The following is a 288,358-nucleotide window of genomic DNA, read 5'->3' as shown; positions in this document are numbered from 1 at the left end:
GATATTCTTATCCCTTCCTTCTTTATAGAGGTGGGTAACTAAGAGTGTGGAGCACTGCATATCTGGTAAAACTTGGTTGACATATTGATTAGTTTTATGCGCCCTCTGTCTCTCATTTACATTGTTACAACTATCTAGGAAAAGGAGGGAAAGAGATATATTTGAAAATTAAAGTGATGTAAAAACAAAATATATCAACATAAATTAAACAATTTTTGCATGTGCTCAGGTGCTTGTGAAGTCTCCAAAAGAAATTACAGATTCAAGAAGGCAGAAAAGTACTAAAGGGCTTCAGCATTTTGAGTAGGAATGGTGACTTAAACTTTAAAAATATGTATTTTTTTAAAAGATCAGACAATATTGAATTCAAAACTTGGTGAACATTTTAAAAGTTTTAAATCCAAGAAAGACAGTGTTACTCCCTCATATCATTTTTGATGGTAACAAGACACTGAGGAACTTAAAAGTATCTTCATCATGAAGTGTAGCCCAGAAAGTTGAGCTGCTTTCAAGATATCCCTTTGTCAAATTTCACCTCAGTTACTTTGGTATTGGTGAGGCTAACAGTGTATATATCTCTTGAATTTGTCATCTTTCTCAGGTCTAATCCTGCCTCCCTTCTAAACTTTCTGTTTTGATTGTAGTAGAACAAGTCCTAAATGAGAGTTGGCAGTGTATAGTGAGTGGAGAGAGTTTGGGTATCAGGAAGACTGGGGTTCAAATCCTGCCTTTAACACGAACTACGTGGCAGGGGCACCTAAGTAGCACAGTGGATATAATGCTGACCCTGGAGTCAGGAAAATCTGAGTTCAAATCCAGCATCAGACACTTATTAGCTGTGCAACTCTGGACACAAACATTTTTGCCTCAGTTTCCTAGTCTATGAAATGAACTGGAGAAGGAAATGGTAAGTCATTCCAGTATCTTTAACAAGGAAACCCCCAATGGGATCATGAAGAGTAGGACACTACTAAACAACAACAGCAAAAACTACATGGCCTCTTTCTCCTTTTAGTAACCCAGGCAAATCTAACCTCTCAGGGTTCTGGGCCAGTGGCATTGAACTCAAATAGAAATGGGGGGGGGCAGCTAGGTGGCACTGTGGAAAGAGCACTGGCCCTGGATTCAGGAGTACCTAAGTTCGAATCTGACCTCAGACACTTGACACTTACTAGTTGTGTGACCCTGGGCGAGTCACTTAACCCCCATTGCCCTGCAAAAAAAAAAAAAAAAGAAATGGGAGTCACTCAATCTTACAGAAGGATCACTGTGGGTGAATATTGACTTATACAACCATATGTTAACATTATTTATGTTTTATTGTATTTTTTTAATTTTGGTAAACATTTCCATATTGCATTTTAATCTGGTTTGTTCTACACTCAAAGTGTTGCAGCAGCAGCTGCCTGTGTTTCACACCTCCACTCAGGGCAATTTTCTAAGCTTATGTGTTCCAGGTGTTGCTGATCTATATCAGTGAGGGGAGTTTCTATGTTAGGAGTTTCCCATACCAGTGGAATTACAGGTCTGAACTCTATCCCTCCCCAAAAGAACGCTGACTTTGGAGTCAGTCTAAGTAACAGACTTAGGGCTAGACGAGAACATAAGACTCAACTCCAACCCAATAGATTTGAGAGAAAACTGGGGCCCAGAGACATTAATCGACTTACCCAGGGTCACTCAACTAGTAAGGTTTTTTTGTTGTTTGTTTTGTTTTGGTTTTTTTGTGAAGCAATTGGGATTAAGTGACTTGCCCAGGGTCACACAGCCAGTAAGTGTTAAGTGTCTGAGGCTGGATTTGAACTCAGGTCCTCCTGACTCCAGGGCTGGTGCACCCAACTAGTAAGTGCCTGACATGTGATGTGTAGATAGTTCCTCCTGAGTACAAGTCCTTTGCCTTATTCACTATGTCATACTGCCTTTTATTGGGGTTGAATTTGGATCTGCATGACCATAAATCTCTCTGGACTTCAATTTCCTCATATTAAAAAGTGGGATTTCAAAGGCTTCTCCAGCTTTGAATTCTATGACCTTATGTTGATGATGCCACCATTTTCCCAATCATCCAAGCTCTAAAACTTGGCTTTGTTCATTCGATCCTTCACTTTCTCACACTGTCATCACCTACATTGCTATGTCCTACAAACTCTATCTTGGCAATCTCTCTCTAATATTGCTGTGCTCTCTTTTCAACTCCTACTTCCATCACTTTGGTTAAGACCTTCAGGACTATTCTTCTAGACTATTGTATTATCTTCCTAACTTGTCTTGCTGGCTCTGGTCTTTGCCCTCTCTAGTCCATACTTCATACTGTAGCCATCTTCCTAATACTGCATTCTCATCAACTCTTCCTCCTTTCAGAAAGCTTCTGTGAGAAAATAATGATTAATAATGGATTCTTGGGGGGACCCAGAGATTAGTTTAGTTGCTCTCTCCCCAGAAAGTTCAGCCCAACCTGGGATGAGCCCAGGTGAACAAAAGGAATTCAGATTGATTCTTTTGTTTAGCTAAGTGAGCTAGATACTGGACTTTGACCTTTGTCCTTCATGAGAGTCTTTTGCACACTTACCCCGATGTCATCTGTAGAGTTCATTTTAATTTGAGCCACCCTCAAGTCATGTCAATCAATGGAATTGAATGTTGCTAACCAATTAGCTTTGATCAATGTATAATGGGCCGCCTCTATCAAAAGAGGATAAAAAGCCTTGACCATGCAAAGGGCCGCCATTTTGACTCCATCTTGGTTCATGCTCTTGGCTTGGAATGCAGTCACTTGGTGCTGCTCTTCCTCTTAGGCCTTGAGACCACGTGCTGTATCTCTGGGAGACAAAATGGGTCTGGGGCTTTTCTCCTGCCTGTGCTAACTGCCACATAGTCAATTCTTTACTGGTATATATGATATTAATAAACGCTTACTGCCAAAATGGGTGCAATAGCCATTAATATGTAAGTAATAATAATTTTAGAAAGTACAGTTTAGCAACAAATAATTTTAAAAACACAGTTCTGCTCTTTGCAGCTCGCGCTGACCATGGGAATCTTGCGGCACAACTGGCACAAGTCATAAGACAGGGGCAAGTGCAAGCCCTACCACAAGAAGCGCAAGTATGAGCTGGGCCACCTGCCCGCCAACATCAAGATCGGCTCCAGCCTCATCCACACCGTGTGTGTCTGAGGAGGCAACAAAAAGTACTGGGTGCTGAGGCTGGACGTGGGCAACTTCTCCTGGGGCTCCGAGTGCTGCACCCACAAAACAAGGATTATTGATGTGGTCTACAATGCATCCAACAACGAGCTGGTCCGGTCCAAGACATTGGTGAAGAACTGCATTGTACTCATCGACAGCACCCCATACCTCCAGTGGTATGAGTCCCACTGTGCCCTGCCCCTGGGTTGGAAGAAGGGAGCAAAGCTGACTCCTGAGGAAGAAGAAATTTTAAATAAGAAGTGGTTGAAAAAGATCCAGAAGAAATATGAGGAATAGAAGAAGAATGCCAAGATCAGCTCACTTCTGGAGGAGCAGTTTCAGCAGGGCAAGCTCCTTGCCTGTATTGCCTTGAGGCCAGGCCAGTGTGGCCGAGCAGATGGCTACCTGCTGGAGGGCAAAGAGCTGGAGTTCTACCTGAGAAAGATCAAGGCCCGAAAGGGCAAATAAACCCTGACCTGGACATAGCCCTAAGTCGGACACTCGCTTATGGAATAAACCCCCCAGATTGTAAAAAAAAACCCCAAACAAACAAAAACAAAAACAAAAACAAAAACAAACCATAGTTCTGTGGTTCCCCATTGCCTGCCCAAAATTATCAATCCCTTATCTTGGAATTTGTGGCCTTCTCAAACCTGGCTCCAATATATTTTCCCATCTTTATCTTTTGTTCTCTTCCATGTGTTTTTACCTTCCATCCAAACTAGATTATTCTTGGTCAATGTTCTTGTTCTCTCTCTTTGCTTTCTCTGTCCACTATGCCTTAAATTAATGGCCCCTCCTTCACCTCAATCCTATGTAGTCCCTCCCTTCCTTCAAGACTCAATTCATATGCAAACTGATCTGGTGGGATTCAGCCTTCTTCCTCTTCCTTTTCCTTAAAAGTTATCATTTCCTCTACTATTTTTTTTTGAGGCATTGGGGTTAAGTGACTTGCCCAGGGTCACACAGCTAGTAAGTGTAAAGTGTCTGAGGCTGGATTTGAACTCAGGTCCTCCTGATTGTAGGGCTGGTGGTCTATCCACTGTGCCACCTAGCTGCCCCTCTACTACTTGTTTTTTGTTTTTTGGGTTTTTTTTGCAGGGCTATGGGGGTTAAGTGATTTTCCCAGGGTCACACAGCTAGTAAGGGTCAAGTGTCTGAGGCTGGATTTGAACTCAGGTCCTCCTGAATCCAGAGCCAGTGCTTTATCTACTGTGCCACCTAGCTGCCCCCTTCTACTAGGTTTTTAATAGCATTTTCCCTTGACCTTTTTCTCTACCAATTACACTCTTTCCTTTATTTCATAATTATATTTGATCCTGCCTATTAGATTTCAATCTCCTTTAGAACAGGGTTATGCCATATGTACTTTGATATCTTGTAAATTGTACATGCTTGATAATGTAATGATTGAAATGACGCCGCCTGCTGGAGACTTACTGTAGCAAAGCTCCGCCATGAGGAGAAGGCGTCTGAGGGCAAGACATGTGGCTCTTTGGTGTCAGGAAGTGACATTTGCTTGTGGGAGGAACGGGGGGGCGAGGCTGGCGCTCTCGCTCTCTCTTTTGTCAGGACTCTGGTGGAGAAGGGAGCTAGAAATGCGCTCTCCCTTTAATAGATAAATCTAGGCTTTTCTGTTTCTCTTTACCAAATTCTTATTCTCCTTAATAAATGCTTAAAAGTCCAACTCTTGCTAAAGCTTATAATTTATTGGTGACCACTCATTAGATTTTAGGTAGTATAGGTAGAATTTTAGCCCCTTACAGATGGCTGACCATGAAGAGGAAAGCTGAATCTCCATCTTCTGATCTTCCGGTTGGGTAAGATTTCCCTTACCCTGTCCCCTTAAATTGGAAAGTACTGCTAAGTATCCACCCCGTTTTCGCTTTGAATTTTCAAATGGATCTTTTAAACTCCTTAAGTACCCTGTTCCTGATTTTAGTCTGTTTAACCAGACAGATGGGGGATAAGATCATGTTAATGCTTTGTTTTTGTGGATTTTCTATTTTTATTTTTGTTAGAAGAGCCAGCAAGGTGCTCACACAAGGGAATATAGATATACTCCCCACTCCCAACCATGCCTTTTCATAGAAACCTCTGACTCCTGCATTTTTTTTCAAATTCTAATGCTAAGAGGTTCTTTAATTTTGCATGCCTGGAGGCAATGACCCAGCCTCTAGAAGCCTTTAATCCCCTAGCAGTGTGGGAAGGGGAAACCAGGCCTGAGTTCAAAATCAAGTCTGATTCCCTGGTCCCTCCCCTCCTCTCTGGACCCCACCCCTCCCCCTCCAGGCCCCTTAATCCTCCTGCCAGGGAAGCCCAGAGATCTAATGCCTATGTGAAGCTTTCTCTACCTGCATTGCAGCTTCTACTGAGTAGTCAGGCTCAGCCCTTCCTCAGCCTGGCTGTGATTCTGACTTGACCTGCTGTGGTTCTCCCAAACCAACCTTAGAAAACCCTTTAAATTCCAGATATTCTTATTTTGTTCATAATTTTGTTAACCTGCTTTTGTCTTTAATTAGTAACCTTATAAAGCATTTGTGTTATGAAAGGACTGACAGACAATATAAAGGGGTAAAAAAACAAGAGACACTAAAGCTGAATACAGATGTACAAGACAAGCCTCATCATCATAGTTGAAGACTCCACTTCAAGGGTACATATTTTACAGAAATGTAGAAGTAAACAGCAAGGTTTTAGCTATTGGAATCAAAAGTGTTCTAAATTCACTCAGAGAAATAATGTCAGTTCAGAGGTTACATAGGATTTCTATGCTATTACATCTACATTTTGAAATTAATGGTATGGGTTTGTTTTCATAGAGATTTTCATGCTTTTGAGATTGTTTTATACTTAGCTTTTTGAAAAAAGGGAATATTTGTAAAAGCTTTTTATAGTCATGTGATCAAGTTTATATTTTGTAATACTCTTATTAATATTAAGTTCATATTTATTTAGATTTCCCTAGTTTGAATTTCATTATCTTTTATTCTTCCATGCGTATTTTCTTCTATTCATTCATCTAGCTAATTTTGAAACAATGCAAGATGGTTTTGATTTCATAATACAATGTTAATTCTGGGAGTATTGTGCTCCCATATTCTGAGTTTGGTTTTGTTACTTTTTTCTCTCAACTGACTATTTGATCGAATTCTATAAAGCATTTCCCTGGCAAATTGGTTGCCATGGCAAGTGTAAATTGATTCTAGAAGTATTATTTTTGATAAGCATATTCCTAAAAAAAGAGGGGAACATTTGTAAAAGTTTTCTTTAAAAAAAAAAGTTTTCTTTAAGATTGTGTTGTGTTTTAACTTGTATTTAAATATGTTCTGATTTTTCACAAAAGTAATTGTATACTTAGTAAAAAAAAGAGGTGTTATTTGAAATTATTGCATAATTTTTTATTATATTCTGAGTGAAGGTACATTCACATTTTTGGCAATCATTTATTATCCTCAATTTTTAAATCCATATGAGACTTGGATTATGGAAACTTATCATTTAAGACATTAATTGCCTTCATTCTGAGTTATCAGATGCCAGTTGGCCAAGATGCCATCCAATAGAAAGAGGAATACATGCAAGAGCAGACATTGAACTGTCACGTGAGGGGAGACATGCATGAAGTCAAGGTATGGCTGAGGGAACGGCTTTTGACAAATGTTGAGGTTGGTTTCTCTTGGTTTAATTTTTTTCCCACAATATTGTACAGATGGCTGGAAGTTTGCATCCCACCCATCTCATTCTACACCTGGGTTCTATGCCCCCTCCTATATGCCTGATGCCATGGACGTCTCAATCCCATGCATCTGATTAAGTCTGACTCAGTTTCCTCCAATATGTTTGGTGGCATGGACATATATTCCATCCACATATTTTAAGCCTGGCATACTGCATGGGCAGTATATATTGGTCAAGTGTGGGAATGCTCATATCCCATCATTGCTCTGTTCTTTTATGGTAACCCCCATAATTATCTCAGGTGTCATGATAAATACAGTGTTGGATTTGGCCTTGACGTCTGTTACCAATTATATTAGATTCTTTAATTTCTCATAATGGCATGAGGATAATTAGGCAGATGATGCAAAAACTGATGAAACAAAGATAAAAATTATTTTTAAAAATTAATATCACAGCAATTGTCTTCTCAATTTACCCTCCACAAGGGGGGGGAACTATAGTAATATTAAATTTTAGAGAATGTTTCAATTTTTGTTTTATTATATGTTTCATGTATAACAACTAAGATTCTGAATTCCCTTAGACATGTTTTTGAGAACTCTTATTGTTTTATTTGACTGTTGACAAAGCTATTTTAAAGTTGTGTTAAGCTCAATTTTGTGGGAAATTTTCCTGTCTGATTACCAGCATCCACACATCAACCCCTGAAAAGACTTCCTTTCCACGACTACACCCAGAGGACATCCCAAGAACCATCTGAGAAAAGATTTTCAAAGACTTTAAATGAACAGTTTTGTTTTGTTGATTTTTATTCCTTTCTGTTGTTATGTACACCATTTGTAATATGTATTCTCTGCAGAGGCCCTCCCTCTGCAGGATAGTGTCAAAACGTTGGTTCATGAGGGACCGCCCCTCTGCACAAAACTTTTCTCTCTCCCTTTTCTATATTGTTATTAACATATTATTTATTAGCATAGGGTATTATATTCTGTTATTTTTGACTGTTTCATCAAGGAAACAGCCCGTGTTTCTTGAAGAAACAAAGGGGGGACTGTAACAATTGGAATGACACCACCTGCTAGAGACTTACTGTAGCAAAGCTCCGCCATGAGGAGAAGGCATCTGAGGGCAAGACATGCAGCTCTTCGGCGTCAGGAAGTGACATTTGCTTGTAGGAGGAAGAGGGGGCGAGGCTGGTACTCTCACTCTCTCTTTCATCAGGACTCTGGTGGAGAAGGGAGCTAGAAATGTGCTCTCCCTTTAATAGATAGATAAATCTAGGCCTTTCTGTTTCTCTTTTTACCAAATTTTTATTCTCCTTAATAAATGCTTAAAGGTCTAACTCCTGCTAAATTCTTATTCTCCTTAATAAAAGCTTAAAGGTCTAACTCTTGCTAAAGCTTATAATTTATTGGTGACCACTCATTAGATTTTAGGTAATATAGCTAGAATTTTAGCCCCTTATAATAAATATTTTTTAATTGGTTTCTTACTCCATCACATTCTGGCTAATATTAACTTTACATAACCCTGGAATAGGGGATGCTTATATTTATGAGGAACCTAGGTAGTACAATTGATAGAGTGTTGAACTTAGAGTCAGGTAAGAGTTCAAATCCTACCTCAGAAACTTACAAGGTGTGAGACTTTATGTGTGCAAGTTATTTAATCTTTTTTTAGCCTCAGTTGCCTCATCTATAAAATGGGAATGATAATAGGACCTGCCTCATAGAGTTATGAGTTTCAAATGAGATAACATAGGCAAAGTAGTTTGTAAATCTGAAAATGCTATATAAATACTAGCAGCTATGATGATAGTGGTGGTGGTAGTGATTCTGAAGGACTTGCATTGCTTTAATGCAGTCACCATATTTGCCTTTGTTCCAGCCCCTACTTGTAAATCTGGTCAAATATCTCTATTTGTAAGCCCAGTGTGATAGGCATACATATCAGCTCTCAAGCACATTGATTGCAATGAATATGAAAGAAAATGTATTAAAAGAACAATAATCAATAATACATTGGATATAGTGAGCTAGCAATAGTAACTTACACATACACACAGTGTAATGTCCCCTACATACCATTTCCAATGTGAAGATTGATAAATTTTTTTATACTGAAGACTTCACTTTACATGATCACAGCAAAGAAGTATAAAGTGCCCTGTCTGTTGGTAAGAACTATGAATTAGCTACATTTCTGTCTATTATAGCCCAACAATCACCAACACTGACTATTCCCAGACAGGGTGATTAAAGCCTCATTCCAACCATAATGTCTCTCCTTCTCCCATGAACCATTTCTTATTTGTCTAGGGATGCACAAAAGATCCATATTGTCCTCCAGTTTCCTTTCAGTAGTTACTTCTTGGGCATCATTCCTTGCACATAGCAGATACTTAAATACTTGTCAAATTGAATAGTCAAATTACCCAAGTCCAGTCACAATGCCTCATTGCAGATGTGGCTCTTGGGCCATACCTTTTCCCCCTCTAGGTATGAATCATTGTGAACTGGGGAGAGGATCAGATTATCAGAGATCAGAAATGTCACTCTAACTACCTATGCCAAATATTGGATCGAGAAGAGTTCTAACTAACAGATTAACAGATAAGATGGATTAATACATAACTCCCCTTTTTTTTTCCTCTACAAATAAATACAGAACTGAGGCATTCTGAATAGATTATGCCAGTCCTATCACAGGGAGGAAGGGATATGAGGTAAATGTAGAGCCAGAAATAGAGAGAATTACTGGTAAATTCATGAAGCACAATCCCTCCACTTAAAATGTTTTACAAGCCTCTGTATTTTACTTGTTCTAAGCCATTCAAAACTGGTCTATTCATGTCATCTCTTTATCCTAGCTTGGTACATTTTTTAAAAATTCATTTTTTTTCAATGAACAACCATTTATTTTCTGTGCCTTTTACTTCCTCTTCATCCATTGTAAAAATAAAAATGAACAAAACCCTGTAACAAATATGCATAAATCGAGCAAAATAAATTATGACATTGACCATATTAAAATGTATGTCATTCTTCATGTTTAGTCCAATAGCTCTATTTTAGGGGATGGGTAACATTTTTCATCATGAGAACTTTATAATGATATTTGCTCATGTGACGTTCCTTTTTATTTTTCAAAGACGTTCCTTTTATTATTATATTTATTTTATTATTTCTATTCTCATATTATTGTTGTTATATGAATTGTTGTCCTGTTTTTTTTCACTTCTTTCTGTATAAGTTCATACACATTTCCCCAGGTTTCTATGAAACTATCCCTTTCATCATTTTTTATAGCACAATAGTATTCCATTACATTTATAAACCATAATTTGTTCAGTTTTTACCCAATTGAGATATACTTCTTTAGTGTTTTGGTCCTTGCCACAAAAAGAGCTGCTATGAATATTCTGCTACAGATGGATCGATTTCCCCTTACTGTGGTATAAAGGCCTAGTAGTTGTTTCTCTGGGCCAGAGGGTAGTGTGGTTTAGTAATTTGGGGGCAAAGTTCCAAATTTATTTCAGAAGGTCTATAATGATTCACAGCTTTACCAATAGTGCATTAATTTACCTGTTTTCTCTCAATCCCATAGATCGCTACATTTCTTTTTTTCTCCCCTTTTTTTGGTGAGGCATTTGGGGTTAAGTGACTTGCCCAGGGTCACATAGCTAGTAAGTGTCAAATGTCTGAGACAGGATTTGAACTCAGGTCCTCCTGAATCCAGGGTCAGTGCTTTTTCTACTGTGCCACTTAGCTGCCCTGATTGCTACATTTCTAAAAGACTCCAGAATTTTTTTTTTCCTCCTGAGTAGAGCAGTACTAACCTGAAACACCATAGGACATTCAGAATCAGCCTGCAGTTATGGACTGGGTAAGTTCCCTGCAGTGGTATGATGGTAAATGTTTAACAACCAACTCTCCAGGAAAAAAAAAAGTTCCCATGACACACCTTATTAAGATTTGCTTCATCACTTTCTTAAGTCTAGACAATAAAACAAACAAATAACTAAATCAAGACCTCTTTTGCAGTGTTTGCCAGTTGCCAAGGCATAAATGGTCACACTGAAAATTTTATAATTGACTCTTGTGAGCCCATAAGAGTTGATTCCAGCACACTCCTGGTTCTTGGGACAATCATGTGTGCTACTTCCTGAATTAAAATTAGAAGTAACATTGAGACCCAGAAAGCAATGGGATGAAGTAGGTAAATAGGTCTATGTTTTTGTGCTTTTCCTACAGACTAGTCTGTATAATATCAGTAACCCCATAGTATGATCATCTAAGTGTAGGAGCTCCGTTTCTATTCCTTGTCATCCCAATTTGAGTTTGAGACCAACACCATCGTTGTCAATAAAGGCTGTGCTTCATATGTCCTCCCCTCCCCCCCCAAGACACACACCTCTCCAAATTGTGGCCTATTGTTAAACTCTGATTGGCTTTTTGTCCGTCTCACCCCTTATCTTATCTGGTAAGAGACAGGGTCTCACCTGTGGAATTTACAATTGATCCTCACCATCTTCTATTTTTCGGTCCCCAGAATGCAGGTTTTTGAATTGTGAATCTGTCACTGCTCCTTATTTGTGGCTTCTGGACCTGCTCACTGATTCAAGACTAACTCTTCAATCATCCACAGTAGATGTATTTCTATATGGTAATTTTGTATAATTATTTTTCTGTAAATCCCTCTATATGTTTTTCCTTTCAGAGATCTAATTTTAGGAGCACAGCCCATATTTTTGGGTGGCCTATATTTGGACCAAAATGGTAACATGATGAAATGAAAGTGGAGAATGGGGGGGGGTGGGGCAGAAAATTCAGAGGATATGATGCCACTAAATATATGCTTGGCATTTGGGATTTAAGTTGTTTCAGAAAAAAAAAATGTATATGGTGCTCTTATAAAGTGCAGTGTGCTATTTTGAAAGGAATGGGGTCTTAGTAAGATGAAATTTCACTCCTGTTCTCAGCTCTTAAAGCTTTCATAAATGGCTCAGAATGATGGCTATGTCAAAAACAGATTGAAAAAGATATGGAAGGAAAGAGTAAAAAACGGGGAGGGAATGATGGCTATAGGAAGAAGTAGAAGAATAAATCAAGGATAACTCCCAAACCACACAACATTGTGGGGAAAGAAGAGGAAATAAAGAAAACAGCTTCTGCTTTTGGAGGGTTAGCAGAAGAAAAGCATCAAATCCTATCTTGTGCTCATTTCAGGATGATGAATTTGTGTGGCTTTATATTTATTGGCCACCACAGGATGGATAACTGTGTACCAGGCACCTGGGATTCATATGAAAATGTAGACTCGGTGCCTCCTCTCCAGGAGTTTATGATCTAATAACAGTTAGTGAATCTCTGGGCTGGATGGGCATGTGACAGAACACTTCATCCATGCTTTTGTTACCTAGCAGGACTGTATCTAAATCAAATGTGCTTTTCTTGAATGAGCAATAGTTAATTGATGGTAATGATTCTTTACAGGCCCATTATACTTAGAGTCAGTTCCATGAAGATGAAGACCATAGTCTCTTCACATGACAAACATGAAAACACAATCTTTGCCTGAAAGGCAAGTATTAGTTTTGTCACAATTATACCCACCCCCCACCTCCACCCTGCCCCGTCCTGCCCCACAGTAGCCATTCTCACAGAGAAGTTCCATTTTTGTGTCTCATAATGTCCTGGAGATGACCCAGGTTCTTACAGGTTAGGTCAATGAAAAATAAACTCTGGCAGGTTCTCCCAAATAGGAAAGGCAATTTCATTCAATAGACATTTATTATGTGACTACTATGTGCAAGGCCCTGTGCTTGGTGGATGGAGGGGATGGGAAATATAAGAACAAAAAAAGAACCAATCTGAACCCTGATCAATGCAAGGATAAACCATGATTCCAGAGGACCTATGGTGAAGAATGCTACCACTTCCTGACAGAGAAGTGATTGACAAATAGGCAGAATTAGACATGTTTTTTAGACTTACGTATGGGAAATGTGCTTACTTTGACTATACATTTTTACATGTTCTTTTTCTTTTAAAAAATAATAATAAACATTTTTTATTTACAGTTTTGAGTTCCAAATGTTTCTCCTTCCCTTCCCCTCCCGCTCAGGTGGTAAGCAATCAGATGTAGGTTATACATGTGCAATTATTTAAAACATTACCATATTAATCATTTTGTATAAGAAAAAAACTTGAATAAAAAATGAAAGAAAGTGAAAAATAACATGTTTCAGTCTGTGTTCAATCAATATCAGTTCTTTCTTTGGAGGTGGATAGTATGCTTTATCATTAGTCCTTTGGGATTGTCTTGGATTATTGTATTGTTGAGAATAGTTGATTCATTCACAGTTCTTCATTGAACAATATCGCTGTCACTGCACAGTGTTCTCCTGGTTCTGCTCACTTCACTATGCATCAGTTTATATAAATATTTCCATGACTTTCTGAAATCATCCTGTTTGTCATTTCTTATAGCACAATAATATTCCATTACAATTATATACCACAGCCTTTTTAATCATTCCCCAATTGATGGGCATTCTTCTGATTTCCAATTCTTAGCCACCACAAAAAAAGAGCCACTATAAATACTTTTGTACAAATAGGTCTTTTTCTTTTTGGGGGTATGTCTTTGGAATATAAATCTATTAGTCGTATTGCTGGATCAAAGGCTATGTGCCATTCTATAACCCTTTGGACATAGTTCCAAACTGCTCTCCAGAATGGTTAGATCAGTTCACAACTGCAACAGTGGATTAGCATTCCAGTTTTCCTATATCCCTTCCAACATTACATGGTGTTTTTAGCCCCTTCAGGGATGGAAGGAGGTGGGATAAAGAAAAAAATGAATGCTTGAAAAATATTAAGAATGAACCAATCCCTACCCGTAGGGAGTTTATCTTCTACTGGGGAGTCAGGGTGTGGAAATATAAGACACACAGACAAATTAATTAATACAAAATAATACAAAGCAATTTGAAGAAGGAAACACACTAACAGCTGAGGGCCTGTGAGAGAGGGAGACCCAGAAAGGCTTTGAAGGAGGTAGCATATGGGTAAGCATTGAAAGAAGTGGCACATTCAAAGAGGCAGAGACTAAAAGGGAGAACATTCCAGATGTGGGGGACCATCTGGGCACAGATTTGGGAGATAGAATGGGAGGAGAATTCCAATTTGACTACAGTGGAGAGTGTGTGAAGGGGAATAATATGAAATAAGACTGAAAACAGTGGAGGTGGGGGTAGATTGTAGAATGGTAGGCTGAAAATCTTGCATTTTATTCTAGAGGATTTTGTATTTTCTCTAGATAATAAACTACATGGCAATTATCTGAGCATTGCTTTTATAGAGTCATATCATCAGAAGACTGACTGCCAAGTTATTATTTATTATTATTATTATTATTTTTGTCCAGGATGATCCATGGCATTGGTTAAAACACACACACACACACACACACACACACACACACACACACACACACACATACACAACACACACATTCTCCATCTATGTAATCCCCTTCCAGTTTTGGAATGAAAGTGTCAGGATATTAATTGTAATTTCTCAGTGTATCTGTGTCCAAAGATTAACAAACTTACACACGACAAGACAAACTGGATCATATTCAATTTACTATATTTTCCTATGAATCAAAGCCAAATACAAAGAAGTCAGCTTGAATGAACAAAGGAGTTGTCCAAATAAACTTTGTTATATATCAAAAAGTAATAAGAAACATAATATTGTAGAATAATTTGGTCAATTTTCTATTCACTGTTCAGAAAGAACATAAGTAGGCAGAGTATAATGAAGAGATCTGGCTTTTGAATCAACATGTATTGAAGAGGATGAATAACTAAAGAAATTTCATGAAGAAACTTTCAATATTCTCCTAAGTTAGCATATACAATGAGACTATAACTTAGATGAGAAAGTGGAATTCAGGAAGGATGGCAAGAAATATGTTTAAAAATGTGATTATGGATCAAGAAATTAAAGAGGCATTCCCACACCAATGGAAGAACTGCTGTAGGTACCTTTTCCAATGAGGTTTCTCAACCCATAGTTGGCGTGAACATGAATCTGTCCAGACCAGTGTCTGCCCATAAGCCTTCTCCTCATATTCTTTTTTTTTTTTTTTGTGAGGCTATTGGGGTTAAGTGGCTTGTCCAGTGTCACACAGCTAGTAAGTGTCAAGTGTCTGAGGGCAGATTTGAACTCAGGTCCTCCTGAATCCAGGGCCAGTGCTCTATCCACTGCACCACCTAGCTGCCCCTTCTCCTCATATTCTTGTGGCTTGAGTCCCATCAGTAGAATGTGCATGTTGTGATCCTCTAATGATGTACATGTGGTACCACATGACAGCCCTTCGCCCCCCATAACTGCCTAAGAATCTACTGATAAATTACACACAGTCCAGTGTACAGCAAGACTGGTTTAATGTGTGCACGATAGGATGTAATAGGAAAAATAACAATAACAATAATAATACATAGTTCCATTTTGGGTTCTTTGGAAGCACAATGACAAAAGAAATGTGTTCCTGCTCATTCACTGGTCTTGCCTATTAATGTCAAAATCATGGTACCTAGAGCTCACAAATAAAATCCCAGTGCACTCCAAAAACAACAACAGCAACAACAACAACAAAAGAAATTAAAGAGGCCACAGACCACCTAATAGACTCACAAGTACACATTATGAATATCTTTCAGATGACTGAGGGAAGGCACTGGATGTTGTAAACACAAAAATCATAGAAAATAAAATTTACTTTACCTTAAAAAGCAAGAAATGACTATTGTGGACATCTGCCTTGGGCAGACAGATCATCACATCACCAACTTTTTGGTGAAAGAACAAGCCAAATTAGAAGAAAGAATAAAGATGAGAAGGTGATGTATGTAATTATAACAGTGCAAACATGACCTGTTTCAGTAAGCTGCTAGTTCTGAATATAGGAAATGGACAAAAGTAAATTCTGACTACCAGCATTTTATAGGCAACTTTCCTGATGCAAAATGGTCACCACAATGTCAAGGCCAAAAAGAACTTAGTTAAATCTCATTGTCAAATAAAGAGGCAGGAAAACACTGGCAACACTACTTTAGAGTAATATATGGTCTTTTAAAATGTTTTATTGATTATTTTTTCCCATGTATCACAGTGATTTTTGGATATCCCTTCTCCGATGTAAGCCTTCCCAGATAACAAAGAAAAATCACATAAGCAAACCCAGAGGCACAGTAGTGGTGTCTAATAGTTTATTTCACATTCCACACCCATAATCTTCCACCTATTCAAGTAAAGGAGGAAGATAATTTCTTCATCTCTTTTCCAGAGCCAAGATTTCTCAATATATGTCATAAATACTAGTATTCTTTTCATTTAAATTATTGATACCAAATCATATATTGTTTTTCTGATTCTGCTTCCTTAAATCTACATCCATTTGTAAAATTCTCACCAACTAAAAGCAATTTTGGAAAATATTAAAGAAATTGAAGTATGACTATGCAGAAGAACACCTAAAAACTGCAAAAAAAAATTGAAAATAAAATGAGAGCTTGTCATGAGATCCAGCTAAGTTATATTATCTTCAGATAATTAACACATGAAAATAGAACAAACATGTTAAACCAGATATGGCTGCATATTTATATGGATTTTAAAAATACATCAAATGTCCAACTAACTATTGGCATAATTGTTTAATCAGTTTTTTATATCCAGGACAATAGTGTTCCTACACTACAGACTGAATGATTTCACAAACAGTGCTGGCTTAATGGGACACATTGTGTACAGGACTATTTGAACATAACCAGGACAGAAAGCATTAGATCTCTGCCACAGACTCAGCAAGGGTTTGATTTCCTTCTTCAGCTCATTCCCAGTGAGTTCCTGGATTAGTAGTCTGCATAAGGCATTCCTGACTATGGATTGACTTATTAGTAAAATTTCTATGGTACACTGAGGTTCTAGATTGTTAAATGGCTGTTTGAGAACAAGAGACAAGGGGAAGGTAAAGCATCTACATACATCCAACATGCATATGAGGAAGCCTCCTCTGGTAATTATCCATTGGAACCATCATTTGGACTCAGATGATTTCTTCCACTAAGGTATATGATGTGTTCTGTAGGAAGGGATGTCAATAGTACTGAAAATGACATTGTAGAATGGTTGTACATGAACAAAAACACAACTAGAAGAAATCTATGCTGGAGGTGACACAATTGTATAGTCATTGAAGAGGTCAATCTTTTCTTTTCTTTTTTTTTTTTAGTGAGGCAATTAGGGTTAAGTGACTTGCCCAGGGTCATACAGCTAGTAAGTGTTAAGTGTCTGAGGTCGGATTTGAACTCAGGTACTCCTGATTCCAGGGCCAGTGCTCTATCCACTGCACCACGTAGCTGCCCCTAATCTTTTCTTAAAAAAAAAAAATTCCAAGAGTAATTTAAAAATCCAAAGCAGGTACTTTGTTCCATGTGGTTCAGAAATTAGCCCTCCCTTACCCTTGCCTAATTACTCTTTCCTCTGCCCAGCATGATTACAGACTCTTTTTCCCAAGTATTTTCCTTGGGTTTGAAGATAAACTCTCCATTGATAGAAACTGAGTGAGTCAAATCCCGTTTCAGGATGTAGTCATTGGTGCCTTGGAACTTTCCTGTGATCTGAGCCAAAGTCTCCTTCTCCTGCCCCAACCTGCAACTGCACATAGGACCAGGCTGGAAGAGAATGATTCTAAATCCCATAGAGTAACAGTCCTGGGCAAGCACAAGACAATATGACAATAACCTGGCAAGAGAAAATGTTCTTTCTTCTTCCCATTCTAAGTCTTAATTTTGGGTTTGGATTTTTTTTTTTTTGTTGTTTGTTTGTTTTTGGTGAGGCAATTGGGGTTAAGTGACTTGCCCAAAGTCACACAGCTAGTAAGTGACAAGTGTCTGAGGCTGGATTTGAACTCAGATCCTCCTGACTCCAGGGCCAGTGCTCTATCCATTGCACCACCTAGCTGCCCCTGTTTTTTTTTTTTTTTGTTTGTTTTTTGTGGCCTGTGCTCCTGCCTCCACAAGGGCTAATTTTTGTATCTCCATAGCTGGCATTTTCCTGGAACTGAAATAACTCTATTTTATGAGGTGGGGGTGGGTAAGATGGGGTTGGAGAAGAGGAAGGATTTGAGAAACCCATCTTAGAATCGAGAAAATTAATATCTTGGTCATTATGCAAATGGAATTCAGCCTGGAACCTCAGAAGGTTCTGAAGAATATGGGCTGCTGCTTCTAGCATGGTTTGACCTAGGCAGGGAAGAAGAAAAGAAAGGATGATTGTCCCAGTACAAGGCATGTTAGAGAAGAAAAGTGGAGGGGGAAAAGCTCTATCCCTGCCCCTCAGGGATTAATCTTCAAGATAGGTTGGTGAGGGAGAGACTTTAAGAGAATAGCAAAAAAGGTCATGAATCATGTTTTACCACAAAAAAAGGAATGGAGAAGAAACCAGCAACTACAAGCTGAACACCTACTTTCTCATCTATATAAAATCTTTATGACAATAGTTCATATACATATAGCAACTGGAGGGCTCCACAACCCCCATCTCCCAGAGCAAGCTCCCCTCCAGGGGATAACTAAGTACTGGTTAAGGTTTGTCCTCTTAAAACTATAGCCCATGAATCTCAACTTGTGTGTTTACTTTTAATTGTCTGCTCAATGTCCCAATTAGCTTGATGCAAAGGCATTTACTGAAATGCTGTAAAATGAAAAGTAGTGATAAGAGATCTCCACCATAAATCTGAGGCACATTGTTCCACAAATATTCCTTGCATCATGTGGGAGACTGGACAGATAGAGAAGGCATGGAAAGAGAGAGATACCCAGAGAAATGGGTGAACATGTTTGGAGAGGATAGTCCATGATCTTGATGCTGCAGAGCCACCAATTTTTTCACAGGCCTTCAGCTGGCGTTGGTTTCCAGTCTCTGCCAGATACCATTCTTGGATGTTGCCAAATCCTGCTCTGATGGACACCATTTTCTGTAGTCTCTGCTACCTCCAGCGTCTAGTTCAGCTGAAATCTGTTTAGGGTATTTCTATGATCTTTTAAAAAAAGTAGGCACTCTTACCTGGTTCTGTGATCCAAGTAAGTTGTTGTGCAGAAATCATGTTGACTCTCTTCTTTCTTCAAAGGGTAGGATGCATTAGGAAGTATCTTTCTAGATGATGCAGTGTCTAGAATTCTTAACTCATAAACAGAGTTACTTGCTAGGTCACTTTCTTTCTTTCTTTCCTTTTTTTTTTTTTTTTTGCGGGGCAATGAGGGTTAAGTGACTTGCCCAGGGTCACACAGCTAGTAAGTGTCAAGTGTCTGAGTCCAGATTTGAACTCAGGTCCTCCTGAATCCAGGGCCGGTACTTTATCCACTACGCCACCCAGCTGCCCCTAGGTCACTTTCAAAAATGGTGCTACCCCACAAATTTACTTTCTCTGAAAGCAGAGATTCTGGGATAATGTAGATTAAGGAATTCAAATTCTTTCTTCCTTCAAAAAAAAGAAGGTTGGGGGCAGCTAGGTGGTGCAGTGGATAGGGCATTGGTCCTGGATTCAGGAGGACCTAAGTTCAAATCTGGCCTCAGACACTTGACACTAGCTATGCAACCCTGGGTAAGTCACGTAACCCCAATTGCCTCACCAAAATACCAAAAACATTTTTTAAAAGGTTGGGGGGCACGAGATTGCATAGTGGATAAAGCACTGGTCCTGGATTCAGGAGGACCTGAGTTCAAATCTGGCCTCAGACACTTAATACCAGCTGTGTGGCCTTGGGTAAGTCACTTAACCCTCATTGCTCTGCAAAAAAAAAAAAAAAAAGAGGAAGAAGGTTAGGGTTCAGGGAGAAATGTCCTTAAGTTCCCCTCTTAGGCTATGTTTAAGCACATATCTCCTATACCCTATATACATTTGCTGCAAGTACTAAAACTGCTTCTGGCTTAGGGGTAGAGATAAAAGTTGTTGTTTAGCCCCCATTTGGGGTTTTCTTGACAAAAGGATACTTGATTGGTTTGCCATGTCCTTCTCTGGCTCATATTTACAGATGAGGAAACTGAGGAACACATGGTTGAGTGACTTGCCCAGGGTTACACAGCTAATAAGTGTCTGAGGCCCGGTTTGAACTGGGGAAGATGAATCTTCCTGACTCCAAGTCCAATGCTCTTTCCACTGCACCACCTAGCTACCCCAACAGGTACAGGGGGAAAAGATTAAGAACAACTCTTCAAGAGCTGAGAACCAGTAGAGTGGGGGCCAGAAGGGATGAGACTGATCCTTAATTAGTTAATAGATAGGAGTTCTGTGAGTCCCATCAGTTACTTTCATCCAATGGCTATATAATCTCATCAGGTTATTTGAAGAACTTCTTCATTTTGATTTGAATGATAGTCAACATCTCATTATGTTATCAGGTTCTTTAGGAAATTCCCAATTTAATCAGGGATTCCCATCTATCTCATTTATACATACATCTAGTTTCTCAATAAACACATAAGAAGAAAATAGGTAGGCTTTCTCAGTTGATTTTTTAAAGGAGTACACATCTTTATGGTTATACAACTCACTCAGAGAAGTGATTGTATAAGAATATAAATTCTTGGTGTGTTTTTATAATTTCAATTTAAAAAATATTGGAGTCAGTAGAACAAAAATAAGCCTTGAAGGCTCCCCTCAGACAAAATGTCTCCCATGTATACATAAAAATTTTAACCAACTCTATGACAGTTGTGCCTACAGAGATAAATTTGTTTAACAATTCTTTGAGTATTAACATCAAGGAGGGTATAAAACAGTAATACAGATTTAACATATTTACCATTGTCACAGGAGATATATGGTGTAAAGTCCAAAGAAAAGAAGTATGCTTTGTTGATGGAGAAATCCACTAAGTCTTCCTATTCACAAATGACATTGTACTAATTGCATTGAGCCTTGGAATTCTACAAAGCCTCTTCCCTGAAATTAACAGCAATGTGAAAGAGATCAATCTCATCTTACTGGAAAAACAAAGAGGATGACAAATACATATTGTCTAGATATACTGCTGGGTGAGTAACATATCAAGTAATTCTATCAATAAGTGAATCTTGGACAGCTGCTGTTAATGATCAAAAAGCTGGACCAGAATTGAGCAATAAGCATTTTTCAGTTTAGATCTCATTTGGGAAGGCATATAGCACTTTAGTTTCAGAAATCCTAAAATGTTCACTGTTAGAAAAAGCCTATCTAGCTGTGTGACCTTGGGCAAGTCACTTAACCCTCATTGCCCTGCAAAAAAACCCAAAACAAACAAAAAAAGCCTATCACATGAAAACCCAGATGATGTAGAACAATATAATGGAATGAATGTTAGACCTGGATTCAGGAGGATTCTGCTTCTGCTATTTACACTCTTTGAGTTTCAGTATTGTCATCTAAAAATGGGAGAAAATCATAATTATCTCACAGGGTTCTTGTGAGAATAAAATAGAATAATATATTTAAATATGTTGCAAATGGCGCTATAGTCTCAGATGAATGAAAATTGCATCAAAAACAGGTGGAGACTGACATTGATGGATACTTTTCAATGTGGCTTTGGCTACCCTAATATGTGAGACAGGGTGGCTATTGTTCACTAGAGGAAACCCTAGAATGTGGGACTCTCCCAGGAGACCTTATGCTAGACAGAGAAATTGATGATTTGGTTCAAACTTGAAAAAGGTAGAGGATTCAGGGACTCCTTGAAGAGAAAGAACAGAGAACAAGAACTGAGCATTGAAGAGAGTCAAACTTGGAGAGCAGAATAAGAAAAACCTTATAGGCCTTTGAGAACTGATTGATAACAGTTAGCAGCTTCAACAAATCAAGTGGCAGTTAGGGTATCCAGAGGAAAGATCACATGATGATGACTGCAGTGCCAGGAGAGACCTATAGGTCATTCTCTGGCCTATTCCAAGGAACTACTGGGAATCACTCCAAGGCCTGGCACTTGTTGCACTACACCATTATTCAAAAGGTCTACCAGCAAGAGTAAGAGACTTGTAAAGTTGTCTGAGAGCTGAATCTGAATCCCACATTCACCAGTTATTAGTTGTGTGGAAATAGGAAAGTCATGCAACCTCTGAGCCTCAGTTTCCTTATGTGCAAAATGGAGTTATTAATACCTGCCTTTCCTATCCCTCAATGCTTTTAAGAAGAAAATGCTTTGTAAATCATAAAGTTCTATGTAAACTCGAGATGTTATTATTGCCCCCACACTACCTCTGACTGTCATGAACATTCCAACCTGTCTAGGCATGTGAGGCCATTAATCTTCCAGCTCACAGGAGAAATACAGAGTCTCTCTTTTTTTTTTTTTTTGGCATTCTTTCCCGATACCAGAGCAGTAGCTTTGTAAGTTTATACAGAAATTGTAGGGATTTTCCATAGCCTATTGAGTAATGTCAGGAGTTTTGTTATTATAGGATTTGCATTACTAAGTAAACATGCTTATTTGATTTTAATATATCAGGTTTTGTTATTTGGGAGTAGATTAAGTTGTCAATCATATTCTCCATATTTCATATTGTGTCCTCTGGGCAGGGGCACGTGTGAAGTTACACATGTCTCACCAATAAAACAGCCCTCTGGATTGAAATCTGTTCGGGACATATAGCAAGATGTCAAATTAATTGTACCGAAATAATGAGTTAGCACCAAATGCTAATTAAATATTGATGAAAGTCATACTTTCAATTATCTTCATTATGGCACAATGTTTTATGTAGACATTAAATGCTTGCAGTATGGGCGCGTCCCATAATTAGCTGGGGACTATAAAAAGCCAGAATTATTGCCCTCCATGTTAAAAGTGCTTGGAAGCTTGAGTTTGAAAATGATGTCTTTTTAAAAACGAGGTTGTATTTTTCCTTTCTTCTTAAAAATGTCCAAAATTCTATTCTTTAATTGTAGTTTCAAGCTAATTCATCCCATATTTTGGTGACCTACCATATCCTTGCAAATACTGTAGAAGCCTGAATGAAAAATCAGTAAGATGTTAAAATTCCCTTCAAATTATGGAATTTACATATGTTTTACCTACATTGATTCATATTACTCTCTTTCCATTCTATTCACTTAAATTTACTTTTACTTATCCTCACATGACCAGGCTGACAGACTCATTAGGCCCTGAAACGGTTGAAGAGAGAGAAGTTGTGGTGTCTCCCCTCTTAGTGCTCTCATTTGGGGTAATTTATGGATTAGAGGCAGGAGTACTAGCAAGATGACCTCTTAAGGTCATGCTTTCCAAGCTTTGAACATTTTCATACCTATGTCCCCTTTTCTGTTTGCATTAAAAATTATCCTGGAAGCACATGACAATTCTCTCTTTTGCTATACTCTTACTTTGGAGGAGAAGAGAGAAATAAGTAACCCTAATTTGATAAAGTTAAAATTTCCAGACTGTGGGAAGAGGAAATTAGGTGAAAACTGATGATTGAGCAGTTTGCCCAGGACTGCTTAATTAAGAAGACTTCCCTGCATCAGCCATCTAGGGAATAGAGTGGCAGTGAATAATTATGACACGAAAGATGGTGACATAAGGACAGTTCACAGGTGCACGTGAGCTGGCTGGACCCTGGGAATTTAAATAAGTGAAGAGTATGTTGTGGACAAGAGCCATGTAAATCTCAACAACCATTCTGCTTAGAATCCCTCTTGCCCTTTGTACTGGACCAGTGATACTTGAGTGGAATTGGAGGGGCATTTGAAGAATCCTAAAACTTTAACTTCCCTTACCTAGAGCCACACTCACTAAAATTCTCCTATTGGTGATATTTTCTTTTGGTTTAAGCATTTCTTTCTCTTGTCCTCTTTACATTGCTAAAGATGTCATGTCATCTTTTATTCAATTTGTCTAACACTTCCTGATATACCTCATGTCTTTTTTGTTGTTGTTTGTTTTTTGTTTGGTTGGTTTTTTAGTGAGGCAATTGGGGTTAAGTGACTTGCCCAGGGTCACACAGCTAGTAAGTGTTAAGTGTCTGAGGCTGGATTTGAACCCAGGTACTCCTGACTCCAGGGCTGGTACTCTATCCACTGCGCCACCTAGCTGCCCCAGAAAATGTCAATATTCATGGGATTTCATTCCTCCATTTGTATTTCAGCTTATGGGACCAAGATATGACATCTACACTGGATGTGGTGTGACACTTCTATAGTTCCTACTACTGGGATGCCGAAGCTGGCAAATCTATTGAGTTCTGAGCTATAGTAAGGCTAAAACTGATCAAGTGATACAGACTTAGTCCAGAACCAATATGATGAGCCCGGGAAAGCAGAAAGGTACCAGCATGCCTCCAGAGGGATGAACCATCCCTTGTTGGAAAAACGGAGCAGGTTAAAGATTCTGTGCTGATTAGTAGTGAGGTTAGGTCCTTCAGTGGTGGAAAAACTTTTAGCCCATGCAAAATAGTGAGATCCAGGCTCACAGCAAAATAAAACAAAACAAAACAAAAACTGACATTTAGAAAGCCAATAATTAATGTTTTGAAGTGGCCTAAATAGTATGTGTCTTAGCACCTCTGACTCCTTTCCACAGAGGACCAAGGGACATTTTGAATTTGTTTGTTTGTTTTATTGTATTGCTACGGCCAAATAAATGATCACTTATTAGCAACTACAGGTGTCATGCTTCTTTGAACATAGTTATAATGGAATTTAATCTGAAGACAGAGTTTGTCCCCATGACTATACTTAGAGGTTTTTCAATTTGGTAGGAACCTATTGGAGTGTGTTCTCCCAATAATGAAAGTGTTCTTTTGGCATACTTTTTAAGAATCCATTAAATTTAGTGTTAGTCAGTCAATAAGCATTTATTAAGCATTATGAAGCGTCAGGCACTGTGCCAAGTTGTAAAAACAAATACAAGAATAAAGAAAGATGATCTCTGTCCCCAAGGAGCTTATACTCTAAAGGGGAAGATAACACCTAAAAGGAACCTGCAAAGGGGAGTATACCCAGTACAGAAGCATAGGAAAGCAAGTTGGCTGTGAAGCTTAGCTCAGGGGAAACAAGAGGCACAACATCTTTCTTTAAGGAGGAGAAACTGCTGTCTGCTGAATGGATGAATTAGGTCACAGAGCTGATGCTGGCATCCCAGATTGAATGTAGATTTGGAGGGAGTTTGTGCCATCTTGGGAGTCAATTAGAGTTTATAAAACAAGTGGCCCAAGCACTTAATTTGGATTTAGAGGTTCTGGGTTTGAATTCTAGCTTTGCCATGTACCCAGGCCTGGGTGATCTTGGTTGTTACTTAAAGTCTCTGTCCTTTGGTTTCCACATCTATAGAATGGATGGGTTGGACTAGTTGACTTCCAAGGTCCCTTTCAGTTCTAGGTCTATGATCCTATAATCCCTATAACTTTGGCTGGTTTTAATATAGGCAGCTGCTAATGGACTATGATTTGAGGTAAGGCTATACCTGGCCCACTGCTCTGATTATACTACCTCAAATTCTATTACTGTCAATTCACTCTTTTGAGTTAATAAGCATCTGATTTTAAAATATAAAGCCACTCCCCACCCCCCTCCCTAAAATAAATGCAAATATCTCACAGAACATTAAACTGGTTATCATTTTTTCTGGGAGAAGGGAAAGGAAGAAGGGGGTAATTTTGAAGCAAGAGACACCAGCCAGGGGTAATGGGACTAGATGTAGTGTGGGACAGGGGAAGAAAGGATACAGGAGGGCTTTAAGCAGCCAAGGGCACTAGGAAAGGAGATGCACCGGAAGGCAGGAAAGGAATTAAGAGAAGATAGTGGCAGCTAGGTGGCGCAGTGGATAAAGCATCGGCTCTAGATTCAGGAGGATGTGAGTTCAAATCCAGCCTCAGACACTTGACACTAGCTGTGTGACCTTGGGCAAGTCACTTAACCCTCATTGCCCCGCAAAAAAAAAGACAAAAAAAAAAAAAAAAGAAAGGAAGGAAGAGAAGATATGAGGGGCAGCTAGGTGGTGCAGTGGATAAAGCACTGGCCCTGGATTCAGGAGGACCTGAGTTCAAATCTGGCTTCAGATACTTGACACTTACTAGCTATGTGACCTTGAGCAAGTCACTTAACCCTCATTGCCCCACAAAGAAAAAGAAAGAGAAAGAAAAACGAAAAAAAGAAAGAGAAGATATGAAGTCTACAAATATAAACTGTATAGTTTTGCTGAAGGTCACCTCCTGTGTCCCTCCATGAACGGCCTGTACAGTACTTTTTTGCGTGCCTTCTCAAGGTTTTTGGAGGGAAGGAAAAGGTTTTTTTGTTTGTTTTTGTTTTTGGTGAGGCAATTGGGGTTAAGTGACTTGCCCAGGGTCACGCAGCTAGTGTGTGTTAAGTGTCTGAGGCCAGATTTGAACTCAGGTATTCCTGACTCCAGGGCCGGTGTTCTATCCACTGTGCCACCTAGCTGCCCACCTCCACCTCCCGAAGTTTTTTTAATACGTGATAGAAACTGTTCAGCATCAGTCAGTCATTGTGTTGATTGGTCTGACCTTTTGGGGAGAGGTCATGTAACTTTGGTTACCCCAAAGACTTTGAAACAGGGATTATTCTCCATCTTTGAAGGGAGAAAAAGATTTACGTTGTAGTTGACAGGAGTCTGGTTATACATAAAGATGTGGTCAAAGATTCTGAGAGATTGAGGTGACTTCTTGCTTCCTATTTGCCTGGGATAATTTTTTCTTTATCAGCTACAATTTAAGGCTTATGTATTTTATGAGTCTCTGAAGCATGTATGGTAGAAATACTAATAGACTTGAAGTCAGGAGAGACTCTGGCTCAAATCTGCCTCTGACACAAGTGGTGTTACTTTGAGCAAATTACTCAATGTTTCTCAGTCTCAGTTTCCACATCTGTAAAGTAGGGACAATAATCCTTGTATTAACTACATCATATGGCTGTGGTAAGGATCAAATGAAATAATGCATGGAAAGTGCTAGCAAACCTTAAAGAACTATATAGATGCCAGTTATTATTATTATTATATGAAGAATAACTGTGAAGTCCCATAACATTTTTTGTTGTTAACAAACACTAGGACAAAACCTCTCTGTCCAAATGAGTGTTGCTCCATTCAAAGTAGGCACTCTAGGAAGCTAGACTCTTTTATCCCAACAATGCTGTCGTTGTTTAAAACATTTGAGGAACAACCTTTTCTCCCTCTTCTTTTTTTTTGGGAGGGGGAGGTAGGGCAATGAGAGTCAAGTGATTTGCCCAGGGTCACACAGCTAGTAAGTGTCAAGCATCTGAATCTGGATTTGAACTCAGGTCCTTCTGAATCCAGGGCTGGTGCTTTATCCACTGCACCACCTAGCTGCCCCCAAGAAACAACCTTTTCTAATTGTCTTTAGACCCTGAAGCACATTCCTTTGAATATCCTCAGTGATGGCAAATCTTCATTTTTCTGTGGGTGAATTTGATTTTTTTTTAAAACTTCTATGTATTTGGTTACATAGCTCAGGATTGCCAGCTTTTGGTCTATTTTGTAATAATCATAATAACAACAATAATAAATAATTAGCATCTTCATAGTACCTGCCCTGTGGCAGACACTGTGCTAAGTTCTTTATAAACAACTCATTTGATCATCACAACAAATCAAGGAGACAGATTCTGTTATTACTTCCATTTTATAGCTGAGGAAAGTGAGGAAAACAGGTTAAATGACTTGATCAAGGTCACCTAGTCAGTAAGTATCTAAGGCCATATTTGAACTCAGGTCTTCCTTACTCTGTGCCCAATGCTCTATGCATGGCACTATCTACCTGCCCCATGGAGCATCCCCTATCACACCTTTTTATGAAGAGGCCCAGTTCGAAGCAGAATGCCAAGAGAAGTAGTTGCTTTTCAAGTACCACCTCAGATCAAGAGCCTGGGCTTGCTGACATCCAGTGATCACTTGTCAATTTAGGCTTCTGTGATTATCATGAGGATTATTGCACAAATCAGACCCCTCCCTTTACTTCCGTCCCCATCTCTAAACACATTTCACTGTCCCAAATCTCACTTTCTCCCCTTTTAGTTTTGTTTTTCTCTTTTCTCCAGTATGGAAGCAATGAACATGTATCATCATTCAAGAGACTCACCAGTCAGTTGATTTAGAGCTCTTAAGATAAGGGAAAGGAAAGCTTAATTGAGTACAGAGTGATGAGAGAGGGTGCTGCCTTGCAACTGGAAATGAGATCTGGGAAAGGGGAATTGGATTTATTGCAGCCATGACAGAGGAAATGGGTGTCCAACTGCCAACGTCTGACTAGATTCATAGAGCTGAACAGCAGGCAGGTTGGTAGAGATCATTTAGTCTAATAATCCCATTTTCCAGATGAGGAAAATTGAGGCCCAGAGAAGTTAGGTGACCCCCCTGAGATCATACAGCCTGTTATTAAATCATACAATTTTCAGACCTGGAAGAATTTTAGAAATCATCTGGTCCATCCAAAAAGACTCAGGGTAGCATAGTGGACAGAGAGGGGGCAATCTGATGTACATTGGCTTAAACTCTCAGTGTTCTAGGCAATTCTCTAAGACTATCAGTGGCAAAGAAGATGCCAACTTGCATTGGTAGAGGAGGTTTCTTTAACCAGGAGTTCTCTAAAACAATGTAATCATAGATTCAGCCCTTGGTACATCATTTTGTAGATAAGGAAACCTAGGCCCAGAGAGATGATTAACTTGACTAAGGTCATATAGCCGGCCAGTGGAAAAGTTAGAACTAGAACCCAGGTTTCTTGGGTTCTAGACCTTTCCTTTGCCTATTATACTAACTAAATTTACTACTAAAAGGTAGGGAGCGGGGCAGCTAGATGGCGCAGTGGATAGAGCACTGGCCCTGGATTCAGGAGTACCTGAGTTCAAATCTGGCCTCAGACACTTAACACTTACTAGCTGTGTGACCCTGGGCAAGTCACTTAACTCCAATTGCCCCCCACACACAAAAAAAAGGTAGGAAGCGAACCTGGAGCCTTGTAAAATGGTCTGTGATCATATCTGAGGAGTATAGAACTTGCCTCGGGAGGCTAAGGAGGGCCGGTTAAAGTAGAAAAATAATAGAAGGGAACAAAGCTTGAAAAACTGCCCCTTTATGGTGCTTTACAACGCACCAACACTGCCCTCACAACAACCCTATGGTGTAAGTAGAAAAAGGAAAGTGTAACTTCAACACTTCAAGGACATGTGATTTCATTTTTTTACACTCACTACTCTCTCCAGCGATGTAGATCACAATCCCTCTCCCTTTACTGGATGATCTTCTGGAGTTGCTGTGGCTGAAAAGAATCATCTTCTGGTGGACCCTTCCGCGGTCCTCATCCCCTTTTCAGAGATCAAGCCTCTTTATACGTGGCCAGACTGAGTCTTAGAATCCAGGCACGCAGAATATCTCAGGACCTGAACTCCATCCTTTCCAGTTTGGGAGGATCTGCCAGGAATCCTACTTGGAAGAGAAGCATCAAGCACCCAAGGTCACTATCATGCCATGATGAGGTATTCAAGGAGCACTTTAATGGAGAAAATTAAAACTCAGAATAGCAAAATGACTTTCTCAGGACTCATTAAACATCAGAGTTGGGTCTTAAGCAGGGAAAAGAAAATTGGTTCTGGAATCATAGGGTCTGGGTTCAAATTCCATCATGTGACCCTGGGCAAGTCATTCATCCTGGGCTAGATCTGAGGCTTGAGCCTCAGTTTCTTCATCTGCAATATGAAAGAGTTAGACTCTTAGTCTTCTGTGTTCAGAACCCTTCCATTCTATCTATGATACTATGACTCTAGTTTAATTCTTTTTCCACAGCTACCAGGGCTATCCTAATAAAGCCAGGAGCAACTCCAAAGTAAGTCATATTTATGGAATCTAGAGCCTGAAAAATGAATGAAGATGGAAAGAAAATAGATGATGGTGACAGAAAAACATTCAGAATGATAAATAGGAAGCACAAAGCAAAAGGAAGGGAAAAGATCCCTGAGGGGAGAACTCCAAAAATAATTACATCTTATCCTTTGAATCTGTTTGAAACAATTGTCGGACAGCGAAATACCATGGAAAGTAACTCCAGTGATGATGTTGACAGAATGAAGAATATTATTTATGACACATGTTTGGCAGCCCCGACATTATCCAGCCTTTTCTCTCCTCTGGTTTCTAGAACTATAACTTAGAGGTAAGAAAAGTACAAAATTCAAGTGTTAACTCAAGATCAGCAACAAGCTCCAGGATTCTGGGCTCTATCCCCTGCTCTCAGAAGGTTAGGGCATAAAGCTGTGATGGAGGTCAGGACATCCAGCCCCTTGGACTCTGTAAAGACAAGGCCTCCTGGATATCTGTGTTAACTCTAACAATCAGAGATACCTGGGAAATCTGAATGAGAGTGTGGCACTGCCCTGGAGGTTACTCCAGAGTGTTTGTCGGGTGTAGGCTCCTGAAAATGATCTAAATGGAGAAGAAAAAAAAGCTAAGTTTGGATGAGAGAAGAACCAACCAACCAACAAATATTTATGGAATATCTTTATGGGACTAGCATTTTGTTAAATCAGAGATACAGAAAAAAAATTAGAAATTGTGAGGGACAACATTTTGTATGGTAGAATCAAGAGCCCAAAAGATCTCAAATTGCTAGGGGAGGTAGGTTGGAACTAATGATGACCTTTTTGTTAAAAACTCTGGTGACCCCTGAAAAACCAAGGGGCATTTTAGGAGGATTTTCTCACTTTCTCACTGGCTCACACATACCACCTCTAAGCCTGTGAAAATCGATGTCTGATATTCTCCAGCATTCTACAATTAACTCCTCATATGCAAGTCTAGGGGTCACAATGTTACTGAACAAAGTTTTATTAAAATATGGCAGAAAACAAAACAGAAACTTTTGACTAAATCGATAAATCAACTAGTCAACCCACAAAACATTTGTTGATTTTCTGTTGTGTGCTCAGCACAGTTATAGGCACCTGTGGAAGAGAAAATTTAGATAAGACACAATTCCAGCCGTCACAGAGTTTTTAAGGAAAATAATACAGAAATGTAGATAACTTTAATTCCTAACAAGTGCATCAGAGTTGAAAAACAAAAGGCTATGTGAGATCTGAGGAAACAGGGAAGGGCATTCCAGACATAGCTTATAGTATAAGCAGAATCACATAGGAGGAAGAACAACAAAATGTGTCTGAGGCAGAATTGAATAGTTTGGCTATGAAGAGGAAAAGTAGGGTTTCTGTAAAGTTACAGTAGGTGGGGTGATACTTTTTTTTTTGGTTTGTTTTTAAGATGGGGTCTCTCCAGCTCACTCAAACTAGAAGGAAGAGTGACTACTAAAGGCCTGTAAAGGCCAGATCCCACCACTGATAGGCACAAGAACTTTGATCTGCTCTGTTATTTGGTTTGGTTCCCCTCCCCCCCCCACACACCCAGGCTTCTTCTATTCCTAAGGGCCTGCCATACTGATGCCCTACTTAATATGGGCACCTGATAGACTTAGTCCACTGCATTTCAGAAATCCTGAGCTAGAGATCTGTCAGCTTGAGCCTCTTTTTTTTTTTTTTTTGATGAGGCAATTGGGGTTAAGTGACTTGCCCAGGGTCACACAGCTAGTAAGTGTTAAGTGTCTGAGGCCAGATTTGAACTCAGGTACTCCTGACTCCAGGGCTGGTGCTCTATCCACTGCGCCACCTAGCTGCCCCTAGCTTGAGCCTCCATAGCTAGGATTATAGGCTTGTGCCACCATCCGCAAAGGTACCGCATTTCTGAGGCCTTTGAATGCCAAGCAAAGGAGTTTGAACTTTACTCTGAAGGCAATAGGGAGCCACTGAAGTTGTATATGTGTGTGTGTTTATTTTTGTTGGTTCATGTAGGGTGTTTGTTGCCCATATAGGTTATGTGTGTGCCTGCATGGTTCTGTCTACATGAGGCTTACTGGGGCATGTGAATAAATATATCAATAGAATTGCTTCTCCCCACTCCTCTTCACAGGAGACTTCAATTCCTGCATAGGAGAGAAGTACGATATTGACACTATCCTCCTGACCACTGCTCTTCTTAGAAAGGGCACAGTAGGCTAAAAGTACATCTCTGTCCTCTCCCAATATCGTTAGTCTATGGAAAATATTTTTTTAAGTTCACTCCACTCTCCTGATTGTTGTCCTTTCCTGGGTAAGTAGTGTCCCAAGCTCTATATCCAAAGCCTTGACTTGACTCCCTTCTAGCCAAATGCCTGAATAGAGTGCTGGGCCTGGTGTCAGGTAGACCTGAATTCAAATATAGTCTCAGGTGCTTACTAGCTATGTGACCCTGAGCAAGTCACTTTAATGCTGTTTGCCTCAGTTTCCTCATCTATAAAACAGGGATAATTATAACACCTACCTCCCAGAATTGTTGTAAAGATCAAATGAAATAAAAATTATAAAGGGCTCAGCACAGTGCTTAGAACATGGTAAGCATCATGTAAATGTTAGCTATTTTTATTAATAGAAAGTAAACCCATTTATCTAAGCAAATAGGCAACAGAAATTATACAGGTTAGAATGGACCAGACAAAACATAGAGTAAATGGGTTCTCACATAGGGAGTGAGACGAAAGGGAGGAAGAGAAAGAAACACAATAGAGTCCCAGGCTCCTCTCTATGTCAGCTTTTTCCTACAATTTTTTTCTTTCTCCAGGAAATTCTCCCTGAGAACAATCTAAAACCCAGGGTCTCCTCTCTTAAAGCTGGAAGACAAAAGAAAGATCTATTTACTCTCATTGTTGTTGTTCAGTTGTTTCTGTCATATCTGACTTCAAGACCCCATTTGGGATTTTCTTGGCAAAGAGACTGGAGAGGTTTGCCATTTCCTTCTCCAGCTCATTTTACAGATGAAGAAACTGAGGCAGAGTTAAGTAACTTGCCCAAAGTTGCACAGCTAACAACTGTTTGAGGCTGGATTTGAAATCAGCTGTTTCTGACTCCAGGCCCAGTGTGCTATCTGCTGAACCACCTATCTACTCCCAAGTTCTCACCAACTCCAAGCCTCACGTGAGCATCTAGTATTATTCTTTAACAATAGAGTCTCATACATATGGACTTGAGCCCTTGGTTACTTTTTTTTTTTTTAAGCAGAGAAAGGATGTTACCAACTCTCTATATGTTTGGGGGTGAATAAGTAACCATTCCTTCTAAAATCCCAGTCCCACTTTCAAACATGAACAGATCTTGTCTTTGTTGCTCTCGACTGATCAAAGTAGCATGGGGAGCACGACTTGTTTCTTTCCCTCTTCCTTCCTTTCTTCTTTCCCTAACCCTGAACCGGTCCTGTGTAGTTTCTCAGCCAAGGAGGGGCCAAGTCTCTAGTGGATTGATTTGTGTGTGTTCTGTCTACCCATGCTATAAAATAAGGGTAAATCCCCTGGAGTTTTCTTTGTCTTCCTGATAGCTTGACTCTTCTCTCCTCAACTCTTTCCTCTTCTTCACTTGTCTCTCCTCAGGTTACAGGCCACCTTCCCTCCTTTAGTCACTTTTGTCTTTATACTCATGTCCTCAGCTCACTAGCATTCTCCCAAATCAGAAGGGAGAAAGGAAAAGGAAGCTTATAATAAGGCTACAGTTACAATGTAATGGGAATAAGTGTAAAATCCTGCATTTTGAGGTTAAAAAAGCAATTGTACAGGTGCAGCATGGGGAAACCTGGCTTGACAGCAATTCCTGTGAGAAAGACCTGGGGGTTTCATTTGACTGCTAGCAGAGCCAGCAGTGTGATATTGCTGCTAAAAAAGCTAATGTGATCTTAGGCTATATGAACAGAAAGAGAGGGCGTAGGATGAAAACAAGTTGTAATTCCACTTGAGTAGACACTGTTCAGATCACATTTGGAGGATTCACTTTTATTCCGGGTGTCCTGTAGGCATTTCAAACTCAACATGTCAGAAAGAACTCATTAGCTCCTCCTAGATCCTTCCCTCTTACAAACATCTGGCCAATGAGGCCCCAGTCCTGGGAGTGTGTGTAGGGGATCCATGTGGGTTTTTAAGGTCAGTTGTTTCTGGGAGTTTGTGATGAGGCAGGGGTAAGGGGTCTTGCTCTCCATTTCAGAGCATATACAGGGATTCTGAAACTGTTTCTTCTCTCTTTGCTATGAGTAAATAAAAGGCTTTTTGGTTCCCTACTGAACTAGGACTGAGAATGTATGCAAACAGCCACAGTGGAGAAACTCATTCATTTTTCTCCCTTCTTTCTGTGAGGTGTAAAAACACATCTCTGAGCCCCAGAGGGCCAATGGTAGAAGGCCAAAGGTTCCTTTTTCCCACTACCAGAACAGTTGGCGAGTGTCTGGGATAAGACACCTCCTGTTTGTGTCTTCTTTCCTTCAGGAAAGAATCTTGTGAGAGCTTGAAGGGTCCAGGAAAATCACCATTTGGCCAGCAACTGAACGTGGTGTGGAGGCCATTTCAACAAGCAACCTGCAGGATCCAACCCAGCAGCAAACTGACCCGGCAGAAGAAATGTGTCCGGCAAGTAAGGCCTGCAATTCTGACCATTGGGGAGGCTCCATAAGGAGCTGCCCTTTGAGTTTGACCCCACTGTCTCCAGGGATTGGGGTGGTAGAGAACCAAGTGTGGCCCTGGTTTGGGGAGCTGTTTTGATGTTTTTCTTTCTGCTTTATCTTCTTGGTATACATTCCTTTAATAGTTTTTTTTTTTGGCTGGGCAATGAGGGTTAAGTGACTTGCCCAGGGTCACACAACTAGTAAGTGTCAAGTGTCTGAGGTCAGATTTGAACTCAAGTCCTCCTGAATCCATGGCCAATGCTTTATCCACTGCGCCACCTAACTGCCCCCAACCCCAATATGGTCTTAAGCTGATAGTATTAACACAATTATCCCACCTCTTTGGAGTTACTCCTAGAGTCCAGAGGGTGAAATGTAGCTGACTTTCCAGTGTGAATGGAAGTATATACCCTCTATATACACTTCATCACCATTTGTTGAAGACATTTTTAGTGTCTTCCCAGCTGCTATTGTCTCCTACTATGAGATTACTTTTCCTCTACTCTGTAGATAGCTTGTATTTACTACAGTGATTTACATGGTATCTCCTCTATTAGAATTCATCTTGAGCTGGGGAAAGGCTAGACTTCCTCAGCTCTTTCAACCTATCCCATCTGACACTGACTCAGGTACTTTCACCATCCTAGTCTTTCTGCTCTGGACACTCTGCCTCTTATCGATATCCTTCTTAAACTGCGGTGCCCCAAACTGAATCCAATACTCCAGATCAAATCTGATGAGTGCGGAGGATAGTCAGACAACTACCCCCTTCTCTCCCCACCCCCTTCCTGGAAGCTGAGTCCCTTTTAATGTAACCCAAGATCACATTAGCTGTTATTATCTGCATCAAATTGCTGACTCAGGTTGAGCTTTCAGTCCACTAAAACTCTTAGATCTTTTCCAGAACAACGGCTGTCTCTCCATTTCTCCCCCATCTCCTACTTGTGAAGTTGATTGGGGGGGTGGGCGGGGTTAAGGAGTACCCAGGTATAAGCTTTTACATTAATTCCTATTGAATGTCATCTTATTAGAGTTGGGCCAACACTCTACCATGTCAAGATCATTTTGGAGCCTGATTCTGTCATCTCTTAGCTCTCCCTCCCAGCTTGGTGTCACCTGCAAATTTGATTGGCATGCCATCTATACCTTTATCCAAATCACTGATTAAAATTGTAAGAATAAGCTGCACAGGGCCAAGCATAGATCCCTGAAATATACTATTCAGCACCTCCTCCCACATTGACAATGTACTATGAGAAAACAATCTGAGTCTAGATATCCAACCGTTTCAGTATCTAGATGTTCGACAACCTTTTTTAGACTTTTCTCAGAGATCATAGTGTAGTTCAGTGACCTATACTTTGCAGTATACTTTGCAGTTTCCCTTTTTTACAATCTTTTCACCTCTCTCCTGTTTTCCATGATCAACAATTTCCTTGGCTTTCTTGGCTTGGGGGGAGGCAGAGGAGAAGGGAGATAGGACAGAAGACATGATGGGTGGGGGCCTGAACTCTGGATGGATTTTGAGGTAGGGAAGGAGGTACAGCTCTGGATTTGGCCCTGACCTTGATGGCATATATTAATGTTTGCTTATTGACAGACTGACTTTAGGGGTTATGCTTTGGGGCAGGCTGAGGTCTGAGAAGTGGCCCCACCCACAACAGCCCTTTGCAGAGGGTGAACCTAAAGCAAGCAAAACTGGAGAAGGGAAATGGTCCTTTAGCCCTCCCTTCTTTCTTCCCTCCCTCCCTCCCTCCCTTCCTTCCTTCCTTCCTTCCTTCCTTCCTTCCTTCCTTCCTTCCTTCCTTCCTTCCTTCCTTCCTTCCTTCCTTCCTTCCTTCCTTCCTCCCTTCCTCCCTTCCTCCCTCCCTTCCTCCCTCTCTCCCTCCCTCTCTCCCTCCCTCCTATCCTCTCTCCTTCCCTCCCTTCCTCCCTCCTTCCCTTCCTTCCTTCCTTCCTTCCTTCCTTCCTTCCTTCCTTCCTTCCTTCCTTCCTTCCTTCCTTCCTTCCTTCCTTCCTTCCTTCCTTCCTTCCTTCCTTCCTTCCTTCCTTCCTTCCTTCCTTCCTGGGGACTGCCTATGCCCCCTATCCCAGAGACCTTTTCCTTCTCCAAAACTTTGCCCTTCCAAGCTGCTCAACTTTCCTGGGAGAAGGGGGAGGAGGAGTGAAGGATCTAGTGCTACCAGGATGAACCTGCAGAACCAAAGACGATTAGAACATGAGCTTCTTGAGGATCAGGATGATTTTTTCCTTTTCTTTGTATCTCTAGTATTTAGCACAGTACCTGGCACATAGAAAGCATTTAAATGCTTGTTGACTGCTCAGCTGCTTATCTTGAATCATGAGAACAGGCTCTTCTGGACTGGATACATCAACAGCCACATTTTGACAACTTGGCTGAAAGAGGGCTAGTCTAATGAGGTGGGAGAGCTGGGTTCTGATCCCTTCTTTGAGTTTGTTTTCTTCTCTGGAAAATGGGGGAATTGGACAAGGTCATATTTAAGGTCACCCTCCACGCTCCCCTTTTGTCTGCATTAAGGATATTTGGAATCCATTTGACTCTTAGTATAGTCTCAATTTTAGAAAGAGTTGAATGAACCTTAATTATGACCTTGGGCATAATTTTATAACCACAGTTTTTCTTCTCTATATAATGAAAGAGTTGGACTCATTATTACCCAAGGCTCCTCCTAGCTCTAAAGGATGCTTTGAGGGTGATTTGTGTGTTTTGGGAGCAGAGGAAAGAATGGTTGCCTTCAACTTTGTTTCAGCCTTCTCTCCAAAAACATATCTCTATTTGCTATAAGGTTACTACTATTGAGCTCTCCCCCCTCCCATAATCAGGATTCTTAGATATAGTGTGAAGAAACAACTGACTTTAGAACATAGTTATAAAAAAAATTAGTTAAAATATGAAGCTACCAGATTGCTCTGGCAAATGAGAAGTAGATGGAAGTAGATTGTGAGATTGCCCATTAATGACTTACTGGTGTCCTGGAGTCTCTTATCTCCCCCACCCTGGTTCAGTGTCCATCATGCCTCTACCCTATCTCCAACTAAGGGTTCCTTTTTTATTTGTTGTTGTTTGGGGTAATGGGGGTTAAGTGACTTGCCAGGGTCACACAGCTAGTAAGTGCCAAGTGTCTGAGGCCGGATTTGAACTCAGGTCCTCCTTAATTCAGGGCCAGTGCTTTATCCACTGCACCACCTACTTGCTCCCTAAGGGTTCCTTTTGTGGTAATTGCCCCAGGTCCAGATAGTATTCTCATTATCCTCAGCACCTACCCAAGTGAAACTTGGACTCAGCTTCTGGGATACTGACCTCTCTGATAGATGGGATTTTGTAATATCTGGCCTGAAACAAGATCTGCACATTATTTCACACACATCTCCACACCAGTGTAACAACATCCTCTACTTTCTAGTTCTCCTTTATATTTGTGTTGCTCCATTAGAATGTAAGCTTCTTGGGGCAGCTAGGTGGCACAGTGGATAGAGCACCGGCCCTGGAGTCAGGAGGACCTGAGTTCAAATCCGGCCTCAGACACTTGGCACTTACTAGCTGTGTGACCCTGGGCAAGTCACTTAACCCCAATTGCCTCACCAAAAAAAAAAAAAAAAAAAAAGAATGTAAGCTTCTTGAGGTCAAGGAATGTCATGTTTGTATTTGTATCCCCACTGCTTAGCATAGTGTTTAGTATCAGTTAAGTGCTTAAAAAATGCTTTCCCTCCCTCCCTCCTGCTTTCCCTCCCTCCCTCCCTCTCTCTCTGTCTCTGTCTGTCTGTCTGTCTCTCTTGGTACAAAAATTCCTTGTAATGGCTATAATCTGAATAAAGTGGTGGCACTAGTCATGGATCCTCATTGCCACTGTTTGGCATGCTCCCTTTAGGAGCTCTTCTAAATCTACTCCCAATTCTCATTCTCCATCGTACCTCCCACTCCAACCTCCACACCTGAAGACATTTCTTCTCTGAGAAGATTGAGTATCTATGCAATTACTAAATGTCCTGTAAATTATGCAGAGACTCAGATTTATCTATGAAAACCTTTGTGTCTCCCTTAGTGCTTACTGCAGGTCCCTGTAGGTAAAAGATACTTGCAGGAGGGGTGAAGAAGAGATGTTATAATCCTTGCTTCACCACAGTCATGTTCATATCCTTGTTCTACTAATCCATCTCTATTGAGATAGGATAAAGACTCTTGGGGAACACAAGGATTTTTGTTTTTGTTTTGTTGAAGGGGGTAGGAATTGAAATATCTGTGTGTGTGTGTGTGTGTGTGTGTGTGTGTGTGTGTGAGAGAGAGAGAGAGAGAGAGAGTGTGTGTGTTCAATGTGAAGCATGACAAAGACAAGAGAGAGGTAAATAAACAGCATATGCTGTTATCTGAGAGCTGCTTGTTTACAGACTCGGCTTAAGTAGCAGATAGAAAAGTCATGCTTACTGATTAGCTAGAAACTTCCTTTTTGTGGAAAGGACTGACTCCGTAGGTAAAATGGATGTGACACTAACCAGCTACTGACCTTGTGTTAATCTTCCAAAGAATCTCATTTTGCTGAGGAGACTGGTATATTGTTATGTGATAATGAAAAAGATGATGAGGCAGAAGGTCCTTTGTATTATCAGGTACAGTTTTATTGCCACTTAACGCATGACCTAACAAGAAAGTAAACATGTGTGCCATCCCCAGAGCTTTATCTTTTTGAGGCTGTTCAATATTATGTGTTCATATTTTGGCTGTACATATTTACACATATATACACATATGCATGGATGTATACAAAAGGTACTATATACACATATTATATTCAGTAACAATATAACTATATATAAAACTATAATTCTCTCTATCTGTTTCTGTCTGCCTCCTCTCTCTCTCTCTCCACACATATAGGGCAGTTTGGTAGTACAGTGGATAGAGCACCAGACCTGGAATCAGGAACACCTGATATCAACTTCAGCCTTAGACACTTACTAGCTGTGTGACCTTGGACAAGTCACTTAACCCTGTTTGTCTCAGTTTTCTCATCTGGAAAATGATCAGGAGAAGGAAATAGCAAACCACTCTAGTATCTTTGCCAAGAAAACCCCAAATGGGGTCATAAAGAGTTGGACATAATTGAAACACTGAACAACAACAAACACACACATAAAAAATACACATAGGATCAAACTTTAGATCGCAAAATGCCAAGGAGCCTTCTGCTTAAGTCTTTTGGCCAGTTGCTGAGATTCCCTAAGAGCACTGAGACCATTCCTGAAGCAAACAGATTTTGTGAATGCTTCAGTAACTGATCCAAGAGCCTCATCTTCAACAGGTCAAGTATCCAACCAGAGACAATCTGGAAAATCCAGTTTAGTCTCTTCCAAGTCACTTCCTTAAATGTCATCAGATTCTACAAGAAGCAGCTCCCTAATATCCTTTGTGTGGAGACTCCATTTCAGATGGTTGGGTCATTAGACTTCCATTATACACATAAATACAAATAATACATACATAGATGCATATATATGTATATATACATATGTATGTATATATGTGTGTATATATATAATATTCTTTATGTAGGAAAATACATATTATATTCTATAATCCTAATAAAAACTCTGCTGTTGGTCTTAAATTTGCTCCCTGGCATCATTTTTCAAACTACCCAGAGCCCTCATGAATGAGGAATAACGATTGACTTTTCATAGACTCAATAAAACTCTAGAAAAAAGCAGAATGCTATTGCCACATTAGAGCAAGTCAGGTGGTTAATTCCACGAGAAAATTTTAAGTAATTGTGTAGAAATAATTATTAATAATGGGTTTTGGGGGGACCCAGAGACCCCCCCCCACTCAGGGACTCTGGCTGGTTTCTTGGAGCCAGTCCAGACACAATAGAAATGAAAATCAAACTCTCAGTAGAGATAGAAATTATACCTATCTGAAAGCCTTTTCCCCTCAGAGGGTCTGTCTTTTACTGGACTCTGACCTCAGCATGTACTGCTCATTTTGATATGGAAGTAAGGGGCTAAAATTCTAGCTATGATGTCTAAAATCTAATGAGTGGTTACCTTAAATTAGAAAATGTGTGGCACCAATCTTTGGGCATTAAATATTTATTAAAGTATATTAGAGGTAAGTAAAGAGAAACATGTGGATCAAGTATGAAATTTGCTTGTTCTCCCTCTCCTGCCTGTCTCTTGCTCCCCTGCCAAAGTCTCCAGCCGAAAGGCCTGCTGGCTCCTCTGCTTCTCCCAGAACCTCTTGTGAAACAGGAAAAAGGGCTGTCCACACACACATAGCTCCAAGCTAATTGGCTGGTAACTTTGATTGACAGGACCCATGAGCAAACATCACTTCCTGATGCTGAACTGACCTTGATACCCCAGAAAAGGTCACTTCTGGATGCTAAAATCACATGGTTTCTTTTCACATGCTTTCTCTTCATGACAGAGCTTCCCTCTCCCAGCAGGGGGTGTCATTCCAGTTCTCACATGGACCACCCTTAGGTCTTGTCAACCAATGGATTTGAATGATGCTAGCCAATTAGGTTTGAATAGTGTGTAAGGGCCACCTCTCCTCTGGTCTGCAAGGGGCTTACACTCTCTGGGGCTGGGATGCTAAAGGAGGCAGCCACATGTTCCCCACCCCCCACCCCACCCCAGTTCTAGGTAATGTAGGACCTGGGGACTCTGGAGCCACGTGCTCTCTCTCTATGGTATTGGGGTTTTTCGGCTTGCCTTAAATGTGGTCAACTCTTTACTAACATTTAATATGATTTAATAAATGATTGCTACAAAAAATGGTGCAATAGCCTCTAATTTATAAGTAGCAATATATTAGAAACCCCAGCTAAGTTCCTCAATAACTTAGAACAGAGACAGGCTTCTCCCCAATATATTTCAAATGACATATAAGCAATTTAAAATATTAGATGTATTTGACTAGAAAGTGTCCCATACTATAAATATGTATTTTCACTTATTTATTTATTTATTTTTGTTTTGTTTGTTTTGGGTTTTTTTTTTCAGAGCAATGAGGGGTTAAGTGACTTGCCCAGGGTCACACAGCTAGTGTCAAGTGTCAAGTGTCTGAGGCTGGATTTGAACTCAGGTCCTCCTGAACCCAGGGCCAGTGCTTTATCCACTGTGCCACCTAGCTGCCTCAATACATATTTTTAAATCCTAAAAACTGAAGAAAAGCTTAGTTGGTCTTAAAAAATAGTGTCAGTCCCATGACCAACAAGATGGCAGACTAGACATTTTCTCTGATCCCCTTGACCACTCGAATCTCTCCAAAATAGAAATTATGTGCCAAAGACAAAAAAAGTTCAGCTGTTCTAGGACATCTGGAATCTAAAAGAAGGTTGAAAAAAAAGACGTCATGAACTGACACCTGCTCTGAGCTCACTTAGCACCCCTCCTCCACCTCCAACAGTAACAGCAGCAAGGCTGCACTGTTGTTCAGTTGTTTTAGACTCTTCATGACCCCATCTGGGGTTTTCTTTTTTTTTTTTTTCCTTTCTTTTTTTGTAAATACAAGGCATTTTATAGCAGGTTTTTTCCACATGTGGATGTTTCTTCCGTGGCAACGGGAACCATTTCATAGCCAGAGAAACATCCCGCCTGGAGTACCAGTGCTCGACCGCTACCTCTTGCGAGATCCGGACGGCTCCTAGCTTACTTAATGAGAAGGGAAAAACTTGCTTCAGTTCCCGTAATCTTTTATCAAAGGGAAATGGACTTTAAAATACCCAAAAGAAATGAAATGTCGAGACCATTTGTTCAGTTTAACAGTTGGACAAATAGTGAGCCATACACATTAAGGAACACACTAAATCGTTTGCACCCGGAGCCTAGCAGTACTTATTTGCTCCCTTGCAATGGAAGCAGCTTACCAACAGATAGGGAACACGCTCAGACCAAGACCAATTACTTCGGTGAGTTTTCAATATTACAGCTGTTTAACGAAAATGTAGGTGGCTCTGAAAAGAGCCTTTTGGTTTGTGAATTATAAAAATTCAAACTGCATTTAGTTTAAGCCCTCTCCCCACGGATGCGACAAGCAAGCTGGATATCTTTGGGCATGATAGTGACTCGCTTGGCGTGGATGGCGCACAGGTTGGTGTCCTCAAAGAGCCCCACGAGGTAGGCTTCGCTGGCCTCCTGCAAGGCCATCACGGCCGAACTCTGGAAGCGCAGGTCGGTCTTGAAGTCCTGCGCGATTTCACGCACCAGCCGCTGGAAGGGCAGCTTGCGAATCAGCAGCTGGGTGGACTTCTGGTAGGGGCGGATCTCTTGGAGCGCCACGGTGCCGGGTGGTAGCGGAGAGGCTTCTTCACGGCCAGGTGGCAGGAGCGCTCTTCCGAGCTGCCTTGGTAGCTACCTGTTTGCGGGGCGCCTTACCGCCTGTGGACTTACGAGCAGTTTGCTTGGTACGAGCCATAGCTAAAATACTAGAGTACTTCTCTCGACACAGACTAGTCTGGGGTTTTCTTGGCAAAGATACTGATATGGTTTGCCATTTCCTTCTCCAGTTCATTTTACAGATGAGGAAACTGAGGCAAACAGGATTAAGTGACTTGTGCAGGGTCATACAGCTAGTAAGTATCTGAGGCCAGATTTGAACTCAGAAAGATGAGTCTTTCCCGACTCCGGGCCTGGCACCACCTAGCTGTCCTATGGCTGCATTAGCTGACCCAAAGACCAATACACAGTCTTATCTCAAAACCTGAACCCCAACCCCAGTACTCTTCTTCTTTCCAATGAGGTGGAGACTCAGCTCCATGTGGGGAAAGTTTGCTCTGGTCTTGGCAAGACTGTCAATAATACTCTTAACAACAAGCCAGTCGGTTCCTGGTAGTCAAGCAATGGTCTGTGTTGCAAAAGATCTCCTCAGGAGAGCAGAGTAACCGAGAGAAAGGGATAGGTTACATGTCTGGGCTAGAAATAAAGCCTCTCTTCTCCAAGAGCCTGAGACCCAAACTGCAGAAATCAGTGCAGTAATGCTCTGACCTGCCAGTATTGGACCCAGGCCAGAGACTGAAGGTGAAGTTTTTGACCTTAAAGAATTTAGGTGATTGTAATGGGTAGAGCACTGGACTTGGAGTCTAGATTCTGCCTTTTATACTTATTAGTTGTATGTTCCTGGGCAAGTCAATTTGCTCCTCTTAGCCTCATTTTTTTTCTTCCATCTTCTATAAAATGGGAATAATAAAAACATCTGAAATAACAAATGTGAAGCACTTTGAAAACTGGAAAGCATTATGTAAATGTTAGCTATTATTATTAATCATCAGTTATCATTATAATCTAGCTGGGGGGTTGACAACATATATATTATTAAATACAGTAAATACAAAAGAGATATAAGATATTTGTGGGAGAGGCAAAGATTCTTGGTCTGGAGTCTACAGACTACATTTTTTGGGAATCCACAAACTTGGATGGGAAAAAAACCATATCTTTATTTTGATATCATTAGTTTCATTTGGAATTCTATTTTATTTTAAATTTTATGCGTTAAGTTTTTTTCTGAGTAGGGCTCAATAGGCTTTAACAGACTGCCAATGAGGTTGATGACACAAAAGAGGTTAAGAGCCCCTAGTCTAAAAGATGACATTTGAGCCAAACCAGTCCACAGGGAAAGGGATAGGGCTAAGGACTGGCCCTATGACTACCAGAAAAGCAATCTCTCTTCCAATGTAGGTTCCAACTTTATATCCCCAGTATCTAGCATAGTGTCTAGCACATAGTAGGTACTTAATAAAGACTTGTTGATGGACTAATTAGATATTTTCCTAGAGCTTTAGGAAGTTAAATGATCTGTTCAGGGTCACTCAACTACAATATATGTCAAAAGCATCACTGGAGCACAGGTCTTCCTAGCTCCATGACCATCTCTGTACCCACTATACCAAACTGCCTGTCAAGCCAGGACATATATAATGTTCTACTGTGATGCTGTTATAATCATTAGCTTTTTTTAAACCTAGGGGAAATATAAAAAATCTACTTGGTTTCTTTCTCTTTGATTTTAGAGAATTTATTTTGGATGAAAAGTTCAGAGCACAGTCACAATCACTCCAAGTCCCCAGTTAGGAAAAATTTCTTATACCTAGGCATTGATTAAGTCTCTTACATTAGGACCTTACATCTTTACCTATCTCTAGTTAGGCCTATCCTTTTTTGTGACTGAAGCAAAATTTGCTTTACTGGAAGCATTTGAATAATGAAACAACAGATTGTATTATAGTGTTTGTGCATAGACAAGCATTGGCTGGGGAAATTGGGGAAAGAGTCAAATTTTTCTTGGACCTTCTATTATCCTGGTTTCTCCTCTTTACAATGCCCATTGAACTAAAGACTCCTAGATTTCTCTCTGTCTCATCCTTCTTTTCCTCTAAGTTTGCTCTAACCTCTAAAGTCCATAAAGCTCAGAATCTCTGTCTCTGAATCTGAGATAGTTTCTCCCTTCTATATATAGGGAATGACTCAGACTCTCACACAATGGCTTTGATTGTTTCAAGGAGATGTACAGGCACTGTTTACAGTTTGGACTGATTTTTTTTTAAAGGTCTTCACATAAGAGTTAGAGAGTATTATGGGATGTAAAATGGGTAAACCAGTGCAGCTAAGGTTAGAAGGAAAGCAGAAAGCTTGGAATTTTTTTTTTTTATAGCAAGTGTCTCTGATAAAGGAGTCATTTCTCAAATACATAGAAAACTGAGCCAAATTTATAAGAATACAAGTCATTTCCCAAATGATAAATGGCCAAAGTATATGAACAGGCAGTTTTTAGAAGAAGAAACTAAAGTTATCTATAGTCATATGAAAAAAATGCCCCAAATCACTACTGATTAGAGAAATACAAATTAAAACAACTCTGAGATACCATGTCATACCTATCAGGTTGGCTAATATGACAGAAAAGGAAAATGATAAATGTTGGAGGGAATGTGGGAACATTAGGATACCAATGCATTGTTGGTGAAATTGTGAATTGATCCAGTCATTCTGGAAAGCAGTTTGGAACTATGCCCAAAGGTATATAAATATGTGCATACACTTTGGCCCAGCAATACTTCTATTAGGTCTGTATCCCAAAGAGATTTTTTTTTTTAAAAAGGAAAAAGACCCATATATAAAAAAATATTTATGATAGCTCTTTTGTGTGTATGTGTGTGTGTGGTGGCAAAGAACTGGAAATTGAGGAGATGCCCATCAATTGGGGAATGGCTAAACAAGTTGTGGCATATGATTGTAATGTAATACTATTATTGTGTTATAAGAAATGATGAACAAGATGCTTTCAGAAAAAAACTGGAACAGTTACAAGAACTGATGCAAAGTAAAGTGAGCAGAACCAGAATCAGAATAGCAATATTGTGAGGATGGTCAACTGTGAATGACTTAACTCTTTTCAGCAATACAGTGATCTAAGACAATTCCAAAGGACTCATGATGACAAATGTTATCTATCTTTAGAGAAAGAACTGATGGAGTCTAAATGCAGATGTAAGCATATTATTTGTCATGTGTGTGTGTGTGTGTGTGTGTGTGTGTGTGTGTGTTTTGAGGGGGAGGGTCTATGTTTTCTTTCACACCATGACTAATATGGGGGAAAAACACTATCCTGTACCATATTTTTCATTAAAAAATAAGTACAGGGGCAGCTAGGTGGTGCAGTGGATAGAGCACTGGCCCTGGATTCAGGAGGACCTGAGTTCAACTCCAGCCTCAGACACTTGACACTTACTAACTGTGTGACCCTGGGCAAGTCATTTAACCCCAATTCCCTCACCAAAAAAAAAAAAACCAAAAACCTAAAAATAAAAAAAGAAGTAAAATAAAAGTGATGTCATCCAGAAGAAAAAATAAAGTTTTTATACCTTGTCAAGGCACTAAAGCCAAATGGGAATGGTTTCAACTATATTCTTATACTATGATGTTAAATCTATATGAATACACCAGGGTCTATTTAAATTTCACTGTAGATACAGGTTGTATTAATCAAGAAACATTTTTTGGCTTCATTTTTTTACAAGTAATATGGAGAAAGTATGCATGAACATGCTGACAGTATTAAAATAGCATTTTGGAGTACTGATTGTTGTGCCCTCTGTCATATACAAGATGCTGTTTGCAAATAACACAGGAAAAAGAGATGACAATGAGGGGAAAACAGACTTAAAGATGGGAGTTGAAGTAGAAAGAGCAGAAACTGAAGAGGAAAAAGGAACCAGAAGGAAATGGGTCATAGTGACAAGATAAAGCAGTGGCTCCCAAATTCACAGTCATTCTCCACGGAAACATCCGTGGCCTACAAGTAAGCAACTTATTCCATTGTGGATATGAAATTTCTTTTAGTACCAAAGGTCACCATGGTCTAATAGAAAGTGTTAACTTGTATCACCCTGGACAAGTTACAGAGCCTCTCTGTCTCTCAGTTTCCTCATTTGTTCAAGTAATATTATCCTAGGCCAGTCTAATGATTCAGGTTTGTGGGTTAAAATACGATAAAGAACTCATCTAATATAAAATCTGCAACTAAAAACCACTTTACTAAAAATAATAAAATATTTAACCTAAAAGTATTTTACAAAGTTAAATTTTAGCAAGGTTAAAGAAAAAGTATGTGGTTCCTTCTGCAGAATAAATGTAGTAAAAACCAGTGTGAGATTTAAAATTGGATATAAGAGCATTAAACTCCCCTTTAACCTTTCCTTTATATATCTCCCAGACCAGTAAGAGAAAGAAAACTCTGAGCTTTAGTTAGAAATGGATTACTTAGCTTTTATTGTTTGGGAATTAATTAGCCAACAAACAAGGTGTTGCTGATTAGAGAAATAGGAAAGTAGAAATACAAATAAATAGTCTTAGATCTAAGCTTAGTCTATATTCCGTATAGAACTCACCAAAACCCAAGGCCACTTCTGAGGCTGAGAACCACGTCAAGTATGTGCTATTATGGAGGACCAGGCCGATCACCAAGGACCACGCTGTCAAACCTGAGTCAGTGTGTGTGTGTGTGTGTGTGTGTGTGTGTGTGTGTGCAGAGCAAGTGAGCTAGCGGAGAGAAAAAGGCACCACTTCCATTCTCTCCTTGCCTTTAAGCTCACACCCGGAAGTGGAGTGCTTAGCAGACTCACGGCTGTTCGTCACGGTCTCCTCCCCGAAAGGGTAGTCCATCAAAAACTGGCATCCTTCAGTTATCGCTAACCAACTCTAAAAGCTTTCACTTTTTACCACACCAGGAAAGCATCCACAGGGAGCAGTGAAGCAAGGTAAAGCTTCTTTCCCCAACTCCTATTGGTCTGGTGCTTTTGTTTCTCAGGCTAAAAGCAATATGGCCTCCTCATCTCTCCTTCTCTCCTCCATCCTCCCCACACCCTTAAAGGGCCAGTCTAGTCTACATAAAACAGGTGTTGCTTGCTCTAACCACCATAATAATGATCCTTACCTACCTCAGAAAGTGGGCCAAACTGAGGAAGGTTAATCTTTACCATTTTCCCAATGTACCTTTTAGCCAAAGACATTGCTAAAGGAGACTGGATTCACATAGAAAGGTTCAATCCTGGAAGGCCTGACCCCAAAGAGGCAGGAGGGTTCACATCTCTCTCTCTGTCTCCGACCCCATTCTGGAGTTACTCCAGGGGAATCTCCAAAGTAAAGCTTAGGTATGGTATATGTCTAGGCTCTCCCCTAAATGGGAGTAATGATTTTCTTTCTAAAAAAGGTATGGAATATACAATAAAAGAATTATATATAGGACAACCTATATTTTCTTCATCTTTTAAATTTTATAGGGGGCAAAAGGATGCATGAACAAAGAGAGAAAACAAAAATCATCACAAATTATCCATTATATTCATTATACCCTCCTGAACCCAGAAATCAAAGATAACTCTGGGGCAGCTATATGGCACAGTAGATAGAGTGCTGGGACTGGAGTCACAAAGACTCATCTTCCTGAGTTTAAATCTGGCTTCAGATACTTACCAGCTGTGTGACCCTGGGCAAGTCACTTAACCCTGTTTGCCTCTGTTTCCTCACCTATAAAATGAATTGAAGAAGGAAATGACAAATTATCCTAGTATCTCTATCAAGAAAACCCCAAATGGGGTCATGAAGAGTTGGACACAACTAAGAGACTTAAACACAACAAAGATAACTTTGTGGGACTTCTGAAAAGACCTCTGTTTAAGAAACCCTATGAGACATTTATTTATTTATTTATTTATTTTTTTGGTGAGGTAATTTGGGTTAAGTGACTTGCCCAGGGTCACACAGCTAGTGTTAAGTGTCTGAGGTCAGATTTGAACTCAGGTCCTCCTGAGTCCAGGGCCAGTGCTCTATCCACTGCGCCACCTAGCTGCCCCGAGATATTTATTTTTAATTCTTCTCAGACTTGCATTATTCAAGAAGCTCCCAAAGGCCAGATCTCCTGTCCAGTCAGGGTATAGCTTTGCTCAAGGAATCAAATAGAAAGTCAGAAGAAGGCGGCCAAAGGCTCAAAGTCCAGTCTCAGATCCGCATTGACAAATACATATGCCAGATGCCATGTGATTGTGCTACCTGCCACCATTGCTCTTAGGGGTCACGGAAGGAGAGAGAGATCCCCTTTCCTTGACCAGAAATACAAGGGAGAGAAAATCAGGACACACTAGAGAGATATGTCCAAAACCAGAGTCATTTCCATAGTTCTTACAGAACACAAAGAAAAGAGGTTGTTCCACAAAAATTTGTTCTTTTGGATACTCAGTCACCACCCTTCTTTTCTAGTCACTGGGAGCCAACCAAAACTCCATGCCATTCTAGCAAGTCCAAGGTTTCTCCACAAAGAACCAGAGTATAAGTCTAGTTTTATGGCAGGTGCCCCAATGAAAAAACAAAACAAAACAATGGGGTCTCCTGATCATCCCTGCTACACAAATGTTCACAGAATCACAGTATGTTAGGGCTAAAAGGGATCTTGAAGTCTAGTCCTATCCTTTCCTTTTCTGTTGAAGATATGTGAATTAAAGGAGTTACCTAAGCTCATCCAAGTCATTAGGAGCAGAACCCCTTCCAAAAGATTTGTTCCTTGCCCAGCAGGTAGCATAGAAGAGACTTCCTGCCTTAGGAAGAAATTACTTCTTGGTCAGTTCAATCAATACATCAGTCAGCAAATATTTATGGCAGGCACTGCTCTAATAAGTCCAAAGAATGAAACAATCCCTACCTGCAATGAGCTGACATTCTAGTGGTGAGGCAAGTACATATTAAAAATATATACTGCAGGGGGCAGCTAGGTGATGCAGTGGATAGAGCACTGGCCCTGGAGTCAGGAGTACCTGAGTTCAAATGCGGCCTCAGACACAACACTTACTAGCTGTGTGACCCTGGGCAAGTCACTTAACCCCAATTGCCTCACTAAAAAAAAATATATATATATATACTGCATAAGTAAAAACTTAGTAAAGTCAAATATAATGTGCATAGATGTAGTAAATACAAAATATTTTGAGAGTAGAAAAACTGTCAGTTGTGAAAATCAGGAAAGGCCCTGTTAAGGGCTAAAATTCTAGCTAGTCTGTCTAAAATATCTAATAAGTGGTCGCCAATAAATTATAAGCTTTAGCAAGAGTTAGACTTTTAAGCATTTATTAAGGAGAATAAGAATTTGGTAAAGAGAGAAGAAAAGGCCTAGATTCCTATTAAAGGGAGAGAGCATTCCTAGCTCAGCTCTCCACCAGAGTCCAAAGGAAAGAGAGAGAGAGACAGAGTGCTGGGGTCCCCCTTCCTCCTCCCACTAGCAAACGTCACTTCCTGTTGCCAAAGAAAAGACACATGGTCTTGCCCTCAAAGACCTTCCTTTCATGGCGGAGCTTTTCTACAGTAAGTCTTCAGCAGGTGGCGTCATTCCAATCGTTAAAGCCCCATGCAGAAGATTGTAAGGTGCATTTTAAAGGAAGAAAGGGAATTTTTCAGGCAGAGGAAAGAGAATTACTTTCAGGTATGAAATGCAAAGATGGCCAATGCAAAGGCATAAAGATAGGAAAGGGAATGTTTTGGTTGAGGAAAAACCAATTTGGCTGAATTTTTTTCTTTTCTTTTCTTTTCTTTTTTTTTTTTTAGTGAGGCAATTGGGGTTAAGTGACTTGCCCAGGGTCACACACTAGTAAGTATTAAGTGTCTGAGGCCGGATTTGAACTCAGGTTCTCCTGATTCCAGGGTCGGTGCTCTATTCACTGCACCACCTAGCTGCCCTTGGCTGGATTTCTAAGACAGAGAAATACTGTCTAACCATGCTGCAAAGATAGGGTGGGGCCAGGTTCTAAAAGGAATTTAAAAGCTCAATAGAGGTATTTGTATTTTATCCTGGAGGCTATAGGAAACCAAAGGAGTTGGTTGATTAGAAGAGTCATGGGGTCAGATTTGCGGGGTGTACTGTGGACTGGAATGGTAAGAGACTTGAGGCAGGGAGACTAGTTAGGAGGCAAATATAACAATCTAAGTGAGAGGTTGTTATTGTTTGTCCTTCATTCCGGAAGAGGACCATGACATCTATCATGACTTGCACTGAATTGGATTCAAATGAGGGAGGGCTGTGCAAAGTCACCAACCTCACTCTCTCCTCCAGAACCATCTAGGTCCAGTGGCAAGTTATACATCAGGACGATTGGAGATGGCCCCAAATGTTTAAGGCAATTGGGGTTAAGTGACTTGCCCAGGGTCACACAGCTAGTAAATATCTGAGGTGATATTTGAACTCAGGTCCTTTTGACTCGAGGACCAGTGTTCTACCCACCACACCACCTAGCTGTCCCTAAGTGAGAGGTGATAAGGGCTTGAACAAGGCTGTGTAGAGAGAGACAGGGCAAGATTTGTCAACTGGCTGTGTGGGGTGACAGAGGGTGAGGAATCCAGGTTGATTCTGGGATTATGAATCCGAGGTACTGCAAGTTTAGCTATTTCTGGTATCTTGACTTGTCAGAGGTTATTTTATTTTATTTTGGGTTAAGTGACTTGCCCAGGGTCACAGAGCTAGCAAGTGTCAAGTGTCTGAGTTAAGATTTGAACTCAGTTCCTCCTGAATCCAGGGCCACTGCTTTATCTACTGGGCCACTTAGCTGCCCCCTGAAGATCTGACTTTAAATCCTGCTTACTAGACTAATGGGCCAATCATTGAACTTCTATCATTTCCAATTAACTCATTAATTTACCCTTTTGAAATTTATCTGTTATGTATCTCATTTCTTGAGGCCCCCAGGTATCAAGTCTAACCTATACAATCAAGAGATGCTAAAATATAGCTAGGACCCAATTACTGTGAATAATGAATTCTACTAAGTGATCATAGTTTTGAAATTCTCGCTGCATATTTCCACTAGGCTGGAACCAGTTACCAAATTTTATATAATTATAAGTTTGTGTTTTTATATATTTTATTTTTCCATAATTACATATTAAGACATTTCACTAAAATTTGTTCTTTTTTAAAGTTTTGAGTTCCAAATTCTATCCTTCCCTCCATTCCTCCCTCCCCATAACTCTCCCTGAGACAGTAAACAATCAGATATAGGTTATACATGTAAACCATTTCAATATTAGTCATTTTGTACAAGAAGACTTGAATAAAAGAAAAAGATTGAAAGAAAGTGAAAAATAGCATGCATCAGTCTGTATTCAAACAATATCAGTTCCTTCTCTGGAGGTGGATAGTATGTTTTATCATTAGTCCTTTGGACTAATTTTTCTTGGATCATTGTATTGCTGAGAGTAGCTAAATCATTCACAGTTCTTCATCAGACAATATTGCTGTTTCTGTGTATAACTTTCTCCTGGTTCTGTTGGATTCACTTTGTATCAGTTCATGCACATCTTTCCAGGTTTTTCTGAAATAATTTTGCTCGTCATTTCATATAGCACAATAATATTCCATTACAGCCATATACCATAGCTTGTTTAGCCATTCCTCGATTGTTGGGCATGCCTTGGATTTCCAGTTCTTAGCTACCACAAAAAAGAGCTGCTATATATATTTTTGTACAAATAGGTCCTTTCCCTTCTTTTTTGATGTCTCTGGGATATAAACCTAGCAGTGCTGGATCAAAGGGTATGGACAGTTTTATAGCCCTTTGGGCATAGTTCCAAATTGCTCTCCAGAATGGTTGGATCAGATCACAACTCCACCAACAGTGCATTAGTGCCCCAATTTTCCCATATCCCTTCCAATACCCATCATTTTCCATTTTTATCATATTAGTCAATCTAATAGGCATGAGATGGTAGCTAGGAGTTGTTTTAATTTTCATTTATGTAATCAGTAGTAATTTAGAGCATTTTTTGGTATGACTATAGATAGATTTGATTTCTTTATCAGAAAACTGCTGGTTCATATCACTTGACCATTTATCAGTTGGGGAATGACATATATAATTGCAACTTTGAATAGTGTGAATTGAATACATGAGATCATTTTACAAGACTCAATATTTCTATGAATTGGGGCCTAGCTGTACTTCCTAGAGAAGATGTATGTGTGTTTTAACTGGGGCTTTCTGGAGGCAATGCACACCACTTCTCCCTCCTTCATTTTATAACCTACTAGTGACTCTAATGTTAGGAATCATAGGCTGAGTTATATGAGAAAGTGGAGATAAGGGAAATAGTTGGAGCCTCTCAGATTACATCCTCTACTTTGAAACATCAGGCTGATTTGCCAATTGATAAGTGGTCAAAGGATTTGAATAGGCAGTTTTCAGAAGAAAAAATCAAAGCTATCAATAATCAAATGAAAACATTTTCTAAATCACTGTTTATCAGAGAAATGCACATTAAAGCAACTCTGAGATACTACCTTACACCTATCAGACTGGCCAACGTGACAGAAAAAGAAAATGACAAATGCTGGAGAGGATGTGGAAAAATAGGAACACTAAGTCATTGTCCGTGGAGTTGTAAACTGATCCAACCACTCTGGAGAACAATTTGGAACTATGCCCAAAGGGCTATAAAAATGCATACTTTTTGTTCCAGCAGTACCACTACTAGGTCTTTATCCCAAAGAGATAAAAGAAAATGGAAGAGGATCTATTCATACAAAAATATTTATAGCAGCTTGTGTGTGTGTGTGTGTGTGTGTGTGTGTGTGTGTGTGTGTGTGTGTGTGTGTGGTGGCAAAGAACTGAAAATTGAAAGGATGCCCATCAATTGGGGAATGGTTAAATAAGTTGTAGTACATATTTGTGATAGAATTCTGTTGGGATATAAGAAATGATAAGCAGGATAGTTTCAGAAAAACCTGGGAAGTCTTATATAAACTCATTCAAAGTAAGTAAAACCTGAAGAACATTGTACACAGTAATAGCAATATTGTAACAATGATCAACTGTGAAAGGCTTAGCTACTTTGATCAAGACAATGATCCAAGACAATTCCAAAGGACCCATCATAAAAAATGCTATCCAGCTCCAGAGAGAGAGAACTGATGAATTCTGAGAGTGGATGGAAACATACATTTTTTAAACATGTGTGTATTTTCATTTGCAACATGGCTAATATGGAAATATGTTTTGCATGATTTCACAGTTGCAATCTATATCATATTGCTTGCCTTATCAGGGGGTGGGGAAAGAACAGCAGGGAGGGAGATAATTTGGAAATCAAAATTTTAAAAAATGAATGTTAATTTAAAAATGTAATTGGGAAATATATAACAAAATAAAAATATATTAAAAAAACATGCTGGCCTTCAGTGACAGGATCCATTCATAGCAATGTAAGGATCAAAGCTTAATAATAACAGCTAACATATATATATATATATGTGTGTGTGTATATAGATATATGCATATATGTATGAGTATATATTATATATAGTATATATATATTTCTATCTGTGTATCTATTGCCTATCATCTATCTATCTATCTATCTATCTATCTATCTATCTATCTATCTATCTATCTATCTATCTATCTATCTATCTATCTCTATCACTTACTATGTGCCAAGCACTGTGATAAGTGCTTTACAATTATTATCTAATTTGATCCTCACAACAACCCGGGGACACCACAGGCAGCATTCTTTGGTGAATGTTAGTGGGAGAATATTACCTGGGAATTAGGAAAGAATCTCCCATAGCCCTCATTTTACAGCCCATCAGCGCTATGGCTTTCTACTTCTTCTATACTGCTTTATCTTTTGATGTTTTTAATTGTAGATGTGATTAATTGTTTGACAGACAATCTATATGCAACCACTGGTACATTATGTGTGTTCTGTTCAAAGTGAGGTCATGCTATTTCTTGTTATCCACTGAGGGAGGAAAAAGACCTGAATCTACTTGCTTTTGTCTTAGAACCTGACCACATTCCAAAAAAGAACCTAGATATATTCCCCTTTGAATATTCTTGCTAGAAAGTAGACTATTAATTGAATGTTTAATTGAAACAGCCGCATTGACTTGAGACCATAAGGCATGCACTAGGCAAAGCTCCAGACTAGAAGACTCAAAATAGGCACTGGGATCAGAATGAGGACAGCATCAAATTTGGCTTTCTGACTGCTTCCCTGAGAGGAACTTTCCCTCTAAAATCGAGTGTGTGGCCCAGTGGGCAAAGCATGCTGACTGGCTTTCATAACTCAGTGCTGTCATCAGTGACAGCAGTTGGGCAACTATCTCAAGACCAAAGCTTTGGGTGGACCCTACATAGCTACAGGAACCAGGCGCTTAGCAGATGGATTGTGACTCAGAGAGGTAACTGAGGGGAGAGAAGAGAGGCAGGGGACTTTGCCAGAAGATGTTAAATAGAAGAAGGTTCTCTACAATTGGCTTGTAAATGAGTCCCCATCTTCCCTAAAGCACATCTCTTCCCCATTGTATACTCCTCCTCACCCTTAGATTAGACTCCCCCTTTCTACAACTATTCCTTTTTAAAGACTTTTTCATATTCATTTTCAAACTTGATTCTTCCTATATAGACATTTCAGGGAACGGATTGTCTGATCCCAGTGTGCCCCTAGCTGCCACACTGTCCCAGATTGGTCATGGTTGGCAGTGATCTTGAGACCTGAACCTTGGCCAGATTGTGAAAAGGTAAATTTTGACTTGCACTTCCTGCATTGATACCCAGTTCATCCCCTCCCCCAGCTTCCCTCTTCTACCAACCAGGTGGCCTGTGCCCTCCTGTTTTTGCCTTCCTTCTATGAAAACCAGCTGCCACTGCTTTAATTTACACTCCTCTCAGAGGAATTTACATATTAAAATGCAAATGTGGAGAAATAATGAATCGAAATCCTCAGAAGCAGAGGGTAGAATGAATTGGGTCAGGCAATGTTTGGTTACATTAGACTATAAACTGCTAATAAGACAGGCTCAGACCCTATCCGTGTACAGGGCCTAGCAAAGCAGCTTGCCTGAAGAGAAGACTTAATAAATACTTTGAGGGGGCTGCATTCTTTTTAGATGAGAATCAATCCAGAATTCCTACTTGTTACATCACAGGGTCTTTTCATAATATCTTACCTGGTGTTTCTTTTCCAAAATAACTTCCTGGTCATTTGTCAAAGAAGCCATATTTTCTCTCCCTCCCCCACCTCCCCCCATGCTTGCATTCTATGAAGACCCAATTCCATTCCCATATAGGAAGCTGGCTATCAGGGATCAAATTGAAGTTCCAGTCTCACTTGACTCCTACAACTGACAAAGAATTTAGAGCTTCCTACAGAACCACAGAATGCTAGAACTGGAGGAAAACCTCGGAGAGGATGAGATTTTCTTTGTCAAAGTGGGCGTTTTGGTGGGGCAGCATTACATCTGCTAGGTTGGTCTGTTGGTTACTTTGGCTGTAGTGTTTCTTTTTTTCCTTCTTCTGATGCTCCTGCACCTGCCAAACTTGTGGGAGTGTATTCCTGAACCACTGGAAGGAAGCTTCTGCTCCAGGGTGAATGGCAGAGCCCTCCTGGGACCTCAAGGTTGGTCTAGGACCAACCCAGAAGCAGCCGACGCCCAGATGAGACAGCTTTCCCAAGATCTGGGACAAGGACTGAACATACTGTCCTTGCTTTTTTGATTTGGTTTGGTTTTTTTCCTCTTCCCTTTTCTTATGTGTCATCACCAAGACCTTGATTCAAATGTGTTGGCATTTTCTCCCTTTATATTCTTCCCCTTTTCTGCTTGCAAACAAATGTCTAGCAATGTTACCTGGGACACACTTCCCCAGTAGATCCCCTCGAGGAAATGACCCCCTGGGAAACGTCTCATCCTGACCCAACTGGCCTCTTGCGGTTGCTGGTCAGAAGGGTAGAGGCTCTTTCAGACACGCTTCCTTTGGCCCAAAGGGGGCAATGACAAAGTAAAATTTATACTCCCTGTTTCTAGAGCTAAGGCCCAGCTAGAAAGCTGCACCCTGAGCTTGGCAGGAGAACAATCCTTTGCAATCACCCTCTGGATGATCTCACCTTCTGGGCTAGTCACACAATTCACCAGGTGTTCTCTGGTCAACAACAAACACTGGACATGTGACTCAAACTTGTCGCATGGTTGCTGCTCCCTCACTGTCAGGGCTACAGTTCACTGACTAGCCACTAGTATAAGTATGGAGATCTCCCCACACTACTTTGGGTTCTCCCCATTAGGGGTGGGGTCCTGGCACGTTTCTATAGCTCCACCTTGCTTGCAATACTTTTTCCTCACTTAGAAAAGAAACTTTCTTTGTAATTCCTGACACTTGTCTCTGGCCTATTCCATGAAGCTTTGGCCATACATAGGTTAGAGACTGGTTCTGGAAAAAAGTCCAGTTGACATCACTCTTTCTTATGAGGGCAGGGGGAGGGATGGCACTTTTGTTCCCAGCCTCGGCAACATGGTGGTCATAGGCCATATGGCATCTAGACCCGGCATTCAAAACAATCCCTTAGTAGCCAGCCTTGGATCAAGACAATCTTGTGAGTTTTAGAGGGGTCCAAAAATTCTTGGTTCCTTGATCGAGGCTGATTGGTAGCAGGGTAAGTTCCTGCATTGGAGAGTATGATCAACAAAGAGGAAGGAGCTCATATCCTCTCTCTCTCTCTCTCTCTCTCTCTCTCTCTCTCTCTCCCCCTTCCTCTCTCTGTCTTTGTTTCTCTCTCTCTCTCTCTCTCTCTTTCTCTGTTTCTGTCTCTTTCTGTCTCTCTGTCTCTGTCTCTGTCTCTCTCTACCACCACCCCCTTCTCTTCTGTATCTTGGTCTCTGTTTCTCTTCCTTCCCCCCACTCAGGTGCTATCTTACCTTTCTCTTCTTACTCTTTTTAGTGAGAGGAGATTGTATGGCACTTGGAGGCTAGTGGGGCAAAATCAAAGAAGTTTTTTTCCCCTGGTATTTTAGAAGAAAGTACTAAAATGAATAAAATTGAGGAATCTTGGTACCTGGTGCATACATTATCATAACTTATGCAAGATAGAAGAAGACAACATAAGACTGATAACTGAAACAAATGATTATTTAGAAATAGGCATCATCATTATTATTATTTCATTTTTGTTATCATTATTATCTCATTCTGAGTTTTCTTTAATGGATGGTGCTTATGTTTATTTTATTGACAATTATAGATTTTGAAATGAGGGATTTTGATTCAAAGGTCTCAGATCCCTTCTTACTCTATGAAATGAACCTGGGATCAAAGAAAGGAGGTTCAATTAAGCTTAGCAGAAGAACTATTTCGATTCAGGATAGCTTTCTTCAGTAACCAGGATTCCTGGACCCAGAACTAACATTCAAATCCAAATCCAGAGGCTCAGAAGTTGCCTTGGTTTATCTGGGTGGCTACAATTCTTCCACCTGTTTGGAATCTGAAGTAATGGTGATGGCCAAATTAAACAGGGCCAGGTTCTCTTTCTTCTACTTTTTCTTTTTGGAGGCCTCCAACTTATCAGGTCGCTAGAATATGACACTTAGAAAAAACCCGGGAAGAAAGAAAAACCACACTTAAGTAGTTGTTCAGTCTCAGATTTAACCAGGTAAGACTTCAGAGGACAGATTTCACTGAGGATTCTTGGTGAGTTTCCTGGTCACTTCCTCGTTGTGTAAAGATGAGTTGGCTACTCTTCGCTTTTAAAAGTGACATTCATGTTGAGCCTTATTTGAGCTCCTATTTCAGCTTGCAATTTCATTGCATATTATTATAGAGCAGGAAGGAACCTGAGACCATTTAGTCTGACCCCCTCATTTCATAGTGTAGGGTTATTAATAAAATAAAGATAAAAAAGAAGGTGGCCCCTGAATTGTGGGTAGTGATTTGGATAAATGAAGAGAAGGGGAATTATCATACCAGGCAATAGGAGCAAAAGGATGAAGTCGGGAATTCTGGTTTTGAAAGATAGTGAGGAAACCATCTTGCCTAGAGTGAAATAACATGTATATCTATATGTATATATGTGTATGTGTATATGTATACACATATATACCCTGTGCTTTACAAATGTTAGCTGTCGTCATCATCACCACCATTATTATCACCACCACCACCATAACTTGATTCTCATATTTCCTGATGCCATTTGCCTTGCACTGGGATGGGATTTAGAGGGTTACACATGAAATATAAAAGAACAGGGTCTCCCTTCCCAGACAAGACAAAATAGTTAAATAATAGTAGTTATAAATAATGTGCAACTTCATGTTCCACACAACAAACATTATCAATGATGAGAGTATGGGAAGACCAGTGTGGACTGTAGTGACTCTGTGAAATCCTGTCTGATATTATGAATAATGATAACTAACACTTCCAGGTTCACACAGATATCTATATCTCTATTTATTGATCTATCTATCAATCTATAGATTCATCAGTCTATCTAGAAATAGAGATCCAGTTCAGACCAGTTTGTAATGGTTCAGATCAGCATAAACTGGTTTAAACAGGCTAAACTGGTTTTAGCTGTTTTGAATAGGCTTAAACTGGTCTAAACCATATTAAATTGGTAAATATTTGTAAAGTGTTTGTAAACCTTAATGCTTTACATAAATGATTTGTTGTTGTTCAGTCATTTCAGTCACATCTCCTTGCAGGGTTTTCTTGGCAAAGATACTGGAGTAGTTTGCTCTTTCTTTCTTCAACCCATTTTCCAGATGAGAAAACTGAGGCAAGCAGGGTTAAGTTGTGGTGGGATGGGAGACCCCAAGAAACTTAGAGACCTCAAACTTTAGCAGAAGTGAAAAACAATCCTTAAGCTTTAGACACTGAAACCAAAGACTCCAGAAATAAAAAACAATCCCTGTTTTCCAACTCAGGAATATGATGTTGCCAAGACCAGGGGTCATTCAGACCTTGGGATATTTAGAGCCATTTCTGTCTATGATATAAACAACAATATGCATATCAAGGTCTGCAAGGATCATAGATGATATGCGAGTTCCATACATCATACATCAGCAAGATGTGTACATCACTTGACCCTCAAATGCCCCCTCCCAATGTTCCCTCCTTGGTAGTTTTTGCAATCTCATTACTCTTGGCATATAGCCTTCTTTGTCTGAAACTGTATAAAGGGTCAATTCTCCTTCCACTCAGAGAGTCTCCATCATGACTCTCTCCTGGCCATGTATTCCTCTCTCCTAATAAATCTATTTAACAAGATTTGCTGTGAGTCTGCCAATTCTTTGGATGAGCCAGCCCCTGAATGAGCTCCTGTATCAAAGTTACTTATTTCAGGGTCACACAACTAGTAAGTATCTGAGGCCAGATTTGAACTCAGGGTGATGGGTCTTTCTTTACTCCATTTTTCAAGGTACTATTTGACCACACTTTCTAATAACTATGAAGTAAAATAGGGGGAAACATGGGGAAGGCCTGCCTTCAAATTTCTTCATGAGCAAACATTAAAGCTAAAGAGGAATCCCTTTCCTGGGGAGGTACGTAGGATGCATTTCCTTTCAAGCTCATGAGATAGATGGGCATCACACACACTATCCCATGAGACCCTCACAATGATCTTGGAAGTAAGTGGGGCAGAAGTATTAGCTCCATTTCATAGATGAGAACATTCAAAGACATCAAGTGATCTGAACAAGGTCTCATAGCAAGGAAATGGCAAAATTGAGACTTGGGCCCACATCTTCTGTCTTTGAATCTGGTACTCCTTCTAGTCTTCTATAGCAATTCCTCTGAGCCACAATTAAAAAGGAAAATGAAAATGAAAATTCTGCATTTTGACATAAGGCCACAAAATTAAGTGAACTGTGGATTAGAACAGAAGTGGCAATTATGACCAGATTTAGGTAAGTAGCCATGTGGAAATATTTCTGCATATTTTCCTTTTATGATCACTTATGAAGTTGTACATACTTATTATCTTAAGAGGTCAATCAGTCAGCCAACAAACATTTATTAAGTGCTTACTATGTTCCAGACCCTGGGCTAAGCATTAGAGGAAAAGAGAAAGGCAAAAACATTGGCCTGCCTTACAAGGAGTTCAAATTTTCATGGGGAGACAATATGAAAATACCTATGTATGTGCAACACGCACATATAGATGTATATATACACACACATATATATATATATATATATACATATACATACATATTTATGTATTGTGTTGTTTAAAATCTAAATGTGTGGTTGCCTTAAATTAGAATCTTTAGCACCAGTCTTTGGGCATTAAGCATTTATTAAAGCATACTAAGTATTAGTAAAAAGGAAAACACGTGGAGTTCAGAAAGTTAAGAAAAGGCCTATCTAGCCTAGAGTTCCAGCCTGGTCTGGTTCTTCCTCAGGTCCTCCACCATGAGCCTGCTTCAACCATGAACTCTTCTTTCAAACTGAGTGTGCAAACTTTTTATAGGTCTAGAGCAGAAGTGGTCCTTACACACTGCTTCAAGCTGATTGGTAAGGTGTCATCCAAATCCATTGGTTCACAGGACTTGAAGGTGGTCTCAAGTTGAGTTCAAAGTCCTTAGCTTCTAAGAACAATACCTTCTTAAGGGCTAGCCAGGAGTGGTTATAATCTAGCTAACTTGAAGTAGGCTAATCAGCAAAGTCAATCACTCTCACTTAATTCAATCAGTTTAGATTAATCTCCAGGTGAACCTTTGAGTATCTGCCAAATCCCATTATTTTTTCACAGTATACACACAATGTAAATGAAAAGTTATCTTAGAAGGAAGATAATAAGGTGGGGAGGAGTGGGGAAGTGGACTGGAAAAGGCTTTAGGAGAAAGTCTGGACAAAACTCTATATCTAATTTCTCAGATAAAAGTCTCATATCTCCAACATATAAAGAACTTTGTAAAATTTATAAGAATGTGAGTCATTCCCCAATTGATAAATGGTCAAAGGATATATGAACAAGCAGTTTTCCAATGAAGACATCAAAATAATTAATAGTTATATGAAAAAATGCTCCAAATTATTATTGATTAGAGAGATACAAACTAAAACAACCATGAGATGTCATTTTACACCTACCAAATTGGCTAAAATGATTGAAGGGGAAATCCACAAATGTTGGAGAGGATGTGGAAAAATTGGGACACTAATTTATTGTTGGTGGAATTGTGAATTGATCCAACCATTTTGGAGAGCAATATGAAATTATGTCCAAAGACTTATTAAGCTGCCCATGCCTTTTGACCCAGCAATAATACTACTAGGTCTATTTCCAAAGATGATTAGGGAAAAAGGAAAATAATCTATATGTTCTAAAATGTTTATAGCAGCTCTCTTTGAGCTGGCAAAGAAATTGCAGGGTAATGGCTGAACATGGTGTGGTATATGATTGTGATGGAATACTACTATACTGTAAGAAATGATGAGTTTGATGATTTTAGAAAAAACATGGATAGACTTGCATGAAATAATGAAGAGTGAAACAAGCAGAACCAAAACACTTTATAATAATAGCAGTATTGTTTTAAGAACAACTTTGAGTGAATGCTATTTTGACTGTTATATATATTCAAATTAACTACAAAGGACCCATGAAGGAAGTTTCTATCTGCATCCAAAGAAAGCACTAATAAATAGAAGGATATATAGAATGATTTTACACATATATATCTATTTGTGTCTAATGGTGTCCATCTTGGGTGCGAAGGGTGGGGAGGGAAGGAAAAAAGAGAAAAAAATGAAATTTACATGATAACTTTATCATATTTTAAAAGGAATAGCAAGTTGTATATAATACATTTGCAATCATCTTTTTAAAAATATACTATGTTATGGAAAAGCTTATTTTATTTTATAAATTAAAAAAGAAAAAATTTAAAATAAAGAAAAAAATAAAATTACCCAGAAAAAAAGAAAGAAGGAAAAGGCATTATGCAGCAGGCTTTGAACTTAGTCCTGAAGGTGGCTAGGGAAACCAGGAGGCAGAGTGCAGGGGATGGAGAGAATTCTAGGTGAGGGGAACAGCCTATGAAAACACATGGAGTTCTGAAATCAACTGACAAGTACCTTAGTATGTGTAAGAAGGTTAGAATGGTAGGAACATGCCAGATTGTCAATGGATTTAAAATTGAGACAGAGGATTTTATATTTGATCCTGGAGGTAATAGGGAGCCACTGTAGTTTATTTGGTTGGGGGAGTGAGTGATATGATTAAATGTGTACTTTATTTTTTTGGTAAATTCATTTTAAACAAATACAAAAGGAGAAAAGAAAAAAAAGAGAACATTTCCATGTATATAAGAGAACATGAGAGGATTCAATATAAAACAATAAATTTCCATTTCAAGAGAAGCTATGTAATAAATACTAAACATTGTTTTTAAAGCTACCCAGCTTTCTTTCTTTTGGTTTCCTTCTAGGTTTTCTTTTGTTCTCTGCTGTGCACTTTTTATTTTATTTTTCTCCCTCCCTCCCCCAGATGTGGACTTTAAGAAAATCACTTTGGTAGCCGAGTGGAGGATGGATTGAAATGGACAGAGATGAGTCAGGGAGACTAACCAGCAGACCATTCACTGCAAGAGTCCAAGTAGGAGTCAGGAAAGTGGGACAAAGAGACAGAGAGGGGGAGACAGAAACAGAGATGTTAGATGGAAGATAGATAATAACAGATAGGCAGACAGATGAATAGATAGATATCAGAAGCCTCTTTCTTATGAAATACCATGATGTAGTAGATAGAAAACCTCAGAGTCAGGATGAGCTGGGTTCAAATCCGTCTCTGACATATACTGGCTGTGTAAGCCTCAACAAGTCTCTTAATCTTTTGATGCCCTAGATAACACTTTAATACTGTAAATTGCAAAGCAAATGTCAACCTGCATTGGTAGCAGGAATTTCCTCTTGTAGAGTTTCCAGGAAAGCTTCCTTGAGGAAGTGACTGAACGTGTCACTCCTTGAAATGTGGGTAGGATTGGAAAAAGTAGCAGGAAGAGAAAGATTATACAAAGAAGCAGGAACAAAAGCTCCCAAATTGGACATGAGGTGATGTATTTGGGAAGTAGTGAAGAAACAATCTTGGTTAGAAGGATTTAATTAATATATACAGAACCTATTGTAATCCTTAAAGCACTATATAAACGTTAGTTGTTATTATTGTTCTTGTAATATTTGGAAGTTTCAATAATGCAACAGTCAGGATCTGAAAAGCAAAACAAGACAATCTGGTTAGGTAAAAAGCCTAGGAAAGTGTTTTATAAGCTAAACAGGGTCGAGCTCATACAGAGGTAAATTTATATCTTGACCTACTGAACTTGATAGCTCTGCCAACATCCCTTTGGGGTTCCCATCTTACTTGAGAACTAGTAATTGGGACTAACTAATTCCGCTCACTTGCCTTGTTCTTTTAAGTAAGATTCAGCTGCTAGCTTGCCAGTGCTGCTAGAACAGTATTTCTCTTCTCCCTGGGAAATAGCTTTCATTGAGCAACTGTGGACATGGGAGGATTAAAGAGTATAATATGTTGTATATATTTATTGTATTTTATCTATATAAAATATAAAATTATCTATATAGTATAAGTAACATTTATTGTATTTTTATAAAAATAGTGTAAGTAACACACACACACATATAAAATAAGTAACATTAAACCAGGTTATAGGAAGCCTTGAATGCCATCTTGAGGAATTGGGGTTGGGACTTTGTCCTATAGGCAGTGGAGAGTCATTGAAAGTGATTGAGCAAGGAAATAACATGATAAAAAATAATGTTTCAGGAAGATCATTCTGTCAGTGAATTAGAGTGTGAAGACTGGAAGCAGAGATTATTTAGAGGCTGTGGCAGTAGTACAATTGTGGAGAATTGAGGGCCTGGCTTAGAGTAGAGGCTGTTTGAATGGAGAGAAAAGGATGGATCTAAGGGATAATAGAATGACTCAGTAGGATTTAGTTAATAATTAATAGAGAGAGAGGACAGCAAGGTGTGCAGTGGATGATCCTCCTGAGTTCAAATCTAGCCTCAGATACTTACTAGTGATCCTGGGCAAATCACTTAACCTTGTGTGCCTCAATTTCCTTATCTATAAAGTAAGCTGGAGAAGGAATGGTAATTTGGGATCCATTATTAAAATCAGTAACATGAACAGGGCATAGGTGAATTTGGATTATGTTAGCTTCAGGAAAAAAAAAAAACCAAACAAACAAAAAGCAAACTCAGAGACTCTACTGAAGAGGTTATATTCTAAAGCAGGAGTTCTTAGGGGGATGGTGAACTTGGACACGGAAAAAAAAAAAACTTTTTACTTTCACTACCTTTTACTGAAATTAAGCATTTTTCCAATTTTATTTTATTTTGTAATTTTGTTATTTCTTTTTTTTTTTTTTTTGGAGGCAATCAGGGTTAAGTGACTTGCTCAGGGTCACATAGCTAGTGTTGGAGGTCATATTATGAACTCAGGTCCTTCTGACTCTAGGGTCAGTGTTCTATCCACTTTATGATCTAACTTTTTTCTTCCAATTATTTTAAAATGTTATTCTGGGGGGTAGCTAGGTGGCACAGTGGATAGAACACTGGCCCTGGATTCAGGAATACCTGAGTTCAAATCTGGTCTCAGACACTTAACACTTACTAGCTGTGTGACCCTGGGCAAGTCACTTAACCCCAATTGCCTCACTAAAAAAAAAAAAAAGTTATTCTGAGAAAGATCCCTAGACTTCCCTACACTGTCACGGGGGTCTAGGACACAGAAAAAGGGTTAAGAACTTCTGGTGTAAAGGAAGACAGTAAAAAATATGATTCAAATGACAATTCATAACATGCTGGACTTGGTCAGAAAAAACTGTATTAAAATCCTGCCTCTGACATTTGCTCATGGCAAATCATAATTTTTTTTTTTTAGCTTCATTTTCATCACCTTAAAAAATGAGGCTTTTAGCACCTGCTGTACCTATTCCACAGGATCAAATAAGACTGTATGTGTAAAAAGCTTTGCACATTTTCAAGTGCCATATTAATGCCACTTCAAAAACAATATCCCCACACATCATCCCAGGTGTTAGAAGTCTTGCATACTTTTTGAACCAGACTTGGGATCTCATTAGCATAGGGAGCCCTCAGGGAGACACTGCCTCCAAACCACTGTAAATCAGTACCTTCTCTGCAACTTCTAGTCTTCAGGTAGGGTCTCTGAGAAGTTAAGTGACTTGTCTAGGGTTGTACAGCCATTATGTGTTAACAGGCAGCATTTGAACCCAGGTCTTCTTGACTCCCAGGACAGCTATCCACTGTGCCACAGCAATACTCTCTCTGAAGAGTATTTGAGAGTAGATTCAGTTCTTTGGTTGGGGTGAGAAGGTCCTCAGAGCTAGGTGAAGTGAGTTTATTAAGGTGACAGAGGTGAATTTTAAACAGTCTAGGAAAGCAAAGGGAGGAATTATTGTTATTATTAATAGTAGCTTACATTTACAGAGGACTTACTAATTGTAATATAGCAAGTGCTTTACAATTGTAATAATTTGGTCCTCATTTAGTCCTCGCTACAACCCCAGGAGATACATACTATTATTATCCCCATTTTACAGATGAAGAGACTGAGGAAAGTGGGAGTTAAGAGACTTGTCCAGGGTCACATAGCTCATAAGTATCTGAGGCCAGATTTGAACTCAGGTCTTCCTGACGTTAGGCTCCATGCACCATCAGCCACCATTATTAGAGAGGCAGCAAGGAATTACTCATAGGTTAAGACCAGTAACTTGGTGACTTGGAAGGACTAGAGAATACTACCACAGAAATGAAGAATCACTTAAGAGGTGCCTTCAGTGATCATCTCTTTCATTTTGTCTCCGCATAGAACAGGGGTAAAGACGACCTCATGAATGCAAATGCATGTTTTATAAAATTTCTTAGTGTGTGAAGATGTAGGCTAAAACACTGCTAGATGCATTTTCTTTTTTCTTCCTTTTTTTGCAGGGCAATGAGGGTTAAGTGACTTGCCCAGGGTCACACAGCTAGTAAGTGTCAAGTGTCTAAGGTTGGATTTGAACTCAGGTCCTCCTGAATCCAGGGCCAGTGCTTTATACACCTAGCTGCCCCCATGCATTTTCTTATGTGAGAAAATAATAATGGATTTCTTGGAGGTCCCAGAGATCAATCCTTCACCACCACCCTCCCCCCCCCAGTCCAGTTCTAGAGGAGCTACAGCAAATCTTATCTGGGACACACCCAAGGGAACAAAAGAAATGGAGCTAGACTCTTTTATCTAGCTCAATGAAGGTCCAAGATAATGGATTTTGCCTTAAGGAACTTGAGGAGGGTGTTTTATATTCTTCTCCCAGATGTCACCTGTACAGATAATTTTATTTGTTTTTTTGTTTGTTTGTTTTTGCAGGGCAATGAGAGTTAAGTGATTTGCCCAGGTCACCCAGCTAGTAAATGTCAAGTGTCTGAGACCGGATTTGAGCTCGGGTCCTCCTGAATCCAGAGCCGGCTCTCTATCCACTGCACCACCTAGCTGTCCCCTGTATAGTTAATTTTAATGTAGACCACTCTCAAGTTATGTCAACCAATGGAACTGAATGATGCTAACCAATTAGCTTTGGTCGATGTATAATGACCTGCCTCTGTCAAAAGAGGATAAAACCTGAGGCTTTGGCAGGGTCTCTCTCTCTCTCTGCTAGCATTTGGCTCTCTCTCTTAGGACAGTCTCCTTGAGACCACAAGCTGGTTCTCTGAGAGAGAGCATGGGGCTTTTCTCCTGCTTGGGCTAACTGCCACAGGGTCAATTCTTTACTGGTACATAATATTAATAAATCATAATACGCTTAACCAAAATTGGTGCAATAGCAATTAATTCAAAAAGACAGTTTTAGTTGAAAATGTAAAAACCCAAACAAACACATTTATTGTGATTGGAGTTCTGGGAGGAGGAGCGCCTAGCCCAACTCTAAGAATCTTTCTGAGAACTCTGGCTACTGTTCGCTTCTTTGCTGTTTGGGGTTCAAGAGAGCAAACTAAAGATGAGTTGCTGGTGGCACTGATGTTATGGATGGTGATACCACGGCATAAACTAGGAGAAATAAATGGGAATGGGCTTCATTGGTTTAACCTCTACAAGAATCATGGGGCCAGGAAGAGAGGTGGTGGGAGGGGATCAATATGTGACAAATGAAAAGAGCCACACTTGCTAAAGAAGGACATTTATTTTCCTGTGACGTAGCAGAATAAATCACTTGTGGGATCTAGCATTTTTCAAGACTAAGTCTTTGGGGGAAAAAAATAACAATAAACCACGAGACCTGTTACTCTTTTTCCAACATTTATGCCATGAAGTTCCTTTCTACATTATGTAAATTGAGAACATAAAAGGAATCCATGGGGAGATAAAAACATAATTGCCTAAGTAGATCTTCCTCAGAAAGCAAATCTTTCTGAATGGATATACCTCAAGTTACCTGAGGGCTTAAGGGCTATTTTGGTGATTGCTAATTCTGCCTTCCGCCCTACCGTTATTTTCTTGCTTTGTTTTTCAGATATTCATTTTGTCACATTGTTTCTACCTCCAGATGTTAGAAGAGGTAGAAAGGGGCACCACTCCCCAATAAAATGGAAGTTTCTTGATGACAAAAATTGTGTTGTTTTGTCTTTGCATTCCCATACTTGTCACAGTGCCTTGCACATAGTAGAGGCTTTAGAAATATTGAATTTAATTGAGACAGGGCTGGATGCTTTTGTTTTTCTTTAGCAACAGCTCTAGAAAAAGGCTTAATGCAGGAATATTACTTAAGATGAGGATTTGGAATAATCTGTCTTTCAGTTACCCATATATGCATATGCATACGTATACATTTGACCATATGTGTTGTTCATATGTACACATATGTGTATATATGACCACACAGACACACATATATGGGGGGGCAGAGGGGACTTCCAGAGCAGGTGATGTGCGTTAAAGCTTGTCACGCATATTTCTTACACATTGTATTTGTGAGGAGTGAACCAGGTTCTTTGGAGAAGGTTTTGTATTAACTGTCTTGACCATAATGCTGAGAGCAGTAATAGCTGCCTTCTTGGGACCCAGCTCATCAAGTTAGAAAATGTTGTTATGCGGAATGTTAAAGAGTTAAACTGTTTACATTCCTATATAGGAAGATGATAAGTCTAACTCATAAGAACTTTCTCAGTATTAGGGCAGATGATAAGAATAAATTTAGACAGGCACAGGTGGGGATTGATTATGAAGGGATAATACCTGTAAAGCATTTATTTTTTGTTTATGTTTTATCTTTTTTTGTTTTTTTTGTGGGGAGGTCAGGCTTAGGTGGCATGCCTGGGGTTGTGGAGTTGGTGAGTGCCTTATGTCTGAGGCCAGATTTGGGCTTGGGTCCTTCTGGGTCCAGGGTGGGTGCTTTGTTCACTGTGTCACCTAGCTGCCCCATGATGATATCTGTAGGATAAATTGAGAGGGGAGAGGATTGCACTGGGGGAGGGGGAGAAGGAAAGGTAGAATGGGGTGAAATCTCACATGAAAGAAGCAGGAAAGGGCTTAAGGGGTAGGGGGAGATATGGGGGAGAAGTGGGGCAGTGAATGAGTCTTACACTCAACAGAATTGGCTCAAAGACCTTACTCTCATCAGAGTTGGCTCAAGATGGAAATAACATACACACTCAATTGGGTGGAATAATCTATCTAACCCTGAAGGAAAGTAGAAGGGGAAGGGGATAAGGAAGGAGGGGGGAAAGAAGGGAGGGCAGAGTGGGGGAGGGGACAGTCAGAAGCAAGCACTTTTGAGGAGGAATAGTGTAAAAGAAGATAGAAATTAGAGTAAATATCATGGGGAGGGAACAGGATGGAGGGAAACAGTTAACAATAGTAACTGAAAAAAATTTTTGAAGCAGATGCAAGAGTAATGTAAGATGGTGGTAGTGATGATGATTGATTGATTGATGATGAGGATTGATTGATGAAGATGAGGATTGATGGAGTGTGATTGAGGATGATGATGACAAACTATGGTACTTACTTTGCTGGGCTATTGTGAAGAAAATTCTGTGTCAGGTATAAGGTATAAATGTTATCTATTACTGTTGTTTCAATAATCAACCTCATGGGTTTATTGTAAGGAAATCTCTCTTTAAAGTACTATATAAATGTAGTTTACTATAAAAAATGCCAGCAGGATGCTATCAGAAAAACCCAGAAAGGTCTACAGGAGCTGATGCAAAGTGACATGTACTGTATACAAAATGGCAACAATATTGTAGGATGATCTGTTGGGAATGACTTGGTTATTTTCAGCAATGCAATGATCCAAGATAACTCTGAAGGTCTTATGAAAAATGCAGTCCATCTACAGAGAGAGAATTGATGGTATCTGAATACAGATTCAAGCATATTTTTTTTTGTTAGTTCCTTTTTCTGAAGTTTTGTTTTTGTCTGTTTGCTTTCACAACTTGGCTAATGTGGAAATGTATTGCATGACTGCTCATGTATAGCTTATATTGAATTGCTTGAGTTCTTGGGGGGGAGTCAGAGAGGAAGAGAATTTGGAACACAAAATTTTTAAAAAATTGATGTCAAAATTTGTATTTTGCATGTAATTTGGGAAAATAAAATTCTAAATCAAAAAAAGGAAAATGCTGTTATTTCTTCTTCATTATTTTTTCAAAAACAATTTACTTTTGCCCTTTGGAGTTTTCATTTTTGGTTTCTTGAAATATAGCTCTGAAGAAAAAAACCCACCAGGCTTTAAAAAAGCCCTCTGTGCAAGAATATCCAGGGAAATAATGAAAAAAAATTCACAGGAAGGTGGGTTAGCGGTACCAAACCTGGAGCTTTACTATAAAGCGGCAGTCATCAAAACTATCTGGTACTGGCTAAAAAATAGAGTGGTAGATCAATGGAATAGGCTAGGCTCAGGAAATGCAGTAGTAAATGACACTAGTAATATAGTGTTTGATAAACCCAAAGACTCCAGCTTCTGGGATAGGAACTCAGTATTTGACAAAAACTGCTGGGAAAACTGGAAGATAGTATGGCAGAAATTAGGCATAGACCAACATCTTACACCTTATACTAAAATAAGGTCAAAATGGATACATGATTTAGACATAAGAGGTGATACCATAGGTAAATTAGGAGAGAAAGGAATAGTGTACCTATCAGATCTTTGGAAAGGAGAACAGTTTTTGACCAAACAAGAGATAGAGTATATTATAAAATGCAAAATGGATGATTTTGATTATATTAAATTAAAAAATTTTTGTACAAACAGAAGCAATGCATCCAAAATTGGAAGGGAGGCAGAAAGCTGGGAAACAATTTTTGAGGCCAGTGCTTCTGATAAAGGCCTCATCTCTAAAATATATAGGGAATTAAATCAAATTTATAAGAATCCAAGTCATTCCCCAATTGAGAAATGGTCAAAGGATATGAACAGGCAGTTTTCTGATGAAGAAACCAAAGCTATCTATTCCCATATGAAAAAATGCTCTAAATCTCTAATGATTAGAGAGATGCAAATTAAAACAACTCTGAGGTACCACCTGACACCTATCAGATTGGCTAAAATGACAAAAAAGGAAGATAATAAATGTTGGAGAGGCTGTGGGAAAATTGGAACACTAATGCATTGTTGGTGGAGCTGTGAGCTGATCCAAACATTCTGGAGAGCAATTTGGAATTATGCCCAAAGGGCGATAAAGCTGTGCATACCCTTTGACCCAGCAATTCCACTTTTAGGTCTTTTGCCCAAAGAAATCATGGAAGGGGGAAAGGGACCCACATGTACAAAAATATTTATAGCTGCTCTTTACGTGGTAGCAAGGAATTGGAAGTTGAGGGGGTGCCCATCAATTGGGGAATGGCTGGACAAGTTGTGGTATATGAATACAATGGAATACTATTGTGCTATAAGAAATGATGAGCAGGAAGAGTTCAGAGAAACCTGGAGGGTCTTACGTGAGCTGATGATGAGTGAGATGAGCTGAACCAGAAGAACATTGTACACAGTATCATCAACATTGAGTGTTGACCTACTGTGATGGACTATATTCTTCTCACCAATGCAATGGTACAGAAGAGTTCCAGGGAACTCATGATAGAAGAGGATCTCCAAATCCAAGAAAAAAAGAGAAAGAACTGTGGAGTATAGATGCTGATTGAACCATATTATTTCTTTTGTTTTGGGTGCTGTTGGTTTTTTTTTCTATTTTGAGGTTTTGCATCACTGCTCTGATTTTTTCTCTTGTAACAGGATTAATGCAGAAATAGGATTAATGTTATTATCTGTATATATATGTGTGTGTATATATCTATATGTATATGTATATGTATAGAGATATATAGATATAACCTATATCGGATTACCTGCTGTCTAGGGGAGGGGGGAGGGAGGGGAGGGAGGGAGAAAAATCTGAAATTGTAAAGCTTGTATAAACAAAAGTTGAGAATTATCTTTACATGTAACGGAAAAAATAAAATACCTTATACATAAAAAAAACCACTAGAAAAGACAGGAATAAATGAAGCTTGCTTAATATGATACCTAAAAAACAAAAACAAAAACGAAAACAAAAACCCCTCTGTGTTTTAAGCCTTTAAGCCTTTAAACTAAGCCTTTAAACCCAAATCATTCTGGCTTTCATTAAATGGTCAACAATAGTTCCATCCCAAGCCTCTGTGGCTCATTATTTAAGTTTGATGGCTCAGAGTGAGTGATGGTAAATTAGGGTATCTTTTGTCTCAATTCTTACCTAGCCCTTAATCATTGAATGGGTGTGGCCTCAGACAAACTGAGACTTGGGAAAGACCTTATTTTAGAAAGGCCAAGGTCACTCACTGAATCCTGGGCCATTGCCATTTGTCTTGATCTTTGTCTTGCCACTGTACTTGACTCTGGAGGAGAGAGAAAGGCTGATGACTTTGTGTAGCTTTGCCTCACTCAAATCCAATTCATGCACAAGTCAAGACATCATTCTTGTGATATCATTGGTTCTCTTTGTGAATGAATGATAAAAAATATAGGAGTATATATATAAATGTTTCTACACACACACACACACACACACACACACACACACACACACACACACACACACACCCTGATGGGAGCAGATGGAATTGTTGTCCCCTATCTGCACAGGGCTGGGCTGGGGGGTGGGGGTGGGATGCAAAAGTAAGAGAATGGAGCTGTAATAGAAATGAAATAGAGTTTACAGGTTGATGATCATGAGGAGAGGGCTTGGGAAAGGAATAGCTTTATTGTTAGGTAGACCGAGCCTACTGGAAACAGAGAAGTTCTAAGGCAAAATGGGAGTAACAGAACCCCAGGACTAAATCAGAGAACTGGCAGAAGAAGATGGATGAGTAAAGTATACAGGAGCGCAGGCAAGAACTTAACTAACTGAATGGATTTTGTAAGTTGTGCCTGAATTAACTGAAAAGGAAAAAAGGACTCACCAGAATCTGGGAGACTATTTCCTTCTGTCCATGAAAAAGTTCACTCACTGGAACAAAAGTCAGAAGACCTGAATTCTAGTCCTGACTCACAAGTCATAAGTCATGTCATCATCCTAGGCCTTAAGTGAAAAATGAATACATTGTACCAGATAATTTCTTAAAGTCTCTTCTGACTTTAAAATTTTAGGGTGTAAATTTTCCCCATAGCATTGTATTGTATGTTGTTCAGTCCCCTTGTACTCTTCATGACCCCATTTGGGGTTTTCTTGGCAAAGATACCAGAGTGGTTTGCTGTACTTTCTTCATTTTATTTTTCAGATGAGAAAACTGAAGCAAACAGGGTTAAGTGACTTGCCCAGTCATACAACTAGTAAGTGTCTGAGGACAGATTTGAACTCTGGAAGATGAGTCTTCTTGACACTAAGGCCAGCATGCATTTTGTAATACTCTCTATATCTTCTTTGGTCCTAAATTCTTCCCCTGTCCACTATGCCACCTAGCTGTCCATACAGTGTATAGCATTGTAAGGGATACCCTAATGAAATCCAATGAAATTGGGTTTTCAAGGCCAACTTTTGTTAATCAACTTTAGGAAGTTTCATTTTTTGTTTGGTTATGTTTTTTTTGTTTTTGTTTTTGTTTTTATGTGAGGCAATTGGGGTTAAATGACATGCCCAGGGTCACACAGTTAGTAAGTATTAAGTATGTGAGGTCGAATTTGAACTCAGGTCCTTTTGACTCCAGGGCCAGTGCTCTATCCACTGCACCACCTAGCTGCCCTGGTTATGTTTTGTTTTTTACCCAGAAGAATGTCGGATCCCTGAGAGTAGTGATTAATTAAAATTTTTTTTCATACCCAGGGCTTAGTGCAGTGATTTGCATACAGTAAATGCCTGTAGGATTGGGCTGGATTGGTGATTACAACAATAGGAATTGTCCCATTAGATTGTTATTTCTTTGGTCAGGACCAGATGGAAAGGATTTCTTTGTACAAGAATATTTATGCCAGCACTTTTTGTTGTAGCAAAAAGCTGAACTAAAAATAGGAAACTATCATTTGGGGAAAGGCTGAACAAATTGTGGCATAGGAATACTAGGGAATTTTATGGTGTCATAAGAAACGAGAAAAAAGACAGATTCAGAAAAAGATATGGAAAAAAACATATATAAACTGTTGGAGAGTCATGTGAACAGAACCAGAGAACAATTTTTTATTTGCTTGTTCAGTTGTTTTTTTTTTTTGTTTTGTTTTTTTGCAGTGCAATGAGGGTTAAGTGACTTGCCCAGGGTCACACAGCTAGTAAGTGTCAAGTGTCTGATTTGAACTCAGGTCCTCCTGAATTCAGGGCTGTGCTTTATCTACTACGCCACCTAGCTGCCCCTGAGAACAATTTATTATTGCAATGACCACAATAATATGAAGGGAAAGACCTTGGAATTTTAACTAAAAAATCAATTATTACTTCAAAAGATGGATAACAAATCATATTTTCCAACTCTTAATAGTGAGGAAATGGTCTACACAATGGTATTCTAGGAAATATTTAGCAATCAGCTCTCTAAAAAAAAAAAGTACCTACAATACCCTTTTAAGTTAAATCTACATTATTAACATTTTCTTCATCAATTTCTTAAAATTAGACAATGAACAAAACAATAAATCCAACCCTGATTTGCTGCACTTACCAATTTCCAAGGTGAAAACTGACTGAATATTTACAAATCAGTTCTCCCAAATCAGGTCAAGTTAGCTTCAGTGCACTCTGAGACTAGAGGTACAGAACCAAATGTGCATTCTCAGATATGACCAATCTTCACTTTTCTTGCTTGGCTTTTCATATTTATTATAAAAGAGAGCTTCAAATTGGAGGAGGAGGAGATGGAATATGGATTAGTGGGCAGGGAGAAAAGGGGAGGACAAAATTGAGCAATTTGTTATGCCTCAAGTTTAAGGAGCTAAAATTCTAGCTATGATGTCTAAAATTGACTAGAATATAATGAATGGTCGCCTTAAATTAGAAGCTTTAGCATGAGTTTAGACTTTTAAGTATTTATTAAATATATTAGGGGTTAGTAAAGAGAAACACGTGGCTAAAAAATTAGATCTGCCTGCTCTCTATCTAATCTCCTTCCCCTGCTCCCAAGCCGAAGTCTCCAACCCAAAAGAGACACCTTTTCTGGGGCTTCTTCCTGAAGCCTCCCGGGAAACAGGAAACAGGGCCGTCCACACACACAGCTCCAAGCTAAATGGCTGGTAACACTGATTGACACAACTAACAGGTGGTTCTATAGATTTAAGTTCCAGATACCAACAACTTCGGAACTCTAAAGTCACATGGTTTCTTTATCACATTCTTTCTCCTCACGGCAGAGCTTCCCTGCAATATCTTTCCAGCAGGGGATGTCATTCCAGTTCTCACACAAGTAAGTAAATATGTATGTGTGTATGTGTGTCTTTGTACTAATATATACATATATTTTTTCTTTTTTTAATAAATATTTTTATTTAAAGTTTTGAGTTCTGAATTCTATTCCTCCCTCTATTATCTTCCCCCTATCTTAGGCAGTAAGCAATCAGATATAGGTTATACATGTGCAATTATGTAAAACATTATCATATTTGTAATTTTGTATAAGAAATGCTTCAGTCTATGTTTAATCAATTTCACTTCTTTCTTTGGAGGTGGATAGTATATTTCATCATTAGCCCTTTGGGATTGTCTTAGATCATTGTATTGCTGAAAAGAGTTAAGTTATTCATAGTTCTTTATCAAACAATATTGCTGTCACTGTGCACAATGTTCTCTTGGTTCTACTCACTTCACTATACATGAGTTCATATAAGTCTTTCCAGGTTTTTCTGAAATCATCCTACTTGTCATTTCTTATAGCACAATAATATTGCATTACAATCATATACCACAGAGGGCAGCTAGGTGGTGCAGTGGATAGAGCACTGGCCCTGGATTCAGGAAGACCTGAGTTCAAATCCAGCCTCAGACACTTGACACTTACTAGCTGTGTGACCCTGGCAAGTCACTTAACCCTCATTGCCCTGGGGAAAAAAAAAAAGAAAAAACAAAAAAGAAAAACAAAAAACAATCATATACCACAGCTTTTTTAGCTATTCCCTAATTGATGGGCTTTCCTTTGATCTCCAATTCTTAGACACCACAAAAAGAGCTGCTATAAATACTTTTGTACAAATAGGTCTTTTTCTTTTTGGGGGTATGTCTTTGGAATATAAACTTAGCAGTGGTATTGCTGGATCAAAGGGTTTGCACAGTTTTATAGCCCTTTGGGCATAGTTCCAAATTGTTCTCCAGTATGGTCGGATCAGTTCACAATTGCACCAACAGTGGATTAGGTTCCCAGTTTTTCCATGTCCCCTCCCACATCCAACATTTTTCTTTTTTTGTTATGTTTGCCACTCTGATAAATGTAAGGTGGTACCTAAGAGTTGTTTTAATTTGCATTTCTCTGATCAATAGTGATTTAGAGCATTTTTTTACATGACTATGGATACCTTTGATTTCTTTGTCTGAAAACCGCCTGTTCATATCCTTTGGTAATTTATTAATTGGGGAATGATTTGTATTTATATAAATTTATATAAATTTGACTCAGTTCTCTATATATTTGAGAAATGAGGCCTTTGTCAGAGATAATTGTTGAAAAAATCCTTTCCCAATTATTTGCTTTCTTTATAATTTTGGTTGCATTGGTTTTGTTTGTGCAAAAGCTTTTTAATTATATATAATCAAAATTATCTATTTTACATTTTATAGTGCTCTCTATATCTTCTTTGGTCCTAAATTCTTCCCCTTTCCATAAATTTGACAGATAAACTATTTTCTGCTCTCTTAATTTGCTTATGGCAAATGGGTATATGTTTAAATCATATACCCATTTTGACCTTATTTTAAAATACAGTGTGAGATATTGGTCTATACCTAGTTTCTGCCATACTGTTTTCCAGTTTTCCCATCAGTTTTTGTCTAATAATGAGTTTTTGTTCCAAAAGCTTTGGGTTTATCATATACTAGATTACCATAGTCATTTACTATAGTGTAATTCATATCTATTCTATTCTGCTGATCCACCACTCTATTTCTTAGCCAGTACCAAATTGTTTTGATAATTACCACTTTATAATTCTGTTTAAGATCTTGTACTGCTAGACCACCTTCTTTTGCGTTTTTCATTGATTTCCTTGATATCCTTGAGCTTTTGTTCTTCCAGATGAATTGTGTTATTATTTTTTTCTAGCTCTATAAAATATTTTTTGGATAGTTTGATTGGTATGGCACTAAATAGATTTAGGTAGGGTTTGTAATTTTGTTATATTGGCTTGGTCTACCCATGAGCAATTAATATTTTTCCAAATTGTTTACATCTGACTTTATTTATGTGAAAAGTGTTTTATTGTTGTAATCACATAGTTCCTGGTTTTGTCTTGGAAGGTAGACTCCCACATATTTTATATTGTTTACAGTTGTTTTTAATGGAATTTCTCTTTCTCTCTGTTGCTGCTGGACTTTGTTGATAATATATAGAAATGCTGATGATTTATGTGGATTTATTTTGTATCCTGAAACTTTGCTTATATATATATATATTTAAAATCTACAAAACATTTTGTGTGGTATGAGTTCTCAGTTTCTTTTTAGTTTTTTTCACTTTTCTTCATGGTGTCTCAATGTATTTGTGATTCTTGAATTTGCAATTTAAAATATATATACACACATACATATGTATATGTATATATGCACACACATAGACATGTGTAACGATTGGAATGACGCCACCTTCTGGAGATTTACTGTAGCAAAGCTCCACCATGAGGAGAAAGCCTCTGAGGGCAAGCCATGTGGTTAAGGTCCTTAGTGTCAGGAAGTGACGTTTGTTCATGGAGGCTACCAGCCTCATTTCTGGAAGGAGGACATGAAGTAGGAAGCGGACGCTGGCAGAGGGGTTCTGTCTCTTTTTGGTTCCTGACCTTGCCATGGTGGGTCAGATGATAGGGTCTCTTAGAAATAATTAGATTTTTACTTTTTTCTCTGATCCTAATGCTCTTTAATAAATACTTAAACATTTAAATACTCTTGCTAAAGCTTATAATTTATTGGTGACCACTCATTAGATTTTAGATAGTTTAGCTAAAATTTTAGCCCCTTACACATGTATATATGCAAATATGTATTATGTATGTATGCATGTATAAATGTAAACTTCTTGTTGGCTAGAACCACGTCTTCTTTTCCTTCTTTAATTCTCCTAGTCCTGTGCTCTAGTATGAGTCAGACAGCATGGAATAAAGGACAGAGGGCCTTGGATTCTAGAAGAGCTGGGTTCTGGTCTTTCTCTTTTCCCATGCTGGCTAATGACTCAGTTTTTCCAAGGCTGCTAGTGTCCTCTGCTGAGGACATCACAGATCCATACCGAAAAGAAAAATAACAAATTCCCTAGGAGACTGCACAATGATTTGCACACAAGGGTTGCTCCATAAATTTTCTCATCTCATTCTGGACTTCAGTCAGAAAGTTTTAAAAATTACTAGAGACTTTCAATTCAGCTGCAGAAGGATTTATATTTTATTGCAAATGAAACTTTGATTGACCATAGTACTTGTAGGGTAGAAGGTTCAGGGTTCTGGATAACTGCAGATTTTATTTCTGTTTCTTTCTTTCTTTGGTTTTTTCTTTAATTTTAATGAAAATCTTTTAAAGACACTAGTCCACCTTTGTGCCTAAGTAAGAAGGACCCAAGAAGAATAATGGAATTTGTATTTGAGAATTGTGAATCTTTCAGTGTACTAAAAATCTGGGAGCTTTGTGGAGTGGGATCCTTGTGTCTCTACCATAGGCTAGTGGAGGGGGTGGGATTTCTCTCTTTCCCCCTTCATCTCTCCTCCATCCCTCAGGGTCCATGGCATCTCACAACAGAATTATTTGTCCATGGGGAAGATGATGAACTCCAATAAGGTATTCGAGTGATACGGATCTAGATATAGCAAGCACCTTGAAGGAGCTTGATCTCTGGCAGCAGAGAAGGAGGCAAATTAGGAATTCAGATGAAAAATAGAGCTGGCAAACTAGAGTCAAGCTGTGTAAAGGAACAGACCCAGGGAGCTCAGCTGTACAACCTGCCTAGCAAATAAGCTATAACTATGAGTGGGAAGAAATTCAAAGATAAAGGACATGAGGTCTCTGCAGTGCTACAGATATGAGTTGCTTTGGCTATATGTGCTGCTTACATGTGTACTCCACTGCTAGTGTACTCTAAATCTGTGTCCACTCTTTACCTTAATTCTGTGTATTTGTGGGAGAATAAGTCAGAGATTAAAAGAGGAGATATTTAATAGCTATCATTTGTAACGATTGGAATGATGCCACCTGCTGGAGAGTTACTGTAGGAAAGCTCCACCATGAGGAGAAGACGTCTGAGGACAAGCCATGCAGCTTTTCCTTGGCGTCAGGAAATGACGTTTCCTCATGGGTACTGTCTATCAAAGCTACCAGCCAATTAGCTTGGAGCTGCATGTGTGTGTGTGTGTGTGGACAGCATGTTCCCAGTTTCACAGGAGGCTTCTGGGAGAAAGAAGGAAACGTTGGGTCTTTTTGTTCCTGACCTCGTCATGGCAGGTCAGATGATGGGGTCTCTTAGAAATAGTTAGGTTTTTATCTTTCTCTCTGATCATTAGATCCTAATACTCTTTAATAAATACTTAAATATTCTTGCTAAAGCTTCTAATTTATTGGTGACCACTCATTAGATATTTTAGACAGTATACCTAGAATTTTAGCCCCTTACACATTCTTACTATGCCATCATTGAAAATAACTTTGTTTTGCTCTAATTTTGTCTATTAGCTAATTATTAAATGTACGAATGCCTGTAGGGGCTGATGAACTATAGGTTTAGAGGTGTGGACCAACAAAGTAACCTTAGATCCTAGAATGATAGTAACTCCTTGGTGACCCAACTTACAATTTGTGAGCAACAAGTCAGGGAAGTACACCCAGAGGCAATTACACAAAAAAATAATACCTGTTAAAAATAGATGAAACAATTTGAAAAGGCTAGAGGGTTGAACATTCTAACATATCCATACTTGGTTTGGCTTCTGGATTTTGTTTTTATATCAGTTTATTTTAAAAAGAAAAGATTTGGGGAAATTTATTTTCTGCCTTTGGATTGTTCCTAAACTTAGCATTCAGGTCTTATTTTTGTTTTTTTCTTTGGCTATCAGCTTTGATTTGTCCTGTTTGGTAAATTCAATTCCCTGAATGACTGAATATTTTAACATTGGTTTGGTCTGCTTCTCTGGGGCTTTCTTTGTTCTTTTCGCCATTGGTGTTTTAGTTGGGTTCTTATCTTAAGAAACACATGTGTGTTTTTCTTTATGTTTGTGAACAATTTGTGAATGACTGCAAAAACTGGTTTACAAAATGGCTTTTGCCTCGACTGCAGTGCTCTAAGCCAATAATGGCTTTGTAATAATTTAATGTATTTGAGTGTTTTAAAGAAACCTAATTATATCATGCCAAGTACTCTGGCTGAAAATTATCAGGCCTTAAAAAGAAGCTATGATTTAGTATATTTGTGGCATAGATTCTATTCAATTTTAAAATACATCTATAGGAATGCATTTTTTCCCAGGTTGCATACTCTTTTACTCAGCTAAAACACAATTGGTATGAATTGTGATTGGCTTATTTCCTTGCCTAGAATCAATGTCGCTCAAGTTTCTAAATCACCTACTCTTGGAATTTTACATTATCTTATGTTACTTTAGAATAACTATTTCTATAATGGTTTGAATGTAGTACAAGAAAAAAATAATATTGACCAGACTAACAGTCCTGGGGTGGTAAGGTGGATCTTTAAAAATAAATGTGGGGGGGCAGCTAGGTGGCGCAGTGGATAGAGCACCGGCCCTGGAGTCAGGAGTACCTGAGTTCAAATCCGGCCTCAGACACTTAACACACACTTACTAGCTGTGTGACCCTGGGCAAGTCACTTAACCCCAATTGCCTCACTAAAAAAAAAATGTGGGGGGCAGCTAGGTGGAGCAGTGGATAAACCACTGGCTCTGGATTCAGGAAGACCTATGTTAAAATCCTCAGACACTTGACACTTAACTAGCTGTGTGACCCTGGGAAAGTCACTTAACCTTCAGTGCTCCCACAAAAAATAAAAAAATCAAAAAAATTGTGCTGTGGTCAAGTGACAGATTTAGCAAATTCTCTTTATTTACATATAAAGGTGCACACATACTCTATATGTACAAGGGAAATTCTAAGTATATATACATATATGTTTCCACATACTGTACAATATATATGAGTTTTTAAATTGCTTATAGAGGAAGGTAAAAAGACATGTCAATTAAATCATCACTTACAACAATATTACAAAATGCCTGACAAACTCAGAATAGAGCAATACATTCTAGCTTGTACTACCATATACCACTAAGTCCAATACAACTTATACAAAACAGAACACTGTGTATAGAGCAGCAGCAAATGGTAAGAAATGGAAAATTAGGTTTTATGACAGTAACAATGGAGTTTTATGGCTAATGAACTAAGATAATTTTGTTTGTTAGGCTATCTCTTCCTCCTCCACTTATCTTCTCCTTCCAACCCCATATGAAAGGAAAAGGAAGGGAGGAAGGAAAGAAGGAGGGAAGGAAGAAGCAAGAGAAATAAAGGTGAAGAAAGAAAGGGAGGGAGGGAAAGAGGAAGGAAGGAAAAAAGGAAGGAAACACCAAACAAATTGCATTATGAATCCTGGTTTTTGGATGAAATCTATTTTCACAAACAATACCTTAATCTCAAATTTTACAGAACAACAGGGGAAATGGGTGATCTATAGTCTAGAAAGTGAATCATTTAAGGGACATCTAAGCAACAGAGATTTTCTTTTCTTTCTTTCTTTTAAAAACCAACCAGTTCATCCTCCTTGATTGAGTTAGTGATGGTCTGATTTTGTACCTTAAGGATTAACTTTATCATCTTAGAAAATAACAAGGTCATAGACACTGGATTGTGAAGTACCACACTAATTTGTAAGTAGAATAGAAAGTCTGGTTGATAACCAGGCATTTTTGGTTGTCAATATAGCAACATTTTGCCACTAACAACCTTTAATTTCCATACTGCCCCACCCCCACCCACCCCGGTCCAAAAATAAATACAATACAGGTATACATTTGGAAGACAAGAAGTATTAGGACTCCAGAGTCCTCAATTTTCTCCCTATCATTTTTAGTTGCTTCCTTCACTTTAAAGGTGGTGTGTGTGTGTGTGTGTGTGTGTGTGTGTGTGTAAAATCTTATGAGCAAATTAACAAAATGCAGTTATTTGTTATGAATGGATTGTGCTCAAATATTTACTTTGTTTTGGTAATCTCAGTAGGATAATGTTGATTCAAAAAAAATAATGGGTCTTTCTTTTTGTTAATACAGATTCCATGGTATCTCTTCTAATTCCACCACAAAACACAAATAGGATCATAGATAGAGCTAGAAGGGATCTAAGAGGTCATCTAGTTTCAACCCCCTCATTTTACAGATGACGAAACTGAAGTCCAAAAAGATTAAGTGGCTTGCCCAACATCACATAGGGAGTTAAAGGCAGAGCCACTTTGAACCCAGGTCCTCTGTTTCTAAACCCAGTGCTTTTCCCACTTCCATCACACTGTTATTAATCAGATGGAAAAGACTGCAAGCTTGAGAAGCACAATAATAAACCAAACCATGTTAATTCAATATAGTACATCTACTTCTATTAATGTGTATTAGTTCTACTGTGCCACAGTCTCTTCCTTTAAAGGTGAGTTTTCAAACAAGTTTTTCTTTTTGACTTCCTGTAAAAGTGACTACAGGGGGTGAAAACAAGAAAACCAAGGAAAAAAAAAAAGATGTCAATGTTAGAAATGCAACTCTTCCTGTCCAATGCAGCCTTTTCAGGTGCTTCACTGTATCTGCTATTTTTTAAAAGTAGAATTCGAATACACATCTGGAAGGCAGACTCATTTTCAAGAACAGTGTTTCTCATATGCAAAATCGTGTCCTTTCTTGTCTCATGTTGCTACCATCTGATACCGCTCTTAGAAAGAACCCCAGAAATATTTCCAGACCATCATCTTAGATGAAAGCAATTATTACATAAACGGTTTGACTCTGTAGGTTACTTATGACACAGCACAAACACGGCCACAAACTTGAAGACTTTTTTTTTTTTTAATCATTTTAAAACCTGATAAGGAAGCAAAGTCCCCTGCCCCAAACAAATGGATTCCTTTATGGTGAGGAGCAGAACTCCATTCTCAGTTATCCCCTCCACAGACGTCCCCCAATCCTGTCATCTCATAAAGATTCAGCCAGAGGATAAATATGGAGTCTCACTATGATAGTTGTAGTCAGGACAAACCTTTTGCACAAGTTTGTAGTCAACACTGTAAAAGGCAATGTAAATGCAAATAACTTTAAAGGGCTTGGAGCACAGCCAGGAGACATGACTCTGTGTCTGTTCCTGGTAGCAGATCCTCGAAGGGTCAAAGTTGCACAACGCAGTCTTCTTGGCCCGGTCTGTTTTTTCATACTCAATGCGGCAATTGAAAGATTTGGACTCCTTAGTCTCTAACGTGGACTGGGGGGAAACTTCAAATTCCACCACCTTGGATGGTGGTACGAGGCTCACTGAGACATTACCCAGACCCGTGGAGTTATGTCGGAAGTAAACACTAAAGGTTCCATTGCCATGGTCGACAATTTTCCCCGTGATGAGAAGGTTGAGTTTCACAGTCTTGATGTTGGAATGGAAGTCACCCCATCCAAACATTTTCTTAAATTTCCCTGTTTTTACTATTGGCCTACGCTTAGTTCTTGCCAATGGCTCCTGCACTTCAGTGATGTTGGACAACCAATCCCAAAAGTTTTCTATGCTGTCTGCATATGACATCTGACCGGGCTTTGACACTGGGGACTGTTTAACAAACAGGCGTAAAGGATTGATGATCCTTGAGTGGACCTCGTTATCGACCAGTGTGTCTGCAGCATCTTTGTCTTCCCAATCCAGCCCCTCTGAGGCATGTGCTATTTTTTTACTGTCACAAAATAGCTGTTTGAAGAGAAAAAAGAGAGAGAGAGGAATATCAGGTTGGTCTTTGAGCTCATGACTGTTGAAGTTAAAATACCTGAAGCATAAAAGGGAAATGGTTTCACTGTTACTTAAAGGGCTGCTAAATAGAATTTCACACACACAGCTGGACTTCTCCAATGTACCAAGATAAGCATTATTTCAAGCCACATAGAACTGCAAGTACATAGAAATTAAAATGATGACTCACAACATTTCAAGAAACCACAGAAATTCATTTTGACAAGTTGACACAATCTTAGCCTCTATTTCCCTAGACATTTCAACTTTCATCTTTCCTTAGACTAGAAGCAGGGAATCTTTGGGACTTCATTTGTTTATAAGAGTTTGTTTAACCTAAATGAAATTATATCATCAAATTAGTTGAGGTCTTTTCTCTCAGGAAGAAGAAAAGGCCTCCTGGAAGGCTTGTGGATTTATGAAGATCATCTGGTCTGGGGATATTGTAAATCTTTTTAAAAAAATCTTTTTTCTTAAAAAAAAAGTTTTATTTTTCTTTTGAACCTGGGTTTCATAATTGTGGGGAAATCATAGGATCACAGACTTACTTAGAGCTTAAAGGGATCTTAGAAGCCTCTAGTGCAATGCCCACATTTCACAGATCAGGAAACTGAGATCCAAAGGGGCTAAATGGCTCACCTTATGTCATATAAATAGTAAGCATCAGAGACATGATTTGAACCCATGTTCTTTAACTCCAAATCTAGGGCTTCCCCCCATACCACATGGCCTCTCCAATATGGAATCCTAGGGTAGAAACTCCCTACTTAGGTTTATCCACAATTGGATGTAATTTGTAATCTAAGAAGTTATTTTTGGTACTGAAAGAACAAGGGACTAGTCCAGAGTCACACAGTCAATATGTGTCTGAAGTGGAACTTAAAGTCAGGTCTTCTTGACTCCATGGTTGGCCCTCAAATCACTCTACCATATGGACTCTCTGTTGCTTGTTTAGAAGTCTAGTCTTGTTCAAAGGCTTATACCATGCATTTTCGTACATGTAGGAAGATTCCACAAAAGGTACAGTGTACTACATGGTTTACTCTGGGTTTATGAAGGCACATCTAGGATATTTGACTATACAGAGGAGTGAATATTATGCAAATGGAGTCATGTTAATTCTTTTTTTGTTGTTTTCATTTTTTATTCTGAACTTCACAAACACCAAATAAAATGGGCATTTCCATATGCACGGTAGAACAAAACAAAACAAAAAAGAGAATTGTGTATGGCACTTCAGATCTTTATCATACGCACAGCTTGCTTTTCTTTTTAAGTATAATAAATTCAACCAGTTGAATAATAAATTCAATTTCAAAGGTGTCTTTTCAATTCTCTTTTCTGGCCTTCCTGTTTTCTTCTTTGCATTTTAGGAAAGTAGTCTCAATCACCTTCTCTCTCTGTCTCTCTCCATCTCTTTCTTTTCTTTGTTTCTTCTTCCTCTCTCCTTCCCTTCTTCCCTTCCTCCCTACCCTTTCCTTCCCTTCTCTTCCCTTTCTTTCCTTTCCTTTCCTCTCTCCCTCCTTCCCTTCCCTTCCTCCTTCCTTGCTTCCTTCCTTCCCTCTTTCCTTTCCCTATTTCTATTCCTTGTCCCTCTCCTCACACTGGGCAAAAAAGTAAAAACCAAAAAACCAAAAAACCATAGCAATACTTAATTTTAAAAATTAAAAAAAATTTTTTTGGTGAGGCAATTGGGGTTAAGTGACTTGCCCAGGGTCACACAGCTAGTAAGTGTTAAGTGGCTGAGGCAGGATTTGAATTCAGGTCCTTCTGAATCCAGGGCCGGTGCTCTATCTACTGCGCTACCTAGCTGCCCCAGCAGTACTTTATTTCTAAAGAAGACTGACATTCATAATACTCTTTTTTAATACCAATTCCAAAATGCTTTATATCATATAATAAACATAGCAGCACAATTTTTTCTTAGTATTCATTCTGCAAAACAGAAAGTGGAATAATGTGGTTACTGTCTTGTATACTTTCAGTGATTTTGTAAATCACTTTTAAAATTAAATTTGAGAATTAATTAAAGAATCTCAAGGGTTAGCACCATTATATACCAAACTGTTGCCTGCTGTGAATATTTCTGGTTGAGTTATAAAATCTGGAAAATAGATGTTTCTAATACTGATAGGTGCTTATCTCTAATGCTATAGTCCTCTCTGTTGTAATGATTCCATGGAAATCTGTTAGAGGGATGGAAAGGATGGGGAGCATGAGTGAGCAAAGAAGTAGCATTATATTTATTTATTTATTTTTGACCAGGCAATGAGGGTTAAGTGGCTTGCCCAGGGTCACATAGCTAGTAAATGTCAAGTGTCTAAGGTCAGATTTGAATTCAGGTCCTCCTGAATCCAGGGCTGGTGCTTTATCCATTGCACCACCTAGCTGCCCTCAACATTATATTTATATATTATTTCTGAAACCCTTTCAACCTTGGGGAGGCACAAAGGAAGACTTTTTTAAAAAATTTATTTTTATTTGTAATACATAATTATATTTTATACATATTTCAAACACAGATATAATATATATACATACATACGACACATATAATATAAATTTTCTACATTATTACATTTAAATATACCTCATTATATTCTAATAATATAACTTAGTATTTTAAATCTTAAAATAGCTATTTAATAAATAACTTATACAAATCAATTTATATGAATAATATATGACAAATTTGTTTAAATATAATTATTATATAAATAAGATTTAAATAACTCATATATGCACAACATATCTATTTATGTGTATACATATCAATACATATATAACTCCCGAACCCTTCCCAGCACACCCCTCCCCACCTTAAAAATTTTTTTTTCCAGATTAAACATTTTTATTTAGATTTTTCTGTTCTAATCTCTATCCCTCCTTCCCTTCCCTTTCTCCTCCCTCCCTTCCCTTCCCCTTTCCCCAAGGTGGCAAACAATCTGATATGGGTTTATACACACACACACACACACACACACACACACACGTATGTATGTATGTATATGTATATAAACACACACATATATATACACACATATATATGTATATATGGTCATGCAAAACATCATCAAAGGAAGACTTTTTAATAGCTGAATACACAGAGGTAATTATTTTGAATCCAGTTTTTACAAAGAACACATACATTTGAACTTCTGTAGAATCCTTTTCACATAGGTCAGAATTTGGCATAAAGCCAGGCAGCTAGGTGGCACAATGGATAAAAGTTCCAGGCTTAGAGTTAGGAAGACTCATCTTGGATTCAAGTGTGGCCTCAGACACTTAGTAACTATGTGACACTGGGCAAGTCACTTAACTCCATTTGCCTTAGTTTCCTCATCTGTAAAATGATCTGGGGAAGGAAATGTCAAATTAATCCAGTATCTTTGCCGAAGAAGACCCTAAATGGGATCACGAAGAGGTAGACATGACTGCAAACAAACAAACAATCTGAAAGGGACTATCTTTATCCCATTCAAAATTATTTAGTTATTAAAGTACTTAAACTACATTATTATAAGGTAGTTTCAGCTAAAAGGTAGTCCCAAACCAAACTTCAGAACTAAGCCAAGCCAGAAGAGAATAAAATGTGGGGATGGTGTGTGGTTAATTTACCTCCCATCAATCTCGCTTTTTTATTGGCATTTAAAATATTAATTGCTTCTTTAATTTAATTTAAATAGCATTTTTTTTTCAGGATTTTGGATGGAGTATTAGGATGATCTCAATTTTGGGCTTGGGGTGCAAGAGCTAAAATTAACTTCTTCTGCTTCTATGTATTTAAAAGCACCCCAAGGTAAAACTTTAACCCATCTTCTTTGCCTTCACTGTTGGAGAATGATGATCTTCACCAGGCCGGGAGACATCAGAGATCATTTTGGTTCTTTCTGATTCCAGGATATTAAATTTTCCTGACTTTGAGTTACTCTACAATGTTCAGGATAATGGCTTCAGCTCTTTCCCTTATGTCATCTTGAATTCTAGTTGAACCGAGACTGAATAGAAACATTCTTTGTCAATGCTCACAAATTGCCTGTAGTTTATAGCCAAATTAGATGTAGCTTTCTTTTAAGCTCCCTCCCCTCCAATGAAACCCAAACTAAGTTCCAACAAGCTTTACTGTTTCCTTCAGTGTAATGCTTTTCATTCATGTATTCATTGTATTGAATATCCATATATGTAATAATGCACATGTTTATAAATGTGTACATGTTTATATGTATATATGTGGGTTTATATGTGTGTACATATATATGAGGGAGAGAGAGGGAAAGAGAGAGAGACTCAGAGAGAGAGGAAGGGGAGAGAGGGAGGAGGGAGGAGTGAGGGAGGACACAGAGAGCGGGAGAAGGAAAGAGAGACAGAGACAGATAATCAGAGACAAAGAACAAATCAGGAGTGTGATATCATCAATGTGGGGAGCTCTCAAGAAGGGAATTTTTTCAACTAATACAGTTTGGTCACGTTGTCTGCAACTTTGAGTATTAAAGAGCTGCCACATGAAAAACCACACAAGTGAGGTCAGGAGCAGTTGAATGACTTGCACAAGGCAACATAGGTAGTAAATAGAAGAGCCAAGATTCAAACCCTGAGTTGTTTGACTCCAAATAGAGAGCTCTCTAATTCCTTAAGAACCTGCAATTTCATCAGTGTACTTCTATTGATATAAGTCACAGTGCTTTGACTCTAGTAAACCTTAATAGGTTTTTGTTATGGCTGTAGACAAAAATAATTCATGATGTGGTGGCTACCTGATGCTGAGATTTGGGAATATACATACACACACACACACACACACACACACACACACATATTTTTTCAGGTCAATGAGGGTTAAGTGACTTGCCCAGGGTCACACAGCCAGTGTGACAATTGGAGTGACACCACCTGCTGGAGAGTTACTGTAGGAAAGTTCCGCCACGAAGAGAAGGCAACTGAGGGCAAGACATGTGGCTTGGAAGGTCAGTTCCTTGGCATCAGGAAGTGATGTTTGCTCATGGGTACTGCTGATCAAAGCTATTAGCCAATTAGCTTGGAGCTGTGTGTGTGTGTGTATGGGGGGGGGATGGGCTGTTTCAGTTTTTGAGGAGAGGCTTCTGGGAGGAGGAAGAAAGCATTGGGTCCTTTTTGTTCCTGACCTCACTATGGCAGGTAGGATGATGGGGTCTCTTAGAAATAGTTAGATTTTTACCTTTCTCTCTGATCATTAGATCCTAATGCTCTTTAATAAATACTTAAAGGGGCAGCTAGGTGGTACAGTAGATAGAGCACTGGCCCTGGAGTCAGGGGGACCTGAGTTCAAATCCGGCCTCAGACACTTAACACTTACTAGCTGTGTGACCCTGGGCAAGTCTCTTAACCCCCAATTGCCTCACCCAAAAAACAAAAACAAAAACCAATAAATACTTAAAAGTCTAAACTCTTGCTAAAGCTTCTATATTGGCGACCACTCATTAGATTTTTTGATAGTATAGCTAGATAGCAACTTTACATTAGTAAGTGTCAAATATCTGAAACTGGATTTGAACTCAGGTCCTCCTGAATCCAGGGTGGATGCTTTATCCACTGTGCCACCTAGCTGCTCCCTGGGAATATAATTTTATACTGCACTGATATAGCACAACATCATAGTTATATGGTAATTATTACTAGGAAACAGTGGACTGGGCAGGCAGAGAACTGTGACTTCATCCACATTTATAGGGATGGCATTTGGTGGCTATATCTGGAACAGCTCTTACTAAATGCTTTTGGACTCATTAATCAAAAAACCTCCAGGGAAAGTAGTTGCTTGAGACAAAAGCATTCTTTCTGTTCTTATTGTTATCCCTCAGGGTGAATGGTATATCTTTGTTGCTGCTTTACTATTAGCTTTAAATATCTATATCTATATCTACACACAAATGTACATATGCATGTATATGTGTATGCACACACATGTATATTCCCTCTACTTTCCTACTGGTTTTATAACTACTTCCCTTCTCTTTATGTGTGTGTGGGTGATGCCTCATTTGCTATTTTACCTTTTTATTTACTTTTAATCTTAAATCTTAGGCATTTAAAAACCATTATTATCACCACTTCTTTACTAGCAGGCCCCTCTTTTCTCCATTTGAAACTTTCTCTTCCCCTATACGAATGAAACAGCCCTGCTTGTTATCAGTGCCAGCATCAAGTTCTTTTTTCTTTTCAACCCTTTGTTATCACATTCTCCTTTTTGCTTTTCCTCCTTTATCTTTTCTTTGATGTAGCACCCTGCTTGGTTTTAGCTCCTCGTTGCCATTGTTTTTAACCTATAAATCTTGAAGCCATTATTCGTGAAGCTATAGGGGATATTTCTGGCTCCCTGAACTCACCCATTACTAATTGATGTGGTGGTAACAGAGGTTTCTGACCTTGTAGGCTATAACCTGACGCATATTGGCAAATTTCAGAATATATGACAGATCCCACAAGATAATGAGGAAGTCTAGGAGATTCTCCAAATCCTTCTGTTACATAGTAATTTGGTTATATCAAATATTGCTTAAAACAAAGGGCATTTTGACTGAGGCTTTTTAAAGGGACACAGTTCTAGAGTAGTATACATGGTGATAATATTTAAACTCTATAGGTATAACCATTTTAAGAAAGTATGGGGTTGCAAAATTTTAATTTACTGAAAAAAATTGGGGGTAGTTCTTTGCTTTATAAATGGATTTTCCCAATTTTGCAAAACTATGCACGGTTCCTTTAAATACTTCCTCAAATAACTTTAAAATAGAATTTGATTTACAAAGATTCAATTTACAATTCTTCAGGTACACATCTGTTGGGTAAAACAAAGTTCATGCATACAGTGTGAGTGCTCCAACCTTGTAATAAGTAGACTTGATTAACACAGTACAGATCTTCAATTTTCTCTTTCTCCCAAAGTAAAAATCTATAAGAATTGAATAGAATGTTTTGCCTTTTGACCTATGCCTCCCCCCATCTCACCCCATGCCATGTTTCTGAAGTCCGTTATTGGAAATGCTTTCATTCCCCAAGTAGCAAAAGAAGTCAGTTAACTTGACCAAATTGTAAATTTTACAAAGACTGAGCCCGTATTCCATTTTTGTAGTTCAGATGTTTTCAGTCATGTCTGACCCCATTTGAGGTTTTCTTTTTTGTTTGTTTTTTGGTTTTGTTTTTTTTTCGGTAAGGCAATTGGGGTTAAGTGACTTGTCCAGGGTTACACAGCTACTTAAGTGTTAAGTATCTGAGGCCCTTTTTGAACTCAGGTCCTCCTGACTCCAGGGCTGGTGCTCTATCCACTGTGCCACCTAGCTGCCCCTCCCATGTGATGTTTTCTTGGCAAAGATACTGGAGTAGTTTGCCATTTCCTTCTCCAGTTCATAGGAGGCCATATGTTAGCCTGCTTAATGCTTTCAGATACCAAGTATCTATAGGAGGTGCCACATTTGTTGGTGGCCATTCCCCCCAATCCTCCAAAATGATGGAGAGCCCTACTAGTAGCATGGATACCAATAGAGCTCCCATTGCTTCAGTGAGCCAAACACCGCTCATTGCTCCTCCCCCAACCTGTCTTCTAGTCTAAATCATTCCATACTTTCCTTCCCTCTTGTCCTTAATTATACTAATGGATGGCCTAACTGTAAAAAACAAACAAACAAAAACAAAAAACAAGGCAGCATTTTATGGCTAAGAGGTCTTCAAAGCATATCTTCCCTTTGGTTAAAACCATGACTTTTATAGCATCATAGAGAGCTGGAAAAGACCTTGAAGGTTATGTGGCCAATTCGCTCAGTTTTCCAGATGATAACACTGAGACCCAGACACACTAAAATACTGGAACAGAGTTACACAGAAAGTGGCAGAACAGACACTCAGACCCAGGCCTCCAATTAGAAATCTGCTGTTTTTTCATTGCCCCTCTTCTTGGGCTTTCGGAATGAAGCAAATCCCTTGGACCTCCTTTGAACCTTCTGGGAGGCAATGGAGGGCACCTTAGGCCTGGATACGCACATGGACACATACAATTGTGGATTCCTTTTGTTGAAGTGAGTGTCTTCCTGTGCCTCCCCAGGTTGCCAGGATAATAAACACCCTCTCAGGATCACCTTTTGAAAGCTGGTTAAAAATCAAGTAACTTGCTTAGTGGCAGATGTCAAGCTAATGACTGAACAAGTCTAATTGTTCTCAGCCGTAGGATGCGTGGACACGACTGTGATATTTCTTCAGGGTTTTGGTTCTGCTGGATTCTGAGATTCCAGATCATAAGGAAAATGAGGCAGAGGTGAGATGGACTCCAAAATGCTTTGGGAAACGTTCATTCCAACCTAGCAAATGAGTCAGCAAAGGGAGCTGATAGTATAAAGAGCCTAGCAGGCACCCTTTTGCTCAAACAGACAATTTCTATGATATGACATGCAAGCAAAAGACTGTAGGTGGTTCTGAACCTGTTGGCAAACCACTCTGTCCAAGGCAAGATCATTAGATTTTATCTACAAAATATATGGCTGTATCTCCCCAGTAACTTCTGTGCTTCTCCAGGCTCTTCATGCTAATTTCAGTATCACTGCTCTCTTTTGTCCCATGTATTACAATAATAATGCAAAAAGCATTCAGCTGCTGGAACAAAAACCTGAGTTTGAAAAAGGGGTGGAGGCGGAGGAAGAGGAATTGCTATGCTTTATCTGTTTGAACATTCCATGATTTCAACACATTTATCAAAGCTTAAGTAATTTACGTCTTGGCAGGGTGTATCAATTTCACAAAGCATACACATTAGCTAGATATAATGATATCATATTAGCTTTTTCTGTATCTCACAGTAGAGCTTGAAAAGATTAATAAAAGCTCAAACCTTCATCAATTAAATAAAGCAGGTGGGGGGAGAGGGGAGATGAATAAAATTGTATTCCTTTGCAGCTCCTTTGTTGTTGGAAAAGGATGACAGGTTCTAATCATTCATCATAACAAGCTGAAGTTGAACTTTACTGATAATTAAATGTGCTTTTTCCCAAAAGGCAGAGAAGCTGCAGTGAGTTTTATAGTAGCAGATGTGAGAGCTGTCAGGAATTCTGTAAAGAATTTAGGAACTAAAGATAATCTTCCTTTGAGAAAATTGCATCAGCAGTCATTTGAAAAATTCTGCTTGCTTTTATTTTATTTTATTTTTTTATATTCTTACTTGGGCTATATGTTTTTGTCATCATAAACTAAGCTTAAATTACATTGAAGCCAGCAGTACTTTACTTAGGATTGATTTTTGACATTCAGTACATCTCTTGCACTTTAATTTATACAGACATGGAGTAGTCCTGAATAGCTTAGGATGACTCTAGAGTTTTTGATGAAATCGGTCTATTATTTTGACACTAAAGTCATTTAATTACATAGAGGCATCCTGGTATAATGGAAAGAGCACTGGTCTGGGGGTTGGAAGATCTGGGTTCCCAGGTAAACTTTGCCACTAACTAGATGATCTTGGACAAGTCATTTCTATTTTCTGGGCCTCCATTTTCTCTTCTGTCAAATGAGAGGGCTGGTCCAGATCAGAAGTGATGAGGTCCTCAACATTTCCTAGTGCAGCCCCAATTAGATTAAAATGTAGTTGGGAAATGTTTAGCAAAATTAAAAAAAACCCCTAGATAATATCACATTTTAAAACTAAATCAATATGCAGCCTATAGGGATAATATATAGATTAGTGGCCACCATTCATATTTGAGTGTGACACCATTGGTCTAGATGACCTTTAAGATGTCTTATAGCTCGAACATCCAAAATTCTACTTTTCATTAGAGATGTAGTCTGTTTTGTAGAAAATGGGATTCTCTCTTGAGTTTACTCTCATTTTATTATCAGCACAGAGTCAGAACAGCCCTTGAATTTGGAAGAACTAAGTTCAAAGTTTTCTTCTATTACCACTAGCTGGGGTATAGAGAAGTGTCTATTGCAAATCACTCAACCTCTCTGAATGTCAGTTTCTGCATCTGCACAATGTTTGTATCTCACAGGACTGTTGCAGGGCTCAAATGAGATAATAGATATAAAATTTAAACTGCCATATAAAGATCAGTTATTATTTCCCAGTTTAGGAGTCAATCTCACACGTATTCCTCCTGGCTGGGCTTTGAAGGCTGCCCTTTGCATACCTACATTCTTTACCCAAAGAAGATAGGGTTGGCAAAAGAATGACTGGAGCCCTTCACAGGAATTTTTCTGTGCATCACTGTTCAATCTGTTTACATTGGACTCATTGGTGCTTCAGGACCACACACACTACCTATCATCCTTTGGGACATAGAACAATGGACTTTCACCTCTTCTTCCAGTGTTTTTCTGTCCTAGTCTCAAGGACGAAAAAAACCAAATTCTCCTCTTGTTTCTAAGTACAAAATTCTAGACCAGTTGTTTAAGGAAATAGGGCTGAGGAAATGTGGAAAGGAAAATTAGACCATTTTGGAATTTTGAACTTAATTGATATTTTCTATGGTTTTTTGTCATTGTTTTTGTTTTGTTTTACTTTGTTCAGTCATTCAGTAGTGTCTCACTCTTAATGACTCCAAGGATAATGGCACGCCAGGCTCTTCTATCCCCCTCTATCTCCTGAAGTTTGTCCAAGTTCATGTTTAATGCTTCCACGGCACTATCTATCCCTCTTATCCTTTGCCAGCCCCTTCTCCTTCTGCTTTCAGTCTTTCCCAAAATCAAGGTCTTTTCCAATGGGTCCTGTCTACTAATTATGTTGCCAAAGCATTTAAGTTTTAGCTTCAGCATTTAACCTTCAATAGTCTGAAATAATTGTTTTAAAGTATTGACTGATTTGATCTCCTTGATGTCCGAGGGACTCTCAAAAGTCTTCTCCAGCACCACAATCAGAAAATGTCCATTCTGCAGAGCTCATCTTTCCTTATAATCCAGCTCTCCAAGCCATACATTGTTACTGGAAAAACCATAGTTTTCATTATATAGTCCTTTGCTGGCAAGGTGATATCTCTACTTTTTAGTATGCTGTCCAGATTTGCCATAGCTTTCCTTCCAAGGAGCAAGCATTCTTTAATTTCACGGTTTCAGTCACCATCTGCAGTGATCTTTGAGCCCAAGAATATAAAATCTGTCACTGCTTCCACGTCTTCTCCCTCTATTTGCCAAGAAGTGATGGGACCAGTTGCCATGATGTTAGTTTTTTTGATGTTAAGCTTCAAGCCAGTTTTTATATTTTCCTCTTTTACCATCATCAAGGGGCTTCTTAATTCTTCTTTACTTTCAGCCATCAGAATGCCATAATCTGCATATCTGAGATTGTTGCTATTTCTCCCAGAAACCTTAATTATGGCTTTTGATTCATCCAGCCTGGCATGAGGTACTCTACATATGAGTTAAATAAATAAGGTGACAATATAAATCCTTGTTATACTCCTTTCCCAATCTTAAACCAATCAAGTTGTTCCATGTTCAGTTCTAACTGCTGCTTCTTCAGCCACATCCAGGTTTCTCAGGAGACAAGTAAGATGATCCAGTACTCCTATTTCTTTGAGGACTTGCCACATTTTGTTGTAATGAACAGTCAAAGGCTTTAGTGTAGCCAATGAAGCAGAAGTAGATGTTTTTCTGGAACTGTCTTGTTGTCTCCATAATCCAACAAATGTTGGCAATTTGGTCTCTAGTTCCTCTGCCTCTTTGAAATCCAGCCTGCTCTTGTGGTAAGTCTCAATTCATATACTGCTGAAATGTAGTGTGCAGAATTTTAAGTACAACCTTGTTGGTGTGTGAACAGTCTTTGGCATTGGCCTTCTTTGGGATTGGCATGTAAATTGATGTTTTCCAATCCAGTGGCCAATGTTGAGTTTTCCAAATTTGCTTGCTGGCATATTGAGTGAACCACTTTAATAGCACCATCATTTATGATTACTTCTACTAGCCTTATTGTTAGCAATGTTTCCTAAGGCCCACTTGACTTCATTCTTCAGGATGTCTGCCTCTAGATCAGTAACCACAGCATGGTGATTATCAGTAATGTTTTTTGTATAACTCTTCTAGGTTTAGTTTCTTTTTTTTCCTTTTTTTTCCTTTTTTATTTTTTTATTTTTGTGGGACAATGAGAATTACGTGACTTATCCAGGGTCACACAGCTAGTAAGGGTTTAGTTTCTATGTAATATATCCAGTGCCATTATTAAACACATAATCATAGCAGTACTTTACTTACATGATCTAAAAAGTCAAATGTCTATGCCATATTTTATTTTATTTATTAACTATGTACATTGCAGAAAGAACACTTGAGAGTGTTATCCCTTAGAGGTAGAGATCCTGGATATGCTTCATACTACTTGTGCAAATCTGCGCAAATGACAGCTTCCCTGTACCATCTTTGTAAAATAATCCAGTTAATCTAGGAGAATGATCCCTTACAGATCTAAAACCCATAACTTCTTGCTACCATTGTGCCAGCCTTTTACAATTTTACCCAGTATCCCCTCCTAGTTTTTGCTTTTAATTTTGATGCCTCCCCTCCCAAATGGGTAAAACCAGATAACAAAGTTTATATTTTATAGTTAATAAGTAGACAGACTTTGAGTGCTAAGACAAAGTGCTTCCACTTTGTGATGGTTGTTTTGTGTGTCTGGAAGCTTTTTTGCCTTTCTTCCACTTTAGCAATGTTTCAGAGGGTTGAGGTTGCCCTAAAACTGACCTCCACCTAACTGTAACGACAACAATTTACATACACATATAGCATACGTGTAAAATTTACATATGGGAATTTACATGTAGTACTTCAAGATGTACAAAGTGCTTTCCCAGCTATAATCCTGATGTGTCCTCACTTTTAAAAAGGGAGTGAAACTATTTGTGCTAAGTACCACACAGGTTATTATGGGGAAAGCATTCTATAAGCCTTTCACATACTCTATAAATGAGAGTTGTTATGTATTTACTTATTTAGACAACACCTATTAGGAGTTGCCAGTGAAGAAATTTCTCTGCCATTATAGATCAGCACCATTTTTCTAATAAGAGTCTTAGTTTCCTAGGGTTAAAAAGCAATAACAGGGGCGGCTAGGTGGCGCAGTGGATAGAGCACCAGCCCTGGAGTCAGGAGTACCTGAGTTCAAATCTGGCCTCAGACACTTAACACTTACTAGCTGTGTGACCCTGGGCAAGTCACTTAACCCCAATTGCCTCACTAACAAAAAAAAAGTAAGAAAAAAAAAGGAAAAAAAAAAAAAGCAATAACAACTTGCCTGGAGTCATATTAACATTACACATTGTTAGTGGCAAGACTTGAATCTAGGTCTCTTTAATTCCTAGATCAGCTCTTTATTCAAGTTGCCTCTTACTTCTTTATTTACAAATGAGGAAACTGGCTCAGAGTTTCTTCACTCAGAGAAATGAAATGACCAGTCCAAGGTCACACATCAGGGAAGTGTCAGAGCCAGGACCTAGCATGACTTCACATCCAGCACACCAAGCTTACTACTAGGCTTCTTTAAACACTGTCTTCCACCAATGGGAATGGAGAGCATTAATTACATAACATTGTCCGCACAAATGATTAGTCGTTCACTTAAAGACCTTAATAAAGTCACTGCTTAGGCTGCTTTTCTTAGAGATAACCCAAGTTCCATACTTTTCTTAGAGCTAAATAACCCAAATTCCATCTTTTACAGATATGGAAGCAAGGAAACCAGTCAAAAAGTCCAAAATTCTAGCAGATATTCTCACATGTAGACAAAGATATTTAAAAAACCCCCAAATCCAACCTGTTTTCAATTGAATTGGATGGCTTATACCCGTGCAGAGACATGGCCTCAATGTCCTACTCTCCAAGGGTTTTTACCATTTTGTGCACTTTACTCAAGCAAGAAAAAGTATCCATGCTGATTCCCTGAGTTACTTAGCCACTTTCTGTCAAAGGAAGGTTAACCCTAATATATTCCTCTGTGCCTACAGGATTACTTCAAATGAGCAGAGGGCAGAAATTTCTTCAGGAGAATGATTTTTTAAATGACTATCATTTGGCAAACTGATGAACAGATTGGCTAAGTGGTTTTCACAGGAGGATTAAAGTTTCTAATCAAGTACAATTTCTCCTGAATTTTAATCCTGGATTTGATAATATGTGAACTTGGGTATGTGACTTAAGTTTGCTGGAGCTTAGTTTTCACCTCTGTCAAATGAGGGAATTGGGTAAGATGATGTCCAATGTACTTATCGACTCTAAAACTATGATCCTATGATTGCTGTCTCCAGCCAACTGTTCTTGTCCCAATTAGGGAACTTTTAAAGCAGTTTTCCCAGTAACAATGTCCTTAAAGCAAAAGTTTTCCCTCACAATATTCTTAGCTTACTTGCTATTTTAATATGATCTGGTCAACTCTTGATGATTTGAGTGGATAATTTGAGTGCATTGTGAATGTGCAATACAATTCAATAAATATTTAATTTGAATATGAATGGAAAACGCTGAGCTAGGCATTGGAAGAGATACAATGAAGTTTAGACAAAACATCTTCCCTGCTTTTATGGAACTTACAAGGTGTAGTAGTAGTAGTAGTAGTAGTAGTAGTAGTAGTAGTAGTAGTAGTAGTAGTAGTAGTAGTAGTAGTAGTAGTAGTAGTAGTAGTAGTAGTAGTAATAGTAGTAGTAATAGTAGTAGTAGTAGTAGTAAAAAAGACACAAATATCGAAAACTACAATGGGGAATACTATGTGATAAGTACATTAGGGGAAAAACAAGAGGCAACCAGGACCTCAGTAGTAGAGTCAGAGAAGGCTTCATGGAAGAGACATTACAGGCATAGCAAAAAGAGAGAGGCAGAGGAATGAGAGCATTCCTAAATCTTGGAATTAGAAAGGACTCCAGGGGCCAGCTAATTCAACTCATACCTGAATAAGAGCTGACAACTGATCACCCAGATTTTTCTCAAAGATCTCTGGTGAAAAGGAACACATCATTTCCTGAGATGGCCCATTCTACTTTTAAGGTTTAATTGTTAAGGTTTTCCTTACATTGAACCTAAATTGTTCTTGTTGTTGTTCAGTCATTTTTCAATTATATCTGACTCTTCATAATCCCATTTGGGTTTTTCTTGGCAAAGATACTGTAGTGGTTTGCTATTTCCTTCTCCAGCTCATTTTACAGAGGAGGAAATTGAGGCAAACAGAGTTGTGACTTGCACAAGGTCACAAGCTAGTAAGTGCCTGAGGACAGATTTGAACTGAGTATTCCTGGCTCCAGGCCTGGTACTCTATCCACTGTACCACCCAGCTGAATCTAAATTTACCCTTCTTCAACTTTCACCAGTTACAACTATTGCTTTCATCTGGCATCAATCAGAATAAACATGTACACCTCCTCTTCCACTGAAAATATGTGCAAATTCTGGAAGATAGATGGAATGGATCCTCTCCTCCCACCCAATAAATGTTCTTTTCATGTGAAATAAATAACTTGACACTTACTAGCTGTGTGACTCTGGGCAAGTTACTTAACCCTCATTGCCCTGCACAAAAAAAGAAAGAAAGAAGGAAAGGAAGGAGGAAAGACCCCCTAGTCCCTCTAATTCTCATATGACATAAGCTTGAGACACTTCACTTTGATGGTGGTCTTCCTCAGGATATTCTCCAGCTTGTAATTATCCTCTCTAAAATGTGGCACCCCAAACTAAGCACTATACTGCAGATATGCCTAGCCAGGACAGAGTCTAGAGGAAGAACTACTTCCATAATCCTGCATGTTATGCCTCTTTAGCATGGCCTGAATCTGCATTGGACAGCTAAGTGGTGAAGCAGTTAGAGTCCTGGGCTTTGAGTGAAGAAGACCTGAATTCAAATATGTCCTTAGCTTTGTGACTTTGCACAAATCACAGAAGAGGGCCCCCAGTTTCCTCAGCTTTAAAATGAGGATAATAATATTACTTACCTCCCTGGGTTGTGTTACCTCCTGATGACAGAAAGATTAACTCACCTTGCTTTGTGTTTTTTGATGTAGACATCTAAATGTGTATGCAGGAGGTGGTTCCTAAAGATTTTTTTTTGAGCAGGGGGATAATATCCCTAGAGGTATACATAAAGAAGATTATTCTTGGCATCTGGATAAGGATGTATTGTAGTAAGGAGAAATTTGAGGTAGGAAGAGCTGTTAAACTATCATAATAGTGTGGGTATGTGGTACCTAAGACCTAAACTAGGGTGGTAGCCATGGGAATAAAGAATAAAAAAACAGATGCTTGACATATTGAAAAGGTAGATCTGAAAGGACTTTGTAATTGAGTGGATGTAGAAGGTGAGCAGGAGGAACAATCAAAGGTAATCCCAAAGTTACAAACATGGATGATAGGCTAATAGTAGTGCTTTGGTAAAGTGCTTAGCAAAGTGCCTGGCACATAGTAGGAGTTTAATAAATAAATGCTTGTTCCTTTTCACTTCACCCCTAGTGCCATTGATGGAAAGAGTGAAATAAGAAGGAACAGGTTTAAGGGAAAAGATAACAAGGTAGGTTCTAAACATGTCAAGCATAAGGTACTAACAGGTGGAGATATTTTGCAGATAATTGTAGACATGGTTCTAGAACTCAGAAGAGAAGTCATGGCTAGAGATACAAATCTCAGAGTCATCTGTTTACAGGTGTGCCTCTCTACCCTTCAGTCAACCTGGTGTAGTGCCAGGTCCCACCCTGCTAACAGGATAAATTAGGACAAAGAAATCTTGAAAAGATTGAAGGAGGTATGTTTAAATAATTCAAGCAGTTGGATAAAGCTCAGAGAGAACACAATCATGTTTCTCCAGCTGTATTCTTTAGCCTATTTCTTATTTATCAGGATAACACATGACAACCATTCTCTTTTAATGATGGAAAACAGACTTTGGATTCACTTTCTGAGAAGTCAAGGTGTGTGTAGGAAGATGAACTCTATAGGAGAAACTCTAAGCTTTATTCTTTGCTTTACAGTCAGGAGCTGCTTAGCCATCAGCTGTATTGCCTTGGTATTTTAGTCATCCCTACACAAGAGTGTGAAATATATGATTGTCTTTGTGACTCTCTTTATAATACCTTCCTAAACAGATCCTCACCTGCCCTCCAGCCCACCTTAGTTCTTCCTTCCCTTTCTCAGCGCCCTCATATTAGTCCACTTACCACTGGAACCTTTGGGTTTTTGCTACTCTTTTCCTCATTCCCCTCTTTATCCCTTATCCCATTATAGCATATGACAAATAGCTAATTTGAAAAACTAATCAGTGTTAATGAGTACATTCTTTTCACCAGCTAATGCAAGCTGACAGATCAATAAATGTTTGATAAATTGATGGATCACAGATACATAGCTATAAGAGACTTTAGAGGACATCTAGTCCAACCCCCTCATTTTATAGATGAAGAAAATAAGACTGAGGGAGGTTTAGTTACTTGCCCAAGGTCATACAAGTACTAAGTGCCGGAGTCAGGATTTGAACACTGGTCCATTGAAAGAGCTAATGTTCTTTCTACTGTACCATTGTGTCCCAGCCTCTCCCCGCTCCCTTTCACTGCCTTTACGTTATTGGTTTAAATGGTGGAAATAGTAAGCCAAAGAAATTGTTGTGGGGGGAGAGAGATATTTTGGATAGACTCAAATCACACATGTAGGAGACTGTTCACTCTGTCTACACTATGTGTAGTAGGCACTTAATGGATATTTGCAGAATTGAAAAGAGAGTATCTGTGATCAAACTTTCTCTACCCTTTCCTTTCCCCCTTTTTTTGGTGGAGCTTTAAATCAGATAACTGATACTTCCCTCAGATTTCACTTCCAAGTTACTGGACCAAGAAAAAGAGAGTATTATCTAAACCATCTCTCTGGATTTCAGAGAAGCATCTGCTGTGGGACTCTTCATGTACTGGATCGCAACATTAACAAGAAAAATGGTGGCAGCATTGAAGAAATGATGACATGAACAGCTCCTGTGAAGTAAAACTGGTTGAAAAAAGGGAGGAAGTTCAGTCAGGAAATATTAGGAGGACTGAAGGCAGAATTGCTTTAATTAATTTGAAGATGCAGGATGTTTTTTTAAGGCAGTCATTTAGGAAGGAGGCTTACTATGTGGGTCGAGGAGGGCATAGATGAGGAAGACAAAGACTCGAGTTCTTTTTAGTTTTGAGAAAGGACCTCACTGTTTCAGAAAGGGATTTCTAATGGCCTTTTCATTCTAGCTGTAGCTTTCTCCTTTGTTCTCAAAAGTGTAAATATATTTTACTAGATAAGAGGGATGTTTTACCTTCTTTCTAAACACAAGTGTGCAAGAGTCTCAGATTTTGCTGGTAGTTCCTATCAGGAATAAATTCAACAATTCATCAAATATTTATTCAACACCATATGTAAAACACAACCAACGAGGATATAAAGACACACAATACAGATGGGAGTTTGTAATAGAATAGCAGAAAAGAAATGTACACAAATAACTGTGGTCCAAGACAGTGGGAAAAGAGTGCAAAGGATCGATCTTGGCAAAATGTTATGAGAACTCTGGGAAGAAAAGGTTACTTTTAGCTGGGGAGTCAGGAAAAACATTATGAAAAATTTGGCAAGTGGAAGCAGGCCTTGAAAAAAGAGAGGGACTTCAACAGGAGAAGATTCGGTTCAACATTTATTCAGCTTTGATTACATCAAGGCCTGGGGGATGCAGAAGAATTGCATTCCACTGCATGGAGTGGGGGGCGGGGGAGAAGGAGGGGACAGCATTGGCAAAATGCGCAGAGATGGGAGATGGAAAGACTGCATTGACCATAGAGTCCAGTTAGCATCTAAGCATAAGTATGTGAGTGACAGCAATATGAGATAAGGCTGAAAAGGTAGGTTTCAACCAGGTCTTCCAGGCCTTGAATACCAAGATCAGGAGTTTATACTTTATTCAGGAGGAAAGAAAACCTGCATAAAGTAATGAATAGAGAGGCAGCCTTGGGATCAGGAAGAACAGAATTCAAGTCTAGCCTTGGATGAATACTGGATTTGTCACTTAACTCTTCAGTGCCCTAGGCAAATCAGACTATAACTTTCCAAGAAGTTATTGATCTGCACTGGTAAAAGGTGTCCCCTCAATGGACAAGGATGCTATTCCTTTTACCAATGAAATCACAGGCATAATTTTTATCTTTATCAGGAGGCAAAAGGGAACAACTAAAGTTTCTGAGTAAATGATATCAGCATTGAATGTGTGGTAGTCTGGCTTTCTGCGCCTAGCCTTTTCCAGGCTGCCGAAACTCTAGAAAACATCCCTCTTTCTGCTTCAACTTTCCATCCTAGCCCTGTTCTTGATATTTCCAATCTTGAATTTTCCCTCTCAGTAACCAATTCTTGGCATTTCTCTTGTGCCATCAGGGGTGGGAAACTAATCAAATCTATTGCTGAACTACCTTATTATGTGAAAAATGGGACCCAGACCCTTCCATACAGATTTAAGCATAGTGACAAGAATGTGGTATAACTTGTGTGCCAACTTATGAAGGCAATGTCTTCCAGATCCCTTTATCCTGATGCTATAGCCTAAAATTTGTTGCACTCTAGATTTTGGAACACTTCACTGCTAATTGAGACATAATTATATACTTTAGTTTCCTGTAAGTAGTAGTCATATCCATTCTTTTATCCCCTTCTTATAAATATATATTTATAAAAATAAACATATATATACAAGCATATGTTTTTGTTGTTGTTGTTGTTGTTGTTTTTTGGTGGGGCAATGAGGCTTAAGTGACTTGCCCAGGGTCTTTCAGCTAGTAAGTGTCAAGTGTCAGAGGTCACATTTGAACTCAGGTCCTGAATCCAGGGCTGGTGCTTTATCCACTGTGCCACCTAGCTGCCCCCTGCAAGCATATGTTTTAAATAAGTCAATAGCTAACATTTATCTAATGCTTACTATGTTCTAAGTACTATGCTAAGGACTTTACAAATAAATTAGCTCTTTTGATCCTCACAAGGACCCTGGGATATTAATACGTGCTATTATTATCTCCATTTTAAAGATGAAGAAACTGAAGCAAACAGAGATGAAGGGTTACACAGCTAGTGATATCTGAGGCCAAATTTGAACTCAGATCTTTCTGACTCCAGTCTCAGCATACTATCCACTACACCACCTACCTGCCTGATATACTAAATTCACAAACATAAACTAGATATCTATATATCTGCTTTGATATAGATATATGTATACAATAAACACACAGAGATATTTTTCATATAAACACATACACATGTATACATATACATACATGCACTCAGTACACATGCACACATGCTTCTTTAGTTTTCCTTGCTTTTGCTTTTTCAGCTCATTCTTAACTATAGCACCACTAACTGTTTTTGGAGAACCATTTCATGATTTTGCATGTATGACCTTTTATCTTCCTTTAATTCCATCTTTTGAAAATATTTTAAAAAATTTAAATTAGACAATGAGCTCCTTTCTCACCCACATTTGTCCTTTTAGACAAGTAGCCACGTTTTTCCTCACTGGAATTGTCTTTGCTTTTTTTGTTTGTTTTTGTTTTGAGAATTTCATTTTTGAAGTCTCCTTATCCATCCTGGGCTGACTTCTGTGTGAAGAATTTTAAGCTACCCAGCGCATGTCTTTCCTATGCTTGTCTTTCCTCGATTCCTCTATCAGATTGAGTGGTTACTTTCCTCTAGTTTTCATCATTTCTAATTCGTCAACCTGTCCCACCTGGTGGGGGAATCTTAGGACCAGATTGTCAGTTCTTGTTTCCTCCTGCTGCTTTTTGGCAAACTCAAACCTAGTAATTGATAGCCAGTGTCATAGTATGTATGTTTAGTAAATGCCATTGATGGTGGTGAAGGATTTCTGGCTCCCCCAGCCCTTTAAGAAAGCCTATTATGAAACTGTTAATAGACACCATATCCAATGTAGACCCAACAAGAGTTCATTTCACATAACTCTATAGTTTAGTGTCCTTGTTTATCTATGGAGATGTGATAAGGATATAGAGTGTTCCTTTCACCCTTCAGGGACCTTATCTAGGGTATGATTTTTCTGTCAATTCCCTTTTCTTTTTCTCTTTCTTTCTTTCTTTCTTTCTTTCTTTCTTTCTTTCTTTCTTTCTTTCTTTCTTTCTTTCTTTCTTTCTTTCTTTCTTTCTTTCTTTCTTTCTTTCTTTCTTTCTTGGAGGCAATTGGGGTTAAGTGACTTGCCCAGGGTCACACTGCTAGTAAGTGTCTGAGGTCAGATTTGAACTCAGGTCCTCCTGACTTCAGGGCCAGTGCTCTATCCACTGCACCACCTAGTTGCCCCCAATTCCTTTTTCTTCAATGATATTCACCCTCTATCACCCTCTTCAGCCCAAGAACTCCATCCATAAAATGAGTCTCCACAAAATGACTCAGTGAAAATAGCTCTAGTTTTGCAGTTAGAGTACCTTGGTTTGAATCCTGGCTCAGCCACTGAATATGTGACTTTAAACAAGTGACTTAATATCTTTGGGTGTCAGTTTCCCTATTGATAGAATGAGGGGGTTTGGCTGGGTGACCTCTAAGGTCCCTTCCCATTCTAAACATATGATTTTTCCCCAGGAAACAACCCACCAGCAATTTCTTTTAATCATTTTGTGTTGGAATGCTTTAGATGTATTCGGTTAGTTGCAGCTGTTTCACACTAATAAGGGGAAACTGTCTCATCTCTTTATTATGCTGTAGTGTTCTGATTAATGTGCTGGTGGTGTGATGTCTGGGGCCCAAGGCCGGGGAGCATAGTGATGCATTAACCATTTGTTGCCCAGAAATGATGCTTAATTTTGCTTTATAAAAACAAAAATGTAATGTAATAAGATTTTTGTGCTGATGTTATAGGTCCTGCACTACAGTATATTATTTAATATGTCTAACATTAGAACAAGGGAATGACTAATAATATCCAATATAAATAAAAACATAAGAAAAATCCATCGGGATCATAAGTTTAGAGGTGGCAGGGAGTCTAGGTCATCTTGTCTATATGCTTTATTTAACAGATGGAAAAATTAAGGTCCAGAGAAGTTCAATTATTTGCCTAGGTTTATACAAGGAGTAAGTGACACAGCTGGGAACCAAACCCAAGTCCCCTGACAAATTCAGACTTTTCCCCACTGCATCATGTTGTTTCTCCTCACTGCAAGATGAATTGCTTGGTTTAGACACCAAAGGTATAATCACAAAAATAAAATTTCGATCCACAATTAAAGTGCATGTTTTTGAGGGCAGCTAGGTGGCGCAGTGGATAAAGCACTGGCCCTGGATTCAGGAGGACCTGAGTTCAAATTTGACCTCAGACACTTGACACTTACTAGCTGTGTGATCCTGGGCAAGTCACTTAACCCTTCATTACCCTGCCAAAAAAGTGGATGTTTTCTACTTTTTTTTTGCCTTTAGTATTATATATTTTCAGTTCCTTAAAATAAAAATATTATTTTTTATTATCCTTTGGTTGACCATTAGCTGTAGCATTTATATGATGTCTTAAGAATCACAAAGTTCCCTCTTATACTGAGTTCATGTAGATGGCATTTCTTGGTTTTATTAAGGCTTTACTGCTTCTCAAGTCACTTTGGTTCCTTTGTCAAGTAAAGGCTTAGAAGGGGTGCTGTTTGCTTCCTTCTACTTCCTCACCCACAACAGGGGATGTGAAATATGTGAATATTCCAGCTGTCCCCAGTCAGCTCCCTTGGGCTATGTTTGAATGTCTATTTGCATAATCATTTACCTGGCTCTCAATAACTTTTTCATCTGCCTCTCTATTTCCTAAGATAATAATTGCCCCAAACTATCTCTTCCAGGTGGGTGTTTTGATCCTTACATGATCCACAGAACTGTCCCTGCCATTGAGAAATGGTTGCCATAGTCTTACCATGCATATGATCTACAAGTGAAAATGAGCCCTCAGTGAGTTTGGTGCAAGGAGTTCTGGGTTTGGAAAGAGAGAATCAGGGTTGACATCCTTCCTCTGTTACTTACTCCCCAGTGAGACATTTGGCACATTACCTCACTCTCTGGGTCTCAGTTTCCTCATCTCTTAAAGGACAGACATAGACTAGACGGGCCTCTAAGTTTTCTTCAGGTTCTAAATCTTTGTTCCTATGACTGTCCCATGTGGAAAGAGAAGACCGCTGCACCTAGGACAACTGCTTTAGAGAGTATATACTCCAAATTTGTAGGTTTGCACCAAGCTGGAGAATTTGGCTTTTCCCTGTCATTGGGACTTGTATATGCCGCAAGTGCTAGGTTATCATAGTTCTATAAAAACATTCCTCAAAACAACCAGTTAACTTGTTCCTGGGCTTTCCCCACCTTGTCTACTATGAGAGCTTCAGAATAATATGCTCAGACTGATAACTCTGGTCAGATGCTAAATTGACAGGAAATCCTGATGTGCTTAATGGATTTGTGTTTAAAGATATTAAGGATGGAAGATATGTTGTCAGTCAGTCTGTCCACAAGTATTTATTAAGTGCCTACTAAGTGCCAGATACTATGCTAAGCACCATGGATACAAAGGCAAATGACAATCTTTATGCTTAAGAAACTTATGGTCTAATTTGGCAGAAAGTAGGTAAACAACTACATAGAAAGCAGGTATTCATGACAAATTAGAGATATTCAACAGTGGGAAGGTTACTAGCATTCAGGGGGAATTAGGAAGGGCTCTTTATGGAAGGTGGGAATTTAGGTGGAACTGGAAGGAAGCCGGGTAAGTTGGCAGGTAAAGATGGGGTGGGAGAGGATTCTAGGCTTGGGGGACAGCCAATGATGATGCCTGGACTTGGGAGATGGAGAATCTTGTGTGAGGAATAGCCAGGAGCTCAGTGTTACTGTATCATAGACTACATGGGATTGAGTAAAGACCAAGAAGTTTGAAGGGGGTCACATTATGAAGGTCTTTAAAATCTAAACACAAGATTTTATATGTGATTGTAGAGGTGATCAGAAGCTATCAACTGGAGTTGATTGAATCTTGAGTGACACGGTCAACACTGAACTTTTTAGGAAGTTCACTTTGACAGCTGAGTGATGGATGGACTAGAGTGAGGAGAGTCTTATGTCAGGGAGACCAGCCAAGAGGCTTCTGCTGTAGTCTAGGTGTGAGGTGATGAAGGCCTTGTTATCCCACTGCTTCAGAAGGCTAAGGCACCATAAGTAGGACACTGTCATGTAACCTGGAGGTAGCAATGAAATTCTTCTATTCAGCTGAAGAGTTATAGAGAAGCTACACCCATTGCCCCATTAATGAAAGGTGGCCCAGAGCCTTGCTTCCGTAGCTTATATATAGCTCATAATTGGGTTGCCTTAACAATTCTGTCCTGTCTCCTGCAGTTAAAACTAAAACAACAAGCTGTTTCAGCAGAAATGCCCTGTCATGATCGAACAGAACATCCCATTAAATTTTTTGCTTGTAAATGAATCTTAGAAAGAGTTTTCCTCTCCACAGAGATCCTAAAGAACATCATCCCCACTGACAAAATAGGAGCTGGGATCTGCTGAACCACATAGACTCCTTTGAATGATTGGTAGCATGGCTTACCCTAAAGCCATATCTCTTGTGCACCATTAGGGAATTGTCAGAGCAGAATAAAAGGAAAGTGGCAGAGAGGGAATGAAGGATGACAGAATCAAATATAAATCAATATATTAATTGCCGCTATTAATATTTTGTGGCAGAATATGCTGCTGTTTCCAAGCTCAGACTGCAGGTAGTACCCAAAGGATGTTTGGGAAATGAAAGCTACCGAGTCCAAACACTGTCTGCTGAGTCTGACAAAAACTCATTTCACCTTCTCTATCCCCTTAATAGATACCCTTTACATTTCCCCAAATTGATACAGGAACTAACAGGAAGCACAAATGTGAAGATAGAAACGTTGGAAGAAAAGAGCCAGCATGAGAGATCTCTACTCTTGGCAGTGGTTTTGTTGCTAAGGTTAAATATGGCAATTCTTGCTTCATCAGGATGCCAGTAATCTGGAAAACAAGGTGACGTCAGTCCCTGCCAGAACTTAAAGATGCATATTTGGGCCCTCTTTCCCTGGAAACATTTAAAGGGGGGAGGTATAGGAGATCAAGAATAGAAACTTTATTTTGTTTGATAATGGCTAGGGGAAAAAGATCTTTAAAAATGAATTACATAGAAGCAGTAAAGCACTGTGCAAAGCTCCTTCTGAATCCATTACAGATCCAGGTTATGGCACTGTCACATTTTCTGAGTGTTGCAGGGTCAAGTTGTGTCATTATTTAATGGCAGTTTTCCAAGGGCCCCTAGTCTGTGGGACATTCTCTTGATGGAACAGCAAAGAGAAATGACCTTGATTGCTAATTAATAAATGGCATAGTATGATTTTAGGATTGATGAGATATTGAGAGTAGCACTATTTTCTCATAAAATTAAACAAAAGTTTTTAAAGATTAGAAATAACTCCAAATGAAAGCATATCAGCAACTCTGATCACTAAAGAATTATGAAATTACCAAGTAGGAGGATCATTTTAAAATCAAGCCACAGACAGTTTTGCAGGAATGGGAATAATGTAAGTTAAGGAAAATTAATCAACTGTGGAGAAGAAAACGGGGAAAGCATTCTATTTTTTTCTTTCTTTTCTTTTTTTTGGGGGGGGCAATGAAGGGTAAATGACTTGCCAGGGTCATGCAGCTAGTAAGTGTCAAGTGTATGAGGCCAGATTTGAACTCAGGTCCTCCTGAATCCAGGGCTGGTGCTTTATCCACTGCACCACCTAGCTGCGCCCCCATTCTATTTCTTTATCAGTGTGGACTCAGTTTTAATGAGTGTTAGGGGCAATAAATGTCAAGGGTAAAGCATGTATGTAGCACTACCTTTTTCTAGAATTACATAACTGGAAACTATTATCTTTCCAACTCTGAATGCCTTTAAGAGGGATGTTTAGACATTTCATTTGACACTAATCAAATGCTGCCATGTGGTTATTGCCTCCTGAGTACATTCCATCCACAAAATCTTATTCCAGTAACTCATTGTGGTGTACAAGTATCCTGAGTCCAATGACCAGTGAGTCATGCTATTGGAAGAATTGAAGCTACATTAATTATTGATATTCTAATAGGGAACAAATGAAGAAGACAAAAGAAAATTGTTGGGAAATGGAAGGATGGCTCATAGTTTCTCTTTCCAGAGGCAAACAAAAGACTTGACAGAATTAGTTTCATCATGAATTTCAAGGCAATAATTTAATTTCAAGGGACATTTTACTTTTCAGTGCCCATGATGAGGATAAGGGTAAAGATCACTTCAGAGAGTCAATTTATATGATATTATCTGTTGAAGAGTTAGAAAAAGAGAAGAGATTTTATGCAGAATTTGACTAGATCCTTGAAACCAAGTCAAAATATCCTTTGATAGTAAATATGAAGATGGATACAGGGAAGGAGGTAAAGATATGTTGTAAATGTTTGACTCAGGTTGAAGAAAGAAAAGGTCTAAAGGTTAATCAGAAAACTATGTATCATTAACACTTTCTTTAGCATAGATAAAATCAATGCAGAAACTCACACCTACTTAGCACCTCCTGCCCCTGATTGGAGAGGGTGAAGGATGGATGTTAGAGAGCTCCTCCCAGAACCTCCATTATTGAAGGTTGGCATTTTCCTTCTCAGTTCCCTCTTGGCTACTTTCCTGGATTCCATCATCCCCAGAAACTCATCATTCTTCAAGATGAAATCAACTTGGAAGCTCACATCTTCTTAGATCATTTCTTACCTTGGTTTCATGGCTGCATCATGCACCTCCATAACATTCCGCTGGCCCCAAATGCGCTACTTTTTAGCTTTTTTTCATGTGCTGTCTCTTCCATTAGATTGTGAGCTCTTCGTGAACTACAATTATCTTATACCTTTCTTTGTATTCTTGGCACTTAGCACAGCATCTGGCACATAGTAGGCACTTAATAAATATTTATCTCCTGACTCTTTCAGAAGAGGGTTGGAAGACATTATATCCAGTGGTAAGCACTAAACAACACTACCAAAAAATAAAATTTGTTCTATCTTGTTTTTTGTTTTTTTTTTGGTGAGGCAATTGGGGTTAAGTGACTTGCCCAGGGTCACACAGCTAGTAAGTGTTAAGTGTCTGAGGCCGGATTTGAACTCAGGTACTCCTGAATCCAGGGCCAGTGCTTTATCCACTGTACCACCTAGCTGCCCCTAAATTTGTTCTATCTTAACAGACAGGGAATGACTGGTTACTGATTTGGGAGTCCTCTCAGAATAAGCTTTCTATGTAGTTCCAGATAATAAACTAGTTACACCAAAGGTTAAAATCAACATCAGATAAGAAAAGTTAAATAAGAGAAGGCACTTAACACAATTGTCGGTAAGGTACTTTGTGTTAGCTGTTGGGTAAAACAAAAAGTTTAGATTGGTCATTAAAATTGCTCTCTTGGAACTTACAATCTTATTGGGAAAATAAAATACCAAATATATACAACTATAGTGTATAATGGCAGCTAGGTGGCACATGGATAGAACACTGGGCTTTGAAAGGCTCTTCATAAATCCAAATCTGGCCTCATATACTTACTGTCTGTGTGACCCTGGGCAAGTCACTTAACCCTGCTTATCTTAGTTCCCTCATCCATTAAATGAGTTGGAGAAGGAAACAGCAAACTACTCCAGTACATATGCCAAGTGTGGTAAAAAATGGAAGTTTTAGCTTAATCATTTGAGAGTTGAGTGCATGCTACTGAAGCGGCTTATGAAGGACCGCCCTTTTGGGGAGGACACCACAACAAACGGTGGTGTGCCTGCTGCTGCCTGGAGAGCCGTGGCCAAGTACGCTGTACTTCTGGGATGCCAACTTAAAACTGAGAGTGGAACGGAAGTTCTCTCTCTCTCTCTCTCTCTCTCTCTCTCGGGCTTTGCAGCTTAGCCATGGAGGCACACACATTTAGTGGTGGTCGGCTCTGGTTCTCGGCCTGGCAGGCGGTTTTGGGATTCCGTGAGTTTTATAATGGAATATAGACTAAGCTTAGATCTAAGATTATTCATTTGTATTTCTACTTTCCTATTTCTCTAATCGGTATCACCTTTTTGTTGTCTAATTAATTCCTAAACAATAAAAGCTAATCCCTCACTGATTAAAACTCAGAGGCTTCTTTTTCTTAGTGGTCTGGGAGATATATAAGGGAAAAGTTAAAGGGGGAGTTTAATGCTCATATATCCAATTTTAAATCTCACACAGGAAAACCCCAAATGGGGTCACCAGGAGGCATACACGACTGAAATGACTCAACAACAACAATAGTGCATAATATTGCAAGAGAAGAGCATTCTAGAGGTGAAAAATAAAATATTATGTAATGTATGAGGGAGAAGTGGAAAGAATTGCAGACTTCATGAATGAGGGACCATTTAGGCTTTAAAGAATGGATAGGAATTCAAAAGGTAAAGGAGAGGAGTGAACATAGACATAGGGAAATGTGAGCAAAGATATGGAGGTGCCATAAGTACGTATTGCAAGGGTAGAAAGTTATCCAGGCTGGTTTGAGTCTAGAATATAAGAGTGATATGTATTAACTTCCAGGGCAAAGAGGCATCTGGAAATGCTTCTTTCAGAAAGATTAAATAGGTTACAGATTGTGGAGGATCTTGAATACAAAGCTAAGGAGTATTAAGTTGCCTCATTTTGAATTTGAGGAACCTAAAGTCTGAAGAGTTTAAGAGACTAGTCCAAGGTCACAAAGGTAATTAATGGCAGAGCTGGAACCAGGTCAAGTCTGCTGAATCCCTCTTCAGGGCTCTGAAAATTCATTCCAAAATAACTCTCTTTGTAGAGATACAGCAGGCATTAGTTGAATGTTCATTGCTGTCTATAGCTTTCAAAGATGATTGCTAATGGCTTCATTACTCTTGGATTTAAGTGTGGCTGAAAAAAACCCACATAGGATCTCTGAATTCATATATATAAGATGGCTTTGATTATTGGGAGCTATGATGACCATTTTCAGTTTTGAATTTTGTTTGCTTCACTACTAGGTATTCTTTTTCTCAGATGGGACAATAAACTAACATGACCTGTCTCTTGGTAGGGCTTTCCAGGCCACATAATGAGAAAACAAGACTTATTGGAAAAGACCTGATGTTGAAAAATTGAAGGCAAAAGGAAAGGGGGACAATAAAGGATGAGATGGATAGATAGTATCATGGATACAACAAATATGGGCTTAGACTTTGAGAGATAGTGAAGGATAAAAGGGCCTGGCTTGCTATGGTCTACTGGGTCATAAAGAGTGAAGAAAAACAACTGACTGAAGAACAACAATCAACAAACAATAACAACAACAAGGCTTCCCAGGACAGTATATATGCCCACAATGATCCCTAAATTAGAATTTTTATGTTTGTGATTACTGGGTGTTTGTTATCAGCAAATAATCTATTTATCATAGTCTTTTAAAAATGTGATGGAAAGAATAATGTAATACATATAAACTGAGTCTTTAAGTTATTTCACAGTTACATAATTCAAGAGCTGGAACTCAAAGGTCAATTAATCCAACACACACACCTACAAACCAATTCCTTCTAAAACAGCCCTAATAAGTGGTCATATATAGTCTCTGCTTGAAGAACTCTTGTTGGGGGCAGGAGGAGAGGAGTGCAAGGGGAAGACAAAGAAACCCACCAACTCCCAAAGCATCCTATCCTCTTCTGGATTAATCTAATTGTTGGAAAATTTGCTCTTACAGCCAATCTAATTCTCTATGACTTCCACATCTCCCCCATCCTATAGCTGTATGAATTTGATTTTTTTGAACCCATGAATTTTCAACATTTCTACTTTGGCAACCAATTCTTCCCTGATGGTCAAAATCAGGAATAAAAAACCCACTGCTCTGGGTTTCTTCTTCCACCTTTTGGAGGATGAAATTATCAGTATGACAACTCATAGGTTTGGCGGCTGCCTTTTTGAATAGAGAAAAAGAGTAACAGCAGATGTTCAGTTACGTGAAATCTCCCATTCCTAACATTTTATTCATCTGGGTCATGTTTATGATGTTTCCCAAACTACTCATCTAATTTCTCCTTTTGTCTGTGTGGTCTAGAGTATACTTCTACATCAATATGTTTTTCTACCTCTGTGAATTTTTACCTAAATGTTCTCCACCTTGTTATTTTCCTCAAGTTCCTGAATTTCTTCATAGGAACTCTATCCTACTATACTCCCTCCTTTTTATCTGTTCTATTTCTTTCGAATATATGACATTCATCCAGAGTTATATTCCACCCCATGAATCTTGACTAAATTTTTTAGATTAGATTTTTGTTAGAATGTCCTTTACTCTGTTCATCATCGAAGTTTTGTGTATTTATATAAAGACCTTTGATGCGACAGTTTTATTGCTGCATTTCTTCTTGGATTTTTTTTTTTTGCTGTGCATTGTCGATTCTCTCTTTTTCTGTTATATTGCACTTACTCTTCTGAAGTACAAGAATACCAGGCTTTGCTGAGGTATGTGTGCAGTTTTCTCCCTGCCCCTCCCTTTTCAGTTTAAATTTCTCTTCATTAGATTGACAACATCCCAGGACAATATGTTTTTACTGTCCTTTGTTAAGTACACCAGTATATTCTCAAAGTTGTGTTACTCTGGCATTTTAAAGCTATGGGCCAATCCCTGCCCTGACCGCAAAAAAGAAAAAATATCCCCAAACCAAAAACAATTGTGTTTTTAGATGCCATGTTTTTAGTCAGGTATTTACTTCTCATATCTATTTTTATCTTCTGAAGACATTATCTTCTTCTGGCAGGGGGAAAAATCACCCATGCCCTCCTAAGGTATTTAGTCTCCCCTCCTCTAAGACTTTATAATCCTTAGAAAGTTTTCTAGGTTCCTTATGGTGGTATAATGTGTTCCCACATGAATCACCAGAAATGGGTGGGGTTTGTCAGGTTTGATGATTTTGGGGAGGTTCTTTGTCCTGGCTTTTTACTTGTCCTGCAAAAATAATTGACCATTTTTTTCTACTAACAAAAAAGCTGCCTTGGTACCCTCAGCTAAGAGTCACCTACCACTACTATTGACCTCTTTTTCACCTATTATTGGATGACCTGTCCGCTAATGATATCTATGGCTCCAAACTAATCCTTGAAGCACAAGAAGCTGCTTCCTACAACTCTCCCTGGTAGAGAAAGGGGAGCCTCATATCTATCACATACTTCCAAGTTTCAATAATCCTTTTTGCCTTCTTTCTCTATCCACATTCTTCTACTTTCCAGCCTTCTGATACAGGTGAGTTTATATCCTTTTTATTTTTTGTTTCTTACTTGAAGCACTTCCTTCATTTGTCCAAGGAACATTCCATTAACCCTGGTAATCTGCAGAGTAGAAATAATTTCTCTAGCCCTCTCATATTCTCCTCTAGGACAGAAACCAATTTGTACTTTGGATGTACATTTATGTAACTTGGTTACTGGGAAAAATCCAAATATAACCCAGTCTCTACTAGTACAGCAACATTCTCAACTTCCATATGTGTTTGAAGCAATTTGATACTTTTTTTTCTTTTGGTCTTGCTCCCTTGGCTAACTCTTGTGATTAAATACGGTGCCAAACTGCCTTTTTTTCCCCCATGATATGAGATTTGAGATGTAAATATAATGAGATCCACCTACCCTATCTCACCTTGCCCATGATCTCCAGCTAATTCTCTATGCTTCCCTGGATGCGGGATGTCTGGTTCCATTTGAAGATGGAAAGTTTAATTTATTTAGCACGCAGCAGCGACACACAAAGATTCAAAACACAAGAATACAAAACAAACTCCAATTATCTGAGAATTACACACCTCTTTTTACTTTATTGCTGCTGACCAGAAGCTTCTGTTGAATTCTCTGCTTCCTAGTGTCTCTATTTCCCTAATAGAGGTAACCAAAACATTATTACCTCCAAAGATTGCACATTCTGTAAAGGGAAAATATTAGATTAGGTTTCAGAGGACTTGAGTTTAAATCTTGATTTTGCTATTTGCTCTCTGTACAGTTTTGGGCACCTCATGTAACCTATTTTTTGATTCCTTCCTTGTTCTTTTTGCAGAGATTCAAGTTCCTTCTGACCTCAAAAATTCTTCTAAGATCCTACCATTCCCACTAGTTAGCATGTTACATCTCTCCTGTCTTTCATAGATGAATCCCTTTTAAAAAACTATTTTCTGGGGGCCGCTAGGTGGTAGATTGGATAAAGCACTGGCCCTGGATTCAGGAGTATCTGAGTTCAAATCCAACCTTAGACACTCAACACTTACTATCTGTGTGACCCTGGGTAAGTCACTTAACCCTCATTGCCCTGCAAAACAAAACAATCCCCCCAAAAGCTATCTTTCCTCATCACTTCCCCAGTATCTTCCCTTCCTCTATTTTAATCCATCTATAATCTGTTTCCTGGCCTCACCCTTCAATGAAAACTGCTTTCTACAAAGTTACCAATGATCTATCAATTGACAATTTTAATGACCTTTTCATAGTACTCGTTCTTAACTTCTATGTGCCATTTGATTCTGTCGATGCCTCCTATCCTCCTTGATACTCTGTTGTCTCTCTTGCTTCTCCTATATTTCTGATTACTTCTTCTCACTTTCCTTTGCTGGATCTTTATTCATGTCCCATCCCTTAACTGTACCCCAAATTGTGTGTTACCACCTTCTATTTTGCCTTTATGTTCTCTTGCTTGGTGATTTGGTTCAACGATCATGTCTATGTAGATGATTCACAGATCTATATATCCAACCCTAAGTTTTCATTGTGCTCCACTCCTGCATCTCTCATTGCCTATTGAATATTTTGATTTTGGCGTTTTGTAGGTATCTCAACCTCAACATGTCTAAAGCAGAACTCATTAGCTCTTCCTCCAAACCCTCCCCAGTTCTGATCTTCCTTCTTTCTGTTGTAGGCACCATTAACCTTCCAGTCACTCAACTCTATTTTTCTATTCATCTAGGTTTGCAACCTTGAAGTCATCCTTGATGCCTCATTCTCATTCATTCCACATATCTAAGCAGTTGCCAAACCTTATCATCTCTATTTCTACAATATCTCTTGTGTATCTCCTTTTTCTCAATTCACATAGCCACTTCCAGTTCAGGCCCTCATTACTTCTCCATGAGACTATAATAATAGCCTCTTAAATGGTCAGCTTCCTTCAATCTCTCGTTAATGCAAACATTATCTGCATAACTACCAAAGTGATTTTCTCAAAGTGTATGTCTAACCTCTAGAGGTTCCCTATTACTTCTTTTTTTTTTTTTTTTTTTTTTTGCGGGGCAATGGGGGTTAAGTGACTTGCCCAGGGTCACACAGCTAGTAAGTGTTAAGTGTCTGAGGCCGGATTTGAACTCAGGTACTCCTGAATCCAGGGCCGGTGCTTTAATCACTGTGCCATCTAGCTGCCCCCCCTATTACTTCTAGGATCAAAAAGTCTTTTGTTTGGCATTCAAAACTCTTTACTCTCTGGTCCCATTGTAATTTTGATAGCTTTATTACACATTACTTCCTTCCACAGACCCTGTGTTCCAGCCATAGAATCCTTTTTTTTTTTTTTGCAGGGCAATGGGAGTTAAGTGACTTGCCCAGGGTCACACAGCTAGTAAGTATCAAGTGTCTGAGGTTGGATTTGAACTCAGGTACTCCTGAATCCAGGGCCGGTGCTTTATCCACTGCGCCACCTAGGTGCCCTGCATAGAATCCTTTTTGCTGTTCTTCACACATGACAGTTCTTCCTTCTCGTCTCCCTTCCTTTTCACTAATTGTCTGCCATGCCTAGATTATACTCTGCCCTTATCTCCACTGTTTCCTTCAAGAACAGCTCAAGAACCACCTTCTTCATTGGGTCTTTCTTGGTCCAGTCACTTATCCCCAAACCTCCAGTGCCTTCTCTCCCCTACCGCAACACAAGGTACCTTGTACATGGATAGTACATGTTTTGAATTTGTATATATTACATGTATATATACATACACATATACAAAAATGCACATATATGTATAAATACATACACTATATGTATATGTGTGCACATGTTCCCCTCCCCCCATTTTATAAGCTCTTTGAGGGCAGAAACTGTTTGGCTTCTGTCTTTGTATCCTCAGCATCTAGACCACTACCTGGCCCATAGTAGGTGCTTACTTGTTGCTTGAATACCCAGGTTTTGGGTCCCCCATCAGTAAAATGAGTGTGTGTAGGGGGATTGTATTAGGTATGGGCAGGTAGGTGGCACAGTGGATAAAGCACTGGCCCTGGAATCGGGAGGATCTGAGTTCAAATCTCACTTACTAGCTATGTGATCCTGGGCAAGTCACTTAACCCCAATTACCTTAAAACATCTGGGGCCATTTCTAGTCATCCTGATCTATATCTTGCTCCTGGACCCAGATGACTGGAGGAGAGAGTGAGGTTGGTGACCTTGCACAGACCTCCCTCAATTAAATTCAACTCAGTGCAAGTCATGACATCACCTCCTGATGTCATGGTCCTCTTTGAGAGTGAAGGACAAATATACATTAGGTAATCTCCTACAGTTCTAAATTCTATGAAAGCTTCATTGGTATCACTTAGATATGAAAGAGCTAAGCATGCTTCAATATCAGTGTGAAGTTCTGGGAAGCTAATCCCACAGTTAAACATCAGACTATTCTAAGGGATCACTGTTGATGGAAAACTGGGCAAGGTGGAGAGTTTATTTTGTTCCATCCATGAACTTAAAATATAAGTTCCTTTAGCCAGGGATATACTGGACGCAGTTTTTATAGGTTTGGGATTGTTCAATTTTCTACCTGAGTATTTACACCTCAGAAAATCAACAAATGTTACAAATCAGGGCTTAATTTATGATTTCATTGATTGTCCAGACTCAAGAAAGTAATGGGGAACATTTTAATTTTAATATGTATGTATGTGTGTATATATGTGTGTGTGTGTGTGTGTGTGTGTGACTAGCCCAGGGTTACACAGCTAGTAAGTGTCAAGTGTCTGATCCGGATTTGAACTCAGGTCCTCCTGAATCCAGGGCCAGTACTTTATCCACTGTGCTACCTAGCTGCCCCCTCTTTCCCCAATTGTTAAACATTTACTAGCATATTACTGGACATGTTTTGCTGGTACCATTCAAAACTACTCATTGCCTTCTCACTTTGCACAATTACTTTCCATATTCTTCTAGATATCTTCTATCCAGTATACTGGAGGCCTCCTTTGATTCTTTTAACATTGTATGTAGATTCACCACAGCACCTGGTCTGTTATATTTTATCTTCAATTCAAGATTGTACCTGACATGTTTTATAGCATTTTTTCATGCACATAATCATTGATAAACATCCAGTACCCTAATTCTATCTGCCATTCACCCTTCCATTGCCCTTTATGGTACCTGCAAAGGGAAAGAGTTAATTTAGAAAAGTTAGGATACATATTCCCTACCATTGGATGATTTATGTACCAGTAGGTGGTACAATGGAAAAGAACTAGGGCTGGTGTCAGGAAGACTCGTCTTTCTGAGTTCAAATTTGGCCTCAGACACAAACTGTGTGAACCTGGACAAGTCACTTAATCCTGTTTACCTCAGTTTCCTCATCTATAAAATGAGCTGGAGAAGGAAATGCCAAACCAGTCCAGTATCTTTGCCAAGAAAACCCCAAATGGGGTCATGGAGAGTCAGACATGACTGAACAACTATGGGATGATTTACTGATCTAATTAAATTATTTAATCTTTTGGACTTGTATAGTGTTCTGTTTTGTAGCTTCATTACTCATATAGTTGTAGTTTTATTGTTGTTCCTGTCCATGCAGGACTGACATTTAATTTTGTCTTATCTATTCAGCAAAGAAGAAGCACAAGTCAATTGTCTGTGTTCTCACAGGTCAAAGTCAGGATATTTGGACAAAAGCAGGATTTGGACCTTGGTGATTGATATAAATGTTATAACTTTGTTTTGCTTTTTCACAGGAATCCTGGAGTATGGCTCTACAACAGTCCCAAAAGTGATTTTAAAGAGGCTAATTTGAAATGGATACCTATAGAAGAAAAACAGATTTTATACACACATACACACACACACACACACACACATATATAAAACATATACGCATGCATACCTATCTTTATCTATACACACATACACACAAATATATACATATACACATAAATACATATACATACACACATACATACATATATGCAGTTAAATTAGTCCAGAAAAAAAAGCAGCTACAACTGGGGCTCATTCCCTTTTTTATTTAAATGCTCATAGCAGATAGTTCTTTACATGATGCATTTGACCTTTAAATGTTACTCATCTTAGTATTACCTAGTCAAAAAATTGGAAAGATGCCTCGGGAAAAAAATGTGCTCCAGATATTGAGGGATTTGTGACATTTGGATTAGGAATCATGCTATGAGCAGAGGACAACAGAAGATAGAAGAGTTTGAAAAGGCCTGGGGTTTTAAGGTCACTTAGAGGAAATTCATGAATATCCTCTTGACAAGAAAATAATAATAAACATTAGCTTCCTTCTTATAAATTATATTAATGAGTAATATATTCAACTTCAAGCATTTTTGTTTTTAGTAATAATTTTCAAAGAGGACATTTGTTATTATTTATTTTTCATTAATCATGATAAATTCCATCAACACTTTAATATGCTTTGTTGTTTTTCCCACAGATGTACTTGTTAGTAACTTCTCATCCATTCAACTGACTATCTACTCTGTGGACTCCAACACAGCTGAACTCGAAGATTAAAGATACCAGTCTTTACTATCTCTCTGCTGCTACCACAGAAAACTCCTGGAATACTGAAACAAAAAACCCAACAACAAAAAGACAAATGCTACCTTAACTAACCATTGTCTGAAATCCAAGCTGTCAACAATATGAAAAAAAAGGTCTGAATCACTAATAATTAGAGAAATGCAAATTAAAATAACTCTTATATTCCATCTCATTCCTTTCTGGCAGATATCACTAAAAAAGAAAAATTACAAATGTTACATGGCCTGTGGAAAACAGGCACATTAATAATGCATTTTTGGTAAATGTGTGAGTTGGTCCAGCCATTCTGGAAAGCAATTTGGAATGATGCCCCAAAAGTCATTGAAGTATGTATATACTTTGACCCAGTCATGACAAAGAAATTAAAGAAAGATGAAAAAGAACCATATGATCAAACAAATTTGTAGCAGCTGTTTTTGAAGTAACAAAGAACTGGAAACAAGGGGGTACCCACCTATTAGGGAATGGCTAAACAAAGCATGCCATATGAATATAATGGAATATAATACCATTAAGTATTGGCAAAATGAACAGTTTCAAAGAAAACTTGGAGACCAGAAAGAACTTATGCAGAGTGAGATGAGCAGAACCAGAAACAAGTTACATTAGAACAAATTCCAAGGAAAACAATTTTGAAAGATTTGAGAACTCTGATCAATAGGATAAACCACAGCTGCAGTGGACTATAGATAAAACATATCTTCTGATAAAAAGTTGATGCAGAATGAGACACACATTTTTAGAAATGGCCAGTGAGGTAATTGTTTTCCCTGACTATGCATACTTGTAATGAAGTTTCCTTCCTTCCTTCCTTCCTTCCTTCCTTCCTTCCTTCCTTCCTTCCTTCCTTCCTTCCTTCCTTCCTTCCTTCCTTCCTTCCTTCCTTCTTTCCTTCCTTTTATATGTGGAAAAATGGGAGAGAGAAAATAAGTGTTTATTAATTAATAAAGAAAAATATAAATTAAAAATAAAGTTTATGTGGGGTATGAAATTGAGAATTAGAAGACATAACTATAATTTGAAGACTATAGGTTCTGCATTCTGTTTTCTGCGTTATGCCAATTTGCTAAAAAGTGCTTAGCACAATGCCTGGAAAATAGCATGTACTATATAAGTGCTTCTTCCCTTCCCTTCCCTTCCCTTCCCTTCCCTTCCCTTCCCTTCCCTTCCCTTCCCTTCCCTTCCCTAACCTTCCCTAACCTTCCCTAACCTTCCCTAACCTTCCCTAACCTTCCCTAACCTTCCCTTCCTTTCCCTAACCTTCCCTGCCCTTCCCTTCCCTGCCCTTCCCTTCCCTTCCCTTCCCTTCCCTTCCCTTCCCTTCCCTTCCCTTCCCTTCCCTAACCTTCCCTAACCTTCCCTAACCTTCCCTTCCTTTCCCTAACCTTCCCTGCCCTGCCCTTCCCTTCCCTTCCCTTCCCTTCCCTTCCCTAACCTTCCCTTCCCTAACCTTCCCTTCCCTAACCTTCCCTAACCTTCCCTTCCCTAAACTTCCCTTCCCTTCCCTTCCCTAACCTTCCCATCCCTTCCCTTCCCTTCCCTTCCCTTCCCTTCCCTTCCCTTCCCTTCCCTTCCCTTCCCTTCCCTTCCCTTCCCTTCCCTTCCCTTCCCTTCCCTTCCCTTCCCTTCCCTTCCCTTCCCTAACCTTCCCTGCCCTGCCCTTCCCAAACCTTCCCTTCTCTTCCCTTCCCTTCCCTTCTTCAGATTCCATATAATAGTCCCATAACTCATATATAATATCCTGTGATATTCCATGTACATTTAATAATGCTATTATGATATTATAGAATTCATATTTACAATTTCCCAGTAGCCCACATAAAGGTGAGTATTATATCTTCATTTTACAGATAAGAAGATTGGAATAGACTCTAAGCTCACACAGCAAAAGAGAAGAAAAAATGAGTAGAAATCAGATTACTACTAAAACAAATATACATGTAATAGATCATTCCAATATAATATTTAAAACCAAATTTATAACACTTCGAAGTCATCCCTCCCCGAAGTGATGTGATTTAATATATTTTGCCATTAACAAAATCCACTTTGTGTTCTAAAAATGTTTTTATAAGGTCTGAAGCTTATTTGTGAAGGAAAATCCTGGTGTAAAAAGGCTCTCTCCCAATTAAGACCAGGATCTCCTCTGTAACATAATCTTAGAGAGTTTTCCAGGGCATTTAGAAGCCATGTTACATGTCAATGGTCACATATGTATGTCTCTTAGGCAAGACTTAAAACCAATTCTTACTGATTTCAAGGTCAGACCACAATCCACTATTCCACATCGACTCTCTTAAACATATATATATATATATATATGTATATATGTGTACATACACACATATACATGTATATATATATAATTTAAAAAATTAAACAATCCACCATTTTCATCTCCCATCATCTGAACTGTGGAATTCCTATTTGGCTGGCAGGGTTTTTGATACTGCTAACATTAAAAGCAGGATCTCAGGCAGCATTAATACTTAATGATGCTATTAATTTCTGTGAGGGGATGACAGAACCTGGTCATTAGGCTTAGAAGGATTAAAAAGTAAATCATTCCTCCTTATTTTAAACTGAAATTTAAGTGTGTTAGGTTTTCACCTGCTATCTGATTGATTACCATTTGACATACCTGTATCTATATCTCTCTATCTCTCTATATAGCTGAGCATTTCAGTTTTCACCTTTAAATCTGTGAGTTCTTCCTTCCTTCCTTCCTTCCTTCCTTCCTTCCTTCCTTCCTTCCTTCCTTCCTTCCTTCCTTCCTTCCTTCCTTCCTTCCTTCCTTCCTTCCTTCCTTCCTTCCTTCCTTCCTTCCTTCCTTCCTTCCCAGCCCATTGAAACTAGAACACTCAACTTTATGAGACCAGCACCTGCTGACCATCCATCCGTCTGTTGGACTTCTTGGTTAATATTCTCCGCTTCCCCCCGCCCCCTGCTTATTTCTTTAATGCCTGGGAGATCTCACTTTACATTTACTAAGATTAGTTCATTAAAATACTAATTTTAAACTGTAATTATCTGTTGGTTCGTATTGGTGGTTTAACCAGCAGTGGAACTGATACGTTTCTAACTGCAGGAGAGTTTCACATCTGTTCTCATCCCCTGGAGCTTCGAGTAAGAGTTACTGTGGCACTTAAATGTAAGCAGCTTTGAGAGAGATGTCGGGAATGTGCTTTAAGGAAAGCAACAAAGCCAGGCAGGGAGAATTGTATGTGTGGCAAATCGAAACAATTTGAAAAATATTCATGCTGATACTCTCCTTTAGGGAAAAAAGAGAAAGCAGCCATAAACAATAAACATATCAGGTAATAGTTCTGTTGTCATGTTGGGAGAATTTTAACTATGAAGTAGCAAATCTAATTCCAAGGATTGCTCTCTAAGGGAGTTTGTGATCTGCTGTCTCAAGCAAGTTAGGATTTGTGGATGGATTCTTGTCTTATGGCAGGGGTCAGCAGCCCTCCTTAGTCCTGAGCATTGTCAGCAAAGCTAATAAATGCCTCTGGGTACCACTCATAGAGCTAAGGCAAAGTCAAATGCGGGGAAAAAAATTGGGAAGAGAAAGGGGAAAAAAAGGTGGGGGGGGGAAGAGAGGAAAAAGAAGGAATGAGAAGAGAAAGGCAATAGAAAGGAGTAGGAGTAAATCATCAACAAAGTACCTCAGATGCCACTGAATGAGACCACTGCTATAATGTGTTTATTTCTGTCTTAGGATATCAGGAAAATCATTAAAAGGTGCATCAGTTCCTTAAAGTGTTCACCGAAGAAAATGTTCTCCATATCGGAAGGATTAAGTAGTTATAAATCTACATGGGCACAATTAACATTTATGGGGGTCAGTCTCAGTTTACTCACTGTCACAGGGGTAGAGAGATGGAGGGGTGGTAAACAGTCCCCCATGTTAATTCTTATGTATGCAGAGAAATAATGTGAGACCCTATAGTGATAGAGGATTGCTTGCTAGGTCCTTGGCTATATGCTATGCTTTCCCAACTTTATACCTTTCTTGAATATTTCCCTACCCCTGAAATACCTCATTTAATTATGCTTTACTTGTCCTAATTTGATCAACTACTTTAAAATGTTAGTGGCTGATAAAGAATGATGAGTGGCCGGCATTTCAGGCAAAATGGAAGGGCTAATGGGTAGGAAATTTTTGGCACAGGGCTTTTTATCATCTTTTAAACTGAACTATGTGACTAGCTGTGCATTCCACTTAGATGTAAGGTTGGGCCTGCCCATGTACATATGTATAAGAGAGAGTAATAGACATTTAACACTCTAGATAACCATCTTACTTCTTTGTGAGGAAAATCCTAGACAAAGTGAGGAATATCTCCTAAGAGTGTAGGTGAGACAAGAGAAAGTGTTCATTTTTCTGTCTCTCTCTGGTAAGGTGCAAGGGGATGAATTCACCACAATACTTAAGTCAAGAGACTCTAATTGTATTTTGCTCGCTATTTTAAAATCCCATAAGATAGAGCATGTTTCAACTTCTAATACTCTATTGAAGAGAAAGTGACATCCTTTCCTCCATGTTAAGTGACAACTATTTAACCTCATAACTTAATGTCCATTTTTTTCTCTTAAAACTGCATGACCTGGGGATTGGATTTTAATAATTCAGCTAAATGAGGAAAACTTAATGTTCTGAATCTAGAAACTGGAAAATAAAAACCCAGTACTTGCCATCGATATGGGATGCATAATATTTTAATGCTTAGGAGATCATTAACAAAGAAAAATATTACAGCTCTATCCACCCTTTGAGAATCGAACTAATGAACGTCTAACAGCTGCTGTTGAAAAATCAGCAACACCATCACTATCAATTCTAAGACAAAGCACAGCTGACAGATGTTTGATGTGATAAATCAGGCTGTACAAGGATTAAAATAATAAGTCCCAAATGTCCTTTAAAGACAAAGGTGCTAGAGCAAACTATTTCCAGGCACTTGCCTGCTTTTGAAATTTAGAGCATGGGTACAATTATTTTATAAAGTCAGTATGGACCAAATGTAATACATTATTGAAATAGAATACAACAATGTTAAAAGAACAAATTTTATTACTATCGCCTTGTCTTAGGGGAAGTCTCAAGGACTACTTAAGACATAACTTAAGGAGGTGTTATGATAAAGTCTGAATTGAGTTGATAATTAACCCAAGTGGTGATGGTTTTTAAATATGTTACTGTTTTTTAAAGATTATGATACAACTCTATTATGCCATCTTATTAATAGGAAAATGCCTTTCAATTATGAAGCCTATGTGACTTTGTCCACGTCTGCCTATAAATTTGTCAAAATATGTTCATACAATCAGTGTTCTAAGGGCTTTTTTCTCATTATAACATTGAATAAGCATCAGTTATCCCTCTCTTTTGCTACATCACTAGCAAGTCTTTTTTTTCAGTTGTACCTTCCTCTGTTGACATCTTCTAGACTAGAATATTAAAAAAAACAACCAAAAAACAGTTGACTGAGATTGATAACCATTCAAAAGAGTTTGACTAAGCCTTCCACAGAAGAAAAACAAAGTGGATGAAGAATGCCTATTACCTAACTTATGGTGTCTAATAATCTGCCTAAATAGCTTTTCCTTCAGCACACCTATCTTGAATAAATACTATAAATTGATAATGATTGGGCCCAGAACTAAACATGAAAAGGAGAGTGGGTGGATTATCTTTGTGAAATTGCAAAACTTCTTAAATGACTCTAAACTTCTCCCTGGAATAAAGGTCCAATCTTTTTACTCCTAATATTCTGATGACATTGTATGGCTTTGAATCAGGAAAGGCTACAATCTACAAATGCAATTCAATATATGTATCACTCAGAAGGCAATGGAGAGAGGCATCTTTTGGGTATAATAAATAGGTTGCAACACATAACAAACTGTAAAGAACTAGATCAAATTTGTCATCAAAGCAATATATGATCAAAAACGAAAAGGGGCTTATCACATATCAAGAGTAAGGGTTGTGGACAGTTCATGCCCTCCAGTGGTGTCTTTATAGTATTAGTGGAAAATGAACAAGGGTCTTAGCATGTATACCATCTGTGATCAACTTATGGAAAGAAATTGATGAGTCATATAAGATAGAAAGGCATAAATGGGTACAATTTGCATGACTGTAGAAAGCAAGCACATAAATCACAGATTCATATTATATTGAATATTTGAGACTGGAACAAAAGGAGATAAGATACTCTATCAGTCTTCTTATGCTTAAAGCACCTGATATACATGGAATAGTTTGAGACAGATTTGAAGACATATTCAGTGATAGTGAAAAAATTATTGTCCTTAAAAACAAGAATGCTGTATTCTAAAAAATGCTCAAATTGCATCTGGGGCCCACAGGGTTCCTTCAACCCATGATGCAAGTATTTCCTTATTGTTTTTCCCTACACTGACCACAAATGTAGAGTCGGGAAAACTTGGGTTCAAATTGTTCCTCAGACACTTAAGTAACTCTGTGATCCTGTGTGAGTCACTTACCCTCTGTCTGCCCCGGTCTCTTCATCTGTAATATGGAGATAACAATAAGCATCTACTTCCCAGTATTGTGATGAAGATAAAATAATATTTGTAAAAGAATTTACAAATCTTAAAGCGCTATATAAATGCTTGTTATTATTTTTCCTTCCTGTGTAATTCTTTTATAATAACTAGGCTTTTCTCTAAGTTTTTTTAAAACTATTCCATGGAAACATGTGAAGATCTTGGAATATTAATCCCTCTTGTTACATGATAAGACTACCCCCTTTTCCAGTCATACATTTCCTGGACCTGAAATAGTGCTAAAAAAAGAAATGTCAGAGCTCTTGGGGCAAATATTTGATTTGTGTATAATTTATATGTATTAACATGGACAGTTCAAGTCCTTCATTGAGGTACATAAACTAAACTATTCTAACCTTCTGTAATAGCATTAAATCCAATATTGAGACTGCTTCCTCTATGTATTTAAATGAATGGATTTATTAGTATTTTGCAAATCAGGAATGCTACTAAAGATGAATGTTTATAGCCTATTATTGACTGGTTTGATGCAGGCAGTGTAATCTCTCTGCTTAGAGCACCCCAAATGCCCTGATTGATCTACAGACTAGTAGAGACTTTATTAGACTCTTTTTCAGACTTTATTAGACTATCTAAAGTCTGCATGTTTGAATTTTAGAATCTGATAAACTATTTAAAAGTAGACTTGAGTGAGATAAAATGCAGGACAACATGTCTTCTAAGCATGATTACTTCCTAACATGGGTGTCTTCACCTTTCAGAAGATTGTATTGATTGCCAGTCTCTAAAAATAATTTCACTGATGAATGCAGATGTAATGAGACATAGATGGCAAACATGCAAATTAATGTCGCCTTGACCTAAAAACACTAACCCTGCACAACACAGTGTTCTGCTGAAAACTGCTAATAAAAATCTGGAGACTATTCCCCACCCCCATCTTTTTCCCTCTCTCATCTTGTGAATCATCAAAAAGTTGGGAAAAGGAAGTTTCTTCTACTTTTGAAAATTCTACTGGTAGGTTTAGGAACAGGCCCCAAATAATGTGAGGTGTACTGCTTATTACCCTTTGGCTGCTTGGTTGTTCTAAATTAAGGTGACAAGCTGTAGAAAAGGTAAGTACGGTGAACTGGAAAACCTCCAATTAAGTGGTTGGATTCCTACCTCTCCTTTACTCTGAGCTACTGGGTTATTTGTCAAAATGTCAAGAAACCAAGGGTGTTCCTTTGGGCTGGTTAGGCAACAGGAAAATGTGATTTAATATGTTTTTGTGTTGACAAAATATGTTTTATGTTCATATGCCTTGGCCAATCTATGTTAGGCAGACCAATTTCAAAGAAAAACAAAGGAAGTTGAACTCAAATGACAATAGAATATACTGAGTTTTCTGGTATCCTGCCAAGAAGAAAGCTTCAGAAGCTAACATTTCAAATATACTCCCAATACAAATGATTATTTCTAATAACAGGGACTGATATTGCAGCTAACTGGATTCCATGAAAAACTTATTCAAGACTCACATGCTGCATTCTTTGGAATGGTCAAGAAAGTGAATCTACCTCTTCCACATCTCTTGTCTTCATTACCTTCTCTTTACCCATTCCACAAGCCCTTTCATTCAGGCCGACAACACCTTTCACTCAGATTATTCCAACAGGTTCTTAAGTGTTCTCCCTGACACTAGCCTCTCTCCTCTCCAATCCATCTTCTACACAGCTGTCAAATTGCTATTTATAATACATCGGTCTGACCATGTCACTCACCTTCTCAAGAAATTTCACAGGCTCCCTATTGCCTTAAGGATAAAATACAAAGTATTCTCTGGCATTTAAAGCCCTTCACAATCTGACCCCAGCCTGTATTTTCAGGCTGAATATATTTACTCCTCCTCACATGCCTTGGGTTCTCACATAACTGTCCTATTTGTAGTTCCACTTCCCATCTTTATGCCTTTATCCTGGATATCTCCCATTCATTCCTATGTGAGTAGGAATGTTCATCCCACTCATATCCTCCTCCTCTCAGAAACCCTAGCTCTCTTCAGGTTTCAATTCACATGCCACTTCCTACAGGACACTTTTCCTAGTTGTTAGTATCCTCACACCTACCAAAACTACTTTGTGTTTATTTTCTACATATTTTGTATTAACTTTTCTGTATTTATGTTCTTCACCTCCAGTAGAATATAAGCTCATTGAGTACAGAGATTGTTTTGTTTTTTCTTTGTATCCTTGTAAGTTAGTACAAATGTTCCCAATCTTTTTTTGGTAGCTTTACCCCTTGACTTTCAGTTAACTTTTACATACTTTTTATTCAATATGGCAGGAAATGCATTCTAGACATTACTGTACATATTCACACAAGAAATAACAGATTCATTTCAATATAATTTGAATAATGTTGTTGTTGTTCAGTTGTTTTTAGTCATCTCCAACTCTTTGTGACCCCATTTGGGGTTTTCTTGGCAAAGATACTGGAGTGGTTTGACATTTCCTTCTGCGGCTCATTTTACACATGAAGAGCCTGAGGCAAATAGGGTTAAGTGATTTGCCCAGGGTCACATAATTAGGAAGGGTCTGAGGACAGATTTGAACTCAGGTAGTCTTTATGACTCCATGACTGGCACTCTAACCACTGTGCCACCTAGCTACTCCAAATTTGAATAATAGTTATTTCTCAAATATTTCTCAACCCCCTTGACAAGTTTTTGGCACAGCCTGGGAGTTTGCATGACCCAGGTTGGAAGCCCAAGATTAAGTGGAGAGTCTATCACATAGTGGGTATTTAATAAATGTCTAATTGAATTTTATTGAGTGGAAACTTCACCTGCTGTTTAATATCCTGAAATGTTTGATACCCTCCTCTTTTGCATTCTCTTAACTGAATAGAACATTTTTTTTTTACTCTATTTGAGGGGTGTGATGTGATGGGATTGGTCTGAATGAAATTCCTTCCCTTTATATACCCAATTTGACAGGTTGGGCTTTTTTCAGGCTCATTCTATGATCAATGAAACTCCTTTGTTTCCAGTAACATAAGAAAAGGCTATCCTTCAATTGTCTTCTCTTGGAATTTAAAAGAGGTGTCTACCATTTAGCACAATCTCTGAACCACTAAAACATTTCACGTGAAAGTTTCAATGTATGAATGTATGTTCTTCCAAGTTTTAAAAGCAACAGTGAAATAGATCCTCATTTGTCTGAGATCCTTCAGGATTCATTCTGCCAAAAAGGCAAGAATTTTGCATAGATCAGACATTTTCTCCATTAAGGTTCACATTTACCCACAAGTTAAAAAAATCTTATCATTAGGATTCATTATGTCTTCAGGATAAAGATAGAAACAGAAAATATCCATACATTAACTATTTAAAAATTTTTATTTGTGTCTATTGGTAGCCATCTCTGAGGTGGGGGAAGGAGGGAAGAAAATAAAGGGGAAAAATTAAATAATAACTTTCTTATGTATTTAAAAGGAATAATAAGATATACATAATAGATTTGTAGTTTCATGCACAATGATCTTTTTTTTCTATTCTGCTATGTTATGGAAATGCTTGTTTTATTTCTTAAGTTCAGAATAAAAAAATACAATTAAAATTTAAAACAGGGAGCATAAATACTTTCTCCAATAATAAAACAAATATTAAAACATATTTCCATTCTATATTAGGTTAAAAGACAGAGATAGAGGGAAAGATGAAACAAATAGAAGAGAAAAAGAGGGGCCAATAGAATGAAGGAAAGAGATGAAATCCTGAGAGAGAAATTGAGGCTCTAAGATTTTCCTTTCTCCCTAACTCTGCAGTCAAAATTGGCCTCCAGGTAATATGCTTAGCATTTGCTCCTTCCTTTCTAAACTACTCCATTAGAGGGAAGCTCAGAAAAGAGAATTCCCCTGTGTAGTATGTTGGGATCTTTGTCTTAATAGTCAAAGCTCTCTTTTAGATAGAGGTTCCATTGTATTTATCAATTTTAACTGTGGGGAGTAGGGATGAACAACTGATAGACACTTTAATTTAGAAAACTTGCTGCAGGCCAAATGAAATTAAACTGAGGCTGGATCTAGGGGCCAAAGGTTTCCCCACTCCTCACCTAGATGAACTCTCAAGATCCCTTGGAGCTATATAAATTGAGAAAAGCCACAACTCAGCAAGTTGTTTATTGAGCACCTACTATGTGCATTGTAGTATGCTAATTGCTACAGAGGATATAAAATAAATGGAAGACATGGTCCCTAACCCTGAAGAGCTTACAATCAAGTTGAAAGAACTTTTTATTAACATCTTGAGACTCTTTCTTAAAGGAAGTTGATAGAAATAGGTTGGTGGAGGGGAAATAAGAGGGCAGTTCCATAGGGAAAGAGAGAGTGGAGCCCTGCAAGAGAAGGGACCACAAAACCAAAGGCGCAAAGCAAGGAATGAAAAAGATGTGTATTGGCAAGATGGTAAAGAGACCAGTCCTGCATGAGAAAAGAAATGCTAGAAACAAGCTCTAGTGAGGAATTAACAGAGATGAGATTGGATAGTTTGGCATAGGGAGTGGGGACTTGATGGATGGCTTCGAATGCTAAATGGAGGAATTTAAATTTGATCTAATAGGCAATAGGGAGCCACTCTAGGTCCTTGAGTAAGCAATTCAAGAATAAATCAACATGAAGATTAACTAAATGAGGTAAGATGTGATAGTAGAAAGAAAAGGGGAAAGCAGGAAGAGCATTGAGGAATGTATTATTAACTGTTGTAAAGTGGATGGGTGTGATTTAATAGGAAACATTCTTTAGGTTCTGCCCCGGTGGATACACTTAATTTGGCTCTTATGAGGCACAAGATTGGATAGATGCCCACAGAGAGATGAGAAAAGACACTGTTTTCCTAAGGAAAAAAATCTCCATTGCAGCCTACAAATTGAAGCAGAAAGCTAAAAATCAGCTCTCTCTCTCTCTCCATCCATCTGAACATTTCCATTGCTATTACATTGATTTAACTATGGAGGATTCACATAAAAAGAACACTGAGAGGTAATGGAAAAAAGGGGGGAAAAATCACAATAACTAGGAGAGGGTGTCTTTTGGATTCTTCTTTGAGATCATTTCAAATCTTTTCCACATTTCTTAAAATGTTTATCCCATTCTGGCCTCTTACTAAGGAGGCAGCTCTCTTCCCCTGTTCTTGTACCTTCCTTTCCCTTAGTCCACATCCTTACTGTCTATTCTTTTTTTGCCACCACAACAGGATCAGTTGTCCCTACTCCTTTCCAAAGCCAATCCCTCCCTCTTTGTGCCTTTGATTGCCATCACCTCCTTTTCTCCAAGACCTTGTTGCATCAAAAAAGAAAAAAAAAAGACCTTGTTATATCAGTTACCCCTCCTCAAGCAAATTCTACTTCTCCCTCTCTGCTGATTCATTTCCTTTGTCTTAGAAATGTTTTCAGGTCTTAAGAGAATATTGTACACAGCAATAACAATATTGTAAGATGATCAACTGTGAATGACTTAGCTATTATGATTAATACAATGATCTATGATAATTCCAAAGGACTTTTGATGAAAAATGCTATATACCTCTAGAAAAAGAACTGATAAAAGTCTGAATGAAGATTGAAGCATATTTATTCACTTCCTTTCTTTCTTTCTTTCTTTTTTTTTTTTGGTGAGGCAATTGGGGTTAAGTGTCTGAGGTCGGATTTGAACTCAGGTACTCCTGACTCCAGGGCCAGTGCTCTATCTACTGCGCCACCTAGCTGCCCTCCTCACTTTCTTTTAAAAATTTTATTTATTTATTCCAAACTTAATAAAATAAGCATTTCCATAACATTGTAGAATAGAAAAAAGATGATTGTATGCAAAACCAAATCTATTTATGTAAAACTTGATATACCTTTTAAATATATAATAGTTATCATGTAACTTTCTTTTTTTCCCTTTTTTCTTCCTGCCCCCTCCACGATAGCTACCATTAGACACAAATGTGTGTGTGTGTGTAAAACCATTCTATACATATTTCTATTTATCAGTTCTTTCTCTGGATGCAGATAGCATCTTCCTTCATATATTCTTTGTGCTTAATTTGGTTATATATAAGTCAAAGTGACTTACTCATTCAAAGTCATTCTTAAAACAATATTGCTGTTACTGTATAAAAGGTTTTCTTGGTTCTACTCATTTTACTCCATTATTTCATGCAAGTCTGTCCATGTTTTTCTAAGATCATCGTTTTTGGGGGCAATATGGCTAACATATTTTGCATGATTTCACATATATAATTGATATCATGTTTTTTGCTTTCACAATTGGTGAGGGAGAGATAGGAGGAAGAAGAGAATTTGGAACTCAAATTTTTTAAATGAATGTTAAAATAAATTATAAAATAAAAATAAATGTTCTCAGGTCACATGTAGCTTCAAAAATTTCATCTGACCATTGAAATTCTTCATTTATTGTCTTATCTCTTTCCTTCTCACCATTTCACTTAGTGGAGAAAAAATAGTTCATATTTGCTTTCCCTGCTTCCTTATTATTCACTTCTTCTGTAACTCCTTGAAGTCTCATTTCTACCCCCACCATATTTTTGACTCCTTCCTAGAACACTCTTTCTATCATAGTCCTCCTAATTGCCAAACTTCATGGCCTTTTCTCAGCCCTCCATTTTACAGTGCTTGAGATTATGAGTAGTTTCTTCTTTAAACTCTCTCCTCCATTGTCTCCTCTGGCAATGTTGACATAGCTTAGAGCCCAGGTATTCCTCAATCCCATGAAATGTGGTTTCCCTTGCTCCCCAGAAATAGCACAAGATCATTCTTTATTTTTGTTTTGGTAAATATATATAAACTATTGCACAATAAAGGGACCTGCATGTGTATTTTGTTGAGTGATACAACAACAACAACAAAAACCAAGGTAATTTTAGAGGTTTGCCAGTGTGAATCTTGGCTCTATATACCAACTCAAGTCATGTTAATATTGTTATCCATTACTTTCTTCCTGAACAGGCCTCTTTTCCCAGGTTTTAGCTTTAATTTTGCTTCAGTTATAGCTCTTTGGTGGAGTCAGTCTAATATTGCTTAATATCCTTAAAATTTAGTTTGGGGAATGGGGATCTAGAGCCTCCTATCTTCTCTATCTTTCTGATAGGACTGAGCTTTCCTAAATTTCAGTCTGTATTTGCATGTTTTTAATATTTAAAAATGGCACTAATGCATGTTTATATAATTTAGCATCAATTTTAAATAACAAACTTGTATCTAAGATAGTAACAACTAAACTTCAATAAATCTTGATATAGATATTTAATTAGAAGATAGTGTGGGCAGCAGGAAGTTCATTGAATTTGGAATAAAAGAACCTCTGTCGGGGGCAACTAGGTGGCAGTGGATGAAGCACTGGCCCTGGATTCAGGAGGAACTGAGTTCAAATCTGGCATCAGACACTTGACACTTAGTAGCTGCGTGACCCTGGGCAAGTCACTTAACCCTCAGTGCCCTACAAAAACAAAAACAAAACAAAAAAACAAAAACAAAAAAAGAACCTGTGTGAATCCTAGTTCTGTCAATTAAAGCCTGTGTGACCTTAGGCAAATCATTTAACCCTCTCTGGGCCTCAGTAAAATTAAAGATCTGCATCAGATCAATCAATTCTTTCTTTCTTCTTTATTTTCCATTGTCTTTGTTCATTCACCAATATATTTGCTTTTATAGTTTGCTCTTACATAGTTAGAGTAAACTTGTATGGCAATTTCTTTTTTTAAATTAAATTTTATTTTTTATTTTTTACATTAAATTTTTATTTTTCTCTCAATCAAATATAAACATTTTTACCATTAAAAAAAATTTGTTTTAAATTCTTTTCCTCCCCTCTGACCTGCCCCCCTCCTTGAGAAGGCTGTGAGGGCCAAATTTAATATTTGATATAGATTATATACGTGCAATCATATAAAACATGTCCATATTAACAGTATTGCAAAAGAAAATGCAAACCAAAAAAACCAAGAATAATAAAGTAAAAAAAAAATTGGGCAATTAGATAGCAGTGGATAGAGCTCCTGGCCTAGAGTCAGGAAGACTCATTTTCCTGAGTTCAAATCCAGCTTCAGACACTAGCTTTGTGAACTTGTTCAAGTCACTTAACCCTGTTTGCCTCAGTTTCCTCATCTGTAAAATGAGCTGGAGGAGGAAATGGCAAAGCATTCCAGTTTCTTTGCAAAGGAAACTCCTCAAAAATGTGTACAAGGAGTTGGACATGACTGAAAACGACTGAACAATAATAACAGTATTCTTCAATCTACATTCAGAGTCTATCAGTTCTTTCTCTGGTGGTGGATTGCCTTTTTCATAATAAGTCCTTCAGAATTGTTTTGGAGCATTGCATTACTGAGAATAACTAAGTCATTCACATTTTATTATCATACAATATTGTGGCTACTGTGTATAATATTCTCCTGGTTCTGTTCAATCTACTTTGCATCAGTTCATATAGGTCTTCCCAGGTTATACTAATTTCTTGGTTGTACTCCTTCAGTTCTCATTCTTTCACACTTCTTTTTAGTTATAGCATCATATGATTTACCAATTTCAAGTTACTTATTTTAAGTCCTATGAAGTTATCTATTTCAAGCCCTTCATTTTCTTTTTTTCTTCATCTATTTTTTTTTTTTGGTGGGGCAATGAGGGTTAAATGACTTGTCCAGGATCACACAGCTAGTGTCAGGTATCTGGGGTCAAATTTGAACTCAGGTCCTCCTGAATCCAGGGCTAGTGTTTTATCTACTTCACCACCTTGCTGCCCCCACCCTCTTCATTTTCTGATAAGGAAAATGAAATCCAGTGGAGTTGTGACTTGTTCAAGATCCCACACTAAGAATTTGTTATACTAAATTGAATTCTAAGTTTTAAATGCTTCTTTAAACAATTTTGAGAATATAATTCTGTTTGTTTGTTTGTTTTTTATACTGTTCATAGGATTGTCTTTTGGATGGGATCTATGATATCACCGGTAGAGGAACTTCCATTGAAGAAATTCCCCATACCAATGTAGATCAGCAGCTCCACTATAATTTGGGCATCAGACAGTCTTCATCCATTTAGTGTTTCTTGTGTAAATAAATGACAAACTCCTTTGAGTGATTTCAGACCTCTTTTAAAAGTCCTTGAAATGCCTTGTGTTTTCATGCATTCAGTTCAAGCTTCTGGAGGACCTCATTATCCATGAATCTCTCCTTAATGTATACTCTGCTGAATCTCCTCCATCACAATGGTGAATATATTTTCCAATCTGGGTCCAGTGGTAAAATACACATCAGGATGACTGGAGATGGTCCCAGATGCGGTGGGAGACTTTGACCTTTTTAAGCTAAGGTCTTTCCCAGGTGTCAGTTTGCCTGAAGCAATGCCTATACATTGATTAAGGCTTGGTAAGAAGTGAGGCAAAGAATAAACCTTAACCTAGTCAGAACAAATAAATGAATGGAGAAAAAAGGAAGGAAAGAAGGAAGGAAGGAAGACTGGGAAGGGAAAGCCCTTAGTGTTTTTGGTCAGACTAGAAGGAATTGCTATTTACCCTCACTTTGAGCCATTAAGAGGTCAAACAATATCCCTTGAGGTTTGGGCGGGGACCTATTGTTGGCCAAAATGGGAGAATCAGAGTGATTTGGGATTAAAGCACGGTCCTAAAACACTTTAGGCCCTAAACCCCCAGACATCTTGTGAGGTTTAAGTAATTGCAATCACAATTTATATTCCTTTTGGCCAGGACAGCAGGTAAAGGAGGCCATTCTTGGCCTCCCTTCTTCTTACCTTGCCTTAAGGGACAGATAGGTGGCAGAGTGGATAGAGCGCTGGCCTTGAAGTCAGGAGGATCTGGGTTCAAATATCAGCTCAGACACTTACTAGCAGTGTGACCCTGGACAAATCACTTAACCCCAATTGCCTCAAACATCTGGGGCCATCTTCAGTAATCCTGATGCATATTTTACCACTGGACCCAGAGGGCTCTGGAGGAGTGAAGTTGGTGACTCTGCACAGCCCTCCTTCACTTAAATCCAATTCACTGCAAGTCATGACATCATCTCCCAATGTCATGGTCCTCTTCAAGAATGAAGGACAAACAATGAATATAATTGGCAACCCGAAACACCTTTCTTATTTATGCCTGATATTTGTTATCAAAGTCACTTAACAGGGTATTTTTATCGTTACTTTTTTCACAAGGAATCTTGGCATCTCCAAGTAAAAGATCCTGTAAGGCACTTTTTTTTCAATCAACAAAGAATAAACATGGAGCAGCTAGGTGGCACAGTGGATAAAGCACCAGCCCTGGATTCAGGAGGACCTGAGTTCAAATCCAGCCTCAGACACTAGCTGTGTGACCCTGGGCAAGTCACTTAACCCTCATTGCTCTGCAAAAAAAAGAAAAAAGAATAAACACAACAAGGTTTTATATTTTCCACATCCTTTAGTTAATTGTGAGAATATAAAAAGGTGGCTAATTGTTGCATGTTGCTTGCAAAAGCCTGCTTGTTTCTTCCTAATCAAGGATGCCTTTGGTTAGTTAGTATATGGAGGACTCTCAAAAAGGTTTTTTATAGATGTAAAGTAGATGTATAGGTTGGTAGTAATTAATGTTCTTCAATCCACTTTTTTTGGTACGGACAATTCTCCCTTTACATATGTTGCACTATGCAAATTCAGCTTTATGTAAAGAATTCTGAAAGAAATCCTTATTCCAATAAAATTACCTATGTCAACTTTACTGTATAGTACTGTGCTCTCTCCACTCCTGCCCCTTGCTCAGCACTCTGCAGCTGTCCACCCCCCCCCCATAAAGCCCTAAACCTAACAAAACCTTCCAAGTGAGAGCAGAACATACATAACTTGACGGGGGCGTGGCTTAAGACTTCTGGTAGGAGGGAGGAGACCTTTGTCCTGCTCCCCTACCCACCCTCTTGTTTGACCCTTGGGTACTTGATTCTGCATGTCTGTGTTAGTGTCTGGCCTCCATGTGTCTGCCTCTCCCTTCTTCCTCTTTCTTGGCTAGATCCCCATATGGCTGTTTCTTCTTCCTCTTTCTCCTTCTGCTCTTCTTCTCTGTCCCTGCTCCCCACCTTTAACCATGTGCTTCCTTCCAAGGGCACGTGACCCCCTTTCTACCTCCCTTATGTATGTCAGCTGACAAATTCACATTATATAAAAATCCTGCCCATAGAGGCAATCCACTTAAATAAAGCAATAACTGTCTATAATAATAAGGGCTAATGTTTTTTGCACACTTTTTATATCTTTCTCTCCTTCAGATACCTTTGTACGTCAGTCCCCTCAATACTCCATAATTGTATCAGTCCACCAGGAAACTCTTCTATCATCCTTCATGTGTTTTGTTTGTACATCTATAAGTTGTCCCTTCCTTAGACTATGAGCTTCTTGAGAGCTAATACTATCTTTTGCCTTTCTTTGCATCCCCAGAGCTTAGCATAGTGCCTGACACATAGTAGGCACTTAATAAATACTGACTGATTGATTGACTGTCTACATATATTCTTGGAGCAACTGGGCTGCTTTCCCAATTTTTGTTCTGTTCAGTGCTATTTATACTGTCTCTACAAGCACCTTAGGGACTGAATGTTACAGTCCAAATATATGGTGTTTCAACTATCCTTGATGAAGGAAACAGTTTATTGAAATGGGGTTTTTTTGCATTTTTTTTTTACATTTTTATTCTATTTGTATTCTTCCTTCCATTTTCATCCTTGGATGCCCTTGAGATGGCTTTGCTTGGTTGTATATCTTTCCAAGCTTTCTTTACACTTGACTTACCCTCTACTTCTTTCTGCTTTATGAGATAATGCTTCTCATAATCATCATTCATCCTTCGTAAGATTTAAAAATGAGTTCATAGTCTATTCCCCCCTCCCCCAACATCAAACCTAAAATTGTCTCTTTGGTACTTCTATTGATCGCACCTGGTTCTGGTCTCTGGAACTAAACAGAAGAAGCTTAATGCCTTTTGAAATGAGGATTTTTTATATATTTAGAAGACAGTTATCATTTCCTCTTGAGTCTTCTCTTTCCCACACCAAACATATCTAATTCCTCCAAATGATACTCATATGACACAACCCTTCCGGTCATCCAGTTCACAACCCTGGAGTCACCCTTGACTATTTCCTTTCTCTTATCCCTTTACATGCTATATCAGTTACCAAGTCTTGCTGACTTCACCTCTACAACATTTTTCATAATCTCTCCAACCACACAGCCTCTACTATAGTTCTAGCTAGAGTAAAGAATACCTCTTCTCTGGATAATTGCAATAGCACTCCAATGGGTACCTGCCTTCTATACTTTCCCCTCTCCAATTTATCTTCCACATAGTTGCCAGATTGATATTCCTAAAACAGATCTCTCCATGTGATACTACTTTCCATCTTTCAAAATCGTCACTAGCTCCCTATTGCCTCTATGATTAAAAAAACAACAACAACCTCTTTGGTATGGCACAATCTAGCTCTCCCCCCACCTTTCAGAAATTTCTCACTACTTGCATTACAGTCAAATTGGTCAATCAGCTGTTCCCTGTGGACAACATTTCCCCTTTTGCTTTCATGTCTTTGCCAAAATTGTGCCCCATGTCTGTAATATATTCCTTGCTCAATTCTGTTTTGTGGACTCCTCACCTTCCTTCAAAGCATAGTTCAGCTACCATCACTTCCTCAAAGTTTTTCCTGATCTCTCTGTTATTGGGCTCACTACCTCTTAAAAATGTTTGCTTTCGTAATATTCTTTGTACTTACTTACTTTGAATTCCTCCTTCATTGCCCTACCCCCCCCCCCAAAAAAAAAGCCATAAAGAATGTAAGGACAAAGACCATTTCATTTTTGTCTTTATACACTCAGTACCTAGCACAGTGTTTTGTACACAGGTGTCTTAGCAAGTCATTAGTGATTTAAGTTGAGTTTCTTTATGTAGTAGGCCCAGCTAAAGCACTCATAGCATGTAAATTTCAATTAAAACCCAACTTTGCTTTTATGCATGAAAAGCATAGTGTTCAGGCATAAAAAAGATGGAAAATATAACTCTCCTTTCAAAGTCTCCAGGACATGAACGAGATTGGAATTTAGGTGAAATTTCTGCACACCCCTCCACCCCCCAGATTAAGCCTCTTATTTCTTTAGTTTACATGTGAGGATCTGGGTGGGAACTAAGCAGAGAAGTGCAGCAGCAGAAGGAAGAAACTGTCCAGGGTCTGCAAAGTGTGTCAGGACAGGAAAAGGGAGCATGATCTCTCCTGTTCACAAAATTCTGATAGGGCTGGCTCTCCCTCCCCAGTAACAAACAAATTCCTGCCATGATTGGCAAGTCCTTTTGCCCTCTTTATGGTAGGGACTTTTCATTAGTTAAAATTCTCCAGATAATCATGGTTATTGGTCAACTTTATCTGTTTCCTATTTCTTAGTCAATAACTTCTTCAAATGGGCTGTTAGAACTATTGTAATAATTCAGTATATTTCTTATTTTTATCTTTTTCTTTTAAATGAGTGTTTACTTTGACTTTGGTCCCAATCTATGATCTGACTGTGCACATCTTATTCTCCAATGGCTGCTGTATGACTAACGAGTCATTTCCTTTCTGTCAATTGAATATTTGTAAAGTCATTTCATGCTCACTGTACCTAATCCCTTCCCATATCTCTTTGTGAATAAAGTATCTATAATGCACAACTGTGAGACTTTCAATTAGTCTAATGGCTTTTAAAGTTTCATTTCTTCATCCCAAAACACATTTTCCAACATAGTTATAACCTTTTTCTCTTGTGCCTATTTTTGCTTGAAATCACCTAAATGGCAAGGGATCTATCTTTTGACTTAATTTCTAGGATTTTGCTAAATTTTTCATATAATCTCCCTATGTCTTCATTCTCTTTAGTGGATGTTGGTGCACAAGCTAGAATTATCTTCAAGATATTATTATTCTCCAGAATCTCAATTAATCTAAGATCTTGAGCTATCTTTCAAGTGTTTTTATTCTGCATTATAATTAACATTTTTTTAAAAAATAAACATTTTTATTTATAGTTTTGAGCTCCAAATTTTATCCCTCCTTCTCTTCCTCCCCTCCTCCTTCCCTGAGGTGGTAAGTAATCAGATATGAGTTATACATGTGCGATTATGTAAAACATTACCGTTATGTAATTAACTTTTAAAAAAGTTCTATGGCATTTTTGTTTTCCTCCATTTATTCTGCTTTTACTGTATCCATTGCAAGGCAACATAACAGGATTAAAAACATTGTTTCTGTAAATTGTTCCTTTATCTCTTCCCTTGGTATTTTTGTTGAGTTATTATTTCCTTTAATGTGTTTATAACCTAATTAATATTACCTTGTAGTACATCTTGTTTCTTTTCTGTGTTGATTCAGCTTGTGATTCTGTAGTAGCTTTGTCCCTAGGTTCTTCTTTATTGCAGAATTTCTTTAGCATATGAACACTTTTCCATGACTTCCTCATTATTTCGTAAGGGTTGGGTTTTTTTTGTTTTTGTTTTTTTTTGCCTTGTTTCCCCCTCATTATTGCTTCTATGAATTTTGTGTGTTTCAACATACTGAGACAGGACTCTGAATATAACATGACCCCTGCTGCTGCAATAGTAAAAGTGGTTGCAGAGGGAAGGTCTGCCCTACAACTGCTAGGAGGAAGATGACAGCTTTAGTAGTTGTTGTCTAGCCCCAAGGGCTGCTGATGCACTAACTCCTGTGGGTCATTGTTGTAGGGCCTCATTTCTTCCGGTTGAGATTGTTGTCCCAGGCCTAGGGCACCAGAGGATCTGGTTCCTCTGCCATTTCAGCCCTTAGGTAACATGGGGAGCTGGAAGGCAGCTTGTTTATCTTACTCTCTCTTCCTAAGTGTTCCCTCTCCACTTCAGTCTGAGTTCCTGTGGAGCCAGGACAACAAGTGGCAGCAGTGACTCATGAGGATCTAGGGTTATTTGTAGTGTTTTGTTGGTTTTGCTCCCCTTCTTGCAATATTATCTTTATGTGCTATTATATTTTTGTGGTAGTGAGGAATGGTGATTTAATGGAATTATTTCTTTACATGACTACTCTATCTTCCTGAACATTTTACTCTCTTCTCATGGACTTTAGGCTTTTGTGTCTTTCCCACCTGGGATTCAATTGGCTGGCCTCTTACCTCTCAGGCACCTGTGTATCCCAGACAAGAAACACCACTTTTTAAATGGCTCTCAAGCTATCACTTGGGTGGGTTTCTGCACACCCCTCCACCCCCCAGATTAAGCTTCTTATTTCTTAAGTTTACATGTGAGGATCTGGGTGGGAACTGAGCAGAGAAGTGCACCAGCAGAAGGAAGACCATCCAGCACTTTAAGGTTTCTAAAGCCTTTTATACACATAATTTCAATGGATCCTCACAATAACCCTGTCAGTGAATACAACAGATGTTATTATTCTTATTTTATAGATGAGGAAACTGAGGCTCAAACACATTAAGTGACTTGTTAATGGTGACATAGCCAGTAAGTGCCAGAGGTGGGATTGGAACCCAGTTTTCTTTCTTTTTTTTTTAGTGAGGCAATTGGGGTTAAGTGACTTGCCCAGGGTCACACAGCCAGCAAGTGTTAAGTGTCTGAGGCTGGATCTGAACTCAGGTACAACTGACTCCAGGGCCGGTGCTTTATCCACTGCACCACCTAGCTGCCCCCCCCCCAGTTTTCTTTTGAATCCAAGTGCAGGACTCTTTCCATTGTGCCACACAGCCTGCCAAGAGCAGAAATCATCTCTGTAACAACTATCACAAGTGGTTGCCAGATTTTGCATGAAGATATTCAAGGGTGAGGAATTCACAACTTTGTGAACAGAGCATTTCATTTTAGGACATACCTAATTATTAGGAAGTTTCTATTTTTGTTTTTTCTTACCTTGAACACAAATCCTTGTAACTTCCACCTATTGGCTTTAGTTCTGTCCCCAAGGGCCAAAAGGAACAAATTCAATTTCTCTTCCACATGACTGTTCTTCAAATATTTGAAGGAAGCTAACATGTCTCCACAAATTTGCTCTTCTTTATGGTAAACATCTCCAGTTCCTTCAGTCAGTTCTCATATGACATAATTTTATTTCCTTTCTCCTTTTCAGTATTATTATCCTGATGTCCAATGACTTTCTAATTTTGGACTGACCTATGCTTGGACAGGTAAGTTAGTGTCACTAAGCTGTTCCCATGTTACAACTTATACTAGCAGTTAGCTCTAAGAAGGAGCAGTTATAAATTGGTAATCTTACTTTTAGTGCGATTTTTTTTCCTATGGCAGATAGAAACCTTAGGGGAGGAAAGCAAAACTAAGTCTAGAATAGAATTCTTGTAAAAGGAAACTTTACCTGCGGCTCTGCTCTACAGTCTATTCAGTGTATTTTGTATTCATCACCTTCTGATTTCTATGAGGAAAACAGTACAAAAAAAGTAGAAGCATGCAGGGAGAAGGGAAATTAAAAAAACCAACAACCCAACAACCTAAAATCTTTCCAAAGGCAGGCTTTAAATGCACTTAAAGTCAATCTTAGAAGCCTTGAAAAACCTTACTAAATTGGTGGAAGCAAAAACTCCATTCATCTTGCATCCCAAGAGTAATGCTATCATGATCCGTGTTCTGTAATTATGCAGTGTGCCTGCACAATAGGAAGGGGACTTGAACAGCCAGCTCAGGGGGATCATTTCCAATCCTTTTGTTTCACTCAGAGCTACAATGCCCCCATCAGGGAAATCCAATGTGTTTCTTATCAGACCTTTTTTTGTTTTTGGTGTGAATTACCGAACAAGTCTCTAGATACTGATTTATATCTCCCCACAAGATAAATGTCAGTTTCTATTGGCACATTTCTATTCAGCCACACCACTTTCAAATTATGTAAAAAGGTCGTGCAGGCAATTTGATTGCAGATGGTGGAACAAAACAGGCCAGAGAATCAGCAATGAGGGGAGAGCTTCTTTTTTTCCCTTTCTTCTTGTAAAATTGCAGGACCTAAAATGTATGTTCTGATGCCAGAGATCACCTCACTCAGCCTGTAAGTAATGGTTATTTGAGATTCATAACAAAAAAGAGTACTGAATATTCTTCTATCTACTTACCTAGTGAGCTAGTTATCGATGAAAGTAGAACCCACTATTAGAGCTACTACCAGTGTAGTATCCCTATAAGAGACCAAAGCAGACTCCTTTTATTTCCTGTAACCAAAATTTCCCTGAATTAACAGCAGCTAGAGAAAGTCCATTCTTTTCCCTCTACATACAACTTCTCTTTACCCAATGTAGTAGGAATGTTGGCATCTTTTCTTAGTTGTATGAGATTGAAAAAAATAAAAGAATGAAACCAGTTGGCAGTGTCCTTAAAACAGGAAACAAGCTCACCACATGGCTCCAAAGAGGATCAGAGATGCCAATACTTCCAGCCCCATTTCCTTAAACCAGTGGATAAGTGTTGAGGAATCCCACATGTTGGCAAAATGATAACGATACTAGTTCAAGTGAAATTGTCTTCTCTGCTTCCATTATTCCAATGCTCAAATCACCTAAAGCGTTGTAACAGATTCAAAGTCAATTAGCAGATGACCACAGGTCCGGGACCGGAAAGAAACTGGAGTCGCTCAGGTAACATGACTCACTAGGCTCCCGGGTCCCTGCTCTTTCCTTCAAGTAGCAAACCTCAGGATCTGGCTCAATGATGCCTCCTACTGGTTTCTCACTATTACTTCCTCCCTACTTTGAACAGAGGCAGCTGGGGTGTAGAGAATAATTGGTACATTTAGGATCATAAAATCTGAGACTGAGAGCTATACAGGGCTTCAGAGGCCATCCAACCCAACCTCTTCACTTAAAAGATAAAGAATCTGAGGTCCAGGGAGGTTAAGAGACTTTATAGTCACAGGACTGAAGTATGAATTCTATCTAACTCTGCCACCAACTTATCTTTGTAACCTCGGGAAAATAACCCTTTTTGGGCATGTGTTTCCTTATCTTCAAAGTGAGAGGTTGGACTTCATGGTATCTACAATCCTCTTTATTATCCCTAAATTCTCTGATCTAACTCATATTCCTTCCACAATAGAGGATGCAAGACTTTTCCTGTTACCTGATATCAGATGACTCTTCTGTGCTTTTAAGAGCTTTGCTATTAAGTACAAGGAAGCATATAGAAGGCTCACAATAACAAATGAAGGAGGAAAATTTATAATAATGGCTGACAAGTATATAGAGCAGCTAAGTGGTGCAGTGGATAGAATGCTAGGCCTGGAGTCAGGAAGACCCTGAGTTCAAATCTGGCCTCAGATACTTACTAGTTGTGTAACCCCCACACAACTGTTTGCCTCAGTTTCTTCATCTGTAAAATGTGATGTAAAAGGACATGACAAACTTCTCTAGAACCTTTGCCAAGAAAAACCCCAAATGGAGTCACAGAGTTGGACATAAGTGAAAAGATTGAACAACTTACTAACTCAAGGTCTCACATTCTATTCACTGTGCCACCTAGCAGTATGCATAGGTATAATCTAGTCTATAGCTTATTAGTTAATTTGGTTCTTGGGGCAAACATATGGGGAAGTCTTTATTCTTTCTTAATTCCCTCTTTTTCCTGCCTCCCTTTTATTATTAATAATAGCTGGAATTTATTTACCAATTAAAAGTTTGCAAAGCACTTACTACCCTTTCTTTTGTGTATCCATTTGGACCTTATTATGATGTATGATAAAAATGTTCTAAATCTAATTTCTGCTAAACTGCTTTCCAATTTCCTCAGCAGTTTTTGTTGAATAGGGCATCTTTAGTAGTAAGTGTCCTTGGGTTTACTGAACATCAGGCTACTTACTATGCTCAATTGATTATGGGTCTTTTCCCAGAATTCACTCCCAACCACAGACAAGACTTCCTTGGCTTCTTTCTTATAAGGCAGATAGCAATCATATATTTTTCATATTGAACTATCTGAGGGACATCTGAGAACAGTCTGAGGAAGTCCTATTCTTGACCTCCTAGCTCCCCATACAAGAAAAATCCTTCCTTATCTTTTCTCCAAGAGTTGTTTGTTTGTTTTTTTGCCAGGTTTCATGTCTCTTTTATCAGCTTTACAATTTCTACCTCCATTCCACTGAAACCATTATAGTCTTTTTCCTAGAATCTCCTCCTCTTGCCTTTGACCTCTCCTTTTTGGTTCTGTATAGTTTACCTGATGTAACTTTCCTTGGAAAATTTTTTTTTTAATTTAATGGTTATTTCTTCCTTCCTAGTACTGCCCTAGATTAGAATTTGAGTCCTCTGAAAGTCATATGACCTGGGACTACAAGGCTAAATTTATGCTGTCCTCTTGTGAGCCTGCCATCACTACACTGCCTTCAGCATGGGGTCTCATCTCAATCTGAATGTTTGCTCTTCTCTGAACATGCACCCATAGGGTACCCAATGTAATGGCAAGCTGTGATGGCTGACACACCTTGGGGGTGAATAAACACTAAGAATTTCTCTCTACCTCTAACACCTTCCTTGATCTCAGGTTCTTTGTCAAAGTTCACTTCCTCTCTCTAGAGAGCATTTCACTAAAATACAAGTCCCCAATGATTTTTTTTCCTTTTTTTTGCGGGGCAGTTGGGGTTAAGTGACTTGCCCAGGGTCACACAGTTAGTACGTGTCAAGTGTCTGAGGTCGGATTTGAACTCAGGTACTCCTGAATCCAGGGCCGGTGCTTTATCCACTGCGCCACCTAGCCGCCCCCCCCAATGATTAAAAAAATAAATAAAGAGTACATAATAGAAAATCAGTCAAGATAGATTTACTTTTTTAAAAATCTGACTCCATGCAAAATAAAAGTTAAATAAAAACTGAGCAACAAACTAGTGTCAAGGTATTGGAGTTCTTCAGGCACCAATGATGCTCACTCTCCTCAGGTGTATCACTGGTATAACACAGGGAAATGCTGTGAGGATTGGTGAAGACTTTGCAGGCTGTTAAACATTTCAGTGAGTTGATAAGAGGCTATCTACTTACTGTCTATGTTAAAAAAAAAAACAACTTAATGATGTGTTAGCACATTTTCTTCACACTACCTAATGAAAAGCTGGAAAGGTATTAGGGCCAAAAAAGCATTTTAAGGGCTCAGAAATTAGCTGTGGAACCAACCTTAAAAAAAGAACAGAGAGGAAGATTACCTTCTAATGTAATTCATAAGGTAACAGTATGATCTAAGTATTAATTTACAATGCGTATTTTCTTTGACTGGTGGTACACTTAATATTAATACCATACCTGGCCAACACAGATTCTTGCTGAGGGTAATAAATGGACTGCCATGTCCAGGTTGACCAAAGGGCACACTATTCACTTAGCACTTTTTAAGTAGCTTAAGACAATTACTCTAGCCACTTGGTTCCTATCTTTACAGCACCCCTGGGTATTTTTAATTCTCTCAAAGGCTGTCATAAAATTCTTAAAACAAAAATGTACTTTATTTCAATATGGGGGAAAAGGTATGTTATTATGCTATTAGAATCAATAAGCAATGACAGAGTGTTATAATTCTATAAAGATTAGGAATCATGGGTATATGCGGAAAGGCCATACTGTACACGTTTTTGTGGGCTTCCCTTTATTTTGGATCTAACAAATGGTATAGTGGAGAGAGTGCTGGACTTGGAGTCAAGAAGACCTGGATTTAAATCTCAACTCTAATTAATGCCTGCAAGTTGTAATGATCACATCATTTTTCTCTGTAGCTAGACCATAGTCATTGTTTTATCTTGTTTGTTGATGCAATTTTTTACTTTTTATCACTGGTTGCAAGCTAGTATCTTAAAACAGATCTTGAGAAGAGCATACTTTTCTTTTTTATAATTTCAAGTATATTGATGTCTGACCTCTTTTGTGCATTTAGACCTTAATTTTCAATCAGAACTCAAGTCATTTAGATCATTCATTGTTTGTCTTTGGTTTTCAAAGAGAACCATAACATCAGGCAGACACCAGAACTATGCCTTGAAGATAATTCAGAGAGCAGCATCTATTATCTTGTTCATCTTTTAGAGTAGAAAAGTCTATATCCAGTCAATTCAGGTACTAAATGAGGCCACAATTGGGTATAAGTTATAGTTATAGAATATTAGTTAGAGCCAAAACTGCACTTAGACCCCCTAATTTTTGAATGAGGTGAGTGGGAGCCAAAGTGATTTACCTAGGATCACATTTGTGTCAGATTTGAGATTTGAACCCAGTCCTTCTTGACTTGAAGTCTCGAACTCTCTCTACTATGTTATGCTGCCTTTTTGGACTTGGCATCAGAAAGATTTGAGTTTAAATCCTTCCTCAGACACTTGCTAGCTGTGTCATCCTAGGCATACAACCTTCCTCAGCCTCAGTTTCTTCACCTATGAAATGGGGATAATGAAATCACCTATTTCAGAGTCTTATTGTAATGATAAGATGAAATAACATGTACAGAATAGTACATGCTATGCAGATGTTACCTGAGGCATGCAGAATACAAATAAAAAATATATACACTGATGGGGTTGGGAAAGGGAGACAACTTCAGAAAGGTTTCTTGAAATAGATGAAACATGGGGCAGCTAGGTGGTGCAGTGTATAAAGCACCAGCCCTGGATTCAGGAGAACCTGAGTTCAAATCCAGCCTTAGACACTTGACACTTACTAGCTGTGTGACCCTGGGCAAGTCACTTAACCCTCATTGCTCCGCCAAAAAAAATAAAATAGATGAAACATAAAATGAGATGAACCTTGAAGGAAAGTAAGGTTTCTAAGAGGGGAAGAAAGGAAAGAAGAGACAGCACTCTTTACATACATAAGAGAAAGTTGTCTTCAAGTAGAAGTGTCCTGGAGAGAGCTTGTGCTGGCTCATGAGAGTTATTGTTAAGTTTTCAGTGTGACCATTTACATCTTGCAAATTAGCAAAGGCAAGGGGCAGCTAGGTGGCACAGTGGATAAAGCACCGGCCCTGGATTCAGTAGGACCTGAGTTCAAATTCGGTCTCAGACACTTGATACTTAGTAGCTGTGTGACCCTGGGCAAGTCACTTAACCCTCATTGCCCTGCCCCCCCCCCCCCAATAGCAAAGGCTACAAATCAGGGTTTGATTTTGTTGTTGATCGTCTAGGCTTAAGAATGTGATGGAGAAATTGTTAATTATGTAGATAAAAGTTAAAAGTATGTTGTGCATACATTTTTTTTGAGAACTGGTTGTTAGCAGACACCTGTCTACAAGGAACAGCAAGTCAGCCATCCCGGTGAGAGTATAAAGTGGGTGAGGGGGACTAATGTATAAGCTACCTAGAAAGACAGGCTGGGCTCAGATTGTGAAGAGTTTTAGATATAGGGCAGAGTGTTTTATATTTTATCCTAGAGGTAATAGGGAGCAACTGAAGTTTCTTGAAAAGGATGAAAGAGTCACACCTCAATTTTGGGGTTATCAATTTTGGAATTGTGGCTGAATTGTAAAGATGAGAGATAGGATGCAGAGAGATCAATTGGGAGACTATTGCAATAGTCTAGTTAAGAGAGGTGAGGAGCTCTATTAGGATGACTGTTGTGTAACAGAAAGGAGATGTATTTGAGAGATTTTAAAGGAGTAGAATTAATAAGACTAGGCAACTAAGTGCATGTGAAGGGTGAGGGGGAGGAAAGAGTCAAGAATGACTCTAGGGTTGGGAACCTGGGTGACTGAAAGGAAGTGCCTTCAAGGAATATCAGAAAATGGTTACTGCATGGTTTTGCATCTTCTTTCCCCAGGACTAGTCTGCAATATTGACAGAGAGAACTGGGGTGAAAGAGATTGAGAAGATAAGGGGACCTGGGATATTTGATGACATAGTGAAGACAAGAAGTTGTGGGGATGTGATGAGATTATGGGTACCCAATGTAACATCTATCAAACACTGAGTTTTATTTCTGTTGACACTATTCTGATAAGACAATGTCCATATTCATCCTTAATCCCTTGACATTACTTCCAATGTTTACAGAAATCTTTTAAAAATCTAAATTTGTCTTTGAATACTCTGTCCAATCCACCATGGTCTCTTTAGACAGCTAATTCTTTTTTCTTTCAACTATTCTCGTGTATGTCATCAGAATTTCTTTCTTGAGAATCTCACATTCCTCTTGGGTCTACTTCTCCTTTAGAATTTTAGGTCATGAAATCTTACCTATCCTTTCCCTGAACTCTTAGAAATCTGAATGCATATCAGTTTATGCCCAGATTTCCAGTCCTTATCTATCTTGAAGTCCTGGATAGAATGTTTACTTTCTCCCTAGTTTCTCATCATTTTTGTTTCAGTAGCCATGTCCTTATTATGGGTAAGGACAGAGTTCTGAAGAGTAATTCTCACTGTCACTTCATCAGTATCTTTTCACTATTAAATTTATTGTTAGCTTTTATTTCAGCATAAAAAAATTTCCCCACAAATGTCTATATACTCTTTCCTTGACAAAGTACATTCCTCAAAACAATTATTTTGTTCATTATTAACAGACGGGAGGATGTTATTAACTTTGATGATATGGTACTAATATTGACCTGTGTTTTGTTGCCTCTAAATGCTGACTTTATTTCCATTGTTTTAATAATTGTGTATGTTGTTCTTTTGGCTCTGTTTTTTCACTTTATATCAATTTACATGATTTCCCATGTTTCTCCAAATTAAGTAGTAATATTCTATTGCATTCATGTACCATAATATTTTTTAGTCATTGTGCAATCACCGAGTATGTTTCCTTGTTTCCTTCCTTCCTTCTTTTTCTTTCTTTCCTTGGTTATTACAAATAATACTATGGGTATTTTTTTTTAAGGCAATGGGGGTTAAGTGACTTGCCCATGGTCACACAGCTAGTAAGTGTCAAGTGTCTGAGGCCAGATTTGAACTCAGGTTCTCCTGAATCCAGGGCCGGTGCTTTAACCACTGCGCCATCTAGCTGCCCCATGGGTATTAGTTGGATATCTAGGTCAAAATATATGAACGATTTAGTAATTTTTCTTGCTTAATTCCAAATCATTTTCCCAGAAAGATTGAAATAATGATCAGTCTTCCCCATCATGCATTAGTATGTTTGTCTTTCCACAACCTCTCCAAGGTTTTATCACATTTGCTAGTTTGGTTACCTAGCATGATTATAGCTTCCTTTATCGTTTTTTTTTTTTCCGGTGAGGCAATTGGAGTTAAGTGACTTGCCCAGGGTCACACAGCCAGTAAGTGTTAAATGTCTGAGGCCGGATTTGAACTCAGGTCCTCCTGATTCCAGGGCCAGTGCTCTATTGACTGCACCATCTAGTTGTCCCTTCCTTTATCTTTTGAAAAATTATAAGAAAGTTATCAATAAAATAACTAAAGAATTTAACTTTTGTTCTCTTTTAATCTGAGAACTCCAATACATATATAGAAGTTGCCCCAACACTACTTGCCTCTATTCTAAATTTATTCTCTGATTCCTAATCTCCCTGGGTGGTCTGTGGTATACTCCCATGACATGGAGTTCTTTTTACCTTCCTATATCCTCACCAAATTGTGTCCACTACGCTAATTCCCCCTAATTCATGTACAAAGGTAACTTGTGAAATATAAAATTGACTGATTACCAAAGCAATTAAAAATTTTTTTTTTTTTTTTTTTTTTTTTAGTGAGGCAATTGGGGTTAAGTGACTTGCCCAGGGTCACACAGCTAGTAAGTGTTAAGTGTCTGAGGTCGGATTTGAACTCAGGTACTCCTGAATCCAGGGCCGTTGCTCTATCCACTGCGCCACCTAGCTGCCCCCTTACCAAAGCAATTTTATGGAGGAGGCAAGAATAAATAGGATCTGGACCCCAGTTAGAGAATTATTGAAAAATAAGGGTATCTCTTTTTCATTGATCAAAGGGAAGGAGAAGAGTGCAAATGTTGAGTTTGAGATGTTTTGAGAAGTAGAAGAGGGAAAGTTAAGGGAACTCACATAAGATAGCCTTAAACTTCTTAGTGAAACAGGTTGTTATATCTGTGCTATAATTATAATGAATGGAAGTGCACTTACGAGCTTGAGAAGAGAGAAAAATATTTGGAAGGATTGTCAAGCCATTGTAAGGGAATAGTTAATACAATCACATCATCTTCATACATAAAGAAGAGCACCTGATAGCATAGATGGTCACATTTTAATAATACAAGTTCCTCCTGGCATCCATACTATAACATTTATGTCATTTGCTTTTGCATCCAACTGCTCAAACGTATTTGACATCATTGCTAAATGGGAACAAAGGCTGCAAGAAGTAAAATGTAAATGTTTTGTTATTGTTCAGTTTGTTTTCAGTCATGTCTGACTCTTCATGACCCTAATTGAGGCTTTCTCAGCAAAGATGCTAGAATAGTTGGCCATTTCCTTCTCCAGCTCATTTTACCGATGAGGAAACTGAGGCAAAGTGGGTTAAGTGACTTGGGTCACACAACAAGCCAGATTTGAGCTCAGGAAGGTTCATCTTCCTGACTCCAGACCTGGTCCTCTATCCACTGTACTGCCTAGCTGCCCCCTAAATGTTTATTAGGCAATATTGAATGAACAGAGTGGAGGAATTTGAGTTAGCAAAAGGTAAAAATTTTCTCTAATACTGTTTTGGTGAAGACAATGCAGAATAATGTTATCATTAACAAAAATAATATTAACAGATGGCATTTATGTGGCACCTTAAGTGTTCTACATCCATTATTTCATTTTATTTCATTGAATACTTACTAGGTGCTCACTCACCATTCTAGGTGGCATGGAGCACACCAAAATTATAGAAGACATAGTTCTTATTCTCATAAAGCTTATAGTTTCACTGGAAGAGATGAAGTGTACCTGAATTAAGAACTGACAGAAGATAGTATATGACCAAGTGCCCCAAAAGTGGAGTAGACAATAAATGTTATTAGCTCTCTTCTATGAGTCTGTTTAACCCTTAATTAGCTTTTGGATTTGCACCATGTGGTATATGAGTTATTAACCCTCAACAAGCTAAGTAATTCATCTTTAGCAACTCTACTGGCAACTCCTCAGAATGCTCAGGGACTTAGCTGAAGTGAGTATGGTTGTTATGTTGCAGAGTTGTTGTTGTTGTTTGTATTCAATAGCATAAATATTCTTTGTTGAGTTAGCAAAATTGACAAACAGAAGTGGTCATCTGTTTAGCAAGTCAGTCTCTCTGGGATCTCTGGGCCCCCAAGTCTCAGATTTAGCTTAAGAAGTAGACTTCTGTTTTCCACTATGATGGGTGAACTGTTTGTTTTCTCTTACCTTTCATCCCCTTTGCTGTATTCTTGCTGTCATGAACAAAAATTATAAGACGAAGCACCATATTATCCTATTTCTGTGTCTTTGGCCAGCAGAGACAAGAAATGGCTGAGAATGGATATTTTCATGTTTTATAGAGGCAAGCACAGAAAATAGTTCGCCTAGCCACTGCAGACATTCATTGTCAGGTTTCACATTAACACAAATAAAAAAGAACTATGTGAGTCAAGGCTCAAAGATTTAATTCATACAGCTTTAATGGAGCCCTGCAAAGCAACAATCCAAACTAGCATAGTATGTAGTTACAGAAATGATCAAATGAAAAAGAATCTCAAGGAGAATATATTTATTTCTTATTATAATTACAGACAGTGGATGTAAAAATATCTTTTCTTACCTAGTATCATGTTTGCCAGATGGAAAAAAAATATTTACCTGACTGTAGATCGCTGGAAACTTAATTAAAGATTTTTTTGGTCTTTTTTTTTTTAATCAGTGGGGCTTCTCTTCTCTTAGAAAGTCACCTGCAGCCAACTGTGAGAATGCTTTCCTACTATCCAACTTAGTCTAACTTTTTTCTTGTGCAAAACAAGCAATTTCTGTTCAATTAATTATTAGATAGCTATTATATCCTTTCAGAATGATTCATTTACGCAGTTGTACTGATACACAAGTATGTTGGGAATTTGGTGCATACCCAGATAACCTAAGATGGAGTCTTCCACATGAAAGATGCTGGGGACTTTTTCTTAGGAGACAAGAAAATCAGCACATGCATCAACATTCTGTGTTGGTCTACCATGTAGTTGGGAGCAGCCTTTCTCCATGGGGTGCATAGCCAGAACTATCTGTGTCTCTAAAACAACTTGACTAAGCAGTCTGCCCCCTTTCTTTTATCTGCATCTAAAGGCGAAGGACTTCTTCATTCACAGCAGCTGACACCAATTGTCCCTCCCCCCATTACACACAAGTCATCCCATCCCTCAATAAATCCATCATTTCTGGTGTGGTTATTCTTTCCTCCAATGCAAACTGTTTCCTATTTAAGTTTGCAAGTTCTTGTCTATGTTTTTCCATAAATTTTCCATAGGAGATCTTTCCAGGGCACTAGAAGACTTCTTTTGAATCTTGTAATATTTTACAGACACTAGTACAGCACTTGAACTGTAATCCTTTAGTGCTAACATCAACAGTTCCCTTCCTTTGACAGTCATCCATTTTCTGGATGATGTCTTTTCCACAAATTCTTGCACACAAAACGTTGTTTATACCAAACATTTCCATTGTCATTTGGGTCACTTGTAACTTTGACTCTTTCGAGTTTTCCGTCTTTTGGAGTGTTAGGGGCTGGCTTATCACTAACACCATGTTCAGGTTCAAGGTTGGGATGAAAGGCACTTGGAAGTCATTGAACAGTTAACAAAGGAAGTTTTAGTTTGTCTTGAAGCGGCAAAGATATGCAACAAAAATACAGTTGTATTTAGCTTCTCTGGGTACAACCCTCCCCTCATCACCACATGGAAATCCATCCCATTGGCAGGCACAGCAGAGTATAATGAAGGACATGGTGACTTTTGTGGTCTTTATAAATTCACCAAATCATAGGGGCCCCAACTCCCCATAAATGTGACTTTTTAATTCTCATAGGTGACCAGGAACCTGTGTCAAGAGAAGCAGGGGCCAATCAAGTCCTAGGAACATCTTTGTTAACCTTTTGGGGAAAAGTAATCCCTGTTAGGGGAAAAAGGGAAGCTCTGTTCCTACCACATGGAACCATCAGTGGGATAATACTTATGCTAAATAGCTGGGCTTTTGTGCTAGTGAATTTCTTACAATAGTAGAAAGCACTGCAAAATTTTCCAAATGTGATTTAGACTGATCACTTCCTCCTATTCATTTCTGGGCCCAGCTCATTATCTAGCTGCAGCACTTGTCGAAGCTCCAAACCTACTGCCTAGTTCCCAGCAGGTGCTAGACATCTGCTCTTGGTGTATACTGATAGACTAACTTGATGGTCTTTTGATCTAACCATATAGAATGATGTGGGTAGTATTCATTTTTCACCCATTTGGTTTTTTTCCATGGTGAATAACCAAGTCTACCTTCTTCAAGTTAATGTAATCTGCAAAAATTAGTATCTATATAACTTTATTAAAAGATAATGCCCCAGCACTTTAGCACAATGCCTGGAACATAATGGGCATTTAATAAATGTTTATTAATTGATTGATCAACATGGAATCCTTTTTCCTTGTTTCCCTGTTTGATGCTGATTGATTGATACTTATATTCAGTCAAGTGTTGAACAAAATTATCTCTGTGGTCCCATCTGTCTTGGAATCTTAGTTTTAATAGGTTTTTCAGGATTGAAAGTTGGAAGGGATGTTAGAGGCAATCTTGTCCCAATCTGTCATCTCACAAGTGAGGAAAGAAAGGATTAGATAGGTTAAATGACTTGCCTAATGTCACAAAAGGACTAAGTTGGAGAGCTGTAATTCAAATTCAGGCTATCTGACAAAAACCTGATGCTCTTTCCACTATAACAAATTGCTTGATCTTAATATATGTATGGGAGATACCTTGTCTGAGGCCTGTGAGCTTCCACTTTTCTACGTCAAACCAAATGTGTTTATGTAATCGAGAGACAGTAGTAATTTGCTTTAATTGAACTAAAATTTATTAAGCAAATACATGCCAAAGCGAAACTGGAGACTCAGCAGTACTAGATCTTGAAATCCCCTAATTTTTTAAACCTTCAATCTACTTCATTTCCATGATATACTACTCTTCCAGTCTACCTTCACCACTTAAAAAGATAGTCATCCTTGATCTTGCCATCACTCACAAGTGTGCAACTTCCTTGTTCAGAAAGTTAAAAATTCTTTTAGGGGGTGCTATAGGTGGCACAGTGGATAAAGCACCGGCCCTGGATTCAGGAATACCTGAGTTCAAATCCGGCCTCAGACACTTGACACTTACTAGCTGTGTGACCCTGGGCAAGTCACTTAACCCCCATTGCCCTGCAAAAAAAAATTCTTTTATCACTCCATCTTTACCTATCCCCTATAATTCATACCCCCTCTCCTGGAGTTTCCTATGAACTCTATTCCTTCTGTTCTTTTCCAGGCCATGACCTCAGGGCCTGGAAAATATACACAGGGTATATTCTTCTTTCCTTCCTTGCTTATCTTGACCTCTTGATGAATCAACAAAACTCTACACAGTTCCCCACTTGTTCTATTAATGTATATACCTTTCCAAACCCCTGCCATGGATTATAATCACCATCCTTCATCTTCAATCCTATCCATGTGCTGCAAAACAACATAGAGAAAATAACAAAACTATGCTGATTGGATACACAATAAATTCTCCTTCCCAGAGTTGTTTTAAGGATAAAATGAGATATTTGTAAAACACTTTGTCAACCTTAAAGCTCAATATAAATACTATCATTATTAATAATGATTATTATATTATCATATATACAATAGACATAATTACATTACAAATAATATAATGTTAAATTTCAACAAATACAATTATAAATATAAATAATAATGTAAATAACAATTGTTTTTATATAATAATTATAGTTGTTATATTTTTCATCATCATCATCATTTCAACTGGTTCCTAACACAGCAATGTAAATATTGTATTCCTTCCTAATTGTTTTCTTGTTTTTCCTCAAAGTTACAATGGCAGACCCTCTCCCTAACTTTTTAGCTGAGCGCCTTATATCATACTTTGAAAAAATTGAGGCCTTTCACTAACGACTCTTCTTTCTCCCTACATCATCCAGATACCTTCTTCCACTTCTCCTTTCTTCTAGGCTTGTATTCTTTCTTTTTTACCAAAGCCAACTTTTTTATATGAACCCTTGATCCCTTCCCTTCCTAACTTCTTTAGCCTATTGCCCCTATTACCAGTCCTTTTTCTTTATCTCTCTAATTCTTTCTTTCTTTCTACCTATGGCTCCAAAACACTCATGTCTTGCTCATTCTTAAAAAAACCCTTTTGATCCTACTATCCCAGTCCAGCCATCCCTAGTTCTCCAGACTTAAACATTCTACCTCAGCTTCCACCTGATTCTATTCCTTCTAGACATCTTCTAGAAACCTTCATTTTGGGGAAGGCCTCAGACCAGCTATCCCTCAGTCTCCCAACCTAGCCCCATGCCGTTACTTCTTCCTTTCCCACTTCCCTCTTCCATGCCCTAATTTTCAACTTCTTGTTTTTACGGGTTTTCTTCTCTCCCTAGACTGTAGGCTTCTTGAGGGCAGGGACTAATTGTCTTTTCACTTATATATTTGTATTACCAACACAGCACAGTGTGGGGCACATAGTAACTGCTTAATAAATGCTTGTTGACTGACTATCCACACTACCTCTACCTTTTTTCTCCTTAACAAAACTCCTTGAGAACACCATCAACACTCAGCCTTTTCACTCTCTCTAAATCTTGTACAATCTGGTTGCAGGGAAGGCAAGACAACGTAGCTGAAGCAGCTAGGTACTTTAACGGAGAGAAAGGAGGCAGCATGCACCTGGCAAGTCAAACACCACTACTACTTTGACCACTATTTCCCTTCAGACCTTGATGAAGACAGCCCAGAATGCTGAACACAAGAGTCTTGGGAACAGCAATGCTGACAGCCTGGTGCTCTCAAGCTCTTATTTTGGAAAGCAGTGTCTCTGAAGATGCAGCCTGGAAACTGTTACTGCAAGTCCTATATCCATGACAGAAACTGAAGATGAAGAAAAGACTTTTTGACAACCAAGTCCTTGGCACTGTCAACTAATTCAACCTTATATACTGATATGATTTCATCAGTGGCAATGATGTTAAAAAAGAGACAGATAGATCTTCTTTTCCATCAAGCCCTAAGGACCATGGGATCTTTCCATTTGACTTGAAGTTGAAATGTTTGTTGTCTCCTCCATTAGAATGGAAGCTCCTTGAAGGCATGCATTGTTACTTTTCATTTTGTATCCCCAGTATCTAGCACACTGTTTTATACAAAGTAAGGGCTTAACAAGTACTTTGTTCATCCATTCATTCATTTTTTACATCATTTGACTAAAACTCCTCAAAGTTACCAACAAAATCATTAACTTCCAAATCTTAATGACCTTTTCTAAATCCTGATAATTTTGTTGTTACCTCTCTGTTGCATTTGACAAGGTTGATCAAATCTTTTTAGATGTTCTTCCCTCTCTATATTTTTGTGACAACCTTTTCTTTCAATTCTTTCCCTATTTGTCCAATCATTCCTTCTCAGTCTCCTTTTATGATTCTTTATACTTATCATTTTCCTTGTGTGTTCCCCCAAATTTTGTCTTTGACTCTTCTTTTCTACTATATGTCTCTTGATGAACTCATCACCTCTAAAAATGCAATGATCAACTCCATATAGATGATCCCCAGATCTTTATATTCAGCCCTAGTTTCTCTCCTGAAGGATGGTCACATATTATCAACTGATTTTTGGATATCTCAAACTGAATGTCCCATAGACACTTAAAATTCAATGCGTCTGAAATAGAACTTATCCTCCCCCGATTCTAATCTTCCCTGTAACTACAGAAGACAACATCTTCCTTCCAGGTGTTTGGGGTTTCAATCTCAGTGACATTCTTAACTCCTCACTCTCATTCACCCCACATAGCCAAACCCTTGCCAAACATCATTTCTACCTTCATAGCATCTCTCATATATGTCTCCTTACCATTCACATAGCCACAACCCTTTTTCAAGCCCATATTGCCGCTGACTTGCACCATCTTTCTAACTCTGTGCCTAAAATTACTCTCCATTTCAAGTCATCCCCCACTGAGCTGCCATGATGAATTTTCTTTCTCTCTCTCTCTCTCTCTTTTTGTGGGGCAATGAGGGTTAAGTGACTTGTCCAGGGTCACACAGCTAGTAAGTGTCAAGTGTCTGAGGCCAGATTTGAACTCAGGTCCTCCTGAATCCAGGGCCGGTGCCTTATCCACTGAACCATCTAGCTGCCCCCATAACAGTTTTCTAAACTGAATATCTGACTATGCCATTCTCTTGCTTAGTGAGCCCCAGTGGCTCCTTGTTACCTCCAGGATCAATCATAAACCACCTTATTTGGCATATTTGTCCTTCCTACCTGATCAGTCTTTTTATACTTTTTTTCTGTCTTTGTAATCCATGATCCAGTAACACTGGACTACTTGCAGTTCTTTGGACCATGACATGCTACCTCTCCCATCTCAATTTCATTGGAACTAGCTGTCTCTTATGTCTGGAATGCTTTGCCCCTCACCACAAACTCTCAGTTTCTCAGGCTTGCTTCAAGACTCAGCTCAAATCTAACCTTTAGGAGGCTTTTACAAGTCCCTTCTCAAACTGCCTTCCATTTACTCCAGATATTTTGTACATGCCTAGTTATTTACATCTTGCAAATGAGGGCAAGGACTGTTTGTTTCTATATCCAGTACTTAGTACAGTGCCTGACACATAACTTTTTTTTTTTTTTGTGAGGCAATTGGGGTCAGGTGACTTGCCCAGGGTCACACAGCTAGTAAGTGTCAAGTGTCTGAGGCCAGATTCAAACTCAGGTCCTCCTGAATCCAAGGCCGGTGCTTTTATCCACTGTGCCACCTAGCCGCCCTGACACATAAATTTTAATAAATGCTTTTTGACTGTTTTGTTGACTGAATGAACATGCAGTCTTCTATAGAAAATCATCTGTAAAAGCCTACATGCCTCCTCACGATTTCATCAGGGCTACTCCCCATGAGTATAAACCATTCTAAAAAAATCCAATATCCAGTTATTGGATAGATAAATGGGCTGATTAATAAACATCTTTATATACTTGCATCTTGTGGCCTTTTGCCATACAACCTATTTGAGCTATTTGAAGCACATGATAGTCATTTCCAAAATACCCTAAGAGGAACTTTCTAGGACTGAATAAAATACATGGACTGAATATCCTTTTTTTCATAAAATCTTCATGTTAAGTGCTTAAATATAATGTCCTCAGTCAAAACATTGAGTATATAGAATGGTATTAGTTTTATGCATCATGTATGCACCATGTCTCACTGGGCCTGCCAGTAATTATATTTTCCCCAATTTCCTTAAAATTATGGATACTCAAATTATACTTCTCTAATTAGTCTTTGGCAAACTTAGAGTCTATGTTGGACCTAACTTAATCAATCTACTGCTTTCCAAATGGTGGGTCTACATCATCTTTATCTATATCCATATCTATCTATATCCATCTTTATTCATAATTTGTGCATAATTTTTAAGAATATAACATAAAAAAGAATAAAACATATAGCTTGCACCAATTCAGTATAGAGCTTAGAGTACATAGCATCACTTTTTCTTAATTAAAAAACATTACTAGCACAAGAAGAGATGAGCAAATCTTGTTACAAGGTTAACTTCAGTTATAATGCTGTTTCATGGTATGACACAGCATGGTAAGACTAAAGTATATATTTTCATCTTGTGGTGCAGTGTTAGAATATCGAGTATGAATCAGGAAGACCTGAGTTAAAATCTGACCTCACATACTTACCAGCTATGTGACTCTGGGCAAATAATTTAAATCTCTGCCTTATTTTCTTCATCTGTAAAGTAGGGGCAATAATAGCATCTACTTCCTAGGGCTGTTGTGAAGATCGGATGAGATAATAAGTGTAAAGCATTTAACACAATGCTTGGCTCATAATAAGTGTTAGCTTTTGCTAGTAGTAGTATTGGTCTTGTCTGAAGTAGATTGTAAATTTCTATAGAGAGTCTCTGTTTATATTGTATTTTTTCTAGTTTGTACTACTTTAGTATCATAGTCCCCAAATAATAACCTACACAGACATTAATTATCAGTGAGAAGGAATAATAATTACAGGGAACTCTGAATTATCCATGTAAATGAAAGGAAGCAGAGCAAAGATAATCCAAAAAATTTTAAGATCCCCAAATAATTGTTGTTTACCTTGTTTTTTTTCTTCCATTTAGTCAAAAGCATACATTACCAAACTCCTACGCTAATGTCTCCTTGCTGCATGGAGGTGACCCTGGGATTCCCCGCCCCCACCTTTTTGAATCAGGTTTATCTCAACCACCAAAACTTAAAAATAATAATATTAACACACCAGTAATTCCACAGAAGGATATTGATGCTGGGGTTTCAAAGACTATACCAGAGAAGTAAAGCTCTGATGGATTCTACCAAGAAGGAAAAGCTTAAAAAATGGGTCGGGAGACAAACTGAATCTGCTGGTTGAGGACAAGCCTAGCTAAGTTAAAGAGGTTTGCCACTAGACTGGTTGTAAACTGATGAAATGATAGGCTACTACAACTCTACTAAAATCAGAGAAGGTCTCAATCTTTATCACTGGAAGGATTAAATACTTGAACAATATGTGATTTTGCCCATGTGGCTGTGACAAACTCTTTGCTTATGCCATATTTTGTCCATATAATCAGATGAAAATCCAGCCAATCAAATGACTGTTTTGCTTACATCACTCTAAACACCTAGATACTGTAGACATACAGATGTTTAGCTTCACTTAGACTGAACTGAAGTAATTTTTTTTCCTCTTTGCTTTGGTATAGGGTTAGTACAGCTTTAATCACGCAGATACATACTCACACACAATCACATACATTCAAATATACTCACATAACCTCACCACATTTAATTGTCTAGATATAGTTCTCTTGTTAGTAATTAAGTATTCATTTGATGTTTATTGGTGCAGGGGTTCTTAACCGTTTTTATATCATGAACCACTTTAGCAGTTCAGTGAAGCCCGTACACCATTTCCTCCTGCCCACCCCCATCAGAATGAATTTAAATGTGTAAAATAAAATATGCAAGATTACAAAGGAAGCCAAGACTAGTGCAAATAGAGATGTACTTTTTTTTCATGAAAGTTCACAGTCCCCCTGAAATGCATCCCCAGACCCCTTGAGGGTCCTTAGGCCCAAGGTTAAAAACCCTTGGTCTAGTGAGAATAAGGAGATAGGGGTTGTGGTAAAGGAGAAGTATGAGAAAATATAAAAACCCTTTCTTCTCTCCACTCACCTGGTTACCACTCTGGTTCAAGCCAAGCATCATTCATCATAAATTTATTGCTAGAAAAAAATCTAATCCAATTCCCTCATTTTACAAAGAAGTGAAGTTACTTGCCTAAGGTTAAGTAGCTAGTAATTGTCAAAGTTGAGATCTTCAATACCTCTTTCTGGGGTTTTAAAAATAATGTATGTGTTTATCCTTGCCTCCAATCTCTCCTCTTTCCAATTTATCCTCCACATGGTTGTCCAAGTAATTCTCTTCAGGTAGAACAAGTCTGAGCATAGAGACCTAAAAATCCTTCAATGGTATCCCATTGCATTTAAATTAAAATATAAATTCCTTCCATATGCTCATTTCAACACACGTTTCCTACCTTATTGCACATTATTTCCCTTCACATACTATTCATTCTAGCTAAACTTGCCAGTTGGGTTCTCCAAACTAGACATTCCATTCCTTGCCTCTTTGTATTATCATATCATTCTCCAAGTTTGCAATGTATTTGTAAAGAATTAATTGTTATTTGAGGTTTTTATGCCTCCGCAGGCACTGGCCTGGGGCTCCGCAAACCGCACAGTGCTCCACCCACTGGTTGTAGCCCTTACCAGGGCTCTGGCATCTCACGTCATCACCACTCACCGAAGCCTACATGGGCCTGGCAAAATTATAGTGATTGGAAGCCTAGTGAGGGCAGTCATGTGACTGTCAGAGCGGCCATCCCATTGGCTGGGACTGTGTGGGGGTACTTCTAGGTTTGGGGGAGGAGAATTGGGCATTCTAGGTGGAAGCTGGAAAGCCACAGGCGTTCTGCTGCGTATTTTCAGCTGATTCCTGGGCGGTGGTATTTTTTCAGGTATTATAATTTCCCTTTCCCCATTTTATTTCCTTTCCCTTCATCCTACTGATCCTGTTTGTGTTTTTCTTAAAAGTTCGTTCTTGTTAAAATAAATCTCGTTCTGTTTTGAGGGAGGCTTCCGGTCTCCTTCCTTGCCCCAATACTGCGATGAGCCGCTTAGCTAGCACTCCCCAATTAAAAATTGGTCCCTACATATTCAATGCTGTCTCATTTCAGAGGTCACCTCTACCTCATTTCCCATGGCCTCACTTGTGCCCTTGTCAAATTACCTTCAGATCTATATGTTTTATTCCTATCCCCAGTAGAATGCAAACTTTCTGAACACAAGGATTGTATCACTTTTGCTTTTGAATCCTGGACCTAGCAAAGTGTCTTACAATTTTTAAAGGCACAGATATGTGATTTTATTGGTATAGTGAACTTCCAGTATAGAAACTGCTTCCATTGATGCAGATCACTAATTCATCTGTAAATTATAGTCTTAGAGAGTTGCTTGGGGGGGGGCACTGAGAGGTTAAGTGGCTTGCCCATAATCAATCACATAGCTAATATGCATCAGAATTAGGACTGAAACCCAAGAAATTACAGCCCTCTATCTACTAGGCCACCTTTCACATAATAGACATTTAATGAGCATTTGTTGAATTAGATTGAAAGTAGATAGTTCATGTACGGGTTATTTAGAATTGATGTTATTTATGAACATGTTAATGAGGAGCTCTGAGTTTTTCATGGGGCTTTCTAACGCAAAGGTAGGAGAAGCAGAGACAGAATAAGTTGCACTTTGTATCACCTAGCCTGATACACTGCCTTTAATTCATATGCTTGTCTCAGATCCAAGGCAATGCTGCCAAATAAACTATGTATGTCATTGTCCTTTATATTAGAAGATAATGCTACTGACAGTGCATCTTATTACCCTAACTTCAATGATCAGTGGCTTTTTCTGACAACCTTTCTGTGCTTTTTTATTTTCCTCTGTGAAACCCAATTACTGTTTATAAAGAATCTTCGAATGCTAAGGTAAGAAGCATCACTATTGTTCCTGCTTGTCTGCCTCTAAGTATTTACTTGCCTTTGAATTATTTCCATTTAGGTTACCCCTTCACAGATATATGAGTTTGTCTTGTCTGTGTTACTATTTTCTGTCTATATCTTAATATTCTGAAGTTCTTTCCATGCCTGCATATTATCTTCCTCTTTGGTGCTGTTCATAGCACCTCCCAATGTTGAACCAACTGGAAATTTAATTAACATACCATATAGACATGCCCCCATTTTGCCCCTCCTCCATAATCAGCCAAAGAATGGAGATTATATTACTATACTGGACCATTTCCTGTGTTTAGTTTATTACACTGCTGTCTTATCCTTGGATTTTTTTCAGATAGTACTAATCTCCAAGCCCTTTTCAACAGGATATTTAATTTGTCTTTATTTCAAGGCATTCTGCAATCTATCAACACTTGCCTAGTGGCAGTTCCTCGAGCAGAACACTCCACCATCTCCCATCTCTCTTCCTTTGCACTGACCCATCACCTTCTCTTCGAAGTTTACTAGACTCCTTTAGGACTTAGCTCAAGTGCCATCTTCTGTAGGAGACTTCCCGATCCTCTCCCTTCTTTTCTCTCTGCCTCCCTCCCTCCCTATTTTTGCTAATTTCTTCTTCCCCTCTCAGATTACTTTCTATCAACTTTACATATATATGTAGTATGAACCTAGTTATTGACAAGTTGTTTTCCCATTTTAGAAAAAGCTTTATGAGGCAGAATCTGCTTTTGTTTTTTGTGCTGCTTTTCTTTGTATCTCTAGGGCTTAGCACACTGCTTGATACATAGCAAATATTTAATAAATGCTTGTTGATGGACTGATGGATAAAATCCTTCTAACACTCACTACAAGGAAGAAAAGATGCATGTTGCCCAAGTCTGTAATGTACACCTTTGTGATATAGTGGAAATTGTTCTGGATTTGAGGTCAAATACTTTGATTTTGATTCCTGGCTATGCTACTCTTGATCCTGTGCTCATCTGCTAGAAGGGACTTTAGAACCCATCAAGTATAAACACATCCTAAGAAAACTGAGGCTTAGGAAAATTAAGTACTCTGTCCAAGGTCACACAGGTGCTAAGTGGGAGGGCAAGGATATAAGTTCAGGTCCTCTGGCTTTGAACCCTGTACTCTTCAAAGTTACGACATTGCCCTGGGCATGCCACTTACCTCTCTGAATCTCACTTCCCTCATTTAAAAAATGAGGATATTTGTACCCCACCCCATTATTGACAGTGACCTGACTAGATTCAGACAAAACAGAGGAAACAAATGTATAGGAACAATGAACTTTCTCTTGGGTTTAGTCACCACAAACAAAAGGTGTTTGTATAGTCCAATTTAGTAATTACTTATTGAGTGCCTACTATGTGGCCAGAATTCTGTTAGATGGTGGATTTGTACAGACAAAAACAAAATAGTCTCCACCTTCAAGGAGATTATATTCTAAGGTGAGAGGGGAACAACATGTATGCAGGTCAAATAAATATGAAACACATATAGTATAAATATAAAGAAATTTCAGGATGGGGGGAAGAACACCTAAGGGAGAATGATAATCTTCCTCAGGTATTGGGTTGACACTTCCTGCTTACTCAGTATATCTCTTCCTGACTCTCTGGGACTCCCTTTCCTCCTTGTAGGAAATCACCTGAATAGTGTCTTGATGGAGACTTATCAATTTTACAAGGCAAAAGTAAGGGATTAGGGCATTTAAGATATGGGAAATAGCTTACATCAAGGCAAAGAAGCTATAGATAGGGTGTCATCTGAAGAAACAGCAAGGAGGCCAGTTTGGCATGTGAGAGAGGGGCACAGTAATATTTGGAAAGATTGACTGGAGCCAGATTATGAAGGGCTTTAAATGACAAATAGAAGAGTTTGTATTTTGTCTTAGAGGCAATAGAGAACTCCTAAAGCTGTAAGATCAGTTGTCAACTGTGTGGCAGAGGCATTGTAGAGGACAGTTCAGGAGGCATGGAGACAAGCCAGGTGGTTACTGCAATACTCTAGAGGCAAATGATAAAGGTCTGTTTTAAGGTGAGAGTTATGTAAGTAAACAGAAAGGGATAGATATGATAAATATCATGGAGGTACAATCAACAAGACTTGGCATTTAATTGAAACTTTGAATGGTGCAGAGTCAAGGATGACTCCGATTTTGCAAATCTCGGTATCCAGCAGGATGGTCATACCCTTGGTAAAAATATGGAAATTAGGGAATGAGATGGGTTTTGCTGGGAGAGAAAATAAGTTGTATATTGGACAAGTTTAAGATGCCAATGGGTCATTCAGGTGGAGATGTTCAGCTTGATGAGAGGTGATCATGGTTGATGATGTAAGACTGAAATTTAGAAAAGAGATTAGGTCTGGATATGGAGATTTAAGAGTCATTTGCAAAGGGATGAAGGGACTTAATGAGGTCACCACAGGAAAGAGAGGGAAGAAAAGTCCTAGGTGATGGGAATACCACAGTTGTAGGAAATAGCTAAAGTTAGTACCAATTTATTGTAACTGTCAATGTATTTGGGATATGTGGTCAGAGTGAGTGGAGTAAGTGAAGGGAAGGATTGGTTGAGGCTAGCGGGGAAAGTACAATTTTGGCCTTAGCATTTGGTTCTAGGTTTCTTCTTATATTGTCATTGTGGTAAATGGTGATATTCACAGCTACAGGGTCAGTTCAAAGTCAGAGCTTACACTACTCTAGAATGACGTGGAATCTAAAAAAGCTCATGAAATCTTGTACTGAATTAAAAGAGTCACAGTCTCCAGAAAAAAGGATGATAGATGAGCCCTAAGTATTCTGTTCTAAACAGACATCTGGAGCACTGTGTTTAATTCTGAATTCCACAGTTCAAGAAGGACATTGACAAGTTGGAGAACAGTCAGAGCAACCAGGATAGTGAAAGGCCTCGAGCCTAGGCCATATGAGCCATATGAGGATTTGTTGATGAAACTGGGAATGTTACAGTCTGAAGAACAGAAGATTCATGGAGGATATGGTAACTGTCTTAGACTATCTGAAAAGGCAGTCCTACTTTACCCCACAGGATAGAACCAGAAGCAACAGGTGGAAGTTAGAGTTTAGTTTAGACTTGCTATGGGTAAGGCTGTCCTATCAATAAAAAGCTACCCAAAGTGGAATGGGCTGCCTTATAAGATGGTCAATTCACCATCGCTGGAACATACAAGCCGACGCGAGATAACCACATCAGATATGTTTTGGTGGGGATTCTTTTCAGGTATGGCTTAGAATAGATGTCTAATGAGGATTCTTCCAAGTAGCTTCAGTGATTCTTTCTGTGAACTTGTACCAGGATGGAGAAGTGATAATGGAAGCTAGTCAGTTCTGGTCTGGTGCCTGTTAAGCAAATATTATCAACTGAGTTTATTACTGATTTTCCATCACTAAAAAGGGGTGTCCAGAAGTGGGAATATAACATGTAACATATAACATGGTATAGTGGAAAGAGCACAAGCTCTAATATTTGTTAGTTCTGTGATTATGAAATGCTAGATCTGGAGATAGAAAACCTGATTCTCAGCTCTGAAGCTTATTACCTGTGTGATCCCGGACAAATACAGTGCCTGACACATAGTAGGTGCTTAACAAATATTTACTGACTGACTGATTAGTCACAACTTATATAAATATTCCTCATCTGAAAAATTAAATTCTATGATTCTGGCTTCCTTGCTGTTCTTCATACATGGACACTCCATCTCCTGACTGCAGGAATTTTCACTGGCTGGCCCCCGTACCTGAAACTCTCTCCCTCCTCATCTCTACCTCCTAGTTTCTCTTGCTTCTTTCAAATTTAAGTTCCTATCTTCTATAGGAAGCCTTTCCTGCTCTCCCTTAATTTGAGTGCCTTCCTTTTGTTGATAATCTCCAATTTATTCTGTATATAGCTTGTTTGTACCTATTTGTTTGCATGCTGTCTCCCCTATTAGAACATGAGCTCCTTAGAGCAGGGGCTTGTTTTTGCTTTTCTTTGTTATCTCCAGCAATTTATCACAAAGTCTGGCACATGGTAAATGCTTAATAAATGCTAGCTCATTGACTGACTATGACGACTTAACCAGCCTGAGCTTGAGTCTCCTTACCTGCAAAATATGAAGTATAATAGTTACCCTACTGTGAGGATCAAATGAGCTAATTTAGACAAAATACTTTGTCATAAAGCATCATGCAAACATGAGCTACTGTTATTATTTTAAGGGGCTACATTATTTTCTTATTAAATCATGGATTTTCATTAAAAAAAAGTCAAGCTTCCGTTTTAGTTTATTGTAGTTGGCATGCTTGTAAGTAGGAAATCTGTGTCATTGGACTGAACTGTCCAATGGCATAATTTTACCATGTTTTTAGATGGGGGTCTCAGGTCACTCTCTATGTAATGACCTTCAATGTGTAACAAGCGCTCAAGCTATGGGCACCTTTGTCTAAGAGGCTTGACTTTCCTTTACTTAGCCCTTTGCTCCTTCTCTGAAGCCTCTGTCAGTAAATTTCCAAGAGTTTGTTAAGTTTTTTTTTAAAGCTAATTCCTTTAGGACTCATGAGTTATATATCATCTAAACCTGCTTGCTCTGGATATAAGCACCTCTGCCAAAGTCTGAATGCCAGCTCTGTGTAGGTTGGTTCATGTGGGTGGTGTGGATAGAAATGTGCATGGCAAGGGGAGTAGAAATGAGAAAAATGTGACTAATGTGAAGTAGGTTAAGGAACTGGCTGATTACCCCTAGACATCTGGGTATAGATCCAGCATATGTCAAAAGTGAAAACGGGCTGAATGAACTGCTTTTCAAGACTGCTGAGCTCATACTTGTGTCAGAAAAAGGTCTCAGCTAAAACTATAATATCCAGAGACCTATAGAGCAGCAGTTCTCAAACTTTTTGGCCTCAGAATGCTTTTACACTCTTTTTTTTACACTCTTAAAAATGATTGAGAACCTCCTCCAGAGGAAATTTGTTTTTGTTGATTATATTTAACAGTATTTATCACATTTGAAATGAAAATGGCTTATTATTATGCAAATGATTTTGACCTCATGGACGCCTGGCAAGAGTCTTGAGGATCCCCTCAACCACATTTTAAGAAGCCCTGCTTTAGAGGGTGGTGGGCGGCATGTAATAAAGACCAGAAAGAGATCAGGAGTCTCATCTAATGATGTTCTCAGAAGGGTTTGAAAGAATGAGTGAGATTCTAAATGAGAAGACTGCAGGAAAGAGGTAGTCAGTGAATGAGGTAAAAGGCCTCAAATAGAGGGAAAAGGTGCCATGGTCACTTTTCTTTAGTAAATAGTTATCTCTGAAACTCTCATCACCTGGAAGTCATAAATGGACCATTAATTAAACGAGTACAGATATAGAACTATAAGATGCTAAAGTTGGAAAAGGCCTTAGAGCCATAAGAGATATGCTCTTTTTTTGCAGATGACAACAATCATGGAGAAATAGCAAATACTTTAGGGGATCAAATCTGGATTCAAAAGTATTTTGAAAGGCTTGAATGAAAAGTAAAAACGAACAAAATGAAATATAAAAGGGATAAATCCAAAGTCCTGTACTTGGATCAAAAAATAATGGGGGGGGCAGCTAGGTGGCACAGTGGATAAAGCACTGGCCATGGATTCAGGAGGACCTGAGTTCAAATCCGGCCTCAGACACTTAACACTTAGTAGCTGTGTGACCCTGGACAAGTCACTTAACCCTCAATGCCCTGAAAAAAACAAACAAAATAAATAACACAAGATTTGTATAAGCCAACACAGTTGCTAATGTTTGACTACATCTATAGGAGAAGAGATGAAGAGAAGAAATAATTCTGTTGCAATTTCCACTGCTTAGATCATATGTACAATGATTTCTTCACTTTTTGATATTTTGTTTTAACATAAGATTGATAAACTAGAATATGACCCCAAAATGACATCTAGAATAAAGATGGCTATGGAAACTATGTCACATGAAGTATGACTGATAGAATTATGGATATAAGCTGGTTCATAAAACATTTAGTATGAACATGATTACTGTCTTCAAATATTTGAAGGACAATAATGTAGATCAGGGCTTTTTAAACTTTTCCCACTAGTGACCCTTCTTGCATGAGAAATTCTTATGCAACCCTGGGTATATAGATATATAAAATAGGTATATATAACCTTTTATTGTTGCCAAAATTATTTGTGACCCCCCACATCCAGTTACCCACAGTTCAAAAAGCTTTGGGGTAGAATATAGATTAAATTCATTTTTCACTACTAGAGAGGGCAGAACTAGCAGTTACAGGAAGGTACATATTAATTCATTATAAGGAACAACTTTAAAAAAAAGAGCTCTTAAAATCAGTGGGACCAAAGTCTGAATAACCCCTCTCAGAGATATTATAGGGGGATTCCTACATCAGGATAGGGGAAGGTGAGCTCAATAAATTCTGAGTTTACTTCCAACTTGGAATCTTTATAAGAGTTATAAAAATGTAATTTGCATGACTTACTCGGTGTTCCCTAATGCCCTTCTTGCTTCATTCTTTACTCTGGCTTTTTAAAAGACTTGGTCCCTTTTTCATATTCCTCATCTTCTTACTTCTTCCCTCCTTTCCCTCCTAGCCTTGGTAAAGGTTTAAAATAAGCTGGACCATCATTCTACATGGCCACTGTATATTGGCTGCTTTAGCATCCAAGTTAGAATATTTATAGTCTGTTCAATGTTTATATGACAAGGATTAAATAACTGAATCATCTCTATATGTTCCCTTACCATGTATATTTCTCTGAAATCTCTTGGCAGGGTAGTCTTTCTTTCTTTCTTGGTGTGTGCGCGCGCACACGTGTGTGTGTGTGTGTGTGTGTGTGTGTGTGTGTGTATGTGTGTGTGTGTGTGTGTGAAGAAACCAATGTTCATATCTAAATAAGTTGCTTGATTCTCCCATAAAAAAGAATATTTCTCTATTGTAAATGAATGGTATAGAAGGTTCATTTCATTTTGTAACACCCCCTTATGATCTGAAAAAAGAAAACCCACCAACTTCCATCTAGTCTTTGGTGGCATGCTCAGTATATAAACCAAGAGGGTAAAGAATCTTTAAAAAGTGTTGGGTCTGTCTAAAGGATTTTCAAGGCAGTGATAAATGAGCCTTTTGTGAAATACAGACTACCTAGATTCACCTAAATGCTCATTATAGAAATGCTTTCTGTTCTTCCTCTCTATTTTTTTTTTAAACAGTTTTGTTCCTACAACAAAGGAAACCAAACCACCAAAGATCAATGCTTTGCAGTCCAAGTCTGATCTAACTACACCAAAGCTAGGAAGCACAGAGCTAAGGGTAAATCTTTGGCCTTCATTCCCCTTGTTCTGCCTAGTTAGTACAGCATCTTGGAACAGTGTGTTATCTCACATGCCATATGGGCTGCAATATCAAGGTGCAACAGGATGCGTTATATTTGGAATTTCAACCTCAGAGCAGCTTTTGTGGGGATAGGTCAGATCTTTAACATTGTTCTCAGGGATGTTTTGTTTTTTCCATTTACTGAGGGACCAGAAAAGGTACAGCGAGGGCCAACTAGAATTCAAGAATTTTTTTTAAAAGCCCAGTAACTTAAGTATTTCTGGGAAATGAGGTCTGTTTTAGAAGTGAGGCTTCTGAAGAGGTAAGGTTAGAGCCAGGGCAAAGGGCAGTTGTGGGCGGCTGTATTCTACAGCTCCTCTGGCATAGTTTTAATAAGTGAGGTGCCTGAAGACTAGAAACACATTGCCATACACTATGATAAACTATGATAATAGTAAGAGCTAGTTATTTAGTGCTTTAAGGTCCATGAAGTCAGTCAACAGGCACTTATTAGGCACCTACTATGTTGCAGGTCCTGTGGTAAGCACTGGGGATACAAAGAAAATCAAAAGATAGTTCCGGTTCTCAAGGAGCTCACAGTCTAATGGGAAGAGCAACATTCAAATAACTTAATATAACTAAGATATATATAGGATGAACTGGAAATAATCAACAGAGCAAAGGCGCTAGCACTGAGGGGAATCAGGAAAGGTTTCCTGTAGAAGATGGGATTTTAGCTCGGATTTGTAAGTTAGCCAGGGAAGTTGGGAAGTAGAGATGAGGGTGAGATTTCTAGTCATGGTGGTCAACCAATGAAAATGCCAAAGTCAAGAGATAGAGTGACATGGCTGAAGAATATCGAGGAAGCCCATATCACTGGATCTCAGTGTGTGTGTAAAGGAGCATGACGTAGAAGAGACAACAATCCTGGGAAGGAGTTACTATTACCATCAGCCCCATTTACAGATGAGAAAACTGAGACAGAGATTAAGTGACTTGCTCAGAGTCACTTAGCTAATATGTATATGAATCCAGATCTGAACTCAGATCTTTCTGACTCTAAGATAAGGATGCTATTCATCTTGATGATAATAATAAGCATTTTGTTCATTCGATAATATGTATTGTAATCTAGAGATGTAAGTGCTCTTGAATGGGATTACAAAACATGTTACCAGACCTTGAAAGGGATCTTGGATAATGAATAATTCTTCCCCCCTGTTTATATATATATATATAGAAGGGCTGAGTTCTTAATTGAACAGAGGTCAAAATGCATCAATGTTTATTAAATACTGTATGCAAAGCACTGCCCTAGGCCCTCAGCAGAATGCAGAGATGAATAAGACACAGTCCCTGCTCACAAAAAGAAAAACAAAAAATCAACTAATGACATCGTAGGACAGACAGGTAATGTACATAAATAGACACATTACTAAATTTAGCATCGCTAAGTGCATGGGAGGTATAAGGCAATTACTATGAGAGTTCCTAAAACCAAGGGATCCCTATTTTGAGGAAGAATTAGAGAAGTCTCTGTGGAGGAAATCGTTAGGATTTCAACAAGTAGATGTATGTGGCTGGGTATTCCAGAGAGAGGGAACAACATAAACAGAGAAAGGAAGAAAGGATGAACCAGGCATAGAAAATATTAATAAACCCTTAGAATTATAAGGAATTTTAGGGAACATTTATACTCTATCCTCCCTCTCTGCCCTACCCCTACTTCCCACCCCATTCCCATTTTACAGATAAGGAAACGGCAGCTCAGGTTGATAAGATCAGGGCCTCTTAAACTGTTTTCACTCCCAACCCGTTCTGCCTGAGAAATTTTTATGTGAATCTTGGTATATAGGTATATAAAATAGGTACTCATAACCTTTTACTGTTGCCAAATTTTTCATGAGCCCCACATTCAGATATGCAGCCACATATGGGGTGTGACTCACAGTTTAAGAGGCTAGGGATTAGATGACCTACTCAAGGTCACAGAGGATTTAGTTGCAGAGTATACTAAAATCTAAGTCTCCTAATTCTTTCCAAACCCTTTGTTACATGTATGAAGGAACTCTGTGTGTGTGTGTGTGTGTGTGTGTGTGTGAATGCATGTGTGGTCCATTGGAGTCAGAGCACATGGAGTAAAAGATAGTGTTAAAGATAACTCAAAAAGTAAATTGAGGCCAGATTCTGGAAGGCTTCAAATACCAAGGCTTAGTGGCTTAGTCTTCACTCATTAGGAAACAGGACATTTTTGAAGATTTTTCAGCTGGGGTATACCATGTTTAAACTAGCTGTGGTATATGAGCAGAACAGATTAGCAGGGTGGGGGACCTAGAATCCATCAATCAAGAAACAAGCAGATTTTAATTACTTAAAAGTAATATGCTAGGCACAGTGGATATAAAAACAAGTGCCTTCAAGGAGGTCATGGAAAAGATGAATCATTATACTGTGCCTATTGTTGTTGGAATGTAGTGAGACCCCAAGAAATCCAAGAGATTGCCACCCCCAAGAGGGGTGGCAGAGCATGAGCTCAGTACACTGATAAGTAATATCAAAGTCTGCAAGATGATGCTCAAGATATGGATGGGTGCTACATATTTTACTGAAGCCCCATTATTCCAAAATCCCCTCTCTGTTTGCATTTCCTTTCCAGTTGCTTTGTAATTCCCTCCACTTTCCTTGTTTTGTAAAGATACAAAAGACCAGTCTTCTCTTACTCCAGTGGGACAGTTCTCCATATTGATCTGTTCCCCTGCCATACTTTACTCTCTCTTAATAAATCTATTTTTATTTTACAAGATTCATGACGAGCCTCCAATTCTTTGGGTGAGCTAGACCCACCAAACCAGGTCGCAAGTCCCCCCAAACATCTACTGAGTAATTCCAATAGTATCAGTGACAGATTTGTCCTTATCCCATCACACTTTTACACCAACTTCCCTTTTTTGTCAAGGTCTTAACACAACTAACAGACACGCCCAATAGAATATCAAAGAATTCAGAAGGTACTGTAGGAAGGCCAGAGCTGTTAATGGTCCTGTGACACAGAGGCTTTGTTGTTCAGCTTTGTAGCACAGCACAGTGCCCAGGATTGCCTCCGGGAGCACACACAACATGGGGGAATGCAAGCACAGGCACACAGCAAAATACAGGTAACCAGACTCCTGAGAGCAGCACTGCTCTGCCATAGAGGTCTTGCCTGGATCCCTTGGCCTCTACCCCATCAACACATTCAATTCTTAATATGAAGTTCAGTTGAAGGAAAACAAGCCCATAGGCTTGGACAAACTGTTTTTATAAACTGCCCAGGGGCAGCCTCCGAGTAGGAAAGAGGCCTGGGTCATCATTAGCTGCAGCCTTCCTGCTCTGCTGGCTCAACTATTCTACTTTCTTACTTGTTGTAACACTTGTGACCAATGACACCCAGTTACAAGATGAAATTGGGTATACAAACTATGGCCATAGAAAAGAATAAAGCTAACTGTCCCATATTGGGATTAAACTCAAACTCTTATCCTCATCAGGACGATGCTTTTGTTAACTGAGTTACCCAGCCAGAGGCTATGACTGTAGCAAAGGGAATAGAAGAATGGTAATTGTAGGAGGAGCCACTAATATCTTTTATAAGGAGACAGTTAAATATTGGAAGGAGAGAATACTTGAAGCACAGTTATTGCTGGCCTTCTGGATGATACAGATATGGAACCATTTTCTAGCTTTTTCTCACCTGACACTTGGTGTGTGTCCTCAATTATTATGCCATGCAGGTACCCAATTCTTCTTGAACTTTCCTTATTTACTTATACACCTTCTAAGAAGATTATCAGAATGTGTGGAGAGGGGCTTCTCGTCATCCTCAAATGAATCAGCTAATTAAATTAATTTTTTCCCGGCTATATTGCATAGTCCAATTAAATTGGCAAGCCAATCACATCGGAATAAATCAACCGTATTGTTACATAATTCTTTTTAATAAACAGAGTTATAATTATATGAACTTGATACTGAAGGTGCCATATGCTGCTAAGCAGGGAACCTAATTTATTTCATTGATTTTGAGAAGCTTATTCATGTGTAATAACTTTTATCATCAAAAATGTTGATTCTTATAGCTTTATAAAGTTTAAAGTCTCCTGCTTGCTTTATAGATCAGAAAAGGGATTAGGCTAATTGAAGGGTGGGGTGAGCAAATGTATTAGATCTAAAACCATCCTTTTTCCCCACTACTGAAGCAATGCTGCAAATGATGGATAACCCTCTCCTCTTTAGCACCAACTAAATTTTAACCAATAAGCAGTATATTTGGGGGAGGGGAGAAGAGGAGGGAAATGAAAAGCTTTCCTGGGCATTCCAGGAATAGGGACACCCAGAGAAAATGCCTGGAGCTGAAAGGAGTGTTTTGTTCATAAAACACCCAGGAAGCCAGTGTCACAGGATGAAACTGTACATGGAAGAGAGTAAGTTATAAGAATACTGAAAAGATAGGAGGGGGCTAGGTTATGAAGGGCTTTGAACACCATTTTTGTATTTGAACCCAGAAATGATAGGGAGCCACTGAAGTTTATTGAATAGGGGTGTGTGTATATGTGTGTGACATGATCAGACCTTTACATTACTTTGAATGAATGAATAACTGAACAAATGAATGAATGAAAAAAATTTTATGTCCCAAGAACTGTGCTAACTCTTGGAGATAGAAAAAGAAAAAAGCAAAACATTCTTGCTCTTAAAGAGTTCACACTCTAATTGGGGGGACAGCACATAAAAGAAAATTCAACTGCAGGGTAGAGAAATAAGAGCCTAAAGCTCTTTAGATTATTTCAGTAGTCAAAATGATTATTGCTAGAAAGTCTTTCCTGAATTTGCTTAATTGTGTTCTTATGAACTAGATGTGATTTTGATAAGTGTGCATGTAAAGAATTGTTATTTGAGGTTTTTATGCCTCGGTGCGGACTGGCCTGGGGCTCCGCAAACCAGATGGTGCTCCACCCACTTGTTGTAGCCGTTGCCATGGCGCTGGCACCTCACGTCATCACCACTTGCCAACGCCTACATGGACCTGGCAAAATTATAATGATTGGAAGCCTAGTGAGGGCAGTCATATGACTGTCAGAGCGGCCATCCCATTGGCTGGGGCTGGTGTGGGTTTTTTTCTGGGATTGGGGGAGGAGAATTGGGCATTCTAGCTGGACGCTGGAGTGACAGGAGGTCTGCTGCATATTCTCAGGTGATTCCTGGGCGGTGGTATCTTTTGAGGTTGTATAATTTCCCTTTCTCCATTTTATTTCCTTTCCCTTCATCCTACTGATCCTGTTTGTGTTTTTTTTTTAAGTTCGTTCTTGTTAAAATAAATCCTGTCCTGTTTTGAGGGAAGCTGGCGGTCTCCTTCCTTGCCCCAATATTGTGGCGAGCTGCTTAGCTAACACTCCCCAATTAAAAATTGGTCCCCACATGCACCTTATTTTTTGTTTACTCTTACCAAATAGTTTATCGTAAAATATCTCATTTGACCATAATGATCATTTTGTGAGATAAGTATGATGGATATCATTTCTATCATAGATAATGAGGCTGACAGAGAACTAAAGTAACTTTACCAAAGTCATATACATAAAAATGAAAGAGCTGAGACTCAAACCCATACCTTCTGGTTCAGTGCTCTTTATATTACACCATATTGTGATACCATAGAATTAAACATATCAATGGGCCTAAAAATGGGATTGGAAGTTGAAAATGTCTACTTCCCAATGGTTGGCCCAGTTTCCCACATGGTCTTGGAAATATTTTTTTCCCCATAGTTTCCCTGTTGGTAGAACAGAATCAAAGCATGTGGTGAGGATTAGTCAATGTTTATATAGGGTTCCAAAGACAGTAGTAGTTGTCTTTCAGAGCCAAAGATAGTTCTGGGAAATGCAGTCAGCAGTGAGTGGTGGGTGGCTCATGCCATGTCACACATGCTTACTCCCTCATCCAGTGTCTCAGTTCCCTGGCACATGTAGCTCAGTGGGTTTGAGTGTCAAGAAAGGAGAGAAAAATGAGTGGGGAAATGGCATAATTCTAGAGTCCCCTAAAGCAATCATTTTTGCTTCTCATCTTCTACCGCCATGGTGTCTTCAGATATACACATGCACACATATGTATATATGCATATAACATGCATATAAACTGTTTATATGCACATACAATGTACATATGTAGATAATATATACACATGTGAATATAATTGCTTTATAAATATGTGTGTATACCATGTATTTGTGTGAAATACTTGTTTACCAGTTTTTCTTAAATCCTCAAGTTACTATGAGGATGATGAAGAGAAAAATTAGTGCTTTAGGGAACATTAAAAGTATACAATTTCTAATTAATTTTTATCCCTTCTGGACACTCATATATATATATATATACACATATTATACTATATAATATATATATTTCAGATGCTGTTTCTGTGTTTCTTTATTCCACTGTTTTGTTTTGTTTCGTTTTTTGTGAGGCAATTGGGGTTAAGTGACTTGCCCAGGGTCACACAGCTAGTAAGTGTCAAGCATCTGAGGCCGGATTTGAACTCAGGTACTCCTGATTCCAGGGCCGGCGCTCTATCCATTGTGCCACCTAGCTGCCCCTCCACTGTTGTTTTTTTTTAAAAACTTTTAAAAAATCTTTCATTATAATTGTTTGATTACCAAATTATCTCCCTTTTTATTGCATTCAAATCATAGATTCTTTTTTTTTTTAAACATAGATTCTTGTTGTTCAGTCGTGTCCAACTCTTCATGATCCCATTTGGGGTTTTCTTGGCAAAGATACTAGACTGAGGCAAAACAGGGATAAGTGGCTTGCCTAGGGTCACACAGCTAATAAATGTCTGAGGCTGGATTTGCATTCAGGAAGATAGTCTTCCTGACTCCAAGTCCAGTGCTCTATTTACTGCACCATCTAGCTGCTAATTGGGAAATAATAAATTCAATTATTTTAAGCCAACTCATGTCAGCGATACCTTGTGCTTAGTCTCTATATTGATAATAATTGATAAAACATATGTATCAGTTTAAGGTATTTAAGTTATTCAAAGAACTTTAGTAGAGGTGTCCCTGTTGAACAGCAACAACAAAATTTAAAGTTGTATGTGGTAGCAAAGATTAACTGCACTGTATACTTTTTTTCTTTTCATAAAGTTAGGAATCAATACTGGCCTGAACTTTTGACAAAAAGCAGTGAATATCATCCTACAGACAAGTCTAAAATTTCTTCTTGCCTCTACCCCTCAAACCATTTAATTGAAAGTAGGATAGATAGAAGTGGATCACTACGATAGCAGAAAATGCATTGTAGTATCTTAGATTGTAGCGATGAGAGCTATCTTTACAATGGAAAAAACCCCATCAGAGCTAATATATAGCTATGTCTTCAGCAAAATAGAGCACATTGTGTTCTACATAGTGGTTCTTCAAAGCCAACTACAATTTGCCATTAGCACAGACTATCACTGAGCACCATAATAGGTTCAAAGGAATGAGAGTAACATAAAACAAGGCTCATATTGAACAAATAGTTCCGGTATTAAAAAAGCCTCAGATTTAAAATTTATGCATTTTTTTTCTGTTTTTCAAAATTTTCAAAGCTAGATGTTTGACAACTGACAGATTCAAAATGATTGTTAATTAGTCCTAGAATACCATCCTCAATCCCTTTAATTGACCGATAGTAGTCGTGAAGAATTGACTGATTTTCTAAAGTCCTTTTTTTTTTGGTGGGGCAATGAGGGTTAAGTTACTTGCCCAGGGTCACACAGCTCATGTCAAGTGTCTGAATCCAGATTTGAACTCGGGTCCTCCTGAGTCCAGGGTCAGTGCTTTATCCACTGCACCATCTAGCTGCGCCCAAGGTACTTGTATAGGCTATGGTACTAATGTACTGTGGGATGAGGAAGGGACTTAAGTAATTTAGAGAAACAATAATTATTTGTGGACAAAAGGAGAAAAGCATTTATATCTTTTCAATTGAATTTTTTAAATAAACAAATTTCTATTTTCTCTTCCTTTTATGTTTTTCATCTTCCTACCCTTGGGGAAAAATATGCATAGTTAAGCAAAACAAATTCTCACATTGGCCACATCCACAAATTCACCTCTCGTTCTACATCTTGAGTCCATCACTTCTGTCAGGAGAGGGTATCCTCACTGGTCCTCTGAAATCATGGGTGATCATTGCATTGACTGTAGTTCTTAAGTCTTTCAAAGCTGTTTACTTTTGCAATGTTGTTATTGCATAAATTGTTTTCCTTATTCCATTCTGCATCAAATTATACAACAAGTCTTTTAAGATTTTTTATGAAACCATGCATTTCAGGTTTTCTTGTGGTACAACAGTATTCCATTACATTCTCATATCGTAATTTGTTCCCAAGTGATGGGCACACCTTTACTTTCCATTTTTTTCCATTGGAAAAGGGATGCTCTAAATATTTTTGTATTATGAGTCATCTGTGCCTTTTAAAAAGGCACTAGACTATGATTTATGCAGGGTTCTGGTCCCTGTCAATGAAACTTACTAAATGCCTACTGGTGGTTGGCATAACTGGAGGCATTCTAAATCTTCTGTTTGATGATATCATGGGTTTTATAATGATGGTCAGAGGAAATAGGACTAAATATTCCTCCCCCTAGGATTCTTACATTGGTGATCCACTTTCAGTTGATCTAATTTAATCTACAGTACTAGTATGCAGATACAAGGGATTGTAAGATTCTAGCAAATTACGAAGCTGTATAAATCATGTTTCCCTAGCAATGGGCACATCTTAATTATAGCTGACATCTATAAAGCACTTTAAGGTTTCTGAAGCACTTTATATACATTATCTCATTTGTAAGTCCTAGGATTGTTGTTATCCTCATTTTATGTATGAAAAAATAGTTTCAGAGAAGTCAAATGATTTACTCTAGGACACACATTTATTAAGTGCCAGAAATAAGATATTACCCCATTTCTCTCTCCTAATTCCAGTTCCAACACTCTTTCTATTATACACACTAACTTTTAGTATAATCGAAGAAATTTTGTCCACCATCCCGCCCCCTGCACACATACACTACACTATACACGTTTTCTACATCCACCATTAAGACAAAGTAGCTCCTTATATCTAAAACATATCTAAAAAAGGCTGAAAATTTGAATCCAGCTTCAGGTTTTCTAGTGCCAACACTGCCTAAACATCTAAGATTTCAAAGTCAGAATCAAGGAGACTGCTGCACAGGCATCTCAGAAACTGATTGTGCTACAAGAGAAAAATGAAAGTGATGGATGAACTGAAATACTGGTCTCCCTCAGGGCTAATAAAAAACAAAACACATTTTACCCACCATCTTAATTTCTAAATTCAAGTATATTGAGATCATTTATTTGGACATTGATGATCTGTTCTCCTCTTCTCTCCATTAGTTAATTTGTCACCTACTTTAAGCAATGGCTCCAAAGTCAGCAATATGAAGTTTGCTCTAAGAGACTTATGATCTTGTCAAAGATTCTCTTCTAACTTTACAAGAAAGGAAACCTGTGCAAATTAAACATTATCTACCCTCTTACATTGAGATACTGGTTACTTTTACAAATATAAGTTTACTCTGAGAGATCACATGGCATAGTAGATAGAGAGCTTCCCTAAGACTGCAAGCATTTTAGTCAAATACCTGCTATGTGCCAAGGCCTGGTTTCGAGGCGTGTAATCTGGTACAAGGGAGTTAAAGTTTCATTGTCTCGAGTCTTCTAAAACCTAGCTTCTTAAAGTTCGAGTCTTGACCCCATGTTGGTAGGTGTAACTGAATGTGGGGGGCACAGAAAATTTGGCAACAATAAAGGTTATGTATACCTATTTTATATACCTATATACCTGGGGTTGCATAAAAAGTTCTCGGGTGAAAAGGGATTGTTGAGTGGAAAAGTTTAAGAAGCCCTGTTCTAAAACTATAAATTGCAGAGCAGGTGGCAATATACATTAATTATAATACTCTTTACATAGCACTCTTAAAGTTCACAAAGTCCTTTACAAATATTTCTCATTTTCTCCTCACAACATTTTGGAGGGAGGTACTGTTATAATCCTCATTTTACCAATGAGGAAACTGAGGAAGACAAGGTAAGTGATTTGTCTAGTGTCACACAGAAAGTTTCTCAAGCAGCATTTGAACTTAAACCTTGCTAGTAGGAGGTCCTGTGCTCTTTCCACCACACCACTTAGAGGGTTCCTCATTGTGACTGTCTAAAGAAAATATAACCAGAACACACAAAAAAATTCATTCAAAGTTCATCTTAAAATTCTTGGGCCTTATTTGATCATATGATTGAAAGCTGGCAGGGGAAAACATCTAATACATCCTCCACATACACGTGTGTGTGCACACACATGCTTGTTTAAAAGATTAAATTCAGGCATGGCAAGATAAAGTGATTTGCACATGTCCCATGGTCAGTAAATGACAGAGCTATGAGCCAAATTCAGATCTTCTGATTCTATATCTAAGTACTCTTTCTACCATGAGGCTTCTTGGACTACATTGTGTTGACACTTGAGAGTAAGCATGGAGTAGTGGTTAGGGGAGAACCTGGGTCATGTGACATAGCCTAGTCATGTGACCATAGGGAAAGCCTTCTGTGCCTCAGGGATTCACTAAAACTATAGGTTGCAGATGAATTACTAATCTACATCTTTAGAGGTCTGGAACAAATAACAACAAATGCTGTCATTTCTTGAATTGAATGATGAAGGATGTTATTCCTTTGTTTTTCTTTTGTTCGGAAAAGGACCATGACATAGCGGTCATGTCATGACTTGCAGTGAATTGCATTTAAGTGAGGGAGGGCTTTTCAATGTCACCAACCTCTTTCCTCCAGAGCCATCTGGGTCCAGTGGCAAAATATCTATTAGGATGACTGGAGATAGCTCCAAATGTTTAAGGCAATTGGGATTAAGCGATTTGCTCAGTGTCACATAGTTAGTGTCTGAGGTGACATTTGAACACAGGTCCTCCTGACTTTAGGGCCAGTGCTCTATTCACTGTATCACCTAGCTGTCCCCATCTATTTTACTAGTTTTTAAGATGATATCAACTCCATTGTATAAACAATGCAATGGAAAAGTAACAGCATGTGGTTTTAAAAGAATGTGACAAAATTCAACTATACAAAGTACTGTACAGTACAAAGACAACAGTAGACAAGGAAAAGAGGATTATCAAGATTAGTATGTGGACTAAAAACGGGAGCTAATAGAACTGGCATTTCTTTTCATAAAGTCACATCTAATTGCTAATACAATAGTGAGAAAAGCAAAAAATAAATTTCAGCTTCAATGATAAATTAAAGCATCTTTACCAATTAAATAGCAAATTTTGATTTCAGAAATCCAAAGGGGGCATGACCATTAAAAAAATAAGAATACATGGAAACATTAAATAAAGAATAGCATTTTGTTTTTTGGTTTTTAAAATTATTAATCAATCAACCAATCAATCAAATTATTTACTTATTTATTTATTCTTGCTTTTTGCTTATAGGATGAAAAACATACAAAGGTAGCCTCTGAAGGCTACATTTTGAAAGATAATGTATCTTCTGGGACCAGAGGAATAAAGAAAAACAAAATTTAGGGGCATGGCCTGTTTCATTCTATTCTTCTACCATGTGTATCTGTTCTGTAGTCAACAAATAGTCACTTATTATGTAGCTGCTGTGTAATTCTACTGTGTTAAGAGATGGAGCTACAAATACAAAAGTGAAGTGTGTGTGTGTGGGGGGGGGCAGCTAGGTGGAACAGTAGATAAAGCACAGGCCCTGGATTCAGGAGGACCCGAATTCAAATCCGGCCTCAGACACTTGATGCTTACTAGCTGTGTGACCCTGGGCAAGTCACTTAACCCCAATTGCCTTACAAAATACAAACAAACAAACAAAACAGTGAAGCTGTCCCTGCCTGCTGGGAGCTTACATTCTACTGTAGTGGGGGAGGAATGTACAACATGTTCATAGGAGATATAGAATTATTTAAAAAATACATAATGACTAGGAGGCACTAACAACTGGGAAAAATATTGGTGGGGGAAGTGTTTATAACAGTTCATTCAGGTTCATAAAATTATTTTATGATGAATTAATAAAGACAAATAACAAGGATATCAATATTCAGATGCCCAAATGGATCTATGGTCAATTTGGATGTTTCTTCCAATGACAATTTACAAACCATCAATGCTTGCCCATCACTTGGGATTCTTGGGCGTCACATCTGTTTGCCACAGGAGGTCTAACCCCACATGATGGGAGGTCTTCCTGACTTTATTCTGACATGGTCAGAGTGCCATTGCAGTTCACTTCACTTTCTTCCTTCCACTCTTACTCTGACCATATGGCCAGTCCACGACTGCTCTCTTCCAATCATATATTTTCTTGATGGCATTTTAACTTTATTCATATTTGAAATGTTTCATTTGTTAGATGTTGCAGCCTTCTCACATCAGCCTCTCTTTTGTCCATTGTGTGATATTAAGTTTCATTTCTTCAGGAATTGTTGCATTTCATGTTTCATAGCCATATAATTATAACACTAAATACTGATATTAGAATGATGAACTTTGTTTCTGGGAGAAACCTGGGGCCATTGAAAGAGCTTTGCAATTTACTAAAGCTTATCCTCCTTTTCTTTTGTTTAATTTTCAGCCTACCTCACTGTCCATTTGTACTCTCTGCCCCAGGTATAATTACTGATAAATAATTATTATATATTATCCATCTAACAGCATATCTTAGTCTGGGGCAAAAGGTATTTTTCATTCACTTGGTCTTTCCTTTATGGATAGTCTGGTCTAACTCTTTTGAGTGGTTATTGATATCTTCTGAGTGGCTCAGTAATGTTCTGCAATTTGATGTAAGCAGCCCAAAGTTATTGGCAATCAGAAGCAACTAGAAGGATTCTTTATCACTAGAGAGTCCCTCTTTAACTTGGACTCTGTGCTGTATAACCTCACCATGGTGGTGACCTTCGGTTAGCACACCTTTCCCGCTTTGATGCATTGCACGATGTTAATGATCAGAAGGTTGTTGAATAAGATTGTTTTTGTCTTAAATTTTGTTATAATATTTTATAGTCTTAAAATTTGTTATAGTCTTAAATGCTTTGATGAAGGCATAGGCGACTGTTGAGAACAAGCTTTTAAGCTGACATTCGATCTTAATCAACAAACAGTAAGCACAGTAAAATCTTTTGTTCCCTTCATGTTTCAGTCAGTTGGGGCATGCTAAAGAAGTAGGCTTTTGTACAATATTATTTGTGAAAGCTTGACTAATGCCTACTAATATTTTCACTGAGGATGCCTTCAATGTATGTGTGGATGATTTTGTATGGATAGGAAAGAAGGCATATGTTGATGACTTTTAAAAATTAATATGGTCTAAGATTTCTTTTTTATCCCATTGATATCTTCCCCACCTTGAGATTCCTTATGAAACAATTCCTCAATACCATCATGATTCTGTTTCCTCCAGCACATATCTGTTTTATGTACCCTTAGTCCAATATAGCTGCTTTCCCCATCTGTTCTCTCCAAGGACATCTTTAGCTATCTATAATCACATCCAGAACTGTGACTTGATAAGAAGAAATACAATAGATCTAATAGGTCTAAAATTCTAGCTGTGATATCTAAAATCTAATGAGTGGGTGCCTTAAATTAGAAGCTTAGCAAGAGTTTAGCCCTTTAAGTATTTATTAAAGTGTATTAGAAGTTAGTGAAGAGAGTGAGAGAGGAAAACCCTAGTTTGCATCTATTCAGTATAGCCAGAGAGAAAAACTCGTCTTTCCCTAACAGCGCACATGAAGTTCTCCTTATTATGTCCCGCCTGCTATCAAGCTGAAGTCTGGAAATGAAAAAGACCCACTTCTCAGCAGCTTCTCCCAGAAGCCCCCTCTGACACTGGAAGCCAGGCTGTCCTCATACACAGCTCCAAGCCAATTGGTTGGTAGCACTGACTGACAAAACTAACAGGCAGTAACTTCTGGATGCCAATCTGAACTTCTGGACGCTAAGTCACATGTTTTCTCCTTAAGGCAGAGCTGCCCTGGTTCCCACAATGTCCTTCTCAGCAGGGGAAGCACTCCAATTCTCACAGTATTTAATGGCAAAAATAAGTTTGTCATTAAATATATATATTAAACTTCTGTAAAAATTATTATAATTAGTGCTGCTATATTTTTTACTATGCATTATATATTTTTGTGAAATTAATAATAGCAATGCCTTCCATCTGTACATTTCATAGTTTCCAATGTAATCTAATATATATAATCTCATTTGATCAATATATTTTGAGATCTTCCAATGATAGGTATTACAGGAAAGCGAAGCATGAAAAGAACATATCCTGTCCACAGAGCATGATTTTTGAGTAAAATTTTCAGAAAATATTTTCAAAAATTAAGGAAATTTCCTGTCACTTAAATTATTACTTTTAAGTCTCTTTTCAGATTTAGGGGCCTATTAACTTGAATCAAAGGCTAACCAAGGCATTTTTAAATCACAAATGTTTAACAGCATGATATACAATTTCAAGGATGAAATGGTAAAGTTCCACTGACGTGAAAATATTTCATTTATGAAAATAGCATAGTCTTAGTTTTGTACCTTGTAAACTATGAATTTAAATGAGGAAAATTTTCTTGCCAACTTAATTTAAGAGCAATTCAATGATTTCCTAGTGTCTAAATCATCCCAGTAGCTGGAAGTTTTATAAAAAGTACTTACTTTTTTTTTCTTTGCTGTTAAACTAGCCTCAAAAGACAATTCTTGACTAGAAACTTGGGGTTCCATGTGTAATCCTTTGAATTTAGTGTAACTAGTTGGAAAATAAGTTCCATTTCATTAGCTAACACCTTATTTTCAAGGATGTTTTTATTGTTGGTCCCAAACCGAAACACACACATATGCACACACACATATGTACACACACACACACAAAGCTGTAAGAAAATATTTAGTATGACTGACTAAATTCAAGGATGACAGTAATGTCCTTTTGTTCCTTCTGCAGTAAAAGTTTTCTTATGATTTTAGGTCTTTTCATCATAAGGATTAAAATGATGTTTCTTTTTTGGTATCCATTTGTCAATTTCAAAAGAAAGTTCTTTATGGATATGCAAGTTATGCCTTGCCTCTTATAATTGCTCCATCATTTTTTTCCTACTTCTTCCCTTTCAGTAGGTGCTCATAAATTTGGGATAGAAAAAGCTGCAATATTGTGTGCTACTTTTAGTTTCTCTCTGGAGGCATAAAGTGCCAGGAGATATGTGCAAATAATTTAATTCTAAACACTTAATAAACAGTTAATTCTCAAGATACCCCATGTCATATGCAAATTAAGTGGCAAAAATTAATATTAAAGATGATGAAACTGAAGTCTTGGTGGAATGATGTGTGTATGGAGGGGCAAAGGCTCAGCAAAATCCATTGAGTCATCAACAAATTTGTAAAGAAGAATCATATTTATGATTATTTGAACTCATAATTACAGTATAAACCACTAAAAGTAAACTATAAATGCTAGAACTCTTTGAATAATTACAAGGCTTCAGCAGAGAAAAAGATGAAGACTCCCTCTTCATTTGGTGGCATTTATACCAAACTTTACTCTTAGATCACTGATAGTAGCAGTTCTAGACTTAAAAAAATGTTATGAGCTCTGAAGTTGTATATACTCAGAGCAATCTAAAAGTAACAATGATTATTTTCATGTCCACAATACATTTCATATTGAAATTTGCTCCATCAAAATATTTAGCAAAACTGATGGAACATATCTCTGGGCCTGAAAAGAGGTAGCTTCTCATTTAGCAGAGGTAAATTCTGCTAGTTTAGGTATCTAAGCAAAATGTACAGTACCTAAAGATATAAAATGTAGGTGGGTACCCTGAGGGATACTTTTTGATATTACTTTTTATAAATGATTGTTTTAAAGAAAAATCCATCTCTCTATGCCACATATGTCTTTATTTTGCAAGAAGTAAAGCAAAAATAATAATTAATGTCCAGAATAAGGGAGGTGATAGTTCCTCCGGACTCTACCTTGGTTAGACCTCTTAAATAGGCTTGTGCTCAGTTCTGGGCAACACATTTTAGAAAAGACTTTATAAAGAACTATAAAACTGGAGCGTGCTTAAAAGAGGGTCACAAGGGGTTGAAATGCTTCAGGATTATGCCATTTGAGGATTGATTGAAGAAATTGATGTGTAGTCTTCTCCAGGCTACACTCTGGACTTTCTTTACTATGTCCCAGAAATCTCTTTATCCTGGAAGCTCACTGCAGCCAAGGTATTTACACATTAGAAATAATTTTCACCCTTGAGGTTTCTCCCCCTCTGATCAGATGGCTCCCCCAAGAACTTCTATTTAAGAAGGGGGCCCAGGCCAGCCATGTCTTAATTCCTCTCCAGTACACATTCATGGACTTTTTCTTCCATGTCCCCAAGTGAGGTTTCACTCCCTACCTTCCTTTTCAACTTCCTTTTATGTTTCATCTTCCCCAATTAGAAAATAACCTCTTTGAGGGCAGGGAATGTCTTTCCACTTGTATTTGTATTCCTATCACTTAGTACAGTGGCTGGCACATAATAAGTGCTTAAATAAATGCTTTTTGATTGCTTGGTAAAAAGGAGACACTGACCACAATAACTGTCTTTAAGAATTTGAAGGGCTGTTATATGAAAGAGGGATTAGATTTATTTTTCTTGGCTCCAGATGAAAAACCCATCTCAAATGACTCCTAAATTGTGTGTCCTGATCTAAAGCCAACCTTCTTTTGACTAATCCCAAAGTCAGCCACCTAATCTAACCCATGTATTACCAGTTTTTCATAACAATTTTAGTTAACCAAGCATAATTAAAATTATTTTTGATTCTTCCCTTCCTTGCCTTTATTACACACAATTAGCCCAGGGATTGTTTTTGTTTGTTTTTACCTTTCTACATTCAGGTCTAGCATAGTGCTTTGTTTAATGAATTATTGTTGAATTGAAGTGAATTGAACAAGAAAGTAATGGGTAGAAGCTGGCATGAGAAGGAAATTTAGGATGTTTGGTAAAAATATACCTGAAGGCTTGATAATCTGATCCAGAGAGATTTTAATTGAAAATTCTCCATTTAGGGAGAAAGAAATACCATCAGGATTGTTCAGAAAAAGGAATTTGTACCCTTAGGAAACTTGCATTGTATGACCATTTGTCAAGGATAGGTTAGAAAGGATTCTACTTCAGATAGATTTCGATTAGACAATCTCTAAAGTTCCTTCCAACTCTGAAACTCTTGGTGTGAGGAAATGGATAAATTAACTACAGAGAGGATACACGCAAAGATAAGAGAAGCAATTATAAAAATAAAGTAATGACAGATGAGACCACAGCTAAGTACAAAGTTTTAAATGGTTTATTGGATGTGGGTTAGTAGGCACAAAGGAAAATGATCATATCAGCAATATTTCCATCCTTAGTTGTCTTAGCTGTTAATTATAAAGTCATGAGCTAATGAAAAAATAGCTTAAAGTGAACAGGTTTTGTGACTGGAATTTTACAATAGGCACATAAATTATGCATGAAACTTTTCCCCAAATCCTGGAAAGACTTACATGAACTCATAAAAAGTGAAGGGAGCAGAATCAGGAGAACATTGTACACAGTAACTACAATATTGTACAATGAATGATTTAGTTATTCTTGGCAATATAATGATCCAAAAAAATCCCAAATGGGTCATGATGAAAAATTTTATCCACTTCCAGAGAAAGAAGTGATGGAGTCTGAATGCAGATTTAAGCATACCTACCATTTTTTACTTTATTTTGTGTGTGTTTTCATTTACAACATGACTAATATGGAAATATGTTTTGCATGATTACACATGTATAACTTACATCAAATTGCTTGCCATCTCAGGGAGGGAGAGAATTTGGAACTCTAAATTTAAAAAAAATGGATGTTAAAAATTATTTTTACATATAATTGGGAAAATATTTTTTTAAAAAGAAGCTTTTGCCTTATTAAGAAGTACACCTTAATAAAATTCTAATGCTGGCTAGTCCACCTTGGTATCTCAAGTGAAGCAATATGATCCTAAATGGAATAATGTATATAGTGGGATGACATTAATACTAACATTGATATGACTAGAACAGACTAGAATCTTAAGGAGAGGAAATATGTCCTAAACTACCTTACAGCCACTGCAGCACCTAGAACAATCTTTTAAATATAATGGACACTAAAATAATCTGTTGATCTGAATGCCTACCTGACTTTCTATCACCTTGTACATTGATAATTGAGTCTTCTCATTCTATAGGAACACTAATCAGAGTACTGGTTGGTTATAGGATCATAGCTTGAGAAATACAGGGTCCCCAGAAAACAAATCAGATCTCAAGATGAGGATAAAGAGACCCCATTTTTCCTATCCCCAAATGATTTGTAAGACTCTTGAAGGAAATGGTGGGAACCCTGAGTCAGAACAGAACATAGTGCCTTACTTTAGTCATGGAAATTGACAGATATTAGGGATAACTGGAAAAATCCCTGATTATATCAGAACTAGTCTTGGCAAAAGGGGGTGATTTCCCCTTTTAGCATATAGAGAATTCCAAAGAGAGGACAGAGACAACTGAAAAAAAACTAATATTCTGAGAATAAAAGCTCCCAAATTTCCTTCAGACAAGCAAAACAAAGGGATATTGGAATGCCTGATGCTATTTTTGTCCCACAACGTGGTAGACAGAGTACTAGAGAGATCTCTATGTTTGACAATCTTGAACCTTGATCTTTAATTTTGAACTATTCTTTTTTTAAATTAAAAAAAAATTTTTTTTGGTTTTTGGGTGAGACAGTTGGGGTTAAGTGACTTGTCCAGGGTCACACAGCTTGTAAGTATCAAGTGTCTGAGGCCATATTTGTCCCTCCTGACTCCAGGGCCTGTGCTCTATCCACTGCGCCACCTAGCTGCCTCTGAACTATTCTTGATATTAGATTCCTCATCATTTTGGACATCTTGAATTAGATGTACCATAGACATCTCAAATTCACATGTCCAAACAGACCTTATTATTTTTACTTGCAAAAGACTCCCTTTTTCCAAACTTTCCTATTACAATAAAGGGTACCACCATCCTTCAAGTGACCCAGGCACCCCAAACATCCAATCCCTTACCAAATCTTTTCATTTCTACTTCACAACATTTCTTGTAAATGTAACCGTCTTTCCACCCATACAGCCACCAATCTAGTACAGGCCATAATACTCATTCACCTGGACTACTGCAATAGCTTTCTAACCAGTCTCCCTGGCTCAAAATCTTTCTACTCTACTCTATTCTCCATTCAGCAGCCACACTGATTTTTCTAAAACTTAAATCTTACCATATCAAGCCCCTGCTCAATGAGTTTCAGTGGTTCCCTATTATTTTCAGGATTAAATATAAATTCCTTTGTTGGGACCCTTTTTGCCTTTCCAAGTTTTTGACTTATTTCCCTACATGCACACTATAATCCAAATACATTTTCCTACTCACAGTTCTTGTATATTCCATTCCATCTCTTGTCAAATCACCTTTGTGTGATTGGTCCTTGGTGCCTAGAGTCCTCTGCCTATGTTTCCCTGGCTTAAAAAAAAAATAACTCAAATGTGACTTCCTATAGAAGGCCCTTCCTGGTTCCCACAGCTGCTAGTGCTTTCCACTCTCAAATGACCTCCCATCTACTCTGTATATATCTTGCATACTCTTAGTTATTGCCATGTTACCTTCCCCATTAGAATGTAAATTCCTTTATGAACAGGCAGTCTTAAAGGAAGACACACAATCTATGAAGTCATGAAAAATATTCCAAATCTTTACTAATTAGATAAATGCCCATTAAAGCTACTTTGAGGCTCCACTTCAAACCCATCAGATTGGCAAAATTCACAAAAAAGAAAAATGATAAATGTCAGGTACATCAATGCATTGTTGTTGAAGTTATGAATTAATCTAGTCATTCTAGAAAGCTTTTTGGAACCATGCCCCCAAACTCACTAACCAGTACATACCTTTTGACCCCATGATATATCTACTAGAGATATAATCCAAATAAAACAAAGGGGGAAAGGACCCATATGTACAAAATATTATAGTTCTTTTCATAGTGGCAAAGAACTGGAAACTAATGGTATGCCCAATAATTAGGGAATATCCCCCCAAAATCATGGTTTATGAATGTCATGGAATACTATTGTGCCATGAGAAATGACAAAAGGTATTATGAGTAGTGTTCATACTATAGTATTCAGAGCCTTCTGCAATCTTGAGGAGGAGATGGAGGAGGAAGAGGAGGAGGAGGAGGAGGAGGAGGAGGAGGAGAAAAACCATCACCATCACCACCATCTTTCCTGTCTTAACTCCTATGATTCACTTTTCCATTCTCATCACTTCAGACAGACTAGACTATTTAGCCTTCCCAAATGTATTCTCATACTTTCCCACCTTCATTTACTTGTTCATCCCATGCCCTTTATCTGTAATCCATTTCCCTTTCCCAACACATTCCTGTGTTATGAATCCTAATTTTCCTGAAGACATAGCTCAAATGCATACCTTTTCCATTAATAGTTCTCATCCTCTAACCACTAATAATCTCTTCCTTCTAGAAAGTCTTCATATTTGTTTAGATTTAATTGTTTCCATCTTTTTTATGCATTTATCATGTACTGGTTTATATTATGTTTATGTATTCATATGCTTAATCTCCCTTAGTATATTACAAATTCTGGGAGAAGAGGAACTGTGTCTCTTATTTTTGTATGCCTGTAACCTAGCCTACTAACTTGTATATAAAAGGAGTTCAATAAATACTTGTTAAATGGATGGAAGGATGCCTAGTTATACCCCGAACTGGCAACCTGGCTTTCTATCTCTCTAGGATAGTATTTTCTAGCCAAATCCACTTCTTTTATTTCTGTAATGCAGAGACATTCTGCCTCTGGACTATGGCCTCTGCCAGTGGAGTCAGAATAAACAATGTAATTCAGGGCCTCCAGGAAGGGGTATTATTAGGGAAGCAAGGAAACTGTCAGGGCAGGAAGGATGGTCCAAGGCCAGAAACAGGAAGTTTTAAACTGGATAAACTGGGACATATATACTGTCCAAAGGGAGAGCCAGAATCAAAGCCAGTGGAGTTCTAACATAATAAAAGGAGAGAGTAGATATCCAAGATCAAAGTTAAAAATTGGGTGTGAAACTGATGCAATGTTGGTGAATTTGTGAATTAGCATAAACATTTTTGGAAAACATTTTGGAAATATGCAAATAAAGTGACTAAAATGTTTATATCATTTGACCCAGAAATTCTACTACTAGGCATGTAAATCTCAAGGAAGTAACAGACAAAAACCAAAAGGCTCCATAGGCGCTAAAATAATTATAGGAACTCTTTTTGTGGTAGCAAAGAACTGGAAATAAAGTAGGTGCCCTTTGATTGGAGAATGGAAAAACGAATTGTTTTACCTGAGTGTAATGGAATATTACTGTGTTGAAGAAGTGATGAGAGAATCATGGAATAACTTACATGGACCAATGCAGAGTCAGGTAAAAAGAACCCAAAACATCCAATATACACAATGATTACAACAATATAAATGGAAAGGACAGCTACAAAAAACTAAAAATTAATCTTGCAAAATTACAAATACCAAGCACAACCTGAAAGAAGAGATATGAGAAGATACTTCTCCACATTCTTTGCAAGGGTTAGATTTCCACAAGCATAGACTATTGTATATATTTTCAGATTAAAATATATTAATAAATTTTACTATTTTTTCTTTTATTCCTCTCTTTTATGAAAAAATCTCTGTTATACATGATAGTTCTCTGGGGGAGTGGGATGAATAGAGAAATAAAGGTCATGTTAAACCAAAAATATAGAAATAAATTTTTATTTTTAAAATATAATAAAATTATAAAGAACATTCATGTCCCCAGAGAAGAGATATCAGAAGACCCCTTCCCCACTTCTTTGCAGAGGTGGAAAGTTCATGTACTGTTAGAATTTTTTTATTGTATATTGATGGTTGTTGATGTCTTTTTTCCTCTTCTAAAATTTTTTAGTTATATGGAATGACTCTTCTGGGGGAAGGAAAAGAATACAAGAGGAAATTTAAGTGATAAAAACAAAATAGCAATTTACATACACACACACATACATATACATATACAGAAAGAGAGAGAGAGAGAGAGAGAGAAATTACACTGGAAAAGAGTATCCCATTTCTAACCCCTGCATCACCCAAATGTTAAGTGTTCCAATGTCTTTTTTTTTTGGCTAGTGTTGAGTTATCAGCACATCTCCTGCCTTGGAGATTTATATGACGTGGCTCATATGTGGAACAGGGGAGATGGCAGTAGGATTCTAAGTGGTTGATGTACTCATCTTCACCTGCCAATTCATCCCATGGTCAGTGTCTTCTTAGTATGTCTGATTTGGGCGGGGGGGGGGGGACTCACCCTGAAGTTGAAATTTCCCATGAAATTAGCAAGGGAGAAGTCCAAGTCATTCACTAGGATTGTCACACTCTGAGGCCTGGCAAAAACTTCTTTGTACTCCTGAGAAGCTAAGGCTTGTGGTGCTCTGATGTTATAATTTTCAACTCTGTACTCAGAGGTCAGTGATTTTATTCCATACACTTAGTCAAAAGCCATAGGAACTTCTGAAGGGGTAGAGCTCAGAAGAACTGACAGAGGAAACCCTGTTCCCCATGTTTGGTTTAGTTTAGTAGTGTTCTGTGGGTTCAAAATAAAGGAAGGTTCAAGACCAAAGAGATCACCAGAGATCTTGGCCAAACTGGTGTCTATGGGCATTATGGGGGCAAAACACGTCAAAGGCAGGAGAGGCAGCCATGCTTTTTCATGCTAAAATCTCCAGAGACTCAGCTACAGAGGCAGAATTGAGGATCCCTGGAATTTCCTTTAAATGTTACTTCTTCAAGACCTTCAGTCTGGCCTGCTATTCATACAACATCCATTTCTTCTGCTTCTTTGTCATTCTGTCAAAGGCCTTCCTGGTGCCTACAATTGTGGACGCAGCACTCAATAGGGCATTTGCTTTGTAAGCTCCAAAAGCTTCTCTGTCCTATAGCCTTCCAAGGAAGCCACATGCTATTCTAGTGTTTCAAACAGTCTCCTTGGGGCCTGAGTAAGATCTGGAATATCAGCCTGATCAATGCTAACTTGCTCAGCAACTTTCAGGAACTCCAACAATTTGGCCATTTCCCCCAGGAATTATTTTTAACTCTTCAGCTCTTCTTTGCACTGGTTCTTCTTCACATCAAAGTACTTTCCTAGCAGGCTAATAATCCCTTCATTGTAGGCCACAGACAGACTGATGGAATCCTTAATGAGGTGCATGAAAGCTGAACCAATGATACCATTAGTGAGTTCACTGAAATGTGCATAGAAATCAAGCAGAATGTTGAGCTTGTTCTGAATAACTGGACTCCTCATGACTCCATCAGGCCCTCTCTTTATTTTGGTGAAGTCAACTGATACCAGTCTATGTGAAAGAACTTTGGCTTTCTCATTCACATATCTGCTATATTGCCCGATGAAGGTGGTGGTATCACAACCCTGTTTAATGCGTTTATGCAGGCAGTTGTTTGAATAGAAGAGAATATTTTGTGATGCTAAGTACTGCATGAAATGCTCATTACTGTACATCATGAAATGGGTCGCAACAAGGGCCTTGGAAATGACCACCCAGCTGCTGTTGGTCACGTGCTCTAGGAACGTATTGGTCGGCTGTGGTATGCTCATGGTCATCTCCTTTGTGCACTGGATCAGGTGGTCTGGTGCTTTTGCTTGGGCCTCATCATTTCATGGATGCTTGCCTTGCAGATGGTTTTGGTCACAAATGACTCTGTGAGGCTGTGCTCAGAAGCTGTGATCTGGTAGATAAGTGATTGAGCTGAGACAGTGCCTAGCTGGCAAGTATTTGAATGGGGTATCTCCCACTGGGAGGCAGGCCAGGGCTGGGGCTCAATAAAATATATTTTTAAAAAATCAGATGTGGTTCTAAAGGGATTCTTAAGAAAAATCAGGGTAAGGATCCAATTCAATCCAATAAACATTTATTAAGCATGCGATGCATGCCTGGGAGTATCAATCACTAAGGATACCATAATAAAAAGAAAGACAATTCTTGCCCTCAAGGATCTTCCAACCTAATGAGGGAAGACAACACAAAAATGGAGGCAGGAAAATGGGGGTAGGTGGGCAGGACACCAAGGGGTACCTGGCAGTAGGGGCATTTTGTTCTGGGGGAGTTAAAACCAGGCAGAGCATCAGATGCTCTGAGTGAGTTGAAAGTACAGAATTGAGAAGACTTTGAAATTTTGTAAGACTTTGAATTATAAGACTTTTGAATTCATAAGACTTTGAATTTTATAGAGAGAGTCTATAAAGTTAGGTGTTGGGAGGTATTTAGTTCTCCACACTCCAGCTCTCCATTCAGAGGGGAGAGGAGGCTGAGGAAGATGATGTCAATCAAGGCTTGAGTTAGCGGCATGGTGATGAAATTAGAAGTGATGAGTTTATCTTGGGTGGGTGGTGTGGTGGTGGCAGCATTCGGTTTCTGTGAAGTTGAAACCAGGCAGAGCAGCAGATGTAAAGTGGAGTGGATAGATGACCTTGTTCTGCAGATTTGCCAGGAATTGCTTACTCAAGGATTTCAGGTCTCACATTGGATATTATCAATAGCCACACACACCATGAATGATAATGGATCTTTGAGAACCTACTTTGCATCAAGGCTACTGATTTGTAGATGCAATGATTGTGTCGAATCACCCTAATTCAGACTATATTATTACTTTCCGAGTATATGTTTAAGAATTTTGCATATACTTATATGTGTACTTAATATTAGTTTCCCCTGGTAGAATATAAAGTCATTAAGAGTAGGAATTGTTTTATTCGTTGTATTTGGGTTCCCAGCACCTAGCACAGTATCTGACACATAACAGGTGCTTAATAAATGTGGAATCATTGATTATAATGATCATGTTGTGATGAAACAAATTCAGAAAGCATTATGTATCCTATTTGGGATGAGCTCACCTAAACCCACTGGCCCCAATCTAAGTCATTGTCTGAATACTAAAGAAAAGAGAAGCTCTATCAAGAGAATACTGTCTTCTCCATTTCAAGCCCATGAGCCAAAGTCTTAATTCTCTCCCTACTTTAATGAGAAGATCAGCTTCTCCCTCTCCATATAAAAGATTCTCTGTATTTCTCTTCCTGACTCTTTCCCTCCTGTTTCAGAAGGACGAAGTATCTCTCTTTCATAACAAGGTTAACCTTTTCACTTGCATTCTTCATATCATTCCATTCACTTTTCCCAGTTTGGATTACAGAAAATGCATTTCCTCCTCGCTCCCTTTAACCCTGAGGAGGAACTGAGAAGTCTATAGATAAACTAGCAAAGGACAGGTAATTTTTTTTCTTTGGCTATAAATCATGGCTTGACAAAATTGGACAGCATTGGAAGACTATACTGAATACAAAGACAGTACTTCTCCAGATCTGGCTTCCTTCCAGGCTTCTGACAGAACCTCAATTGTGTGTGTGTGTGTGTGCGCGCACGCACATGCACGTGTTCGTGTCTCCTTCTTTCCCTCTCTCCTTACCTGTGACCTCATCTCTTTCCCTTTCCCTATCTGTTCCTTTTCCCCATATTTCTTTCCTTTTCTTTGTAAGTGTCCCAACTACTTTTTCATTTCTCTCACTCCCTCTTCAGATCAGTGACTTGACACTTCTTGATTCCCATCTTTTCTTTTCAACCTCATGTTTGAACTGTTAGGTTGTGTGCTCTCACAGAATCTTAAAAGTTGGAAGGGACCTCAGAGGGTTCCCCCAATGCAACTGATCTGTTAAGAATCTCTCCTATACCTACTTGACAAGTGAGAAAAGATCATTATGCCTTTGCTTGAAGACCTCCAGTAAGAGAGAATCCACTGGTTACTAAGAATCTCATTTGAAATTAGGTTAGCTCAAAGTCAAATATGCCATATAGGACCTAGGAAAGCTACTTAGTTTATAATCTAATTGTATCTTCTTCATGGGGATGTAAATATATATATATATATATATATATATATATATATGTATATATATGTGTATAATCTTTGAGCTATTCTTAAAATCAGTCTCAATTTATAAATATTCTTTCTAATAGATTTACATTGTTTTTATTGTAATAGGGGAGGCAGGAAAGAGATCTTAGTGATTTGTTTAGTATAGGGAACTCTGAGTATGGACTTCATATTACACTTATGAGTATCGCCACCTTGTCTATAACCTAGTTTTAGAGAATTGTCTGGGAGCACTGAGAGGTTGATACATTGGCCAATGATAGCCCAGTTAGTTGATTGATAAATAGCAGGTCAAAGGGTTTTAAAATTTTGGCTAGAAATCTGTCTGAAAGTGAATGTAGCTCCTATTCTAAATCCCTTCCTCCATCTTTGCTTGTTCTTATCCAGGCATCTCACTTCCATAATCCTAATTCAGATCCTAATTCCCTTTCACCTGATCCAATGTTTCCTTAATAGTCTCTTCCCTCTCTCCACTCTCCAATTTATACTACACCTGGCTATCAGATCTTTCTAAAATACAGTTCTGATGATATGACTTTCCTGCTTCAATCTTCAATAGCTTCTTATTGCCTAACAAATAAAAGCCAAACCTATTCCAGGCTTTTATCATTTCCCTGAACATAAACTATACTCTTAGATTTTTACCTATCCCTGGAATGATATCTTTGCCACTCAAAAAATCTATCAGTATCTCAAGGTACAGATCAAATATAAGTCTTTTGCATGAAGCCTTTTCTGACCATCTATCTCACTGTCCTCTGAACTCTCAGGTGCCTTCCCAAATAACAGCAACCCCTGAATGCCTTTGATTGACCTTTCCCTGACCAATTCTGGTTGACTGGAGATGACAGGAACAACCAATCTCTTAGTTTGATACATTAACATACTATGCTAATACCAATCTCAGTCTGAAGGCTGAAACTACTTTGTTCCATTCAGCTACACTGGATTTAGCCAATAAATACAAATTCATGTCATGGTAATAAGTTTTATGAGAAACTTTATGGACCAAAACTTTGCAAAAGATACTGGTATACCTGTCAGGGTGAAGGAAGGCTCAGTCAGCAACAGATAAAGCATTTGAACTTCTTCATCTCACTGCAGTCATGCACTGGCATTGTCATACCTCAAAGTTCAACATCTCATGAACTTATCTCACAGAACTATAGGACCTTCAACAAACTGAACTTTATACTTTTATGTTCATACCACAATATCTTATTTTTCCACACATCTTATTTCTGAACTTTATCTGTGGTGCAGTGAATAAAGTACTTGGCCTGGAGTCAGGACAACTCATGTCACTGAGTTCAAATCTGACCTCAGATACTTACTAGCTGCATGACCCTGAGCAAGTCACATAACTCTTTTTGCCTCAGTTTCCTCTTCTATAAAATGAGCTGGAGAAGGAAATGGCAGACTACTCTAGCATCTTTGCCAAGAGAACCCCAAATGGGGTCACGAAGAGTTGGATTTGACTGAAAACAAGTGAACAACAATTCTTATCATGGTACCACACCCTATTCTCCCAGTCCATCTCCTTCAATCTAGTTTAATTTATCTCCATACCCAGCTTAATTGGCTTCATCTTTCACTTTAATGTTGAACTAGCCCTAGAATTCCTCTTTGGTTTCCATTTCTAATATTTTTATCTTCATTTCTGATAACCTGTGACAGCCAATTTCTCAATATTTCAACTCAACAAACATTTTTTTTTTTTGGGCGAGGCAATGAGGGTTAAGTGACTTGCCCAGGGTCACACAGCTAGTAAGTGTCAAGTGTCTGAGGCTGGATTTGAACTCAGGTCCTCCTGAATCCAAGGCCAGTGCTTTATCCACTGCGCCACCTAGCCGCCCCTCAACAAACATTTTTAAGTGACTATGAGTAAGTACCGAGGTAAGTGTTAGAGAAGCAAAGACAACAGGAAACTACATCTTCACACCTGCTAAGTTTCACCAGAAAGACATGAACTTGAGTTGATTTTCCCCATTGCAAATCTTTGAAATGTAACCTAAGCTATATCTATATCAGTCTGACAATCCTTCTACTCTTTGATGCTAATGACTCACTTATTCTCCACAGCAGCTAGTCTACAACTGTATTCCAATAATACCGCTACTCCCCACATGTACAAAAAACAACAGCTCCCAGCTTTACAAAAGCACCACATCAAAAATAAGTTCATTATTTTCCCCTCTAAACCTTTTCTTCCTCTTGATTTTACTGTTCCTATAAACAACATTATTGTTTATGAAGGCTCTTATGTTGGGACTCTTTGTTTCTGCTCTCACCATGATATAATGGGGGAAAAAATGGATTTGGAGACAAATAATCTGGGTTCAAATTTCAACTGTGCCCTTATGTGATATAGTGACCTAGGCCCATCACTTAACCTTCATGGACCTCAGTTTCCACATATATAAAATGAAGGAATTGGACTAAATGCTTTTTGAGCTCCTGCTAGCTCTAGATCTATGATCCTATACATACATGAACTTGGTCAAGTTACCTGACTTCTTGTTCTTCATGTAAAAAATGAAATGGTTGAACTGGATAACCTCTAGAATCCCTTCCAGTTCTAAGTCAGTGTTTCTAAACTTTACAATTGATTGCCAAATCTTATCTTCCTCAAAAATAATATTTCATGTCTGCCCCAATCTCTATTCCTACTATTTTAATCCTTATCATAGATTGCTAGACCTAGAGTCAAGAAGACCTGAATTCAAATGACCTCAGACATTTACTAGCTTTGTGACTATGGGCAAGTCACTTCTCTCACTTCAATGTTTATCTATAAAATGGGAATAACTTTAGTACCTACCTCATAGGGTTATTGTATCAAATGAGATATTTTTAAAGTGCTTTGCAGACTTTTAAGTGTTATGTAAATGCTATTACTGCTACTACTGGTACTGCTGCTACCATTACTACTACTACTACTACCACCACCACCACCACCTATTACCACTATATATTTTTCCAAATGGACTACTGCAATAGCCTCCTAATGGATCTTCCTGGATCTATTTTTTCTTCCTCCCATTTCATCCTCCATGACACTGCTAGCCTACTTATGTATTTATGTGTAAGTCTGATCATGTCACATCCTTTCTCAGAAGATCTTTAGTGGCTCCATATTGCATATTGAGAAAAGTATAAATTATTTTATCTGTACCTATACCATGTGGCACCTATCTCACCTTTCCATATTTATCTCATACTATTCTCCTCTATGTACTTTAAACAGCTCACCATGCCAGTATATAAATCTTGAACTTTCCTATTTCCATGTCTTTACTCGTGGTATTCCTTCTTGTACCTGAAATTCTCTCTCTTTTCTATCTTTCAAATTCCTACCTGACCTCTTAAAGCCCAACTCAAATGTAAGATATTTTCTTGGTAAATTTTATTCATTACCCCAGCAGTAATCAAGATGTTGCATCCCATTTTGTTTATGTTTTTTATAACATATCATGTAGTATTTTTTGTATTATCATTATTCATAAATGTGTCATATTCCCTTACTTGACTAAAAACTATGATGGTTGGTACCATATTTTATCTAAACTTTGTCTTTGTCTCACCATATTGTACAGTGCTCTGGACCCAGAAAGTGCTTAATAAATGCTTATTGACTTTACTTGGCTTGAATTAAATAGAACTGAATTAAGAGAGCATGATAATAGTGGACAGTGTACTAGGCTTATGTTCAGGAATATCTCAGTTCAAATCCTTCCTCAGACACTTATTAGTCAAATTACAACCTCTATGTGTGCCTCAGTTTCCTCATCTAAACATGGTATTGGACTTGATGACCTCTAAGGTTTCTTCTGTCTTTAAATCTATTATTCTATAATCCTATCAACCAAATTGAATTACTGGCTCCTTGCCTCTGGTTGTCACCTATGAAAACTGTATGGTAGTGAAAGACATAGGCAGGCAGGGAGGGGAGAATTACATTGATATGGCCCATTCACTTCTTACCCTTCTAGTCTTACTTATCTGGTGATTGTGATAGGAACAAGTAGTGCTCTGAGATGAAAACAATTTCTCCAGGGATGATGATGATGATGATAATAATAATAACAGTGATGACAGCAATAATAACAGCTAATATTTATATCTCTCTATAAAATCTCTAAAGCAGTTTTCCTCCCACAAGCCATATCATGTAAATAATGTTGTTTTATTATTCTCATGTATAGATGAGGATACAGGGACACAGAGAAGTCAACTGATTTGTCCAGTTCTCCACAACTAGTCAGTGTCATAACTGGGTCTTGAATTAAAGTTTTCTGATTCCGAGACAAATGTTAATTCATAACACTACACTTTTTTCCACACCAAAGGCCCATTTAGGGATCAATGAAGGTGGTAGAAAGCACCACTCCAAGAGAAAATAGTCTGGACCTTTCCCAAAAATGTGAGAACTTCCATGATGTTTTTCAGATACTGAAATGAACATTTTCTCAGCTATATTATCCTTAGCACTACGCAATCAATACATTACCTAGCAAACATATTCTGGTAGGATGCATATACTCTCTGTTTGAAGTTAGGAGAAAGCATCACTATGATTTCCTTGACAAAAATTTGAAGGATTTATTCATCTAAGTCACAATTTCTCATTAGGTTCTCTGATTCTTTGTAAAAATGAAGAGGATGGAGCAGCTAGGTGGTGCAGTGGATAAAGCACTGGCTTTGGATTCAGGAGGACGTGAGTTCAAATCCAGCCTCAAACACTTGACACTTACTAGCTGTGTAATCCTGGGCAAGTCACTTAACCCTCATTGCTCCACCAAAAAAAAATGAAGAGGGTGAGAAATGTAATAATATATTGACTACTTTCCATAATTTTATTCCCTACCCTTAATCAAAATTTCCTTTGATTCCTAATAGCTCAATTCCTAAAGGCCATAGCATTTATTAAGCTTCACTGGTGTGGGGCAATACAATTTTGACTATCTTGTCTGTATGTGGTAGTCTTTTCAAGTCCACTCATACCATTTGAGTTCTTCATTGTACTTTCCATTGTCCAATGTGTTACAAATCACATCTTTTGAAATCTTAGGAGCCATTAAGTAATCTACTTATGATATCCAGATTTACTTTTGTGACTGATGCATATCCTATTCATGGATGTTCCATTCTTAACCACATCCAAAGACACTAAGAAAACATTCCTTTTAGTATAGGAAGAGTTCTTGGGACATTTCATTTCCCAGCAGGGCATTGAAATGATCCTTAGAAGTTCAGTATAGTCCCAGACTGATGCATGCCAATGAATACCATTTACTTTCAGTGATTGTAGGTGGGAGAAATCGTGAGTCATGGTTTAATTCCAGTGTTTTATTTACCAAAATTCCTATCCAAACCCCAACTCCAATATCACCCTCTGGCTAATCTATTTACCCTAAATACTTCCCTCCCTTGGATCCTCAATGACCCCAAAGGATTTCAGTTTTTCTAAACACCAGTTCATAGCAAGCCCTATTCTTAATAATCCTGATCATCAGTTTCCTTTCCCCATGAAAACATCTCTTTCAGTGGAGCCTATTGACTTGGGTTGACCATATTTCCTTGTGGTTTGAAAATTGTTCTGTGTGCTAGATTTTAAGCAAGAATAGAGTTCTGTGGTACAGAAATAAGTGTCATTCTTTGTCTAGATATTAGACATCTCAAGGTTTTCTAGTAAAATTTGGAGCTGAGAGTGAATAATCTTGACTTGTATTTTAACTCAAATATACCTGCCCTTGTATGGCATGGATAAAATAGAATGGGTTTTGCCATAGAAAGGAAGGTAAACAAATAAGCATTTATATGGCACCTACTTTACAACAAGTACTATACTAAGCACTTTACAAATAATTTCTCATTTCATCCTCATGAAAACCCTGTGAGGTAAGTGTTGCTATTATCCTCAATTTACAGTTGAGGAAATTGATGCAAACAGATTAAGTGACCTACTCAGGGTCACAAAGCTAGTAAGTGTCTAAGGAAGGATCAGAACTCGGGTCTTCCTTACTTTAGGTCCAGTGCTCTATTCACTATACCACCTAGATGTGTCTAAGCATGTATTTATCACATATGTTCTGCTGTTTATAAAATTCAAATATTCTACTTGGCCCTTGGAGAAACCCCATCTAGGCATTTTCTCTTCCTGAATGACTAGCTATGGTTTAACTAAGCAGACTGACTGGTATTGCCCTAATAAAGGTTATTCTATAATCATGGTATAACCTGAATCAGTAAATGAAGCAAAAATGTTTTAAAATAACTAGCTGGATGTTACCAAGGCCTCCAGTAGGTTAATGAGAATCTAGCTCCACAAAGGTCTAGCGAAGCCTTTAAACCAGCAGTCACTGTTCAGTGTGATTCCTGGCCTCTGATTCCCAACTGATCAAAAGCTGACTGTGCCTATGGAGAGAAGAAGATTATAGTCTATAAATGACTGCACAGGAATCCCAGCTGAAGGCTGAGAAGACTACCAGCCAGGGCACAAGATCACCTAACTTACAATGTCATGATAAAAGGAATGTTTTCAATATAACTTGAGAGATATTGAGACATGAAAAGTACAACACATGGACTCATATATGTGTTCATGTATGAAGGTGCATATGTTAATGTGTCAATGTATATGTTATAGGGTATGGAATACATATGTACATGTGTCTATAAGCACATGTACAATACAAATATGGTTTGGATTCATAATGAATTTTGCATTTAGAAATAGTGGCTCTTCTTATCCATATTAGAGACCTAAAAAGGTTTTAATGAACCCTAATTATCCCTCCCTACCCTTACCTTCAAACTATGCACTCAGTTAAAATAAATGAGAAAGACAGTTATTAGGCAGCAAGGAGGAGCAGGAACATTCCTTTCCCTGCTCCTGATTTCTGGTTAAAGAAAGTACTTGTGTAAAAGAGAATATTCTCCAGGGCAGCTAGGTGATACAGTGGATAAAGCACCGGCCCTGGATTCAGGAAAACCTGACTTCAAATCCAGCCTCAGACACTTGACACTTACAAGCTGTGTGACCCTGGGCAAGTCACTTAACCCTCATTGCCCCCCCTCCCCCCAAGGATAATATTTTCACTTAGTAAACAGCCAAAATCTATTTAGCCATTAAGGGCAGGAAATCGGTTATGTGTCACCACATTATGATGAGACTTAAAGCTAGAAGGGACCATAACTGTGCAACTGCCCCATTTTATATATGAGAAAACAGAGTTATAGAGAGATGAAGTGATGTGTCCAAGGCCACAGAGGGAGTAAAAAGCAGAGCTGTTATTGGAACCAGGTTTTCTGACTCCAGAACCACTATTCTTCCCATTATACTCCATATGTGTAAGAAAGTATTTGAGATGTAAGATGGGAAGAGTTTAGAGTTCAAAACCATCATTAATGACAAAAAGAAGATACACAAAGAAAGTGTCGCAGCTGCACTACTAAACATACATGGGAAATGTCACAACCTAAGAAACTGAGGATGGCTAAAGTGAAGGTCCAGGATGAACGCTCCGAAAATGAAGAATGTGGTTAGGTGCAGACTCTGCTGAATCTTTCAGCAGATCCAGGGTGAAGTCAATAATTCCAATCCCTTCTTCGTTCTAGTGCCTTCCTCCCTCTGTTAATTATTTTCCATTTATCCTGTACATAGCTTGATTGTATGCATGTGTTTGCTTGTTATACACACACCCACACACACCCCATTAGACTGTGAGCTCTTTGAGAGCAGGCACTGTCTTTTGCCTCATTTTGTATCCACAGTGTTTGGTACGTAGCATGTTTTTAATAAACGTTTATTGATTGACTGAGATATACATGCAACTGGAAAGTAAGCAAGACCCATAAGATCTCATGACAATATATCTGAAGCCCTGAAGCTCATAAGGCAGACATTCCTGCTAAAAGCATGTCAAGGGGCAGCCAGGTGGTGCAGTGAATAAAGCACCAGCCCTGGATTCAGGAGGACCAGACACTTGACACTTACTAGCTGTGTGACCCTAGGCGTCACTTAACCCGAATTGCCCTGCAAAACAAAACAAAACAAAACATGTCGAACAAATTCAGAGTAAAGAACAAAAGAGAAAAACAGAGAATAGTGACAGTTTGCCACTTAAAAACCTCTAAATGAGGGAAGGAAGCTCTCCATAGCCAACGTGTGCTTTAGAAAGGGAGATACAGAGTAATGTATGTTTGGTGAAATGTTTGATGAATGCATCACCATGAACATATCACTCTATCAATGGCTCCCTATTGTTTATAAAATAAAGTATTAAACTCCTTATCTTGACATTGAGTATTCTTTACAAACTGATTCTAAACTTTCTAGTCTATTTTCTTACACTGATAGGACTTGAGATATGGGGATAGAAAGCATCTGAGAGATTATTTCATGATTCAATCCCATACTTTATAGATGAGAAAAGGAAGAACCAGAGAAATTAAATGACTTGTCCAAGATCATATAAGTAATAAGTGGGAGAGTCAAGCTTCCAACTTAGGTCCTCTGATTCCCCATTCCATTCTCTTTCTAATACACACACATTTATGCATACATACATACATTCCCCTCCTTAATCCTCCTTCATACCTCTTTCAAAGAAACACAGAATGATAGAATTTGAGAGTTAGAAGGGACTTCAGGGATCAATCCATGTGTAAATAATAATTACCTTTACAGCTTGTTTGACAGGTGGTCATCTGGATTTTATAGGGAGACCTTTACTGAGAGGGCATATTTTCTAGCAATTAAAGATGCCCTCAATTGTCTCTAGAAGTGATGAGTGCCTTTTCCTCAGAGGTCTTCAAACAGATTCTGGATAACTATATGTAAAGTATTTTATAGTGGGGATTATTGTTGTATATAAGTTGTATAAGACGACCTTTGATGTACCTTCAAAATCTCAAATTTTTGCTAATGGTACCTTATTATCTCTATTATACTTACTGACCTTTCTCTGACTTCTCCCTTACCTACTACATTCTGATTTGTAGTACAATTACTTGTGAAACATGTCAATAGTAAACTTTAGGTTTCTATATCTCCAGCAACTGGCACAATAGCTCAGACACATAATTGTTATATTATTGTTGTATTCAAAGAAGTCTTATTATATCCCATACTTTCATTTTTCCAGAAGTGAGAAGAGTTGTTTCCTGATAAAAATAAAAAGACCTTCATCTTTTCACTCAGAGAGAGACCAAATGCATTAGGATGCTAGAGTTGTACAGAGAGCCCCACTTCCATCAAATGGGATCTTTTGAATTTGCACAGCTTAAGCCTTAACTGTATTCAGATGTTATTTTCCAAATGAAAATCAAATCTTCTCACTTATCAGAACCTTAGAATTATTGGAAACATGTTTGCTTGGTATAATGAGCATAAGCACCACTCCATATGTTTAACTCCCTGTCAGAGGATAAGCCTATTCATTGATAGGTTCCTATAATGTTATGGCTATTTGCCTACCTGGTAAGTGGGTAGTGGGATTATTAGGAGCTAGCCACTATAAAAGGGAAGATAAATTAGAATGGTTATTAGTTGGCACCATGATGAATACATTAAAACTGAATATAGTCCTTGAACAGCATTAAAAGTCTCGTTCACAAAGCAATCAGCCTAATTAACTCTAAGTAAAATTCTGATAACACTTGATTAGAATCGGAAAAAGTCCACCGAGGAAATGCTAAGATATCATCTTTATTATATAGCTACCACCAAATTAATCTTGTTGCCTAACGAAAAAAAAAATTAACAAATTGACTCAGAATGCCATTAAAATATCAATATTAAATAGCAGGCTAGTAATCTTGCTCATCAACTCAAAACCTTTGGGTTGGCTGAATATCTGAATCCTTATTATTGTATTATTTTCCCTATCAAACAGTAGAAACTAAGCTTTCAGAAATAATAAGCTTCTCCTACATCAGCTAAGTCTTTATTTGCAAAGGTATGTAAATAGCAAGGATAAATAAGATTAGGTAAATTCTTGAACCAGAAACCTAAGACTTAATCAAGTTAATATGTGATTACTTTTTTTTTTTTGCAAAATGCATATTGTAGAGAATATAAATATTAGGGTTTTTTTTTGTGGAAAATTCTACTTGAATAAGTTTAATGGAATCAACCAGTTCTTGGAGTAGTGACTTTATGATGTGCTTTATTTTTTCCTATAAACTAAAGCAGATAGGTAACAAAAGAGAGGGCTGGCAGAATTACATTGAAGATGAATGTTTTCAAGAACAGTGCTGATTTAATATTAGCATCTAAATATAACTTGTTTTTTATAACTTAGTAAGCATGATCTTCCTATGTCATCATATATATATTTTAACAGAGGAAGCTTATTTAGAAGGTAATCCAGGAAGTCATCAAGTCATGAATGGGCTGGGTTCCAAAATATAATTTGGAAGGCTCCTATTTGAAACAGAGTACATTTCTCCAAGAAAACTATAGTTAGATTCCCAGCCCGGCATACAAAATTCAATTAAATACATACAAATTAATACCTACCATGTGCAAAGGACTATGTTGGTAGTTGAAATAAATTTAAGATGTATTTCCTGCCTTCATTGAACTTAAAGCATAGTACGATGATATGAAACATATACAAATAATGTACATAAAATCCCTATAAACTGAAAAGCAAACTCTTGTGTGAGACCTAAGGTAATTACTGACGGGGATTAGAGAAGGCTTATTGTCAGGGGTAGCAATTGAGTTGGGCTTTAAAGAATGGATAGGAATATACTTTCCTGGGAAAGGTGGTGGTTGAATATTGCAGGAGTATGTGTGTTTGTGTCTGTGTCTATATGTACATGTACATATGCGTGTTATCTGTCAATATTTGCATTTTGATGTGTATGCTTATGATGGGGCAATCCAAGCATGGGGAAAAGAATAAGAAAAGACGTCGAGAGTGGCAAGTATGGTAGCTCTATGGAAGACGGTGATTAGTCTAGCTTGGCAGGAATGTAGCTAGCGTATGTGAAGGTAGGTAGAATGAAATAGGTGTGGAAACAAAGGATGATGCCAGATTATGGAAGACACTGAATATTAGAAATTATGTTCGATGTTTAGCAAATAGTAGGAAGCCAATGGAGTTTTGAGAAGAAAACTGAAATGACCAGATTTATGCATTGCATAAGAAAATAATGTATGTCAAGCTGGGAAAAGGATGGATTAGAATGGGGAGAGAGTGGAGGCTAAAAGAATTATTAGGGAGGGTCTGGCAATAGTCTAAATCGGTAAGTCTCCAACCTTTTCTTTGTTCACATATTCTATCAGAAAAAACATTTCTGAGCATATATACCCAATATATATATATATATATATATATATATATATATATATATATATATGTATATATATATATATATATATAAGTTGCTTATAACTATGCATTGCTACTATACTAATAAATGTGTATATTATAAAAGTTAAACAAAAATAGCAATTCAAAAAGGATGATATAATGATGAAATATTATTTGATCCTAGAGGCAGTAGAGAATTTATTGAGTAGGGGAATGATGGGCTCAGATGGATACTTTAGGAAAATCACCTTGGTAATCATATAGAGGATGGTTTGGAGTGAGGAGAGATTTGAGGCAGTAAAGTCAACTAGGAGGATGTTGCAATAATCCAGGTGAGAGATGATAAGGGCCTGTACTCGGGCAGTAGCTTTGTGAGCAGAGAGAAGGGGACAGATTTGAGAAACTTGGAAGTAGAATAGATATATGGATATTGGATGAGACAAAATGAGGATTCAAAGATGATAACCTAGGTGACTGGAAGGATGATGGAAGGATTAAGACAAATTTAGTTTCATGTAGAATAAATTTGAGTTGTGGGTGACATATACATATGGAGCTGTGGCCTATGTCCTATATGGAGTGAATCCTGTATATCGCCTCCTGAGAGAGGATAGGTATGTAGATTTGGGAGTGATAGTCATAGAGGTGAAAGTCGAAGCTATTGTGAGTGATTGAGATTGCCAAGAGAGGGGCAGCTAGGTAGCACAGTGGATAGAGTACTGGCCCTGAATTCAGGAGGACCTGAGTTCAAATCTAGCCTCAGACACTTGACACTTACTAGCTGTGTGACCCTGGGCAAGTCACTTAACCCCAACTGCCCCCCCACACACACACAAGAGATTGCCAAGGGAGAGAGATTATAAAGACTGAATTACCTAGAACAAAACCTTAAAGAAACAGGAAGAGGAGTAGCAACTAATGCTGGCCACAATAGTGGTTAGAGAGGTAGGAGAATCAGATATGGTCAACAAAGCATCCCAAAGGAGAAAATGGTCAACAGTCTCAAATTCCACTAAAAAGTCAATGAGGATAAGGATTTCAGAAAAGTCATAAAACATGGAGATACAGAATACATGTATATTTAGCAAGACAAAAGACTCCCATTATATTCTTGCAGACCAAATGACCAAAAATAAATGACCAAAAATATGGGCTAAATGATAGCAGAGTTGAGGTTTAAGAACTATTTGAATAATTAGACCTGAATTCTGGGTTTGGGTAGCTATTGTTGACTTTTGAGAACCATTTCTATAGAGTAGTGGGTACTGAGATCAGATATCAAAGGGTTAGGAAGAGAATTTAAAAATGGAAACATTAGACAACCTTTTCAAGAAGCTTGGCTATGAAGAGGAAGGGAAAGATAAGAAGGATAATAAACATAACCAACCAGTGTAAATATGATCTCACAGTTCTCACTGATGTTATTATTTGACTCAGAATTGGTATTTAGAAATGGAATAGACCCATGTTCAAAAGGAAATTCGATGAATGGAGGCATAGAGTTGTATTGTATTTACTCATCATTATCAGAATAGATATTTATATAGTACTTTAAAAATTTTAAGACACTTCAAAAATATTTCAGTTTATCTAGTCAACAGTTAGAGTACTGTGATTGACATTTTACACAAAAGGAAACTGAGGCAGTGGGAGGTGAATTGACTTGCTCAGAGTCACATAGCTAATAAATGTCTGAGGCAGTATTTATTTAAACTCAAGCCTTCTTTTCTTGAGGTTTAGCACTCTATCCACAAGGCCACCTAGCTGCCTCATAAAATATACAATTATTTGGAAATTCATGAACTTGAATGGGAAAGAATATGGGTGAGAAAGTGGTGAAAAAGGTGTGACATTAAGGTGAAAACATACTATGGATAAGTGGTTCTTAAACTTTTTACATAAGACCTCTTTTGAAAATTAAAAAAAACCACAACAATTGCAGACACATTAAAGTAATTGTGCCATTAGTAACATGGAAAACATACGTGGCAAAAAAATCACTTTTCAGTAGTGTTTTTTTTAATCTGTACATTATTGCTCACAACAGCATCTACCTACATTTGAAAAGCAATAAAATAAAATTTACTCAATAATCATTTATTAAGTGCTTACTATGTGTCAGGCACTGCATACACTGCAATTGGTGGATATTATTTAATCACCCTAAAGAAGAAATCTTTTCTTATTTAGAGATTTGTATGTGGATTTGTGAATCCCTTGCAATAACTCCATGGCTCCACAGTGATTGGTGGCCACAGTTGATAACCCTTGATTTTAGTTGCTAAGACAGCTGGAGGAAGTGGATGATAAGTTTCTGACAAAGATCACAAAGCCTGGGAAGAAAGGTAGAGAATATAGTTGCAATCAACAAATTCAGTTCTTTGAAATGTAGAAGTCTTGTAGTCTGTCTGATATTAGCTGAGCATGTCATAAATTCTTGGTTTTCTTTCATGACAATTTCATTTACCAGAATGTATACAAGGTAACCAACTCAAATTTTAAAAGAATACTTATAAAAAATATAAATGAGGACAGATAACTGATGATTCTATGGATACAAGTAGAAAGTCTTTGTATGAATAATATCAGGGAGAGTAAGCAGGGGCTTAAAATAACTGCTAAAGCAATGAAAAGGGTTGTAAGAAAAAAAAATCTATATTGGGGACAAGAAACAAATCAAGTAACTGATCTACTTGAACATGGTCGGGGCTCCCAATATTACTCTTAATTTGGGAATGGAAGCTCCAGATTAAGAAGGAAATGGTAAGAGAACACCTAAATGCCCTTCCTAAATGTTCTCAATTACATTAGATTACCAGTCCCTGACAAACTGCATCATAAGGAGCGAGAGAATCTGTGGAAATGATTGCTAAGGCAGCTGTTCAAATTCTTTGAGGAAAGAGTCATAGTACTCATGACAGGAAAATACTGGAATTTTCAAAAAGCTGAAGGTAGACATTTTGAACTATAGGTCAGTGAGCTTAACATCAATTCCTGATAAAATTCTTAAAGAGATTATTAAAGAGGCAGTTTGTGAACTCTTAGGAAAGGAAGAGGTGATAACTATGAGCTAACATGGTTCATTAAGAGCAAATCATGCTAGAATAACCTCATTTCTTTTTTGACAGGGTAACTAGACTAATAAATCAGGGCAATGCTGAATATATAGAATATGTGGATTTTTAGCAAGGCATGACAAAGTTTCTCATGATATTCTTGCAGATAAAATGACAAAAATATGTGCTAAATGATAGTACAGTTGGTTGGGCTTAAGAACTATTTGAATGAATGATTAGACCTGAAAAGTGCTGATTAATGCATTGATGCAAGCAACAGATTTGGAATTGGGCAGGGGGATGAGGGGAAACAAAGGCTTGGATTCAAATTCCGATTTGCTACTTACTGCCCTGGATTAATTTGGGCAAGTCAATCAATCCCTTGGGCTTCCATTCCCTCATTTGTAAAACAATAGTGTTGGACTAAATTATTTTTAAGGTACTTCTAAACACTAATGCTCTGAATCTAGATGAAAGATCTAGTGGAGAGACATAAGTCTCCCTATCTTTGGCCAATATCTATTAAATTTTAAATAAATAACTTGGATGAAAGCATAAATAGCATGCTTATAAAATTGCAGATGACAGGAAGCTCAGAGGGATTACTAATATGTGTGTGTATACATATATATATACATATATATATATACATATATATATACATATATATATATATATATATAAATAATTTTTTTTTTTTTGGTGAGGCAATTAGGGATAAGTGACTTGCTCAGGGTCACAAAGCTAGTACGTGTAAAGTGTCTGAAGTCGAATTTGAACTCAGGTCCTCCTGAATCCAGGGCTGGTGCTCTATCCACCTAGCTGCCCCCTGGGATTACTAATATAAATGATGACAGAATTGGGTTCTAAAAAGATCATACCAGACTGGAAGCTAACAAATGTAAAGTCATCTGTTTAAAAAAAAATCAGCTGCAAGAGTACAAGATAGTGGTAACATATTTAGAAAGCAGTTCACAAATCCTCAGAAGAGCTGAGGGCTTCAGAGGACCAAAAAATCTTTACATGAATCAGCAGTGAGGTGCTATTGTAATCTTAGGCATATTAGTAGACACATAATATCCACAAGGAAGGCGTTATTAAATCTACTGTACTATTTGTGGTGAAAAAAGTGATTACTTTAGAATCATTAGGCCTGAATCTGAATTTTTCTAGCTATATGACACTGGTCAAGCTATCACCCTAATTGTTAGCACTTTGTCCTTTCTCTAATTTTTCTGTATTTATTTATGTTTTCAAAAGTTGTATGTAACATTAGGAAGTAAGCTCTGTGAGAGCAGGGACTTTTGTTGCCTCATTGAGTCATACTGTATCATTTAAATCTATGATACTGTGAGAAATACTTAAAACAAAGTAAAATTATATATATATATATATATATATATATATATATATATATATATATATATATATATATACACATATACCTATACCTATACCTTTTGACTTTTTATATCTTTAAAAACTGTAAATATGCATTATATCTTTCCTTTGCACTACCATTTATTTTACAGGATTTGGCATTGAGTTTACAAGATTTTTGACACATAGTTAAATTTTCATGATGAAACTACATATCACATTGCTTATTAAGAATGCCTTTGATCAAAAGTCTACTTTTCCAAGTCTAGCTTTGATTATAGCCCATATGTTTTCATTGCAGTCTAAATTAAGCCAAGTCCCAGGCCATTGATGCATGCTTATCTCCATCTCCTACATAAATTTTTAAACTTTTCATGGTATATAACATGATACAAAATTGTATAATATTATTCCATCTCCATTTATGAATTTCAGAAATTCCAAAACAATTCTGATCTTCAGTATGTTTTACAGTTGCCAATATATACAATGTGTATATATATATATATACACACACACACACACACATATACACATGTTTACATACTGAAAAATTAAAGATTTATATAGTACATATATACACATATGTAAATATGTATAATTGTACATATATACATGAATATGTTGACATATGTATATACATGTATAATATTTATTAGTGTATCATTCCCTTAAGGAGGGCAAAATTTCTAGGTGTAGGAACTTTTAAGAAGTAAAATATTCCCCAAATATTTCTGTGATGGCTGTTTCACAGTTTAACAAAGATGCTAAGATGTTCTACATTCTCCTGGGTTTCTGATGATTTTATTTCAGTACAGCCTTTAATTTAGAAAAATGAATTTCATGAGTAAAAACAACCTTTTTTCCAATTTCCAGTACTCCAGTCTTTATATTATCTTTGCCCTGACAAGTATTTTATTTTTAGATAACTTTTCTTTTTAGTAACTTTATTTCTTTTTTATTTAACTCAAACCACACCATCCCTTAAAAAAGATTTAATGGAAACAGGATCACTATTTTAAATATTTGAAGGATTGTCATGTGGAAGTTTTGTTCTGCTTCATGAAATTTTCAGAGTTAGAGGCTATCCATTGAGGATAGCTAATCCAACCTATCTCTGACTAAGATCTCTTTCAACAACATTGCCTCGAAGTGGTCACCTAGACACTGCTAGTGTTTGGTCTCAGAATGCAAAACTAAGACCAAAAGGTGGAAGATATAGGGCCAAAAATTTTGGCTCAAAATAAGGTAATACATTTCTAACAATTAGCGCTAACCCCCAATGGAATGGGGGTTATGCAATAACTGTTTCTGAAAAGTTAAATACAAATGCTTGTCAGTAGAATCCTTTGAAGTGATATGGGAATTCACTATTTACAAAAACTGATCGGTAAGGAAGATCTTTGTGGTATGGCACTTTGACATATTCAGTTTCCTTAAAGTGGGGCACAGCTGCAGTTAGGTTTTGCAAAGTCTTCAAACTTAGTTTTCATGCAGTGAATTGTTTTTCCTTGGTGGATATGGTGAATAAACACACCCTTTATTTTATTTTGTTTTGAATGACAAGAATTTAATGCAAAATTCCCTTTCAATTGGTATGAAAATAATGCTAGAAAGGAGAAAAGAAGGCATAATTTTATATGGGAGGTTAGAAACTACCTAATTGACTCAAAAACTCTTAACACTGGCAATATTAATACTAATTGTTGGCTAATTTTATGTTCAAAAGGCTAATTTAAAACACATTTTTATCTCAATCAGTAAAACGACCACAGTTTCTGGAACATAGTAAGCCCAGATGTGTAAGTAGATGTTGACTGAATGACTTCTAATATTTCTTTTATATGAATACTTTCCCAGAAATATTTTATCTCAAGATTTAACTCAGGAGTTGCATTTTTTGAAGATTTAGTTGTTTGAAATTATGTCCCTGACAGTACATAAAGTACATAAAGCCCCATTTTAAAAAATGGGGAGCAAATGTTAAATTTTAGTTGTCATAGTTTCATATTTATTAAAAAATACTTAATACAACCATCCTAGTAAAAAAAGAATTATTTATTATTCTGTAGAAGAAAAGTAAAATAGTCCTTTTATTTATTTTTTCAGCAAACTTCAAAATCCTCAAATTAAAAAATCTCTGACATTAAATTCAGCTCATGGAGTTTATCATGTCTTTGATTTTAATGCTTTTAAGAATCTTACAGACTATCAAACGTAGTAAGGACTAAATTCTGAGCTCTGATGTACACGTATAACTCCAGCTTTGATGTCAGACATGCACAGCTGGATTCACAAAAATTCTTTCACAAACACCAACTATAGTATATATGTGTATATACATACATACATATATATATATCATATGTGTGTGTTGATTTAGTTATCTTATTTGTTCATATCTTTGGTAACCCACTGAATTTAATGACTCATTCATTTGCTCAGTTGTTGGTATGAATTATTAATATTCTATAGTTTTCTTTAGTGTTGCATTTTAAATACATAGAAATAAGAATTCAGTGCTAAGAACTTCATAACATGGAAAATCTGTAAGATCTGAGTCTCAAAGTAAATAAAGTTCTCTTGGGGACTAAATTAGTATACTGGGTGAGGAAGCTATACTCTGTGGGATTTCAGAGAAACAAGCATTATTTAGTTCCTTGAAAGGACAATTTATCAAATAGAAACCTGCTTCTAGAATTTAGTTAACTTACTCTTAGTGGATAAACAAAGAGACTAAGATACTGGGTCTATAAAGAAAATTAGTTCCTACAGAACAAGTCACAGAATCATAGTTTAGTAGAAAAAGACAAGCATTGGAAGTGATCTAGTCTAATTTCCTATTCAATAAGTAATTTTTCTATAGCATCCTAGACATATGGCCTTTTCTTCCTTTGGGGGCAGCTCATTCCTCTACCAGACAGCTCTTCATCTTAAAAACTTCTTCCTTATGTTGAAATTCAAGAAGTTCTAAACATTAAGAGACATCGATGGGGGGCGGCTAGGTGGCGCAGTGGATAAAGCACCAGCCCTGGATTCAGGAGTACCTGAGTTCAAATCTGGCCTCAGACACTTGACACTTACTAGCTGTGTGACCCTGGGCAAGTCACTTAACCCCCATTGCCCCGCAAAAACAACAACAACAACAAAAAAAGAGACATCGATGGGCACCAATAGAAAAGCAGTTCATAAGTTCAGAAACATGTTTTGAAGTTGCCCCCCCCCATAAAAATGTAATGTCTTGGCCATTGTGAAATTCTCTTTAAGATAAAAAATAATAGCACTGTGCAGACAGGTGTTACTTATATATATATATATATATATATATATATATATATATATATATATATATACAATGTAGAACTTCTAATATAATAATTTTTATTCTCTTATTTAATCAAGAAGATCTTCTAAAATGACCTTGATTTAGAAATGGTTACAGAGTTAAAAATCTTTTTTGAATAAAATAATTTATTATATCCTTTCATATATCTTGAAAAAAAAAAAGGTTCTCTTCAGAGTAACACCAATATTCTGGCCATGGAAAGTCTCAGTATTCTTAACACTTCAGTCTATTGCTGAACTAATCAATCAAAATGCATCAATTACAAATATTCTATGACATCAGAACTATTAGAGAATATAGAAGAAATGTAAAGTGTAGTACCTGTTCCCAAGAAACTAAAAATCTGGTTAAGAGTAGACTAAATCATATGAAACAATATACTATCACGTTATTAAGGGATATACTATATGGCAAACACTATGTACATTATGAAATTTCAAAGGAGACAAGGCTTGATGAAGCCTGGATGAGCTAGAGAATGGTAAATGGAAGAGTTTATGGATTATTTTGAAGGATAGGTAGAACTTAGGCAGTAGGTGAAAGAGAGCATTCTAGAAGAGATCAACATGAATGAAGGTCTAGAGTCTTTTGGGTATGGTACATTCATGGACAATGAAGACATAGGCCTAACTAAAACAATAGATAGGGCAGCTAGGTGGCCCAGTGGATAGAGCACCGGCCCTGGATTCAGGAGGACTTGAGTTCAAATCCGGCCTCAGACCCTTGACACTTACTAGCTGTGTGACCCTGGGCAAGTCACTTAACCCCAATTGCCTCACTAAAAAACAAAAACAAAAACAAAACAATTGATATATGTGGAATGGAAAGAATAAGGTAGAAAGGGACCCTGAAATCCTACTTAATAGGTTGAATGGGACTTTGACATGTAGGTAGTGAAGTTTACATGTAATGAAATAGGAGAGGAGTCAATGATGGTTTTTGAGTAGAGAAGTGGTGATATAATGAAAGTGCTATTTAAATGATTCTGGAAACAAAATCTTAAAGGTATTGAGAAGTTTCTTCTCAAGATACACCTGGAAAAAATCAGGTATTACTACTGAAAAAAAGGTGACTGCGAAAATATAAATTAGAATAAACTCACAAATCTTCTTTCTCATCTCCAAAAAGTCTTTAGGAGAATAGCCTAAAGGTAATAAGGGAACAGGCAGGTTTTTACAAATGATATTCTATAACAGACCACATCTTTACACTCACTAGATTGATGGAAAGATACAGAAAAATACTATATTCCTTTAGTCTGGCTAATAAAGGGCATTTGATTCAGTAAAACAAAATCTCATCTTGGAGGTCCTTCTCCAATAAAGCATCTCCTATGCATATATTAAAATCATGCAAAATTTCTTGAAGGATACAATAAAATAATTTGATTATGCTACCATCATTATTAGTATGAAGTGAGGCATAAAATATGCTTGCTGCTGGTAGGGAAAAGTTTAGCACAGTGTCCAAATTGAAGAGGGATTCTCTACAGATGGCAAGGCCCTCTTCAATTTGTACATTGCATTAATTTTTCCCTACAACAATGCCAAGCATATTTAAATATTTCTGTTTATGGGATTGTATGATGTATTCATTTCATCAAACCCTGGAACATTACAAATACCCCTAAATAAGAACCATAATAACAGCAGAATTTGGTCTAAATATCTACATAGGAAAAACCAAGTGAATGAACAATGTCTGTTGTCCAAATTACAACATGGATTTGGATGGAAAGCCCATACTGCAAATTTGTTAGTAGATGTATGTTGGACACACATTGTAAATGGACAACAAACCAGGACCAGAATTGAATGGGAGGAAGAAAGTTGGCTGGATTGCAATTAGGAAATTGTACAGTTGCTTTAATGACCCCAAGCTTCTACCAGAAACCAAGGTCCAATTTTAGAATGATGATATTCTGAGAGATACTATATAGATCCAAAATTATGGAATTTCATGATCTTAAATAATTAAAATTACCCAAAGGGCAATGAAGAGAAACATAAGGGAAATGGGTAGAATCTAGCACATTAACAACAAAGAATTATTTACCAAAATTAAAGTAACGAATGTCTCCAAAGAGATGTGCAAACAGAAAAGCAGATGGGCCTATCATGTGGTGAGACTGAGGGTCAAAAGATGAACAGTCTCTGTATATCAGGCATACCCATGTAGTATAAAGATATTTAGAGAAAGGCCCCTAGACATGCCCAACTCAAGTCTGAAGTTCTGGAATTTGTGAGAGCAAAGTCTCCTTTTCCTCCTAGCATCTTATATATAGTAGGTGGTTAGTACATCTTTGTTGAATGAATAATGGATGGATGTCACAGAGGCTGTTTAGGAAGATATTTTAAGTAATTCAAACTTGAGGTGATGGCAGCAGTAATGGATAAAAAGGAACAAGAAAATCATAAGCTCCTTGAAGTTGAGGGCAATGTTACTTTTCATCTTTGTATCTTCAGCTCGTTTCATGGCGTTTTGCCCAGAGTAGGTATTTAATACATGCATATAGAATAGAATTGAAGATATTTTGAAAAAAAATATTGTGTCTAAATATGTATGTGTGTGAATATGTACACATGTGTATATATGTATAATTTTTTATTCCTTCTAATTCATCCCTTAGCTATCATTTTTACTTTACAGGATATAGGGGACAAAATAGAAGAAATCAAAAAGAATTCCTGGGGCAGCTAGATGGCTCAGTGGATAGAGCACCAGCCCTGCATTCAGGAGTACCTGAGTTCAAATCCAGCCTCAGACACTTAACTCTTACTAGCTGTGTGACCCTGGGCAAGTCACTTAACCCCAATTGCCTCACTAAAAAAAAAAAGAATTCCTAAGCTTCAAGTCTGAGCGAATGTTTTTTCTCCTCTATAGTAAATCTTGATTGATTTGACATGCTTGAGCTCCAAAATTTTGCTCATGAAATATCCTTAAAACTTAGGATAAGGTTTCTTCCACACCTCTTTTGTGTGTTAATGAACATTAACACAACCTACTTAGAGTGTCCTCTATGGCCAGACTTGCTTTGTCTCTTCATGGACAGTAAGATTAAGTTGGGGATTTCCCCTAATCTTCTCAAGTCTCATCAAGAATCAACCTCTCATGCTATCTGGTCCTAAGCTTTGCTGACTCAATCCTTGCCTGGGAAGTGTCCATTTGAGGTTTTTCATTATAATAGAAGGTAGTATCAAGGAAGGCAGTCCTTAATATTCCTGCTCTGTCTATGAACATTAATAGGAATATGGTATTTCAAAAACATCAAGGTACATTAAAATATTTGAAAATGATTATCTTGCATGAGAACTTGAAGTGATGCAAAATAACATTATACTATTTGTTATTATTATTTTAAAGTTTTTATTCCTGCAACTCTCTCTTCAATTAGCTTTCTGCCTCTTACCTTTTACATAGTCTGTTCATAGTGATGTCAATGAAATTACCATTAACACTAGTATGTATTCCATGGCTGTATCTACACACAGAAAGTGAATTTTAGAATTCTGGACCAAAGGAACCACGTGCTATCTTTTCCTATTCCCAAGTCCACACCCCATCCCCTACCCACAATTCTAGATATACCCACTATGTCAACCTGAATTTAATAACCTTGAAAATTTTTCAAAACCATCAAAAAGTCAGTCAATTAAGCACCTACTATGTGTCAGGAACTATGTTAAATATTTGGGATACAAAAAAAGCAAAAGACAGTCCCTGCTCTCAAGAAGCTCAAAGGAATGTGGAGGAGAAATGAGAAGCACCTATGTACAAATCAGATATAGACAGGATAAATGTGAGATAAGCATCAGAGAAAAAGCACTGGCATCAATAGGATCAGTAAAAGCTTATCATAGGAAATAGGATTTAGCTGTGGCTTGAAGGAAACCAGGAAATCCAGGAAGCAGAGATTAAACAGTAGAAAGTAACTAAAAAATGGGAGCTGGTCTGAGGTACCATGCCAGAACCCAGTGGTTTCTTGTGTGATGCTGGAAGAACATTTTTTTTTTTATTGCTAGGAAGATAACCCTATTAGAGTTTCCATGTATCTTTTCAGAACCACATGATGGATAGTAACCTAGTCCCAGATTTTGGTTTATTTGTTAGGCTCTGTTTCCTAAGATTTAGGGCCTTCATATTCTGCAAATCTCTTTTCAGTATTTTTCTTTGTTACATTTTTATTACTTAAACTTAAGTACCCAGAACCTTTGGGTCAGTTAGGTGGTGCGCTGGGTAGAGTACAGGTCTGGAGCCAGGAAGACTCATCTTTCTGAGTTCCAATCTGGCCTCAGACACTTAGTGACCTTAGGCAAGTCACTTAAACCCATTTCCCTTAGTTTCCTTATCTGTAAAATGAGCCAGAGAAGGAAATGGTAAATCACTACAGTATCTCTGCCAAGAAAACACTAAATGGGGTCATGATGAGTAGGACAATACTGAAAAATGACTGAACAAGAAACCCAGAACTTTGGAGTTGTCAGAAATATTTCTTACCTAATCAGATGAAAAGACTTCATTTAGGAGAGTAGTGTCAAGTTCAAATACAAACTGGTGCTACTAATCCATACATAAGACCATATATGGACTTTAAAAACCACATATTAACAATATGTTCCATTGTATTTAAAATTTTAAAAATATATTTCCCAACTACATTTTAATGTAGTTGAGGCCCCACTTGGTGTTCAGGGATGCATGTTTTTGACACCTCTGATTTAAGGGATGCTAAAATCACTTAGTAGTTCCTTTACTCATTCTCCTATAGCATTGAGGTATACTTGTATTGATTCTTATGACATTAACTTATTTATATAAAAAAGTCTTTTCAGCTATGTCAGACTCTTTTTGACCCCATTTATGGTTTTCTTGGCAGAGATACTGGAGTGGTATCTTCTCCAATTCATTTTACAGATGAGAAAACTGAGGCAAACAGATAAAGTGACTTTCCCAGGGTCACATAGCTAGTAAGTGTCTGAGGTCACATTTGAACTTGGGGAGATGAGTCTTCCTGGCTCCAGGCCCAGCATACTATCCACTGTGCAACCTAGCTGCCCCAATTTATGTAAGACACTTGCAAGTACAAAAATCACTTGAGAAGAAAAATTTTCTTTTCATTAATTACTTATATTGACTACCTTTATTGATTACAGAAGCTACGTGACACAATGGATAGAGCAATAAACCTGGAATCAGGGAGACCATAGTTTAACTCCAGCCTAAGACACTTACTGGTTATGTGTGTCTGGACAAATCACTAAAACCATGTCTGCCTCAGTTTTCTTATCTGTAAAATGGGAATAATAATAGTACCTACCTCCCAAGATCGTTATGAGAATCACATAAGATAATATTTGTAAAACATTTTGCAAACCTTGAAGTGTTATATAAATACTAGCTGTTGTTATGTGTACTAGGAACTGCTCATCAAGCCATTTTGCCTATTTTCAGCATTCTTTCCTCATCTATATAATGGGAATAATAACATAGAATAAATCCAATATAAAATCTCAATGCCAAATAATCTATTTTTTTATGGAGAAGCTATATGTTATAGCTGAATGCTGGATTTAGAAAGAGAGGATCTGAATTCAAACTAGAGCTCTGCTATTTACTGCCTTTGACACTTTGAACAAGTTATAACACCTCTCTGAGCCTCAGTATTTTCCATCAGTCAAATGAGATGGTTGGTTTAGATGACCTCTGAGATCTCTTTCAGCTTGAATTTTATGATGCAATCAACATGTAAAATCTTATTGTAACTCAAAATGTGCTTCATTCTTAAAAAAAATCTAAAACCGCCATTTTAATGTTCAAAACACAGGTTAAAAACAATTTCCTACTATTAATAACATCATTAATAATGATGATGGGGGTGAGGATAAGGAGGATAGAAGCTAGAATTCATATGGGGCTTTAGGATTTGCAATACACTTTATAAATATTATTTTGTCTTCAAAATAACCCTGCGAAGTAAGTGCCATTATTACCCCTATTTTACATATGAAGAAATGGAGGTAGACAGATATTAAGTGACTTGGCCAGGGTCACACAATTAGTATATATCTAGCTGCATCGGAACTCAGGTCTTCTTGACTCCAGGTAGGCAGTATTCACTGACAATGTCACAAAAGGAAGTGTCTGGCAAAATAAGACCTAATTCCCTGCTACACCAGCCATTTTATATAAATTTCATTATACTTTGTGTACAGGAGATGAATTTTGCTAAATTCTTCTCATTTTCCAACACTTCTATTATGAAGGCCTCTAAGTCAAGTAAGACAAAATTCACTTTAATGGTAATTTAGAAGATGACTCCTTGATCCTCAGGCAAATCATTTGGCTGAGGGAAAAGATTAATGTGTCTTTAGGAAATAGTAGTATCTGTATTGCTTATATTACTATCTCCCAACACTATTTTTAATAGTGGTCCTGGAAATAAATAAGGAAAGCGAGAGAAAAAGAGAGAGAGAAAGAAAAAGAATGAAAGAAAGAAAGAAAAAGGAAGGAAGGAAGGAAGAAAGAAAGAAAAAAGAAAGAAAAGAGAAACAAAAGAAGAAAGGAAGAAAGGTGTGTGTGTGTGTGTGTGTGTGTGTGTGTGTGTGTAACCATAGTCTGTCTTTTAGCACAAGACAAACTTTTTTCTATGATGACAATATAAATTTGCAGATTTCTACCAAATAGAAAAAGTCATAAAATAGAAGTCTTAACTAGAAATAGTTCTATGATGTAAAAGCCTATATAATATGAATATTATTTTGTGTTTTTTTAAATTTTTTATTATCGATCAGCATTACAGTTTGAGGAATCACTGAGTTGTAGCCTTGAAAGACATGGCTCATGTCAACAAGTAATGAGAAATAATTTTGAACATCAACTATTTAACACATATGGATAATAATCTCATTTAGAACACTGGAAATATATATATATATAATATTGTGCTAAAAGTTAATGTGATATTGTTCTTATATTTGAAGTAATATCCACAAAATTTTAAATAATGAAAATTATATCTCCAAAGCATTATGCTACATAAATTTTGGAAAATTTAATTCTAGCATTCTATAGGTGAAACAAAATAAGTAACTTCTATGTTTTTACATGTTTAAAACTGGTTTTAATTTTTAAAAGCAAATTCAGATTGACTCCTGAATTGAGATGCCAATTTTTAGACCAGAGAAAATCTGGCTTAGATAGAAATAAGAGTCTTCACAGAAATGCTGACACAACTCTAACTATAGATGCTTGAGTGTATGGCTATAATTCTTTTTCCAAATATTATACTGCAAAGGTTCAAGTAGAGGAACCTGCAGAATATTTAAGTAGTTGAAAACAATCTTATAACCATAACAAAATTACAAAACTGTGACACTATTTGCCCATGAATGTAAAATACTGAAAAGGTACAGCACTCTAGAAATATCAATGACTTTGGATGGTAAAATATGGGTAACATGATGAAATCAACATTTCTTAACTTCACTTCCTTTTCAAAGTATGTAGTTACATTTAAGCTGATGCAATGTAAAAACTTTAAAACATTTTTTTTTTTTGCAAACCTCTCGACTTATTTAGCATCTTTAACCACTAATCAGAGGTAATGGGATAAGATTATAAGACATTGAAAATTTAGGATGAATATTGAAAAAGCTTTTTCCATTAGGAAATCTATTAAGCTATAAAATAATCTCCCTTGAGAAGGGGTCAGGTTCCAATGTGTAAGGCATTTAAAATTGGAATGGACAACACAATACCAAAATAGGCCTAGAGAAGAAACCTTTCACTGGGAGGTGGTTAGACCAGATGGCTTAATTGTCTAATTCTAATTCAATTCTAATTCCTTTTCCTATCCCCCACCCCTTATTAATGTCTAAGGTAGGGGTAGCAATAATGAGGTAATTATGCAACACCAGAGGAGACTTATATACATTAATTTCAAACTAGAGACAACTATTAAGTACTACCCATGATATGGTCTCAGTAGCAGAATTATTTTCTCCTCATTGTCATTTAGGCAGTAGTTGAATAGATGACTATTGATTGTATGTTGTGAATTAATGTTTTGATGTTTATTGACTAAAATAATATAAAGCAAATTGTGATTTATGAATGGAAGATATTCATGAGTTATCACTTCTTGTTAATATGTTACCAGTTGAGTCTCATAGTGCATATAGCATATTAGAATACAAAACAGAGTGAATGCAAGCAGTGAACTACATTGAGCAATTATTCAAGTAGAGAAGTTATCAAATTATAATAATATACCAAATAGTATATTGTGTGATGATGTAAGATGAGGAATCTATATAAAACATATTAGTTTGTGTCACCAACATTATGATTTTTAAACCTTCTGAAAAATTAACACTGAAGTAAATTTTAAATTTATATACTTTCAGTTTTAAAATGTGATCATTATGCTATTAGGAAGATAATTTGACGTATACAGCAATATTCATTTATATTTATTAAAAACCCATCATATCTTAACCTTCATTTTCAGCTGTATGTTTTATTTAATTTCACTTCTTTTTATTGTTTACATTTTGCTAACATACAATAACAATGCATCTCACCTTATGCAAATTTATTAAAAGTTCATTAAACAGATCCTTCATTGTACTTAGTGTGGTGATGCAACACTTTTTTTGCATCATAAATTTAAATGGTCTTTTCTCTCTTGATAGTATTTCAGGATAAGAATTTCATACTGTTAATCATTCCTTTTAACAAAATATGCTGGTCGGTAGAAATTTCAAAGAACAGAAGCGATTCCAGAATTAGTATTTAAATTTGGGCTCCGAATCCCACCATTTGGGCTCTAAGAATCTAGTAGTCATTTGAAATACTGAATATTTGAAACACTAAATAAATTACAGTGATAGGCAACATAATGACATTCTTTATCCCCCCCAATATTTTTCAAATCAGTAACCTATTGTTTTCTTCAAAACCCTAGATATCATATTAGTAATTATAAAGAAAAGAAACCTAATCACCATAATAATATAAAATAACTACAATATCATTTATTTATTTATTTATTTTGCAAACTGTGTAGTGGGGTTATTTGCTGGTGGAGTTGACAATGTTAACAATAATCAAAGTTTCAAGATGCCTCCCCCCTTTACCATTGTTCCAATGTTTCAAATAGCCTTAAGCTCTAGAGGGGGTGTTCTTGAATTTTAGATAGATTTTTTTTATGAAGAATATTTTCTATCATCTGAAAACAGCTCTTTAATTGAATGGTATTTTCATATCAAATTGAGCAACTAATTTTTAATTTCCAAGCCCAGTTGCATTTATCCAGTAGCTGTTGGGCCATAACAAAGAAGCTCAATATCAGGTGGAAAAAGGTGGAATAAAGCTCCAATACTGTCTAAAGGGGCAAGTTTTAATCCATCCTTTTTGATACCTGCTGGTGGTGGGGGGAATGTTTTAATTTAAAACTGTCCTGTCAGCTACTTTATTTTCCATTCACATCCCAAGCCCCTTGTGTTGTTCAGTTGGAAGCTGTGCTATAAGAATGTGAAGAATGTAAACAGCCTTTTATTGTCCAAAAGGATAGCAGTGTTTAAGAAATGTGTGGCTTATCGCAGGGCTGCAGCTCTGTACTTCACCACCATGATAAAGTGCTATAGGGGGAAAAACACATTACAAGACAAGCACAACCCCAAAATGGATTACAATTCTACAATAAGCTTTCTTAAAAACTAATCAATCAACTTATGTCACGATGTTAGAATCTAGTTCTTAAGGAGGATACATAATCCTTTCAAGATTTATTATGTATTCCCTATTTATTCATTATGTATTGGAGTATAAGTGACCAAAACCACCCACAAAACATGAAAAGCCTTTCAGATATATAATAGGTGGTAAGTAAACTTTTGCAATATGACCTCAAAGAGATCTGTCCTTATAATGAATGCATTCATGAAGACTTTGTACATAAAGAAGACAGTCAGATACCTATACTCCTCATGTTTTTCAGAGTTTTACTCAAGCATACTAGAGGAACCTTACTTTTTTTTTAAATTAAATTATTCTTTAATGGGACCTTATTGTAAATAGTCTAACTAAAAAGACTGGGTATTGGGACTCTATGTTATCTTGGCAAACCTTGGCAAATCACTATATAAACCGAAGCTGTTATAATATGTGGAATAACATGCCCAATTTCTACCTTAACTTTAAATGAGTTGAGAACAATCTTATGGCCACTCTGTCGCCTCTGCCAGACATCAAGAAAATTAACAGAAAAAATTGTGGGGCAGCTTTTTTGTTATAAAACTGTGGGTGGGGGTGCACTCAGGTGGGCTGTCAACAACAGGAAAAGCCTTTAAAGTAAGCCCATGTAACTTTCAAATAAGCATCTACGCTTCTCAAAGTCTCAGTATCTAACCTATCCATACAATTTTAAGTAGAGTTGAGAAACTTTTACCAGTTTGGGGTGTCGTTTTTAAGGGGGGTGTTAAAAGTCTGCACTCCAAGCTCTTGAATGATAGTGAGTTGGATTGAAACAGATGTGCATAGATGAAAACTAAAAGAAATCATGGTACAACGAGGACCCCACCCCCCCAAAACAAACAAACAACCCTTTCTCCCTTCCCCACTTGTATTAGGATAATCAGTCAGATACCTAGAGATGACAAGAACATAAAAGAGAAGCCGACCAGATGCTTACAACCAGATGCTTAACCAAAACAAACCAAAAGCTGCTTTTAATTCTATTTTTAAAAGTTAGTTTAATTAAGGTTTTGATTTGAAATCTCCATTCAACATAATTAGCTAATGACAACGAATTAAGACAATCTGCAGCAAAGGAAGCATGACACCACGCTGGGAACCAGCTCAGAGTCATGAATTGGACATAGGTTTGATCTCGATCTTTCAATGACCTTAAAAAGACCCTACCTACTTCACTCCCGGCCGGCAATGACCAAGAGCCGGCGGAAAGGTACCCGCGGAAGACGCTGCGGTTCCCTGAGAGCTCCGGCGGGGAGTTGCTTGTGAAAGTTACATCCTGCCACCCACCAGCAGACAGAAAACCCCAAGCCTTCTACCAGGACCAGAGGGAAGAGAAAAATGCCATCTGCCCGAAAAGCCAACCATCCTCCCCATTTTTGACCCCCTCTTCATTAGACACCAGTACATCTGCTACCGTACAGACCAGCCTTATCTTTAAAAGGGGGAGGCTGCTGCAGTCGAACTCAGGTGTAGGGGAGCGTTGTTGGGGATGTCTGTACCCCAAACTAACATTTACACCCCCCATCACCTCAAATAAAATTTAAAAAGAAAAGAAACCTCCAACTCCTCCAAACCATCTTCTACATCTGGTTTAGAGGGAAGGTGTTCTTCGGATTAGTTACCCCCATTTTCCCTATCTGTGCCCCGTCTTTGCCCTCCAGATCCTCTTTACCCTAGCATTCATCTATCTGCCTTCTATCCACTTCTCCGTTCTCCTTTACATCCATCCTTTCCTGGAGCATCCCTATCCCCAGTTCATGTCCCTCAACCCTAACCCTATTCGCTTCAACGTCCCTTTGATCTCATACCCCGAGTTTCTCCCCCCCCATCCCCCAAGTCCCTTCTATTCCCCCAGTTCTTCCTCCATTCCCTCCCACTTCGCCTTTGTAACTGGCCAGGGGCTCAGCTTCCTTCACCCTTCAGGTTAGGCTAACATTTCCCGCCGAAAAGCTCCCACCGGCAGAGCGAGCCTAGGAGAGCGGGGCCAGTCGGGGTCTGGTGGGAGCGTGTGAGGCCGAGATCTAGAGTTGGGGGCTGCGGGCAGGGGCCACTTACCAGCTGGAGGAAGCCTGGGACCACGACGAGGGGCAGGGGCCGCAGGTACATGGTTCCGGCTCTGCGTCTCACGAGCTCCGCTCCCTTGCTTGTCTCTTGCACATCTCCACTTCGGGGGGCAGGACTGAAGAGGACAGGGACATGCCACTGCGCTCCCCCCCCCCGCCTTCCTTTCCTTTTTTTTTTTTAAACTCCAAACAACGAACTGAAGGGTAGGTGGGAAAGAGTGGGGAGGGCTATATATATAGGGAGTGAGGAGAGGGAAAGAGATCTGAGCCCCCCCCCCCACACCCACACTCCCCTTCAAGGAGACAGAAATAATAATTAAAATAAATTCTAAACAACCACCACTAACAAAGTCCAGTCCGTGGAGCAGAGCGGGGGCTCGCTTGCCTTGGCTGCAGGGGGCGAACTGAACTGGCTGCCCGTGGGCACCAGGCAGTGGCGGCTGCCTCGCGCTATCTGCGGCTCCTTCCTTCCCCTAGATCTGTGTCCGCCGCTGCGGCCGCCGCGCAGCTGCCTTCATGGCCGGAGAGGAGAGTCGCTGGCTCAGGAGTCCCGGGGGAGCCCGGGGAGGCCCCGTTCCTCCTCCCCCCCCCCAACTCCCGCCCAGCAGGGGGCTGGTCCCGGGCAGCTCAGCGGCAGGAGTGAGCCCAGCCCACTGGCTCTCACTTTGGGGGAGGGGGCAGCAAAATAAGGAGTGGGGGGGGGGTGTGGGGTACGACGTGTGGGGGGGTGTGGGGTACGACGTGTGTGTGGGGGGAGTGGAGACCAAGGGGAAAGAGTGCAAAAGAGAATTCTTGTAAGCAAGAGGAAGTAGTGAGATGAGACGGGGGAGGTGGGGGGGGGGAGTGGAGGGCCTCAAAGAAGAAGATCCAGGGTGCAGTTTAAGAGGGAAGCCTGGGGCTGGGGAAGGAAAAAGGGGGATAAGCTGTGGGACTTGGGAGGAGGCTAGCGAAGTTGGGTTAAGGCTATTGGAGAGTGAGGTAAGAGAATGATTAGAGCAGTTTGGTAAGGGATATCATGGCGAGGTGGATGAGGTCGGTGTAACCGGGAGGTTGGAGGAGTTCTCGGAATGATGACTGTGATGGGCAGAGAGTTAGGGTATGGTTGTCATTGACCTCTGCCCCTGCAGAAGTGGAAGGTGTACAGGAAGTATGCCCAAGCTAGCCGGAGGAAAAACTGGCTTTCCGGGAGGGTACAGTGATCACCCAGTTGCCTCCGACATCTAACGAGGGCGGTGGAGAGAGTGAGAACGATTCTCTAAGTATAGCCCTCAGGTTATCCCTTGTTTGGGCCAAGAGGCAGTGCAGGACAAAACAGACCAACAGAGTTGTGCAGAGATTGCTTTCCCGAGGAGTTGTGTTATGAGCAACTCGTATTTCTGTCCTTCACCTCTGGACCTTCCTGTCTCACTTTCGGAGAAGATTAAGGAGTGTGGGACTCAAGATGGTGGAGAGTATGTACTTTCAATCCTCTTTGTCTCTACTCCATTTCTCAGTCCACTGGGAAAAGTATCCCTGTAATGTGTGGGTACTACTTTGGGTCTGAGATTCGGTGAGGAAAATTAAAGGCCAACAGAAAAGGAAAGAAAAGAGAAGAGGCAAGACAGTTTATTTCACTTACAAAATTTGGCCATTTTCTTTTCTTTTTTTTTGTTTGAATTTAAAAAAGAATACTTCTAATGGCTTCTAATCCATCCCTCCCCCTCCGATCTATGTAATGAAAATAAAAAGAAAATCCATATTAAGAATTCTAAATGCTCAGTTTGAAGTAAAATATCATCAGCCCTGAAGCTCAGCCATACTCCTGGTTAGGAATTGCTGGTCAGAAAGGCAGCTCTTGCTCCTGTGGTTGGTTGAGGCTGCAGTACAGGGAGGATAAGGGACACAATGTATAGAGTATCCCCTGAGTATGGGAGGATTGGGAAATATGTTTGTCCTAAATAATCCTTGCATATATGAAATGTGTCCCCCACCTCCATTTCTTCTTTTTTGTGGGATAAAAATGCTTAATAACTTTTATCCTTTACATCTTATCCTGAGTTTCAAAACAGATAAGGGGAAAGATACAGATCTTTGACCTACAAGCTCCAGTAAAATCTGTGAAAATTCTAGAATGTATTATACAGACAATTCATGATCTTTAGGAACCAGTATGGGCTCACTTAAAACCATCACATTAAATTAATATTTTCTTTGTTAATCAGATTACTATATCAGCAGATCAGGAAAATGCCATAATTGTAATATATCTGGATCTTAACAAGATATTTTACAGTGTATCTCTTGATAACTTTAGATTGAGCTAGGTGTGGAGTGGATGGTAGTAGTTACATGATAATAATAACACCTAACCTACTAGTGACAGGTGCTTTATGTATATTTTTTTTATTTGATCCTCACAACAACCCTGAGAAGTAGGTCCTATTATTATCCCCACTTTACAAATGAGGAAACTGATGCAAACAGAGGTTAAGTGACTTGTACAGGCTCACACAACTGTTGTCTGAGGCTGAATTTGAATTCAGATCTTCCTTACTCCAGGGCCTGCAATCTATCTACTTTGTCAACTAGCTGCCCTTGCAGATGAATTTATAGCTGATATGACAGCATATTCAAAGAGTGTTGATTGATGGAGTAGTGTCAGTCAATGTAGAGGGGCAGATCTCTAGTGGCATACTACAGGAGTTTGTTCATGGCTTGGTTTAGCTCATTATTTTTAAATAACGTGGATGAATAAATAGAAAGCATGATTATCAAATGTATATATCACACAATGCTGGAAGAGAACGTTAACTAACTGGATGACAGTCCGGATCTAAAAAGAACTTGACAGGCTTAAAGGACAGGACTAAACTAATAGAGTGAAAATAGAAAGTCATGCACTTACGTGCAAAAAAAAAAAAGTCATCTGTATATGTGAGGAGAATTGGATTAACAGAAGTTTGTGTGAAGTTTTAGGGGTTTCAGATTACCAAAAGTTGAAAATGATTCAATACTGTGATGTGGTTGCCAAAGTGAAGCAACATTCATCTTTGTTAATAGAGTCAGAGAGTTCAAAACAAGGGAATTTTTGTATTATTTGATGGTTAATCCACATGTGGGGTTTTATATTGTGTTCTGGGTGTTATATTTTAAGGTATATATTAACAAACTGTAGTTCATCCCAAGCATGATGAGAGACTTGAAACCATGACAAATGAGGAACAGTTGAAGGAACTAGGAATGTTTAGAACCGGAAGAGAGAAGTCCTACAGGGAATAAATACTGTCTTCAGATATTTGAAGGTCTGTCAATGATGGCCATTCCATAGATCCCAGGGGATTAATGAAGGCAGCAGCCGCAGAAAGAGTTTTTCAGCTGACTGCAGTATGGGTAAGTGGAAGAATAGTGTTGGCAGACAAATATACAGGCTTGAAACTCTCATCTGCTCTTTGCCCCAATTCCATCTTCTAGTGTGAAGACTTGAATTCATGTCCTTTGCCAGCTTGCCCCCTTTTCTGTCTCCTGCTATATTGCACTGTGACTTTTACCTCTATTTGGGGTGGAGCTTCCTCTTTACCCTTCCCTCTCTACTCTTTGAACAGGAAGAGTTCAATTATCATTATGGAATCCTTCTGTTAGAACTCATTCTAAACCTTTTCAAGGTCTTGGCTGTTTGGGCAGGCACACTCATGCAGAAAAAGGATTAAATAGGCATTCTCTGAATGTTGATCCAGAAGAAAGAACTGAGATCTGGCCCTTGGCCCACTACTGTTTTCCTACATTTTCTTCTTTGTTGATTACACCCATTCCCATGGCTTTAATGATAACCTACACACTGATGACTTCTACATCTTTAACTCCAGGTCTGTTTAACTTATATTTCGAGGTTATTTATTTCCAAATGCCTGCTGGATACCTTCATGCTATTTGGATTGTACTCTTGTACCTCATACTAAATATGACCCAAACTGGACTCATTATCTCCTTTCCCAAACCTACATCTCTCTATTTCTATTGATGGTGCTATAAATCGCACTTGTCACTTTGACTTGAAGCTTTGATGTCACCCATGAATCTTCTCTTTTTCTCATCCATCACATTCAAAAAGTAGCTTGGAGTAGAACTCTGGACTTAGAGTCTAGAAGACTTGAGTTAAAATCTCAGGTCAGATGTTACTATGTTACTCTAGGAAAATAACCTAACCTAATTGTCCCTCAGTTTCTTCATCTGTAAAATGAGGGTTGAACTTAATGAACTATAAGGTTCCTTGTCTCTTTAAATCTGTGATCCCACTCTGTATAATCAGTAAGGAGAATTATAATCTTTAGAAGGATTATGTTTAAACTCACCTCAGTTATGTGGGTCAAGTAGTTTCCTGATGGTTATAGATAGAGTACAAAGGAAGCATTGATTCCAAATTTCTATACCAGCTTTTAGCTTCATTTATAATGGTAGACTGCTTTAAATCCTTAACTCCCTCCCTCCCTCCTTCTCTCCCTCTCTCTCTCTCTCTCTCTCTCTCTCTCTCTCTCTCTCTCTCTCTCTCTCACACACACACACACATGTGCCCTCTCCAAGATACTTTCCAAGGAGTGATAACCTACTAATTTTGTCTTGACATATCTATGACATTTGAACCACGAATACTAGAAAGATGTTTTGCCTTAAGATTGGGGATAGTTCAAAGGATCTTAAGGCTAAAAGGGACCTAGAGGGATATATCTGTTAGATTAACTCTGACTCTAGGCAAGTTCCATTCTATTCCAATACAATCTGATAAACGTTTATTAATATCAAAGTGCATGGTGCTATTCTAGACATTGAGGAAACAAGGTCAAAATGAAAAATAGTTCTGACCCTCAAGGAGCTTTCATTCCACTAGAGCAAAAGGATAAGTTATCATAGATAAATTTCACATATGGTAGGATTAGATTGGTTAGTGCAGAAGGATATCAAGAGAAGCATGACAAGATAAATATACCTTCTGGACAACTTCTCCATCCCTTTCCAGGCAGTGTGAGAAAATTACAAAGGGTTCCACATGATTAACAAAAGCTAGACCAATTAAACCCAGCTATTCTTTTTTTTGATAATTGGAACATAGGTAGCAAATTTCTCCAATCCCATTCTCTCAACATGCAATTCCTATGATATCCCTTTATTCATACTCATATCATTCTCACTGCACCAAAGATAATTACCATCTCCTTTGCTTGGATGTAATGCTAATCTATATCTTCTTTTCATGCTTATTGGTATTACTGTTGTATGAGTTAAGATGCCTTATATCTCCTAGTTTGTCAATGTTGTCCTTCTCAGACAATAGCAGGAAACAGTTTACTTTAATTCAATTTGTAGAATGCCTACTGAAAGTGATCTATCACAATAATATATAGAATGACTGCTACAATGTAAATGAAAGTAATACTAAAAGACAGGTAAAATTTAATTAAATTAAATAACCAACTAAATAATTAAATAAAAGGAACAATGTTAGCTGCAGATAAAAAATGATTAAACACACCTCCCTCCTCTCAATAGAGGGTGGTATGGAGAGGCCTATGAATAGCATACTCATAGTTCTGGTATCTCTGTTGGTTTTATTAACTTCTTTCTTATGAGAATGGGCTCTGCAGTGAATATGGGACAAGGGGAAGAAATATTAGGAAATTATTCTTGTAAAAAAAAAGGCATCAATTAAACTTTGAAAAGATTTCTTTTCCTCAGAATTCTCATAGAACTGGATTTTTCCCATGTACTTTTCATAGTCTTCATTGTACACTAATTTGTGCACTTTTATTTCTCACTATTAGATTGCAAGTTCATTAAGAGCAAGATCTTATTTATTTCTGTCCAAGGTACTTAGTACCTTGTGCTAAGTACATTGCATATAGTTGGTGCCTAACAAATGTGCAAAGAATTTGATGCCTTGTTCTTTGTCCTGCTCAGAAAGGCTTTTAATAATATACATATATAATATATAAATATATTGTATCTTTATATATAGATATTTAAATACATAGTATACAGTATACACATAAACATATAGTATATAGATACATGCTATACATCTACACACACTATATATACATACCCATTTACATATATACCTCATATGTATCTATCTGTCTATCTATGCATCTATGGATCATCTACCTACCTATCTATCTAATCTATCTATCTATCTATCCACACACACACATATACATACTTGGCTTGGGCAATTTTTCTTGCTTGTACAATAGGAATAGACTCCAATCCTCCATATGTATATGGAGGAATAGTAGAGAAGGGAAAAAGAATGTAATAAAGGAACAAACTAAAAAGACAGGGTATTCTGATTGTGTTGGAAAGAAAAAGGAGGAAATTAGTGAAAATATGACCAACCTTTACATAAATTTTCAAATAGTTTTCTGTTGTAAGCGTATTTACTTCTCTGCTTTGTAGTCATTGTTAGTAATCTGATTTAACACCAACCTAAAGATTCCTTTACTCCCATTATATTCCCAAATTTCTCAGATGCTAGGATATTATCGTATGTATGCTGAGAATCCATATGTCTGAAGGAGAAAGGAAAGAATGTCATCATTGGAGTACTTGCCAGACATAGTAGGGCTAGGTTTGGCAGCCTTGCTTACAATCAGATATATTGGTATCTGAAACAAAGAGAGGCAAACTGCAGTCGTGCCTTCTACTGGTGGCCCATCATGTTTGGCTTTCTTTTTTTCTTCCTCTGTTTTTCCCTTTCCTATCTTCTTCCCTCATTCTCCTCCTCCCTTTCCCATCTTTTCCCCTTATTATGTCTTATTTTGATAGTGGCACTTACAAATTTTGTTTAATCATTTCACCAGTGACAGTCAGGATAAAAGACTTCCCAAATGGCTTGAAAGTAATGGTATTCTGTTGTCCTTTGGGTAATAGATCAAATGAGACAATTTCTGTAAAATGGTCAGCACAGTGCCTGGCACATAGTAGGTACTTAATAAATGCTTATTTACCCATTTTCCCCCTTCTCCTTGTTGGACTTCCTGATTGAAAATTGCCATAATAGTATGCAGGTATAATTCCAAGCTCTTCTCTTACCCTTTCCTTCCAGATGTAACCAAATGAGAAACTCTTTATTCCATTGGAAAGAGAAGAGTAGATCTAAGCTGAGTTGGTTTTGATGGCAATGGCAAAATTTATTTGGAAATTGCCAGGGTGTTTGAGAGACTTATTAACCTGCAGGACATATATGGCCTCAGGGAGATTAAGGACTACTGAAAAACAATTATTTATGGATTATTTTTAAAATACCTTTAACTTGCAGGACATTATTCTATCCACTCAGGTATTGCTGGGATGATTCATCATGGCATAAAGGTGACCTTGAGTTTTTAAAGGCTGTGCCAGTGGAATACAAGCTCTGGCAAACCTTTCCAGGCAGGAAAAACTGCAAACAGGATCTCGGTAATAGGCTTTGTGTCCATTATTCAGGTCCTTCCCAGTTAAAATCATATGAGTTCATCATCGGTGGTTTAATCCCTTGGTGATTTTTTTTTTCACTACAGCAACTCATGAAGACCATCTACCAAGGCTCAGAAATGTTGTCATTTCCATTAATGCAGAGTATCCATATTGATAAAATCACATGCACTTGAAGGACTGTGTTCAGAAACTGTCACAGTGTCTTATTTTTGTTGTTTTATTTCTTTATATGATTTAATAATATAATAGGTATGCACCTTTGGCTTTGTTGATATGCACATTGAAACCTAGAAAACAAGTGTTATATAGGCATAGGAGGAAGGTTAAATGTAAGTGTAGTCAGTTATACTTATCACAGTGTGCTATTCTTTACGGAAGATCAATTATAGCCCTCTGAATTTAAAACTATATTATAAGCTCCTTGGGGATTAGGGTTTTATCTCTGTCTAATCCTTTTATCTCCTCACATCGTCTAGCATGATGATGTGGCTAGAGTGGATACTCAATACTAGGTGTTGATTGACAATATACAAATATACATGTAATAACATATAAAATGGTTTTTTGAATCAGAAGCTTTTCTTTCCTTCTCTCCTTCCCTATTTCTTTCCTTCTCTCTTTCCTTCCTTCCTTCCACCTCCTCTTGCCTTCCTTCCCTTCCTTTCTTCTCTTCATCCTCCTGCTCCTCCTCTTCTTCTTCTTCTTCTTCTTCTTCTTCTTCTTCTTCTTCTTCTTCTTCTCCTTCTTCTTCTTCTCCTTCTTCTTCTTCTCCTTCTCCTTCTTCTTCTTCTTCTTCTTCTTCTTCTTCTTCTTCTTCTTCTTCTTCTTCTTCTTCTTCTTCTTCTTCTTCTTCTTCTTCTTCTTCTCCTCTTCCTTGTCCTCCACCTCCTCCTCCTCCTCTTCCTTTTTTATTATATTCTTCTCCATATTATATTTTAAAGAGGTAGCACCTAAATTTTTAATGGATAGCCATGCAACTGGTAATATTCAGGAAAAAGAATTTTATAAAAGTATGAGTTCCATCTGAAATATCCCTTGCCTACCCCAGTGGCTAGCCTCATAATATGTAGAAACAGTAAGATAGACCTGTTTACCAAGGAAACATGTTTTCATTTGTTCAGTCATTCATCCAAACCTTTCTTTAATGAGCACCCATTGTATAGCCATGACTTTCTTCCATGCTGTGAGAAATACAAGTAAATTTTCTAGAAAGATCTAATCAAAAGTAACATGATTAAAAGGTATGAACCATTTAAATAGAAGAGATGTCAAAATGAGTCTATGACTATTTGACAAATCAATGGTAGAAACAATAATTACTATAAGTTGAAATTGTCTTCATTATTTGGTAACAGGGAAAATTTTTATAGCTATAAATGTTTGCAGTAATTGATTCAACTCAGATTCAAATAATAGTACTTTGCTGGAGTGGAATTGGATTCTCCCTTTTGATGAAGACTGTACTTACCATATCCCTTAGGAAGAAAAAGGCTCAGTTTCCTGTGGTTGATACCACTTTCCTAGGAGAAAATGTTGGAAGGGATAAAGAGATGGCATGCATTTCCTAGTTAGCTTTGGGATGAATAGAACAAGTAGATCAATACCTAGTTACTCTGGATTGCAAAAGCAACATATTGCTATTTCCTATACAACTCAAATCACACCTGTTCCACCCTAGATTGATCCAGATAAGAGCTTTTGTTATCTTTACTTCTATGTGTTCCTTCATTCACTAGTACATATACACATATGACCATATATCTCTGTATTTACCTTTTTCTTTCCAGGTACCAAACATAATGGGTATCGCTCTGACTATTTCATTTCCTGCCTCCAGTATCCAAGGCAGGAGATGTACAGATAGAGATTTTATATCTCCTAAAGACAAGAAAAATAAAAGAAAGGAGCATTTAGACAGTATTAGAGTATCAATCCTAGCCTATTAAATAAGAACTTCTTAATTTTGAGAAACGTTACCTCTAAGAATCTCTAAGTAAAATATATTCTTTCTTGAATTTTTTCAATGGATCTGTGCTCTCATTAATATGGGTACCCCCTTGCTATGCCACAAATCTCTACCCATCCTGACCTGTGTGACTCATGCCCACCTATTCCTATAAACATCCAAGAATGTCCACCCAACAAACTGTGGATCTTTTTTTAGTTCTTTTCACAATAATATATTGGTACCAATGCAGGCTGTCTATAGTTTTTCATTTCTGCATTTACTATGAGCAAAGTGCAGAAAAGATGATGTAGAGGAAGAGCAAAGAAGAAGGCATAATACTGTAGCTTTCACTTAGGGACATGAATCAGGATTATATCCTCTTTTAAGCAAAGGGGAGAGGTATGACATTTTTTGTTTTCAAAATGCAATGATTCTGAATTCAGCAGAACTCCTATTTTGCTGGTGCTAGAAAATGAAGATAACATCTGCTTTCTGAGTTTTCTATTATAAAGTGAGAGTACTGCAGTGCTATACATTACATAGGGAATGTAATTTGGTCATCAGGAATAAGGACAGGGACTTGTGATCATCAGTAAAGGAGACTGGCGGGTGAGGGAATTCCCTCTACCAATGCAGGTCAGCATCTTCCCTGCATCTTATAGTTTTGGTGAGTTGCCCAGCATGCTAAGAGGTTAAGTAACTTGCTGGGGTCACTCAACAAGTAAGATTCAGAAGCAGGACTTGAACCTATCATTGTGCCTCCAGTGGAATATCCCATATCCAATTCTGTGATACTCTGGAATGTCTTCTCTAAGTAGAGCAAATTCAGAAAATTCTTAGAGCAGCTTACAGAGATGAGGCTTCCTATTGAATATAGTATCACCACCAAGAAGAGTTAGGTGTAATAACTTTCAAAAGTTTGTGGTTGGTTGGGCCTTGATAGGGAGCAAGAAGTTGCCTTCCCTGATTTTTTTTACAAGTATTTGCCTCTTCTACTTTCCACAGGTCAAGGATATAAATGTGCCTTTGGTTTCTGCCCCAAATTGAATTTGCAGATGACTTTTCTCCTTGATGTGGTCTTTCCTTACTCTATTGCCTGTAATGTCACTTGGAGTTGCCCTTTGGATGGTTCTCTGCTTTTGGCTTTTCCAATTCCAGTCAGCTGTGACAAAATGGACAGAACATATATGCTATGATCCACTACCTGGGTACCACACACATGGATTAACTTCAGCCAATACACTGTGATTATTGAACTGCATCAGTTTCTCTTCCTTTTTGGTTTTTCACACATGGGAGATTATTCAAAATATCAGTGTCAGCTTTTCTTGTCACACTTTACATCTAAGTGATTGTTGAAGGATCCTTTATGCACACAGGAAACCATGTCTAGACAGAGCAATTTGTTTCTACATTCAACAACAGGTTTCAACAAACCAAGGTATATACCACTTGCATTGAAAAGTTAAAATTCATTCCTCATAGCCAACTAGCTCTCTAAGTACCCCCTCCCAGTACAGTATTTGTCAAAAGATAAGTCTTTTGCATAATGCCCTTCTTTATAGTAGGGTCACTGAATCTTACATAGTGTCCCATTTTCAGACTTCTTTATTCTATTTGCCAAAATAGAAGGCTATGACTAGGTACATGACTATTATGCAAGTGTCTCTTAGTGTTGGTAATCAGGTGGGTTTTTTTTTTATGTTTCCATTCCTGTCAATGAATGACTCCTTCCTGTCTGCAGACAGTAATTGCTTTGGGAAACAGGTGGGCTAATTTTCCTACACAGATCATAATATACAGATATGCATTAAGATGCCACTTAATGATTGGTAGGAAAGCCCCCATTTATAATTTCACAGAATTGCCTATTTTCTCCTCCTCTGCTGAGGTACAGATGGACTTATCTGTTCTTCATTTGGTAGAGTAAAAATCTTACCAAGATTTCTCCTCTCTATTTATTGAAATATCTTGAGTGCTATCTACTGGCCAAAGGTGGCACTGCCTACAAATGTAAATGGGAATTTATGCAGAGAACTTGTAACTTCTTTTTAAAGATGATACTGTTGCAGGATGAGGGACATGGTACATGATTAGTTGTAATTGCCAAAACAATTTTGAATGAAATGTAAAAAAAATTTTATCATAGAACAGAATACTTTGTGTGATAGGTTCAAAGATTAATATACCTAATTGTTTTATGGTGGAACAACAGTGTTTTCAAATACCATACTATTAGCTTATTAAATAAACACACAAAGTATAAAGCATAACATAACTATCACACAAAACAAAATCCAGCTGCAAAATTTTCAGTTTTGGAACATGGAAGTCACAATAGTATCCGCAAAGAAATATCATTGTATATTCAGGACTTACAGTAGCATAGGAGACTGGCCTTTATCCAAATGAGTCAGAGGTTAGTCTCAAACTATATATATTGCAGATTATTGCTATAGTTCTCTCTCCTATCCTGCCATCCATATATTAGAATGAGCTAAAAGCGTTATTCTCTTCTGTTGCATCTCTCATTTAATCTCTAATATATCTTGTTAGGGAACTCGGGCAAAAGAAAATTGTGTTGAGGTGTGTGTAGAGTACTGCTAGATAGTCCACTAGTTAGTTATCTCACCAACTAAATCAATTAAATTCAGGCATTTTCACACTTGTTAATTGAAAACTTTTTTGGGGGTGTGAAACATGCAACTTTGTGACTTTCACATGGTCATTATGTCCCTAATGAACTTCTGATCAGAAAAATAAAGTCTAGCCATATGTATACTTGGGAAAGAAGAGAACTATATGAATTGATAATTAATTTGTGAAATTACTAAATGGGTGGCATACATACCCAGTTCTTTGGGTACTCACTCGGAAAGACCATGACCAACAGTGGAAAATGGGGCAGCAATGACACTTTAATTAGGCATAGAGGGTGTGGGAGTCAACAGCACAGTAGAGACAAGTGATGAATGGGGTACAGAGTCAGATGGCATGAGGATAGGGCAGGAGTGGGGAAGGGGGAAAGGCAAAGAGTGTCACATACATAAGTATGAATTTGGGTTGGGAGCTCTAGGCCTCATAAACTTGTTGGAGATGGAACTGCTGGGGGAAGGGGAGTAGGAGTTTGAGGCCTCATTTTTATAGTTTTTTGGGGAGCAGACCCACCTTTATCTGTGCCACCTTGGCAGTAGTTCATTACCAAATCCAAATCATACAAAGTTGTCTGGAAAACTTTAAAGTTAACATCTCCCCATCATCTCAAAATTATCTGTATCATTTGGTCATCTGCTGGTCTTACTGTCAATGTCTGAAACTTGCCTGTGATTTACATATCATAGGACCAAAAGGCCCTGACTGTAGCACCAAGATGGCTTCTGCTGATTTGGCACATACTACCGGGATGGGAATTTTGGTTAACATATGATACAATTTGTTAATTATACTCCTTTGATCTTTAATATGGTTTGTATGTGACTTTCAGGTTCCCCTTTGCAATCTGCTATTCTTGCTATTGTCCTTTTATACTGGCTACTTATAAACTTATTTACTACACTGACTAGAAGAAGGGAATAATCAGGCGGACCAGCAGAAGATAAAATTTGAATACACCATTCAACATGTGTTCTTTTTCCCAGCCCTGTTCCTGCCTCACCGTCTCTCAAATAATACTGAACCATCATGAAAAATAAACTGGAAATAGTCCAAGAAACACAGTGATCCCTTTTTATATCCTGTCATCTCAAGATTACCCTGCACACTTAATTGATACACACTCTTCTTTAAGTGCGGGAGATATTCCCATACATTTTTTTTTAGTGAGGCAATTGGGGTTAAGTGACTTGCCCAGGGTCACACAGCTAGTAAGTGTTAAGTGTCTGAGGCCAGATTTGAACTCGGGTCCTCCTGACTCCAGGGCCGGTGCTCTATCCACTGTGCCACCTAGCTGCCCTCATTCCCATTCATTTTAAGAATTTGTAGAGTTCATCAGATAAAATCATCCTGGAAAAAGAGGATACTGAGCAACTGCTAACCAATATCACTATAACTAATAAGGGGCTTGAACTGGTAGGCATTATATCTTATGGCACAACTGCCAAGCTCAGCCTCCAAGATAAGGACAATATACCAAAAGAAAAAAACAACTTCCTAAGTCACTTATATTGAGTTACCTCTGTGACTCAAACAGTCAGTTCAAATGCTTACAATCATACCTCACTCCACATTTAATGAAAATATTTTAGCTAGTGCAACCTGCTAATAACTTGGCCAGTGCAACCCGATTTACCCAGTTAGAAAGTCACTGAAATAATATTCTCATGTACTTAACTCTTCAAGAGCTTGTTTTCCCATATCCAACTGGATGCATTCTGGGGAAAATGGCAGCATGCTATGAATGGTTGTGTTGGCATCAAGAGGTGATGGGGAACTAGTAGGAATGGAAAAGGAGCTAGTAGAAATGGACATTGGGCCAGAGATCGAATAAAAACCAGCTCACCTTTTTTGGACCTCCAATCTGCTCAGAGTTCTGAGATATTACAAATGGAAATACCCCAAACTTCTACAATTCATATGTATTGGGCATATGATCCATTAGTAAGTACCTTAAACTCTTCTATGATTTTATAAGTAAAAGGAACCTATGTCTGAGTAGGCAAGGCCTCTATATTTTCTCTGAATTCCATTCCCCATGTGGCATCGGGGCAGAAAATTTCATTCACTGGGGAGACCGTCTGAGTTGTCTTCCCCACACAAACAACAGCAATAGCAACATCAACATCAACATAAACAATAACAAACATGTTTTGGACTCCATAATATGTTTATGCTTCCCAGATACATTTTGATCTTGCCACTTACACTTTCAGGGTGAACTTTCATAAGAAGATGGAGAGGCTAGAAATGGAAAGGTGGAATGAGAAAGAAGGAAGAGGAGGTTAGAAAATAGCTACATGGGGGACAGCTAGGTGGTGCAGTGGATAGAGCACCGGCCCTGGAGTCAGGAGGACCTGAGTTCAAATTCGGACTCAGACACTTAACACTTACTAGCTGTGTGACCCAGGGCAAGTCACTTAACCCCAGTTGCCTCACCAAAAAAAAAAAAAAAAGAAAAAAGAAAATAGCTACATGAGTACCATCAATACTCAAATCAGCTATAAAGAACCTATGAAGGAAGATCTATCTACCTACAGAGAAAGAACTGATAAATAGAAGTACACATAGTATGGTTTTACATATATTTTAAAATCTGTGTCAAGTAGTAGCATTCTTTAGTGAAGGGTGGGGAGGGAGAGAGTTCAGAACTTAAAATACAACAAAAAAATTAAATTGTAAGAAATAACTATATATAGTAGACTCTCTCCCTTTCTTCTATTCCTTTGGGGATGTGCAGAGATTGAGGCTATTCCTCACATCATCAGATGCCAAGCTTGGCTCTGAGTCAGTTGAACCCAACTTGCTTTTCTTTTTCCATGCATTGGCTAAAGACGTATCAGTTCAGCTGCAAAATATGACGGGAACTTTACAATAAAATGCATAACCATTTCATGTTATCAAATTGACAAATTGTTAACCTAGTTTCTTGCTTGCCAAGTGTGGGTGTCAGGTTGCTAAACACAGCTCAGGGGTCCAGGCAGAGCTTGGACCTTTAGAAGTGAGTCAGTGGGAGGCAGTTTTGTTTGAGTAATAGGCGTTGAGTTTTTTCCAGATATTTGTCCTTTTTTAAGTTGTCTTTTTTTTTTTTTTTTGGTGGGGCTGGGGAAGTATTTTTGATATGCACTTTAGAGTGTATATGATGTGATTGAGGCAGCATGGTGCAATGAAAAGAATGATGAAAGAGTAGAAAGTTAGAGCACTTGAGTCCTACCTGTGTGACTTTAGGCAAGTTACTTAATCTCTCTAGGCCCCAATTTCCTTATGTGTAAAATGAGTAACTTCGATTAGATGAAGGTCCCTTCCAGGCTTATATTGATGACTCAGTGATTATTTTTCTTTTCTTTTTGTGGGGCATTGAGGGTTAAGTGACTTGCCCAGGGTCACACAGCTAATAAGTGTCAAGTGTCTGAGGCTGGATTTGAACTCAGGACCTCCTGATTCCAGGACTGGTGTTTTATCTATTACGCCACCTAGCTGCCCCCCTCAGTGATTAATTTTTAACTGATCTGGGGAAGAAAATTCAGAGGAGGTAAATGGAAGAATTAAATAAAAATTTGTATAGTTAGGAACATAAAGAAGGTTTAAATGCCTGATAACTTAAAAGGGTGTTTGGGTTGTTCTCATGAAATTGCAACAAACGACCCTCTTCCATAGCAACCCAAATCTGTCATGTAAAAGGTGGGTTGAACTTGTTCTTTTTTTGACTCCTTAGTGAAGATCTAGAAAGAAGGGCTTGAACTGCAGAGACAGATTTGTTCTTGATATTTGGGAAATTCCTACTGTATAGGAAGTTTTCCCTTTCCTACATTATTAGTTTTGAGAAAAAGGTGAAATGTATGTTGATTTCTTCGTTTCCCAGCTACAGAATGGGCCTGAACGTAGTTATATATCTTTGACTTTTGTGTGTTTGTGTGAATCGAGAAAACATACTGCCATCATTAATTGAAGTTTGGTTTCTCTTTGACTGAAAAATTGAGCTAATGCTGTCGTGAGCGATCCAATATGTTCTTTTAGACACTATTTTATTTCTTGAATGTACCAAAAGTCTTAGTCTTATTAAAACCTGTCTCTAAAAAGCCATATTGATCGAGCATATACTCAGAAAACTTTAGCAACTTATTTGAAGACTAGAGGCTGATGTTTTGTAAAATTTCTATAGTACAAAAGCTGTTTATGTCTACTTGCTGCTGCATACACAAAATAATGAGTAGCTAGAAACTTATTAAATATTTTTTAGGGGATGGCGTAGAAGATATTTGAGATTATTATCTTTATCTTTTTCTATCTAAAATTGCATCTGAAACACCATAACTCAACTACTTAGACTAAGTTTCACTGAGAAGAAACTAGAGTTTAACTAATAGGGGTAGAGATGACTGCTTTTTAAAAAAGATTGTTCTAAGCTTTAGTATATTCCAGTTTGCTAATCATCTTGTTCAATGTGATAATATTTTGCTGCTGATCTTATCACTGATGCTTCCCATTCAGGAGTTAGCCCAACGAGGAGACTAGGAGGTACTAAATCTATCTGTGTTGACTTAAAGATCTACAGAGGTTCCCAGATCAACTGAGCAAAACTAAATGCAGTAAGCTTTTTTCATTGCTCAGACCCCCTCCTTTGACCAGCCTTATTTCTGGTTTTGCTGACTCTGGCTTTGACCCTTGACTCCAATTCAGTCTCCACCCTCAGACTGAATTTCTTCCTTGCTGCAGATTATTTCAGTAGCTCATAAAGACATGCTTTTTGCATCTAGCCTTCTTCAGTCTCTGTTTATAATTTTGTTTGGTAGTTTTTCATCAGACTATGGATAAGAGGACACTTTGACCATGGGCCACTCAAAATCCAAGTGTAGGTCAGATGTAGCTGGCAAATTCCCAGGTGTCCTTCCTTGAATCTGATAACTATTAATAGTTCATGTTTGTTGATTCTTTTCCTGAGTCAAGTGTATGACAAGAAAAATAAGTCATTAATTAAAAATGAGGTTCTCTAAATAGCACGAATCAATCACCTTATGCTTTTTATGAACATGAAGGAAGAGCTAAAGGGGAAATTAAGGTAATTTTTTCTACTTAATACAAGCTCAATCACAACAGGTATAAAGGAGCAAACCATCTATGATGATACTGTTCTGAGAACACTTCAAAGACTCAACTAAGTTCACAGAATTTAGTAGTCAAATCATGTTATCTTTTAAGTTTCCCAAGACCTTTATTTTTCCTCCCCCTCCTAAATGATTTGGAAGATTACAATTTTAATCAAATTTGCCCCAAAGAGAAAATTAGGAAGGAGTACAAAAACAGTGAGGGACAGACAATGGAAAGTGTTTTGTATGGAAATAGGCAAATGGCAGCAGGATCTTACTTAATTTAGCAAAATGAAAGATGATGATGCCATTTAGTGTAAATTTCTATTGAGAAAAAGCAGAGGGCAGGAAACTACCTTTTCTTAGTGTTGCAATCAAGTCCTGGAGGACTGACATAAAATTAGATAAACTCAAAATGTGACAATGGGCTCTTTAAGGCTAAATCAGTGGGGCAAAAACTCTGGGAGTCTTACCAATGTGGAAAGGCTTCTAGTATGGGTCTTGATAATAAATTCCATGTCTGTCATCTGAGGTCCAACAGAGCTAAGTTCAGAGGTTCATCATCAGAAAGTTGACTACCATTATTTTTTCCCACAGGTATCTCCTCCAACATAGAGACACTGTAATGTGAATCAATGGAGGGGCCAAAATGATGAAATTGGATCTGTGGAAGTATTGAAGTAAATGAAGTTGTAGTTAGAAGTAATTACACAGGAAATCCTATTATTCTTTCCCAGTGGACTCTCTAGTCTTCTTTCTTGTAGCCATTATCCAAAAGTCCTCCTCCTCTTTTTTTTTTTGTGGGGCAGTGGGGGTTAAGTGACTTGCCGAGGGTCACACTGCTAGTAAGTGTCAAGTGTCTGTGGCCAGATTTGAACTCAGGAACTCCTGAATCCAGGACCGGTGCTTTATCCACTGCGTCACTCAGCTGCTCCCCTCCTCCTCTTTCAAAGCCCCATCCCAACCTCTCTAATATCAAATGATCTTGCCTTCTTTCTAAGAAAATTGAGCTTATCTATCATGAGTACCTTCATATACTCATTTTCATGTCTCAAAATCCCCTACATCTTTACCTGTCCTTTCCTCCAGTAATGGAGAAAGAAGTTGCCTTTCTCCTTGCCAAGACTAATGCCTCTACTTGTATCCTTAATCCCATCCTCTTTCTTCTTTTCAAGTTCTGTCTGTCTGTCTCCCTCTCTTCTCTTATCAAACAAGGTCATATTTTTTTAAAAAATTCTTATTAGCACTTTGTCTGGAGGCTTTATATAAATGCTTATTCCCTTCTCTTCCTTTCCCACTGCTTACAAATAAAACCAAGTTTCCATTAACAAAAATCCTCCATTTGATCTGCCAAACCCCTCAAGTTATTATCTTGTATTTCTTCTCCTTTTCACTGTTAAGATACTAGAATAATCTACAAATTCTAGCTCCAGTTCCTCACCACATTCTTTTCCCTCAGTCTCTTGTAATTGAACTTCAGACTCTGCCACTCTATCAAAACCTCTCTTTTAAAAATTACTCTAGCTGTGTGACCCTGGGCAAGTCACTTAACCCCAATTGCCTCACTAAAAAAAACAAAAAAAATTACCAATGATCATTTAATTGCTAAACCCAATGGCTTTTTCTTTTGCATTATCCCCTTTCCCTCTGATATTTTTGTCATATTAATTATTCCTTCCCTCTAGGTAACCTCTCTTCTCTTGTGACACTGTTCACAGGACAATATATTCAGGGCAGGAATGAGTCTTGGGGGTAATCTAATTCAACCCCTTCATTTTATAGATGAAGAGACTTATGGTCTTAGACCTTAAAGATGATTTTTAAACATTGTAATATTTTAATGAACAAAAATCTATTTTTCCCTTTCTCTCTGTTCTCCCTCCCATGGAAAGAAAAAATCAAAACAAAACACTTGTAATAAATATATGCAATTAAGAAAAACAAATTACTACATCCAAAAAAATAGATGTCTAATTCTGTACCTTAATTCCATCCCACTCTGTTAAGAGAAGGATGGCATGCTTCATCATCAGTTCTCTGGAATCATGGTTGGTAGTTGTATTGATCAGAATTCTCAAACCCTTCAAAATTGTTTGTCTTAGAGGTAAGTTTGTCCAAGATTAAAAGGTAGTTAAGATTTGAACTCAGGTACCCTGAATCCAAATCCAGTACTCTTCCCATTGTGCCACATTGCTGTCTCTTAGTTCTCTTCATACCTGTCTGAACCCTCTCTAGTCCTATTTACTGGATCAGAAAGGTAAGGAAGTGTCATCACAAAACCATAATTGTAAATATCTACAGTGGTTCTGTCCTGGATCTTCTTTTTTTTCCTCTATGACCTCTCCTTTCATGACTGCATATGTTCTCATGGGTTAAATGATCATATATATGAAAATGAGGTAAAATCCAACTCCAGCCCTAATACCTTTCGGTAATCCTAGTTCCACATCCCCAACTTTCTTTTTTTTTTTTCTTCAGGGCAATGAGGGTTAAATGACTTGCACAGCATCACACAACTAGTTAAATGTCAAGTGTCTGAGGCTGCATTTGAACTCAGGTCCTCCTGAATCCAAGGCCAGTGCTTTATCCACTGCGCCACCTAGCTGCCCCCCATCTCCAACTTTCGATTAGACATGTACGCCTCAATGTTCCATCAATTTCTTAAATCCACCATGCCCAAAATAAAACTAATTTTCTTCCATAAATCTACTCCTCTAAACTTCCTTATTATCGTAAAGATATCCAGCATCTTTCTAGACACTCAGGTGACTAGGTATCTAGTTACTGCCACCCTCAGTCATCTCAACTCTTACCCTTGCTGCACCCTCAGTATCTAATTAGTTGCCAGTTCATTGTTTCTACCTCCAAAATATCATTTACATTTGTTTCCTAATCTCCACTCACATGACCACTATACTAGATTAAGCTCCCATAAACTCTTCCTTTTTCAGATTCTCCCCTATCCAATCCATCTTCCACACAGTGGCCAAAATAAACGTCCAAAATGTGATACAGTCCTAATTGTGTCACTCTCCTGCCCCCAAACCTTCAACTTCCTACTTATTGCTTCCAAAATAAAATGTAAATACCTCAACCTCAGATTTAAAACCTTTCATAAGCTTTTTTAAACTAAACTTTCTAGGTTTATTCCATAATAAAGACATTTTAAAAGGGGGAGGATTTCAGGCTTGAGTGGAGTTGATTTCCCATTTCCTTGCTGGCAGATGTATTTCCTGGGTTGTAATTGATAGATTGCATTAGAAAAGGTCTTAGACTGAAGTTCTATGTTCTCTTATAGAGAGTGTTAACAGATTAATTTATATCCCTTGATATTCCAGCCACTCCAAGGCCTCCATCTCGAGAGTAATTTTATAAACCTTAGTAGATAATTAAGTTAGATGAGGATAACTCAACACATGTAAAGAATTTGCTTTGTGGGGCAGCTAGGTGGCAAAGTGGATAAAGCACCGGCCCTGAATTCAGGAGGACCTGAGTTCAAATACGGCCTCAAACACTTGACACTTACTAGCCTCGGCAAGTCACTTAACCCTTATTGCCACCCAAAAAAAAAGAAAGAAAGAAAGAAAGACAGAAAGCAAGAAAGAAAGAAAGAAAGAAAGAAAGAAAGAAAGAAAGAAAGAAAGAAAGAAAGAAAAAGAATTTGCTTTGTGACCCAGAGTTGGTCAGATCACAAAGAGAAAACAGACTACTATGAAAGTTCCTCTAATGCTAAAGGTACTTAGGAAAAGTCTAGTGTTGCCAAGAAAAGAAAGAATCAGAAGAATGGGTGAAGGAAAAGCTCCTTTCTTAAAAGCTATCTTCTTTGAAAAATATCGAAGTTATAGAGTATCAAGTATTCCTAGGGATTCTGTCCTCCAGTGATAAGTTTTTCTGCACTTATCCTCAGAGAAGCTCTCTTTCAGGATTCAGTGGTGGAATGAGTTGATCTATAAGTGACTCTTTCCTATAGAACCAGCTAGTTCCATCTGTGTCATTGTCATTGAACCATAGTTTATTGCTTATTTAAAAACATTTTTGGATATGCACCCATGCCAACAAGGCCAAATTTGGCACCAAGTAATATTTGTAGTTCACCATATGTTTAATGACTGCCATTGGAAGGCTTGTATGAGGGAATGCAGAGTGACAGAAGCAGAAGCTTTAGAACTATATACAGACGGATTACAACAGTGTAAATGAAAACAATATCAGAAGGTAGTTAAACACTGAGTAGTATAATGGCTATTCTTGGTCCTTGGGGAATATATGATGAAATAGACTTCCTTCTTGATAAAAGGTGAGGGACTAAGAGTATAGAACATAAAATACACTGTCAGGAGTGATTTCAGTATCATTTCATTTTACTTAACTGCTTTTGTGACAAAAAGATTCGGTGGGGGAGGGGAGGTTGGATTTTAGGTGGTACCTGATATAAATGGATTGATATAAAGATTTAAAGTAAGAAAAATATGGATTTTATTTAATGTGGATGATTTTATTAAAATATCTAAAAATTACTTCCTTTTTTTTTTTTTGCGGGGCAGTGGGGGTTAAGTGACTTGCCCAGGGTCACACAGCTAGCAAGTGTCAAATGTCTGAGGCCAGATTTGAACTCAGGTACTCCTGAAGCCAGGGCCGGTGCTTTATCCACTGCGCCACCTAGCTGCCCCAATTACTTCCTTTTAAATTGTACATTACCTCCAAATAGTAGTGGTTCTTCAAAGTTGACAAGTCATCTTTGTGACTTTGCACAGATTGTGCCCCCAGTCCTTGGAATGTACTCCCTCCTCATCTCTGCCTCTTAGATTCTTTAGTTTCTTTTAAAGTTCATCTCAGATACTACCTCCTCTTTTTTTTTCTTTTGTCAGGCAATTAGGGTTAATTGACTTGCCCAGGGTCACATAGCTAGTAAGTGTCAAGTGTCTGATGCTGGATTTGAACTCAGGTCCTCCTGTCTCTAGGGCTGGTGCTCTATCCACTGCACCATCTAGCTGCCCCTACTACCTCCTCTTGGGAGATGGTCCTGACTCCTCCAGTTTTTGTGCTATCTATCCTTACTCAGATTTCTGCCAATTTACTTATATGTGTAAACTCCTCCTATTCCTAGAATGTAAGTGCCTTAAAGGCAAGGTTTATTTCATATTTTGACATTATGTCCCCAGCTTTACATGTATCTTACACATAGTAGGAATTTAATAAATATTTGTTAAGTTGAGGACTACCTTGATCTGCCTGTCTAATAACAATTAAAAAAAAAAGAAAAAAAGGGAAATTGGGCTGTTCTAGCATATTTATTTTTGATGAACCCATACTGGTTCATAGACAGGAAGGACCATTTCCCTTTCTAGAATGCTCATATAGCATCCTTTTATTAAGTTCTAGAATCGTCCCAAGATTCAAAGTCAAACACTAGATTGTAGATCACAGCCTCTCATCTCTTACCTTTTCTGAGAATAGAGATTTTTTTCCCCTGACACCTTTGTGTTTTCCAGTCTTTCAGAAGTAGGACATTACCAGTTCCTTCAATGCCCTAGCATCTCATTCATTTGCACCTGGTGACTTGAATTCCTTAAGGTCAGATAGTTGCTCTCTTATTATTTCCATTTTTATTTTCAGTTTTATCTCCCTGTTAGCCATTTTTATTCTGTTCTTTAGAGTCCAAAGATCACTTTCCTTGGCAAAGAAAACAGAAGAGAATAAGTTTTGAGAAGTTGTGCATTTTTCCTATCCTCTGTTAAAATTATTCCATGTGTTCTATCACTCTGTCCTTTTCTTTTTCTTAATATAGAAAAAACAGAAAAATCTTTGTCGTCATTGTTCTTAACATCAGTAACCTCAGATCATTTCTGACCTTAATTTTTATGCTTTTGTAGTCACTCTCTGTTGCTTACATTTTTTTTTAATCTTTAAAAAAATCGAGGTTAGCTTATGAGTTTTTTGTGTGTGCACAATCTCTTTAGATTAACATTTTCTCTTTTGGTGACAATAACTAACATTTATATAATGTTTTATTTTCACAAAACACTTTATACAACAACAACATAACATATTATCATCTCCATTTCACAGATAATACAATTGAATCTGAAAGTGAGTAAGAGACACCCTAAGGAAGTGTCTGAAGTAAGATGAAGTTCATGTCTTCCTGATTCCAAGCCTAACACTCTATGCACTGGGCCACCTAACTGGCCTCCACTGTGCCCCCTGGATAGATTAGCTTTGGCAAAGTGAAGGAGCATCTCAACTCTGGAGACTAGAACATGGGAATCTTAATATTCATGAAGACAGAGAAGTTTTGATACATAGATTAGAGGAGATGTGTAAGCTCATGATAGAATGCTTCAGTCTCAGTAATTTAAAAATAAATTCAACTTCTGAGACAAAGAGATGGGGGTGGAATTGGTGGTTTAAAGAAGAGAGGATTTGGAATATCTATTGTGGGGAATGAGCAGAAGTAATATCAAGATGAACATAAGCTTTGCTATATAGTGTTTATGGTTCCGTGGAGGCAGGTAAAATCCAATCCAATTCAATAAGCTTTTATTGATTATTATTAATTTTCAATAGACATCTTATTAACCTCATGACTTCCTCTAACAACATTTAGTCACCTGGGAGTAAAGAAGACAAGGAGTAAGGATGACCCATGGTCAGTGTGTGATTGATAAAAGGTCAAAGGGGTAAGGAATTCAAGAGGAGAGTGTAGTAAATCCTAATAATACGTACAAGACTGCAAATAGAGGCCAGAATGCTGTGGGTGGAAGGAGGGGACACTTGAGGGATAACTGGTAGCATTGATGAAGAATAAGTTTATGAGAAATGAGATAGTAAGAAAGGTAGGATGACAGCAGATTATATGATCATGAAAGGGGAATCTTAAAGTTTAAGTTCTTGGAGGAGGATCAGTTTCTAGTAACAAGGTCTAAGTTGTGATCGCTCCAATTTGTTCTTGTTTGTCCATGACATCAGGAGGTGATGCCATGACTTGCACTGACTTGCACTGAATTGGATTTAAGTAAGGGAGGGTCACCAGCCTCACTCTCTCCTTCAGAGCCGTCTGGGTCCAATGGCAAGATATATATATATCAGGATGACTGGAGATGGCCCTGGATCTTTAAGGGAATTAGGTTTAAGTGACTTGCCCAGGGTCACACAGCTACTAAGTATCTGAGGTGAGATTTGAACTCAGATCTTCCCAATTTCTAGGCCAGTGCTCTAATCCACTGTACCACCTAGCTGCTCCCGAGGGTAATTGAAGTAAAATGAAGACAAAGGTTTTGGACTTGAGGAAACTTGATGTTGATCTGGGAGATAAGAATGTTGGAAGGGTTAATATCAATTCTGGTGAGAACACCTAGAAGAAGTCTTTGATCCAGATGATCAAGGCTTTTGAGGAAAGAAAGAATGACCTGAAGGTTGATAGATAACAATAAGATGATATAAATCAGATAGTATGAATTCCAAAGGGGGGTGAGATTACTGAGTTAGAGGAAAGGTCTAGAAATGGGAAGGAATAGCAAATAATATTGGATTTTGAGGGCTGCCAGAGGATTAGGCATATCAGAAGGGATGATCAGAGTTGTTCTATGTTCAAGAGAGTCAGGTTTCAGTTATCCCCACATTTTCTTTAATTTGTTCTGCATATAGTTCCATATGCCCTTGTTTCCCACATTAGATCATAAGCTCCGTTAGAGAAGAGATTGTTTTATTCTTTGTATTTGATACTTGTAGACCAAGCACAGTCTGGGCACATAGTAAGTACAATATTGATGATTAATAGACAAAAACTTGGGAGGGGCAGGACTGGGCTTTTGGGAAGAGGTAGCAGAGAAAGCAGTTTTGGCAAAGGCAGATTCATGGTGATTCTGAATCACAGGGATTAAAGGAGCCCATTTCTGCTTCTGAGTTGCAATAATAAAAGTGGCTTGGTATCAGGGCTGATCACAATCAAAATCAAGTGTCATGGGTTCCTTTCTTTGGAAGCATGATAAAAGAAAAGGATTTCTACTAAAAAGGGGGGCTCTTTTAGTAGGAAGTGGGGCACATTGAAATAGAAAAAAAGATAAATATCAGCTTTCACAACCAATGACAAGAATATTTCAGAGGGGAAAAGATGTCCAAATTTGCATTAGGTGTTATTCTGCCTCCAAGATGATCTTTGTTATCACTCTTATGTTTGGGTTGACAAGGCTTGCTACTCCAGAGACGATTTCTTCCTGTGATCTATTATTATCAGAAGCTACTACCAGGTGGATGGTGCTTGTTTGATTATGTTTTCATGCCCTAAATATCTAGGTCTCTATCCTTCTCTAAACATTGAATTCTTATGAGGAATAACTTGCTCAGTAAACTTTAAATTGCTTTAGAAAAAGTACTTTCATTAAAACAATCCTTTGAGATAGTGCAAGTATTATTATCCCTTTAACTGTCATTATTATTCTAGATTAGAAAAGAGTGAGTCCGAGAGATTAAATACCTAATAAATGTCACAAATAGGAATTGTAGATAGGTCTCCTGACTCAAAGTTTAGGACATTTGCCACTATATCACAAAATTACTAAACCTAAATGTTAAATAAGTTCATATATTTTAAAAGTTCAGATGTGATTAAGTGCAACATTTAGGTACAATTAGTTGTGTAATCCATGGTCTAGAACTAAAGGTCTGGGTTTGTAGGTATGAACTCCAATCTTTTGTGGGGGGGGGGCGGGGCGGGCAGGGCAATGAGGGTTAAGTGACTTGCCCAGGATCACACAGCTAGTAAGTGTCAAGTGTCTGAGGCAGGCTTTGATCTCAGGTCCTCCTGAATCTAGGGCTGGTGCATTATCCACTGAACCACCTAGCTGCTCCTGAACTCCAATCTTGAGGTGTGTGTGGGGGCTTGCAAATCACTCTCTTTTTAGCTCATGTTTTCACCCACGGGAACAATAGCCTTTGGCTTGTTTGATTCACAACTAGGAATTTTTTCCTGGGAAAATAATAACATGGCTCCTATTTAAGTCTCATTAAAGCAGCTTTCTTGCAAGTAATCAGACTAAGAATACATCAAGCTTTTATTTAACATGACAAAAAGTGGAAAACAGAAAAGACTTGCACTAGAGCCCTTATGTAGTCAAGACAACTTTCCTTTCTTCTCATCAACATTCATCTCTGTTGTTGACTACTCTAGAGTTGAGGCTCCTTTGTAAGAGTAAAGTACTTGAGCTTGCTAGAAATTCAAGCAACTTACCTCCTATAGTGAACACCATCTCCCTTGGGGACCTGTATAGCCCTTCAGAGTATTGGCACTATATCAGATAGAAACTGTTTATCCGATCCCTCCACTAGAGTAAAGAACTAGGAGTTGCTAGAGTCCTACATTTTCTAAGAGGACATCAGGAGGTGATGTCTTAACTTGCACTGAATTGAATTTAAGTGAGGGAGGGCTGTGTAAGGTCACCATCCTCACTCTCTTCTCCAGAGCCATCTGTGTCCAGTGGCAAGATATATATCAGGATGACTGGAGATGGCCCTGGATCTTTAAGGGAATTAGGGTTGTTTCTTGCCCAGGGTCACACAGCTACTAAGTGTATGAGGTGAGATTTGAACTCAGGTCCTCCCCACTTCAGGGCCAGTGCTCTATCCACTATACCACCTAGCTGCCTCAAGTCAACCACTTACCTCTGTGTGAAAGCTCATGCAATTCATACTACTATTGGAGGGCAAGGTCAGAGTTTGTTTCCCTGCTTCATAACTCTTTCTTGCTGTTCTTTCTTGTTTGATATAAGGACTCTTTTGATTGGTTGAGGAACTCAGCTTTGTTAAATAATTTTGTTAAATAATTTGGCTTTATCCAGTGATGACTTGGGGCAGCTAGATGGTGCAGTGGATAGAGCACTGGCCCTGGAGTCAAGAGTACCTGAGTTCAAATCTGGCCTCAGACACTTAACACTTACCAGCTGTGTGACCCTGGGCAAGTCACTTAACCCCAATTGCCTCACTAAAAAAATAAATAAATAAAAAATTATCCAGTGATGACTCCACTGTCTGGGAGGCTGATTCATTCTGGTATTCATTCAGTTGTCCACCATTTGTTCCGTCATTGCCTCTAGCTCCTGACATTTCTGGGTTCACATGGTTGTTTTTCCTCCAGGGGCCATGTGCTTACTGCTCTCTTGGGATTCAGATGTACAAACTTCTTCTCCAGGAAGGAAGGCCTAAGTATCTTTGTGTAGCACCCCTCTGCACCTTACAATTTGAGTTTCCTCTTTCTGTTAAGCTTCCCTTTTAAAAGATGAGGATAATGTGTAATTGATATATTGCTTGCCTTCTCCATAGGTGGGGGAGGAGTGGGGGGGAGAGAATTTGGAACTCAAACTTGCAAAAATAAATAAATAAAAAAAATTGTTTCAGATATATTAAAGAAGTGAGGACCAAGGGTGGATACCAAGTGTTATGAAACTGGTCATGAATTACCTCTCATGAATAACCTCTAATGTTCTATCTATGGGCCAACAAATACCCAGGGGAAAAAAGAACTCATACCCATAAAAGAGACTTCATCAAACCACCAGAACAAAGACTCAAGTAGACATCTTTTATTTTCTACAGGGAGACATCTTCAGTTCTCTTGCTGACCTTGACCAGGACACTGTTCAATCACTACTTAATCTCACCCAGGTTCATTTTACAACCTATATTTCTACTCATCCTAAATCTTTATAACTCTAGTTAAAAGCTTCCACCACCCTCCCTTTCCAATATATGATTCTGATTCTGGTATTTCAGTCCCTGTACTAAAATGATATTGTCATGTCTGTGGTCAGCCTTCCTTAGTAATAGAAGCTAGGGTTGGGGGTAGTTTGTCCTTCGTTCTCAGAGAGGACCATGACATTGGTAATAGAATAGAGGCATGCATCGTCAGAATGATATGCTTAAACCCACGTCAATGTAGACTAGTGTGGGGCCAGTTTTTATCAATATCCCTTATATCTGGGAGAAGCCAGTTTAGACTTATTCTCTGAGCTCCCTCCTACCCCCATGACGTAGACACAAACCAGCATCTTTCCTCCTCACAAAATGCTTCCCTAATCTAAGCGAGAATATCTTGTTTTACCAAGAACATAAAAATAAGACTATTTCCCTTGGACCATGATTATAGAAAGAGTATCTGAGACTATATAAAGAAGGTATCTGAATTTATATCAGATAACCTTACTGAATCTATGAGGCTTTGTTCTAGGGAGAGGTATATACCTTTGGACTTTGAGAGGTGAGGACTGTTGCATGAGCATGGGAAGAAAAGGGAAGATTAGAAACCATGATATTACAGAAGTAGAGCTCCCTGGGCAAGAAATCTTGTGAAAGCCCCATGAATCTAAGACACATTCAGAGTCCTGACTCTGTAGCAAACATTAAACCTGCTCTCTCTACCATTTGTACTATCTGTATTTTGTATGAACAGTTATTTACATATAGTTTCTCTCATTAGCATATTAGTAGCCAGAATTGGAGGCAGCTAGATAACACAGAGGATAGAGTCAGGAAAACCTGAGTTCAACTCCAATCTCAGCTACTTACTAGTTTTGTGACCCTGGGCAAGTCACAACCTCTGTTTACCTGTTTCTTTAACTGTAAAATGGTGATTATAATAGCACCTACCTCACAAGGTTATTATGAGGATCAGATGAGATATTTGTAAATCACTGTGTCAAGTACCTGACACGTAGTAGTAGTAGTAGTAGTAGTAGTAGTAGTAGTAGGCCTCTACCAGTCGTGGATGACCGTGGATCAGTGCCTTGAAGAGCCACAGGCCACAGTGTGGCTGTGCAGTCTGATACGGGAGCCGCAGCTCCTGAGTGACTTATAACCAGTAACTGCCGCATCCCGTGTTGTATCTACCCCATGAGGAGTAGCTGGAGTGTCCTCTCCAGGGCTCTGGCCTTGGCGGATCAGTATGGAGAACAAACTGTTGCCCATGCAGCAGGTTTTCCCTCTCTGCAACATTGGTGGATCCAAAGGAGAGGCAGAGCCAATACAGTTTGGCACCAGTGCCACTGCAGGAGTTGCCAGTGGGATGTGATATCCAACATCCAACTGCCTAAGGGACTCTGACTCCTGATTTTTCCTCGGGGTTAACTCCTGAAGCCTTTCCTATATATGGGTATAGCCACAAGGCAGCAGAGGTTTAAAATCAGGGTTTCCCTCCCCTAGGCGGGTTGCCTGCCAAGGCTAATGAGCCCCACCTGCCTGACACATAGTAGATGCTATATAAATGTTAGTTGTTGTTGTTGTTTGTTATTGTTATGCTTCTTCAGGCCAGGGACCATGTTACTGGGACTTTTGTTTGTATCTGAAGTACTTAGTGCTGTGACTGGCACATATTAAAAACTTGGTAGATGCTTGTTGACAGGAAAGGAACAGTAGAATCATCTAAAGGGGTCTAGGTTAATATATCTCCAGGCTAATTGCTCCCAGCTATAGTAATGGTTTGTTGTTGTTGTTGTTTTTTGGTGGGGGGAGTCAGTCTTTGCTTCATACAAGGTTGCTCTTAGGACAAGCTAGCCATTCCTCCCTCTCTCAGTTGTGATAATCATTTCATTGGCAGTAATAAGTAATCAGCATAGCTCTTACCCATTGTGTGTAAGGCTGATTCTCTGGTTGATTTCTGGGTATGTTTGTTCTGGACCCTGAAACATCTTGTGGCCAAGTGATCTGATGTCATCTCCCACTACCCAGGCTCTAGCTTTGAATTAACACATGATCATGAGAAAATCCTCCATTTGTCTTTCTGATCTCTTTTACCTTCTATCTAGGGAGAAGGAAGGGGAGAAGAAAAGAGAAAGAGAGAGAGAAAGAGAAAGAGGAAAAGGAGAGACACAAAGAGACAGAGACAAAGAGGAAGACAGGGAGGAGGGGGAAAAGAGTGAGGAAGGAAAAGAGGATGGGACAGAGAGAGGAAGAGAAGAGGGAGGGAGGGAGGGAGGGAGGGAGAGAGAGAGAGAGAGAGAGAGAGAGAGAGAGAGAGAGAGAGAGAGAGAGAGAGAGAGAGAGAGAGAGAGAGAGAGAGAGAAAGCGAAATTGGTGTTACTGGCAGCAATGATGAGGATGGTTTGTTTGAAATCTCTTGATTGTTATTTTCCAATCAGAAGGGAGTAATTTTCCCTTCTCTCCACTTGACTAACTTGCTTCAAGCTTTCTCTCCTCCTTTCTTATCTGTAGCTTGAAATTGGCATACAATGTTTGCTCATTAAACACTAAGCACTCCAGCTCCCCTGCAACTTTTACAGCCTGACCTCTGAAACAGATTGCCCTCGTTTAAAGAGACCTTGTTCCTTTCCACAGAAGACAGAATTTTATGAAAACATTGAAGTGGAACAAAATAGATTTTAAAATGGAGATATCAGAGTTTCCTCAGAGCTACTAATTTTTCTTTGCTCGATGCTCTATTTGCTAATTTGATACCTTACCTGAACCCTTGTTACTCTTTTCTTCCCCGCTTGGAGGCCAAACAAGAAGAAGGCATACAATCTTCCATTTCACAGGACACAAGTGATTCACTGGGCTTATTTGATATATTTGTTAAGTCAGAACTGTGCTACACACATTGCTAGTCTCCGCACTGTTGTTTGCAAGGGGAAGGAAAAGATGGATAAGGAGAGTAGTTCATTACAAGAATTTATCCTCACACAGCATTTAATAGTAAGACCTTTAGTGCTCTGTCTTCTTCATTGCTGCTTCTTTGTACCTTTATTTAATAACTAAAATTAGGGTGATAGTCATATTCATGACTATCCTCCAAGATAAAGTCCATATTCCTTAGATACAAGCATGACTCTCCACAATTTGGCCTGAACCTACCTAAACAGCCTATCAGCTATTAGTATCACAGAACCTTCAAGGTAAACTGGTATACTCAGAGATGTAACTAGGGCAAGATAACTGGGGAATTTATCTGAGGACACTAACATTTAGAAGACACTGACAGCACTTTCACTCATTAGCAACTGTACTTTGCTGCTTCCCCTACCAAAATTACTTTGTATTCATTTTGTATTTACTTATCTGTATACATGCTGTTTCCCCCTTATTTCCAAATTACCTGAATTCTTTGAAGGCAGCAACTTTCCTTTTTTGTTTTTGTTTTTGTATTCCCAGCACTTAGCACAGTGCCTGACATATGCTAGGTATAGAATGCTTATTGATTTAATCCCATGTCTCATTTCCTTTATTATATTGGAAGCTCCTTGTGAGTAAGGGCTATGCTATATAGATCTTTGTATTTCCCACCATATCTAGTACAATGCCTTTCACTAGAAGATGTCCATTAAGTATTTATTGATTGTTCAGAAAGAACTAACATTTAAAAGTTGGCAAATGCTAGATAAACATTTTATTAAGATAATAGAATGAGATACATATATACGAACATATATATATGCACATATAGGTCTTCCTATGGTTCTTTTACGCTTTTAGGTCAATAGTATATAGCATTCAAGCTGTCTGTTTCTTTCTCTTTGTTTTCCTTGCATGAATGACCTGTTCGAGATATAATATATACAGATTTAAAAAAAATAAACACTTTCAAAAACTTGGTAGACTTTTTACTAATTACTTAACTATTTTTAATAACAATTTAAAATCTAACACATCTTAAGTATGGGTAGAAAGTTTCTAACTACCACAGGCTTTCCTGGTCCTTTTAGTTTTTTTTAGTTTGTTTGTTTTTGCAGGGCAATGGGGGTTAAGTGATTTGCCCAGGGTCACACAGCTAGTAAGTGTCAAGTGTCTGAGGCTGGATTTGAACTCAGGTCCTCCTAAATCCAGGGCCAGTGCTTTATCCGCTGTGCCACCTAGCTGCCCCCTTTCCTGGTCCTTTTAGAAGCATCTCATCACTGTTACTATTTTCTTAGTCTCTCCTTTTGGCTGTCATGAAACAGAATTAGCTAGGGCAACAAAGAGAGGCAGTGTCTTCCCTCTGATTTCCCTTGGCCTCTAGAATTATTTGTCAGACAAGCATATAAGCATACATAAGCAAAGTTCATAACTCTGTCTTTTCACTGAAACTAAAAAGTTCCTTTGCCTAAATGTTTTCCAGCCCTAGAATGTTCTTTTTGACTTCAATGCACTTCCATTTTTACCTTTTAAAAATAATCTTTTTGAGAAAAAATTCTTGTCTAATATCTTATTTTGCAAACAATGGTTCCCATAGCAACTGTCTAGCAGTCTGCAACTTTTATCTACTGCTTCAGTTATAGGGAACATCCCTTTCTAGAGAACATATCTTTAAAAATATTCATATTTAACAAGGCAGAAAAAAAGATTTTAAATGATTTCATTATATTCAATAGACATAGATTTTTCAAGAATTGACTATTGACTATCAAGGTCACAGAGGCCTCACAAGCCAGCTACTTCCAAAAGGAAGTCCTAGAATATGGCTTATTGGCACCCTTTTCTATGTTATTATTACCACCACCTTTTCTTTCTTGCTAGGTGCTAACCCTCCACACCATGAGAGAGAATTTTGGATTTTTTCTTCATTAGTCTGGAAACTCATTGAGAAAAAGGTTTGTTTCATTATTTAGATTTATTTCCCCAATACCTAGCATATTGCCTGGTACATAGTAGGTACTTAATAAATGCTTGCTGATTGATTGAATGTTTTTGCCCTTTCTGTACTCCCCAAAACAACATAATCTCTTGTTTAGGTTTGATTTAAGTATTTTACTCCTACACACTATGGGGAAACATGTAGAGGGTTAAAATATCAAATAAAGAAGCAGTTTACAAATTTGTAAAAGTCACAACAGTTCATCTTACATTATCTTCCAAACCTTATCAATTTCTCTTCCATATTGACTGAATAGCTTTTGTTCAAGTCCTAGAGTAGGCCCTATCAAGGTTGATATTTATATATTTTCCCTTTTTAATCCTGCTGCCTCTAGTTTTCATTGAATTCCACCCCGCTTTTTTTCTTGGTTAAGGCAAAATGGGGGGCAGCTAGGTGGTGTAGTAAATAAAGCATGGGCCCTGGATTGAGGAGGACCTTAGTTCAAATCCAGCCTCAGACACTTGACACTTACTAGCTGTGTGACCCTGGGCAAGTCACTTAACCCTCATTGCCCCACCAAAAAAAAAAAAAAGACAAAATGGGCTCAAGTCTTGCCTCTAGCATATACTGGTTTCATCACTGTGCAATTCACAACTTCCCAGAGCCTCAAGAAACATTTTTGGTTTTTGCAGGGCAATGAGGGTTAAGTGACTTGCCCAAGATCACATAGCTAGTAAGTGTCAAGTGTCTAATGTTGGATTTGAACTCAGGTCCTCCTGAATCCAGGGTCAGCACTTCAGCCACTGTGCCACCTAGCTGCCCCCTCAAGCAACTTTTTAATGCTCTTATGTTATATAACAGTTCTCTGAGATATAGAGATTATGGAGATTTTTTCATCGGGGGCTCCTTAAATTTATGATATCATAGATCAGGACAAATAATTGTGTACATTTATGTGGTGCTTTATGGCTACAAAGTGACTTATATATATGATCTTATTTAATTATAAAAACTACACTCTGAGGTAGGTAGTATAGCTGTTATTATTCCCATTTTATAGATGAGGACGTTGAGGCTTAGAATGGCCCGGTTACTAGTCTGAGGTTAAAAATGGGGAAAATAGATCCTGATACTCAGACTCTGATCTTCAATATTTTTTCTGTTGCCGTAATTAATCACCACCGGTAACAACTGTTCTGTATATTTGTTAGGATATGGTTAAAATATGAAATAGACTCAATTCATATTTTCTTCAGGTTTCTTGTCATTCTGTCCATCTGTTTCCAATAGCAATTGTAGATATTTTTTTCCACACAATAGTCTTGACTGAAACAATATTTATATGGTAAGAATTGTGTTTCTTTCTGATTTAGTTCACTGGTTTGTGTCTCTCCTTCTGAGAGGAAGTATTTTCCCCAAATTCCAAGTAGCAGGACTCTCACTTTGTGATCTTTTAGCTTTAACACCAAGAGCTAATTAAGTTTTCATTCACCAGAGTCCCCTTTACGCTTATGAAATGTACTCTGCCAGCCAGAAAGGTTACAAATTGCTGATTAGATTTAGCTCAAGAAAGCAAACACACCTTAAATCAACAAATTCTTGGCTAATTCCCAGCTATTCCTAAATGTATCCAAATCATATTCTTTCTTTGCCAGTGAAAAATCAATGAAGAATGTTTAATGCAGAAAAGACAAGGGTTAAAAGGAAAGCTTACATACATAGTAAAATGATTCTAATATTTAGAGTGCTGGAGAAATATGCACGTAGTGGCACACTGATTAGTGCTTATTCTTCCTAACTGCTAAATTTGCATAGCAATCATAATATTTATTTATTATGACTTCCACTCAAAGATTAAGGAACAAGAAAAGGACACTTCTGTCAGTCCAGTGAATCCTAAATTGAGTCTAGGAGTAGAAAGCCTCCTTTTCCCATTATTGCATTATTGGACATGAAATCTTCTGGTGGTATGTGTCACTCTCCTATATATTTCAAGGAAGCTACCCCAAATCAGGTGTTTCTTTTTAGTGAAGACATTATCTCAGATATCTTCTTTTCTACAGTTAACCAGAATTAAAGTGGTAATAGGACAAGCCAGACAGGAGCAGGTAGAAACTAAGCAGACATAGAGGGTTACGTGAAGGCTTAGTGTCTGAATGTGGGAGAGGAGACAGGGAAGGAGAAAGCTAGTGACTGAGCATTCAATATATATGCCTAAAGGTAGGTTCAAAACTTAGAGTCAAATCCTTGGATAAAAGGACAGTTTGGGATATAGGAAGCATTGGTCAAAGATCCAAACTGAAGGTGTGATTCATGACTCTCAAGAAGATACTATACATTGGAATCCAGTGTGGGACTCTATCCAAAGACATCACCTGTTACCAGTTAAGATCCAAGAAGATGATTAGTAGAGGTGCAGATAAGTGTTGGGAAGGTCTAGTTACTGGTATCAAAGACCTAGTGATGGGAGATGATATTCAGGAAAAGAATTTTGAGGCTGATAAGTATTGAATAAGAAATCCAGTCATTGGGAAAAATACGGAATGATGAAGGGTCAAGTAATTGAGGAACAAGCTTTAGAGTGGGAATAAAATCTCTTAGGAAATTGGTAGATAATTCAATGATTCAGTCAGATTAGGAGTTATGACAGGAATTTATATACTGGAGTGCTAGGTTACTAAGGTTATCACAGGATCAATTCAACTCAATTCTTTAACTAAAAATATTCAACAAGCATATATTAAACACCTTCTACATGTCAGGCCTTGGACCCAGTACTGGGAATATAAAGACAAAGATGAAATGATCTCTACCCAGAAGGAACTTACTTTCTATTGGGAGAAAATAGAACATTAACAGATAAACCAATACGAAATATATTCCAAGTAAACACAAAATATTTTAGGGTACACCTTGGCATGAACAATATAGGGGTCAGAGAGGACCTGTGTAGGAGGCAATGCTTGAGCTGACACTTGAAGAGAGCAAGGGATTCCAAGAGTTAGAGAACACTCAAAACATTTGGTATGGCTTGTTTGAAAATGCAGAACCAGGAGATGGACTATCTAGTATAGGGCTGGCATAAGTTTTAAAAACTCAAGGTCACTACAATACCACAGTGAAGGAATGGAGGATTATTTTGATGAGGTGCATATCAGTGTTTGACCTCTGACTAAAGGCTGAACTGTTGAGCTATTGATCAAGACTACTTTTATTCTCATTGCCCAGGAACAGGGTTGGGGTAGAACTAAACCCACAGATTTGAAGTTATGGTATAGGTTGTTCTTTTCTTTATTGTACTTCACAGATTTTTTTAATACATATAACAAATTGAAGGTTTGTGGCAAGCCTGCATCAAGCAAGTCTATTGGTGCCATTTTTCTAATAGCATGAGCTCATATCATGTTTCTGCGTTATATTTTGGTAATTCTCACATTTCAAACTTTTCATTATTATTATATCTGTTATTGTGATCTGTAATCAGTGATCTTTGATGTTACTATTTTAATTGTTTTGGGCTGCCATGAACAGTGACCATATAAGATGGTGAATTTAACCAATAAATGTTGTAAGTGTTCTGACTGCTACAGTGACCAGCCACTCCCTCTTTTTCCCTCTTCTCTGGCTTCCCTATTCTCTGAGAAACAACAATATTGAAATTAGGTTAATTAATAACTCTGCAATGGCCTCTGAATGTTCAAGTGAATGAAAGAGAAGCCAATTGATGAGATAAACTTTATTGTTATTTTATTTTTAAGGCATTAGTTTCTTCAGTAAGCTTTTGAACCTCCTTTTTCATTTGGCCTATTTTACTTTTGAAGGAGTTTATTTCTTCAATGGATTTTTTTTCCCATTCTGCCAATTGCATTTTTTAAGTAGTTGTTTTCTTCAGTTAATTTTTGTGCTTCCTTTTCTAAGTTGTCAACTCTTTTTTCATAATATTCTTGCATAACTCTCATTTCTCTCATTTCTTTTCCCATTTTTTCTTTTACCTATCATTTGGTTTTTAAAATCCTTTTTGAGTTCTTCCAAGAAGGCTTTTTGGTCTTGAGACAAATTTATCTTCCCCCTTGAGGCTTCACAAGTAGGCATTTGACAGTGTTGTCCTCATCTGAGTTTGTGTTTTGGTCTTCCCTGACTCCATAGAAGCTCTCTATGGTAAGGGTCCTTTTCTGTTTCTTACTAGTATTTATCCCATTTTGTGACTTTTTTTTTCTTGCTTTTTTTTTTTGGGGGGGGGTTTGCGGGGCAATTGGGGTTAAGTGACTTGCCCAGGGTCACACAGCTAGTAAGTGTTAAGTGTCTGAGGTCAGATTTGAACTTAGGTACTCCTGAATCCAGGGCCGGTGCTCTATCCACTGCGCCATCTAGCTGCCCCCCATTTTGTGACTTTTAAAGTTGATGTCTGCTCCTGGGGCACAGGGGCCACTGTTGCAAGCTTCTTGAGCTAGGGGATAGGGGCCTGGTCACTGGCTTTCTGCTTTGAGGACTGTGTGGCTCACAGGGCTCACTGCCCTGGGCTTGCTCTCTGTCCTGGGATGGCTTGGCCTATTGCACCTGTCCTCTGCGGGGCTCTCTAGCTGGAAGTTTACCCTCTCAGCCAGGGCCAGTAGGTCTCAGAATTGGTCTTCTGTGCCACCAGTCTGCTAAGCCAGGACTAGGGTGTTTAGCTGTTGATCCGTGCTGTGGCCAAGAGCCTCCTGCTGACTTGCCCAGACACCCACAGAGCTGTGCTGCACTCAACTTTTGCCCAAGTGAGACAGACCTTTCCTGAAATTGTCTAAATTATTTCAAGTTGGAAGCTTGTGTCTCTGTCTTTTTGTACGTTCTGTAGCTTCAGAATCTGTTTAGAGGCTTGATTTAATGTTGTTTCTGAGGGAGACTCGGGAGAGCTCAGACAACTTCCTGCTTTCTCTCTGCCATCTTGGCTCTGCCTTGTTATCTTGTTTTAAGAAGTTGCCACAGCCAACTCTAACCCTCAGTTAACATCACCCTGATCAGTCAGCAACCATCAATATGGAGGCAAAATGATTATGACTTGTTGAAAGCTCAGATGATGCTTCAAATTTTTAATAATAAAGCATTTTAAAATTATGTACTTTTTTAGACATAATACTATTGCACACATAATAGGCTGTGGCATAGTGTAAATATAACTTTTATATGAATTGGGAAATAAAAAAAATTCTTGTGAGTCACTTTAGTGCAATATATGCTTTATTGCTGTGTTTTGGAACCAAACCTGCAATGTCTCTGAGAGTATGACTGTGCTAGATATAAAGGACTTTAAGGCAGCTTAGTTCTTACCTGTTATCTTTTACATAGCTCTTGAGGTGGGGAGGAGTCAAGAAGAGCTAAATCCTCATTATCCATTAGAAAGTTTTAATTCCACTTCAGCAATTCTGTGATGATGAAAATTAGTTCTAACTGTCCCCAAATTATGTCTTTCCCCCTCCCCTTCTTTTTATTTAAGTCAAATTTTATTTATTTCATTCAATGAAAATCTGCCATCTCTCCCTCCCACCTCTCCAACTAAAAAAGGAAGAAAAACATACATACCCAAGCAAAACAAATTCCTAGATTGGATATATCACCCTAAAAAAAAAGTCATTTTGCATTTCAAGGCTGCTATCTCCCTACACTTAGGCATCGAGCTTCATCATGAACATTCTGTAATCATTGGTGACCATGTTGATAAGAGCTCCCATGTCTTTCAAAGTTGCTTTTTTCCATCTTATTAATGTATAAACTGTTCCCTTGGTTCCCTTGTCCTCATTCTTTATCATTTCATAGAAGTCTTCCAAGGTTTCCCTGAAACCATCCTCTTCATTATTTCTTACAGTACATTGTATTCTATCACATTCACATACTATAACTTGTTTGGTCATTGCCAAATTAATTGGCACTCCCTCAGTTTCTATTTCATTCCCACCACAAAAAGTTGCTATGAATGTTGTCATATATTCCAGGTTAGAATTTGTTTTGTTTAGGATTAGTGCCTCTCTTAATCTACTTTTCCTCTCATTTCCCTCATTTCCCTTCTCCCTTTTCCCTAATATTTCCTACTGAGTGAAATGTATCTCTGTCCAACTGAATTTATTTCTGCATGTGTATGTATTTGACCATTTCAAATGAGTGAGGTTCAAATGCTGCCTCCTTTCACCATGCCCTTTTCCTTGTTTGTATCCCTGCTATGTGAGATATTTTCTTACCCTCTCTTCTCCGTTCTTCAGAATGTTCTTTTTCCCCTTCCTTTCCATTCTCTTTTAAGATCATTCAAATATAAGGGAACCACTCCTATGCCCTCTGTTTAATTAGACTCCTTCTATGACCACTGATAGGGATATGATTGTGAGGTGACAAATAAGTTATTTCTCCATTTTAGAATACAAGCAGGGGCAGCTAGATGGCGCAGTGGATAGAGCACTGGCCCTGGAGTCAGGAGTACCTGAGTTCAAATCAGGCCTCAGACACTTAACACTTACTAGCTGTGTGACCCTGGGCAAGTCACTTAACTCCAATTGCCTCACTAAAAATAAATAAATAAATAAATAAATTAAAAAAAATAGAATACAAGCAGTTTATTCATGTTTAGTCTTTTATGACTGATCACTTGTATTTTTTCTCCTTTTTAATGTTTCTTCTTTATGCTTCTCTTAATTCCTATTTGCACTTCAGGATTTTTATACATCTCTGATATTTTCATCAGGAGTACTTAGAAGTCCTCTTTTTCATTAAAGGCCCCAATCCCCTTTTCTCTTCTCTCCCATGATTTCAGGTTTTTTTTTTTTTAAGTGAGACAATTGGGGTTAAGTGACTTGCCCAGGGTCACACAGCTAGTAAGTGTTAAATGTCTGAGGCCTGATTTGAACTCAGGTACTCCTGACTCCAGGGCTGGTGCTCTATCCACTGCGCCACCTAGCTGCCCCCATGATTTCAGTTTTGCAGGGTAAATTATTCTTTGCTTCAAGCTTATAACCTTTCTAAAATATTATGTTCAAAGCTCTTGACTACTTTATAATGATGCTGCTAAGTCTTTATATTTCTGACTGTGGTTCCTCAATACTTGAATTCTTTATGTCTGGCTACTTATACTTTTTCCCCCTTTTGACCTAGAAGCTCTGGCTTTTTGGTTATAATGTTTCTAGGGCTTCTTATTTGCCCTTTGGTACTAAGAGATCTATGCATTTACCTTTTATGATCTCTTGAAATATGATGTCCAAGAACATTTTTGGTCATGGTTTTCAGGTACTCCACTTAATTTTAAATCTAATTTCCTTGATATGTATTGCAGGTCAATTGTTCTAGAAGATATATTATATTTTCTTCTTTTAGTTTTATGACTTCCCCCCACAGAGTCATTATTTTCTATTTAGTCCTCTCTAATTTTCAAGAAATTGGTTGTTTGGGTAAGGTTTTATAACTTTTATGTCAAACTATTAATTCTCCCATAGTTCTCATTTCTTTTTTATTTTCCCCTTCATTCTCTCTATTAATTTATAAAATCATTTAACTTTTCAAATACATAAATATATAAATATAGTAGGCTTCCACCAGTCATGCACGACCATGGATCAGTGCCTTGAAGAGTCACAGGCCACAGTGTGGCTGTGCAGTCCGATATGGGAGCCACAGCTCCTGCCGCAATGAGGACATTGGAAAACTTCGCTCTCTGTTGCCCGTCGGTTCCTGTGTTTCATTCATTTTTCTTCCTATAGAGCTTGGAGGCCCATCTCAGCTGTGCACAAGCTGCGACTGAGTACCGAACTCCATCCAGCTGGGTCTTTGGCCATCTCCTCCCAGCTGCCAGTGTCTATTCCCAGAGCCCTCAAGTCTCACTTGCATATATATCTGTAGCAAAGCTGGGGGCATCTAGCAGGTCTACGGCTTGAGGCTAACTTGTCATAGAGTAGGTCTTTAGGAATGCGCCTGTCTTGCATGCGGTGCACATGACCAAGCCAGCATAGCTGTCTTTGTTTCAGTATCGTGTAGATGCTCAGAAGTTGCGTGCGTTGGAGCACTTCTGTGTTGGTGATCCTATTTGACCAAGATATGCCAAGGATGCACTGAAGGCAGGGCATGTGGAAGCTGTTAAGCTTCTTCTCTTGTCTAGTGTATGTAGTCCATGTTTCACTGCCATGCAGTAAGGTACTCAGCACGCATGCTCTATAGACAGCAAATTTGGTTCGTCTTGTCAGTTTACTGTTTGCTCAGACACGCTTGGCAAACTTAGCCATGGTTGAAGTAGCTTTACCAATCCTCTGATTGATCTCAGAATCAAGTGACAAATTGTCACTGACAATAGAGCCAAGATACGAGAATTGGCTTACGACATCCAACTGGTAGCTACCGATGTGTATCAATGGAGGCGACATAGCACTCTGACACATGACTTTCATCTTTTTAAGATTAATGGTTAGGCCAAAGTTCATGCAAGCTTGGGAGAAGCGATCCATCAGGGTCTGCAATTCATGCTCTGAGTGACAGTAAGTGCAGCATCATTGGCGAAAAGCAGGTCTCTAAGGCTGCTACCTCTCACTCTGGTTTTGGATCTCAGACATGAAACGTTGAACAGGCCTCTGTCCGACCAGGAATGCAGATAGATGCCATCAGTTGACGAACCAAAAGCATGATGTAACAGCATGGAGAAGAAAATTCCAAACAGTGTGGGAGCAAGAAACCTGTATTCCCTTACCTCTTCTAGAATTTGAATTGAACTTATGACCATGTTATATTTTCCTTTGAGGCTTTGCTTGTAAATATTCTGGAGTCATTTCTTCTTTAGGTTTGTGTCTTAAATATCTATATTATCATAAAAGTCTTTTATTTTCTTTTTTGTTTGCTTATTCTTCTAGTCTACTCCCTGACTTTGGACTTTATGTTAGGGCAATTATGGAGGGAATGCCTGGGCTGAATTTATATCCTTTTCATTCCTATTCCTGATTTCTTGAGGTCTTGATTGTTGTATTATTCTAGGATCTCAGGGACAACTCAAGCTGGGAATCTGAAAGCTGTCATTGCTCCCAAAGTAGTCTGTTTTAGGACAAAGTCTGATGACTACCCTCCTAACCTAAGCTCTGCAAGTTTCTAATCAGAGTTTGGAGTTGAGCAGCACATCTATGGGCTTGTCCTTGGTTGGAGCACCAATTGACTACTGGTAGACTTAGACAGCTATCAGTAAGCTGGAAAGCTTGTTGGGTGTAGGATGGCAGAATTATAGGTTCTACTTTGGTCTGGGATTTCTGCCCTGGTTATTTAACTGCAGACTTCATACTGGGCTGAGATACTCTCCACTCCTAACGTCTGACCCATACATCTGCTTTTATTTTCTAAACTTTGCATGTTGCTTGGTACCTAGCCTAGGGCCAGCAACAATTCCTTTACCCAGGAATCCTATCCCTAAGGCAGGCCCCTTCATCATTTCCCCTTCAGGATTCTTCAAGCTTTAGTTGTTCTTCCAGCATTGAGTTGCTTTGAGTGCTTCTGGCTTCCAATTTCAAGAGAGAAGATAGAAAAGGCCAACCCCACTTCAAGTTGCTGAAGGAAAAGATTAGCAATAAAGAGTGGAGAGAAAGGGGGGGGGCATAGTGTAATCAGTTTCAGTTTTTAGATATATAAACATTATATTACTTATCAATATTCTAAATGAAGATCTTTGTCCAATGATCAAAAATGGACAGATTAGTAGAGAAATGAATAGTATTAATTTCTAAATTCTTACAGTAAATGAAATCAGAAGACAAAAGGAAGTTGAAACTAAATGGAAGGATGGCTCATTGATTCTCCTTGGAAAGGCAAATAAAAATTATAGCAGAATTCATTTTATCCTTCATTGAGAAGCAATAAGAAGCATTTTTTAGGATTATTTGTTCATATCATATTTTAGTAGTGGTAATAAGCATTAACAAAAAGTCTACCAGGAAGTTAGTTCTAGCTTGTGTGCCAGTGGAATTTGGTACATTTGCTTTAATCATCTGAACTGTATTATTTTAACTTTGGAAGGAAAACAATTTGAGATTTTATTCTATGGGGTATTGGACAAAAAAACAAGCACAGGTATATTAAAGCTTGTGTTTGTGTGAACAGATGAATGAAAGTTGAGGTTAGTATACTTTTATTGCTACGTTGAACATTTATTTTAAATAGGATGGAGGCTTACCAATTAGGAACATCAGTGAGAGACTTGGGATGAATGGGAAGTTTCCTACAGTAGCTAATGATCTGATTCAGTAATGCCCTACCCATAAAGGGGCAGAGTGGAAGAAAGAGAGCCAGAGATAGATTGGTAATTACTTAGAGTGCCCTCTGTTGTTAGATGCTCATAATATGTGAGGCTTAGCAATATAGTGAAAACATTTGCTCTAGGAACTGGTCACGATGCTCCCTAGCAGTTATAAATATGATAGCAGCATATGTGCCATCTCACAGGATTGTAGGACTATAGATTTAGATCTGGAAGGCATTTTAGAAACAATCTGCTCCTATCCTCCAATTTTACAGATGAGGACTTGAGAAACACATCCTTTCTTTACCTGAGTTTAAGTAAATTGTCCAAGGTCTGTTGTAGAGGTTGAGGAAGAAGAGAAATTATATAAGGGACTTGATGAAACCCTCAAATTAAGCCAACATAAGAATTTTGATACTCAGTTATTTCAATACAAAGCTGATGTAAATATGTTAGGAAATACATTTTAGGAATAAGAAAGAAGTGAGACCAAAAGTTTGTAGATGCCTGCACAAAAGTCTTGTATTTTTATGTCATGGATACTTCCTTGAGGAAAGAAAGAGTTGGGAAATGTTGGAGATGGAAAACACCAAAAACAAAAACAAAAAACAAAAAACAAAAAAACACCAAAAAACCCCAACAACCAACCAACCAACCAACAACAACACTGATTAATCATAACAGATGGGAACCACAAGAGTCATTTCCATATCAGTTGTCTGAGTATAGTCAGAATACCTATTTGTTAGAATGAAGAGCAAAATGAATATAAACAAAGAAGTAATAAAAATGGAAAAGGAAATGGTCTTGACCTAGTTGAATAACCTCTTTACACTAAAAATGCAAAATGAACAGAAGAGAAAATGACAGTTTTAACCATTTCTTAAATTAGTATTATAACCAATGTAATTAGTTGCTCTAAAGAGGACAAAAGAGACTAAAAACTCCCTTGGCCAGTAAGATATGGTCACTAAAGAGAATACCAGTTTAGAATAAAAACTCATTTGAAAAATCTTACCGAGGAGGATAGTGGAAGATTACGTCCAGTGTGATAAAATAAAACCAGTGAGAAGCCATAGAGGAAGAAAATTTAAATAAAATTCAATGAGATATCCAACTAAATATAATTATTTTGTGGACTTTTAGGGATGAAATTGGATGAATCATAATAAATTGATGGGAAAAGAAAACTAATTTTTTAATAAAAGAAAAAATGCTTTTCACCATCAAAGAGTCATAACACTAGGATTCTAGTTATATTTTCTGAGGAAATTAAAACTGAACTAACAATACAATACAATAAATATCTATTAAGCACCTACTGTATGTCAGATACTGTACTAAGCCCTAAGGATACAATTAATAGAGACATTACGTTCAGGGAGCTTACACTCTGATTGGGAAAGAAAACACAAAAATAGTTAGAAAAGAGGAGGGGGACATTAGGGAATACTCAGTGCATTTAGTCATTTCTTCAGTCATACCCAACTCTTCATGACACCATTTGGGTTTTTCTTGGCAAAGATACTGGAGTGGTTTGCCATTTCCTTCTTTAGCTCATTTTAAAGATGAGGAAACTCAGGCAAATAGGTTTAAGTGACTTGCCCAATGTCACACAGCCAGTAAGTGTCTGAGGTCAGATTTGAATTCAGGAAGATGATTCTTCTTGACTTCAGGCCTGGTGTTCTATCTACTTTGACAACTAGCTGCCCCAAGTACCTGGTGCAGGGGCATCTTATTCTGTCAAATTGAAATCAGGCAGAGTAGCAGATATAGAGATAGAGTGAGTAAAAAAGTACAGTTTTTACTCTTTATAAAGGAAAGTATTAGGAGGAGTTTGGTATGCCACCATCCAGCCCTCCAATCAGAGGGGAAAGGAAGCTGAGGAAGATGGCGCCAACAAAAACTTGAATTAACAGGGGACAATGAGATTAGAGGGGATGAGCTTGACCTGGGAGGAGCATCTTGTTCAGTATAGTTGAAACCAGGAAGATGTAGTGTAAAGCGATAACAACAATAACAACAGAACTGGACTAGACCCAGTATATAGAGAAGGGAAATATGTTTGAAGTTGACAATTTTGAGGACATCGAATGACTGATTCTTGAGATCCTTAAAAGGATATACTAAAGGCATGGACAAAAATCTGGGAGCTCACAGATCTATCAAAATATCCTAGATTTAGACTGTCACTCATTCTCTGCCTTTCCTTCCAAAACTAATTTTCCTTATTCTACTTAACTGGAGAAAATCTTTTTGGGAAAAGGTAAAACGAGAAAGAATACAAGATTTATTTATTTTTATTCTAAAGGAGACAAGAGTTAGAGAAGTCATGGATAGGAGACATCAACTTGAGAAAGGGCTTAAAGGCAATGATTTTTGTAGACAAAAATTTTACATTATGAATATGGGAGAAGGAAAAATAATGTGAACTTCATGCTAGAAAGCATTTGAAATTAATTTCCTCTGGTTGTGCACAGCTTGGCTTTGTAGTCAACCTCAGAGTTTCAAATGATCATCCTCTTTGCTTATCTTCAACTCTGTAAAATTATCATAATGTGAAATGACCAGAATATATTCCAAACTGGCTTATCTGATGTTTTGATGATTTGTATTCAGAATTTGGGTGACAAGTCTACACTTTCCATTGTGCTGTGTGGCAGATGAAAAGACCATCAACTCATGAGGCTGTGGCCTAAGCACAGGGGATGGTTTGTCATGGAGAAGAAAAATAAATGCTGGGAAAGGGAATAAAAATCTTGGAGAGAACGCAGGAGAAGCATCATTGAGGAGGGGACAAGACATGCTATCTGTGAAATCTTGAGCTGTGAAGAATGTAGAGAAAAATTTGAGTGGACAGAAATAAACCTCTAGTCAGGCTGCTAGATGGTCTTTGAAGACATGAGGTAACAGAGCTCTGGAGATTGCTATAGTTGCAACCGAAGCCTGCAGTAAAGACTATTTCCTCCAATTTGCAGGCAGAAATATGGATGGAAATGGGGAAGGAACTTCCTTTCTGAATAATTCTAGGGAATAGAATGAAAATATAGCCATTTTGGGAATGGTTGCTATATTTATAATATTTTTGTTTGTTTTTTTGTTTGAAATTCTTTTGCTGATTCTATACTAACATTTGCCTAGCAAATTTAAATATCACCTTTGTTTTTTCTTAGCATGGTAATAGTTGAGTATCCAACCAGAGTGGAATTTAAAATAAATTTGACTTTCTCTCTTTTTCTCACATATGATACTCTTTCTCACATTTCTGTGTCTTTGTCCTGGTCATCCCACATGACTGTAATACACTTCCTCCTTTTTAGGATTTCTTTCTTCTAAAGCTTTTCCTGATTCTCTCCACCCATATACAATTCTCTCCCCTCCCCGCAAAATTTTACTTTGTATTGGAATGTAACCAGAGCCCTTAGGCTCATTGGTACGAGACTCTCTCTTCATTGGTGATCAATGCCCTGATTCAATCATTTTTGTTTCCTCAGTTTCTTCAGGTGCTTTTGGCTTCCAGATACAAGAGAGAAAAATGGATGATGCCAACTCCACTTCAGGTTGCCAAAAGGAAAAAAAAAAGACTCTGGAAAGAAGCTGACTTAAGAGGAGCTGACAGGCTCCACCATGTCCCTATCTCTTGCTAGTGAACTTTGGGGAATTTTTCCCTTGTGTAAGACCTAGGACTTTCTCTCTTGATTGAGTTGAGATATCCTATTCCCAATGTGAAATTGCCTTTACTCTGTATTGCCTGGCATACTTTCCCTCATTCTTGTTTTGCTCTCTACTTGGATAAATGTGTTTCTTTGCTATTTGCTGTATATTTTCATTGTAGAACTTGCATTTGGTAGAAAGGGAATCAAACCTTTAATATAAATCTAGGTGCCCTACATCACCATTAAAAATAATAATCAGGAAGTTAGCTTGCATTTCCTACACTTAAAATATTTAATGGTTAGTTATAATTCTAATCTAACACTTTCTCTGTCTAAGGAAAGCATAACATCCTTTGACCCTCAACTTCTGCTTCCCTTCCTGGCAAGAACCAAAGTCTTCTTGGAGAAAGGTCTGTGTGTGTGTGTGTGTGTGTGTGTGTGTGTGTGTGTGTGTGTGTGTGTAGTTGGAGATGCTATTCTGGCCTTTCATTGAACCATAACATGACACTCCATATTATATAACCATATTTTTATTGATTAACATTGCATATATGCTGTGTATATTTACATGACTCTCCCATTAGAATGAAAGCTTCTTGCTTGTAGAGATTGTCACCTTCTTTGTACCTGTATATACAGAGCCTAACATAGTTCCTGTCACATATTTGGCCCTTAATAAATACTTGTTGATTGATTAATTATAGGTTTTCAGCTTCATTCTAGGTCAGGAGATCCAGTCTCTTGGATTATATTGTACTTACAAGAAAATACTCTTTAAAAGCATGAGTTGGCACTCAGTACATTATTATTGAATAAATGGATGGATGAATGGTTGAATAAATGTATGTATTAGTCATGAGTCATCTAGTACTAGTGTCTTACAGAACTGGGTTCTTGCTTATAGGGGTATTTTCTGGTAAGTGTAGCCCACATGTCTCAAAGCAAAGTGGAGGCATGGATTAAGATCTGTGCCACTTGCTGGCTAAGCTACAAAGAATGAGGCATCAGTATGCCCATGTTGCAGAGTGACAACCAAGAGCTACAAATGGTGAGGCTCAGGCCTACTGGGGTGTGGTCTCATTTTTCCTAGTTTTCAGGCCTTTATAGGAGTACCAGGGAAGTTCCTTTCTAGACTATGCAGGAGATGAGGATGTGCAAAGATAAATAAGATGAAGTCTCAAGAGGGACATCATTGCAGGGAGGAGGAAGAGACTGAGCAAAGGTGCGGATAATGTTATGACGCACGGGAGTGCCATTAGAGAGAGAAAGAGCAGCTTCATGGGATCAGAAAGTTCCTTTTGGGAGCAGCAGGAGACAAAAGATAGCAAAGTAGAGTAGGGAGAGAACTTGAGGGGTCTCAAAGGCCAGACCTAGCTAAGCACATTTATGTTACAAAGATTACATTTTGTAAATGTACTCTACTTAGCATTTAAAACAAACAAAAAATTGAAATCTCTAGAAACTATCAAAAAGGCCTGAGGAAATCCTCTCCAGAAGGCTTTCATTTGCAATGTAAAACCATTTATGCAGAAGGTCTGTAGCGGAGATGTGGAGAGGAAACTGTGATTTAGTGCCAGTAGATATTCCTGCCCAGCTGGGAAGTCTTAGTCAGAGTAGATAGCCTGTAAATGCACAACTGAAAAGCAAGTCAAATGTGCTCTGGGACAGGCTGAAAAACATGAAGCCAAGCATGATCAATCATGACAAGTGGTCAGCTGTAGAAAGAATTTGGCTCAGGGTACAGCCACATGTCATTTCTGGGAGTGGGTTCCGTGCTTATTGTTGATGTTCATTTAAAGAGATGAACCTTTTCCCGCAGACAAAAAACATGGCCAGTAAATCTTGTATGTATGGCCATGTGTTATTCCCCAGATGCAATGAGATGCTGATTAACATAAACATTCAGTATTGTCTAGATTGGCCACAATTATGTGTGATCCAATCTTTGTGATATTAGGTGGAAATAATGCAATTATCCTCTCACCTCTGTTAATCTGCTGTTTTAATTTTTTGCATATTTCTCTGTTCTGATTTGATGTCCTCGGCTATCTCCCAGGCATCATGTGATATGAAGCCAAATTCTCACCACTCTTTTTCTTTTCATTTCCCTGTTTTGTTTTTGTTTTTTTAATTTTGGAAGCTGTAGCCTATTCACATGCATGAGACAGCAGAAACCCTTCCTGTGATAGGCACAGAACTTAACTATAGCAGAACATTTCAACTTCCTGTCTTATCTGGGTCTTGGTTGGAATTACATTTTAAAAAAATAATTTCCAGCAATAGAATGTATTTAAAAGATGACAAGCTACAGCCCCTGTGATACATTTGAAGCAGTGACTTGTCCTGAGGCTTTTTTTTTTTAAAGCAGATGTTAAGTTGGGCTGGAATAGATGGACTCATAGAGCTAGCTTTTAGTTTTTGTAACAGCTGGAACAATCTGGCAAACCTGCTCTTGGATCATTAAAAGTATTTAAATATATAATGATGCCAGATCCTGGTTATGTTCCTTTCCCTCTTGCTATTAAATGGGTACTGTGAAGAGGTGCTTCTTTTTTGGTTGGAGGAATTTTTCCAAAATAGTTTATTTATGCACAGAGAGAAAGAAAAGGGAAAGAAAAAAGACAACTAACATAAAATGAGAAAAGAAAGGCGAAAATGAAGAGGGAAGAATACTCAAAGGATCAGAAATGGAGGAATTCAGAAAGGCAGGGCACAAAGACCAAAGCAATCTTTCAAAAAAGCGTAGTTGGTTTTAAACACTAGCATGAGCTAGATTTTCCTTCAAAACAATTGATTCTACAAATAGTTATCCCTTCCACATAGTGGGGGTTAGGGGCATGGCAGCAATGCAATCTGGAAAATCCATGTAAAATTTTCTGGCCCTCTCTTCATATCAGAGAAGAAGTTTGATTTTTTTTTTTTTGTTTCTTTTATGGTGTGTCTACAGTACCTTATTGTTAGTATTGGGTTAAGTATTTGGCTATAAGCTCTGTGTCATCCAATGGCCTTTACAAGTCATCTTCAGCTTCCATAAAACTCCTCCTAGAGATCATTTAATCTAATCTGTAGCTGAACGACCACCTTTCTGATAAATAGAGGTTTTCTTTGAAGACCTCCTCTGAGGTGTGCTTCTAATTGTTCATTTCCTCCTTAGGCCCACCATTTTGAGAAGGACCGCAGCCATGCTTTGCTTCGCTCTTACCTCAATTCTTCCTAGACTTCACCTTGTCCTTGCCTGTCACATTGTCCCTGTGTGGGTACCCTTCCTGTCTTTTACCCTTTCAAGTACTGCTCTGTGTTGTCTTCCTCATAAACATGTAAGTTGTTTTGAGGTGCCTTACTTGCTTGTATTTGTATTCCCAGTGCTCAGCACAGTGATGACATATATTAAGTGCTTCATAAATGCTCATCTCTCTTTCTCATCCATCTCTATCTATCTTCTATCTCTCTCTCTCTCTCATCTACCTATCTAGCTAACATCTATCTATCTATTTGTCATCTATCTATCTAACATCTATCTATCTATCTATCTATCTATCTATCTATCTATCTATCTATCTATCTATCTATCTATCTATCTATCTATCATCTATTTATCATTCATCTATCTATCTATCTATCTAACATCAAACTTAAATTTGCCTCAGCACCAACTGCTTCTAGTTTTACTCTATGGAACCAAACAAAACAGGTCATTCTTCTTCCATATGTCAATGCTTCAAATACTTGAAGACAGCTGAATCTTCTCTGGGCTAAATTTCCCCCACCCCCATTCCTTCAGCTGACTCTCATATAGGATCTTAAGTGCCCTCTTCTTTCCACTCTCTCGCTTTTCAATGCCATTCTCCATGATCTTTCTGGTAGAAAGCACTTTTTTGTCTTTGCTGCCTCTGCAGGGACATGACCTTAAGAATCATATAAATAGATAGCGCTCCCTGTCCGGGCAAAAACTGTTTTTTTTTTTTTAAAGGAATATGATCCTATGTGAAAAATAGATCTTGCTGGGGGAAGGGCCAGTGATGAGTAGGCATCTGCTTGATGATGGTATTCAATGATAAATAAGATGCTACAAGAAAGAATAGAGTTGAAATGTTTATAGAAAGCAGAAGATGTCTACACAGTGACTTAACAAAAAAGACTATGAATGACCAGAAACAGAGTGGAAAGAGCTCTTACATGCCTGTAATCCCTGTGGCTGGAAAGACTGAGGCTGACTGAGCTCTTGAACTCAGGACTTCTGAGCTGTGGTGGGCTAAGCTGACTGGGAGCTCATACTTATTTCAGCATTAATATGAGGAACCCCCCCCCCCCCCCGAGTGAAGATGGAGCTGGAGGACACCAAATTGCTCATGGCAAGATGGCCCAGGTTGAAAGAGAACAGTTCAGCTCTTCCAAGGTGATCAAATTGAGATTGTGTCAGTCCTGTGAGTAGCACCTAAACTTCCAGCCTGGATAGGATAGGGAGACCCTGTCTTAAACAAAGAAAGAAATAGAACTTTTACATATGAAAACAAGGGTTACTAATAAGACCCACTTACATTTGAGTAGTACTTTTGTTTATAAAATGTTTTCTTCACAACAATACTGTCACTCAGGTAATACAAGTATTGTTGTGTTACTCTTATTTTACAGATGAGGAAATGGAAGCTCAGAAAAATTAAGTGAGCTGTTCAGAGCCACATACTATGTCAGTGTAATGGTATCAAAGGGTTCATATTCCTCCCACTGTCCTCATTTCCTTCTATTGTTCTGTATCACTGGATTGGAAAATAGGGATATCTATATATCTATTTTGTCCTCTCCACACCCTTAGCAAATCCCCTCCCTACCAAAAAATTGAAGTTCAGGCATGGAGGAAAGGACTGTGGTTTTTTGGAAAAATACCACTTCTTTCTTTCCCTTCCCGCCATGCCCCTCTGTCTCCTTCTCCTCTCCAAGAAACAGTTTTCTGTTTTTTGAAGTTCTAGAGGTCACACTATTGCATTTAGCGTAGCTGATTCAGATGACTGCTTTTGATTCTGATGCTACAACTATTCCTTCCAGAGATTGGCTTATGTCCTGAGACTATGGGTCATATTTTCTGGAAATGTGTGTGTCCACAGTTCTCCAAAATGCCTTGTTTCATGCCCGGACTCCCCTTGGTAGAAAGGTCATTTAAATTAGCTGATTTGTGTCAAAATTTCTTGACCCACATAGTTGCAGTGTTTAAATACTAGAAATTGGCCAAACAAGGCTCAGAGTTCACCCCCACTCTCTTTGCCCTCTCAGTATTTTCATGTTTACTCTGGTACTTCAATGATCCATGATTTCAAGTTACTTGCTCCATTGACACAATGCAAACACTCTTTGCTTTGTTGATGGTCTTCATAAATTTCCCTGGCCAAAAATACTCTTTTCCCCTACCTTCAAATGATAAGCCTCTGTGAATTTAGTTAGTCTAACCATAGCAACAGGCTCATCCTTGAAGGCATTTCAGTTTGTTAGATTCTAGCAGAGCTAGTACTTATGGTATATAGTCTTAGAGAACACAGGTTCACATACTGAGGATAATGAAGTGTTATATTAGTGGATACTCAACAGTTTTTATATATGTGTGTGTGTGTGTGTATATGTATGTATGTGTATATAGGTATACATATATACATATACATACACACATGTATATGTGATTTGAAGTTTCTCTGACCCCATCTTTGGCTAAAATTAGGAGCCCCAGCACGCGGCTGGCCTCAGGCACCTCCCCCTCTGCTTCAGCAAGGTGCTCCATCCATGGTGCTGCAGCTCACATCATTACCTTGAGCCAATGCCTACATGGGCCTGGCCAAATTATAATGATTGGGAGCCTGGTAAGGGCAGCCAGGTGACTCTGGTGTCCAGAAACTGGGGCGGCCGGCATTTGTACAGCTGCCTGTTGATTCTGTCAATCAAGGCTGCCAGACAATTATTTTGGGGCCGTGCGAATATGGACCCTGTTTCCTGAGGAAGAGGGGCCTTTTGGAATAGAGAGAAGGGAGGAGTCAGTTCATTCTGGTGGATGAGAGGGAGAGGATTAGATGCGGTACAGCTGAGTCCAGTTGGTGTGGTTTCAGGTTGTATTATTTTCCTTCCCCATTCCCTTTTTTCCCTTGTCTCTAGTTCTACCAATCTTACTTGTGTTTCAAATTTGTTCCTGTTAATAAACCCTGTTTTGTTTTTTGAAAGAGGCTGTTAATCTCCTTCCTTACCCCAATATTATGGTGAGCCATCTAATTAACACTCCCCAATTAAAATTTAGCCCCTGCATATATATATATATGTATGTATCTATGTATATATACTGCTTTAGCTGGAACTTGTTTGTATTTTATCTAGTCAATCCAAGGCCAAACTTAGAAGAGATCAGAATCCTTAATGGAGTTTTATATTTATATTGTCAATTTGATGGATCTTTTGTCTTGTTGATGTGGGAACTCCTTCATTGATGCCTTCTCTTCCATGTCTTTTCATAACAGTTTCAAAAAGATCTGTTTCAAAATGCTTTGAAGCCTTCCTTTAGGTTTTCAGTATCTCATGGACACTAATGCAATATTAGAGCTGTCAGTCTGTAAATCCCTTATTCTTGCTACTTGCCTGGTCTACTTCCATTTCTAGTCATATACATCCTTAATAATGTGTTTTATTCCACTTCTTGCATAAAGTAATTATTGGTAATCTGCTTTATCCATTTATATTCACTGTTCTCACTCTTACCAGTTGGATCACTCAAAGTTTTGATTTGTTTCTGATTTTGGTGTTCTATGAATCACCACCATCATTGTAAAGACTGAGATGTAGAAAAGTTGGACTTTTGTGTGAGGGAGCAATTTATTATAATTTAAGACACTATGCAATTTCCCAAATGAAATTCAACCCCATCCTCCTATTCAATGCTGGGCCAATTTCTTAATCCACCTTCTGGGTTTCCATAATGTATGCTTTGAAGCATTCATTCAGTGGAATGTCAATTTAGCTTCATATAATATTCTGAGCAATACTCATTTGTTTTTTTTTTTCCTGTGTGGAAAATTAGGGCAATATCTTTTGGTATGTCATCTGCAAACAGGAGCATTTAGAGAATAATCATAACAACAGACACCTACTACTTTTAAGGCACAATGCTAGGAGTTGGACATAAAGTGACAAAGAAGGAAAAGTCCTTTTAACATTTACTGGGAATCTCTCTGCCATCTGGAATCTGTCTAGGAAATCTCTCAAGACACTGGCCTATGGTTTTGGCAAATAGAAGGCTCTCTGTTTCATAACTCATTTGGTACTGGTAATCAGATGATCATAGAATAGTTATCTCTGTGGTTACATCTGTCAGGAGAACAGCTCCTTTGGAGACAAATCCCACCCCTTCCTCCATCCTTTATACTATCAATAACAATAATTGACCAGCTACCAAGCCAGCCTTTTTCTTATTTGTTCTCTAGTGCTTAGCACAGTACCTGGCATACAGTAGATCATGATAGTCCTCCCCACCCCTTCTTACTTTCACCCAAGATATTTTCTCCAGGTCAACTAAACTTAATTCCCTCAACTAGAGAAACTTATTGTCCTCTTCTAAACAATTTCCAATGTATCAACATCATTTTTAAAGAAATGCTACCCAGGACTGAAAAAAGTAGTCTAAATGTGTTTCTACAAGAGCAAAATGTATCAGGGTGGGCTTTCATTTCTTTAGTCCTGTTAGTGGGTTCATTGTGCCAAAAGTTCTTGATTCAAATTACATTTAGCTTTCCACAAAGATTGTAACTGTTAGCAGCTCTACCAGTAATACATTAGTGTGCCTATTTCTTCATAACATCCTCAACTCAATATCGAATTTTGTAATTTTCAAATATTTTTGCAAACTTAACAGGTATAAGGAAGTACTTCAAAGCTTTTAAATTCACATTTCCTTGTTCACTGGAGAATTGGAACAATTCATCTCTGTTTCTTCTTTCCAGAATTGCCTGTTTATACCATTTGACTTTATGCTGTTATCCTTTTCTTATCGTGCTCTAATATTCTGTTATATCCATATACCACATGGCTAGATAGCATTTGCATTTAAATAATTTTCAATGCCTTAACACAAAAGGGTAATTTGGGAATTCTCAGCCTTGTGGCAGTGCCAGCAGTGAAGATGTTATGGGGCAGGGAGCCCTTTCCACATTTCTCAAATCATACCACACAAGCAGCCAATTATTCCACTTAGGCAAAAGGCCAATCCCATTGCCATTTCCCAAGTTTCCCAAAGAATAGAGAAAAGACATAGTTGACATTAGCAAGGGTCAGAGAGAAGGGTACGGGCAGTAGGAATCAGATGCTTGATCTAAAGAAAACTTATTGAATGCCTTTATGACATAGTTCAGAGCTCTCTGTCCGTTTTCAGGTTATGACTAGGTAGCTGTCATCCTTCCTTTTGTCACCATAGCCTCTAGGCAGTATAGAGTGGCTTTTGGGCAAAATTATGAAATAGGAGAAGAGCTGAAGGAAAGCACAGTGTTTATGGGAAAGAACTGCTTATCTGTCTGTAGTCACTTGAAACTGCCTTGGAAAAGCCAGCCACCTTCCTGGCTCTGGTTTCATATGGTTAAGTAGAAGCCTTCTCATATGAAATGAGGGTTTCCAAGAAGGCTGTATTAAAAGAGATAGCTCTGCAGCTAGGTGGCGCAGTGGATAAAGCACCGGTCCTGGAGTCAGGAGTACCTCGGTTCAGATCCGGCCTCAGACACTTAACACTTTCTAGCTGTGTGACCCCGGGCAAGTCACTTGACCCCAATTGCCTCACTAAAACAAAACAAAACAAAACAAAAGAGAGAGCTCCTCTTTTAGACTATGAAACTGACTTCCTTATATTCTCCAGTTATTGGGTGATTTGGGCCTTATAAATAATTCTTCCCAGTGTGTGAACACTTCTGGCTCTAAATCTATGATCCTACATTCTCCAACCATTCCATATGCTCTTCTACCTCTATGCTTTTGTTCCCGCTATTCTTTTTTGCCTGGAAAAAACCCTTCTTCCTTCTCTTCATTTGTTGCATTGCTATCAACACTTATGTCATCATCTCCATGAAATCTTTGATTCCTAACTTGGGATTAATAATGACCCTTTTGGACCTCATATAACACTTTGTTTTACTGCTTTATGGAACACTTGTCATATGATATCTGTCTTTGTGCTTGATTTACCAATTTGAGCATAAATGGCAGAAAGATAGACAGTGTCTTTTTTAAACTTTTAAAATCTCTCTCTCCCTCCCTCACCCCCACCCCCTTAGCCTATTTTGTGCCCAGTAGGTTTGTTGACAAATTGATCTTACTGAAGTGAAGCTCTGACTATGCCATGATACATCTCAAGAAAATCCATTGGTTCCCTGTTACCTCTATCATCAAATATAGAATCGTTTCTGACCTTTTTAAAAACCCATTTGTCTTTTGAAGCTTTTCAAGGCCTTGCCTCTTTTCTTTCTAGTCTTCTTACATTTACTTTCCTCCACTTTGAGACCTAGCCAGGATGGTCTTTCTGTCCTTTTGAGTGTTTGTCCTTTATGCCTGGTATGCACTCTCTCCTCAGTTCTGCTTTCTGGCTTCCTTTAAGACTCACGTTAAATCGCACTTTCCACAAGAAGCCTTCTTGATCTACACACCCCTCCCCACCCCCCACCTGCCCCTTACATCCCTAATGCCTTCCCCTCTGGGTTACTTTACATTTGCACTGTATATCTCTTAGGTACACATAATTGTTTGCATATTGTCTTCCTTGTTATAAGCTCTTGAGGGCAGGGACTATGTTTTTTCCTTTCTTTTGTATACAAAGATGCTCTAAGCACAGGGCCTGGTATATAGTACACAATTTATAAATGTCTGTTGACCAACTATGGCTGATCAGATTGAAATCTGGTCCACATGCCTCTCTATACTGGATCAATCTGCAGAAATACCTTTGTTAGGTTTCAAGTCAGCTTGTTACTTAATGGCTTTGCTTCTTTTCTCTGAGGCCTGTTAAACAGTTTACCCTTTATAATTGTACTGTGGAAAATCAGGAAGGAAGGAGGGAGGGGGTGAAGGAAGGAAGGAAGGAAGGAAGGAAGGAAGGAAGGAAGGAAGGAAGGAAGGAAGGAAATAAGCGTTTATTAAGTACATTTAACCCTGGCTGTGTTAAATACTTTATAAATGTTATCACATTTGATTCTCTATCTAGCCTCTGAGGTTGATTCTACTATTACCCCCCTACTTTGAAATTGAGGAAACTGAGGCAAATAGAAATTTGTGAATTGCCCAGGGTAAAGTTAAATGACTTGCCCAGGCTAGTAAATGTGGGAGATCTGATCTGAATTCAGGTCTTTCTAACTCCAGGGCCATATCCATTGTATCACCTAGCTACCTAGGCAAGGTAGCACGATGTGGTATGAACAGCAGTGGACTTGGAGCAGAAGACCTGGGTTCAAGTCCTGATGCTGTCCTTTGTTAACTGATTGACAGTGGGGGAGGTACTTTTCCTCTCTTACCCTCATTTTCCTAATCTAGAAAATGAAGATAATGTTTATACTGCTAAGCTCATAGGTTTGGTGGGAGGAAAGTGTTTAGTAACCTGCTGGATTAAAGTCAACTGTTATTACTAACTTTTTAGCTATGTCATTCCCTTAGCAAATCACTTGATTTCACTGATGTTGGTGCAGCCCTGGGCCTGGAGTCAGGTAGACCAGAATTCAGGCCCTGCTTTACACTCTTACCAGCTGTGTGAACCTGGATAAGTCACTTAATTTCTCTTAGCCTTTCTTTATCTGTAAAAATGAAACTAATGCCACCTATCTTCACAATGTTGTTGTGAGGATCGGTAAGAAAAAATATATAAAGTACTTCATGAACCTTAAATAGCTATATGGATGATAGCTTTTTTTTTTCTTCATGGGGTAGCTAGGTGGTCCAGTGGATAGAGTGCTGGGTCTGAAGTAAGGAAGACCTGAGTTCAAATCCAGTATCAGACCATTACTAGCTGTGTGACCCTGGGCAAGTCACTTAATCCTGTTTGATTCAGTTTTTTCATCTATAAAATGAGCTGGAGAAGGAAATAGGAAACCACTACAGTATCTTTGCCAAGAAAACACCAAATAGGTCATGAAGGATTGGACACAACTGAAAAAAAACCCCAACAAAATGACTAACAAAATTGTTTTTATTACTCACTCTTTGGGTTTTGATTGCAATCTGTCCACACTTTCCCATCCTAGGCCATCCTTGTCTGTGTTCCCCCATGATTGGCCTTCCTTCTCCTCCTCTTCCTCCTCCTTCCCTTTCCCCTCCCCCCTCTTCCTTTCCCTTTCCCCTTCCCCTCTCCCCTCCCTTTCTCTTTCCCCTTCCCCTTCCCCTTCCCCTCACCCTTTTCCTTTTCCCCTTCCCCTTCCCCTCCCCTTCTTCTTCCCTTTCCCCTTTCTTTTTTTAGACTGGGACTTCCTGACTCAGCCAGGCTAGAAGTGCAGAGTTGGACACTTCAATCCTGATTCACTCTGATCAGCAAAGGGAGTTTTGACCATTTTTCCCCAACATAGACCAGCTCACCCCTCCACAGGCAAGGTGGTTGACTCCTGCTCCTGGGGATACCCAAACTTCTTAGCCCACTGTGGCTCAGGACTCATGAGCTCAAGAGGTGTATCAGCCACAGCCTCCTAATAACTGAGATTACAGGCATGAGCCACCATGCCTGCCTAAGCATGTGTTTCTTGAAGGATATTGCTTATGTTACTTGCATGTAAATCATCATTGCAGATATGTTGTAGCTTATTTACACCTGCAATGCCAGGGGGATCATCTGTGACTTTGATTCTTCACATATTATTGCATTTTGAGATTTATGACTCTATAGCATCACCGGGTGAACAGTGATATTATTTTTTTTAAAAAAGAAAGTAGCTTGGGTTCATTAAAAGTGTCACACATTGTCTCAGAAAGAATACAAAAAGGTCTCTTTCTCCTCTTTCTGCCAACTCTATTGTGACCATATCATACAAAATAGCAAGTGTGTTTGGTTAATTCAGTGAAGTGGAAAGCATATGGTAGTTGGTCACCAGAAGATCTATATATGATCCTGGATCTAATATGTATTACCAGTATGACTCTGGACAAGGATTTCTCTGGGCCTGGGTTTCCCTTCTTGTTTTAAATTCTATCATTTTATGAATTCATTTGAAGAGTTTGTCAAATTCTATGAAAACATCTAACAGTTCAGTTAAAATAGCTGAACTAGCGGCCC

General features: G+C 38.1%; 1 protein-coding gene and 2 pseudogenes across 1 annotated transcript; 1 reads left to right on the top strand and 2 right to left on the bottom strand.

The window, feature by feature from the left end:
* Nucleotides 1-3,031: 3,031 nt before the first annotated feature.
* LOC122750639 lies at nucleotides 3,032-3,704 on the top strand (annotated as a pseudogene).
* A 38,778-nt stretch (nucleotides 3,705-42,482) lies between these two features.
* On the bottom strand, nucleotides 42,483-42,906 carry LOC122750200 (annotated as a pseudogene).
* Nucleotides 42,907-82,449: 39,543 nt separating this feature from the next.
* NXPH2 (neurexophilin 2) lies at nucleotides 82,450-230,120 on the bottom strand. Its single transcript, XM_043990889.1, has 2 exons — nucleotides 229,546-230,120; nucleotides 82,450-84,397 (listed from the first exon to the last, which is right to left on the bottom strand). Exons 1-2 carry the CDS (start codon nucleotides 229,594-229,596, stop codon nucleotides 83,654-83,656), a joined length of 795 nt encoding a protein of 264 aa, XP_043846824.1. The 5' UTR covers nucleotides 229,597-230,120; the 3' UTR covers nucleotides 82,450-83,653.
* Between the last annotated feature and the right edge of the window lie 58,238 nt (nucleotides 230,121-288,358).

The sequence above is a fragment of the Dromiciops gliroides genome, chromosome 3 (genome assembly GCF_019393635.1).
Source record: "Dromiciops gliroides isolate mDroGli1 chromosome 3, mDroGli1.pri, whole genome shotgun sequence".
Taxonomy (NCBI): domain Eukaryota; kingdom Metazoa; phylum Chordata; class Mammalia; order Microbiotheria; family Microbiotheriidae; genus Dromiciops; species Dromiciops gliroides.
Note: the sequence above shows the minus strand (reverse complement) of the source record. Positions and strands in the feature narration are given on the sequence as shown.

Excerpts from the sequence above, each read along its gene's own strand:
- NXPH2 (XM_043990889.1), bottom strand. The coding sequence starts at position 229,596 with ATGTACCTGCGGCCCCTGCCCCTCGTCGTGGTCCCAGGCTTCCTCCAG. Across the intron at positions 84,398-229,545 it reads TCCCAGGCTTCCTCCAGCTG|CTATTTTGTGACAGTAAAAA; the intron begins GTAAGTGGCCCC and ends CTCTTCAAACAG.